The sequence below is a fragment of the Ostrinia furnacalis genome, unplaced genomic scaffold (genome assembly GCF_004193835.3).
Source record: "Ostrinia furnacalis isolate ACB-3 unplaced genomic scaffold, ASM419383v2 OfSCF0073, whole genome shotgun sequence".
Classification (NCBI taxonomy): Eukaryota; Metazoa; Arthropoda; class Insecta; order Lepidoptera; family Crambidae; genus Ostrinia; species Ostrinia furnacalis.
In genome coordinates, this window is record NW_021130312.1 from 10,372 (window position 1) to 282,895 (window position 272,524).

General features: G+C 36.7%; 10 protein-coding genes and 1 non-coding gene across 14 annotated transcripts; 3 read left to right on the forward strand and 8 right to left on the reverse strand.

Moving 5' to 3' along the window:
- Positions 1 to 60,196: 60,196 nt before the first annotated feature.
- On the forward strand, positions 60,197 to 68,077 carry LOC114350058 (uncharacterized). Its single transcript, XM_028300700.1, has 5 exons — positions 60,197 to 60,260; positions 64,876 to 65,029; positions 66,251 to 66,432; positions 67,125 to 67,279; positions 67,822 to 68,077. The coding sequence occupies exons 1-5, from the start codon at positions 60,197 to 60,199 to the stop codon at positions 67,966 to 67,968; spliced, it is 702 nt and encodes a 233-aa protein (XP_028156501.1). The 3' UTR covers positions 67,969 to 68,077.
- A 57,898-nt stretch (positions 68,078 to 125,975) lies between these two features.
- Positions 125,976 to 186,299, forward strand: Arl4 (ADP ribosylation factor-like 4). Of its 3 annotated transcripts, none has more exons than XM_028300607.1 (4): positions 125,976 to 126,443; positions 156,579 to 156,607; positions 176,575 to 176,644; positions 184,083 to 186,299. In XM_028300607.1, the coding sequence occupies exon 4, from the start codon at positions 184,149 to 184,151 to the stop codon at positions 184,776 to 184,778; it is 630 nt and encodes a 209-aa protein (XP_028156408.1). In that variant the 5' UTR covers positions 125,976 to 126,443; positions 156,579 to 156,607; positions 176,575 to 176,644; positions 184,083 to 184,148; the 3' UTR covers positions 184,779 to 186,299. The 3 variants fall into 3 exon arrangements, with proteins under 3 accessions (XP_028156408.1, XP_028156421.1, XP_028156414.1); XM_028300620.1 differs by having other exon boundaries at positions 126,363 to 126,443; positions 156,579 to 156,610; positions 176,581 to 176,644; XM_028300613.1 differs by lacking the exon at positions 125,976 to 126,443 and adding an exon at positions 154,278 to 154,373.
- Positions 186,300 to 186,507: 208 nt separating this feature from the next.
- Positions 186,508 to 188,269, reverse strand: LOC114349972 (uncharacterized). Its single transcript, XM_028300589.1, has one exon. It carries the CDS (start codon positions 188,233 to 188,235, stop codon positions 186,508 to 186,510), a length of 1,728 nt encoding a protein of 575 aa, XP_028156390.1. The 5' UTR covers positions 188,236 to 188,269.
- Positions 188,270 to 188,688: 419 nt separating this feature from the next.
- Positions 188,689 to 190,690, reverse strand: LOC114350027 (uncharacterized). The gene has a single exon (XM_028300651.1). It carries the CDS (start codon positions 190,509 to 190,511, stop codon positions 188,742 to 188,744), a length of 1,770 nt encoding a protein of 589 aa, XP_028156452.1. The 5' UTR covers positions 190,512 to 190,690; the 3' UTR covers positions 188,689 to 188,741.
- A 33-nt stretch (positions 190,691 to 190,723) lies between these two features.
- Positions 190,724 to 192,155, reverse strand: LOC114350034 (uncharacterized). Its single transcript, XM_028300664.1, has 2 exons — positions 191,310 to 192,155; positions 190,724 to 191,173 (listed from the first exon to the last, which is right to left on the reverse strand). The coding sequence occupies exons 1-2, from the start codon at positions 192,153 to 192,155 to the stop codon at positions 190,760 to 190,762; spliced, it is 1,260 nt and encodes a 419-aa protein (XP_028156465.1). The 3' UTR covers positions 190,724 to 190,759.
- Positions 192,156 to 192,316: 161 nt separating this feature from the next.
- On the reverse strand, positions 192,317 to 196,752 carry LOC114350049 (uncharacterized). The gene is made up of 6 exons (XM_028300688.1): positions 196,627 to 196,752; positions 196,105 to 196,272; positions 195,422 to 195,652; positions 194,290 to 194,445; positions 193,300 to 193,453; positions 192,317 to 192,693 (listed from the first exon to the last, which is right to left on the reverse strand). Exons 1-6 carry the CDS (start codon positions 196,696 to 196,698, stop codon positions 192,518 to 192,520), a joined length of 957 nt encoding a protein of 318 aa, XP_028156489.1. The 5' UTR covers positions 196,699 to 196,752; the 3' UTR covers positions 192,317 to 192,517.
- Positions 196,753 to 198,765: 2,013 nt separating this feature from the next.
- LOC114350041 (ATP-dependent RNA helicase dbp2) lies at positions 198,766 to 201,267 on the reverse strand. Its single transcript, XM_028300675.1, has 5 exons — positions 200,941 to 201,267; positions 199,932 to 200,858; positions 199,585 to 199,817; positions 199,270 to 199,448; positions 198,766 to 199,177 (listed from the first exon to the last, which is right to left on the reverse strand). The coding sequence occupies exons 1-5, from the start codon at positions 200,991 to 200,993 to the stop codon at positions 199,022 to 199,024; spliced, it is 1,548 nt and encodes a 515-aa protein (XP_028156476.1). The 5' UTR covers positions 200,994 to 201,267; the 3' UTR covers positions 198,766 to 199,021.
- A 4,439-nt stretch (positions 201,268 to 205,706) lies between these two features.
- On the reverse strand, positions 205,707 to 210,217 carry LOC114350063 (ATP-dependent RNA helicase Rm62). 2 transcript variants are annotated; one of them, XM_028300712.1, is made up of 6 exons: positions 210,171 to 210,216; positions 209,900 to 209,971; positions 207,866 to 208,927; positions 207,438 to 207,676; positions 206,419 to 206,597; positions 205,707 to 206,174 (listed from the first exon to the last, which is right to left on the reverse strand). In XM_028300712.1, coding segments are annotated over exons 2-6 (1,668 nt in total). In that variant the 5' UTR covers positions 209,902 to 209,971; positions 210,171 to 210,216; the 3' UTR covers positions 205,707 to 205,988. The 2 variants fall into 2 exon arrangements, 1 of the variants encoding a protein (XP_028156513.1); XR_003655671.1 differs by lacking the exon at positions 205,707 to 206,174 and adding an exon at positions 206,805 to 207,319 and having other exon boundaries at positions 206,509 to 206,597; positions 210,171 to 210,217.
- LOC114350076 (small nucleolar RNA SNORA57) lies at positions 206,252 to 206,386 on the reverse strand. The gene has a single exon (XR_003655673.1). It is a non-coding gene; the product is annotated as a small nucleolar RNA SNORA57 (small nucleolar RNA).
- A 2,390-nt stretch (positions 210,218 to 212,607) lies between the features above and the next one.
- On the forward strand, positions 212,608 to 222,545 carry HDAC1 (histone deacetylase 1). The gene is made up of 11 exons (XM_028300631.1): positions 212,608 to 212,794; positions 213,172 to 213,284; positions 213,707 to 213,824; positions 214,002 to 214,102; positions 214,495 to 214,738; positions 215,077 to 215,253; positions 215,434 to 215,536; positions 215,797 to 216,031; positions 216,667 to 216,756; positions 217,378 to 217,522; positions 219,479 to 222,545. The coding sequence occupies exons 1-11, from the start codon at positions 212,746 to 212,748 to the stop codon at positions 219,553 to 219,555; spliced, it is 1,452 nt and encodes a 483-aa protein (XP_028156432.1). The 5' UTR covers positions 212,608 to 212,745; the 3' UTR covers positions 219,556 to 222,545.
- Positions 222,546 to 223,250: 705 nt separating this feature from the next.
- On the reverse strand, positions 223,251 to 243,303 carry LOC114350017 (uncharacterized). The gene is made up of 17 exons (XM_028300642.1): positions 243,239 to 243,303; positions 242,376 to 242,491; positions 242,234 to 242,305; positions 241,035 to 241,206; positions 240,017 to 240,152; positions 239,327 to 239,519; positions 238,631 to 238,749; positions 237,668 to 237,788; positions 233,797 to 233,971; positions 233,398 to 233,469; positions 232,992 to 233,154; positions 232,333 to 232,379; positions 232,033 to 232,125; positions 230,494 to 230,580; positions 226,327 to 226,389; positions 224,376 to 224,408; positions 223,251 to 224,111 (listed from the first exon to the last, which is right to left on the reverse strand). Exons 2-17 carry the CDS (start codon positions 242,487 to 242,489, stop codon positions 224,095 to 224,097), a joined length of 1,677 nt encoding a protein of 558 aa, XP_028156443.1. The 5' UTR covers positions 242,490 to 242,491; positions 243,239 to 243,303; the 3' UTR covers positions 223,251 to 224,094.
- Positions 243,304 to 272,524: the final 29,221 nt, after the last annotated feature.

Consider the following 272,524-nt stretch of genomic DNA (forward strand, 5'->3'; position numbering starts at 1 on the left):
TTGTTTTGCGCTACGTGGTTAGGCATGCCGCGGCGTAGCGTGGCTACGAGCGCTACGCGTCCGCCTGCTACGGGGCGCGGATGCAGACTGTCGTAGTCCGTAGTCCGTAGCCGCGGAGCGAGCTGTGTTTATCTCAACTGTAATTTCAGCCAAGCTGCAGATGCTTTCAAATCTCTTTGTGTGAGCTTCCTTTGCACTTTTGTGCAGTCATTGTACTGGAATTTTTAAATTCGTAACTACGACGGATTCGTAATTGTGTGCACTGTTTTTTATTCTTTATACGTTTCCGTGTTTTTCTTTGTTCAGAAACGAAAGAAATTTCAATGTTATGAGTATTCAAAGCAATTCTTAAGGAGCGCGTTTTAATTTGGGGCAACTAGGGCATGTAATATCGGAAGGTTTTCAATTCCGATATTGGATTTCGATATTAGATCTCAATATCGGAATTCCGATATTAATATCGGAATTGAGTTCATGTGCTATAAAATTAATATTTGGTTATATTCGTAAGAATTCTGGATTGTTTACAATAAAATAATGATTTTAATCAAAATCTTTCATTTGGTACAAAACAGCACTTCATAAAATTGAAGTATTTTAAAACCATTTTTACGTTATGGGTATCCATTGCATTTGGTTTTTTATGTGACAAGAGGCAAACGAGCAGACGGATCACCTGATAATGAATGGTTACTGATAATAATGAGCCTTTATGGACTAGCAAATAAAGTGTTTTTGTAAAATCACAGGTATCAAACAAACTTTTACTCCTTCATTATATTACCCTGTTTTATGTTGGCGGAACGAACTTTAGAGTCATTCAAATCACGTGTTACAAAAATTGTAGAGAGTGGTAAAAAAGTTGAATATGCTTGTAATTTGTTCCTTTTTGACTATCGATGTACAACTCACAAAACCACGAGGCATCATCATCATCATGCCAGCCATCATAGGACGTCCACTGCTGAACACAGGCGCCGATGCTGATTTTCACAATGGCCGGTTGGTGGCGGCCTGCATCCAGCGCCTTCCTGCTACCTTTATGAGGTCGTCGGTCCATCTTGTGGTTATGAGTCCTACGCTGCGCTTTCCGGTACGTGGCCTCCACTTCAGAACCTTGCTGCCTCATCGTCCGTCTGTTTTGCGTACTAAGGCAGAACCGTTGGAAGACCTTATCACAATGCTCGAGGGCCTTAATCAAGTTTCCCAACAGGTAGGCCTTCGGATGAATATGGAAAAAACGAAGCTTATGTTGAATGTCCATGTTGCTCCTTACCCAGTTTCGGTTAGGAGCTTGATTCTCGAGATTGTTGACAAGTAAGTATGTCTATCTCGGACAAACGATCAGCTAGGTAGTCAGATGCAATTTCGAGAAAGAGGTAAATCGTCGAATACGAAGACGAAAGTCTTCAATTAGTGTGTGTTACCAGTGATGATATACGGCTCTAAAACGTGGCCTTTGAATATAGGGCACAACGTGTTTCTTTACGAGATCTAATCAGAAATGAGGAGCTCCGTAAACTAAGGTCGCTGACATAGCCCGACGGATTAGCAAGCTGAAGTGGCAATGGGCAGGGCACATAGTACGCAGAACTGACGGTCCATAGTCCAATAAAATTAATGTTTGAAAGGGAGTTGAGATGTCGTTCTTTATTGACCAAGTACCTATGGCAAATCCTAAAATTGATTTAGAACAAGTTAAATTAACCATAAATAGTAAGAATATTAAAATATTTGCAGTGGAACATAAAGTGATGGTGAGAGACATGAGAAAATCATTGGTCTTTGCCAATTATGTACTTTGGGCTTTGTGGCAGGTTGTGGCGAGTTTAAACGCTTGTTTAAAATCTAAATTAAAACTTTTATCTGATTCCGATATTACGATATTGGGTCGCTCAATATCGGAATTGAAATATCGGATCTCGCAGTCCGAGATTCCGATATTACGAGATTCCGAGATTCCGATATTCATGCCCTAGGGGCAACGTATACCATTTTGTTGAATATAATACAATTTGTTGGAAATGGTTTACCATATATCTTGTTAAACTAGATGACGATATCGTATAATTTTAGCATTATTTATTTAAATGCTGTATCATTTCATAAGCTTATTTACATTTAAGCACATTATCATTGGAACAACGAACAAAGGCCACTTAGATCTAACAATAGGCCCACAAATATTTCCTATTCATTGTTGAATTTCGGCCATAACATATTGCATACATCAGCTAAATCAGTTCGGCCGTAGATTTGCACAAATTACAACAACACACATATATTAGTGATGTACTATATCACGCCAAATCAGTATTTAATGACACATCGATAACGTTGTCGATTGGGACTGGGAATTGGTCAAACGTGTTCCGTTCAAGTGCAGTAATTAGTGCGGGATGCCATTAATATCTGATAGTAATTATTCTAAGGCGACATATGCAAGCGACGTCTAAGTCAACGTTAAATTATAGATAGTAGATGTGTAGAGATTAATTAACGTATGATCGTTTGTAATTAATAGCATTTTTCATCAACTCTAAATGTTTGTTGCAAAAGCAAGTTTAAAATGCTATAGTTTTAACCTTGACGTAGCACCTATCACTATAAAATGCCACAGTGTTAGAGCCAAAGCACACGACGTGTTGCGGCGGCGGTGCGACGCCGGAGCGATGTCACTGCGTCGTCTTACATAGAAATAATTGTGGCGGGCACACGACTGGTGCGGCGGCGCCGCGCTGCGCGATACACGAAATCTTGGCGGTGCGACGCGACGTGCTGCGCGATACGGCGAAATCTTTGCGGTGGAGTGACGTATGGTGTGCTTTGGCTCGTAACCTTTATGTGCCTTTTACAATCAATGGCTGACATTGCTCTTCACTCAGCTGGATTGAGATAACTCGGAAAATAAACAGCCGCAGGTCCTTAGAGTCCAAAGCACACGATGCGTTGCGGCGGTGCGACGCCGGAGCGGTGTCGCTGCGTCGTCTTACACAGAAATATCGGTGGGCACAAGAGCGGTGCGGTGCCGCGTCGCGCGATAGGTACAGCGAAATCTTTGCGGTGCGACGCGACGTGCGTTAGGTCGTAGCCTTGATGTGCCTTTTAAAATCAATGGCTGACATTGAGTTTCACTCAACTGGATCGAAATAGCACTAGAAGTAAAAAGCCGCAGATCCTTAGAGCCAAATCACACGATGCCTTGCAGTGGCGGTGCGACGCCGGGGCGGTGTCGCTGCGTCGTCTTCATCATCATCATCTCACGTACGTCCACTGCTGAACATAGGCCTCCCCCAATGCTTTCCATGTTGCCCGGTTGGTAGCGGCCTGCGTCCAGCGCCTTCCTGCTACCTTTATGATGTCGTCGGTGCACCTTGTGGGTGGACGTCTCACACTGCGTTTTCCGGTACGCGGCCTCCACTTCAGAACCTTGCTGCCGTCGGCCGTCAGTTCTGCGTACTATTTGCCCTGCCCATTGCCACTTCAGCTTGCTAATCCGTCGCTGCGTCGTCTTACATAGATATAACCTTGATGTGCCTTTTACAATCTATGGCTGACATTGAGTCTCCACTCAGCTCGATGAGATAACACGAAAGTAAACAACCGCAGATCTTAATGTAGGTGCGGTGATAAGAGAATTGGGTCGAAGCTAGGGGTTAATTTTGTAATTTGGCTGGAAAGGTGTTGCCGATAACGATCGCTGCAATTATCGGGGGTCGTGTCAAACGAAAAAGCCACACTTATAAGAAATTACTTTGTAAACACGCACGATAGTGATGAAGTACTTAGTTGTTTTTTTACTACGAAAGGGTTGTAATGGGTTTGAATTCTATACAAATATTTGACTGTATATTTATTGAAGTAAACACTCACATTTTATTGCAAGTCGTGGCATCTGTAATAAAATGTGTTTTACTCGTAGTTTAAGCACGGCGGAATATTGTAATACTGGTGTAAAATTCATTGATTGTCTTTATAAAAATAAATACATTTTACCTACGACTGTCATACGACGTTCGTGTTGTTTTACAAATAACTCTGTATAGTGCGAGTATGTATGGTGGATCATCTTCATCATCATCATTATTTCAGCCAGAGGACGTCCACTGCTGAACATAGGCCTCTTCCAATGACTATTGATATTGATATGATATATTGGTAAATATTTAAATATAAATCCAGTCATATGACAGTAATGAACCCTGAAATAAACAAATGAGCATGTGATAACTTCAGAGTAGAATTTCCGTTCATTAACAGATAGCAGATAGTGCTGAAAAATTAAAACGGCCTTCCAATTTTGTAATTTAAGCACACGTCAAGTGAAAGAAAATATCATAGAAACATTATTTTACTACGCTCATCGTCATGATTTCTACCACAGGACGTCCTTCCCTCAATGATTTCCATATTAACTGGTTGGTAGCGGCCTGCATGCAGCGCCTTTCTGCAACCTTTATGAGGTCGTCTGACCACCTTGTGACGATTGACCTATTTCTCGAAATTGGACCTACCTATTTCTGCGCTCATAATATTAAGTGAAATATTTTTATTGTATATTCAATGGGGCATACTCGGTTAACAGTTTTCTCGATTAACTTAGTAAGGAAAGAAGAATTATTGGAATTTGGTTAAGATAAATAATGGTAGAGTTGTGACTCTACACTTACAGTCTTAATGCAATACCTATCTTAAAATAGTAATTTGTTGTGTATAAGTATAAAACCAATCAACAAAGAGTACAGTCTGTGTAACTAGAATATAAATTATGCTTCTGTGCTTCCACCGTTCGCTGCACACGTCATGAGAATGCACGTATTTTCGCCTTCGTCGGTAAAAACCACGTAATTCCATTTCCTCGTTCGTTTAACATGCGACCACTCTCCTTGTGTTGGCTGTGTTTATTAAAATGATATTTTTGCATTTCCTACCGGTAATAAATGTAGGATACAATCTTTTCGACCGGTAGCTCCGGTTTTTCGTTAATGTTTTATCGCATATGAAAATGTATGGTCAATTCAATGCTCTCTTATTTAGTAGAGATTCTACATTATTGAAAGAGAAAGACAACATTACTCCGTCACTTCCCCACACTTATAATGTCGTAGCCATTTAAAAAATTAGACATACCTAATTTGTATAGTTAAACTAACATCAATCCAAAATAAAAACAAATGCTCAAAAGATAACATAGACATCTTACCAATAGAAAATGACAATCTTGCAAACAAACAACTATTATTTATATTAATTTTATTTTATTCAACAAGTACACATACAGGTTACATTGAGTCAGTTCAGTCTGTATTTCAATTACTTATCTAATTTCTTATTGTCAATATTTGCTGTGAATACGAAGGCCAATTAATCATCCAAAATTATAAACCCCTAAATTAACTCCCAAGAAAGTAAATAAGCTTTACGCTAAACGTTCTATTGTAATCTTTGGAAAATTACAGGAAATTTCCGATTAGTGGAAATAGGCCAACCAATATTGGCTTGGTAACGGCAATGAGGCTTCAAGCCAGTCCACAATAGACATTCCTTGTCTGTTACTTTCAATGTACAATCGATAGCTAAATAGTTTAAATTCTTTTGCTTATTAAACACAGTATTAGTAATTTTCCATGTTAAAGAGAGGAAAGAAAAATTGCCGAAATATTAGACATCTCTGAAAAACCATGTTAGGTATTTATGTTATTCTTTTCACGTCTTCATCCTTACCTAATCAAAAAACGTATAATAATTGCTTTCATTTTCCAATATAGAATCGAATAGCTAGTTAAATCATCATCATCATCTTGTTCACTGCTTTATTAGACATCTCATAATATACACTTCTGTTGCAAATTAACCCTTATTACAACAGAATAAAGTGCTAAGCACATAAATAAACTTGATGTGCCATCGTGAGTATAATGTGTTAAATTCATACGGACGTAAAGGACGACATGAAGGTATTATTCTAACTTATTATAATTTCAACACTTTTTGTTTTGTTGTTGATTGTACCTTGTTTACGGAGGCCAGTATTATCCCTGTGGTCTGTTAGGTAATTCCCTAATAAACCATTAATGTTTACGTTATAGCTAAGCTCTGTGTGCTTACCATGAGTTTACGTTAGGTGTGCTCGCTAGCGACTGCGTAAAAAAATGACATTAATTGTATGACATATTGTGCAGCGCCCCTAGCGGCTACTTTCAAGAAACAAAATCCTCATAGAGATTTTTGACGTACTCGCTAGCGAGCACACCTAACGTAAACTCATGGTAGGTACACTGGTCTAGTCTTGACGTGGGCTTAGGAATTAGTAAACAAAATATTTATGAGAAACGCCTGCAACTTCATACCTGTAAAAATAACAACATTAACTCTTCATATTCCTTCACTAGAGTAGGAATGAACGGGTTATTCTGACAGTGAATGTGAGAATAGAATAGCTAGAAAAATGTTTGTAAACTTTTTTTCAATTAACGTTAATTAGCTTTCAAGTAACACATGGAATTTCATAATAGATCACATTCCCTTTGTCTAAGTTAATGACAATTTGCACCGAGGACATGGATTTGCTTGCCTTTGATCTAAACGCATAATAGGCTTAAACATACTTATTCTAGAAGCACATAACCGGGAAATGATCTTAATTATTCAACCCGTGTGATTGTAGCAGAAGCAATTAGGCACATTAGCGGTAATTGCGCGATACACGCCGTAACTTGGTACAAGACAAAGTTTTATTACTTTGATGATCTAAGAACAACAGTTGCCGGTAGTGTTGTAAGAAACCCGAGTCTTGGAGTCTTATTAAATAAAATTTTTAAGACTCGAGTCTTATAAATAAAACTTAGAGCTCAAGTCCTTCAAAGTCCTTTTTGAGTCTTTAAAAAAAAACACTTGAGACCTGCATAAAAGAACTCAAAGACTGAGGCTTTTTAATAGAACTCATGACTGAGTCCTCTAAACCCATAGCTGTAGTTTTATGTAAATCAAAGATAACTTGAAGAACTTAAAAGACTCGAAAGGAATGGGCTCGGCCTCATGTGACTAATGAGTCCTAGTCTTAAAAATACATAGACTCAAGTCTCGAAATAAAGACTAAAAGACTCGAGTTTCTTACAACACTAGTTGTCTGCTTGCTGAGAACGTTAGTATAATTTGATCAGCCCCTGTACCAAGCAAGCTCCAAAACATGATTGCTTTTACCTTAAACTCATAGCAAAGAATAACAAAAGAAGATTAAAATAACATTTGCAATGGCAGTTGGTAAATGGTGAATTGAATTTGGTAAAATGTAGTCAAAATTCATATGAAATAAGGGTACCAACGGGTCGGTTACTTACAAAAAACATAAAGTATAAAAGCGATGTTGAAATAAAATTTAAAACCTGCCTCCTTTACTATAATGGACTTTTTAATAAATTTCTAACATTTAAAATATGCTTGTGAACTGAATCGAAGTTGAAAATAGCTCTTTCACTTTTAAGTTAGGGCGCAAATTAATAACGATTCCAGCTCATATCTGGCTGTTTCAGTTATCTGAGGTGTTCCATTTACGGAAAATCCAACCTAATACCGTATTCCTTCAACCGATTGTGTGAAATGATAGACATCAAAAGCCCATGTTCCACAGAGCGCTCCAAATAATCCAAATTGTAATTCCGAATATAACTCGTAACATTTCTATGTTTCCGATTTGCCGATCTAAAATCTGGATCTGTTTAATCCAGAACTCGGAATCCGAGCTGAGGGTCTACTCCAAAACACTGTTCACATAGTTTCAGGTCTGTCTATCACCGTCGCTCATGCTGACATCTCGCTTTGCGTGAGTGGGATGGCAACATTCGAAAGTTTGCACAACGTTTATCGGAATAACCCCTATGTTTCGATTTGCGCTGAACTAGTATTAAGCAGATAAAGGCCTGTCAATATCTCGAGGATTTGATTGTCGATACATTTAATATGCAAATTAGTGGAGGCGGTTAGATTAAAGCCTAAAATACGGTCTGATAAGTGTTTGAAGTAAATGTAATGTAATGAATGTCTGTGATTGAGGGCTAGCCTAAAATAACCTACCCTTTACACTCGGGTGACGTCTTTGGGGGCTTGATAATTACTGAAGCAATAAAACAAATTGTTGTTTTCAAATATTTACTTCATCAAATTAAATTAATTTAAAATTAAAACTAACTTTTACAAAGTAAAATGTCGACACGAAATTCAAATTCAATAAAACCTTTCCAAAAACTATTCCCAAAGGTTCGCTGTTCAGTATTAGGCCGCGTTCACAAATGAAACGTGGTTTTAGTTTTGCTTCACTGAATAATCTGTGAAGCAAAACTAAAACCACGTTTCGCCGACGGCGACAGTCGATGTACACGTGCCTCAGAACGACTCGTTATTTACTGGACGACCTGCATTTTATTAGTGCCTTTGATTTGGTATGTTCTAAAAACTTTGAGTTGAATAGTTTGGTATGTTCTTGTTCTAAAAGTTTTGAGTTGTAAAGGGACTGAATATCTGTTATTTCAATCGTGTGCGATGTGAGAAGCTTATAGGCATTAGTTGTGACTTAGTTTCTGCTGTCTGTAACGCGGAATGATTTTTGTTCTTTTGTTAAATTTTAATTAAGCTTTCAGTGATATAGTAAGACACTCTGTGTAATCTGCGTTACAACACAAAACTAAATAGGTACACATACCTACAACACGTTCAAATGGCATAATGTGTCCTATCGCTAAAAATACCTACTAACCTATTTTCTAGATCACAACAGTTTTTAATAAGAAATCACAATAAATTATTGTGCTCCTACCATTGTTTTAGTTATGGTCTCAATTTCACACTGACCTTTGACAAATTTGACTAAAATAAAAACTAAAAACTCCTAGGCACAATCACGACAAAATGTATTGCGCAAAAAAGACTTAAAACAATAACACATTTTATTGCACGTTATAAATATCCAAGGATATTAAATGGCTTCACGTCTAGACAAAGCTTACGCTACAATCTGAGCTGACTCTTCTGAATTTAATATTGAAATTCATAAGGTTTTATTGCTATGTAGGTCGCGTACCGAAGTGGTCCAGTTTTGCAGGACAAAGCACAAATAAGAAAGGACCCGCATCATTCTAACTTATGCCATCCATTTGTCATCTAACAAAGGTAGAATGAGTTTGTATGTGAGTCCAATTTCAGTACGCATTAAGTAAGGTTCGTTTCAGGTTTTGTAGGCAATTTAAAAGTGATTTAGGTTTGGGTGACACTGTCGTTTTTATTTTGCTTGCAATATGCTTTGTTGTGAACCTTGCTTATGCTTATCTATAGGTACCTACTTAAAATAAATCTGTAGAGAGGTCAATTCTGTACATGAAATATATTTTCAAAATAACTATCAGGGGGTGATAAGTGATCGATACTGATGCCAAAAATGCAATCAGTAAAATTTGTGTCTGTCTGTCTGACTGTATGTTCCTTATAGAAACAAAAACTACTAAATGGATTTTAACGAAACTTGGTACAATTATTCTTCGTACTCCTGGGCAGGTTATAGTATACTTAGGAATTCCCACGGGATCGGGAATTAGCGGGAAAATCATTTTGTATGAAAAATCTAAACCGCTTAAGTTAGACGCTTGAAATTTGGCATGCAGGTATCTTAGTAAACTTAAAGCTTAGTTACAACAGGATATTGCAAAATTCCCACGGGAACGGGAATTAGCGGGAAAAAACATTTGTATGAAAAATCTAAACCGCTTTAGATAGATGAAGGGGGTAAAACGGGATCCACGCGTACGAAGTCGCGGGCGGCCGCTAGTTTGTAATAAAAAGAGAACAACCTCTTGCTCTCTTTTACTGTTTAGGAAATATCTAAAGAGTAGAATAGAATCTTAAAAGATTATAAGATGTGGAACTTGATAGTAAAGCTAACGTACAAGACGCAGTGTTACGGAATGCTCAATTCTTAGATAAAATCAGAAAAGAGATAGAAAAAAAAAAGTAATAGACATAGTTAAAAATGACAGAGACAGTGGACCGGGAAACATTTTATAGGAATGAAAAATTATAGCGTTGATTTCCTTACCAAATTATTAAAATTGATATTAATTCTATGAAATTTTCCAAGCTCCTCTACTGCTAAGTAGTCCAAGATTAAAGAAATTATTAGTTAATTATCGACTTGTCCCGTCCATACGATACTTTGAAAATAATTAAACACACTTTCTCGAATCAACTATTAACACTAATGACATTTTAATTACTGGAATTTCACTGTAGCTTTTTCATAAATAAAAGCTGTTTTAGTACCTAAATACATAACTTAAACGAATGCCAAAAACGTAAAACTAACTTAGAAGCTGATAAAAGTATTTTATTAATGGAGCAAATGGATTTATCAAAACTACTTACTTAGTCTAAACAGAAATTTGATATCCTTGAGTGTACTCAAAATACTATGTAATTCAACTCAAAATAATATGAGTATGTATACTCAAAATAGCCAAGAATAAGCCCCAAAGGATTTAAAGAATCTATGAAATCCTTATAATACGACTAAAAGTGAAACACTTGAAAATACGTAGTTATTCCAACTTTAGAGTGAATTTAATAATTGAAATAGTAAGACACGGGTCTATTGAATTAAATAACACGTGTAAAGATATTTTTGGACATGCCCATCCTGAGTGGGAAAATTATTCCAATTCCAAGTAGACTTATCGACGAATATATTTCACTAGCTGACCCGGCGAACTTCGTACCGCCTTAGCGTAGAGATTTTCTTTATATTTTTTTCCGTAAAAACCTTGTACAGAGTATTAGAAAACTACAAAAAAAAATCAGCCAAATCGGTCAAGCCGTTTTCATGTTATGTCGTGACAACGGAAAACGGGTTTCATTTTTATATATGTTACGGCTAAAGATAGTTGTGAACATAAACTTAAGATTAGCCGGCTAAACTTAAGTTTATCTTCGTGAAGCAGCTAGAGTTCGATAACATGTTAGTTTGCATTGTGGTATTCCATCTTTAGCCGGCTAATGTGCACATTAGCCAAAACGAAACGGCTAAAACTGTATTCGATGGGCGCGCCAGGCCGGCGGAGGGCTTGAGGGGACGGTGGGGAGACAACGCGTGCGCAGTTTTATTTTGTTTTATTTTGTAATTTTAAATACCTACAGAAGATTATGTAATGACCAAATGGTTTACCTTATTATTTTATTTAAATGCTTAGGTAGATATTGTTTTAAGTAATTAATATTTTGTTATTGTAATAATTGTAATTTTGAATACCTACATAGGTACTTATAAGTATGTGTAATGAAAGTGATTATTTTTTAATAAAGTTTTCGTGTCAAAATAGTAAACATTATTATAAGCCTGACCAGTGGGTCTAGACAAAGTGCAAATTATGATCGCAAACCAGTCGAAAAGTGGTCGTATAGTACAGTCCACTATGAAAATTAGCTGTGGTTTGTTTCAACTACCTATTTTAAAAGAATTGTCACTTTCTAAGTGTTGAATTTTATGGGATTGGGAAAGAAGTACCGAGTTTGAAGCGTTCATGAGCAGACATTGCAGTTGAATATTCAAGTTCTGAATTTGATTATTGATGAATAATAAAATAAATCTACTAGCTCGATTGATGGTTTCATTTAATTTATTTAAATCAGGTTACCTATAATAATATTTTTTCGTTAATTTATGAAAATATCAAATTAGCCCCTAATCCTGAATCCTGATACATAAAGTTAGCCTATTAATTTAACACAGGTACGACTGTACTCAGTGTTGCACTATCAAATGCAATTGACGCGCCTCTATGCCAGGGTTTTTATGTTCCTGGTCAGGCTATACATTGTTTCCTTTTCCATTTCCTTCTACATTTTTAGCCAGGGGCCTGCGGTTACACTTAAGTTTAGCCGGCTAAAGATAGAAGAAACTAACATTAACACCTCGTCGAAGATAAACTGAAGTTTAGCCGGCTAATCTTAAGTTTATGTCCACACCTGTCTTTAGCCGTAACATATATATAGATTACGAGTATGATAGGTATGAGTGATAGGTAGTTGATATAAGGAAAATGGTGCAAGCTGTTTTTTTTTATCCACAATGAGGAAGCTCTTGGCTTGTATCTCACCTGGTGGTAAGTGATGATCAAGCCAAAGGTGGAAGCGAGCTTCACCTGGAATCCTCAACCACAGAGGAACTGGCTATCTTACCTCTAACTGCCGGAACACAACAATGCAGTTAACATTGTTGTTATGGCGACAGACTTAGGTAAGACGGTGGTGGTAGCTAGCCAGGCGGACTTAGAACAAGCCCTACCACCAACCAGACTGAACAGAAAAATCTGCCCCCACTGGGAATCGAACCCGGTACCTCTGCGTCTGAAGCAGGTGATTTTACCACTAGACCACAGAGGCGGTTGACATACTGACATCTTATGTTGTACATGTAGTTACAAGTTCCAATTTGTAACAAAATGTACTTACCTATAATCTGATGTGCTGCTGACTGTACATACCTACCTAATGGTAGGATGCCAGATGCCAATCGTGTAAAAAGTAAGTTCTGTATAGGATATTTTATATTTTATCCAATAGCCTGACTCGACGCCTGTGTTTGCTTTTCAAAATGATTCTGAAAGTTACTTCGGCTTACTTTTTTATACAAGCCAATTACTGGGTAAAGGAATGAAATAGATTCTTATAGCTTAATTTTGACAAATTAATTTGTCTAAAGTGTGCCTCCGATTCATATTAAAATTTTCATCTACGTCAAGCTCATTGATTTTGCTCTAAAGTCCAATAAAAACGCGCAAAAGTAATTATAAAATTGTTAAAATAATTTACCTTCGAGATACCAAGCATTTTGTTCAATTTAATTTTCATTTGATACAAATTCCAGTTCTTAACTTTATTAACTCTCTATTTAATTAAAGAAATTACAAAATGTTTTCTAAACATTAATAATATTATCTCGATTAATTATAACTTATAAAACTATTATTATCTTTATTTACCTACTTACAGATTTTGGACACCTAAATTATACAATATTATCCCTGTAATTTATTTATTAATTACATTTATAAATACTTTGAAATGGAAATCTAAACAACGTTTACACAACATTTTTATTAACATTTTCGCTTCGTTATTTCGAATTCCACTCGCCGCGAATCACAATCGCAACAACATTTTTTCAGCGAAAAGGTGGCTTTGATAGCCGCTATCGCTGTATAAATAAAGATCCAAGAGTTATTCACGTGAAAAGTGTCAAATGAACCAAAATCAACCCACTGAGTGAAAACCGCCAATGGAAATTGAATTAATAGTCAATGAATATGCAAAACTGGACGTTATTCGGGGATCCACCGTTCGATTGCGGCACATTGTTTCCGACGCCTGATTATTGTCAGATATTACAAATTGTCGCTTGATCATCCTATTGTGTGCGCCTCTGGAGATATTTCTTTATCTGTGTGCCGTCAGCAAGGGACGATTAAGGGCACATTGTTTGGCGTTAGTTACATAAACTCACACTGATGATTAAGAGCCAATATTTTTAAAGATATAAAGGGTTTCTGTTCATTTATGTTCCATTATCGGTCAAAATCTATCGGACCCGGTAATCTAATGGTCGCCGCGGCTTCTACGAGTAGATAATATGTATGAAAAATCGGCCGATACCAAATAGGTGTACCTAATAATATGCGCATTTCCATACAATATGTTCATCCCTACTGATTAAAGCCCGACCCAACTATCGGCCGATTAAAAATCTTATAGTCTACGTGTTGTCTAAGAATAGTTATTATTAGAGCTATTTATTGGCACCTACGTCGATATAATAAATATGCTAATTAAGATTAATTTCATAGTTATTAGTCGTATGAAAAGTCCCATATAAAAGCCTTTATTGCGTACAACTTTAGGGAAATTTATTTTTAGATAACAACTAACTTTTTCAGCGGAACCTTTCAGATATAACTATATCGGTATATCAAAACCTTGCTCTGCAAAAAGATTTTCTAACTTGATTGTCCATTATCTCTAAATCTGGAATTCTTTTATATTTTGTTAGCCACAGGTAAAAATAAATCTGAAATCGCGAATTTTTTTTTCACAATCTAGGTACATACGCATAGTCTCTAGTCATTTAGTCTTTCAAAACCAAAACTTTGATTTCAACAATACTTGCAAACAGTTAAAAAATACAGAGTGAAATGTCAAGATTCGATTACATCTTTTAAAAATACATCTCTTAATTTATAGGCTAGTAGAATAAAACATGAAAATTAAGCCGCCGTATGCCTGATTTCAAATCTAATTCTACTGGCCTATCTAGCACTTTTTCAGAACTGTTTTATTTCCGTAGCCTACAAAGGCGCTGCCGTTTGTTATCAAAAATTCAATCTGTCAAATAACGAATCCACAGACGCGAAGCTCAACTCAAACGCGAGGAACGCAATTGATGCCCTTCAGTTGATTATAGAAGCCGAATTTTGTAATTCATTCCCGATTTACTCAGTTGAAAAACACAATTTGCGGATCGGCGGGTGAAATTGAAAAAGTTTTCAGTTATTTATTTGGTACGGTCTGCGTTGAGAGCCCAAGCATTAAATTATTTTTGAGTCAAAACGCCCGAAGAATCTCATCGGGATCAACACCACAATCCCCGTCGGTTTTGCTGAAGCGTTAAGGGTCATTTTCGATTGCGTTTCCTCTGTTTTACCTACAGAAGGTAATATCGTGTTGGTATTTAACAAATAGTTGAAGTTTTACCAAATAAAACGGGATTGCCCGATAAATATTTCGGCGAATGTTTACACGCATATTTTAAAAGCGACGGCTAGTTAGTCGTGAAAACTATTCATGTTTCCAATCATAAAATCCGTACTATTAAAATATTTGCCATCGATACCCCACTTCTGAAATTATTCGCTAGGTAATCCTTTGATTGATGTTGTGGATAGTTGGCTTCAAAGGCAAAATTTGGCAACCTTTGAACCAACTAGTGCGGCTTATTTTTAACTTAAGTCCCTTTAGAGCTAAAAGGAAAAAACTTCAAACAACAAATTATTACAAAGAAAATCTTGATCTCTTAAAACAAAAACAGAAAAAGCTGTTCTGATTCTTTCTCCTAAATATGGTAAAACTCCTGATAAAACTTGCCAAAAACACACGGAAACAATTGCTAGTCGCAATTAATCCTCATTCCAAACAGAAATTAGTAATTTGCCTCGATATCAGCTCTCTGCCCGACAAAGGGGTTTCAATTAGATCCAGCTCAGCCTAGATCTAAAACGGAGGGCGCATATTCTGAAAGGTGTCACTCGCATTGTCTAGCCACTTTGACTGTTATAATCGACCCGTCGAATATACGAGTACCTACCTAATTAAATACAAAAAAAACCGGCCAAGTGCGAGTCGGGCTCGCGCACAAAGGGTTCCGTAGCAGCAAATATAATAAACTTATTATGTCAATTTATACACCTGGTGAATGGAGCCTAAACTCTCCCGATATTTTGCCTTGTACTTTTATGTATGAATATTAATTTTATATATGTATTTATAAATATTCCGAGCTAAAGAGGTGGCAAAAGCAATGGCAAACAAACCACAATCAATAGTATTCGGTTGTCGCTGAACACTTGGAAACTGAATACATGACTCCGATAGATACGGAAACAAGGCTTTTACATATATTTTTTGCGATTTTCCTAGAACACCAACAAGACTATCGTACACACGCAGTATTCCATTAATGTAATAAATACAACTCCAGTGCCCCACTAATCCCACGTCACCGTCATAAATTACTTGAAGGTGCGTCTCATTTTTAGGTACAGGTTCAATCAGTTCAGGGTGTTGAAATAATTCTAGCTCACGCGGTCTAAATGATGTGCACCGAAGTAACTTTTCATGAAATGCGCGAACCACATCATCTTCGATATAGTTATTATAATTCAGAATGTAGGAAAACGTATTATCTAAAGTATCCATTGTTAGATGATATACAATAAGCTTTAGAAATTTTAAAAACCTGCTACGAAACACTAAAATTTGCACCAAAAACAAAGGAATTTATATTATTGGGGGATTTATTAGTACGTGACCGGTTTAATAGCACCTATTAAACCAGTATACCTACTTACTTATTTTTTATAATAGGTACAATTCAATATTAAAAAGTCTCAACGCCAAATTCGACTTGCGAAAGAAGTAAATGGGAACGATGAAATTCTCTTAGCGCGCACAAGTGACAACGACGTCTGCCCTCACGTGTCTGCCCGTTCGGGTCGACGCGGTTAGCTATCTTATCCCCGCTCCCGCGCGAGACCACGCCCCGCAACTCACGCGCTGCAGCGCAGCGAGCGACCGATCTTCTTGAATCGATGTAATAATAATCTATAGGATTAACGCGTTTTAAAAATATTGGTTCGATGGATATGTTTAACCTATTATTACTCAACAATCACATTTGTAATATTAAACTTTATCAAATGCACAATGTATTTAAGGTACATTACTGGATAAGGATTAATGGCGTATTGCTTGAATAAGCTAATATTTCTCGTAAAAAGTACCTACATTATAAAGATTTTATATCATCGCGGATTTTAAAAGGTGTACAATACTGTAGTATATTTTTTGATCTATCTTATAAGGTTCAGCCATCGTTTTCAGTGTAAGCACAATAACTTAACCAAAATTACAGTTAAATCAACCTATCTCAAAAACTATAAGAGATACTTTGATCAAACCAAAAATCGTTGAAAGAGTTAATTAGCATGCATCACCTCTATTTTTTTTAGAATTTTATACCCCGTAGTTATAAAAATAGAGGGGGGGGGACATACTTTTTACGACTTTGAGAGCTGATATCTCAAAAACCGTTCACTTTAAGAAAAATGTTTTTTAGAAAACTTTATATCATTTTAAAAGACCTTTCCATTGATACCCCACACGGGTATGTACATCGAAAAAAAAATTTTCATCCCTCAGTTACATGTATGGGGGGCCCCACCCCCAATTCTTTTTTTTACTATTTAGTGTCATAATTTTGTAGCGGTTCATACAACACATATTCCCATCAAATTTCATCACTGTAGTACTTATAGTTTCCGAGTAAATCGGCTGTGACAGACGGACAGACGGACAGACGGACAGACGGACAGACGGACAGACGGACAGACGGACATGACGAAACTATAAGGGTTCCGTTTTTGCCATTTTGGCTACGGAACCCTAAAAATGACGCGACTTAAATATTTATGCTACAAATGACAATCATACCAAATTTTGTTACTGATTTCACATAAATTCGTCTTTTGTTTTGTGGCAACACATCATTAAAAAAAAATACTTGCATCTGTGGCGACTTAACACACGATCATGTCAGTAACTCTAGATATTACTTCATTCGTTTGTTATAGTTACAGGACGTCTATTGCTAGGCAAAAATTCTCTCTTAAATTCAAAATTAAGTAGGTACCTTCTTACTTAACGCAATGTACATTGTACATGTCATCAAAACTATGTAACTAATTTTTTTTAACGAGGGTTACACTTTTAAAATATGCCCAACTTTTCACGTCTCCCATCTGTTAACGAAGTATTTTCTATCGTAGTTGAAAAGTCAAACTTTGAGAATATTCCCCTGACAGACTAATGAGCTTGTTACCAAATCGGCGTTGTTTGCTCCTTTGTGACGATCCTATCAACGCACTAGCCGAAATCAGCGCCGATTCTTAGGTTGGTAGAAACTATACATGCTGTTGCAAAATCTATACTTATAATAAATCTGTAGAGAGGTCAATTCTGTACATGAAATATAATTCCAAAATAACTATCAGGGGGTGATTAGTGATTGATACTGATGCCAAAAATGCAATCAGTAAATTTTTTGTCTGTCTGTCTGTCTGTCTGTCTGTATGTTCCTTATAGAAACAAAAACTACTCGACAAATTTTAACGAAACTTGGTACAATTATTCTTAATACTCCTGGGCAGGTTATAGGATACTTAGGAATTCCCACGAGAACGGGAATTAGCGGGAAAATCCTTTTGTATGAAAAAATCTAAACCGCTTAAGTTAGACGCTTGAAATTTGGCATGCAGGTACCTTAGTAAACTTAAAGCTTAGTTACCATAGGATATTGCAAAATTCCCACGGGAACGGGAGTTAGCGGGAAAAAACATTTGTATGAAAAAATCTGAACCGCGTAAGATAGATGAAGGGATCTACGCGTACGAAGTCGCGGGCGGCCGCTAGTTCTTAATACAACTACTTTTGATACCGGTGGTTAACGCACTAGCCGAAATCAGTGCCAATTCTTAGCTCGACAGTATATCAGTTTAGACATTTAAATAATAATCAGGACATCAGACTCTAAAATAAATGCTGTTGCAAAATACACTCGATATCAAATAAATCGCACCTCCCGCAACAAGCACATTCAAACGTATGCATCCCCACTTCCCACCAACATTAGTACCATTTGAAAGCCTAGTTTAAAAACTTCATTTCATTAAAGAAAAGGTTTTTACCACAAAAATGTGTCTTTAGAAGGATCCAGAGTCACTTCTTCAAAAAATAGGTAGTTACGCTTAAGCCAACTTTTATGGCTATAAAACTGTTAAATTGGGATTAATTGCTATCCATCTGTTAAAAAGGACACGTAAGATCAATAATTGGTTTTATAACCATAAAAATTGGTCTACTTGGTCCCATAGGTGAGCCCCAAGTGAGGCCTTTTTTCAAGTTACGTTTATGGTACCTGTTAATTATTTATAAAAAAAATGTGTTTTTCTTTAAGTTTATTTATAGGGCTTTCAAATAATACCAATATTGTTGGGGCACCATTATTGGGTCAGAAGAAAATCTTTAAAGTTCGCGTCGCGGAAGGTGCGATTTATTTGACGTTGAGTGTATCTACGTTATAATTTGAGGAACAATACCATTCTACGAAATTGAGACCTTTCATGTACCTTCTAGTAACTGAAGATTTATTTGGTATTCACGAGTAAAGAAAATACTGTCTAACTATGTAGTACTCGTAGATAAATTGATTGTTTCCACAGACGATGTTGTAAAGGCCAGCTGTCAGTAAGATCTTTAAAAAGGATAGATGGATCAAAATTCGTTCTGTAGTGCGTGAAAGAGTAACAAAGATCCATCCATCAATCGTCACAAACGTTTTAAAATATTAAAAATAGGTGGTCTGATTTTCGTTGTAAAGTAGAAAATAGGATCCATTATAACAATCCAAACTACGCTCATTAAACGAAGCACATTTTCAAACAATCAAGATGATGTCGCAAGCTGTGATCATGTAAGTTTCAAACTTGGAATTACTTGAGGTAACGGCTGAGTTTCTCTCAGTAAACACATCAAGGTAATGAGGTTTGCGTAATAGCTACCCGCTGGAGTGATCGCCACTGCTTTGTTATAGGACTTTGCATTTATGCATTCCAACCGGCCAGTTCCAAAGCCTCGTTTCAGGAAGGATTTTACTGGTTCAAACCAGATCGGAATCTGGAATTGGTAGATTTTGCAATTCGATAGGGGTTGTAATGTACAGCATACAATTTTGGCTGAGGTCAATGTAGTGCATGTCGTTGACCATTATAGAAAAAAATTATAGGGGTAGAATTAATCTTATGTAGGTTCAAAAGGATATGTTTTGTTACATAAATCTCATGTGCTGTCGACTGTACTTATATGTAAAAGCGCTTTCTTAAAAGCGGATATATTTGCAGAATATAAATGACCTTTATTGTGAAAAGTATTTAACCAATAGTCAATAGAAAATATTTAACCGAACAAATATTTTTTCGGTAAGCGATGTTTGTAAAACATTTCTAGTTTACACGGCAATGAACATTAAATAAATAAATCGATAAAGAGTGAATTAATCCAATTTATGTTTGTCAGTATCGCTCGTCGATCATTTTGGTAGCCATTGTGTTGTGTTCATTAATCATTTCAGCTGTAGCGAAAATTGTGTTTAAGTAAAAGCATATCAAATTAATCCATTTGAAGTTCGATAAAAGGCAGAACAATGCTGATAAAGTGCCGACCGATATAAATTTTATCTAAATACGGTGCCTCAGAGACAAATATTATTATTCGTTCGATTTCAGGATAGCAATATTTATTTATTTTATTTGGTGCACAAAACAGGGACACAACCACAACATACAAAGCGTCTAAAGCAGGTTACACAGCATAACTTGTTGCAGCTCCAATAACAAGTGCACACAACATACAAATCGATATAGGCTAGTAGAATTAAACACAAAAATGAATTAAATCGGAAATAATTCCTACTAAAGATTTTAGTGCTTTAATGGCTTCATTAGTTGCCCATAAAGACTCTCCTAGGTTTTCGACTTCGACGGAGTTGTGCTTAAGTGGTGGGGGCCCCCGAAAGGGGCGCTTTTTCGGTTTTCCGGTTATACCGCGTAAAGGACTTACCCTATCGAAAAGTGGTCTTCCTGATGGTTGAAGGGCATTCAATCTTGCGTTAAATAAGACTAAATTCATATGTTTTGAACAAACCGTTCTCGTGCAAATGTTCGGCAAAGTAGAAAATATGTGTATAATTAATGACCCTTTCCACGTCCAATGGCTCGTTACCCGCAGGCTTCCAAGTCTTGAAAAGGAGCGCCTCAAACAGTGTAACCCTATCAAGGCTTACGAACTGGATGCGCCTATCTTTGTTCGTCCCAGCCGTTCCTTAACTGCGGTTGCTGCACCTCTTCCTGGCACTCACCTGAACGACTCTGTGTTACCTACTGTGGCTCCTCTTCCTTGTAGCCTCCTGCACGACTAAGTTGCCTAGCCGTACGCCTGGTCTAAGGTTCGACGCCAAAAATCAACAACAACAAGTTCATATTAAAACGCTGAAGAGATTTTTGTTTGTTTATTTGAACGCGCTAATCTCAAGAATTACTAGTTTGATTGAAATAATTATTTTTGTGTTGAATAGTTATAAATTGAGGAAGGCCATAGGATATTTACAATCACTTTACGACTAATAGAGGCGAAGCAGTAAAGAAAAATGTTGCAAGCACGGAAAATAGTATTTAAATTATTTTCACGCGTACGAAGTTGATTTTATGGCGTCGAATCTTGGACCAGGCATATGGCTAAGCAATGCAATCGTACAGGAGGGTACAAGGAAGAGGGGCAGCCACATTAGGTAACACAGAGTCGTTCAGGAGAGTGCCAGGAAGAGTTGCAGCAACCGCAGTTAAGGAACGGCTGGTACAAACAAGGATAAGCGAATCCAACTTGTCAGCCTTGACAGGGATACGCTGGTTAAGGCGACCCTTTACAAGGCTTGCGAGCCTACGGGTGACGAGTTATTGGACGTGGAGAGGGTCATTAATTATACACATATTTTCTACTTTGCCGAACATTTGCACGAGAACGGTTTGTCCAAAACATATGAATTTGGTCTTATTTAATGCAGGATTAAATGCCCTTCAACCGTCAGGAAGACCACTTTTCGATAGGGTAAGTCCTTTACGTGGTATAACCGGAAAACCTAAAAAGCGCCCCTTTCGGGTGGCCCCACCACTTAAGCACAACTCCGTCAAAGTCGAAAACCTAGGAGAGTCTTAATGGGCAACCAATGAAGCCATTAAAGCAATAAAATCTTTTGTAGGAATTATTTCCGATTTAAAATCTAATTCTACTGGCCTATTAACAATATACATAATACATAAATTATAAATAGAAAAATAATTATTTAATGTTAATTAATAATGAAAATAAGTTATTAATGAATATAATGAAATTTAAATCAATAATTGCGGTAATAATTAATCAATAAAAAAATATCAAAGCGGTCCTAAATCAAGTCCTTACAAAATATTTCTTTCTTTCAAAATGCACATCGGTAATGAATGTCACAATGTAAAATACATTCAAGTACCTATTAACTAATACCAATAGCGAAGGCTACTAGGCAACGCGTACTTCTACGCGTATAGGTTTCGAAACGTTCCAATTCTAGAACACCTCTAGAAAACTCTAGAAAAATTGCATTCGATATTTTTTAGAAAAAGTTTTAACATAATTTCCAAGTAGCTAGCTCAAGTCTGCTATGAAAATATGTCCTAGCTAGATAAAGATTTACGTGCAACGTAATACCGAAGCTAGGGTAATAAACTTAACCTAATTTCCCTCCGCCTGCATTAACTTGCGACCACCAACAATTTCAATATCCCTTGTTATTAATATTATACGATATACATCGTGGGTTCGCATTTTTGTAGTGCTCTCTGGGATAAGTTTTGTGTTTAATTAAATTCCAGAACTTTCTCGGAATCTTCGCTATAATATTTGTAAATGGATTATTCACTTTTGGCGGCCAACTTTGGTTTTTGGAGTACGTTGTTGATAATTACGTTTCAGAAAGTTGATTTTGTGTGATGGAATCTTGAGGTTAATTTTACTTAGCTTACAAAAATAATGTTAAAGTTTATAATAATCTTTTCATACTTACAGATAGCAGATTGGATGATGAGGACAACCCTGTACAGAATAAGAAGAGATGGAGAGGTAAGGTAAATGGTTAATTTTATGATTTACTAGCTGTGCCCCGCAGTATAACCCGTGTGTTAAATCCAGAGTGTCAGCTAACTCCATGCCAAATTTTATTAAAATCACATGTTTTTACATTATCTACTCGCTAATTCGCATTATGCTTTATTTGGGAAACTAATAAATGTGAGTGTTGGACAATTTATATTGGGTTACGCCGTAGGCAATTTTAGACGAAACAAAATCTAACCGATCCAAAATTGTTGCCTAAAAAAACAATTAAAGACACTGGAAATGTCTTCCATTCCATTTGAAATTAACCATTATCATTCCAGTTCTTGTCAGTTCTGACCAGAAAGCTCTTGCGACCCGTCCCCGAGGTGGTTGTTTTTGTGCCTTTCCACGACAGGTGAGATAGAAATCATAAAAGTTTAAATAGTACGAAACAAGAAAGAATAAATTGGAATACGGCAAACGTTTTGAAATTGCCACTGGCACGGGGCAGGGAGAACTCGAAATTTTTAACGTTTTCTTTAAATCAAGTACAAAATGCAAGGCAATGACTGTCACAATGTAAGTATTTTTTATTATTTTAAGGTACTAAGCAACGCGTGCTTCTACGCGTATACGTCTAGAGTTAAGTGAAAGTAATAATTGAAACAGAATAATTGGCAAAACATAATAGAACGACTAGTACCCAAAAAATTCTCGTAGATGTCGTTAAAACTTGCTTTAGGAGAAAAATTCAAACATCAGGATCCCCGTCCCCAACCGGTCCAGCGTAGGGAGAGTTAGGCCAAATTCAAAATCTCTCTAATTTACTTTTATTCATTCAAATAAGAGTAAATTAGAGAGGATCGTGTCCCCGCAGTGAAGACTAAAATAATGATTTGATGTCGATGATGTCAAAAAAAGTATTTTAGTGTAAACAGTAATATAGATAAGCCAACTCTTATAATAATTAACATTCACATAGAGCTCAAAACACTAGTAAAAAGAAAACATATTTACTTATGTTTCGTAGTATAAGTAGGTACAGGTCTTACAATATTCCAAGTTTTAAGATATGATATTCCAAGTATTTCGCATAAAATTTATGAAGACCATCCACATTTCTACGCGAACAAATAAAGTTAATTAAAGTATATTTATCATAGGCAGCTCTGAAAATCATTTTAATTTATTCACGTGTACAATTTGCGAAGCATTTTATTACCATCTTTGGGAGCGAATAATTCAAGCGCTAATTTTAAAAGAAAAATAAAAGATAAGAGTCTGTGTACTGAAATATAATTGTTTCGTATCAGTCACTGGCAACACTAATCTTGTTCTATTAATTAGAAGCTCTCATTAACTAAAAGAAACCACCCCTTTACATTAAAATTAATAGTTCCAAAACCCTTTGTAAAACAACTTTATTTACTAGAAGAAAAAGCTGCAGACAGATTAGTTTTATTTTACCCTACTTAGCCTCTGCCTGGACTGACTAATGAAGGCTTTAGTGCAACTTACAGATTACCGTAGCAGTTTTATTCCTTTTCGGAATATAACAGTATTATGTTAAGCAGTTTGCGCGAGAGGTAACTTGCAAGTGGGGAAAACGCTTTTCTTCTTTTATCTTTTGTGTAAATAGAATTTCACTTGCATAGGCTACTTTTAAAGAATGAGCTTTACCGGCCACTTTCGTTTGAGGCCAAACGAAAATAAGGATGAATAAGAGGAAGAGAGAAAGAATTCAGAGGACGATTTCAATTAGAAACTGTAGGTAGGTAGCTTTAGGTTTGAGTAAATAACATCGTCGCATACAACGTTAGTAAAAAGCCTTAGTAATTTGTTATGATGCCGAAGAACCTATATCATCATCATCATCATCTCAGCCATAGGACGTCCACTGCTGAACATAGACCTCCCCCAATGCTTTCCATGTTGCCCGGTTGGTAGCGGCCTTGAAGAAACTAAAGACAAACTATATTCCTACATAAGATACCTACGTTATTCCAAAGATTGTTTTAATTCAAAACCAAAAATAAATAATAAAAAATATTGCCCTAGTGTAACTGGTACGTGCCCTTTTTCAATCGTGCAAAAATGGTTTCTTTTAAAAATATGGACGAAAGTAATGGATTAAAAGAAATACTTACAAAATGAATGGAAGTCACGTCTATCTTAAATTCGAGTTGAAATACTGTGCTCATTGATAGGAACTGTGTGGGACTGAAACAGCAGACATCAATGTAGTGCAGGTGCAAGTGAAAAACTTTTGCACGGAAATCCAAAAATGCATCCTACTATTTCACGCAAAAACTGCTCAACGGATTTGGATGAAACTTTACGGAATTATTGCTACTCAGGTCCATAAAAATTAATGCTATAAAAGATCTGTAAAAAAACGTGATTCACGCGGATGGAGTCACGAGCAAAAGCTAGTTATATTTAACTAGCTTTTGCTAATTGTGAACACATTTAATATGTGTAATAAAATTTATTGCTTCTTAAAAAGCTCTTCATACGTCAATACAATATTATTTAAATTGATAATAATGTCATCGAACAGCGTGTACGAAAAGTCACAAACCATTATAATAATATAATAATAAATAATAATAAATAAATAAATTTATTCAGTTAAACATTTTTATTATTATTATTATTGTAACTAATCTGGTTAACTCAGAAGCCATCCGAATACTTATGTACGTACGTAGCACATAAAATATTATATTTCTTATATTACAGTTTCTTTATTACACCACACGCTGATAAACTTACTCCTGACGAAAACCGACCTAATCGATTTCAACAGCACCTGTGTACCTACCATGAGTTTACGTTAGGTGAGCTCGCTGCGTCTTTCCGTTCTATACATGGCCAGAACGCACCCATAGGAAACTGCTCGTGTATATTTTGTAGTGCCCGTTTGTAAATCTGTGACTCCAAACTATACACGAATTTTGCGTACTGATCGTGTATAGTTTGGAAGAGCTTAGTAAAAAAAGTCATATCCAAACTATACTCGATTAGTTTCTACTACACCACTTACACTTGACTAGAGTGTGTTTAGTTGATATTGATTTAGTAAAATATGGAATTATATTTAAAATTACATTTATTCGATATTATTACATAAAATATTATTATTTTACTGAATCTATAATAAATCTAGATTTTTAACACTATGGTAAGTGGTTTTTGAAATTAAATTGATTAGGTAGATTTCAAATTAAATAACAATTTAATTAAAATGAGAGAGAGTGAGGTAAGAAAGTTCAACGTGCATTATTAATACATTATGCGAGACTTTAAATGCTAGGTTTGTATTATCGGCCGTTTGGTGTAGTGGTTCGAAACGGACTACTATTCCGGAGGGAGCGGGTTCGATTCTCGCACAGTACAAACATTTGTGTGCATGAACATATTTGTTTGTATTGGACTGGGTGTTTTCTATGTATAGTAAGTATGTATTTACAAAAAAAAAGTATTTAAGTACCTATGTTTAATACTTAGTATTATGTACAAGCTTTGCTTAGTTTGGGACTAGAAGCGCAGTGTAAAATGTCTAAGGATATTTATTTATTATTTATTTTATTTATTAACTATTATCTCAAGAACAAAATCATTTTGACATAATAATATTTCCATACCTACATAATTCTTAATTTAAGAGTTATTCGAGAATTGGTGAAAATTAAATATCAGCCCCAAAACAAATATCTTTTCTATGGCAGAATACGTGTCGAAAGATGATTCAATGTTTAAAGTAGACACGCAGATATGAATTAATATGTAATAGAAAGAGAGGTCAATAAGACAAAATGACTAGCATGCAACTACTCGCGTATAAATTGTAATCACGCACTTATTACAATACATACATGATTAGTCCGTATGCGTACTGGCGATGTATATTTTGGAGTAAGATAATTGACCTAAGTCACTACAAAGTATACGCGAGCAGTACGCAGCATATGCGTACTGGTCGTGTATAGTTTGGAGGAGCTTAGTAAAAAAAGTCATCTCCAAACTATACTCGATTAGTTTCACACCCTTGCGTTCTGGCTATGTATAGAACGGAAAGACGCGAGCTCGCTAGCGAGTACGTCAAAAATCTCTATGAAGATTTTGTTTCTTGAAAGTAGTCGCTAGGGGCGCTGCACAATATGTCATACAATTAAATGTCATTTTTTTACGCAGTCGCTAGCGAGCACACCTAACGTAAACTCATGGTAAGCACACTGATTCAAAGGAAAATATATTTTAAGTACAATGAAACAAAATACGCTCGCTTTTCTATTAGTGCGCGCTCATGCACAAGCGGAGCGGAAAGCAGGGCAGAGGCGGACAAATACAACCATAGGTCAAAATCTTAAACAAACAACAGCTAAATTAATTAAAATTCATGAAAAACAAGTATAATAACGTATCTTTTCATGAAAACCTTCAAACTCAAAGATTACATTTTGATAATGTCGAGCAAATAAATATGTTTGGAATTATCATAATATGTAAGTACGCACCGGAAGAAGCTTCGACTGAAATCCGAAATGCACATTTCACACGCGCTAGCATTGGTAAAAAAAAATCGTTCCTTCGTTCGTTTCAGCAGAAGACGTCCACTGATGCTGGACAAAGGCCTCCTTCAAGGATTTCCACAAAGACCGCTCTTCGCCAGATCGTCGGTCTACCTAGTGGGAGGCCTGCCCACTCTACGTCTTCCGGCTCATGGTCGCCACTCAAGAACTTTCCTACACTTTCACGCAGTAAGCATGTAGGCACTTCGTTTGCAAGACCGCATTCGGTCGAACAATTTGTGCAATTTAGAACTCTATTTATTTAAAAATGTCCTGGTTCAAGTTTCACCTGTCCATGATCGTAGCCTTAGAGCAAGCGAGTCGAATGCTGTTACGATTCGATTTACAACGGCGAGTTTCACAGGCGAATAGCGTTAACTTTAAGTTTAAAACCTATGGCCGTTGACGCTCGAAATATTTTTTAAAAGTTCACTGAACTGAATTGGCTGTCAATTGCAACAGTGTAACAGGTCTAAAAAGTCACAAGTTATATTTGCTAGTTTGTCTGGATGGCACCAAAAATATCTTTAGAAGATTGCATTAGATGCTTTGACAATTCATATAATAGGAAGTAGGTACTGCAAACAAAAGGTACTTACATTAGTTATACCGCTATCAATTCAGCCTTGAGTCTTATTCGTCGTACTCTATGAGCAGAGCGCACTGCCAGCTTAGTAAGAATAAGTTTGCTCACACTTTTCGGCCAGACCATCACTTTCCTTCAAATGAGATGCAGGCCAAGACCTTCACCCTTTACACTTAAAAAATAATATTTGGGACTGAATTTGATAGTCCGCTCCTTTACTCGGCAAATGTATCACAAGTCTTGAGCTATATCTAAAGATATTACGCGATATTAAAATAAAAGATTACAGTAATACACTATGCTCCCTTTGGACTAGAATAAAAACACATTTGGAACAGAATTTGGTTGTCCGCCCACGTCACGTTCCTTTCGTCACACCCACTCAGAAAATACATAATACGTCTTAAGCAATATCGCATGATATTACGCGATATTGAAATCTCAGATGTACTAATACGAGTACACACTGGCATCAGCATTGCAGATGTTGCCAGCATCGGAACGTGCGTTGGCAGGGTGTGTGGTGAAAAATCACACACTCCCACTTCAAATAACTTATTAACCAGCCGGAGTCACGTGTGAGCGTTACATTACGCCCAATGCACCGCGCCATAGACCTGTGTGGACTTAGACATCTTACTATACTATGGAAATACGGGGAAACTCAGAACATGTAAGATGTTTTTGCAACTTTTTTTATTTGGGCCATAAGAAGGAAAAAGTAAACCGAAAACGGACCGAGACCGAGTAGCATAGAAAGTAATTAGTCAAGTCTACACTAACCGTACTTCTTTACCTGTACGTTAGCTTTTCGTTTAATTTTCTTATCCCAGAGATGATAATGACCTATCATAATGATGCCGAAAATCCATAACTAAGTGACTAAACGTGTTACCGAAAAAAAGGTTAACCATAGCCGACCATTTTACGTCGAAAATCCGACGGTGTCCACCGGAGCCCATTGTAGCGGAGCCGCGAGTTATTATCTTGACTTCGAAATTCGTCCACCGCTCCGTCTCAGGCTATGGCTCTCGAGCGAGTCTTAAGCAATATCGCATGATATTACGCGATATTGAAATCTCAGATGTACTAATACGAGTACACACTGGCATCAGCATTGCAGATGTTGCCAGCATCGGAACGTGCGTTGGCAGGGTGTGTGGTGAAAAATCACACACTCCCACTTCAAATAACTTATTAACCAGCCGGAGTCACGTGTGAGCGTTACATTACGCCCAATGCACCGCGCCATAGACCTGTGTGGACTTAGACATCTTACTATACTATGGAAATACGGGGAAACTCAGAACATGTAAGATGTTTTTGAAACTTTTTTTATTTGGGTCATAAGAAGGAAAAAGTAAACCGAAAACGGACCGAGACCGAGTAGCATAGAAAGTAATATGTCAAGTCTACACTAACCGTACTTCTTTACCTGTACGTTAGCTTTTCGTTTAATTTTCTTATCCGAGAGATGATAATGACCTATCATAATGATGCCGAAAATCCAGAACTAAGTGACTAAACGTGTTACCGAAAAAAAGGTTAACCATAGCCGACCATTTTACGTCGAAAATCCGACGGTGTCCACCGGAGCCCATTGTAGCGGAGCCGCGAGTTATTATCCTGACTTCGAAATTCGTCCACCGCTCCGTCTCAGGCTATGGCTCTCGAGCGAGTATCTCCGGCTTCGAGGGGACCATACCATTACTCTTCGTTGTGTTAATTTAAGGTTTAATTTAGCATTAACGGCCACTGAAGATTATTTCCAACAGTTCCAAAAAGATCTTACTAATATAAGAATTGGAAGATGTGTGCCTCTAAGCCATCACAGTCTGTGGTTTCTAATGAACGCCTCGCGGGGCACGGATCGCGGGTAAATCACATTTTTTCCCGCTGCACTCTAGGAATTTGCTCCTAAATTATTTCGGTACGTTCGATCTGCCGACGCCAATTTAAAAACTGAGACACACTGCCATTTAGACCTATTAAAAATTGAATTCGGTAGAACCACCATTTTTAAAGAGGAATTTTGGTTTGAAGATTCGATGAGCAGATAATAATTTAGAGACGACAATAAGATCCAATGATTTCAGCATCGACCTGCCAATTCAAGAGTTTAGTATTCGTCTAACACAATCTTATCCATATTTGACAAGCTAGATGGATGTTAGAGAGAAGATAATTTGTTATTGTATAACAAGCTTATGTTCTTTAAAAAGGTTCATATCCATCCACACAATAAACTCTAACAAACGATCCATCATTCTAAATACGCTGTGCTCTATCTAAAACGTTTTTGCCGTCTTTGTTTTTGAAGACAAGTCGCATGTCAACATTATTTTGTGTAAATTGCTTCTTGACGAGCAAATACCACTATAATTTCAGAATTTAGTTTTTTAACAGAGGCCTAATTTAAAAGTAAAACATAAAAGCCGAAAGTCATGAATAAAATAGTAATCGACAGGCCATTTTAGTGTAAAGCAATTTTGACGAAGCGAAATGAATAAACAAGTAAGTGACTGTAATTTGATTTCATTATCATGATGTTATCGCGGCCGTGCGTGTCTGTTTTCCATAAAATTGTTTTCGATAAACTTTTATGGAGATAGATATAATTAATGTTGATAGAACTAATAGCTTTTGCTGCACGTAAGTGTCTTTGTTGGAGAAAAATTACCATATACATGACATGTTCATAATGTTTATTTAAATTTCCTTTGTCTTGTAAATCCTTATGTATTTTCTCAAAGATCTTATCAATAAAACAAGTAAGTAGCTAGGTACTAATACGACATTACTAACGTATACAAATAACTTTATTCTCTATTTTTTTATGTAAACAATTTCAATATTTTGTCTATCTTTAGTTTATTCTTTCGTGTCGTATGCGTCTTGTATGGGTTACACAACTGACTGGAAAGATTTCTACAAATAAAAATGACTTATCGTCACTTAAAAAATTCGACAGGCTTTCCAATGTTTTTTCAGTGGCTCGGCGGCTGAATCCCAAATTGTGGCTCACACCTGGCTTTTTTTTTTTGTTAAAATCATACCTAGATATGTAATGTATCTATCTTTGTTTGCTATCGCCAACAGCTGTGTGTGTCGACTGTAAATTGAATACCTGAGGCGGTTCTTGTTTCCTCTGCACAACTTTTCCACCTAAACAGGACTCAGGAGCACCTCAGAGCGAATTTACGATTTAATAATACAACAACTTTTCCGACGCTACCACTAATTGCTAGTATTATGAACATACTTTCATAAAATGAAAAGAAAATATTATAAAGCACTAGCACTCTCCTTTTATGTTTATTTTGCGTTGAAGTTCTGCTTTCGCGTGTTTCACTGGCACTTATAATTTGTGGATCAAATATCTGGCGCTAGTTTTAATAGCTGAAATGCTGTTTTATGTTAAGCGCGTTTAAAATAAGCTAGCTCAAGTTTAATCCTTTATTTCTTCAACTAATTTTATTGTGAGATCCAATTTCTATAGACTTACATATTATCTAAAGTACCTAGATAGATATATGTCTATAATCGAATTTTCTTTACATTCAATACGACAAACTGACACGACAACCGGTTAATATCAACACAATCAGATTACACCCTATTAATCAAACTCATGCTTAATTCAAAATGGATATAGGTCATAGGTACCTAAACTAAAACATTATGAAGGTTAGTAGTTTTAAATACCTACTCGGGTTTTCATCACCACTAACCAGGACTAGCTAGATAATTCTGCACTATTCAAACCTAAGTCCAGTAGTGTACCCTCAGCCTAAAACGTTAGTGTGGTACCGGCGGCTTATCTGCCGTTTGGAACTCGCCTCCCGCCGGATTTCCGAGCGATACCGCCGTTCGGCGTTCCAATCGGCTCATTCACGATCGCGACACATTCGTTTACGTTTGAAAAAATATGAGAGAAAAATCTTTCGCTGCGGAATACGGCGTCGAAAGCTCGAAGAAAATGACGTTCGATAACATATTTCTTGCACAAACCGTCAATATCCGCTGGAGAAGGGCGGGAAAGTCGTGCAGTTTCAGATTTTGACAGCTTAGCTTGTACCTGAATGTAAAGGCTCTTTTTGTGCTCGTGATTTTAAACACGGTCTTAAGTTTGTAAATAAAAATAACAAAAGTACAGTCGACAGTCATCCGATTGCAACATTGTATAGTGTTGACCTCCTAAATTATGTATTCCAAACTAACTGAATAAATAAAATATTCCCATTTACTACTGCAGCTAAATATAGGAAGTTGGTTTACTACAATTAGAGCTATAAGCGTCATCTCATAATGGCAGTCCGATGCCGAAATCAATTGTCTATTTACGACTTAAATGTCTTAGCGATTAAACATACAACAACATTAAAAGATAAGTAAGACTTTTAACAAAGGAAACTTATTAGGTGAACCTTACATTTGTACATATAGGTACAATAGAAAGCCAAGCATTTTTGCTACAAAATGACTGCGCACTCTTTTTGTATTCTACATTTACCCTATCATCATTATCATGCATTTTTGTCACTATTTCGCCTTACATGAATAAAAAAATAATTACAGTCAGGAACGAAGCGTAAAAATACCGGAATTCCAAAGTTGCTAGTGACGCTGATGACCCAAATATTTACTAAGTACGGCGTTTCAGTTGAAACGTTTTCGCTGTCAAAAGATAACATTCATAAATTCCCACAAAAACGGCGTAAAGAATCGGCAAGCAAAGGGAGACAGTTCATTCATGGGTTAAGCCTTTTTAAGGCGTTCCGTATTTAAAGAAAGAAAAAATGTTTATTTGGCACCAAATTACATGCACTTAAAACCTACACAATATTTAACTTATTCTAATACAAAACAAAAAATATATACAATTAAAAAAAAAATAATTATAATTTTAGTACCAAATTGGGCTCCGCTCAGTAAAGGCAGTGACGGCGCAGAGCTCGTCACGGCGACTGGTATTCTGCGGAGTCCATTTGCAGAGGAAAAGAAGGCGCATAGCCTCAGCACACAGACAGCCGACGCATACTTCTGTCTTATAGATTATGTGTGACTCAATTACACTGGCCTTCCCGCAACTTCGCCCGCGTATAACATACAGTAGGGGGCATAATGTTAAGTACCGGTATTCCTACTTCAGCTTTTGCAAGTTTAATAAATATTTCTTGTATTTTACACGGAAAGTAAAAACTGTTGCAGAATTTCTAATAGGTGGGGGAATATTTACAGCGATGAACACTGATTTCTCGTGGAAAGTTATTTATTTCAGCCTCCCCCGCCATCTGGGAAGTTCAGTCAGACATGAAATACAATTTGAGAAACTCGGACAATTTATGTAACTTCTCGTCTTGTTTCTGGGGGTGTATTTTTGAAGTGTTAGAGATAATTTTGGATTCGTACGCGAAAAATATTGTGCGTTTTTGTGATAAAATATAAAGTTTATTATAAACTGAAAATCTATACAATAGATGCTAGTGTTTCGTTAGCGGTATGTTTCCCGATAATAGGTAGGTATTTTCCCGTCAAATGCAGTAGGTATGTAGGTAGAGATTATATTATGTAAATAATATAATAACTGAAAAATACACTTATGAATTATTAGTTTTTGCCAATTGACTAAAAACTACTGAGCCGATTTCATTATAGGTACATTCATATTTTATTGGCTACATAACGAAGATAAAAATATTTATCTTGACTCTTCCACGAAACGCAGTCTCTTATAAATAAGAGGTCGTAGTTGACTGGAAAATGGGCTGAAAAATGGTGGGTGGGCCACGTCGTCCCACGTGTTTAAATTCGTTTTATTTTTCAATGTAACTTTTCCGCTTTGATTTCGCACACGAATCAGAATTCTATTGCTTCAAACATAAACCTCTTGGTCGTTCATTCCGTAGTGATTAAGTCGCCTGCATTTTTGTTATTTCGAAATATTCATCCGTTTTGTTTGAAATATCGGCGTCGTTTTTTTGCCCAAATGGATTGAGTTCATTACTTATTTTGCTCGGTACGACGGTTATTGAAGACGATTAGGGAAATACGCTTGGAATGAGTCTGCTTGGGAATCTGTAAAAATGTTTAAGAAAAAGATAAGTTAATGCCTAATGTTTAGCCACTGAGCTTTAGACAATAAATGAAGCAATTTAGCTTATTTAACAAAAATATTATCACCGTGGCGGTTTATCGACAAAATACAGTCACTTTAATAAAAATGTAAAGGCACTTGCCTTCCTCTGAATAAAACCAATGCACAACTGTATTTCTTATATTGTAAGTAAGTAAAATTTATGTCCTTAATGGCTTTGATAATAAATGTTTGCTTTAAACCGCTTTATCGTGCTGCGCCATCAGTAAGAAATATTCAACAAATCTTTTAATGGAGTGAAACAATTTGAATCTGTAAAGTTTTGTTTGAGTTAAGACTCTTAAATACCGGCTAAGTGCGAGTCTGACTCGCACTGAATGTTCCGTACTCAGAAACTCGTACCTATTTCTTCACACATACATCTATTGAATCCACCAATTAATCCTTATTTAGCAAATCCTAGATTTTACTTTATGTTTGCATTGTCAAGTCAAGAAAAATCTTAACAAATTCCTTGTGAATCGTATTGCGAAAGTCATAACATACTCGTACTTAGGGCATAATCTCTAACATCTTTAGTGGATCACAAAGCAATAGTATCACGATGTTGTTAACCAAATAAGGGTCATATCAGACACATAGATACCTACAGACGGATAAAGGAGTGATTCTACAAGGGCTCATTTTAAAAAGGCACGAAACCCTGGAAAATACGGGTTATTAAAGCAGTAAAATATTTTTATGAGCAAGTTGACACGAATGTTCGTGTTTTTGATGTCAATACGAAATGAGGTGAATTTAATACCTATAACTCCTGGTGTTCTATGGCGCTATAAACAAAATTATACTGTTTATTTTCATCGTTACGCCAAGTTTTTGATGGGGAAAGGCTTAAAATCCAAAATAATAATAAGCATTGGGTAATTTAATTGTGAGCAGCCGCTCAAGTGCTAACGTTTAGGAGGTTACCTGAGATTTTAGTATACTTTTAAGGTAGAGTAATAAACGGAAAAATAAACAATTTTAACCCAAGCTCGCAGAATCGCTAAAATCAAGTGGCAGTGGGCGGCAGGGCACATAGCTCGTAGAGACGATGGTCGTTGGGGCAGAAAAGTTCTCGAGTGGCGACCACGGGCTGGAAGACGTAGCGTGGGCAGGCCTCCTACTAGGTGGACCGACGATCTCGTAAAGGTCGCGGGAAGAGCCTGGATGCGGGCAGCGCAGGACCGTGCATTGTGGAAAACCTTGGAGGAAGCCTTTGTCCAGCAGTGGACGTCATTTGGCTGAAACGAACGAACGAACCCAATGAGATAGGTATTTAGAGAATAATAATTAGAAAACACTTTATTGTAGGTACACCACACAAGACAAGAAAAGAAAGAATTATACAAAAGATACGGAACCATTTAGGCGGTCTTATGGCTATAAAGCTCTCTTCCAGACAACCCAGAGGACAGTTGTTTAAAATAGGTTTTACAAAGCAAGAAAAGTATTTGAGGTTATATTTTCGATGGATCAGACTACCTTTAATTTTCCTACAAAAGTAATCGTAATACTTGAAATAATACTCCTCAATATGCCGTCGTCTCTAGGTAAACCATATTTATTTTCATTCTTATAAGGTTTTACATCCGATGCGAAGTGGCCCAATCGTTCCATTCCGTAGATCTCAGATTTAATAACCATTAAAGAGGCCAATTCCGCCCAACAATAGAACTATAGAGTTCGTTTTTTCCCTAATTTCCAGCTTTTTATTAAACTTGGAGCTATTATTGTGCGATCGCGATTCTGATCACGTCTGGACCTCTTTATTAACTCAGTTGGGTAACTCAATTTGGCGTTGAAGGGATGACGAGAAGGCCCTTCGTACGTGTAAGGTGTGGCGCAGACGGTCGCTTTTACAGGTTCCAAATAGGTAAGGAAAGAAGCAGCGCACTTTTTTGTCTTAGTAGGTAATTAATGAAACTAGAGTAGATTTTTCTTTACTTACAATACAATGACTATTAAACAATAAATACATAAAGAACTACATCCAATTTTAGTCGGTTGTAGTTATCGGTTCTATTTATCATCTCTGTACGGTATTGACAAAGGCCTCCCCCAAGGATTTCCACAAAGACCGGTCCTGCGCCGCTCGCATCCAGGCACCTCCCGCGACCTTCACCAGTGCCTCTACCATGAGTTTACCTACCGAGCATCTCGCTATCGAGGGCGTAAAAAAATGTATGGCAAATTGTACAGCGCCTCTAGCGGTTAGTAGCTGAACCACAGCAAAACTAAAAACACTACCATGAGTTCATCTCAAATCGTTAGGTAAAAAACCTATCTAATTGAATACGATAGCGACTAAAGTTTTTATTAAGTTTCATACAAATAACCTACCATGAGTTGCAATTTTCAAAGATGTCATCGAAAAATACCTTAGCTGTCACAGTAACGTAACTCACTGGCTTATTGACGTGTGAAAAGCAAAATAAAATTGTGGTTTTAGGTCATTTTAGGTGGTTTTTTTCTCAAATTTTCTACTTCTTTGGCGAGGCTGTTGGTATTATTTCTGTTGAGGTTTTATTGCTGTAAGGTATCGCACCGCACTTTTTTGTTATAATATTACATACTTTTAGCATAAATTTAACAAAAATTTAGCAAACATATGGTAGTAATATACTTTTTGATTTTTTTCAGGTAAAAACTACCTAGCCAAAAATCTTTAAAATATTATATTTAAACAGAATACTAATTGACATGTTAAATAGTTTTAGCATACTATTAAATATAAATAACATTTATGTACGTTACATACACTTTCTAGCTGAAGTTTTTGTTCTGTACGCAGTTTTTTATCAATGGTGAACTTCAACGGACGTAAAAAAATATTTTTAGTTATGAAACGCATACATATTATATATCAAATTAAAGACAATTTAATACACTCCTTTGGCTCGTGTAAAACTTTTAGTAGAGTATAAGACATTTTGTAAAACAATGATTTAAAAAGTAGTATCACAACAATGTAAAAAAAATCAATTTTCCTTTAATTACTAACTGAAGGTTGATTTTATCGATACAATTTATACTACAAAATATCAAGCGCACACGTAGAGCTTTGATTTAAATAAAAAAGTAATGAAATCGGACAAATAGTTTTCAAGTTATGGTTGATTTTCTAAAATTGACTGTCATTTTTGTTAGCTTCCACTTAGAGATGCCAATCATTGTTTTATAATAGCGTAGTAAAATTATTAACCTGCTGTGAGAAGGGAATTGAGTATCCTCAAATTAAATCGATATCTTGGCTGACCCATGGATTAATTAGGAATACATTAAAATCGTGCGCGTAAATGCCTAATTCTGGTCAAAAAGCCAATTCCGTTTCTAAAGTATTTATGGATTTATTGGTTTTTAAACTATTTTAAACCTTGCTGTGACTCATTGTGTATCCTCAAATTTCATAAAAACGCTATTTTTGTATTATTTATAGTTTATGTTAGGAACCCCTAAAATAGCAATTTTAAAAATGTTTAAGGACCGGTAGAGGCCTCAAGATGACAGATATCTAATTAAATTCAATGCTAATCGTAATCTATATGTCAAAACGCAACTTTTGACACCTCTTGCGTAACCGTAGCTCAAAAAAATTTTTTTCCCATACAACGACGGGACACCCTACTGTCCAGCAGTCCAGCAGTGGACGACTTTCGACTGAAACGAACGAACGGTATAGAAAGAAATATAGTACTGACTACCATGACCTGGTTAAAATTAGATTGCTACTCACGTTTCCGGTGCGAATAGAGGCACCGAGGACGACAGTGCGCGGTTGGGATGAGAACTAAACAGATCAACGTAGTTCGCTAGTGACCTATGAACTGAACTGAGCAATAATAGTCTAAGGTGTAATTCCACATTTAGATGTTTATTTAGGCAATCGATCGCTGTAACCTCTCTTTGTTGTCGCAACATTTTTTGGGTCGACTAATCGGCCGTCTGCGGCTGCCCTTACGAGTGCTGTTGTGTTAGTCCACCAAGAAATGGATCGGGCAGTCGTTACTTCGGAAATACATTCTGTCGTGGAGAAACTAATAAAATGCCGCGCCAAGTTATACTTGCCTTTGTTGTGGTGGCTAATTATCGCTAGCCCGTGGCCATATTGTATAGTTTGGAATCGTGACTTATATTTGAGACAATAATGGTTGTGGTAAAGGTTATGTTTTGAGGGGTTTTCTGTAATTAGTGCCCAAAGATATCTGTCTAGATATCTAGCAAGTGGTTTTGGTTTGGTCACTAAAGAATTGTTGTGCTCCTAAATAAAAATATTTCAATATTTAATTCGAGTTTAGAAATGTTGGGAGAGGGCTAAAAATTATGTTTTACCTTATCTGTTTATACCGAATAGCTTTCCGCCCGCGGCTTCGCCCGCGTGGAATTTTGTCTGTCACAAAAAAACTTTATCGNGTTTATACCGAATAGCTTTCCGCCCGCGGCTTCGCCCGCGTGGAATTTTGTCTGTCACAAAAAAACTTGATCGCGCGCGTCCCTGTTTCAAAAACCGGGATAAAAACTATCCTATGTTCTTTCCCGGGACTCAAACTATCTCTATGCCAAACTTCATCAAAATCGGTTGCGAGGTTTAAGCGGGAAAGCGTAACAGACAGACAGACAGACAGAGTTACTTTCGCATTTATAATATTAGTTGGGATATGGTTTTCAAAATCAGTTCAGCAGGCTATAAAAGGCCCTAAACAGCAACTGTTGACTCTAGATCACCCACGCGGAGTTAACGCACCGGATGACGTTTAAGTAATGTTTGCCCCGCTAAAAGCCGAGCCATGCTCGCCGGGAAACACACGGCTGATCATTTATCTGCGGGTATAAACAAAGGAAATTAGCTCTTGGCTGCATGAATTAACCGATTTTTTTTGTCATTACTTTTTTAAGAATTTTTTATTGTTTCATAAGAGCTTAATTTTTCTGAAGCTCTTAGGAAACCTACAGTAAATTCATGGCTATAATTATAATTGCATCCTTTTGACAACATCAAGCAAAGGTTTTGCCCTGACACTAAATATCTGCAGTCAAGAAAAAGTTAGAGCTGGCAATGAGAGCAATCATAGACTTAACTTTTTTGAGAATTTGAAACCTGCGACTTACCTGCAGTTCCGCGATCATAGTACGAGTAATCTATCGACCCTATAGCACAGGCTTTTTGGTCTTGGTACCTAGATATTAAACTTGGGCTGACTTTTCAATCGTTGGATAACTTTTAACTGAAGAATAACTTTGGCTTATGACAGTTTCAGTATGGGAAATATGTCAAAATGACAAGTTTATTCTTCAGTTAAAAGTTAACTGTTTATTGAAAAATCATCTCTTAATTCAATAAGTAACTTAACTGATTCTAACCTTTATGTCAGTCTACAGTCAGTACCGAAAATTGTAAAGAATCTTTTACAGCTGCTTCCATATATTTTGCTCAACTGAACACTGTAGGCATACTATTATAGCTAAACGTAATTAAGTTCATATTTCCCTAATGATCAGCTATTTTGCAAATTGGTAAATTATGCCTCGCTACTTTAAATATCGAGTTTACGTTAGTATAATTTTATATGAAGGAAAATTTTGCAAAAGCGGGTACCTAATGAAAATTCAATTTGAAAAAAAGATGTTCTCCAATATTTAAATGGTTACTTTTTAAAAACGGTTTGCCGTATACACCAAATGTGACGTAAATGATGTAAGAAATGGTAGAGAGGTTCTTTCATTGGTTTCTTACGAAAACTGCCTTAATGGCAAGGTATTTTAATACTTTCTATAGAAAATTTATAGGGAATAAAAGTCAGAGATGACATCTAAATGCAAAGGTTAATTAACGAATTAAAATAGGTTAAGTTGTATGAAAAACAAAATTAAGTTTTCGAGACTATTCTAAAGAAGGTAAAATTAATTACAGTTTGTGTAGAGTTTGTTTATGCACCAAATTATTTGGGTAATTTTTTACATTTCACATCCGTGTTTTTTTTTGCACGTGAAGCTAAACAATGCAGCGTCTTAATGTAGTTGCAATAAGAGCTATTTTTGAATAAAAATGTATAGTCTGATGTGCTGTTGACTGTACTTTTTGTGACAAACCAAAATATCAAGGACAGGAAAAGACACGATCAGAAGGTAGTGTGTTAAGTTCCCTGGGAATGTAACAATAGAATTAATACTTATTCTAAGCACGTACAGGTCATAACAATTTTCGCGAGATTTATAAGGTGATTCTGGCAATGAATAAATTGGCGTTTAGCACAAGCTGCGAACGAACGTCAAGTTAAGTTAATGTAACCTGCGGTATCGATATGAAATATCGAACACACATTATAACATGAGAAGCGATTATTATTCAAGTCATAGAGCCTCTATGTGAGAACTGATGACTTGACTTTACAGCCTATTACTCGCTTATTTGACTGTCGTCACAACTGTCTTCGCCTTCGTTTCAGCCGAATGACGTCCACTGCTGGACAAAGGGCTTCCCTAAGAATTTCCACAACGGCCGTTTTGTGCTGCCCGCATCCAGGCACTTCCCACGACCTTCACCAGATCGTCGGTTCACCAGTGGGGGGCCTGCCATTTTTCATTTCATTTGACTGTCACAAAATCTGATTCCAACTTTCACATTACTTTTGGAATATTCATTGAATCCTAAGCACAGATGATGCAATAAACATTTATGACTATGACTATGACAGTAGTATAGCTGTGCTGGGCTTTAGTCCTTTTTAGCCAATATTTATGGCCCTAGTGTTGCCATTAGAAGTAGCCCAACAGTAGAACATTAATGTGTTATTTTACAGTAACTGTAATAGGCTTATAAACTAGATTTGGAAAGCTCTAAAAGTGTCTAAAGCGTTTTAAAACTTAATAATATTCAGAGCTCTTTACAATCTCGCAGTCGCTTCTACACACTTACTTTCAATTTGTATCATCTTTTGCTACATTTGACATGTAATTTATTTAGCACTTAAATCCAGAGCAAATGTTTATGTAAATAAATATCTTTATCTTTATCTTTTATCTTTATCAAATATAATTGTGTCATAAAAACGAGATATGAGAGATACAAGATATTAAATGTCACTTTCCTAAACTTTAAACTCTAAATTCCAAAAATTTTAGTCTGTTAGTTATACTGTTGAATATGTACCTACTCAAAACGAGAAAGTGACTTACAAAGTAAGTCTTAATCTTTACAAAAACAGTGATTTAACTTTCAAAGTACAGGAGCTCAGTAGACGCTAGTCTTCCTATTACATAACAGCACAAGTTTTGTTAAAATATAATAAATCAAAGCACCATAGAAAGTTAAATATTATTACCACCGTTAAATTTATTTTAAAATACCTAACAAAAATAGTTCAGTGAGTATTTTTTTTTCCAGAATACAGCACAGATAATGCAATCCGTGTCCTTTTCTTCTGTAAAAATCAACATATCTACACAATATCTTAAAACCCCGAGTTTATCGACCTTCACCATCTTCACCCCTGAGGATTTAAACGCAAAAAATTAAAACATCACAAAGTACCTCATAAATAATGACGCCATCAAGTCTTGTAGAGTTACTTAAAATTTTGCCATTTCTTGGATGGCGTTATGAACCGGGAGTAATTATGTAAATACACAAAGAGATGTTTACCCTAAATAAGAAGCCCGCTAATACAGCGCAAATAAAACAGCCAGGTCGGATAGATTATGTGGTTTCGTAAAAAAAACTGGGAAACCAAGGCCAAACCAAATCTATATGAAAAGGAAGGCAAAACAACAAAGCTAGTTGCTTCATGTGGCAAGTCATTTCTACAGATCTCATAATATTGAGATATTAAACTTAATAATTAAGTGTAAAGAACATGACTAAACATTTTAACTTACGACATAAAAATCTGTCAAATGATACTAAGAAAAAATATTTTTGAAATCACTATTTGTATACGGGCTCTACATTTTTATTTAGGCGTTTAATTAGTGTTGTCAGGAAATTAATGGACCAATTTGAACATTACAAAAATAAAGATTTTTTTTAATGAATGAGCTGGCTGTTCTATAGGAATGTATCGCTAGATCAACAGCAAGCAAGATGTAATTGAAACGAGGGGCGACTGGCGCTTTAATTTTCATATTGCTAATAATTAATTCCGTTTGATAAGACTTATGGCATTGTTAGGATGTTAATGCTTTACGCGTTCTTTGTGTCGGTCGTCAGTTAGCGGCCAATTACAAAGAACCTTTGTAAATATAATTTTGATGTCGCTAACTCGTTGGTTTGGGAGTTATGAACAATGTTAAACGAGGGCCATAACCGACCAAATATTAATACGGTTACGACTTTGATCTCAGTCTCAAGTAATTATTTTTATAATAAGAAATGTAGCTTAGATATGAGATTCAGTACACAATTATACACTTATTAGAAATACTTACACTTAACGGAGACATCTCGTAAAACCATTGTAATGATTCTTGAAAAAAATATATTTTATAGTTATTTGAAAAAATCCAGCGTTAAGACTCGCATCTCAAACTAAAGAAATAAACTTGAAAAAGTCGACCATTGGCAATTCCATTTTTTCAAGTTTAGGTATTTCAAATGTACTTATTTTTCAATACACATTTGCTCATATAAGTACCTACCTAAAGTACTTTTAAATAAATGTACAATTTTATTGTTAACACTAAATATCTAAGGAATGCCTCTTAAATTCTATCTAGAAATAGAAAAAAAAGCGGCCTGTACCTCTAGTAGGAAAAACTTTCGAGTTCGTTTCGTTGCGTATTCAAAGTGTCATCGAAAAATTTTGTATGAAAAATTAAACAGCGCCCCCTATATTATAGCCGCCCTAGGGGGCGCTGTTTAATTTTTCATACAAAATTTTTCGATGACACTTTGAATACGCAACGAAACGAACTCGAAAGTTTTTCCTACTAGAGGTACTGGAATTCAATTTTACAAGTACAGAATCGAATGTTCGAGCTTAAATTGAATTTCTTTCGTCGAAACTAATCGAATCAACTTAATTAGAAAGAGGATTACGAGCGATTCGATTATTCATCGAATTAAGTAGTTTACTAATAACGGGATCCCGATACACTAAAATAGACGAGGGTTTTAATCCTTAAAACAATTTATCTTATAGACCTTTTCTAATTCAAAAAGGGGTTGCAGTTCATTGTTTCGTTACGCAACTAAAAGGGTTGGGACACGATATTGTATTGTGCTATTTATAAGCAAAATCTAAATAGTAAGTATTTATATTAGGTAAATAAAGCATTCTTTCTTCTTCTTTCTTTTCAGCCAAATGACGTCCACTGCTGGACAAAGGCCTCCCCCAAGGTTTTCCACAATGAACGGTCCTGCGCTGCCCGCATCCAGGCTCTTCCCGCGACCATAGCTCGTAAATAAAGCATTATTTAAAACTAAATTTACTCGAGTTTTCCACATCGAGTTTTTACGGAAAACTTTTGCCGTACGTCCTCACAGAGCTTAATATTTGTATATTACCTATTAAAGTTAGCTGGAAGAGAATACCACACGGCATTAAGCTCGCCTGAAGTACCGCTATTTATTATGTGTGCGCAATAAAGATTTTAAATACATAAATAAATAAAAAAGTAAAATTTTAAGTACACCTATGACTCATTTGATTTCAGTAGACGCCCTGTGGCTAAAATGATCATGTTTATTTCATCTGGGTAGGTCTATAGCACATATTACATTCAGCTACTTTTTCCATATTTCATTTTCCAAAAATTTGAAAGTAAAATCCTCTCAAAAGCACATGCTAAATAACCCTTTATTATTCATACAAACAGAGACTACAGATAAAAGGGTCCACACTGAAGAGCACATCTACACATCGTTCTAGACCGCCAAATCCATGGGTATAACCATAACAGGGAAAGGGTACGACAAAAATGCTTCAACATTTTAACGTACGGTGATGCGTCAATGATGTTTATCCGCCCTAAAAGCTTGGCTATACGTCGTACTGGTTTATATCTACGCGATTTTTGCCGTGACGAAAACGAATTTCGATGTACAAGGCAGGGCGCATTCACACGGGATCCGTCATTAAGGGTCCTTTATATTACGAATTTTTGCAGCTATACAAACGCGATTCAGTCGCAATGCAGCATCGATACAGTCGCAAAACATCTAGCTTTACACACATTCAACACTAAAATTACCGATACAATCGCAATGTAGCCGCATGACTTATAATGCGTCTTTGTATCGCTGCAAAAGTCGCAATGTGATAGCTCCCTAACGAATCGTCAATCACGGATGGACGTTTGCATACAGAATCGTGATTTTTTTAAAAGTGTTGTCCCCGTCAAAAAGGATATTCGTCAAAAAATACGAAATCATCCTCGTGTGAACGCGCCCTAACATGAAATCAATGGATGGACGTAACTGAAATTTGGGTGGCAAAAAATTTTGGTTACCACTCAATGGTTTTACGTCGCGCCCCAATACGAATATCTCGAAAACTCAGGGTTTTAAAAACTTTTCACTAATTCGACGTTTATTTTGTTGAGCTTATACAAATAACACACATAGGCTAACTTTTAAAAACAAGCCTAAAACAAAATAGAATGAAAGTTTTAGCTTGTTGTGTACATAATAGTGTTTTAGAGCAAAAAGGTTAATCCATCGCTCTGTTTACTAAAAGTCAGTGTCTAGCTTTCTATGTGTTAAATTTTTAAAAATTTTCACCAATAAGTTCAAGGTTCAAGAGACCCAACATGAAGTTTTTTATCTAGGTAGGACCTCGCTGCTCATATCATCATCATTATCATCATCTTAGCCATAGGACGTCCACTGCTGAACATAGGCCTCCCCCAATTCTTTCCGTGTTGCCCGGTTGGTAGCGGCCTGCGTCCAACGCCTTCCTGCTACCTTTATGCTCATAATCGCTCGTTAAATAAATAAAATATTTACGTTTAAAAATGTGGGCTTGCTGAAAAGACGAATATTCACTCTTGCTTTGCTGACCTTTAAGGCTTATAAACGTTTACACTACACAAGCTGAAGTCCTAGAATATCAGTTAACTCAAAGGAGCTCTAATATCGTCAGTACACAAGTTTGTTATTCATTCTATTTAGTTACTAGAGTTTCGAATTTGGCGCCTACTTACGGAACATCGTTAACTTTTTTCGCAGTTTATTGTAAGGGTTCGTACACATAAGTATTTTAACACATTTTCACTTACTAGCTGACACACACTCTACACAAAGCTATTCAGTGTATTTATGTACCATGAGTTTACGCTGTACAATTTGTCATACATTTAATGTAATTTTTTTACGCAGTCGCTAACGAGCACACCTCATCCGTAAACTCATAAGCACACTGTTCTTGATTATAGACATAGCGAGAGTATTCTCACGCCAAAGTAAGAAGAAGAAAATGCTCAAAAAGCTTATGAAAAAAGCGATCACATAAAACGAACTCCTGGCTCAAACTGTCAAAAACTTGCGTAGAGATACTAACGACTGAATATCACCAGTGTGAAAGATCCTTTATTACTAAAGCAACTCGAGAGGCTAGGTAAATGAAAAGTTTTGTAACATCTTTGTGATGGACTAGTTTCCGAGTAATATTCCCTAATGAAAACAACTTCGAGGTAAGTAAAATTTAAAAGCAGTGTTCCACTTATCGACAATTTACTCCCGGGTTTTATAATTAACTTTTCTTCTCTTTCATCAGGACTGATGTCAAAGTTTGAAAAAAATCTTTAACTTTACAATATGAAAATCTACATGAATTATTATGCAGTCGTCGACGACGTCTGTTCAATTGATTTTTCGCAAACGATGCCTAATTGAAAATTATAGTGTTTCACAAAAAGTTACGAGGGTTATTCACGAGAACTCCTTGAAACTCCTTTTAAATCTAGTATGTTACAAAGGAATGTTTTAAGTTTATGACCAGTTGTAACTAAATGTCTCCAGCAAATGCAGTTAAACTGGCAATGGTGTTGAAAGGAGCAGTTTGTAACTATTGAGCGGGGACCGATGTGCTGGTCAGACGCACGGAGCAGTCGCTTTTGTTACCCTCAATTTGTTACTAACAGTAGATTGAGTTACTATTTTCTCTCAGATTATTTCGTACTTTGTTTGTAGGGTCCTAAACATAAAAGAAGAAGCTTGAATATTCAATAATTAAATTGATAAACAACAACAAAAAAAGGCTAACAAGATTTTATGGATATGTTGGCCCATTTGAGCCTGCAGGTAGTAGTCCTGCACTAACACCATTCCCTAATGGGAATCCCTCTCATCCATTAAGAAAATCTGGGCATAAGCGAAATGTTTAAATTAAAACGGTGTCTTTGTTATAAAACAAAGTACGCAGTTAAATTACAAGTATTTTTCTACCCTACACAGGATGACTGGAATTAGAACCGACATAACAAATTCCCATATAGAACAGGTGGTTTTCGAAAATTTGCTATGGCGGGTCTAGTTCCAGTCACCTTGTATAAAATACCCGAACTATACGCTTAATAGTCAATTTAAAGTGCTAGATGTGTATTTACCGAGCCGTATTCATTTCATTCATTGTTTAGTTTGCCAACCAATCTCTAACCCTATATGAAAACGTATCTCTCCAAAACTGCTGACAGAGAAATAAATCGAAACAATACAACAGATACAACTGTGCCCCAAACTTTGAAAGCAATCCGTTTATTTAGTATCTCCGCCAAAATTAAATGGACTGGTTCTTCCTTTCGAAATCAAAGCTAGCAACGGCAGAGGGCAGCTTTTATCATAGAGCTGTCACGGCTCGACCGGCGCTTGGCCCGGGACCAAACCCGCTTCCTGCCCGGTCTAATTTTTCAAAACAGCATGGCACTGGTCCAAGATGAGTAACGTCATGATAGTGTATTTGACACAGGCTTGGAACTTGGAATAATGTCAAATACTGACTCATTTAGTAAACGCGCCGATTTGAAACCTTTTGCCAAGAAGGATGGGTGAGGTTATAAGTTCGTGCACTCGCTATGAGTATATTGATGTGCAACAAACTGCGACAAAATTTAAAATGCCAAATTTTGTGAGAGTTAAGTATGCCAAATATTTGCAGATCCTCGATGAAGAGTCAAATACTTGTACTCTTTTTATTTAGTAAATATTTCGGCAAACTTGAATATTAACTTGCATACATTAAACAAAACCGAAGTATATTATCTTGTCAGTTTAGAAGCAAGTATTGTATCTAACAAAATACATTTAAATACGTTGATTCCCACGCGAATTCAGTTGAAGGAAAGTCCTCGAGAAAAACAAACAATACGCGCCAAAAATAGAATGTCTGTTTACGCTGAAATACATTAAAAGTCGTCAGTTTTTATCAACCTACGACCTTTACGCCACACTGAGCTCCGGGTACACCTGAATGGACAACGACCGACCAGTAAATGTATGTTTAATTACTACATTTGACTGCTGTCTGACTAATGAGGCCTGAGTAATCACAGCGGTTTGAATTCCTTTGACAAACAAACTTAGTTCAAAACGGGTTAGTGCGTAAACTTTTAATGAATCTCTCCAAGTGAAATTCAAAACCACTGCTGCTATACATGTATATTTGAAGAAATTCATAGCGCTTTAAAAACGTAGACTCGAAAAGTTTTCTAACTTTGCCCAGCATTTCACTTCGCAACTTTTAACTCGAGTGTCACACGCAAAAACCCAGCTAAAATGCGTATTTTTCCATTTCCCTGTAGAAACGGGCTTTTCACAAATATCCAGGAGACTGAAAGCAATAAAAGTCAAATTACTGTTCGAGTCATGCATCACCAAAGTTTTGGGTTGGAAAGTTGCAAATTGAATAAAATTAAGGGCAGTATTTCGCCGGCGGAGCGTGTGTGTCCGAGTTGAGAACTATTGCTAAACATGGGATTAGATTAGTAACTTCTTAACCCTGTGTACTAAAACTGAAAACAGACCTTTATTACTCTTGTTTTATTAGAAACTAGCTGACCCGGCGAACTCTGTTTCGCCTTAATGGCAATAAATAAGCAGATTTTTTTTTAATTTCGAACGGGNGTCGCTAACTCGTTGGTTTGGGAGTTATTAACAATGTTAAACGAGGGCCATAACCGACCAAATATTAATACGGTTACGACTTTGATCTCAGTCTCAAGTAATTATTTTTATAATAAGAAATGTAGCTTAGATATGAGATTCAGTACACAATAATACACTTATTAGAAATACTTATACTTAACGGAGACATCTCGTAAAACCATTGTAACGATTCTTGAAAAAAATATATTTTATAGTTATTTGAAAAAATCCAGCGTTAAGACTCGCATCTCAAACTAAAGAAATAAACTTGAAAAAGTCGACCATTGGCAATTCCATTTTTTCAAGTTTAGGTATTTCAAATGTACTTGTTTTTCAATACACATTTGCTCATATAAGTACCTACCTAAAGTACTTTTAAATAAACGTACAATTTTATTGTTAACACTAAATATCTAAGGAATGCCTCTTAAATTCTATCTAGAAATAGAAAAAAAGGCGGCCTGGAATTCAATTTTACAAGTACAGAATCGAATGTTCGAGCTTAAATTGAATTTCTTTCGTCGAAACTAATCGAATCAACTTAATTAGAAAGAGGATTACGAGCGATTCGATTATTCATCGAATTAAGTAGTTTACTAATAACGGGTTCCCGCTATACACTAAAATAGACGAGGGTTTTAATCCTTAAAACAATTTATCTTATAGACCTTTTCTAATTCAAAATTTGGGGTTGTAGTTCATTGTTTCGTTACGCAACTAAAAGGGTTGGGACTCGATATTGTATTGTGCTATTTATAAGCAAAATCTAAATAGTATTTAAATATAGCATTATTTAAAACTAACTTTTCTCGAGTGTAAGGTTAACATCGAGTTATTACGAAAAACTATCTCTATCACCTACTTACTTACTATAAATCACAGAGCTTAAAATCTGTATACGAGTATTACCTATTAAAATTAAAATTATACACCTGTGATTCATTTGATTTTCAGCAATAGATTTATGGTTAAAATGATCGTGATTATTTTATTTGGGCAGGCGTAAAGCACTTATTACATTAAGCTACTTTTTCTATATTTCATTTTCCAAAAATTTAAAAGTAAAATTCTCTTAAAACCACATGCTAAATAACCCTTTATTATTCATACAAACAGAGACTACAGATAAAAGGGTCCACACTGAAGAGCACATCTACACATCGTTCTAGACCGTCAAATCCATGGGTATAACCATAACAGGGAAAGGGTACGACAAAAATGCTTTAACATTTTAACGTACGGTGATGCGTCAATGATGTTTATCCGCCCTAAAAGCTTGGTTATACGTCGTACTGGTTTATATCTACGCGATTTTTGCCGTGACGAAAACGAATTTCGATGTACAAGACAGGGCGCATTCACACGGGATCCGTCTTTAAGGGTCCTTTATATTACGAATTTTTGCAGCTATACAAACGCGATTCAGTCGCAATGCAGCATCGATACAGTCGCAAAACATCTAGCTTTACACACATTCAACACTAAAATTACCGATACAATCGCAATGTAGCCGTATGACTTATAATGCGTCTTTGTATCGCTGCAAAAGTCGCAATGTGATAGCTCCCTAACGAATCGTCAATGACGGATGGACGTTCGCATACAGAATCGTGTTTTTTTTAAAAGTGTTGTCACCGTCAAAAAGGATATTCGTCAAAAAATACGAATCATTCTCGTGTGAACGCGCCCTAACACGAAATCAATGGATGGACGTAACTGAAATTTAGGTGGCAAAAAATTTTGGTTACCAATCAATGGTTTTACGTCGCGCCCCAATACGAATATCTCGAAAACTCAGGGTTTTAAAAACTTTTCACTAATTCAACTTTTATTTTGTTGAGCTTATACAAATAACACACATAGGCTAACTTTTAAAAACAAGCCTAACAAAACAAAATAGAATGAAAGTTTTAGCTTGTTGTGTACATAATAGTGTTTTAGAGCAAAAAGGTTAATCCATCGCTCTGTTTACTAAAAGTCAGTGTCTAGCTTTCTATGTGTTTAATTTTTACCATTTTTCACCAATAAGTTCAAGGAAGACCCAACAATAAATTTTTATGTAGGCAGGACCTCGCTGCTCATATCATCATCATTATCATCATCTCAGCCATAGGACGTCCACTGCTGAACATAGGCCTCCCCCAATGCTTTCCGTGTTGCCCGGTTGGTAGCAGCCTGCGTCCAGCGCCTTCCTGCTACCTTTAAGCTCATAATCACTCGTTAAATAAATAAAATATTTACGTTTAAAAATGTGGGCGTGCTGAAAAGACGAATATTCACTCTTGCTTTGCTGACCTTTAAGGCTTATAAACGTTTACACTACACAAGCTGAAGTCCTAGAATATCAGTTAACTCAAAGGAGCTCTAATATCATCAGTACACAAGTTTGTTATTCATTCTATTTAGTTACTAGAGTTTCGAATTTGGCGCCTACTTACGGAACATCGTTAACTTTGTTCGCAGTTTATTGTAAGGGCTCGTACACATTTGTATTTTTGAACACATTTTCACATACTAGCTGACACACACTACACAAAGCTATTCAGTGTATTTATGTACCATGAGCTTACGCTGTACAATTTGTCATACATTTAATGTAATTTTTTTACGCAGTCGCTAGCGAGCACACCTCATCCGTAAACTCATAAGCACACTGTTCTTGATTATAGACATAGCGAGAGTATTCTCACGCCAAAGCAAGAAGAAGAAAATGCTCAAAAAGCTAATGAAAAAAGCGATCACATAAAACGAACTCCTGGCTCAAACTGTCAAAAACTTGCGTAGAGATACTAACGACTGAATATCACCAGTGTGAAAGATCCTTTATTACTAAAGCAACTCGAGAGGCTAGGTAAATGAAAAGTTTTGTAGCATCTTTGTGATGGACTAGTTTCCGAGTAATATTCCCTAATGAAAACAACTTCGAGGTAAGTAAAATTTAAAAGCAGTGTTCCACTTATCGACAATTTACTACCGGTTTTTATAATGAGCTTTTCTTCTCTTTCATCAGGACATAAAGTTTGAAAAAAATCTTTAACTTTACAATATGAAAATCTACATGAATTATTATGCAGTCGTCGACGACGTCTGTTCAATTGATTTTTCGCAAACGATGCCTAATTGAAAATTATAGTGTTTCACAAAAAGTTACGAGGGTTATTCACGAGAACTCCTTGAAACTCCTTTTAAATCTAGTATGTTACAAGGAATGTTTTAAGTTTATGACCAGTTGTAACTAAACGTCTCCAGCAAATGCAGTTAAGTGGCAATGGTGTTGAAAGGAGCAGTTTGTAACTATTGAACTGGGACCGATGTGCTGGTCAAACGTACGGAGCAGTCGCTTTTGTTACCCTCAATTTGTTACTAACAGTAGACTGAGTTACTATTTTCTTTCAGAATATCTTACTTTGTAGGTACCTAAATACAAAAGAAGCTTGAATGCTACACGAGTTAAATTAATTAAGTAATTAATCTTTTGCAAAAAAATAATCTTTCTGCGGTTCATCATTTAAGTCTGCAAGACTACTACCTAACACCATACTCGTTATATCGAAACTATTCATCCCTCTCATTCTTAATAAAATCTGGACATACATATATAGATACGAAAAGTGTAAACTACTACTATCATCATGTTCCTGCTTTGTTCTATCTTCTTACTTTTTCATAATTAAACAAATCCAGTGATGATAATAACAATGTATGTATGTATACCTACATAGCTTCATACATACATTGTTAGTTTTCCCCTAGTCATTTCCTCGAGTGTAAAGACCGAAACCACACACGGATCTAAATGTGTTTTGCGGTTGACGCCAATCTCGAACTCTGCAGATTGTTGCTATCTTTTAGACCATAGTTTGGTGTCTTTGTTATAAAATAAAGTACGCAGTTAAATTATAAGTATTTTTCTACCCTATACAGAATTTGATCCGCCCATAGCAAATTCCCATGTAGTCGTTTGCGGCTATGGCGGGTCTAGTTCCATTCACCCTGTATAAACCACCGAAACCATAAAATAGACAATTTAAAGTGCTAAAATAGGTGTCTATTTACCGTGCCGGATTCATTTCATTCATTGTTTAGTTTGCCAACCAATCTCTAACCCTGTATGAAAATGTATCTCTCCAAAACTGCTGACAGAGAAATAAATTGAAACAATACAACAGATACAACTGTGCCCCAAACTTTGAAAGCAATCCGTTTATTTAGTATCTCTGCCAAAATTAAATGGACTGGTTCTTCCTTTCGAAATCAAAGCTAGCAACGGCAGAGGGCAGCTTTTATCATAGAGCTGTCACGGCTCGACCGGCGCTTGGCCCGGGACCAAACCCGCTTCCTGCCCGGTCTAATTTTTCAAAACAGCATGGCACTGGTCCAAGATGAGTAACGTCATGATAGTGTATTTGACACAGGCTTGGAACTTGGAATAATGTCAAATACTGACTCATTTAGTAAACGCGTCGATTTGAAACCTTTTGCCAAGAAGGATGGGTGAGGTTATAAGTTCGTGCACTCGCTATGAGTATATTGATGTGCAACAAACTGTGTCAAAATTTAAAGTGCCAAATTTTGTGAGAGTATGCCAAATATTTGCAGATCCTCGGTGAAGAGTCAATAATACTCGTACTCTGTTTAGTTAGTGAATATTTCGACAAACTTGAATATTAACTTGAATAAATTAAACAAAACCTAATACATATTATCTCGTCAGTTCAGAAGCTTAGATACAATACATTTAAATAGGTACGTTGATTCCCACGCGAATTCAGCTGAGGGAAAGTCCTCAAGAAAAACAAACAATAAGTACGCGCCAAAAATAGAATATCTGTTAACGCTGAAATACATTGAAAGTCCTCAGTTTTCATCAACCTACGTCCTTTACGCCACACTGAGCGCCGGGTACGTCTGAATGGACAACAACCGACCAGTGAATGTATGTTTAATTACTACATTTGACTGCTGTCTGACTAATGAGGCCTGAGTAATCACAGCGGTTTGAATTCCTTTGACAAACAAACTTAGTTCAAAACGGGTTAGTGCGTAAACTTTTAATGAATCTCTCCAAGTGAAATTCAAAACCACTACTGCTATACTTGTATAATTTGAAGAAATTCATAGCGCTTTAAAAACGTAGACTCGACGAAAAGTTTTCTAACTTTCCCCAGCATTTCACTTCGCAACTTTTAACTCGAGTGTCACACGCAAAAACCCGGCTAAAATGCGTATTTTTCCATTTCCCTGTAGAAACGGGCTTTTCACAAATATCCAGGAGACTGAAAGCAATAAAAGTCAAATTACTGTTCGAGTCATGCATCACCAAAGTTTTGGGTTGGAAAGTTGCAAATTGAATAAAATTAAGGGCAGTATTTCGCCGGCGGAGCGTGTGTGTCCGAGTTGCGAACTATTGCTAAACATGGGATTGGATTCGTAACTTCTTAACCCTGTGTACTGAAACTGAAAACAGACCTTTATTACTCTTATTTAATTAGAAATTTAGATGACAACCAAGGAGAGATGACGTTTAGGTTGTGAAGAACTTTGTGTTGCGACAAAAAATGGAATTGCGTTTGATGAAGTAAGAAATATTAACGCTTAAAAGAATGTACCAATGTGATAAAAAAAGACTTGTTAATGGAGTAGATAATTAATTTTATCGATTGCTGGCAGTCAGCCAGCATTATTATTAAATATTTTTTAGATTTTTTACTCAGTTCAGTCGAACTGAGTAAAAAAACTAAAAAATATTTATTTAAAAAAGCATTTTTTATCTTAAGGATTTCATAATACAAAGAGCATTGCAAAAAAAACGTTTACTTAAATTAACTCAAGTACGATTGCCAGCCAAGCGATGAGCCAATTAAACTTTCTCAGTCTCATACATAGAAGTCGCATTACGCTGAATTACAGTCCGTCTTTCACCTGCGACCAGAACTTCGAGCTTTTACTAGATTATGCTTACACTCACCACTGAGAAGCAGCTGGGGAAAACAAGAAATTTAAACAAGTTCAACGTGTTTTCATTAGAAACTCTTCGGTGCATTGCATTATTTTTACTCCATGTTTGTATAATGGAAAAGTGCAGAAAATAAGTAGGTATACCCAGCATACCTCAGCATAAGTATTTAAGAACTCTCCAGGTCATTGTTTTGTCTGCAAATATTTCACAGGCTAACCACACCTAAGTACGTACCCATGATAATGAATGAGCGAGAAACTTAAAATAATTGTGTTATTTCAACTTTCTAGAAAAATAATACGACGTCATAACCTCTGGTCTGTTTGAATTTACTTTATTATTCAGGTCTGTGAAGCAAGTTTCATCAAGTGGGCTACGCGACCTAACATATTATGAACAATCAACATTGATTCAATTCAAGCTTACAAATTATTAAAGCAAGCTTTACCCAGAATGAAAGTTCGCAGAAACAAGCAAAATTACTTTCGCCTTTACAAACTAAATAACTACTCATTACCTCGTCCGACCTTTATTGTCCTATTCTGGACGGACAGTTGACTTTGGTAATGAAGAAAAATGTATGGTACCCGACATGTTGAGGCAATTTCGCCGGCGAATTTCGTGCGGCAACCAAACTGCCCGTTTATTAAAATCAGTCCAAAGTTAGAATTTGTCTCGCAAGTTACGACACCCCAGAGACTGAGATAAACTTGCATTAACATTAATATAGGTAAAATTTAATTTCTCTCGAGGAGTCTGCGGGTTTGTTCATCTGAGAGAATTAGGTACCCCGACGAGTGAGCATCGTTACGAATATTCGTGGTCCTCAACAAATTCGGACTTATGTCAGATTGCTTTTCTACGCAATTCTGCAAGCAGGTTGAAGAACAATTCAGTGTGGCAAGAAATATTTTAACCTGAAATATTTTTAACCTTGTCTAAATCTATATTTAACCGACTTCAACAAAGGGAGGAGGTTCTCAATTCGGTTGTTATAAAAGCGAAAGGTCACTGATTGACTGACTCACTCATTCATCAGAAAATCTTAGAAACTACAAGTGCTAGGAGTCTCAAATATTGCATGGGGGGTTCCTTTTAGAACGTAGGTGCTCACTAAGAACGGATTTTACGAAACTCCTCTCCTAAGAGGGTAAAACGAGATCCACGCGTACGAAGTCGCGGGCGGCCGCTAGTTTTGGATAAAATTGTTCAGCAATGTTGACCTAGCTAGAGATTCAAAGAAATATTTCTTATGGTTCAATTTACACTTACTCGTAGTTACGATTAGAGTAAGCGCCGATAAATTACATATTTCCCAATAGCTAGGATCACATTAATTCAAAATGTAACGCAACGTACTGCTTCTTTCGTTCGTATGACATTTTTATATCAAAATAGCTTTTGCCCGCGGCTTCACCCTTGAAATTTATTTTGTCACAGATCGTGATAAATTACCTATAGCCTATATGTTATTCTGAGTTATAAACAATAATACTGTAAAGTTTTAACAAAATCCGTTCAGTAGTTTTTGTGTGAAAGAAACAAACATCCAGACATCCAAACTTTCGCATTTATAATATAGCAGGATAATGAATTTTCCGTTTGTCCCACGGAACCCTGAAAGTATGTGAAAATAAAGTAGTTTACGATATTTTCGCTGTCGAAATCATGCAGTAAAAGTAGATCTATTGCATTTGCTGCAGTGCTTTCAGTGCCAACTTTTTTTCGATATTCGCTGATGTGATTTAGAGCTGATGTGAGAGCGATTTTATTTTTCGTTATAATGCATTGCACGCTGTTAAATTTTTCAGCAATTTATTTTTGGTTCGATACCTAATGTATATTTAAAGTAGTGATTAACACTTTCACAGACAGTAAGCCAGCTACAATAGAAGTTTAATTGTTTTGAATGCATAACTTTAGAAAGATTTAAATCATTTGATATGCGAGTACCTACCCATGTTTACGTGATGACATTATACCAATAAATGTTCCTTCTTTTGATTAAAAATTTTGCAAGTTACAATATAATTTTTGGTTGGTAAAATATAGTTATCCAGTTACATTGTATTTCATGGAATAATTTTAGTTATTTATTTAATTTCTGCATAACTATTTTATTTTAAAACCACAGTGAAATGATCATTTTCATACAAAATAAATGCTTTCCATTCATGACTTTTCAATGGAATTGTTATAATAACCAAAACCCCACAACGCTCGGGTGCAAAACTAATAAATTAACAGCACAGAAATTTAATTTTGGCCGAAACCGTTTTAACCGCGGTTGGACTGGCAACAACAGTTGTGTGCGCTACAAAAATGTTTTAATATTGAAATATCAATAAAGCCGAAGTCACACGATACGGTTTGTTCTAGTGGGGATATAGATCTGGTACCCTTATCATCATTATTTAAATTGAGAAATTTCTAGATAACGCTTGCGGCTCGCTGCGCTCGGTTTTACCTCATCGGACTAACGGAATTAGTACCAACAAACCACAACTAGAGTTACAATGTTCAGATTATTCCTAGGTAGAAGGAGGTTTGTTGTTATTGGAGAGACTCGGGAAATATTTACTTGATAATATAAGTTTTGAGTTTCTTGTGTTGAAATTAAAATATGGGTAGGCATAACCAAATTCACATCGTATAACGTACTCTACATGGTCTCATTTAAAGCAAAATGTTGACTTATTTATTATACCACAATATTTACCACATCATAATAACGGTAGTGGTAGTGGTTAATAAAATATTACATTGATGATGGCAACAGCTCACCAGTCATCAATTTTGTCAATTATTATTACTAGTTAATGATAAAATAAATAATGCTTTTAACGTTTGAATTATGAGAGTTTATTAAAAGATGCATTTTTATCTACGATATGAACATTTCGATGTTAAAAGTTGCGATTTTGTTACACAATTAATGTGTCGATATTTATAAATAATTAAAATGTGCTTTAATTGCTACACCTAAATAACGAGTTCCAGTTTCCAGGTCAACTATAGCAAAACTGAAAACAAAATTTTAGTAAAATTTTCTGTAGCTAATAAAAGTTGCGGAACAGGTTAACGATGTTAAATTTGTGTGAAAACCGCTTGAAAGCTGTCGTAAAGCAACTATAATACGCAAGTTAAGTCAGTTATAAACATTTTGAAATAAGTTAACATTCAGTACACAAAATTCTCACCATTGTTTGAAAATTCAAAATACACATTATTATGATTGCTTGTCACTACATAAATGGTATTCAAAGCGGTATAATTAAAAAATTTCCATATAAAATCTGACATTGTGTATCAGTGGGTTATTTTAATATTTGAATATAGGAAATGTTTCAAATCTAGGCAGTTTTGGATGTCATATTACTTATTATATGGGGCTTCGGAAATAGGTAAGAACAAACTTACTGAATCTTAATTTATATTTTGCATTAGGTACAGAATATTAAAAAAACTTGAAGAACTTAAATAACTTAATCCGAGCTCTACAGAAACTCTACAGAATACCGCATGGACTGAAATTCAGTAACAATAGGGCATAATTTTAACTAGATAAGCACGACTTAGAAATTATCTTTACATTAAAGTGAGCGTTACATAAATCGAGTGCTTTATTGCGTACGGTACCGTATCCTTACCATCTGTTACATTTTATAATTTCTGTAATCGCCGCATCATATATTCAGAATGTGATTCAAGGGGGAGTTTTTGAGGGAAAAATTAAATTATAATTTCATGAGATCCTTATACTTTTAATCTAACCAGCGCTTGCAAAGTTTGTCGATCTGCAACGGCGTATATTCGACAGCACATCAAGCTAGACTGTCGTACCTTGTGTAGTTGAAATAAGGGCGATTTTTCAACGAAAATGTATGGTCTGACGTGCTGTCGTCGGTACATTCAAATTAACTTTGTCTTCGGGGGAAATCCGCCCGTTTTTGTATTCACGTTTGAAATGAGATTTATGTCATTTATTCATTGAAATACGTGTCGTGTAATAGGGGCTTTATACGTAATACTTTGCTCGCAATGGAACAAACGATAAAACTGTATACGAGCTAAATGTTGAGAACTTTCGCAACAATCTGAGCCTAATACCACTTGTTGGTTCCTTATCGAATTAAAACTTTACAATCCAATTAGATTCTTGAAGCGGTCCAATTTTTGTTTTAAAGGATTTTGATTAAATCTGTGGCCTGCCTACCTATTTTATAGTGAGTTTTCTCTGAATACTTTAACAAACTCTTTAAAAAAGTAAAATCTTTAAAAAATTCAATCAAAAGTAACTAGGTATACTCTAATTTTATTAACATTCATTGACTGTAGATTAGTACAAAAATAATAGAAAACCTTAGTAGAAAAATACACTTAAGAAAATTATAGGTACATTTTCTTTTTATACACACGCACCTCGTACCAACTTTATAGGGCATTTTCTGGAATGGCACCCATCAACACCCCCATGCTTTTAAGATTATATCGATTCATTAGTCGCTCCATTGGTTGTAAATCGTAGACGATTACAATGCACTTACTTTTTATTGAATGACGTTGCACACATTCGTACATACCTATTTGATTCGTTACAAAAATGTTCGATAGGATATTCTGTTAATATTTACAAAACCTAAATACGAGTATCTTTACAGGATTTCAATCATTGAAGCGATAGTCAATAAAATGAAATTCCTATCGGCACTGGAACGTTTCAGAACTGTCTATAAGCGAGTAGATATTTCACAATTTTTATTGTTTGTTAAAAAATTTTATTTTTTTATTTTATTTTATTTTTAGGAAAACAAACAGCATTCTATACCACACATAAAATATAAACGTAGAGCCAAGCTGTTTGATAAACGAGCAAGATCCGAACACAATTCAGAAGAATAAGATTGCATATCTTGAATTTATCAACGTTTGCTAGAGATGGATGAAGCGAAGGGTTTAATGGACATTTTGGCTGACGGTTCACTGGGTTTCGTTGGAAGAAAAATAATCTCAGCTTTTTCTTATTCATTATACCTACCTTCAGGGTAGATCCTGTGTGAATTTGTACTTATAAAATCTACACGACAATGATATGGTAACATCTAATTTTACAGTATAACGTATACTTATACTATAATTATATTGTTGAGAAGTTTGTCGTTAAGAGCAAGGCAAATAAATTTATTTGCAAACTGTGAAGAATTCAACATAGCTTTCAGAGAATCCAAGTATTGGTAATCAAGGTAATTGAGAATTACTCGTATATCCTGATATAATAGGTAGGTTGTTTATAATACTTATTAGTAGAAGTTTTTCGGCATCTGATCTGCTTTGAAATACTTGTAGTCTAAAAGCTACCCGTAGTCAGAGGCAAAGACATAGGTACTCGTACATGTATCTAGTAAACACAGTCACAAAGAAATACATAATCTCAAATTAAAAACGTAACTTACACAACCCCTGCTTAACAACGATTTATTCCACCAACATAAATTCACGTCCAAAGAATTAAGCATCAAATTGCTATCGAATATGTAAATAGATGTTCCACAGTAGGGTTGAACAGGCAAACTTATGCATGTACTTGTAAGCGGACGGTCTCCAGACTTCACGCCCGGGCGCAATAAACGCTTCCGTCTGCATCCCTCCATTGTCTCTTCGTCTCGGGGCCCGATTCGTGTATTTCTGTAGTATCTGCTGCTACAAGTCTCGGACAGGGCTGTTCCAAATCGTTTCAAACAAATAACGCCTCGCCTTTGTTCAAGAGACATCTCCCAAGGATATCCATAATGAGCTGATCCGGCGCTGATTCAACGTTTACCAGATTATCAATCCATCGAGAGGGAGACCGCTGCTTACATGCACTGGCATCTTTTGCCTTCGAGAACTTTTTTTTATCCACAACGAGCACATTCTTGGCCTACATCTCACCTGGCGAAAAGCCTCACCTTTTCTTTCCCGATGGCCATCTATTCAGTATCTGATCGTTTCTGTCTCAAACAATGCATCATGGAAAACATGCATCCTACGTCTATTGGAAGATAATAACTTGTAACTCTACCAACGATTATTAGTCGTTAGCTTATTTTAATTACTGTATTACTTCCAGTTCTTTAAAATCAACTTGATCACCGTCATAAAAATGCATGAAGCTAAAGACAGCAAAGTAGACCATAACATAGGTACCTACCTTAAGTGATTGGCGATATGGAGAGCCCCGTAATGGTTATTTGACGTCGAAATATTACGCTGTATGATGCACGCGCTAAATAAGATATTCAATGACATCCCTGCCACAGGTAAGAGAGGCATGTATGATAAGTTCCCGTCCCTGTCGCTCAAGTTCACAACGCAATACCTCAGGAACAATAGTGGTAATTATTGCACCGCTCATTTTCCAGCACACTGCGCCCAAATCACTACGGAAAACGGACAGAGTCGCATAATTTTCATTTCAATGGTAGATACTGATGTGTAGCTATGTTAAAAACACCTAACTTGTAGGTAAAAATAAGTTGGGTGATAGTTAAAACGAAAAACACATTTTTTGACTTTTCATAATTATATCCGATTCACGATAAACCTCGTGCAACTCAATTGTCAGTATTTCCTTTCAAATAAAACATGGTTTCCATAGGAAAAACGCGTGTTCCTTAATCGTCATCATCTGATCTTTTAGTCTCCCTGCATGCCCTCTCTAATTTTGCCCTCATTTGCAAACAAAAGAAACTTTTTCGGTGTTTCAGATATTCCATGAAAGATGGTGATCACTTATCTACTACTACTACTACTTCTATCAGGTGACCCATGAGCCCGGTCCACAAACCTATAGAAATAATATCTTACACATTTGAATTGTTAATATTTTCGACTTTAATAAGAAAACTTTCCCTTATCCTGGAAAAGTCGTTTTTCCGACCTCGCACTTTTTTGCTGGAATCGCAAACATTTTTAAACGAACATTGTTATACATCCACCCATAAGCTTGGATTAATTAAGGCAAGTTCCAAACAAGTTCGTCTAAATAGTTGAGAGCGGACTGGGTGCCGTGGGGCGTCAATTTTTAATTACCTACTACGACGGGTGAGAACCGAGTCATTGTACTGGGGAGTTACTCTGCAAAACGATATCGACCAGCCGTTTCTTTCACTCGTACACGAATACTAGAGAGAGTAAGAGAGATAGATAGAGTCGAAAGTGTCTAAAAAATCGATATAGAGTCGGAGCTAGTAGGTGTTAATAAATTAACAATATAAAATGTGAAAGTGGAAAAGTGCTCCGTGTTGGTTCTGTTTATTTACTGAACGCTGATTTCGAAGTTATATTACTTATGTAGTCGGTAGTTTTGATCTATTACTAGTTTTTAAAGGTTAACTTATTCAAAACGTATATTTTCATTTCAACGTTTTTTTTTGCAAAATCTCTACTTTATGGGTTGCCTTAAAGTAGAAATTGTTGTTGTGTGTTGTAGAAGATGTTGTTCTTCTTCACTATGATGTACTCGTAACCCATAGTTTAACTTTTCCTAATGGCATTCAAACGACTGTTCCATGACAAAAAGTATGTACTAGTACTACTCACCACTTCTCCAGAGACGTTGTTCAAACAAAGCTCGATATCAAACACCGAAGTTGACACAAACTATCCACAATCTACGTACATACAGGGTGTTTAACTTTCCGTCGGTTCGTCTTGCGGTATTCCGTTGAAAGTTGTCGTTGATTTTCCCCACGGTTGATTATTGTCAAAGTTAGTTCAGACTTCCAAGTTGTTCAGTTTACATTTCGCATGACGAATACTAAAATGCGGGCGCTTTAAACTTTCCAAATTAAGGAAAAAAGTAGTGCAACTCCAATTTTGAAATTTAAAAGTCCCATTCGAGGAATTTGCGTGGAATCAATAGTTTTTGTTTTGCTTGTGGTTCGGACTGGACTGGGTTTTGCGCGTAAAAATACTGAAAAAGTAGGTATACAGTGTGAGTCACGTTAAAGTGTACATATGAAAATAGATGAAACTAGACCTATTTTTATCGACAAAAAAGAGGTCAAAAATTTTTTGAGATTTTTTTTTAATTTTTTATAGAATTTTNTATTCATATATGAGATCAAAACGTTCAAAAGTTTGGCTGTACACGAGCACGTACACAAGATGTTGTTCTCTTTTAAGAAATTTGTTAGTACTAAGGTTGAATTATTAAATAATCACTGTTAAATGTGATTAATTTATCACTTTTACCGCGACTGTCGGTAATTATTCATAATAACCGGTTATTATTAATAATTTTCAATTTATCACATTAACCGTAACATATACAATGTCGAATTTTATGACGTCACGATAAAAAAAAGGAATGATGAAAATAAGCATTAGGTCTAGGATGGATGCTTGTGCTAAAAATGACTCCAAAAACTGGCTGCAGCCAAACTTAGACCTAGTTCAAAAGCCATGGAAATAAAAAATCAACTATAAAGCGATTTTGATTCAAACACTGTCAAAGAATGGACATGCAACACAAAATGTACACAATACGCATTCTTTATCGCTGTATAACATTCAAATTGGAATGAAACTTAAACAAACAGTACGTGTGAACCCGCGAGACTAACATAATCCAGATCAAACAAAAAACAATCGCTGCAATCCCAGCGCGCCGCTCGTAAACAAGACACCGCGGTATAAACATTGTGTAGGTCAATAATTAATAAATTCCGCTTACAATATTACGTTTACATTATTTTTGAATGAATTTGAACAGTATTCAAACAGACTGACGACCGTATTCACAAACGATGCTTGCTTAGGTGAAGGAGAAAATCGAACGCACAGCATTGAATAGAGCTCTGTGATTGGTCTGTGTCACTCTGTGCATCCACGCGCACTGTGAGACCTCAGTATTGTTTGTGAATACGGGCGTCAGTTCTAGATATAGATTTAGATCTTTTGAACTACTAAATGGATTTTAATGCGGTTTTTAACAATAGAGAGAGTGATTTAAAAGAAAGGTTTTAAAGTACATAAGAATTTTAAAGCACTGGTGTGAACTTGAGGCGGGTCGCAAGTTTGAGATAAGTACTTATTAGAGTTACATTTTCAGATTTAATAAAAAAATAAAACCATCAACAAAATCTTGAATTAATGATTTAAATAATCCTGTCATCATTTTAAAATAATCTCACTAAAGACTAGATCAAATCATTTCATGTATCAGCTCCATGTTTCCCGTTTGAACTATGCCCGAAGTGTGTATAGCAGCACTGGGAGCGTTCCCACTCAATGTCATAACTTCACGCTCGATTCCCCTTGTAAATTCAAATTTGCAGGAAAAGTTGCATCCGTCTCCCCGTAGACCTGCTGATTTAACCTTTTGACGTCGGAAACGGGTCGGAGTTCAGGGATGAAGCGTAACAATACCTGAATTGTAACGTGTTTGTCGTTTGGTTTGGAAAGTGTAATCAGAATGTTTTGGTGAGCTTAGAGATTTGTTTAAAATAATAAGTTTACAACTTCATTAAGGTATATTTAGTACGTTTCTTGAGCTTGGCATTTGGCAGACTGGCATCGACTCCGAGAATATCAATCTTTACTTGTAGTGTAGGTACTCTTTGGAGTCGGTTTAGTTTTTGAGGTCGGTTTTTTAAACGCAGTTTTTTTGTATTATTTATGTGAAAGTTCAATATTTTCTAAAAGGTATAAAAGGTGTATAATCCATAATTTATTCGACGAAAGAATTTTCTCTTTCCAACTTAATAATTTTTTTTACTAAAACAATAACCTAATGAGTAACAAAGCTTCTAATAGACCAACTACCAAAGTTCGAATAGGAAGCGGAACTTCAAAGGAAATTTAAAACCCCGTTGCAATACGTTAGAATACAATAAAAATACAAAAATACAACAATATCCCGGTGTACCCGACGATCCAGACATGAATTACAACTTGTATCTACCGGAGGTTTAATCGCGTGATATAATTTACAATTTCGTTCTGAACACGAACGTTCCCGGTTATATGAGTGTTTGTATCCAAGAATTAACTGTGTTTATGTAACTTTGTAATCAGGGCAACATTGCCGTGGCTCTGGCAAATTATACCAGAGCTAAGTTGGTTTGGTAAAATGCACACTTTGCATTGAGAGCTTGTTAGTAGCTCGGTATTTGTCGTGGGATTGAGTAATAGTTACCTACAGTTTTTCAAATGGTGGTTGATGGAATAATTAATGAGCTGTATGGGCTCATCTTTCTTTAGTTTTCTCTCAAAAAGAGAAGAAAGACACGAGCTTAAAGGAAGTTTAAGACTGGTTTGCGCCATTGACCGTAACTATAACAATAACCGGTGTTTTTTTAACTATAAGACACGGGTCTTAACGCGACGTTTATTAATGAGTTACATTATGTACTCAAAGCTTGACGTTTCGGCTGCGATGTTTTTTGTTTAGAGTTTGACAGATTTTTGACGTTTGTTAAAGTTAAAGTAGGATTGTGCAACTCAGCTTAAATATTACTTAAATAACAAACGAATTAATACTATGGAAAAGTGGTAAAAGTTATTTGTTCATACCTAGAAAATACAATTAAATAGTAGAGTTATTTCATAACAACACTTGCAAACTTGTCTGTTATTATTCCCAGTTCGCAAGTCACTTTCTAAAACTTCTGTAACCATTAACTAAAAGTTGAGATGATAAGCGATAAATATTTCAGTTGAGTATGAAAATGTAACTTCTAAAATCTACCAATAGCTACAAAAATTATGAATCCAATTTATATTTCCAGAGCTTATTAGAGGTACCTTTATCTTAAAAACATCAATCGGTCATGGTCATTGGTCATGGTATTTTATTAAAAAGAGAATCTTTGTGAGTTCGTTTATAAAAATCTTTGGAAATTACTATTCCTACTAATTCTTCCACTATCAAAAGACTGTGTAAGATATTATCCTAGAACTGGATGAAAAAAACCCAATGTTTACTATGACTCTCATTTGGTCCAGGAGAAAGCAACGCGCTCGGCGTTTCACCAGTGCTGGCATCAATAGCAGCCATGTCGGCGCTGCTGGCTACAGCAGTGTGCGGGGTCCTAGCCGTCCTGTATAGAAGACACGCCGCGAGACACAGACATTTGCCCGCCAAACACGCACCTTTGAGGTAAGTGATAGTAACCCTCAAAATTTTGAAGTTCAAAATATGCCTTATAGTTTTTAAGGTCATAGCAGACTTATCAACTCGTAAGGGGATCAACACCGTATCGCCCTTCTGCTGTCGAGCTGTCGTCGCCTTTCGTGCGTTGTCAACCGCAATGGCGTTTACATTACGGTGCGGATAAGTGTGCGTTGCAGTATGGAGTTTCACACGAAGAATACTGACCGCCTCGAGTTGATACGGTTACGATCCCTTTCCGGGTTTATAAGTGTGCTACTTCCTTTATTCGTAAATGCGACCCACGTAAGTAACACTTATGCCATTAGATATGTATGTCGATCCAATATTCTAGAATGTATTCCACTGCGATGCAAGTTAGTGCGAAGGACCCCACATCCTTCCACACGTAATTGAATTAGTGGAAATTGTATACTAATTACTATTTTGCGACTATAAAAATGCGTCTATATCTCATCATATTTCCATAGTATCTACTCAATTAAATGGCTTCAATTCCCTTCGATCATTACCAATCAACAAATAATTTACTCGATACTAAATGCCAAAAATAAATCATCTCGTATAATTTAATTTGTTAACTGAATATTCAAAGCCAATAAACAAAGTGGGAGCGGTGTAAATAGGGGAACTTTCCCGGCGAAGTCCAAGTTCGCATTTTAATTTAAGTCCTTATAAGTTCTGATAGAGCAGACGATTTTGCGAAGTCTTCGGAGCGCCGGCTAACAAGAATATCTTGGAAGAATTTATGAGAGTAACGTGTTTTAACGTTTTCAAACTAATTTAAGCCAATAATGTTTGGCTTTGGCTCTTGATAGCGATTTGTGAATAGAAATCGCAATGGCACGTGTGAACTACTAGAGGGAAGGAGAATAAATAAACTTTTGCTTTACTCCGAAATTTGCCTCTTCATAGGTAGGTCAAACAAAGTAGGAATAAAAACGATCGCGCGTAGTCACTATAGATCGTTTCATCCACGAAGACGCGCCCCATCATTCTTCCGCTTATGTTTGAGTGTTATCGGCACACGCTAAATCATTCATGAGTGCACACGCACACTACAATAATGACGCTCGGATTGCTCGGATCAAAATCCCCGCACCCCGCGCTTCCCTTGACCAAAAATTGGTGGGGCACGTCTTCGTTGATGAAACGATATATACCTTTGATTCATAAGACCGTGCTTCTAATCCCATTTCTCCTTAGCAGTGAAGCAATGTACGTGGAGCGGGCTGGCCACTGCCCCACGCCGGTGAAGCACGAAGTGGAATCCCGGGCCAGCAGCACGGAACCCCGGGGAGACGGCTTCGGGGCGCGCGGGGCGCTTCTACACGCTGCCGACCCCCGGGACAATGATGACGCTGACCCGGATATCATACCTTGTTTATACGGTTAGTTGGAGGTAGTTAGATAAGTCCTATGCCATAGCACGAGTTTAAGTCCCGGGCTTATAGCACGGAGCCCGGGGGATACAGCTTCAGAGCACGAGTGGTTTGCACGCCACTTACCTCTGGGACAAAGACGACGCTGACCTATCCGGTTCAGCATATAGTATCCACCATACTTGTTTATACGGTGAGTTGGAGCCAAACGAAACTGATAATCATCGTTTCGGTGGTATCATACCAGGAAAGATAATATGTAAGCTCCGAAGCAATATGTTGCTCTGGGTAGCCCAGGACTAGTTGTAGTGAAAATTTTTGGAACAGGCCTTTGTACAGCAATAGCAATGGACGTGTTTTGTTGAAAAGAAGAAGAATGTGTTACACATTAGTTTTATAATTAAGGGGAGTCTTCATCATTATTTCAGCCACAGGACGATCACTGCTGAACATAGACCCCCTCAATATTTTCTGATTGGCCGGTTGGTAGTAGCCTGTATCTGTATTGCGTATCGGTCAGGTCAATCCCTGATTTCACAAAAAAGGCTGTAATACAGGAGGAAAGGCGACAAATTGTACACCTAGCCACCAAGGTGTGATGACTACGACAACTCTGTCTAGAGTGGAGTGATGAAAGATGGATTAATTGGTTCAGATGTAGAAAGATTGCCAATCATTAACCCGTTCAATCTCCCCACCAGAGCGGCGGCCAGTCTCCAACGGCTACATGAGCCTGCAGCGACCGCCGTCCACCAGCAAGCTGCCCAAGCTGGGCGAGGACGTGCGCTCCGAGCCCGACGGCGGCGCCTACTTCACAGACTTCAGGAAGAAGGACTATAGGATACCTTTAACTAGTGTGAGTAGACTTATCTTTAATTAAGCTTAATCACAGGCCAATGACAGGTCGCGCGACCCATGACAGTCCGCGCCTATCCGTGACTGTCATTGCTAAGATCACGCCGGCGATGGCCATCTTCACGTCTTGTTGTGGTTGAAGAATAAAAAGATACGAGTGTTCATCCACTAGCAGATTTCCTAAAAAGGGCGACTAGACAACAGAATTTAAAGCGTCTACTTCACTGGCTTATAATGGAAGTCGGACTTTATTAACCATTAAGTACACAATTATCTCCTAATTGTCATATATCAAACAAAAACTGGCGATGATAACAGAGTACTTTCTTGTAGTAGTTTATCCTCCACTTTTTTTTAACACCAGCCGATATATTCTCCCAATGAGCTAGCAAGGTATATTTGGAATGCATTAATGCCTTGAAAAGCTGAAAGAGGCAATCGAAGAATTGGGATTTAGTAAATTATCGTACCAGTATTAGCAATAATAATTTTATCTTTATCATAAAGACACAACAAATAGTGACTTTACTATCCTTGTTCCAGTCATATCATAGCTTAGGGCGCGTGAACAAGGGAGTGAACGCGTGTAGTCCCAGTTCGGCGGGTGGAGTGACGTCATCGCTCACGGCCCACCGTCTGCGGCCAGAGGTCGTGACGACCTCACATCGAGTCCAAGAGAGCTGTATATAAGATATCCCTCCGATGTATATAGTAAATTAAGCATTGGCGGTGCAGCGATTACTGATAGTGCAGGTTAGTAAATGGCTATGATTTGTGTAAGGCTAGAGAAATACATTGACACAGCGTTACAGAATTTTATGATTAAGCATCTGCATGAATGATCCTAAGAAATGAAAACTGTCTAATAGAATTCATTTTTTCGTTAACATTTTTTTACAGAATGGTTGAAATGTTCAACCTTTTAAAGAATTAAAAATCTTTTTACATTGCAAATGGTAATATTTTGAATTTTAAATATAAAAATAATGAAAAAAATAGTTGTCACTTTCAAACAGACGTTTATCTAATGATAGATAAGTTTAGTTTTAAGCTTTTTTTATACTTAGTTTTAATAAGAAACTATAAGTAATCGCTGCACCAATCATTGACTGTGTTCCTTTGATAGTCTAACCTTTTGTAAATTACCATTTTACGAATTTGTGTGCGAATATGACTGTAAGTGAGTGAATGTGGAAATTGAAACGGCTTTGCGAAAAAACATGACGTCTTGTGTAAAAAAGACGTTGTTTGCTTTACAACAGATTTCTTGGTTAGGTCTTTATTGGCAATAAAATTAAGACCTGAGGCTAATTTTTAAAAGACTACAAATAATTCCTACTTCTAGTCAGAGTTTCCCCTTTAAACATATCTTTTACATGTATGTAGGTAGTTAAAGATACATATCGATACTAAACCTTCCATTATAGTCCCTTACCCTAAACCTTTCAAATGTGTACTATTTAATTTCATCCGATAAAACACAGCCATTCTGTTTTGTTGTTACATTAAACAATTTTTAAAAAACAGGTCAAACAAGTTCGATAAATTCACATTCTACAGTCGGCGTCAAATAGTTCGTAACACCCAAAATGGCCAAAAACTTGACAACACAAACCTATTCCAATTGTTACAAAGACGTGTTGCGAACTTTTTGGCTACTTTGGGTGTCACTATTTGATGCTGACTGAACCCATAAAAACTACATGAACGTTTTTCGCAAAGCCGTGATAAACTTATTAAGCCCTAACTTTTGTATTTTGATTGGATGATAATTAATACCTACCTCAAATTTTCTACGTCTTCTTATATCGAAACCTTATCTAAAACGCTGTATCGAAAATGTCTAACGTTAATTTTAGTTTAATACCTGTAGCACAAATTAATGACTGACTCTTCTTATTAATTTTATTACTTAGTTTTAGATGAGAATGAACGAACTAAATTAATATTGTGTGTATGAGTAAGTACCTAACTTTATATTGGTTTATTTATTTTTGCTTCTATTCATATTTTGCTGTCACAAATACCTACAAATAATTACAAAATATTATTACCTATTTGTCATAATGTTTACTCAGGCTAGGTTGCAACATTTTACTTTGACTTTGACAAACGTCAAAAATCTGTCAAACTCCATACAAAAACACCGGTTATCGTTAAAGTTACGGTAAAAGTTAGGTGGTGCAACTCATCCTTAGACATTTGCCGCTAGAGGTTCGAAAGCGTTCATCATTAAGATCTAACCAATTTTAAAATCAATGTTTTTCCACGAGCTCTCGTAAAAACCCTAAACCAATTATTTTTTTACAGTCAAACAAGAAAATCTGAAGTCGAATATCCTTTAACCTGCTAAATAATAATATAGTCGTATAAGAACCCACGAGAATTGTCAGTTACCCACAAAATGTGGCGGGGCATTGAGAATTTGGGTTTGCTCCGGGATGCCGGGGTAATGTCACGGGTAACATTTTTGTCGAAGTGAGAAATTATGCGGCCACGAAAGTAGCGATTGGTGAAGCCATTGGATTTTCAATTACGACGCATTCAAGACAATCACTTACTTTTCCGTGAAGCTACGTTACATAAAAAGGTAATTATAAAGCTTTTGAACAATACCATTCAGTTTCAAATCAAATTAAAGTAATAATGATGAACAAGTTTAGTTAACTTTAGTAATAATAAATAAATAAGTACGTTCAACGTTAGGTACGTCGATCCAACTATAATTGTTGGATAAAATCGCTCTCGCTCCCGCTTAGCTAAACGCTTGTTCCCTGGCCCCATTCGCACGTTCGCGGCCACACGCAACTCGTCGTTAAACGTAACGACAACATTTATCTATAGTTAACGTGTCAGTTTGTCTGCTCGTAACATTATGTCTCGGCCGGCCGATTGTTTAACGTCTAAATCGATGGCTCCTACGTATACTGGCGTAAGTGAAAAAAGTAAATTTTACAGGAGAGCCATTTTAGTGGCCAGAACCATATTTTTGGGTCATATCTTCTGACCTACTAAAACGAATTTAATGAAATTTCACATTTAGCCTTAACATGTAATGCTTTTGCTACTGCTGTTATCAATTTTTATATTTTTCTTATATATTTTGAGATTTTACGCATTGCCCTTTTACGTCGTCATATTTCTATGATTTCATGTATATTATTCAACGTAAAGAGACTTAAATGACAACGTAAATATAATATTTTAAGCTATTACTCTCTTTATTTATGCATGTAATTATTTTAATTGTTATCATGTGCTATATCAATAATAAATCAGTTACAAAAAGTCGTTTAATGTATCGTTATTACGTTTTAACGCAAATACGCCCATATACTGTGCTCGAGATTTAGTTAGGTCTTTTAACATAATGTGTCATATTTTNCGTGACTCACACTGTATTTGTTTTCAAAGTTCCACCACTTCCACCAATGCGCTTCTTTTGAATTGAAAACTTTTGTTTTCACGTTGGACTTTACTAGTCCTCCATACAGCAAATTACGCAGGTGTTGAGTCTACAATAATATTATAAAGTGGAAAGATTTGATTGTTCGTTTGCATTGAATAGGCTCCGAAAGTATTAAATTGATTGGATTAAAAATTTCACCATTAGAACCCTACATTATTTCTGATGCACATAGACGATTGAATATTAATTAATAACAGTGCCAAAATATCGGAAACTCATAGCAATCCTATGAATATTAAAAAAAAATAGTAAAAAAATTCGATAAATGTAATATTTTTAAATAAATTATGCATTTTCCGCAATTAATTGACCGCTCATGTCAGACGTTAATTGATTGGGCGATACGGAGTTCTCCGGGTCAGCTATATATTGTATTATTACGTTTGCAACACTGCTACACCACAATTTTCTCAAAATACCCGGTCCCAATAATGTCGAACACCCGATATTTGAGAGGAAACTCTATGATCGCTTTGAACAGCTTGCTATACATGTAAATCCATTTCCATGTTACTGTGTAGCGGTACCACGATTTAAATTGAATATTAGGTGCTAGCGGAGATTGTAGCGGAGTTCGGCGCACGTAGTAGTTAGCTATCAACGTAGTTTGCCTAATGGAGGTAGATACAGCATGTCCTCTTTGCAAGAACAATGAAATTTGAAATATTAGCGTTGGATTATTGTGTGAAATCGATATAAATCGTCTGTTTTCGTGTTTCCTGTAAATTACGAAGGGTTAATTCAAGTTGTTGATAAAACTCATCATGTCAGTCAATGACCGTACTTATGGACATAAACCTCCCAAAACTACGATCTTTTTTATGCATTACTAGGCAGGTATACTATTTGACCACAATCGCACCTGGTGTTAAGTGGGATGCAGTTATCTCCTGTCTTCTTTAAGTATCCACAATTGCTAATGTTACCCAGCTACCTTCACGAGGTCATCGGTCCATCGAGCAAGGATCCTACACTTTATTTTTTTTGGAAATTATGCAATAATACTTCTCCGTTCACATTAAATTAATATCAAGACACATAATTTAATGATCTGTGTAATGTTTTAACGCGACAGCTTAATGCGTCTACTGAATCCTTTCCTCTTATATCCCGAACCATCGTAGTTCGGTGTCGTACCTGAATTTGAATGAGCCCTTTTTGCTAACAACGTGCAAGTTGCTCGACAATCGACACTTCTAAGACAAGGTGTGGGATACACGTGGTTGCATTTTTTAAATGGCCATCCACGCTAGAAGTAAGCCTCTAAAGATCAAGATTTCTTACTTTAATCATCCACCATTGACAATGGTGCCAAGCTATCTTCACCAGGTCATCGTTCCATCGAGCAGGGAGAGCAACTTTATTTTTTGGAAATTATGCAATAACTAATACTTCTCCGTTCACATTAAATATCAACACACATAATCTAATTATCTATGTAATGTTTTAACGCGACAGCCTAATGCGTCTACTGAATCCCTTCCTCTTATATCCCGAACCATCGTAGTTCGGTGTCGTACCTGAATTTGAATGAGCCCTTTTTGCTAACAACGTGCAAGTTGCTCGACAATCGACACGTCTAAGACAAGGTGTGGGATACACGTGGTAGCTTGTTACACTAGTTAGCTAATTCAAAGTTGGCTTTGCCGAAGTTGTAACTAACTTGTAACTGTTGTGGAAGTAAGGCAATAAATTAAACAGGATAGTACTATGTGTATTTCTAGCTCTGTAGCTTGTTGAATAAATTAAGCGCAATATTATGACTATCACTTAGGTAACAAATGAGAACAACTGTTTACGAAGAGTATTATAAGGTAAACATAAAAAAATTAAGTCAAACATAAAAAAAAAAGATTTATTTGCCTAGTGCATATTTGAGCAAGACAATATCGTTCGCAGAAGTTGTCATTTCTTTTTGTATTCAAATCGTCTTACTCTATTTACCTAGTGAAATTTAACTATTCTTATTAATAATAACCTCATTCTCGTTTATAAATATATCCACTCTGCTGAACCCCAGGAAACATGAGGTGTAAGAGCCTCCTCCTTTTTTGAAGTCGGTCAAAAATGAAAATTGATTCTTCAGGATTTATCTCTAAATAATTATAATACTTGCAATCAAGTCGTTCCTCGTAATAGAAGAGAGCACTAAACTAAATCCACAGTTTCCACTGCCGCGGTCAGAACTTTCATTTCAACTTAGATAAACTATTTCGTTGCAAATGTTATTACTGAGAAAACAATTCCCTCCCAATTTAGGGCGTCTGCACACGGCGCTTTCTGCATCCAGTTTCCAGTCGCACAATGGGATTAGATCTAATTGTATAAAGATAGGGTGCAACGTCTCTTCGGCGTCATGAATATGCGACCGCTTCGATGGAAGCGTCGTGTGAGGGGGGCCTTAGACCACGTGCATAAGCGGAGCTGAGTACGGAGCTAACAGGACGTGAGCTAGTTTCAGATGCACGTTATGTTCGAAGCACTTAGAGAAAAAAGTACCTACTACTCGGCAACATGTTAAAAAAATAACGAAACATTTCTCAAACCTAGGTAGCGCTAGTCCCAGCACGTTTTCACGCACTCTGTACCCGCACTAGGTAATAAGTACCAGCGCAAAATATTAACCGCTTACTAGCTTTTGTAGTACAGAAAGATATGTAGGTAATTCTTGAAATAACTTCCTTACAAATAAACTCACAAATGAAAGCCTAATTTGTGTGTTAAAACCTATCTTAACAAAATTGCAGACATAGAAAACAATATGTTTACGATCAACACATGTATAAGTCAGACTTAGTCCGCCCACGCCCTGCTTCACGCCCCGCGCTAAGCTCCGCGTATGCATGGACGCGCACTTACTTAATTGACTTTGGAACGGCGCTTCCAGCGTCCGGCATGCCGGACATCCGCGTTAACTGCTGGCCAAATTGTTTCAACCAGCAGCAAGCGACACCATCCCTTATCCCCTAGTTATTAAGAACGAAACGCCAATCCAAAACGTAATGGACATGCATCCTTTTGTTTCATTTTACGAAGGATGAGTTTTTCGTTTTGCGCCCGCTTCAGTTATTACGTAGTTTTGAATTTCTGCATGCATCTGTGGGACTGGACATTCAGAGAAGTATGTGAAGAGAAATGAAATTGTTACATTTTCATGCATGAATCTTCCAAAAACTGTTCATTTTACATAACTGCTCGCTCTATTTGTTACAGATTTCACATCAAAAGAATTATTGCTACACACTTCTAAATTATTGACTAAGTAATCTTTAGTATCTTCACTCTTTTATAAAACAGCTTATCCAGCTCCAATAAATATGCCAACAAACAAACGTGTGCAAAAAACACGCAGTCATCATCATTTCCCGGGACCACAATAAAAAACCAGGGTAAACAATTCAAAACGTACGCACCAAAACATTCGCCCATTTTTCAGATCGCAAATAACGCTATGTTAAATACAAGCAACGTAAGGGTTGTGTCCTAGCAAAATTTATAGCCCAGGACATTTTATTTTGTTATCCTAGAGCTATAAACAAATATTCGAGGAAGGCAGCGAAATAAATCTTGAAACTAAAGTGAGGAAGAGCAGAAAATGCTGGCATCAAGTTTCAGACATGATAAATCACATCCATCCTCCATGGGTAGCCTCTTGGTTGCCAGTGACATACATAATAGAATAAAAGAGAGACAGAAAAAGATGCATTCATTTTATTATAACGCAGTGACTCATAGACGCGTGACTGAACGTGTTCTATAAATTCTGTATATAAAAAAAATTGGTTACCAGTGATATATGAGTAGGCATAATAAGAAAAAGAAAGACAAGAAAGATTTCATTGACGCAGTAGTCTCACAGACAAATCACAGGAATGTTTCTATACCTAACTATGTATTCTGTTTTATAGACCTGTGTACCTATCTAAATATTGTGTATAACTCAAAGGTGACTGACTGACATAGTGATCTATCAACGCACAGCTCAAACCACTGGACTGGGCTGAAATCCGCTAAGAAAGTATTTTACGAAACTCCACCTCTAAGATGGTAAAACGGGATCCACGTGTACGAAGTCGCGGGCGGCTGCTAGTTTTGTATAGCTCAAGTGGTTTTCATGAAAAAAGAAGAAGGCATTATACCTAAATGCTTTGGTAAATAAAAACGACAATGTCCATCATCAAAAAATAAATTACGACTTGATCAAAAATGGATTTTACTCTGGAGAGATGCAAAGATTCAATCGAACCTGACTGACAATGTTCCCAAATACATTAATTTATCACAAAGCTTCAATTCTTAGAATTGATTGAAGCACAAAAAATGATGAGGCGATTATTCGTGGAATACTTGAGAGTCGAATTTATGAGAAAAATTGTATTTGTTGAGTTTGCGTTTACCTACCTAGAAACCTACGTACCTACGTACCTATGAACCTGTTTCCACTACTTAATGTTTGTTCTTATGGGCAAAATCATTAATAATAAGTTATGCAGAAAATCTATTTAAATATATGAACATAATTAATAAAAAGATAAGAAAATAATGTTTAAAACGCAATGTAATTGCTACAAGTAAATTGTAAGAATACCTAACAAAGGCACTGAAAAAGATTGTATCGTTTTCATTGCTTCAAATTCTATAAATATTCATAAATAATAAATAATAATAACTTAGTGTTTTGAAAACTAAAGGAAAATATTGCATAATAATGCATTACTTCTATTTTCTATTTTAATGAAAACATAAACAATGTTCTACAATGAAAAAGTTTTCTTTAGATCTCAGAAGAAAACACACATTTTTCTCTACCTAAAGAAATGTTTTTCTATTTTTCAAAACATTTAGTCCATTTTAAAGCTGTTATCGACATTCATCGGATGTTTTTCATTCGATTTGTCGACTGCACAATTTCATGCTCAGTCAGTCGGTATCGGTTTTTACGATTTGTATAAAAAATACAAGATACGTTTTTGTGGACGTGTCATTTCTGATTTTTCGAAACAGTGTTCTATCCTTTAAAACGAGGTACGAGAAGCAAGGTGTACTTATATGTATATGTTACGGTCAAAGTGATTAATGTAATAACCGGCGATTATTCATAATTTTGAATTTATCACATTAACCGTAACATTATCACTTTTAAATGTTATTAATTTATCACTTTTACCGCGACTGTCGGTAATTATTCATAATAACCGGCGATTATTCATAATTCACATTTATCACATTGACCGTAACATATACATATTACCTATAAAAATGTTAGTGCTTAGTAACTCAAGTTTTATGTTACCTCCTCAGATCATAGAAAGGAGTTAGCACTTCGCTCATTAAATTTTGACAAGAATATGAAGTAACACATATACTATGATGAATAGTGTAGAAGCAGATAACGACATATGAAGCTGTATTATCTTAAAGATTTGTAAGAGATATGATTGTGCCAAAAAAAGCTGTCGAATGCTTATAAGTTACTCGTACAATGACACAAAATATTAGACAAACAATGTTTAAAACCTAATTTTCCTCAGTTATTTATTTCCTCATCTTCGCATTTTATAAACAACAAAAACAGTCACAACATCATCATAATCACAGCAACCTTCATGATCCCGAAATTACATTATTATTTTTACTTTTAAAGCGGTATCAAAACATAAGGGACCTTTTATTATCGAGTTAGGACTACCGTCCGACCCCTGATGCCGGGCACCAGTTTATTGGATTAGGATAATTTACTGTTTGTCAGACCGTACAGCGTAGAATAATAAAGGATTTTCGTTGGAGCAGGTAACTTAAATAAAGAAACAAGTGAAGCACTTTTTATTTTTAGGACGACCCTTGCGATGGTGACGTCAACTGATCGCAGGATTTTCTCGGAATCTGCGTGCTTCATAGCTTTAAAAAAATTGTTCTTACATCTGAAACAAAATAAGGAGTTATGAATCACATAAAGTGTTGTTAAATTATGTTATCATTCATAATGTCCGAATATCTTTGCAAACTGATATCATTGAGTACCTACTTACTTCTACTTATCACGGAACTTTATCCAGTGCAACAATTTTCTTGAACTGTTTATTGTTCAGTGCCTACTACGTCATTTTACACCGAAACCAATCTACATTGGTTCAGGTGAGCATAACAGACACTCGCAGATTTTCATTGATTCCAAATTCAATATTGATGTGCCCTTTCTTTACATACCTCATATTGCGGCGATACCAAGCTAGGTATATACTCGTATGTACCCATTCCGTACCGCATTTGACACACATTCGTCGTCACGGGTCAGGCGGCGATCGTATCGGGTAATTGATTAGGCCTTTTAGTGCTATCTCGTATGAGATCTTAATGCTGGCTTGGAAAGTAATTCGTTGGTCGGTGACGTTCCTGTCGTGACACAAATGTAAAAGACACGCGACACACCTTTGCAGTTTTATGCTGTTGATGTTAAGGGGTTGAAAATTATAAGTAGGTACAGGGTGGAATTTTGTAATGCCACGGAGGGAAAGTACCCATAATACTGTAGATAGAAAATTTTACTCAAAGAAAACATTCCTTTATTTTTGGTTTTCCTTTCATTTGATTGAGAGATTTCATCCTTATACTTAACCCTAACGATCGTTGCAATAAAAATACAGGATTAAAGAAATTTTTAAAATTCTTTAGTTGGTTCAATTCCCGGGTGTAGCAAGCAAATTTTTGGAAATCTTCTATAATCTTCTATTTCTTTTCAAAAATAAAGGAATGTTTTCTTTGAGTAACATTTTCTATCTACAACATTAAGAGTGCTTTCCCTTCAAGTGGCATTTCAAAATTCTACCCTGTAAATATTAAACGTACAGAAAATATAAAATACCTGTCTAACAAAAGGGAATGATTCTGGTGAAATCTGGTGTACCTAAAGTTACTCTGTACTTAATAGTAAAACCTATAAGAATGAATTTGGAAAATTGATTCGTAGAAGCACTATTTTTTTTAATGGAAAACCAATTCTTACCTTCTTAGGTGGTAACCCTTGTCTAGTAATGGTTTTATAGTAAGGCAAAGGTATTAATATTTATTTTATCCTACTTTGTGTAGTGAACAACAAAGAGTAGAACCTAGATCTAAATTGTTTCTATAATGGGCGAAGACACAAAATGTATCGGTAAAAGATCCTATCGCTTCTGTAAAACGGCTATTACAAGCAAGCCGGAGTAAAATTCTATGTTACCCGGTTTTTCTTCCGGATCGGGACCTTGAAGGCGATGCTATCGCGACGGATATTGCAGCCGCTGCCTTCGGAGATAAAACTTTACAATATAACATTCCGTGTGATACATGGAAAGAACAAAATGCAAACAGGGCATAGCATACCTAGGGTACGTATTAGGTGTACGTACGCCTTTATTTTCTGACTCTCATTATGTTACAAATTGGACAAAATTGAATAAAGTAATTTGGTGCAGTTTCAATTATTCGATTATTGACACAAGTTGCTGATACAGCCTCTCAACCAAAAAGTAATTACAAAGAAAGTAAATAGGAATGTAGTAAGTTACCTAATTATTTTTAATGTACTTCAGCGCAGGGCGACTGCACATCTATACTAATATTATAAATGCGAAAGTAACTCTGTCTGTCTCGCTTTCACGCCTAAACCACTGAACCGATTTTGATGAAATTTGGCATAGAGATAGGTAGAGTCCCGGGAAAGGACATAGGATAGTTTTTATCCCGGTTTTTGAAACAGGGACACGCGCGATAAAGTTTTTCTGTGACAGACAAAATTCCACGCGGACGAAGCCGCGGACGGATCAATAGTTTCGACCAAATCTATCTATAGATTTTCCTCATCAATACCTACTAAAAATATTTTCCTAAAAACTGCATCAAAATTGGTTTTGTCAAACATGAAATAATCNCATACAGAGAAAACTAAGAACCTCCATTTTTTGTCGAATTGAACTATTAAGGCTGAGTTGCACCATCTTACTTTAACTTTGATAAACGTCAAAAGTCTGTCAATCTCCATACAAAAACCACCGGTTATTGTTATTGTTACAGTTCAAATAAGGTGGTGCAACTACAACCTAATCTTTGCGTAAGCTGTCACTCCAGCACAGACCACAAAACATGCAAATGGCGGCTGTAAGGCTGTAACCGACGATGTCGTGGCATTTCACGCCGCCGCATATTGAGCAAATGTACCCCTTATGCGGATTTGCAGAAGAGGGTAGCTCAACGAATCTGAGGATAATGATCACAATCCAACCCGAAGCTGCGATCATTCGGGCTCTACTAAGAAAACCAATGAACCACATTCACTTTCATCTTTCTCTTTCATATGCCTTCAAAAAGTGATACGAGTGAGAGAGACAGATTTACAATATACGTGAAAATGGTTTGGTGAAATAAACTGTTCGCGTAAAAGTCGCTTGTTCGACGTGAAAAAGTCGACTTACGAATTGAAAATAAGGTATAGAATGTTTGATAGCTGCACTAGATTTAGGTGTTTTGTTAGTTTGATTAAATTTTCTCGGAGCTCAACACATTAAAGAATTTTTTATTTCTTAACAACTTTGTTATCTGTATAGAAATTGATATTAAAACAAAAAATAACATTATTGCCATACAAAGAAGTTAGGTAGGTAACCTGCTCCAAAATAAAAGTTACATAAAAACCGTGCCATACTTAGGCTGAGTTGCACCACATAACTTTGACTGTAACTATAACGATAACCGGTGTTTTTTCTATGGTGTTTGACAGATTTTTGACGTTTGTCAAAGTTAAAGTTAGGTGGTGCAACCCAGCCTTAGAAGGTGGGTACTAACCCGCTCCAATAGGTATAAAAGCTGCATAAAAACCACGGGGTTAAGTGAGTTCATTGAGAACCTGATAGTTAACTTTAGCTAAAATAGCAAGGGTCAGTGCATTATTCAAAAGGCTTAAACTTTTATTAGGTTAAAACTAACTTCTAAAATGTCGCTGTACTATAAACGCTCCTCGTCGAACTTAACCCACAGCTCAGCAACACGTTAAATTTTAAACGTGTTTCGCGTTCATTTATACAGGGTGGAAACGATAAGTGATCGATTATTCCTAAACTATACAAGATATCGAGAAACTGGTTACTGATTCTGAAAGTGCTTCACGAGCTCTTTCAAGCTAGAAATGGATAGATCTCATGAAGCACTTTCAGGATCAGTAACTAGTTTTTATCGAGTGAGATCACTTATCGTTTCCACCCTGTATATAAAGGCGAAAGGTCACTGACTGATTCACTCATCACGAAATCATAGAAACGACAAGTGCTAGAAGTCTCAAATTGTGCATGGGGGTTCATTTTAGAACGTAGGTGCTCACTAAAACGGGATTTTGCAAAATTCAACCCCTAAGGGGGTAAAAAGGGATCCACGCGTACGAAGTCTAAAATAAATTAAAGTTACTATTTAACTGCTCGCTAAAGGGTTAACGGTTTAGCAGTCGCAAATATAAATGCACTCACTGAAAACGTAATAACCTTGGCGAAACTTTTAGAACATAACTAACCTGTTCCCGATAGTTTAGTTTAAAACTGTACCGTATTCTCCAATAACGCGAACGGTTCTAATGAAATTAAGGCTTATTTATATAGCAATTACTTTACGCTAGAAATCCTTTTCAGCTGCTTTTAGAACGTTATTTAATTGTGAAAGCGGATATGGCTGTGCGTTTTCTATTGTGAAAATAGTACTCTGGGAGATATACATATTTTGCGACTAAAAATGTTCACGTTAAAATGATACAATTTGATTTTCGCCTGAAATAAATAGTCGTGAGGATTAATGGTACTTTTTCAAGTAAATTGACTTTTCATCGGTCACCGGTATAGCATCTCGTAAACCTGATTGGTGTTCTTGGTATTTGATCAAATAAGCTATCGATAATTGAACACCTACACTAAAATTCAACGTCAAGAAAAGTTATTAGGTATAAATCAGACACTTGATAACTTTAAACTTTGGCGTCTTTAAAACGACTTAATTGAAATAATCAATGGTCGCTTACATCTTATTTCAGAACGTAATCAGTCTAGAATTTTGGGTTTTGACTCCTGAAACTTTCCAATTTTCATTCAAACCCATTGCAATAAATGCTCTCCAAATGACTATTTAATGACTTTAATTAAGTACTACCAAAACACAGGACAGGGTAATTAAAAGCAAACCCAACACAATCAGGTATCGGGGTAACACGAACGCGTATTTTTGCGGTGCAACTAATTTATTCTGCTCATGGGCCAATTATTACAATGGGCACGAAATAAACTTCGCCGGCGTTAATTAATATGAACAAATTTTCGTTCGGCACCGATTTAAATTGGCACAATTGTCTCAAAACAGCGAAAAAACGACCGGCATCGACAATGAGTGGAAAACAATGTCCACTCGAAAGAAGTTAAATTGAATTTGGAATATTAAAATAACAATAGAACGTTTTTTCTGGGTAACGCTACAAAAATACACGTGCTTGTTGTAAAACAGCTTCGTTATTTTGTTCGCTATTACCTTTATTGAAGTCGACGATAACTCAAAATTAACACTGAGTTATTAATCACTTTTCATCGTGTTCCAGCTCTTTGACTTAAGGCACTGAAGTGTTTTAACGATATTGATATTGCTTAAGTATTTTCCTTAACTAAAACATACTTAGGTAATACAGGGCTTTAACTTTCAGTATCGGCAGAACAGGTATTTCTGGTTCGAAGTTTTGGAGGAAGGGTTAAAGAGATATCGACTTAAAGACCTTATTACGTACCTACTACAGATGGTTTAATTCCAATTGTTAAATTAACATGAATAAAGAGCGACATTAGAAGCAGCAGTTGCTGTTGGTTTACGGTGAAACAAAAATATTTGTTCAGTGAACACAAACATGTTGGGAACATGTTTATTCCGCTCCAGTATTAAGTAAGATAAAGGCGATTGCGTGAAGGAGATTGCAAAGGTCAGTTTATAATCGCCATCATTTAAAAATCCTATGTAAATTGCATAACTTTAATACAAGAAACAAAAATAAACTTGCCGTTCCTTTCAGATTGCATAAGATTGGTAATTCATTTATGGGAAAATGTATTAAATTCTTTAATAAATTACCACATAATGTTGTAGAACTACCCATTCATAAATTTAAAGCACATATTAAAAGTTTAATGAAAAAGGGCTACTATAAAGTCGTTGATTAAGATAAAAATGTTTGGGATGCGTTACTGCCTAGCTCGCTTAAATATTTATAACTTTGTACATTTGAAAGCCTGTAAAACCTTTGAAAAGAGGCTGACAATAGTGACTGAGTTTCTTGCGCTGCTTCTTCTCAGCACTGGCCCATTTATTTATTGTCCTGAAGCAGTGGTAGGGTTAATACTGGGACATGTAAAAGTGCTTTTTTTAAGCCTATTTACAGAAATAAATGAGTTTTACTGAGTTTTACTGAGTTTTACTGAGTTTTACTGAGTTTTACTGAGTTTTACTGATAACAACTTTGGGCATTTTACGTTTCGCTAGGGTTAATAACACATCAAGGAACAAAAAATGTTGTTATTTTATGTTATAGATAGTGTCGTGGTAGCATGTGTATGCGAGATAGCTGCCTAAACCAAGAACCACTATTTAGTGCTCCTCACATTTAACTAAATGATATATTCATATTTTGTTAGGTCTAATGTCAATTTTATAAAAACTGTTGGCAAGCACAAAAACTGCCTCTATAAAAAGCATTATATCGCACACCTGATGTAAACTAAGACAACTCAAAAATTTTAAATTTTGACTTATCTGTGTATTTAAATTAAACGCTCGGTAATAATACGCACATATCTGGAACTACAAAACTAGCTAGATACAAAATGTAACGAAAGGAAAAATCATAGAAAAGCGAGATATCGATAACGTAATAGCCCCGCTTTTTGTTGGCTCCCCTGACATTGGCTCGAAACTTCTTGCTTGCCCAAATTTCCTATTAAACGCTATCTTCGGGGACCTTAGATATTTTATTGTCGACAAGGAAAGTATTTCTGGAATATCGGAATACTTTTCTACCTTCGAAAATAACCAACTGAGATACCATTTAAACAAAGCTCTTTTATATTCCGGTGCATAATTTTAAATTCCCATAGCACCACTTTATAAACATGATGAAAACAGAATATATTTTGTGCACCCCAAGTTTCATTTAAATATTGCCAGCTACTGTATTCGCTGACTTAGGCGGAAATATTTCAAGCTTCTTTCTTCTTTTTAATGCAAGAAATCAATTCCAGCAAAGCGATTCTCCCAGTAGAATCCTTTACCTGCAGAAAAGTTGGGTAAATAGACGCCGCGTGATTAAGTTTTTTTACAATCATACCAATTACTATTTAGAAGTAATGAAAACTGTTTATAATAAATAAATCAAATCAAATATAATTAAGTATTGAAAAGAAACAATAACCCATTGATGTCAGTGTCGGACCGGCGATTCGAGGGTAGGTAGTCGCCCCTGGAATATTGTGGTGAACGCACTCCTAACACAAGCTTAGATTTAGCTTAGAGGGGTTAACGGAACTATTACGAATTAGTACCTACCTATTATTTGTCTAATATGAAAATAAACGATGTCGGAACTATACTACTTATTTGTCACGTTACGATGATTAGACGGCACAGTCTGGTGTAGTCTGTCATGTTTTCGAATTGATGATAATACCTGTCTTTAGCCCGTGTCTGTCTGTTTATACTCTACCTAGTTGTGGTTTTTCTGTCTTGGGCGTTCTTAAAAAAGGTTGTCTATCCCTTTGCCGAATCATTCATAGGGAACTGAATATTAATGGTCCGGTCTGCGGTATATTTTAACGTCGGTCAAAGCTTAGCGCGCACATCTCGCTATCAATCAAATCGACTTATCGAGTCGCCGCCATACATCTAGAGGTACAGTTCGTTGGGGTTCAAATTACCAACAGTTTTACGGGTGAAATGCTCGGCGTTTGAATATTGAGGGAAAAGTCGATGTCAGGGTACACTTTGAAGTCACGTGCACTCGATTGCTGGCAATTTTCATCTTCGTTAGACCTAGCCATGTTAACTGATACTGCTCTAAGTATTTGGTAATCTTTTTTCTTATTACCTAGCTCATTATCATTATTGTCATTAATATATTATAGACATCAAGCGAAGTTTCATCTCCTAAAGTTAATTGAGATTACTCTAAAGTCTAAAAAGGTTTCATCTAACATGTAAAATCATCCACCAGTATCATGTACATTATGTACTCAAACATAAAGCAGGACATTCCCAGCTCGATGTTAGAGCGACGACATCAAAATAAATAACTTACAACCGATTTGGAATCTAGAATCCTCTTTTTTCATTTGAATGGTTGACCATACATGAACATATTCACCTTGTTTTCAGTTTATAGCGAAATTCCACATTAGTTCTTTCTTCTACCGTTAAAAGCCATAACTTTTATATTTCTCCACAATTGACACGTAATCTACGAGATGCCTGTCTTATACCAGATAGTCATCTTTCTTTCTTTCTTCTTTCATCTATGCGGGCTGCGGCAAACCCAAGGAATACTTACCGAGGAAATAATATCTCCTCACACTACCGGGTATCGGGATGAATTGTTCGCGAGATTAAAGGCTGTCATGCTTTGTGTTACAATACATATCGGCTAGCATTCTTTCCCAGGTATAAGGACAGTTATTGTGAACAAACGCCATCAAATTGTAGAAAAATTACTGAATCTTTTCAGGAAGTAACATGCAAGAACTTTTAAGTTTAATAAGTGTCTCAACAGTCGTTTCGTGTCAGAAAAATAAACCATTTTTTTATCCGAAACAGTAGGTATTTTTAAATATTGCTCTACATGTTTACTCCAAGAATAAATTTCAAGAAACAGTATAAAACAGTTCAAAGCCGAGCTGAATCTGTTTTGGTCCAATTAGACCTTTCTAATTTTTTTTAAACACGGATCTATTTTTCTCAAAAAAAGTAAACCTTATTTTTTTAACCAAAAAAATTCTTTATTTCTCAAAGAAAAAATCAACGCTCTTTTTTAAACCGATCTTACACATTCACTACAGTACAGCAAACAGTGAAACTTTTCCAATTTCTATCGCGTTACCGCGCATGGTCGTGCATAAAACTTCACATGGAAGCCTTTGTTTGTTGCACTCGCATCCCAATGTCAGAAATGTGATAGATTACATTGTTTGTTGTAGTATTTTTACGATGAGCAAAATTTATTTATTTTGAATGAAATATCTTTTTCAATAGGCGCAGTCAAACTTTTTGTCAACGGTCCAATATTTTTACTGCCATGAATTAAAACGTTTATCACTTCTTATTCGTTCGTTTGACAAAGGCCTCCCCCAAAGATTTCCACAAAGACCGGTCCTACGCCGCCCGCATCCAGGCACCTCCTGCGACCATCACCAGATCTTCGGTCCACCTAGTGGGAGGCCTGCTCACACTACGTCTTCCGGCTCGTGATCGCCACTCGAGAACTTTCTGCCCCAGCGGCCATCAGCTCTGCGAGCTATGAGCCCCGCTCTTTCTACCCGACTGCGCCAGAAAGAGGGTTATTATGAACAAGGCTATTGGTTTGTTAGTAAAATTAATAATTATTTTCGTATGAAAAAACCTAACCTAACCTAACTTGAAAACCTAACGAACTAACTCTCGAAAACTTAATTTTCAAAAACCCAACACGAAAACCGAAAGTTATTTTATTTTAACGACATTAACCACAGAAATGATTACATCCACATTTTCATTATTCTCCACCCACTGAAAAGCTGAAACTGAATTGAAAGTAAACGCGAATGGAATATCAGGCAACCGATATTGCAGAAATAGGTCACAATATAATAAAGTGTTGGTACTTCGATCCGAACCCAATAGCCTACTTAAAATATGCTCCTTATAACAATATTCTAATACGGCCTTTGTTTGCCCGAGGTCACGTTATTGGATATCGTAGTAGGGTCAAGTCGCTTGTTTTCATCCACCGACATTATGCGTTCGAACGCGGATCACTCTTTCAAAACATTAAAAATGGTTTGGGAATATCATCTATCTATCGTATCTATCTTAATTCTAGGCATTCATGGATTCATGGAAGGCTTTCGGGTTTGTTCTTTTGTTCTCTTTTTTATAATAAAATATTTCCCGTACCGCGGGTGAAAGACCTGGAGTCCTGAAATGAATTACCTACCCTAATTTAGGGTCCAGTTTGGCCAAAGCTCCTACAATTTTTGCTAATTTTACTGTAAATAGTATTGGTGAAAAATAAATTAATTTTACATTTCATTATTCTTATTTTTCTGTTCTACTGTTTTTAAAGAGTGAACTGTCATTTAGACACGTATAGGCCGGGCCGTGGACATGAACAGGCGACATTACCCTACGCTCTTTTGAGACAAGACCCGACCCAAAGGGATTAATATTTACGAAGAAGTACTTACTTACTTACCTCTAAGTAAATACTTCGCATCGGTAAATACGAACTCAGCTCGAACTTCCAAAATATTTAATTTAACAATTAGGTTTGTTTGGTACACAACAATTAGCGAGTTGCCAGAATCATAATAAACTTCGGCCGTTGTTTATTTTCGTTTGAACAATAGGTACTTTGAATTTAGAATAAATATCGTAATAAAATTATAAACGCCACTTCATCATTTATCACAATATACATACATACATTCGTAAACTGACAACTTTACTGAAAGATAAAAGCAAGTTTTCCGAATATCATTCAGACCGCGCTGTCTTTGTATCTAGTAATCTTTAATTGCAATAAAAAAGCTGTCATAAAGTAGCTATAAAATTATACTCACAGAATTTAGAAAACGTAAAGCGTAGTAGACTACTACACTGGTCAACAGTGGTTTTGGTGCCAAGGAACTGTATATATTTTTTGATTAAGGACCTTATACTGGTTGCTTTAGTAGCAAATTTGTTGATTTCCTACGTGTGGTTTTCTAGATTTTGACGTGTATAGAAAAATACAAAATTTCACCAAAATCAGCGTTTATAATATTTTGAAGTGCTTAAAAACTTTCTTTTCCACGACTTTTGTGAATGAGGTGTAATGGAACTATCACGTTACATCCTCCAGCAGTAATCAGCCATCATATAGCTATCCCATCTGCCTTGGCACCTCTCTTCCAATGGTTTTTAGGTCTTGATAGCATCGCTCTCCCTGTTCTTAGCTATAGCATGCTATAGTGACCCAAGATTCTCTGGGAATTGGTCAAGATGACTGTGGAGGTAGTGCCCTTTGATGAAAATTATTACATCCTGAGTTTTTAGGGCATGTCTCACAATTTCATAGTAGTTATTAGTCCTGTGATATCCGAAAAAAATTTTAGTAACTTCAACGAAATAAGTCCACGTAAATCGTTCCAAACGTCCATCAAACTTAAGAAATCAGTATCTTTTATTAATATTCTTATTTGTGGGCCATCAAAAATTTTCTGCTTTAACCTTTTTTTATGCTCAAACCAGGTTTTTTTTTGTTTTTTCCTCACTTTTTCCACTCTGAACTTCATGTTATGGCTTCTTTGACCATTGAAACATTGCCTCAGTGTTCACAGCAGATTATACAAACAATTTCGGGTATCCACGGCTTGAATACAACCACAATTTCCGACTTAAAGTAAGAAAAATAAGCACTTTTTATTAAAATTTTGCCTAAATTTTTGAAATTCTTAACTGTGTACACATCACAAATGTAACAAATTACATTTGGATCGTTGAGGCAACTTCTTGGCAATGCAGACATGATATTAAAATAAATTTCGTTATAAAAATATACCGATAACATTACAAACTGTGCAACCAAAGTACCGATTAAAGCTAAAATTTAAAACTGAGGGTAGATCAAAAACTACACGTAGGAAAAAAAAAATAAAATTATTTTTATTATTACTAATACACACCTAATAATAAACTATCAACAGAATCTCGGCACCATTTTAATTTTGATTTTTTGTTGACCAGTGCTATAGGTACCTATGTCACTTATGTTTGAAAAGCGATCTATAAAAATATGATAGTTTCCCATTCTCAGTGTGGAGAAACTTCCGCGAGCCGTTCTGAACTAAGTATCTCAGAAATATGGGACTAAAATAAAACTTATAAAAGACTCACCCGAGCGGACAACCCCGAAAACAATGGCACTGGGACAAAAGCGGACGTGATTGCAGCTCATTTGCATGTTTCATTGACCGACAATTTAATTTTCTCGCCTCTCGGGGCGTTAATTTTCGCGCATCCGTGCCATGCATATTTTCGCAAAACACCGCGAATTTCCATTCGTTATTGTTAACTAATTAGCGGTTGTATTAAAAATGTTAATTTTAATGAGCCCCCGTCCTGCCGTATGGACGTTTTCAACGCAGTTGATATTAATTCAGTAACTTTACCCCGCAGGGAATAGTCCCCGATTCGAGCGCGGCGTTGGAAATTAACAGTTAACTAACGTTATAATTGCTTCGTTTGATTTGTATCAAGCAATTGCAGTTTAAATGCTATAAGCTGTCGAATAATATTACCCTAAACACTTATAAAATACGGTGTACGATTTGTGTTGTTTTTATTCACAAACTTCGGTTTTTTTTCTCAGTTATCTCCTCGCACTTAAAAACTAAAATAAATAGGTACTACAGGCCATGTTTAATCCGAAACTTTACATGGTACAATGAGCTAAAAACTGTAATATTTGCCATAAATAAAGTATCATTAAAAATTACAACTCCATCTAGAACATTGCGGTTGCTACACATACCTACCTAATAATTATACGTACGCTTCGGTTGCTCATGAAAGGAATCCTACTATAACTTACCGTCTTATGTTCATCATAACAGTACGTTTGCCCTTTTGCCAAAAGCGTATTGTTTTAAATTAAAGCGTAAGGTTTATTACAACCCTTACCTTTTATGTGAATGAAGGCACCGTAATGTGGTAAATGAGACTCGTATAAACGGGGTACTAAAGGTTCCAAAAAATTGCTTTCCGCGTGAAGCAGGGGTTATTGTTTAAATGAGTTTTCTGGAATTGTTTCTCGTTTTTAGACCAAAAACCATGCTCTTTGCATCATATTAATCAATTCTACAGGGTGTTAGGTAAATGGGTATATGAGCCGACAAAAATGTTCATACAAAATAAAATTTATAAAATCAGATTTGTATGAAAATTAAAATAATTAAAATGATGATATCAATTTTCTGACTTCACCATACCATTTATATGCCTATGTTAACATGGGCTGTGTCGGCTCATATACCCATTTACCTAACATCCTGTATAAACTGAATTACAAAACTAATACTAATACAAATCTTTGTCAGTCGACAGACTAATTTGCAAGCATTTCGGATAATCTAAGTTTATTTTTGAATGACCAAAGATATTTTAGTACTTTTGGTAAGAATGATAAAATAATGTACTTACACTGAAAAGTTTTAAATTAATTTCTATTAAACTAGTACCTACTGAAAAAAAAACAGCACAAGAAACTCTGTTACCGTTCTTACTCAATGTCTTTATTACAGGTTTAAAATTAAACACAATTTTGTATATCATAATTTTGTATTTTCTAATAGCAAGTTTTAGTTTAGAAGCTTACTCGTATGTTCTTACGTGAAAATAAAACCTGCTTAAGTGCTGCAACACAGCTCGTGATCTTTCTTTTATGCTAAGGTAATATCAAAATATTCTTCCAAAAATATTTATATATAAGGTAAGACTTATAAGTGATAACGTATAACGACGTATACATATACTCGTATGAACAGTACCTCTAGCACGAAAAACTTTCGTCTTCGTATCGTTTGCGTACGCAAAACGACAGTGAATCAAAATTCGATACCCAGCCATTGAATTCAACGATAACGTGACGATCTCGATTGTCAAAATTAGTTTCATGTTGCCATTTCTCATACTAAGTTCACTTTATGACACGTTCTCTATTAGATCTCGATACGAAAACTAATGTCACAATTATTCGTGCTATTGTTTTTTAGTTCTCGTTACGGCTGTAGGGGCGCTGTTTAATTTCATACTAAATCTTTCGATGGCTATTCGAATACGCAAACGATTCGAAGACGAAAGTTTTTCGTGCTAGAGGTATAGAGAGGGTGAACGATCCCATCTCGCGTCGCGGAGCAACGTAGTATTGTGTCAACAAACCTATTATACGGTGTTTCTGTAAAGCGATACAAAACTATATTAGTGCCGTTACTATAGCAGGTTCAGTTACTGGTGGGTGGACGACCTTAGGGACGGTACACAAGTCGTATAGTAGATATTATGGACACATTTTTATTTTTATTGGTTTATCTTCATTGGTGATCTTTCAGCAAGCTTTAAAAGACTTTTATCACTTGCTGTATAACATAATCTTTAACGAGAGTGTGATAGTGTGATGTAGATAATTTTGGCCTTAAACCGTAGAGTGAATGATGAATATTTATTACTATTATAATTATTATGACTCTGCATAATCTATGTTATGGCTCATCATACTAACATTTGCTCCCAATGGGATTAGGAGCCGTAATTGCATTTGAGTAATCACCATGCTAAATGTCATGTCAATTATTATGAAACAGAATAATAAATCTTAAATGACAGAATACAAGAGGTTTTCACCATCATCATTTTAGCCACAGGACGTCCCCCAATGATTTCCACAATAACCGGTTGGTAGCGGCCTGCATCCAGCGCTTATTCCGTTCTGTCGTCTGTCCACCTTGTGGGTAGACGTCTCACGCTGCGCTTTCCGTTTCATTAAGTTTCATAACATAACTCAAATTCAACAAGTAGGCAACATTTTTACATTTCACGTGAAAGCTCTAGCGTTAATCCCGTGAAAACTCGCGTGTAAAATAATGCAGAACGTAATAAAGCAACTCGTAAATTCACAAGTGGGAAAACTTCTAAAAGCTTTGCCCTTTAAATGTATGCAAACATATTCGCTATCAAAATCTATGCATGCGCATAAAAACCAACAGCTTGTGAAAACTGTTTTTGAAACGTTTAGTTTGTTACAGGTACGGACAACGGCACATCAAGCCAACCACTACGTAACAACGTTGTAATAAGAGTGATTTTTCAACAAAAATGTGTAGGCTGATGTGCCGTTGACTGTACAAAACTCAACGTTCATATAGAAACATTCGAAACCGATCAGCAGACGTGATGTCGGCGGGCTTGAACAAAACGCTCGGTAATAAAATTTTAAGGCATACGTGACCAATATTTTCACTGTTATAGGGCGGTGAAAGAAAAAATCATAGAACGAACGCACGCGATCGCGATTACAGAAATTTAACTTGTTATGTGACACAATAACAACGGTATCATGTTTATGTACCACTCTCAGATTATTTTACTGCAAGTGGTAGATAAATTAAGCAATCAACATCCACAACAGATTAGAAACCAATATTATAATTATTGCGTGCTTTTAAAGAAAAGGGTAGGCTCATTTATTACTTAAATTAAATTCAGATTTAAATTCAAATACAATAATTTATTTGCTAGAATACATAATTACATTAAGGATCAAGCGTGATTGCTAAACACTGTTTGACACAAACATTTGAGATACAAACTTCATTGTGACCTAGCTAAAGCCACGTAAAGGAAATCCCGTAAGCCGCTTACTCCAGCGTACAGCAGCACGCCACACTGTTTGTTGCAAATGAACACAATAACAACATGACCTGATGTAGTGTTCAGTTTGATGTACCGTTGTCCGTAACTATCCTAGACTTAAAACGTTTTTTTTTTTAACCGTCTCCAATACTTTTTTGGAGTCCATTTAGTTTTTGAAGTCGATTTTTACCCAATTTCGCCAGAAGGAAGTTTATGTTTTTATACCATTTTGGATATCTCTGTACGATTTGAGTGAATTCAATGGTAATATCAAGGCGTACACCTTTAAAAGCCGCTTCTATGTTTGTTTTTATTCTGTTAAACCATTTCGTAACTTTTACAGTTATTTCTGTTTCTATCTGGAGTAGGTATTATGAAAAGCGAAAAATTTGATTGGTCAAAACCTTACACTGGTAATGATGCTTAAAATTAGGTACTTTCAAAAAAAATAAAAATACAAACTAGTGGAGTAGAAAACAAATACTAATACAAACGAGTGTCGGAATTATACAATATAAAATAACATTTTATGCACAGTGGCATTTCATTTAATAAAATTTTAAAAAAGATTTTTTAGTATTAACTCATACCTAACACAGCTTAAAGTTACATCTTGAAATTCAGTCGCTCTACTAAATTGTTGTGTGCACAATGTAAAATTCACTACAAAAATGCGGACAAAACAATAAGATAGGCTAATTGTATGCCGACGAACATAACCACACTAGCGAAAGTTCCTAATGGGGGTACGAAGGACCGATAAGGACAAAAACCACTAACAGCAGTTTCTGTGTCGCATTATGCGGGTTATTCACTGCTAGTGAAAGGTCCAAATGACCTTATAAATTTTCTTTGTTTATGTATATCGCAGGCAGTAGAGTGTTAATTAATTCAGTTTTGATGACTGAAAGCAACACGACTTTTAGGATTTTAGGATACGAATGTGTTATGAAAGTGCTGATTTTCATTAGCCATGGAATTTACACAAATATACATGAAACACGGACTGACGCTATTTATAACTAACTGTAAAGACAGTCCGTTGGGTACAAAGTATACTGGTTTTAAACCCTTTTAGTAATTAAAACTTGAGTATGATGGTTGCGAACTTAGTTCTTGCAAAGGTAAAAAATACATATATTATTATTATCCTGTCTATATCCTAAAGAAATTAGGAAAGCGACTTCCCTATACAAACTGATCCCCATTAAATCATTCAATCAATCACTTCGTGTCAGTTATAGGTACAGTAACAGATCTTAGATCCATTGTGCCTTTACCAAACCAAAGTTAATCATAATGTTGATCGGTGATTTATTAGCTTAACAAACAGATAAATATCAGTATCAATGCTTCATTTTCTTATCACGTTGGGTATTTCTCTGTTCTCTTTCTTCTTTTCTCCTTGTATGTCTAGTGTGACACTATTGTCACCACAACAATAGTTAATTAGCTTAGTGACCCATTGTTCCCGTGACGTCAGAATGTCCGTGTCTCGGACCACTGGACGGAATAAGGATCGGTTTTCAGCCCTCTGCTCTGATAGGGCGTACTAGCACTGTTACTGTGGCTTAACTAATAACTGTTGCTATGGACTATCTGAGACAGTCAAATACAAGTAAATCTATCTATTAGATGCATACTGATATTTGACGTTAAAAAAACTCCTGATTAAATCTTTTTAAAACTCTTGCCCGCAGATACATTTCAGTTTGTCACAGATGGTTTATCTTATAGCCTGTACGCTATTTTGATGTTTAAGCAAGCAATTATACTGGAACGTTTCATCAAAATCAGTTCAGTAGTTTTTACGTGAACATCCATCCTTAAATTTTCACATTCATAATACTAAGTAGGATTTTTATTTCAGGAGCGTCATGTAAAGAGAGCTTCACCAGCGACTATTTGTGTATTTCTGTTTTTTTTTTTTAACTACAAACGAGCACTCTAAAACCTCGAACAATACTAAAGAAATACGGGTCCATCATGGTGGATGTGCTGCGTACAAAGGCTTCACAATATCAAAAGAATACCTTATTGCTAGGGTGCATAAGGCAGGGGTAAAAATAGACCCCACCTTAAGATGCATTGGATCCCGCATTTAATTTGAAAGTGAAATTCCCCTTAGTTACGTTGCGGTAGTATTCTGGAGTCAGTAGAAATGATGCTCTACGTAAAATTTTGGGACGGATAAAAGATAAAATGAAAGGTATTTGAAGAGCAATACAACAAGTAATTTATTTAGGCAGGCTAAAGTAAATAAACGCTTTTTATCTGACGAACTAAAGTTTAAGTAGCCCAGTTCGTTCGTTAAAGTTGCCCACGTTGAAACGAGATAAGTTATTAGACCAAAAGTAGAATTTTAGCTAGGTCTATTTTCTGAGGTCGCTTTTTACAAAAGCTAGAATTTACTATGACTATCAGTTAAAAGATGTCTAGAATTTAATGTTCGATTATGAAATAACGAAAGCCATTTTTAGTAGCAACCTTTAGAAGCGATCTAACATCTATGTCAGTATGTAGTGTGCGAGTAAAACGCCGCTCAAAAATCGATCGAAACAAAATAACGGTATCCAACAAAGCAAACTGTTTACGCGCGACTCAGTGTTTGCCCCCCGAGAGATGTATGAATCCAATCTTTTGTTGAGCAAGAATTGAAGTAAACTCCTGTAGAACACTTTTCACCGTATTTCACGAGTAAATAGCGCCTCAAACGATACAACGGTGCTAGTTTAGTAGTTTACTCTGCATCAGTTGTTTGCGCTCGAGGCATCAGTTGAAGGCATAATAGCTCGATGTATTTGCACAACCCGCTTGTTTAAAGATCGTTTTCTTTTAACGTCTACATTATCAGACTAGATTGCTGTTTATTGCTGTTTGCACGAACTATTATAATATTCGAGCTCTATAAACTGTTTTATTGGAGCGATACTTTATCAAAGTAGTCTTCTATATTAGCGTGGAATTTGAGCGGAGAAGGTGTCAAGTTCAGTTACTATATTCCTATTTATTATCTTGTCACGCAGTATTTTATTTGCTTTTCTTTATTGGCCCACTATCAAACTATCAATGTGCTTACACATCACAATAATGTTTTCTATCATCATTCATCATACACCTTCCGTCATTTGGAATCGGCGAGGCATTATTTCCTGCTCTTTTGTGAATTTTAGGTTTAGCATGTTACCTTCCTAAAAGATATTGAAATAATTTTAATACTCGTATCACTTGAGTACTATTATGGGTAGGATAGTCTGGTCCGATAAAATAATATCTAATTATTAAACGCGCTTCGCTCATATTTGGAGCTCTTTTAACTCGGGAATTTGTTAAATATTCGTTACATTTACGTACTTACTTTATTATTAGGTATTCAAACATTAATAACGTTTAATATTGAAGTTGGCCCTTCATAATGCTAAAAGATTGCGTTTGCGAATATAATCAATTAACCTATGATGAAATGGAAAACTGGTGTTCCAGTTTTTATTACGCTTTTGTTCTCTCGTGGTTTATATTTACAAAAGCTGCCCGATAACAATGTCCAAGCCATTATTAATAAAAATATGGAGCACTGCGAACTTTGCGCCGCAAAGTATTGCGTATTTTAAAGTTAAGTAGGTACCTACTTCGTAAGTACCTATGCTGAATTTTAAAACCAAAATGGTTAGTCCTTGAAATTTTGGTTGGTCAAAAGTATACTTTGTAATAATTAGGTTTCATAAGTACCGTGTAATAAGGATTTAATTACATCCTTAATTCAGATTCAATAAGGCCGTAACAAAACGATTTCCTCCTAATATAATCATAACTGAATTACAGAGATGAAAGAGCCAATATTCATTCTGGTAAAAAGGTCAATAATTTCTGGAAATAGAAAAGGCCGATGGGACAAAGAAAATCATAATCTGGCTTTGACGGCTGGATAATTAACGAACCGTTAATTAATATTGAGATTAAAAATCTCTTCATATTTTTATATTCTTACCAAACAAGGAATATCGAAGCTACTTTTAGACTTTTCATCCTAAAAAGTGACGAAACAACCCTATTTTTTACTGTAGATAAATATTACGCCAAATAATGTACCCTTTTTGTACTTATACATTGTGCTAGCAAAAAAAATGTGTTTCAGAGCTGTAAGCTACACAATTTAACAAAGGCTCAAGAAGTTTCTCGTCCTATGCAAAGAGCTCATTGTTCATTTTTGACACTTTTTGTGACGTTTTTGTTTTTGTTCGAAATTCATGATGACTGAGAATTAGAGAACTAAGTACTCATACCCAGATGTTTTTAGGTGTTTGTCTAATATATTCCATTTATTTTCTTAGAAAGATCAATGTGAGGACCATAAACCTTTGACCAAATCCCATACTTCCAGAGGTCCCGGTTAACGACACCAAGAGCTTGGTGTAATTTGTTATTGTTATGTTACCACATTAGGTTATAAAAATCGCAACTTTTAGCTTGGGTGATGATTCTTTTCTGTAATTTTTTAAATGCTGCTAAACCATTCCATGTTGGCGTGAAGCTTTATGCGATGAAAGCTTATGTCAATAAGTTTAAGTTTACTTTTTCAGCCTGAAGGTTCTTATGTATACTAAACATAAATAGTAGATAGAAAGTTTATTTGTCTCAAGAGTTCTATACCTTTTAATAAGTGCCGCACAGATTTTGCCTGCCCTTTACCCAATTCGTGCTGCGGGCTAAATTCTAACTCGCCATCAGTTCAGGAATAGTTGGCAAGTAGGCCGTAATACAGGGTGGCCGGCTAACGAGATTGCTGTCCGGCACAACTACATTACTATACCTTTTAGCAAACTGGTCGATCGACAGTCGCTTTAGATACGAGAAATAGCAGCCATTTATTTTGTAGAGTCGCCGCTGCTGTAGGCTTGTGTGTTTGTGATACAGTTTCTGAAGTAAATTAAGACAATATTAAAATACATTTTAGAAACGCATAGGAAACTAAAAAGAAAAATACGAAAGCCATGAAAAATGGAATATTTCAAATTATCTAGCTATAATTCAAATTCAAAACGTTTATTGCATGTCTGTCACATTACAAGTATAGAATTTATCCTCAAAGAACCCTGAAGATTCCGTTTAAATTGTTCTCAACCAGTTACACCAAAGCATGTAACACTGACTCGTTGGTAAAAGAATCCCATGGAGTCACACTGTTACTCGTCAGGATATCTGTTAACCCATCTTCCCAACCGGTCACACTGTAACCGGTACTTTCTGAAAGCCTTAGATACCCTGTAAACCACCCATTACCAGCATTTCCTATGGTATTCAGTAGTTGTTCTAGTGTATCATGAAATTGAAACTTTAAAGTGAAAAACAAATTGAAATTCGGAAGCAAGTCGTGCATTTATTCAAGCGTGTTCACAGTCCTCTCCACTAAGAAACGGATCTTGCATACTACTGCAGCGACTACAAGGTTGTTAGCGGCAGAATGCAGCGGCTCAATTATTCAGAGCCCGAGTGATGTCCCCGCTTTATGAGTTTGTATTCCCACAAACAATAAAATCAAATGAAATCAAAAATATTTTATTCAATTTTGACCAGTATTTTGGCGACTTATGAATGTAAAAAAAAAAAAGAAACCTTAAGGATAATAAAATACATTACTTGGACGATGACATTCTGATTCGAATTACACATAATTCGGTTAAATAATTTAAGTGATTGATCTCATAGGTTAAGATACTTCAGGTTGGAATCAACGTGATTGCCAGAAAATTAATTTTTCCCGCGGCTTCTCTCGCGTGAATTTCTGTCTTTAACCCACGGGTTTTCTCCTTCTACACCTGAAATAAAAAATGACCGGTTTTCCCTAGATCTCAAACTACTTATGTTTTTCTTTAGCAAATGTGGTTGTTAGCAGAATGCAGCGGCTCAATTATTCAGACGCTCAGTGATGTCCCGCTTTATGAGTTTGTGTTCCCGCGCCCGCAAACGGTATGGAAATGTATCGAGTAAAATGTAAATGATCCGCGAGGGACTCGGAACGTACTCGAGTTCAGATGTAACAGGACGGTGACACACTTAGGCTGAGTTGCACCACCTAACTTTAAGGGTAACTATGACGATAACCGGTGCTTTTTGTATGTAGTTTGACAGATTTCTGACGTTTGTCAAAGTTAAAGTAAGATGGTGCAACCCAGCCTTAGGGTTCACATGATATGTGACATGATTACACATGTTAACTCTTTGTGTGATTGTTCCCAGTTTGATTAGAATATTGCAGGTTGAAATCAACGTATCTCTTTTGACGCTACCTATTCCGTGCTTCGGAGAGCAAGTTAAGCCAAAGCCGTTGTGTTCGTCAAATTGAGCCATTGTAGACAGCTATGGCCTAAATAAAGGCAGTTAGGAATTTTTGAACTGTTGGACTTTGGAATACACGAAAATATCACAACCGTACTTATGAATAAGTAGTATGCATAATGCCGTTTTACTTACGCAGTACGCTACGATATTTATAACTACTGTGTGTGATGCAAGATAGTTCAAACAAGGAAGAAACTTATTTGCATTTCTTTTTTTTTATTTTCACTCAAACGCTCCATTCTTATTATGCCGCCTCCGTAGACTTTAGAGTACGCAGGGTTGCCAAGTTGTGGCTTTTACCCACACCAAATGGGGCGAAAGTAACACTTTTGCACCCCATTTCATTTCAGATTTATGTTATGTGAATAATAAAAACGATACAACGTAACTATTGTTTTTTGTTTGTTTAACGAGCATTTTTTGGTTTATTGCGTTCATAAATAATTTTGATCTAGCGTTTAGACCGTTACACAAAAAAGTGTTCTAAATGTATTTTTGCACATTTTGTGCATGTTTTTATTACTTTAATATATTAAATGTTTATTTGTAGCGCGGACGTAAACAGAACATCAGTTTGTCTACATTGGTTAATGAATCGAAAACACGGTTTAACAAACACGCAATAAAATAATTTCAGAGTGCAAGAGATGAATAAATATTAGTGTTTCTAATGATAGTTTTGCGTGGCAAATTTTATCAACTGGTGACCAAGTTGCGATAAACAACTTTATTGAGGGACTATAATGACTAAATAAATAACTTTGAGGGCCATTTTCAAGGCAATCATTTGTCTTTTGTACAAATTATTGTACCTAAGTACTGGATGCTATACTAGATGTAGATAACTTTGCTGGAGATATCTTTGGAAAAAGTCTTCTCAGTATATCTACAAGACTTACTTAGATCTAGTTTTAAGTCTAACGGTCTTAGGTCAATTAATCAAGTTAAACACAGATAGGTTTAAAAATATTCTTATTTCAATATAGACTTAAAACTTGATTTCTGAACTTCCCTAAGGCTGCGTAAACCGACAGATGCTTAGAGGTTAATTAAGAATGTCCAAGGTAACCACAGGCGCTTTGAAATATGTTCCAAAGTTCTTCTTTACATCCCATTGTGTTGTGACTAACTACTTGCTAAAAATATTAATGTTTTCTATAAAAAAAACTAATCTACCTATTTTGTTGTACAAAATAATTAAAAAAAACCTCATAATATTAAAAATCTATTAGTAATGTTATCGGGACCAAATGATGTCCCCAGTTTGAGCATTAATTTGCTCTCATAGAGTTTATCGAAAGACTCGTTTCTTCAATGTCCGTCGCTTTACTTAATAGAAGCTGAAGGATACGTGGTCGAACTTGGAGCAAATTGGACAAAAGGTCAAACCCTGGTTCGTGTGGTATTTCAATCTGTCAACACTTTGAGACCTCATATAGTTTTGACATGGAGATTGTTGATGTTGCCAACAATTTTAATCAAAGAACCCTGTTTACTGGCCAAAGTGCAAACTTCCACTGCGAGTAGGTATTTGCGAATCACTTTGAGCGCAAAGGGAAACACGAACTTTTCTAAATTGACACGATCTAGGAGTGCTTAGAGATTCTAGTAAATAAAACACTTAAGCATTTCAAAACATATGCAGTTCCTATTTCGAATACAATTAATAACTCCAAGAAACAAGCACTGTACCTATTTATAAAACATTTATGTTTATTATAGCTCTGAAATTTAATTAATTTCAGGTTTTAACGGTACTATTCGTAGAGACTTGCGTTAAATACTTACTGAAAGCTCTGAAACCCAATTTGCTTTAAATCAAAGAGTTTCCTTTAAAACATAGTTAAGTTTTTTTTTTCAATAGGAATATCAAATAGTCAACATCTAAAATGAGTATGTTATTATCCAATAGTACAAGTTATAGCAGACAGTTCCGAATTACTCGTAACAAAAATAAATTTCAAAAACATTGAAGTAAAATTAAATTACTGGCCCGTTCGTTACACTGCTCACGTTATGTAAAAAGACTTTGATTTTATGCTTAAAACTTGAGAAGAAAACGCAAACTTAATACGGAGTATCGTTTGATAAAACAATCTTGCTCACCTGAAAAGAGTTTCTCGCAAAATCTTAATTTCGATCAAAGGGAAAATTTTGTAAAAAGAAATTGGGTTCATTTTCCTAACCGTTGAGGCCCGTTCTCGACGAATTTCATTTTTTACCGCAGTGCGAGTGACTTGTCCAAATTGAGTTAACTGAGTCGGGCGGAGTGCCTGACCTCCCTTCACGCTCCGGCTGGGTTTCAGTGCCCTTCAGGGCTGCTGCGTATCTTTTTGGGACATGACTTGAATCAATTAATTGTACTTAAATATGTACAACTTAATGTTGTTTTGTAAAATTTCGCGTCTTTTTTTTGTGAAGATCTGTAGGTAAACATGAAATAGAATAGTTTGGTATTAAAGTTTGGTAAATTATTATACATAATATTATGTACCTACTCTTAGTAAAGTTGTATTCCATAGTATCTACCTACATTTGATTTTTAGGCCGAGTTCTACTTTAGCGGTAACTATGATGTTCACCAGTACTTTTTATATGGAATGTGACAGATATTTGACGTTTGTCAAAGTGAAAGTAAGATGGTGCAGTCCAGCCTTAATTGCATTACAAATCACAGATTAACCCGCCAGTTAAACTAACTTGTTTTCGTTTCTCCTGCGATTCCAGTTATATTCCGCTAACGTTCCGATCTAATGACAATTTAATCTTCCTCCACCCTTCCATTCTCTTATCTAATGATTGATATCACCCTTATTTATTCTATCTGTTCACCCTTCGCTTATCTGCTCACGATTCATTAGAATCAAAGCAAATTCGATTAAGACATTGTTAGGTTTAATAAACACCCTCTTAACAGGTGTTGTTGGCACTTCTGCGCCTCCTGGTTTGTGATTTCTGAACTTGTTTCGTTGGATGTTAATTGGTAAATATTTATTTCAATTGTGGTAAATATTTGTACTAGTAAATTATTAGCAATTCATGAGAGTTACGGTCTCACCGGTATATTTCGTTACAGCTACAAAACCAGAGTAAATTGTAATAGTAAGGCATTTTTTGTTATTATTTATTGAAAATATTTAAATTTTCCTATAATAATATTTTATTTAGTGTCGCTCCTTAGAGAAGATGTACTTCTAGCAATTGACTGTCATAAACTGATACCTAATTGTGAACTGAGTAACTATCAAATTCTTTCAGTTGACCTTCTAAACACATGAAATCAATTTATAACTCATCTTCTGGGTGTAGCAGAGATTAACATCGGCATAGAGAAAATTGAAACGACGAATCAATAGTATTAAAAACTAAGCCGAAATAATTAAATTAAGGCTAACTTATTACGATATTTTTTTATCTAGATAGTACCTACGAATCGCTGTACCTAATCAGCTAGGGAAATTATGTGTAGTTGCAAGAATATTACATGCAATCGATATTTTACCTAAACCTTTCACAAATATTTCTAAACATGAAACGCATTCGTCGATGTGAACCATTTTTCGAACTTAGCTTGACGTCTCATAGTTCGTAGCAGAGTTATGAGGGACACCGAAAAGCTTTTATCTTATGCAAAATGGAAGTCGTCGTGCGCCGCCAAAATTGTAGCAATTGACATGACATCGTCTGAGGACACGAATTTTTTAATATTTACCTAACTAAAAGCATAGAAAAATGGAAAACGCAGCGTGGGACGTCCACCTACAAGGTGGAACGACGACATCGTAAAGGTAGCAGGGAAGCGCTGGACGCAGGCCGCTACCAATCGATCAATGTGGAAAGCATTGGGGGAGCCCTATGTTCAGCAGTGGACATCCTATGGCTGAAATGATGATGAAATGCATAGAGGCGCCTCTGTCGCGGTAATCCTCTGTATCATTTACAAGCTTTTATTTTTTCTCTTTTTTTAGGTTAGCATGGTTTACTACGAGTACATACATACACTTTATTATCATGGCCAAAAAATCAAAAGGTTATGAAAATTGTATAATGCTGAAAGATATAATTATGTAGGTATTAGGTAACACTTTATAAAGTGTATACCTACATAATTATATCTAAATATTTAGTGATGTATATTAGTAAAAAATACTTATAAGTATTTTTTACTAATATACATCACTAAATATTTACATGGTTTTAAATTATTATAGTAAATAGATACTTGTAAATATTATTAAAAACTTTTTTTTGGTTTGGAGCTTTTTTATTCTGAACGCCTTATAATAACAATGGGGCTGCATAATAGCGCCATCTATTGCTGTTTAGTACATAACTCGAAAGCCAGCAGCGACATCTACAATGCTTAGCACTAAATTCCAGCGTTTGCAGGCGAGAGTTACTAAAGCATCGCCTACAAAATAAATCATAATGCTATTGCTAGATGGCGCTCAACAACAAGTTATTTCAAAATGATTTGCACTAGAGGGCAGCACTGATGCTTTTTGATGCTGTTAGTAGAAATTAAAGAAAAGTATTTTCCCTGATAACCACAAGATGACCGTAGTAGTTTATAATTATCATGAACAAAGTTAACTAAATCTGAAACCTTATAATAAAACAAATCAAGTGATAATAATAAAGATTATAAAATGTAGATTGATTTGTTACATTGCCTAGTTAACTATTTCATTACTTACACCCTACTTATTTGCACAGAAAAATTATCATTCCACTCTATTCACCTTTTCTACGTACGTTTCACACAGCCTTTTATTCTGATTATAAATTCAACATTATCAAATTACATAGGTAATTAGTTAGGTATACAACTATAAAATTGGCACATTCACGCATGTAGAATGAGGATCAGTACTGTTGTAGAAAATTCAATAAAACTAGTATCTACGTTAATCTTTAAGACATAAGAAAGATATATCTTTTTGAATTATCCAAATCGGACCATTACTTACGAAGATATTAAGTAATAAACATAGGCCGTTTTTGCCGCTAAAAGTTAACGTACGCAAGGCCGCGTGACGTCACTATATCCGAATCGAGCGCAGCCGGCGTACTATTGGGATGGAAAATATTTTTTTCCGGCTAAACTATCAGTTTTAGAAAAAACTTTTAATAACATTTATTCTTCAAAATAAAGTAACCTATCGACCAGTAATTTTTAAAAATGGATGTTTGTCTCATGTACACAAACACGTCGAGATTAGAAAAAAGTCCTTCCATTTTCAATAATTAAAAATTTGCGTAAGGATAACGTTAAGGTATTAAGTACCAGTAATGATAAGTGAAGTGACATTTTATTATTATCAGTGTATTACGAGGGTAAATATTAAGAGTACAGCGTTATTAAATACCCTCACTAACAGTATGGTAATAAATTACTACCCGCATTTGATGAGATAATGTTGTAAACATTACCTACCTTCATTTAAGTTTACGGGGATAGTTAAAGAATAAAATTGTTTTTAAGTTTTAAGCAATAAACATTTGACAACAGTAAAATGTACAGTGAAACGATTCTGAAATGTCAAATGGTAAATTTTTTAACTAATAACCCAGTATTGATAGTGCCTTCCTTTAATAGCGCCATAGCTCGGTGTTGGACAACTTTAAATGCTTTGGTAAATTTGATTTTGAAATAATCACTTAAATTTTTATTTTTTTATTTTATCATATACCAACGATAGGTATGTTTTCATTTGTTTTATGTGATTTGGTATTTGTTGTGTAATGGAGCTAGCTCATACTTATTATTTTTCTGACTGTCGTACCGAAGTAATACATTATTTAAACGGGAATATCAGAAAAAAATCGCATGTTATTTTCATTCGTAACTCCTAATCGGGACCGTTCGGGATCAAAGTAAAAGATCGTGCAGCTTCCTTACAGACTCGGTAACAATACCTGAAAGTTTCAGCCTGACCGAGCAAGACCGGAAAAAGTTATGAGGTAATTAGTTTTCATTTTCATACATTTGAAACACAAAATGACACATTACGTGGTGTACAAGACGAGACGAGGCCCGAGAATACTATTTAATTTAATGTTATAATGTGTTCAAAACACCTGCATACTTTAAAGTACCAAAAAGTAAATTTTTTTTTTTAAAAATCCTATGAAAGGGGAGGTCGATTTCTGGCCCACCGTGCGCCGGGCGGTCAGTGAACTTTTTTAGTAATTTGGCCATAACTTCGTCAATTTTTGTCGTAGAACAAAAATTTTTGCACTGTGTATTAAGGATTTCTTAGCCCTATAAATCTGCATTCACAGCTAAAAATCGAAATGATCCTCATTGTAGAGTCACCTATAGAGTATGTTATAGCAAATTCATTGTTCGTAACAACCGCTCCCTGGCTTGAATTACCATATCAATTTTCGCTTTGATAGCTGAGAAAGAACAAAGATCAATAGGTAGACCACCCTGTTGAGTTAGGAAACATGAGCATGCAGATCACTTACCTACCTAACCTATAAGTAACACTTTTAGAAACCGTTCTAAATATCAGCTTTTATTTTTTTAAATTTGGCTCTATGTAGGTACCTACCTATTACCCACTTGTAGCCAGCCAACAATGTTTATTTTAATGTGTCAATCGTTTCCATTTTGTTTTATTAGTAAAATTTTGCTGAAAGTTGCTTAATATTAGAGCCTGGAGCTTACGACAAAACTAAAAGTGTGAGGCGGGTCGCTACATTCCCTACAATATGGTCGAGTGAAGCGATGGCTGGTTCACACGTCATGTCTGTGAACAGGTGCTGCCTTCGGGGACTGGTCAAGACAAGATATACCTACCTTAATTTTTTTAACATAACAATTAACAATCAAGCTAGACAGTGGCACGGCACTAAATATAAATAATAATATATACAATTTATTTAAAACTACCACACGGTTTTGTTATGGTGCCTTGCTTTTCTCTCTAGTTTTCTTGCCTTGTCTCCTAAATAGTTTTATATCTGGCACTTAGCCAGAAGGATATCTTAGACTTGTCATGCTCACTAAAATGTCTCTGGGGTAGTGGCGTGTGAGGCGGGTCGTTACATTCCCTATAATATGGTCGAGTGAAGCGATGGCTGGTTCACACGTCATGTCTGTGAACAGGCGCTGCCTTCGGTCTCGTGCTAGATGGGAGTCTTAAAGGCCACCTTCTATCAACGGGAGTGCGTAGTAAGTAACTTGCTTCTGAATGTATTGTAACTTCCTACTTTTTTATATTTTTAAACCGGCAGACAGTGGTGACTGAGTTTGTTGCGGCGCTTCTTCTCAGCACTTACCAAATGTTTGTCTCGAAGCGCTGGTAGGGCAAAAAAATAATGAGACATGTACTTAGGTATTGGCTCCTTAAGAGCATTTGACGATTTGCAAGTACTAATTTAATTAGTCTAAACAAATAAAGATAATTTTGATTTTGAACAAACTTTAATTGGTTAAAAAAATCGAATCTAAAATTAGGTAGGCAGGTATGGGGGGAAAATCAATTTAATCATAGAGCCTTCATAAGTTAGTTTTGCTATTATTTTTCTTAATTAATTTACTTACATTATTAAAATAACTCCATAGACAATTTTAATTATTTAAACCCATCTTCCATTTTTAATTTCCCCGAACAAAAATGAATGATTGCGAAATTGTATGCGAAATCAAAGAATACTTTCATGGAGCTTCATTATAGCATTTAATACGAAAACAATCATTACTTTGCCCTTGACTACAACTCTACAACCCAGTCACCAAGTAAACCAAGCTTAACAGGCTATACATTTTTATTGCAAATTCGCCCCTAAGACAACGATATAAGATCCCAAGTGTATATTTTGACGTGCTAAGTTTGTACAAACACTTGCATATAAAATGTAATTGTTCCCATTCCCACAAACACGTTGAGGTCGAATCGAAATGGAAAAATTACAATAGGGCCCATGACAATTGGCTAACATGACACAACACCAGGTAAGTTGATAGCAACAACATTCCTGAAACCTTTCAATTTTATTCAAAATTCAAAATTCAAAAAATTCAAAAACGAATAAAAGATAGAGCAGCTAATATATAAATAATACCTAAAGCTTTTATTATTTTTTTACCTCATTAAGAAGTTGATGCCACTGGGGAACGTTATGAGAACTTGAGAAGTTTCGTATGTTTCTATCTATCACAAAGTGAAATGCTAGAGCAACTAGTACGTTAACGACGATATAGCCACGTAGATATTGCAATGTAAAAATATATGGGTACTTCTCATTTACACTCAAATTTGATGGTCACACAATAATAATTCATAAACGGTATAAGTTAGAACAATACCTTTGAAATCAGATGATAAAATATCTATTTAGCTACGTACAAAATAAATTTTATCGTAATAGAAGCAAAAATAATAGGAAAAAATCAGATGAAACGATAAAAAACGGGGTCATTTTTCGCGTTCTCATCGTGTCACACCTTCGGTTTCAATGAAACATTTGGTTACTGCATTCACAATTTTCATTCAATTTGTGTGTAGCATATACTAAAATTATCGTAATTAAATATACTTTCCACACAATAGTCAAAAAAATATCTTCCTATAATTATTTTGAATTGAGAAAGCGAAATACGTTGGTCACACGATTTTAGGTACCTAAAATTTTGAGTAATAATACAAGATTGCCGTTAAACCGAACACCAGCAACCAATCAAAGCATTCTATTCGGTTAACGTCAGTCACCCTTCGACCATTGGGGAGGTGAGATAGGTCGATCGTCGCTCCGCGAAAAAAATACGTAGCTTTTTGTGATTGTCCATAGACATACCGTCGCTTGCTTGAACAATATTTTCTACCTCTAAAATTTGAACAATTTAATTGAAACTTTGCCATTGAAAACTTAACATGTTAGACTTATTTGTGTAGTATTCGACTTGAACCGTTAAATTCAAATTCAAGGATAATTCATAAAAAACTAAAATTTTCGTCACCTTCGTGGCATCACCTTCGTGGTGTTTTATACACGAAGGCGATTTTAGGCCACGAAAGTGATTTCTTGCTTTGGTTTATTTTAAAATATAGTGACTGGTGTTTATGTTTTTACAATATTTTAATAACTAATAAATTACACGTGGTAAAGTAGAGATCAGTACATCAATAAATAAATAAATAAGGGCCTCGTATTTTTGTTGTCTGTCTGTATGACTGTATGTATGTCTGTATAATATATGACTGTGTATCTGTTTGTAAGATAAATTTAATCTGAAGTTTGAGTTTAAAGTTGTACAACAAAAATACGAGACCCTCTGGCCTAAATAAAAAATATATTTTTGTTGAGGGACTGATAATCAGTTAGAGTTCTTTTTTATTGAGGTACTGATAATCCGTTTTTTGATTCTTTAGCATTTCAGAATGCCACCAGTGTCACCCTTAAAACCAATTGCGTAGAATCTTGTAACTTAGTAGGTGACCTAATCGGTAAAATTGTATCTTGTATTTAAGTAGGTACCTATTTATATTATGTTATTGCTATTTATCTATGAAAATAAGACAAAATATATGTTTTATAAACACTCAAGAGTCATTTACAGTAGTAAAGTTTGAAAAAATTATTGCTGTGAAGTACAGAATCACTTTCGTGGCATCAAAAAATTCAAAACGTTAAAGCTTCCAAACGAGACTCAATATTTGACTGATTTACTGAGAATACAATCTTCACATCAAGCGCTACGATTTTTGTTTACAAAAAGTTGAAATAAGTTAGAAATAAAATTCGCCACGAAGGTGACGATGAGAACCGTGGCGATGAGAAATACCCATATTTTTAAATACAGAACAAAATTGGTTTTAAATTAATATTTAGCTTGTTTAGAGGTCGTGGTAAAAGTAACAATGGGCGAGAAAACATCGAGAAATCTCGGAGAAAAATAAAATTTCCATTACTGTCCACTGAATACCCGAAAGGCCTGAAACAACTAAGTATCTCAGCATGAATGGTCCTCACACAAAACCTCAGGAAGCTTAATTTCCGACCATTGGCCACAAATCGGACATGTCCCGTCTATTTACGCCTCTCTGACTAATCTCACCTCAGGGGGGCGATTCTTGTGCAGATCCTTTCCGATTACATGAGAATTGACGAACTTTTCGCAAAAATTAAGGCAGGGTTGCACCATCTTACTTTAATTTTGACAAACGTCAAAAACCTGTCAAATTCCATACGAAAAACACCGGTTATCGTTATAGTTATGGTCAAAGTTAGGTGGCGCAACTCACCTGAGTTACGTAGGTAGGTAGTGTGTTCAAAGAATACATTTCAAGAACTCAAGTAGTTTACTGTGTTGTAAATTCACCCTAAATGACGTCATGCTTTACGAATACTCTAAAACAAAATAGCCATTCACTATTAATACATAGATAGATCGGTTTCAATTTTATTTAGATTTATAGATTTACTTACCTACCTCTTTCTATGATCTGAGACTTACCTACTTATTTGTTTGTACTTTCCTACTTAGGTATATTTATTGAATATTTAGCTTAGCGCAGACCTAAGTATACTCGTACCATAGGTATTAGGCTGACATTGTTTTTGGACCTCGTTTAATAACATTAACAACCCATTAAGTAAACAAGAAGATTTAAGTAGTATAGGAAACAATAGACAATCAAAACCTCGATGTTAATTATAATTAGTTACCATGCCAGCTACCGTATTCTAGGGAGTACTTAGAGACCTCTGCAAATAACTCTCAAGACCAACATTACAACATCGTTTAAGTGTTTATTTTTTGCCGCCACGATGATCACGTTACGGCGCGTGCCGCGGCATGGCAGAAAATTGCTAAATTACAGTTTAATACACGTCGCAGGTGTACAGATGATGGTATATGAATGAAGCTAAACTATAGTCTCTTATTTGGTTGTAATAGAGACGTATTTGCAACAAAAAAGTATAGTGCGCTATGCTGTCTGCTGTACTTAATTGCACAGTATGCTTGCAGATGCGTGTGATTTTTTTTGTACTGTGTTCGCAATTAAAAGTGCTACTTGACAGCTGGCTCCTAGAGCTAGATATTTATGTATTTACTAGATATCTTTATCTCGAATGCAGCTGATAACAATGAAACTAAAACAATACGAAGCTTCCACACATCTAATCCAAATTTTCATTTTTTTTTTTTTTTTTTTTTTATCCACAACGAGGAAGCTCTTGGCCTGTATCTCACCTGATGGTAAGTGATGATCAGGCCGAAGGTGGAAGCGAGCTTCACCCGGAATCCTCAACCACGGAGGAACTGGCTATCTTACCTCTAACTGCCGGAACACAACAATGCGGTTAACATTGTTGTTATGGCGACAGACTTAGGTAAGATGGTGGTAGCTAGCCAGGCGGACTTAGAACAAGCCCTACCACCAACCAAACCGAACAGAAAAATCTGCCCCCACTGGGAATCGAACCCGGGACCTCTGCGTCTGAAGCAGGTGGTCTTACCACTAGACCACAGAGGCGGTTGTCATTGTTCACTAGCAGCAGTCAAATAATTTAAATTTACTATTGGAGAATTCTGTAAAACATTACTTGGCCAACACTTTCCTTGATCAATAAAGTATTAGGTAGGTAATTAGAGAGGTAAGAAGCGAGATTTAATAAAGCTTTTCTATTTCGTAGTAGGTAATAATTACAATCTGCTGTGAAAAATTAATATTTTGACCTTCTTATTTATCGAAAAGTCAAGTTATAGAAGCAAAAGCTTTAGAGACTGCAAAAAAGATGGAATTAAAAACAGAATCGGCCCCTTTCCATCAGCTCAACTCCTTTCATTGCTGGCCTAAGCATCTTCCCTCGGGGCGCACTCAGCTGTGCTTTGTGCCGATCGCATCCAATTTCGCTCCTCACTCTATACCCACTGCTATGGAACACCACAAAATACAATCATAGCACGTAAAGAGTAGTAAAAACAAGTTACAAGACAATAAAAACTTTTTCCATTACGCCTCCCAATATCGCCACTAACACGAGTGTTCGAAGAACATTCGAATGACACAATTATTCCAGTCGATAAGCTAGATGGAATCGATTCTCGGCGAAAATAGACGCCGAATATTCGTTAATAGGGTTACCACTCGAGTGTTTACTATTCAAAGGCACCAACATCAAACGCTTACTAAACCTAAGGGCCCTTTCTCACGGCGATCCAGTTTGCCAAAATTAAACTGGTGTTTCAACTAAAACTTCACACGGCAGTATCCCGTTTTTTGAAGGTACGGTTCTCTCCGGAACGCATGTTTGCAAGAAATGTCTATAGGAAGCTGTTCAATAGTAGGAACACTTCTATTCACAGTTCTTCTATTCATAATTTTCATAAACAATAGTTGTAATTAAAGTGGATCCTGATACTCGACTGCACCGGTTATGTTTTTTACTGGTCCAGTTTTATTATGACAAAACCGAATTCCAAATTAGAATGGATCGGTTTTTTGCCGGACACTAAAGAAGGGACGTACGTAGTATTATGCCCGTTTTCACCATCAATCTCTAATTTTTAAGTGACCTCTAAGAAAACAAAATTTCTGTGATGTGCCATAGGGGTCACTTAAAAATTAGGGATTGTTGGTGAAAACGGACATTAGTAGGTATACTACTTAACGGGATTCTACAAACGGTCTCCATGGGAAAGAGCCCTAAGTCGAATACTTTGCTGGATATTGCTTTAGCGCGCCCTTGAGATGGCACTGTAAGTAAAATTCTGAGAATTCATTAGGAGTAAACAAATAAGCTGTCTGTAGGGCTTACATTCTATAAATAAGTTAATATTTGAAGTAGAAATTCATTTTCATCTTATAAGAAGAAAGTAGACTTTATAGACACTTTTTTGTCATCTTTGATCCTGGTATTCTATAAAAGTTTTATGCGAGAAAGCTCACAACTGAGTCTTCACATAAAAGAAGAAAAAGAACCAACCGAATTGAGAACCTCCTCCTGTTGTTGAAGTTAGTTAAAAATAACGTATTTTATATTACATAATAAGTTTAGTTTCGTCATTATGAACAAATCTGCCAGAGGATCTGCCCAATTTACCAAAATCAAAATTGATAGGGAAATAAAAGTTGCCAATAAACCACACACTTACATATTACTTTTGTTGCAAAAAAGCACATGAGATGCCACAATGTTTAGCTTTATGTACTGTCATACATAACACAGATAGACTAAAATAGTCGCCAGACATTGTAACAGGCAGCCCTATTCCAAATGACGTCTGTCTGCGCCCTACACGTCACCTTACGCCCTTCTGCCAAGTTCAGTGCTCAACTACCACAGTCTAGGGTTTGATGACAGTCGCAATCAGAGTCAGTCACTTTATTTAGCTTTACATGTGTGGTGGCTCGCTACTGTTCGTTTTACAAAAGTTTTGACAGACATTATAAACTTGACTATCGGATGTGCATGCACACACAACACAAGTAAAGCTCACTCGCCTTCGTGAGTTGCTAGAACTATACTAGTAACTAGTAAAACCAGCGTCGTGGCCTTCCTCACCGGGGGCCACGGCATAATGCTGAGTGGGGTCCCATTGCGATGGGCATCGCTGTGCGACAGGGTGGCACTGCTCAGTTTACTTTCTCTTCCATTGTATGTTTCTTTCTTTCTTTAGTAGGTAGGAAGGTAACTACATTACACATATTTTATGTAGACAGACAATAACTATTAAGCCAAAAGTTTTCGGCTACAAAGTAACAACCTTATTTGAAATGGATGCCCTTCAGTCAGATTACGTGGGTGTAGTCAAGGGTTTGATTTAGATCTAGACGTAGTCTATTTTTAGTTTCCTATTTTTTTGAAAAAGGTATTTCTCAGAAGTTACCTACCTATTGGACCATTTATAGTATAAAAAAACCGGCCAAGTGCGAGTCGGACTCGCGCACCGAGGGTTCCGTACCATTGATTTATGAAATTAAAATTATTATTTTTTATTTAAGTTATTAGTATGAAATATTACGCGGTAATAAGCGGTTTACGATTTACGAGGTATTAAAAAAATCCACTTACTAGATCTCGTTCAAAACAATTTTCGTTGGTAGTTTTTATAGTAATGTACATCATATGTTTTTTTTAGATTTTTCATTTTCTTAATTTAGAAGTTAGAGGGGGGGAGGGCAACTTTTTTCCACTTTGGAAGCGTCTGTCACGCAAACTATTCGATTTAGAAAAAAAGTAAAAGTAAGTTTAGAAACCGATATCATTTTTGAAGACCTATCCATAGATACCCCACACGTATATGTTTGATGAAAAAAAATGTTTTAAGTTTCAGTTCTAAGTATGGGGAGCCCCCAATATTTATTATTTTTTTATTTTTGCATCTAAATCTTAATGCGGTTCACAGAATACATCTACTTACCAAGTTTCAACAGTATAGCTCTTATAGTTTCGGAAAAAAATGGCTGTGACATACGGACGGACAGACGGACGGACGGACAGACAGACAGACAGACATGACGAATCTATAAGGGTTCCGTTTTTTTCCATTTGGCTACGGAACCCTAAAAACGACTATTTCTTAGACCTCGCAATTTAAATTTATATCGCACTAAGGCTTGTTAAAAAAGCTTGTAATACTATTTATAGTATTACAAGCTTTTTTATAACTGATTATAAAATACTTCGTGTATTATAAGATTAGAAATCGTGTTATGTTTATGAAGTGAAACGCCCATGCATACGTTTACCACGAGGAAATGGTTAGGTTGTTGAAATTTTCTAATGCGTACTGTATCTAGCGGTAGCAGGAATACGCTGGATGCAGGCCGCCACCAACCGGCCATTGTGGAAATCATTGGGGGAGGCCTATGTTCAGCAGTGGACGTCCTATGGCTGAAATGATGATGATGGTACTGTATCTCAAATCAGTAAGCTTTGTCCGTTACTTCGGTTCTTCAGATCTCCTCATTTCTTATTCGATCACGCAGGGAAATTCCGAGCACCACTCACTCGGTGGACCGACGATCTGATGCTGATCATGGTAAACACCTGGATTCGGGCAGCGCAGGACCATTCGTTGGAAATCCATGGGGTAGGTAGACCTTTGTTTAGCAGTTGACGGCATTTGTCTGAAACGAATGAACGGACTTTATCTCAAAATATGTTACGTACGACCAACCTTTTCCATTTTATTTCGTTCCCTTTGACTCTAAATCGCCATTCGCTCGCTAACGAACTCGTTATTGTTCTAAACAGGAGCTTTATGGCGCCCGTAAACAAACGTACGTAGCTCCTGGCGTTTCCCCGAAGCCTTAAATCCTCTCCCGTTTCAATTAAGGGACACGCGAGCGTTTAATTATGTTCAGCCGTGGGTATATGTCTTCGTGAGTTCTTTAATCTTTTAGTCCATTACAGTGGTATTTACTTCGTTTAATTGTTTATTTTGATAGTTATCTCTCAGTTGATAATCGCAAGTATTGGTGGTTGACACACATAGAAGCGATATTCCAAAATTTATTTCTGTAAATAGGCTTAAAAAAAGCACTTTTACACGTCCCAGTATTAAACCTACCACTGCTTCAGGACAATAAATGGGCCAGTGCTGAGAAGAAGCAGCGCAAGAAACTCAGTCACTATTGTCAGCCAATGAAACTTCTGATCTTAAATTTTAATTCAAATATTATGATAATAATGTTAAATGAAGCGCTAAACTCAATAACACTCAGGCATGAATCAACCTTTTAATTGGTTGAAAGGATAGTGCCAGGGTCTGGACCAAGTGCTGCCCAGAATCAACCCATAGTGCATTTTGTTCCTCAGGCCAATACTAATGTGTAAACCGAAGCGCACTGCAATCTATCCCTGGAGTTAAGAGAAAAAAAGAGTTTTGTTTCGAAATATTTACATACAAAATATCATCGATATATACGTACTACGCATAAGATTTCGTGATTTTGGCATTAAATAACACTCGCTATGTTGAACTTAACCATACTGCATCCGTACACCTTACTTTAGTGCGACTTAGACATTCTTTATAAGCGATCTAGCGCTGTTGCAATAGTTTGGTTAGTTGACAGAAATCATTATGTCCAAAATAAAGCAAGAAGTTTTAGTTCTCTATCCTTACGAAAAATCAATTTATTGGTGTATTACAATCGATTATTGAAGTTATTTGTAGGCTAAAACTTCTTGCTCCATTTTGGAAATAATTAATTTCGGTCAACTAACCAAACTAGGTACTGCAACAGCGCTTGATCGCTTATAAATAATATCGAAGTCGTACCTACTACAGTAAGGTGTACGGATGCAGTATGGTTAAGTTCAACATAGCGAGTGTTATTTAATGCCAAAATCGCGAAATCTTATGTGTAGTAGGTATACATCGATGATATTTTGTATGTAAATAATTCCAAACAAAACTCTTTTTTTCTCTTAACTCCAGGGATAGATTTCAGTGCGCTCCGGTTTACAAATTAGTATTGGCCTGAGGAACAAAATGCACTATAGTTTCATTCTGGGCAGCACTTGGTCCAACTTCCATACGTGGATTGGCACTGTCCTTTTTTTAATTTATTCTTGACTAGGCTGCTCCCTGCTCGATGAACCGATGAACCCAAGAAGTTAGTCAGCTGGACGAAAAAAACCGAAGATCGTACTTTGTTGCGTTCCATTGGACTGCCAGTAGCCAAAATGTCATTCCTTACATACAACCGATGTGGAATTAACATTGCTACGTTTAAAAAACAGCGAAAGTGACAACCGTTTATGTTCAGGTGAACTAGTACAAAAGGTAATAAAGCTTAAAAAAATACACACTCAAACACGGTTCTTAAAACATTTTATCACTTTCAAATAGCCTAATTCTTAAATTAATCACAATAACGCAAGGCCAACCAACTTAACGCTCTCCTAACACGCTTAAACTTCAAGCTAACCCAGTTGCCTGTTCCCGGGCGATTAAAGCGTTCGTTAACGTTTTATTGGGCACTAGACGTGACCTATTTACCTGAATTAAGTCCAGAAAACCAGGTTACCGCAATGTCGACCCCGATAATGAACGGGAAAAGTTTCCTTACCGAGAGGAAACCTGTAGCACAGCACAACCATAACGGACAATACATATTTTCGTATGAATAGTAACGCAGCTGTGTTGAATACACTACATACGCAAATCTAATATTTCGTAAACCCTACTCTTCGAAAACATTCCTATTCGAAAACCTAATTCTTTCAAAACTTCTCTTCGAAAAGCTAAATCCTCGGAAACTATACATTTCGAAAACCTATCTTTTCGGAAACCTCTTCGGAAAGCTACATTTTCTAAAAACTCTTTGAAAACCTATCTCTTTAAAAACTTAACTCTATGAAAACCTCTTTGCAATTCGAAAACCTCTCTTCGATAACTTTCCAAAAACCTCTCTTCGATAAATTCGAAAACCAGTCTTTGAAGGTTTATCTTTCCAAAAACGTAACTCATTGAAAACCTTAAACCTACCTTGCTCTAACAAATTTTATTATTCTTTAAATCCATTCATACGTAGCAACAGCGACTTAGTTAACAATACAAAATAAATGTAATGGTTGTTATCTTTTAACACATGTACAGCCCATCAACCAAAGTCGGTTGTTTCATGTAATTGTCGCGCACCTTTTTGTATAACTTTCTCAATAAATGTCAACTCGGTCCAGTCACAAGGGAAACAAAAGTGGCTTCTCTTGTTGTGACATTTGTCTGATGAAGCTATTTATACTCCGAAATAATAGTCCTCAAATCAAATCAAATCAAATCTAAAAGTCAGTCAGTCAATCAGTCCCGTATTTATTAACTCAATCTTAAATTGCATTGAACATCGCTATGTAGAACCTACCCACGTCTACCAGAGGACTAAGAGATTGTTGTGATAAAATTATCTATTATCAATTATTAATAATAATGTTTATCGGACAAAACTAACGCCCCCTTCTGCTAGCATTATGACTGCGTCATTACATGCACGAGTCGCCTCACATGGTATCATAATAGATTATTATGGCATTAAGTATAACATTCATAGTGCCCCGCCTCTTTGGGCCGCCACCCACGGTGATCTTGAACCTTAGCCGGATGAACAGAGTCAATGTTTGTGTGGATCGAGCAGGATTCATCCCGATCCGATCCGACTGATTGATAATAATCAATTATGTGTGTCGAGTCACAGTTCTAAATTAAAGTAGTAATTTGTACAACTAGGTTTTAATGATCACATAGGACTCATAGGAGGTTATTTTGTAGGGACTTATGGAGCTGATATGAAATTGCATTGTGCGTTAAAATCCGTAGGCGTTTTTTAAAACGAGATTTATTTTCTTGTAAATCTACAACCAAATGTTCATACAAACATTTTCAGTTCAATAATTTTTGAAACTCAACAACTAACTTTATGCTTCAATTTAAAAAGTAATATCAATTTCCCTCTGCCTCTATAACTTATTAGAGGGGAAAATAATATCGATGTATTAAGTAGGTACCTTATTTCGAAAGGGCTTTAAATATTTATAAATCAGGAACATTATTGTCACCCTACAATCTTTGGTCACGTCACGCAATGACAGGATGTGTATTGTGGTATTACTCTGTCCTCACAATTTTATTATACAACTACCTTTAGGCCTATTATAGCATGACATGACATTTAATCTTTTAAACACACTTATGTAGCTTTATTATTCAGTCGCTTATTACTAAACACAGCATCCGTTTTTCATTTATCATTACCGCAATCGTATAAATTAATTTTCTATTTAACGTGAAACTATGTGAATTAAATGATAGAAAAGCATTTCATATTTATTTTCTCTAATAAAAACAAAAATATCCAGATTGTTCTGTAATCTGAGTTGAAAAATAGCCTACTTTTCGTATATCTATCAAGATCTATTGATTGTGTCTGACAACAGCTGTTTTTCATTTATTTTCCGGACAATTTTGTTGCCTGTGCCTCGCCATAATAATAACTAACTTCACCATTTTATATCGTAGGACATACTGTTAAACTCGTAGTTCTAGCTGAAATATGATTTTTAAAGCTTTTAAGTGTACAAAAAACGTGGGGAATGTAAAATTAAATGGGGGGGAGTCCATTGTTCCCCGTCGCCATGGCCACGGGGTAACAACAAAGGGTTTCTGAAGTGAGGCAACAACGTTACACGGGTCGATTCCCGGTTAACGGGAAAATGGAAGGCAATATCGGATGTTTTCAGGATAAGAGAACTAGTATGTTGCCATCGAAAGTGATCAATAGTATCTTTAGTCTTATGAGTTGATGTGACAACTGTACCAACTCCTTTGCGTCGCGCAGTCGGGTAAAATCTTTGGTGTCAAACTTCATATGGTAGGTACAGACAACGGCGCCTCGAACTAACTCAATACTATGGCATCTTACAGTCAATATAAGCTATTTTGCCACAAATATGTATAATCTAATGTAATGTCGACTGCACTAAGGCGTTATAGCTCAAACTGTAGTTTACGTCTACGAAGCATAAAATCAATCATATTTTATACAGAATAATTGCACTCTCTCACCTCTAGGCCACGGTGGTGTTAATTTAACAGTAATTAACTGAAAACATTAAAATTTCAAAGTCTCTAGATGACTTATGTTTGGAAATTTTTATGTGAAATCTACTCGTGTAAAGTGTATTTTCAGAAGAGACTTACTATTGTGACCCGTTTCATAAACCTTAAACATTTTCAACTGCATTAACCATATAATAATATGTATAATAATTGTAGAGTTAGGCTGAGTTGCATCACCTAATTTTGATCGTAACTTTAACCGGTGTTTTTGTATGGAGTTTGACAGATTTTTGACGCTTGTCAAAGTTCAAGTAAGATGGTGCAACCCAGCCTTAGTTTATTTAATCTTCTTTGATTGGAAGAGATCGTACCAGTGATAAGACAGCCTGCTTGCTGCACAATAAGTACCTATTTGTGACAATTATATGTATATTTCTACATCTTTTCAATGCGTATTGTTTATGGTTTCTATCTATCCTTCTCCATATCATTAAATGATTTAAATTTGATAGAATTTAACTTCATCGTTCTGAACTCGTCACCTTAACGTTCCATCACCATACAATACAACCGCCGTACTTTTCCCCTCAAATTGGCTTACCGGAATTTTGCATTGCAAATAGACTAAATCAGTTTTTAATTGCCGCACAAAAAATTAAATGCTCTGCAATTCAGATTTATTTTAAACGGCTTACTTTTAACTGATTTTTCTAGGTAATGTGTTTTGTGTTCGTTCGTTCGTTCCAGCCAAATTTTAATGACGTTCACTGCTGGACAAAGGCCTACCATATTTATTTCCATAATGACCGGTCCTGCGTTGCCCGTATCCTGAGACATCCCATGGCCTTCACCAGATTGTCAATCCACCTAGTTTATGTATCTTATAATTTGCAATTTTTATTTTGAACATTCTTCTGCCGATATCGGACATGACCCCACAATAGAAGGAATTGTACAAGTAACCCGATTTATCATCTCGTATTTCACCCCCACAAGATTTATGCTAAAAAAATGTTAGTCCTTAAACACCCGTCATTGCCGTGATTGAGATTACTCGTTGCTTTTTCTATACGAAAAAATCATCAAAATCAATTCAATGGTTTATATGTTATAATCATAACAAACAAACAGAAGCACTGATGAGTGTATAATCTACTATCACAACAAACAAAACTCAATAGCAGCCATGTGTTTTTACTATGCCCAGTACACCAAGGTCGGTTGTGGGAACTATCCAAATTGATAGCCCATTTATTTTTACCACATCTCACCTTGTAATACTAACTCGCTATTTCTGAAAGAGGGCAAGCATTAATCAGTCAAGTGTGCTACTGCTGTTGCAACGTAATTGTAGACTTCGCTGGTTTAGTCTATTATCCTATAAAGCTTTAGACATACTGAGGGGAAACCCATCGGAAAGCAGGACTCGATTAACTTGTGTCAAAAACTCTAAAATTTTAGATGGTTCACGTCTTTCCCAGGATTCCGTCATGAGCGAATATCTTATAATATTATGTATTTTAAAAAGACATCCAAATAATATTATGATTACTAGGCAATAGGGACAGGATATGGAATGCTATTAACTTATTTAGGTATAGTTTTTTTACAAACGTGGTTCAGGAAAAAAATCGCTTAGAAATTAACAATGTGGTCATTTTACCATTTAGCATTGTTTTATTTACTGTTTTTGGTCCAGACTGGTTTCATTTTTAGCCACTTACAGCAGCTGATAAGTTTAACTTTTCCCTTTTCGAAGTTCCTGCTCGGGATTCAACTCTGTGTGCCCAAAACTTTATCAACCTTCCCCAGTAGCCGGTGCTTCCGGCATGAAATTACCAACCTGGTGAATACGGATTCTTTTACGCTTGAACACCTAGCAGACAGTCGGGTTCAAAACGACAATTTACTTTTCTAAGAACTTATATTTCTTATTCTTTTAATGTAGATACGGATAACGGGAAACCATTACACTTTCTTTTTTAGTTTTTACCCACAACTGCGAAATAATGTAGTCTGGATCTCACTTTAGGTACTCCTTTTTACGAATATGATTGTATATGTGCTAATTTTACATTAAAAGTCTGTGTGCTCTTTGGAAAATAATCTGTTAATGTAATCTGAAAAGGGTTAAGGACTAAAATTACCCTTTCCTGGAATAAATGTTTAACGTTATGTTCTCTAATCACACTTATGTTTGAGAAACATAACCAGCTAAGCGTAAATTGAATATAATTTGCTAAAACAATATCAAATTACGAGAAATTGTAACTGGACTTTACCACAGTACTTTTGTTGTTGATTGTACATCACTTGCCTACCCCAAAATTATCGCTTAAAGTATTTATTATAGCCCCTTCCCCTCGCTTATAGTTGGTAATTATACACACGTGTTCCAAATTAATTAAAGGTACATTAAACTCTGCTACTGTTTACTTCAATAAAAAGGTTAGTGAAATATACGGTTGATCAGTCAGTCTGAAAGTTTCCACGGCTCCTACTTGGCGCCTACAAGACGTCACGCTAGTAATAAAAGTATTTATACAGGGTGTTTGGAATGGTGATGTTAGTTCAAATGCTTGTAGCTTGAACTATTTGGGACTTTCACAGCCATAGTTATTTCTGAAGTCAAGAGCAAAAGTTCATTACATTTAATCAACATTAAGAGCTTACAATGAGGTCCTGTGAAAATTGTTTATTAAGATCGAGTATATTAAATTTAAGTATATTTTATTCATTTCCTAGTTTAGTATTGTCGCCTATTTCAAAAAGAAAATTTTTATTTGTCAAATTTTTAAACATCCTCTATTCGAAGATTACCATAATTAAAAGTAATTTAAATGTATTCTAGTATAAAACATGGTAAAAATAATGGGCGCCGCACAAATATTAATATTCATGTTATACGCACCCATATAGAAGGAGTTTTATTATAAGTACATAGTTTTGTATCAATCCCTCGGTTTTTGTTCGTCTACCCAGTCAAAAGCTTTTAAATCTATCTAAATATTCAAAATAAACTATTAATTAATTTTGACACATGTTATTTTATTGGTTTTTAATGAAAAACATAAAACCTTAAATAGTCAGACACACTATTTGTTGTAGAATAGTTCCCTCATTTGCTTTAATGACTCTACATAGCATAGTCAGCATAAAACGGCTCTGTAAGTAATACATTAAATATCATACACTAGCTGTGCCCGTGAATTCGTACGCGTGAAAACAGTTTGAATGATATTTCCCGTTTTGCGACATTATTTTTCGTTACTGCTCCGCCCCTATTGGCTGTAAGCCTAAAGCATTCTTCGATAATTGGCTATCCAACACCAATTTTTTTCAAACCATTAGATCCTGAGATTAGCGCGTTCAAACAAACAAAAATACGTGTAGGTATATGTACCAAGTAACCAAGTACGTACCCTATATACTCTTCAGCTTTATAATATTAAAGTATAGATTTGATGCCAATAGTACCCCTAGGCTCTAGTCTAGACTAACGAGTCTAGAGAGATGGAAATGTTTTCTAAATCAAGTACCTAAATTATAAAAATAACTTTCTACAAATCGAACAGAAATCCTAGAGGGTTTCGCTCAAGGCTACCACGACCCTCTAATTTTATGCATGATCTCTTTCAATAATTGCTTGGGATATTCAGGAATCATTAATTGAGATAAAAATAAGCTCAGTTCAAACAACTTTTCAATCCTGGTGATTATTATTATAATACTTGATGAATACATAGACTATTTTTGATGTCATAGGTTGATACTCTATCTATAGGATGTCTTTTTAAGTATGAATCAAACAAAAAGGATTGATTCTACTGCTCAAATGGTACTTTTCTACAAAATATTATCATCACAAATCAGCTAATTAGTATGGGGACGTAATTTTTTCTCTGAATTTCTATAATATAGATACAATATTATTGTTTATGTAGTATCAATCCTTTTTGTTTCATTCATACTTAAAAAGACACCCTGTATAAGTCTTTTAGACAAAAAGCTACAGTCAAATATCTAAGCGGTACAATTTATTACGGTCAAAATCTGATATTAGGTAGATAGAAATATAAATATAAAATCTGTTTTTTTTTGCTGACTCTACCTCCGAGATGTTAGAATCACCTGAACCCAAAGGATTTGTGGGTCTTAATCACGGACACCGGACCACCCAGGAGGCGGTCATTAGTCCCGCCGTCCAATTACAAGACATTACAAGTATTACAGCGATTACAAGGATTACAGACATTAGAAAAGTACACGAATTTGTAATCGCGGTTGTGAGTGTTTGTTTAATGGATTTTTCAACTTAGTTATTTGAATGTAATAGGAGTTCATTTGCTATGTATTTATTTAACTTCAGAGGAGAGGTTAAGGTAATATGAGTATGAGTGTGTAGGATTTTTCGTGACTGAATACAAGTAGACAACGAGAAACTTATCTAAACCGTTGAAATAGAGATATAAAAACAGTAAATAACTTCAATTTCAGGGGTGTTTATCCCATTCGAAGTGCCGAAAATATTTCTTTTGAAGCTGACATTTGCACTTGTGAAGAATATGAAATAAACGATAAATCTTACTTGCTATAGAAATTTAGTTACAAAGTTTTTCCCCTCATTCAAAAGTTACGCCCTCAAGAATGACGTACTGGTTTAGTTATTTCCTTGGCGCATTTTCATTTACTTACTTGAAAACCGCATTTTACTGTCAACTTAATTGTATGAAAATCCCATAATGTAATTCATAACCAACTCGTGTTATGTAATCACTATAATAATATGTATAAACATAACGATCTTTAACGAAAGGAAAATACATTTTATTTATAAGGCATACTTAATGGCAATATATAAAATGCAAAAGATATGAAATGGGTCTCAAGAGACGTAGACTTATATGTATAAGTGGATATGATGAGTGCTGGAGTTAACTTGCCATACAGAAATCTATTTTGTGAAAAATATACGTTGCTTAGAAAAAACATAATCCATAATTTAAGTTACAAGTCATGAAAACTCTATGTTTCAAAATATTTTGCTCTTTCCTAAAAATACGTTAATATTAATCTGTACACTTCAGTAAAATAACTCTTAAAAGAATTTCATATGTTCAAACTAATTGGGAGTTCATTGGTGAATTTTTTATCCCATATGTCTCCATTTCCATTTACGTAACGTAGAGCTTGACATTCGAAAAAATGTGGGGTAATTACTCAAAATGTCCCGTTTAAGTTACGAATAGGCCCCGTAGCGGGGAGTGCATAATATATCAACGTCTCCGCGCTCCTTCCATAGATAAACGGATGAATGGCGCTTTAAACTTTCCTATTTGGTATCCTGTAACAAGATTGAACTCTTCTTTTGGATATTATGATACTAATAAATTCAACAGTCAGCAATAAGTCATAGAAAGGATATTTATTCACAATAATCTATATATATAAAAGAAAGTCGTGTTAGTTACTCCACTTATAACTCAAGAACGGCTGAACCGATTTAGCTGAAAATTGTCAGGGAGGTAGTTTAGAGCCAGGAGAAGGACATAGGATACTTTTTATCCCGTTCGAAATAAAAAAAAGTCTGCTTATTTATTGCCATTAAGGCGGAACAAAGTTCGCCGGGTCAGCTAGTTTATTATAGAGCTTTTTTGTACATGGCAAGTTGTAAACGCTTTCACTGTCTCTATTTAGAAATGAAAGTTATACGAAACAGGTGCGCTTTTTACACGTCTGCTAATATAGAGATGAATATTTGGGTTTATATGCCATTGGATTGTATAATATTTACATTTCTCTGTCGCTCTATCAAGTATGGAATATCTCAAGAGTTGATTGATATAAAAATAACTTTTGACCGCTGAAGTGCGAGTATTTTCGTCTGGGCTATCCATGCTACCGATCGATCGACGATCGTGCTGACCAATTCGTTTGAAAGCTTAAGATGAACCATAATAATATTTTCGAAGATAACTAACTTATGGACTTCGAAATAAGTATGCCTTAATACTCTATGATCACGTCATATTGGCACGTATTGTATTTTATTACATGAACGTGGTTGGTTTGGAAGATGCATGTGTGTGTGTGTGTGTGATTGGTAATTTTGTAATTTCTTATGTCATCTTGTGCCCAATCTTAATCACATGTAGTCGATTTATGAAGCCCACCATGCAGCCGTATTGTAAGCAAGGGACAAACTTCATGCTCGTTCGTTTCAGCCAAATGACGTCCACTGCTGGACAAAGGCCTCCCCCAAGGATTTTCACATCGACCAGTACTGCGTTTTCCGCAACCTTCACCAAGTCGTCGGTCCACCCAATGGGAGGAAACTTCATTTAAGTGACTTAAGTCACGTTTGCATAATAACCATAATTAAGTAATCCCCAAAAACAATTCAGTACAATGAAAGTAAAACCACGCACATACCTCCATTAGCGTGCTAATCGCCTTATGAATAGCATCGACTCATCGCATTTGAACGATCTACGCACCGCAAAACACAAATACTTGAGATTATCTCCAGCCATTCTTTCCCACTCGCTATTGTTGCAGTAACGGCAAAGAGAAATCTTTCAGCCGTCACACCAGCCATATGAGTGGAATAATGATGCACATAAATGCATAAGTTTGTTACAACGCATGACTTCACAGGCATATTTTTGAACGACAGTGATTGACGTTATTCTTGTGTATAGTTTTGGTAATTAACTTTTCGACGCTCTACTAAAGAAACAGTGTTAGGATTCATGAATTTTAATAGTACTGTTTTTGTTCTTTCATGCAAATAGGATCCCATTAATCAAAATCAGATAGCATTACTTATCTAGCACATTGTATCAAACATGTACCGTTTTAAAATTATGCATTTTATTTATGTTCTGCTTTATCATTGTAAACATAGAAATAATTAAACTTTTTGTGACTCTACAATCTGCTTAAGCATAGCGCTATCAAATAAACGTGTACCTACATAATTACGTATCAATCAAACTCAAAAGGGTCTTAAAAGCCCGATACTAAAATTGTACAAGCGTAGAGTGTTGTTAAAACGTAATTGTTGTAAATGTCCCGATTGTAGTGTCGCCATGGCGATAGGACGGCGACGCGACGGCGGGCACAGATAACCGTCCCACACCTAGTTTTTGAGTGTTTCTGTCTCATAAACACAATGTAATGCTACTGTGTAGGGAGGTAAGGTACCTACCTACTTTTATTTTTGTGCCTTTTTTACGTAACCGTTTTGCTAATGCATACTTTTCCCCATATAAATGGTCATGTAACTACTACTATGGTCACTAATTGGTATAAAATTAACATTACATTTTGCTACTTGTAGATAAAGATGGAATTTCCATCTGTCTTTATTTAGATAAAAAACATGAAGGCTAGGTGTATACCTAAGTAAAATAACGAAAGGTGTAAGTTTGATTCCGGATTCTGTTCCCTTTCTGATAAATAAGTGTTATTTCTTCCCACAAATATAATATGTAACAACTAATGAGTTACAAGTATAGTTGATAACGTGATAAACATGTTGTAATTACCTACTAAACAGTTCTTAGAACAAAAAAAAAGGTGTGTAGGAATAACATTATTTTTCTCAAGCAATACTAAGGTTTTTCTGTGATTACATCTTTTGTTTCCATTAGCCCTGAAAATGTAAACACAAACTCGTGACGACGAATAAAAAATGGTCCCTAGAATAGGTAATCAAAACATAAAAGCCGAAGAAAGCGTTTCAGTCCAACTGGAATTGCCGACCTTGTACTGGAACAGCCCTACTTCTGTACTAAAAGCCTTAATAGACGTCTCTGGGAAATTAGGTACTGAATTATTTACATTTGAATTGTTATTTTTTTCTGTGGGGCCATTATCAAAATGGAATCACGAAAATGAAGTAATAGGATGTGACATTCGTAAAGCTCGAGCCAAATTCGGGGACTAAATATGGAAATGGTTAACAAATATTATACCCATAAAGCTTTTTGGCTCTACTAAGTGCAAAAATATGTAGCATGATGAACTCAATAAAATGATGCCAATCAATGTCTCGCTTCACTACGCAGACGATACAATTTCCCTTTGAAACACCAGAGACTTGATATTTTCAAACGTGGACTTGTTAAGTCTTTTATAGCAACTCTTACTCTTATTCTCTCCTAAAGCCAAAAAAATAGAATTAAATTTTTACTATATTCCAAGTCATAGATTGATCAATCATGTTTCATCAATCAGTTCAATTCACATTAATCCATTATAGTAATGATAGAGATTAAAATAATGGATTAACATTGACATAATAGGCAAATTATACCTACATAATAGTAGAGTCATCATTAAATGTCATCTATTAGGTAAGTTAGCACAAACCCCCAGGGAGATTACAGCAACCAGTAACCAGATCGTCGAACCATCAAGTACCTTTATTTATTCCTCAAAATTCAATTCAGAATTTCATCCTTTACCTGTTATTTGTGTTAGGTACCCAACTCATGCATCAGCGAATCTGGAGCACCGCGTGGATGCAAAATATACGGCCACAACAGCGTGCGCCTGACGTGCAGTGGTTTCAAAATAAAAACATCCTCTATTCACACGCACCGCTCTCTCGGCCGACTGCCGAGCGCAGCGAACATCGTACGAATGCCGAATGCACCCGATCTTTACACGCCGCTCGTCGGCCTCCGCGCCTCAGTCCGACCACGACCGCGGGCGGGGCGGCACGCGCGGTGCGCGCCTCGCGACTATCATTGTTTTCATCTAAAACCATTGTTTAATTCCATCCGACTGCAATCGATACCACGACTGACGAAATTCACGGCCTACACGTCCAATTTGTGACAGTTGCACAGTGCTAAAACAAATCTTGTGACAATAAAGTGTTATCTACACCTACATTGGTACTCGCGAGAAGGTGGCTTATTGACAAGTGAAACTCTTTATAGTTCCATTCATCCGCAGGACTGTTCTGTTTGAATTTGTTTTATGGAACTGTAAACGTGTTAGTGATCTTTGTTGGAAAGGAAAGCATGCAAATCGATAATCGAGTGGATGCCCACCGAGAAGTCGAGAGCTCTTGCTGTTCGGTATACTGGGTTGCATATTGATTGGGTGTACACCGGGATCACTGGATTGTCACCAATTGCGGTGAGTTATGGCCCTAATAAGAACTTTGACAGGTGTACGGATGATTCAGGTGCGGCAATTTGGCAGAATTTATTGCAGTAAAGGGGACGAAAATATACAATAATAATAAACAAGTTTGTTTTTATTAGAATTAACCCTATTTATTTAATAGTATAAGCATTATTTATATGTACTTTGAATGATATTTTGAGCCTATCACACAGTCAACAGACAATTATAAGGTACAAAACACTACTAACATTTACTTTATTATGACATTTTCCACTTCAAAGTTTGATATTATTGATATGCATTACACATTATCAGTATTATCTGCAGATAAAGCAACCGAATATCCCGAATCTGATAGTAAACATAACTCATTGGTACTTCTGTTATACAACAAGCACGTCACAAATTCTTAATTGTAATTTGTAAAGATAAACAAACAATAATAATAAATAACATTCTATCCCAATAATTCTCGTATAAGAAAATCACACCTAAAATTCTACGAATGAGACAACAATAGATGAGGATTTGTTTACTTAAAACCATTGCCTAAATAACAACAATGAAGACCATAATCCCTCTTAACAATGTTTTTTCACACAGACTCTGGCACAGTTTTTGTTCACCCCAATTCTCAGGGTCGTGTCACAGTTGAAGAAATCCTGAGAAGTCTGGGCCAACTGGCAGCGTTGACCGCTGCGAATCGTTTTGTTTCTAAGTCAAGAGCAAGTCTACACGAAGTATTGTTGGCGATGACACAGAACATATGCCACATTGTTTTGAAAATAAAGCATCGTAACTCCGAATAATTAATGCATAAAACGCCTGTGCAAAAAGAATTAAGGGTGCCCTTGTAACCTCGCTTGTCCTTCAGTTGAGATTCAATAAACTAGTCAATTGGAACAAACTGGTTTGGTTTATGATGGGGCTTAACAATGCATTGAATGTAGATGCCAATTTACTAACAGCCTATTCCTTTAAAATTTATACCATCACATAACTAAGAGTATGTACAATGTTTGCGAGTGCGGCCGCTCACCGGTCGAAGGCAAGGTCACACAGTATGGTTCACACCATACCATTTAGGCATAGGCTATCATTAGAGAATCATGAGAATCAATAAAAGAACTTTGAAGCACCGGGTAATCTTAAACATTTAATTGTCTACGTCCGAAAACTACAGGTTTGTAACATAATAAAAGAGGTCAAAGAAGGTTAAGAATAATCATACGGCTACCTGAGCGGCCTTGCGCCCGAGCTACGGTTACAAATGCAACAATGGGTCTGGAACGAGAACGAAACGCAGGTAGAGCAATACTGCACCAATTAAAAGATTTATCCATTCGCTGTTCTTCAAGCGAAACGTTATAATTATTTTTGAAACCTTTGAATATGTAAGTCTGTTTCTCAATAGGAAGTCTTCGTGGATTTGATTGCTGGAATTGGAAATGACGCTGCAATACGATGAATATGTAAATAATATATTGATTATCCGCACGCATCTTGTTTATTCCGATTTAACCTCGTCAAAAATGGTTTCTCTTCTACCTTTATAAAGCTGGTTAGAACCAGCTGTGTGAATGTATGCAAAATATTTATAGAAATATCACCCGTTTCCTGCCGCTTGCCGTACTGGGGTTCGAAGCAATAATAAAGCAGATTTGTTCAATAAATCTCGCTTGAGAAATTCAAAGGGACATTGTAAAACACACCTTGCCACAAGAAGAGAAGGCAACCAGTTCTTCCACCTGGCCGGCGCACGCACACAAGGGCTAACCTGCTCGTCTGCTACTGGTATCGCCTCTTTATTCTTCAAGAAGCCACTAATTGCATGCTGTAAAACCATAATAAACCACTCAAAGAAAGCAGTTTGGAAACTTTACAAGTATCACACAAAAGGCTAACTCGTACCCACAGCCTGCAGTAAAATCAGCCGCCTACTTAGCGAAAAGAAAGCGATCCATTCAGCAATCGATAGTGCTTGCAATTATGATTGTTCGTACGGCGAACAATTAATTCTTCGAGAGTTCGACACTATTGTCGACGGCTTTGTTTTTCTTTTTGCTCGCATACACTTTCTATGATTGAACAAAATCAAATTCTTTATTTGTAATGACGAAGATCCTCACTTCTATACGACTGTATGTAGGTATATTCTCGTACGGAAAGTTGTCTAATGAGACACAGTGTTCACGAGGAGAGGAACTCATCAAACTGGCCCTCCCGAATGTCCGAGTGCGTCCAAGTTTGGCAACTAGTTACGGATTGTGAGTTAATTATGTCGATACTGAGAATTTTGTGAGTTGGTGCTCCATTTGCTAATGCAAAGGAAAACGTGTTGCAATACGTACAGGTTGTTGAGATATATTTACTCAAGTGTCGGTCTTTTTGGAACTTTTCCATATCTAAACACAAAGTAATGAAAAATTCGATACGTACCAAAACATCATTCGTTATAATTATGCAGGATTTAAAAGGCTTAACCCCGCATATCTCATTCCTGATTCACCCCATTGATATTCCGGAGAAATATCTTGTGGTCAGGAATTCCTAAGCACCTTTATGATTCATCGACTCCTGACATGTTTGTTTCTGTTTCTTTCTTTTTTGTTGTCACAATCTTTTTCCTCTACCCTTATCATTATAACCACAGCCGTAATTATCCAGGCACTTATTATTCCTAGAAATCTTCTGACAGTTTTAAGGTTTAAATTGATTTCTTGGTTTTCAGTTACTTAATTGCTTTATAAGATTACCTAGTTTATTAATACACCCAATCGTAAAAGTGTACCGCGGCAAAAGATTTATCATGACCTTAATCTATTACTTACACGCTCTACATTTAAAACACCGGCCTGAATTCGACCTGAAACAATGTGGGTGTACATTATACTATACAATTAACAAAAACAGAATCGTTATGCTTAACAATCCTATTGTTGAAATACTACACAGCTGTTTTAGAAATAAAGCACATGGAAGTGGTAACAAGATTTAGGGGTTTATGATGCAAATAAAGACAAATTGAATTAGTCAAATTTTGGCTGTGAACATCCTCGCGAAAATCACGCTCGCACGCGGAGTTCGTGAGTTTATTCGCTAATCATTTCGGAGATCCGAGTACAACTCCGTCTTTTGTTATTTGAATTAAAAATTTGACTTTTCCATGCTAAAGATAACAAGGATCTGGCTAATGTGCATTATATAAACAACCCCACCTGTTCCCCTCGACTAAATGTAAACGTTTCAATCCTCTTCTGTTATTTCAGGTCAACGACTCTTGCAGATGTGGTGACTTGTCGAAGTATAATTTCTTTTTTGATTTTAGGGATTTTAATTAAATGAACCTCAGGTAGGTTCAAAATTTGAACTTCAAATCATTAAAATCTCATCAAAAGAATTTCTGTTTTATGATTCACAAAATTGTTCCAAGAAAACACCACGAAAGTTTATGTCATAGATATGGGTGTAACAGACAGAGCCTGAGATATGCGAGACACGTTTTATTGATAAACCTAACCAAAAGAGGACCTAATAAAAGCATGAACAGGTCTAGGAGAAATTTGGGACATGATGCATAGTTTCATAACTAGATACCATGCATCCAAAAGAGGATAAACCAACTTAAGTAAATAAAAACATTTAAGATATGACTTACATTCATTATTCAAGTATCGCTGAGCCTCCCGCCATATTGTGTAAGCATACAAGAGTCTGGAAGTGATTATTGAATATTATGATTAGTCACTGGCAATGCGCAAACCGTAAATCATCTTAGAAAGTTCTCATCTTATCTGGTTATAAGCGCCATAATTTATGTTGACTTTGATGTTTTGCGAGAAACAACTACACAAACAGCTGTGGGCAGTTAATGAATTTCTGATTACGGCTCTTGTTATTCTTAATGAAAATTCTTACTAATCAACGCATAAAGAATTAGAGTAAGTATAATTGAGTTCTTAGCATTTTTCGTCATATATATGTTGATAAGTCAGAACAATGTAGGTAGTTTCTACAAAGGAAATTTGATCTATTGTTTCATTGTTGTTGTTGATAGTGGTAACTATATACGATAAGCACATAACATATTATAGGACTTAACCTTCATTTACAGTGCGAACCATATTTATTAAGCTGACCGGTCACTCCAGAATCAACTAAGTACAGCTCATCAAGGCCAAAACACAAGTGAATGAATCACTGCCATCTCTATTAACCTATTGCAAAACCAAAACAGCCCGCTTAATCCTCTAGCTGCCTGCTACCATATTAAGTGTTACGCGTTCAAAACAGCAAGCGACACGTGTTGTTGCCTAATATAGAGCAAGATGCATGATGTTTAATTGTCCCGTCCACTGTATGCAAAGCAACCGGTCGCAATTGGCCCGGTTTCCCACGCATTAGCGCCGGCCCACGGCCGAACCGATGCAAGTGGCATACTTCACAGTGATGAGTGACAACAAATCAACAAGAGTCATGGCACTTCGCAGGTTAAGTGGGCATTTTTTAAAGCTGATCTGACTCTAACAACCCTCGAGGATGAGAAGTCAACGTGTTAACCCTATGACGCTAAAATATAGAGTCACATTAACAAGAATAAATAACACAATTTTTTATCTATGGCAAATATACTTAATATTCTAATTGTCTTGTGTGGGAGGCACTTCGTATGCGCAGGCAAATTATGATCCTGGTAAATGATTATTTTTTTCCCTCTACTTCAAATGTAATTTTTTATTTTATTGACTTGAAACAATGATCAAACAATATCTCTTGGTACAAAACAAAAGAGATAAAAGTCAATCAAATCACTCGCCAAAGAAAATGTTTTTCCAATTTATGAATGAAATTAGTTACCTTATAAGCAACACATTTGGCCACAATTCGCCAAAATAGCCAATATTCTTATTAAAACCGATAGAAATATACAACTCCCAAGAGACTCTTGCTTACGTATCTCACCAATCGAATTCGTAATACTAAAGTACTAAAGAAACAATAGAGTGTATGGAAATGTAAACAGATTCTTGCGAGTTAATCGAATTTTAGTACCCGACACGGCTATTGGCACAATTTGCTATCCGTATGAAACAACACTACCAAATATTGGTTCAATTGGTCATGTAAAATTGGTTGGGCAAGTGTTTAATTCGATTGGCCTATGTAGTGTAAATATACTGGGTGGCGCAAAAGTACTGGCACTAAAGAAAATACTTTTTATTTTTTTATATGACATTTTCTGTCATTTTGTTGTTGAAAATTGTGTAGTGAACAAATGTAAAATACACTGAAAATAAACATGGACCGTTTTACTCCCCAAGAACGTGGAATAATTGTGTCAATGTTCTTACGGACGCTTTTCCAGGCCGAGTTATCTCTCGTTTTGGCGATTTGCCTTGGCCTGCAAGATCACCCGATCTGACCAGTCCAGACTTCTTTCTTTGGGGTTTTTTGAAATCTCGGGTGTATGTGAACAAGCCACAGACTCTCGCAGCTCTAAAAGAAAACATTCGTCAAGAAATAACGAACATATCGCAGGAAGTGTTACGGCAAGTTATGCAAAATGTCATAAATAGGGCTCAAATGTGTATCAACTCTGGAGGTCACCATTTAAAAGACATCGTCTTTAAATCCTAATGGTACGAAATTTAATGGCACAAATATACATTTAAAAAAACCTAAATCTAGTTTTCTAATTTAGAAAAAATGTTATAGCTGAACCAAATAGGGTCTTTACTTTTGCGCCACCCAGTACTACTTTCATCAAAAAAATGTGTAGGTCAAGATTGTTGTGGTTTAAACAAGATCTTGGTTATTCTTACTCGAATCATCGCGGTGTTGAGGCCTTAACCTTGATCTGATTTTGGTTGATAAGTTTATAACTGAGAAGTAATGACCAATGAGAGAGTATCCACGCATAGTTGGCTCTTATCCAAAAGAGCCTTAAGCGTGTGCGTGATCCATTTTTCCCAGTGGATTGTAACGTGTATGTTGTCCTCTTATCATGTAAAAATTGGTAGAAAAAGTATATTACGAATATTAAATATACAAGCTCTGCTGTTGTTTTTTATTGGCGGTAAAGCTCTACCAACAGCTTTACTCCTGTAAATGTAGCTCCAGGAGTTGCAGCGATGGAAACGAGAGGTGGGGATAGTCCCGTAAGCTCTGCTTAGTTGATCGATGGCAATTGGTGCTTATTTAAGAACTAAAATCTGTCTGATATACGAGTAAATCTACCTTCTGAAACGTTCACTCTAAAAACATTCTCCAGAAAATTCCATCATATTCCACCCCCGTAATATATTATAATGCATAATGATATCATTTCTTAGAATAATGTTTATGTTACGGAGCAATCAAGAATATTATTGTATATGTGACATAAAAATGTAGTTGTATTCCGTTACCTAAAGAACTTGGGAATGGTACGAATATTTCGGTATACATTTATCGCGACCATTTAGGTTCCACTTGTGGGCTTAAGTTTGCCCTCCAAATATTTGGACGCCTACGGCTGTTTGTGTGTGTCCATAGAAATTGTTGTATCATTAAACGGGGTTTACTTACGACACTTGTTTAGTTTCGGTATACATGTTTATTGTAACGCCATTGTTTATAGTTCCACTAATTACAGGCAGAAACTGTTAACGATATAATTTTGTTGACTCTACATTTACATACGTTGTCTGACAATTAAAAGTAAAGCAAGTTTTTGTATGAGCTATACTCAATTATAGAGAAAATAACAATTTAACCAGTGTATTTAAAATAATATTTATGTACCTACATTTCATTACTGCAACAATCTTCAAACTGTTTACGCGTTATTTTTAGTTTCATATACCTATTTCTAATAAAAATATGGTTCTTAACAAATAACAAAATTTTCCCATATCTTCGTAAAGTTATAATGTGCCACTAAATTCGTGACGCGTAGATTTATGTTGCGCTTGTTTTTCAACACGTCATAAATTGCTACCAAGATTTATGTACACCATGTCTTACACACCATTAAACAATCTTAGTTCTACTTTCTATACAGATAGATGGGAACATTTCGTTACCACTTTATACCCACCATCGATTCCTATTGCATCTCAATACCGTATGTGGTACTGTTAACATCTTAAGCTATTATGGTACTTATGTAACCCATTGTCTGTCGTGCTAAAGCCCGTGGCTACAAAAACCAGTACTGTTTTGCAACAGCTGTATATTCTAACTTTCTCCAGTTTGGCGTAATAGTTCCATTTATTTTAATAAAGTGGGATCAGAGCGAGGATCCACATTTTAAGGCGAAAACAATGAGAGAACAACGGTTGTTGTGTGCGAAGACAACTTTCTGAGATATTTTCTTATTATTAAACGCAGAATTTTCCTACTCATGTTTTTATGTGCGCAAAGTTTTCCGAGAATTGTTTTTCTTCTCTTAATAAGCTTTTAACTCATCTGTTATAGACATCTTATCTTTGGTAAGAAGAAATGTTCTTCACACGATTTGTGAATTATGAGAAAATGTCTCGGTTTGTCTCTCAAATATGAGAGCTAAAAATAGAAATTTCTTCGTCTCATAACAACAGTATTCATAATTATGACTTATAGGTCTATAGCGCATCTATATCAGGTAACTCAGTTTGTATAATAACACTGGTTCAGTGGACACCAGCCAACTTTTCGGCCATTAGTAGGCAGATACGATATTAACTTTGAACTCACATTGACCGGATCGAGGTCATTTTCTGAATATTGACTTTTTGTGGGTTTACTTGATGTTTTCAAACTTAACTGTGTGAAATCATTATCGCAAACAATGTAACAAAAACAAATATGAAATTACTATATTTATTTTTTCACGGTCGGTAATTTAGATTATACATAATTCCTCCAGCCAGACAAGATGGCTAGCAGATATGCCTAAAAACAAACAAAGAATAAATTTCATTTTTGTACACAATGCCAATCAGTTAATATTAATTAATAATACCAACATGTTTAATATATCCATATCTAGTTTCTATTATACAAGCTCTATTTAATTAGGGTCTAATTAATTTATTGTCAGGAATTTGTTTATTTTACTGAGCAGTTAATAAAGACATTATCGTAACTACAATATTATGTAGGCTAAGTAAAGAATTATGTTATTATTATAATTAATAAGCGTAACAAGTAAATCTGATTAGCAAAATACTTAATATATTAAAGCAGCTTTCTCACCCGTTTAATACGTTTTCGTAATATCTTATTTGAAAAATTAGAACTAATTAAAGTTACAATAATTAACATAATTAATTAAGTACCTATTACATATAATATTACAACAAAAACACTCGATATAACAATACGAAGTCGTATTATATTTTTATGAAGTTAAACATTATATTATTCGCAGCTGTACTCTCTCTCTAGATAAAAACTCTATAAACGCGGCTATAAACTCCCTGTTGTCCCGGAAGTATGAAACTGCTTTTTTGACAAATCCAAATCAAATTGAACGAAGCAATGGCTAGTTCAATAATGAAATTATAATTTTTAAATCATTTTTATGTAACATTCAACTGTTCCATTCATGCTTACTTTCATTGCTCGGTAGAAATCGATTGTAATGCTCACGATCGATATGAATCAAATAGGAAAAAGTGCAGCTGACTAAAAAAGAAATGTTTAAAATATTAGAGAACACTCGTTCTGTGTTTGTTGCCGCATTCAGTTGAGTCATTGTGATAATGCACTTCCGATTTAAGATTTCTTGAATGGAAGCTCAAGACCATAAATTGTTCTTAGTTATTAAGAAAGCACATAAGTATTTATTTGGCTGAAATTTTTGTATATATAATTTTGATTTCTGTCATTCGAGCTCCTATAAAAAGACCAATAAAATAGATCATAGCTGTGACGCGCGTTGCGTTGTTTCCTTCGCGTTTCTTCCACCACACCTTCCAGCTACGAGTTTAGAAATATTCTGGAAAGGGTTGCTCTACCAGCTCTTACTTAGCATGACATTGGTATCATGAGCAAGCCTATTCAAGACGTCAGAAGCTGTATTTGGGTCAATTATCCGCAAATAAAAGTTTGTAGCTAAGCTGTGAACATCGCAATCAACTCCAGATGACACCCGTGGCTTCCAATCTCCATGGCTATTGTTTCGAACCGTTTCAGAGCTATCATACAACCAGTAGAGTGGAAAGAAATTCAGCACCAATAATCGGATTAAATTGAGAAATTGCTCGGTTATAATAAAGTTGGACGTCCCGCCCAAAGTGCCGTCCCTTCAAATAAATTGGACGGAGAAAGCCTCTTAAAAATTACTCGTCATAATGGACTATTTTTAGCTTGTCTAGACTTTCAGTGTTACAAGTTCAATGTTCTTGTATTTTTTTGTGACACAAGTTACGTGGTGGTCGAACTAAAGTCGTTCTAATGATGACTCAGTTGTTTTGTTTTGTAACTTGTAACAAGCAAGCACCAATTAATAATCGGTATTCTGTTTTAGTAATGTGTATGAATTTGTTAAATTTAGAGGAAAAAGGACTATAAGTAATTACGAGTATTATATTATCCCAACTAATATTATAAATGCGAAAGTAACTCTGTCTGTCTGTCTGTCTGTTACGCTTTCCCGCTTAAACCTCGCAACCGATTTTGATGAAATTTGGCATAGAGATAGTTTGAGTCCCGGGAAAGAACATAGGATAGTTTTTATCCCGGTTTTTGAAACAGGGACGCGCGCGATAAAGTTTTTCTGTGACAGACAAAATTCCACGCGGGCGAAGCCGCGGGCGGAAAGCTAGTATTAAATAAGTTCTTCTCAAACAATTTTTTTCTAAATCTTAATTTAATCTTATTTACTTTACATAACTTAACAACGAATATAAATCAAGACATTAATAGCCTATATCAGGTCAATTATAATGCAAAGTTAATTTGCGGGAAATTGTAAAATGATGCTAATGATCATTTTAATAGAAACAGTAGGCCATTGACACTCCGACTAATTAACATTTTCCATTATCAGTCGGCGGATAAAATTGATGAACGGTACTAATTGACAGGTGGTGTCCTTATTGGTACAGCTACCTATCCCAATTTGGTCTGGTTGTCACTTAAATAAATTATAAAATGAGATTAATACTGAACTGAAAAAGTGGCGAAGAGTGTGTAGGCTGGCGCTAAAAAAGTCTTAGTTTGATACCTCACGATTTTAAATTGTTTTGTAGATTTCAATCTAATAGGTGAGGTGTAGATGTGATCTATCTATGAAAAAAACTGCTTAGAGAATTGAGGTTAAAGACCTCAGTGACAACATAGAGTTTGAATCATGTACCGACAAGAACTTTAATTTAAAACTAAAAAGCTTTTAAACGAATCTCGTATTTGACATAGGACCCCTAATTTAATGCCGCGTGGGATTTAAACGCAGTCATTTGCTTTAATGCGCCTACGCATTTTCGGTCTAAATGTAGAGTTGTGAGAATTATGCTTTTAAAAGAATGACGCTTAATAGCAACTATTATTACATGCATTGCTTGCTCCTACGTGCGCCTAAATATAAATTTTATTTCATCATAATACATATATAAGTAATATGTAATAAAAATTTATTTTTATTCGAGAATTTTGTAATAACTGAAACGGAATGTATGAAGCTGAGAGCAAAAAACTCATAAATAAAATTGCTCTCAGGCCTGACTAAGAAAGCGAATAGCTGCAGTTATTGAGCAAAAGCTAAAGGAATTAAAATAGTGGATATTATTACATTGATTATCTTTTCTATCTTGAAGGTTTAACGGAGGTTACAATCCCTGTGTCCTGTCCATGAAGTCAAACATAACTAAATAACCGTCAGGCTTATCCCGTAATGGGCGTCAAAATGACTCAATCGGACTGACAACTTTACAAGCTCTCCGAATCATAATTCTCTTCGGCTGATTCAAATCTGCAATATCCTCGCCATTGCATCATTGTCCGAACAATACATACACAAAATGATTTACAAACAAGTCCCTACTGGAACTAGTACCACTAGTACATAAGAACTCTGATTATAATATGAAGATTGTTGAAACAAAATCAGTTTTAATTTTAAAGGCCCACCTTTAACCTGATTTTCAAATGCACCGACCGTTACACATCAACGCAAAAAGGTAATAAAACCAAGTGCTTTGATTGCGCCGAATATAGTATACCTACTTAATATTATTTCATGATGGCGCTGATCAGCATTCAGCGTGGTCCACCGGCGGTCACGTACCCTCGGACGCCGCCGGACTTCATTACGGCTCTCCATTCACAAGTCAGGAGCTATCACTCACTCTTATAGCGACTGTAACTGTAGAAGCTTGGCCCAGCTTTGCACGGTTTCTATACTGCCTATATAAACTTCTTAGTAATACATATTTTGTTGTTTCTTTTTTATTTGGACTTTCGCTTTTTTTTAATGCTAAGAAGAAACGACATCAAAAATAAATCTAAGATCGGAAATATCAGATACAGATAGCTACTTGAAGTATTCTAAAGCTCTAGGCTCTACTAACCTACGTCATACCCTGTTCGAATTCAAATGGTGTCAGCGCCGTAATGTTCTTTCGTTCATTCATCTATTCAGTCTGATATCATCGATTTATCCACCTCCTTTTGTTCCTCATCTACTCGTTATTCCTTCTGCGTTAAGAAGCCAAATATTGATGAAGTGTTACAATGAATGATTATAACAAAAGTGTAGTCGTTATGACAGTTGCTGATTGGACCTCTCTCGGTAATATTAACCAATGAGCAGAGCAGATGCTCACACGCGAAGGGTTCGTTAGTTGCGTGACCAAAACCCGAGTCCACAAAAAGTCCTTTAAAAACAAAATCGCGCATCTTACTTCCAGGTAGCGCAAAAACCGAGAATACAAAAATCTCGGCTGCGATAATAAATCAAACGTTGTATATTGATATATCATTCCAATTTCCCAAGCTTCCCCAAATTTAATCCAAAAGTTGGGAATTCGTTCCATCGGTCGCAACAATTTATTTCACCCCTGTTACAATTTATTCCGATAAACAATATTACGAGCACATTTTCTTTTTGATTAGAACCACACGCGCTACACCGCGTTTTTTATTGCAAAAATTGATTATCGTAGAGTTTTTTATTAATTTCAGCCCGAAAAATGGTAATAGATTGCTGAAATTGAACGCTTAAATCTGGTTTTAACTACATATTTTTGTTGTAACAATATTAAGGTTCTGAGTATTTTTAACAAAATCAGCGGCAGCTCTGCATATATGTACAGACGACGGCACATCAGAACATTTTTGTTACAAAAGTACATAGTGCTTAGCCGTAGTATTGTGTCTATTACGTAACCGACACGTACATCATTAAAACTCCAATAAGGATCTTTCGTCTCAAGCACGTCAAAGGACTCGAGCGCGGCTTTAGTCACATGCGGTCGGTAACTGAATTCGTTCGTCAGCTCATTTGGAGTACGGCCTACAAAATAATTGCTCCAACCATTAACATTCCCGAGTGTACCGCTAACACAACTTTCTCGTGTGGGTGGCACCCACCCGCCAATATAAAATTACATTTGGAGTCACGAGTTTCATATGTCTCGGCTGGGTACGCCGTCCTCATAAGCCACTATTGCTTTAAAACGTTCCAGACCACGCTCAAGTCACGTGCCGACCTCTGCATAATTAGACGTTTAAATTAAGCTTAGTGCTTATGCCAACTTAACCTCATGTACGGTATCCTCGCTTTTCATTAACCTGTATATCTGTGCCAGATTAATCCCAAATGTTTGAGTAGGTACATTCATGCGTACAGAAGTGTCGAACACGCTAATCCGTGACCTCGTTTACACTTGCTAATCACCTCTGCCTACGCTCAAACCAAACATCGCAATGACCTCCCTGAACCTTTCCCATCCTATCTGCATTAAACAATAGCGTCCATGGGGGAAAATGGCTCTTCACTCTCTATTCATGTGTCAACGGCTCGCATCTGAACAAGGGGTTATTGATCTGGAAATATAAAAGGTTCTGGCTTGGTATTGTCTTAAACGGTTTCTAAAATGAAACAGGCTAAACGTGCCCAAGTGGCCGGGACGCGCGGCTAATATCGGCACTTGTAGAGGTACCATTCATGTGGCTAAAACCGGATAGATCTCAAAACTACCGGGGTTTGATCAGATATTTCAGTGTGCTTTTCATTCATGGCTTCACCTGGCTTGGATCTTACCCAATTTTCGTACTGATAACACGTCTGACGTAACATTTTCAATTAGTTACATCCGAAAAACTGTTTTGGACGTCCTTGTCTTGTGGCATTGCGAATATTCGTGCCAACTTTTGATTGTTTACTTCCATTTGTTCCTGTCAAAGATAAATGAGTGAAACTTAAGAGAGAATATACTGTCGCTTGCGTGTAGAAACGCTGACGATACAAAGGGTTCACAGGAAATATTATTATCCACACAATAGCAGGGACAAACAGCTTATAAGGCTAATAATCTTTAGTATATCGGACTCGAGGCTATACCGACCCCCGTCCTAATCGCCTTAGCACGTGTGGCGCCCCTCGCCGGCCAATCCGCTCCGATGTATTTTTGAATGAATTGCTTTGTGTACTATTGGATCATATTTGCTGGTCTCTATACGGACTAATAGACTCTATATTACTTGCACCGTAATGATTACTTTTGCAAAATTTTGGATTTATGTCGTTTAATCAGACTTTTTTCCGCATATAGGTACCTAATATTTGCATAGATTTATTGAGGAACTAGAGATAGAAATAATATTCCTATTATAGGTATTAGATACGTATTACTAGCAAATCGGAACTAACTATATGTCAGCTCACACCGAACTTCTATTCAACCATTAAATGGCATTTTGTTCTATTTGTGTCCGCAGACAGCTTTCATTAACTTCATCTAATAGTGAACGACAAAGAAGAGGACACCACAAATATGCCAAGTATTTTGTTTAGACAAAGATTGAGGTAAAAATACCTCTTATAACGGCAGTAGTGACATTGAGGCGGTCTAATTCGGGCCAGAGGGAGGTATTTATGTTTCCGCCTACGGCAACGCGTCGACAGTTCGTCACGAAACAGGAATTTTCTATTTGGGAACTTTACGACAACGTGTATTATTCCTGGGACCAACTCAGGACTTGGACGTGATGTAACTGCATGAGACTGACTTAATGCTAATGCAGTACCTATTTTTACCTGCATCTACGAATACTACTTACTTCTTCCATTGCGGATTGTAACAAGTAGGTACCTAAGGCTTAGTAGGTAAGGTCACCACCCTGGTGACAAACATTCTAAGACACCCTCAGTCCTGGCCTTAATTGATTTGGACCGGCGACTTAACGAACCGTTCTAAGCACGGTATATTTCTTTGTAGACAATCAAATTGATTCAAGCCAAGGATATTTAGGTGTTCAATTTATATAATTTGGGAGGTCAACCCACACCCTCCAAATCTAGAGAGCTTATGACCCAGTAACAAGTAATTATCGCGGTCCAACTTCCTTAAAAACTTTAGTCATATTCAAATTATCTTAATGCATTACTAATGGCTTACTGTACTACGTACAATTTTATTATTTCCTTACAAAGCTTTTAACAGATATAAAAACAACATAAAGAGCCCACTAACAAGTGAATGTCTTTGGAATCCATACGAAATTCTGTCTCCCACGGCCATCAGAGTAATTGGAGGGTTCCATCATGAGCGTAATCATGCGCAGTGTCATCACACCAGCGATGCCCCATCAATCACCTGGATACTAATATAGCGCGGCGCGACTCGCCGCATTTGGACCTGAATAAAAAATGTTTCAATCAAACTGCTTTCGTGCGAGCCAGCCTGATTTTTATTCCATTATGATACCATTCCATTATGAAAAGGGTATCTTATAAGCAATGAATCAGACATTTACTGAAAACCAATGAAACACGCCTAATAAAATTATCTTATTAGAAATGGAATAAGATATTTAGATCGTTTATTTTCTTTCCCAAATTCATCAACTGGAATATACTCTTCTAAAGACTCCCATAATTTTGGCAGTGCCTATTTCTAATTTATCCTTTTTCAATGGACACGTTCATTAATCCTATAGAAACGTGCCCTTTACGTAAGTACAGTTGCGAATATTCGTTCGGCAGAAAAACCTCATTACGTTACGCAAATACCTGACATACTCTTTCGAGAGTATTCAAGTAATGGGTCCGTAATAATACCAAGAAGAAATTAATACCCACAAAAACGTACTAGTCGTGCCACAAAGAATCTACGATTTCCGAAAAGTTTCCTCGAGTCTCACGGGTTTTTGCCAAATCTTATTGAAGCAAATACCCATTAAAATTAATGTTCGGTCGTTGACAGTTTTATTTTCGGAACGTTCACAAGAACAATGTCGCAGTAAACAGGCTTTTATGCTGATAAAGCGGCGATCTACGAAAATGCCAAAAGATTGTGGCCTGGCGCCATTGTTATGGCATCAATTTTGACATGGGCTTATCATCATTTCATCGAAAGATATAATAGAATTAGATTTTATTCCGTAACGTGTTTTACCGTCCGTAAACGTAACTTGATACTTAAATTTCCTTCGTGCCAGTAATTACTAAAATGTAAGCAATCAAGACACTAATTATTATCACCCACCACAAAAGTGCCCAGGGAGCAGTAAGGAAGACTCTTCGACAGATAATACAAGCTTTTGCTCCAGTGGCGTAGCGTGGTTTTTCGCCGCCCGGGGCCGTCCGGAAATCCGCCGCCCTTTATTTTAATTATAAATATTTTAAAGTTTAAATATTATATTGAATGGACTTCAGGTACACTATTCACCTTATTTGTTGAAAGTCAAAATAAACTACCACGCACTGCTTCAGAAGGAAAATACATTAAAGAGAAGCAATTGCTTGAAACCCACAGGAAGTTTGATTTTCTTAAATAGCTCAGCTTTATTATGTAACACTAGGTGTATAACAATAAACAATAATAACAAGTATTAAAGTATTTATTTGTCAATTGAGAGTAAATATTATCTTAAATTATACAGGGTGTTTCTTGTAAGGTGTCAAGCAGAAGGCAGGTGATAGGTGAGGATTAGACCTATCGATTTCACCCCCATGTATGTTCTACGATTTTTCGTAGTTTAGAAGTTATCGTTAATTTTGTGATTTTTTCAAATTTTATGACCTAGTAGGCTTTAATTTTTTTTATCTTTTTTTTGGGTTGACTTTTCTCAGATTTATTTTTTTTGACAGATTCCCTATTAATTGCAGATGTCTGAAAAAAATAATCACCTTCCTATCTTTGATGCAAGATACAAAATTTTTGCTAGAAACATAAAAAATATGCTTTTAGCAGAACATTCTAAAATTTTCAACTTAAAACTTCGAAAAAACAAAAGAACTTCCATAGGTCCAAAATACTTTCATAATAATACAAAAAATCATGTACTTAATAGGCCATTATTTTCTGTAATCGCTCCACTAAAGTGGTAAGTCGGAGATTCCGTTACATGTTTTTGACTTTCTTAGGACTAACTAATGTTTGCAATCCCCTAAGTTTACGTTACGTAGAACACATTTAGAGACAATAATAACTGAACAGAACATTTTTTTATCCACAACGAGGAAGCTCTTGCCTTTGATTTTTTTTTTATTGAATCTCCGACTTACCACTTTAGTGGAGCGATTACAGAAAAAAATGGCGTATTAAGTACATGTTTTTTTGTATTATTATGAAAGTTTAGAACACTGCGCAGTTTTTAAAACTATTTTGGACCTATGAAAGTTCTTTTTTTTTCAAACTTTTAAGTTGAAAATTTTAGAATGTTCTGCTAAAAGCATATTTTTTATGTTTCTAGCGAAAATTTTGTATCTTTTATCAAAGATAGGAAGGTGATTATTTTTTTCAAATATCTGCAATTAATAGGGAATCTGTCAAAAAAAAAAGAAATCTGAGAAAAGTTAACCCAAAAAAAGATAAAAAAATTTAAAGCCTACTAGGTCATAAAATTTAAAAAAATCACAAAATTAACGATAACTTCTAAACTACGAAAAATCGTACAACATACATAGGGGTGAAATCGATAGGTCTAGTCCTCACCTATCACCTGCCTTCGGCTTGACACCTTACACCCTGTATACAGCGTGAGTCACGTTAAAGTGTACATATGAAAATAGATGAAACTAGACCTATTTTTATCAACAAAAAAGAGGTCAAAAAATTTTTGAGATTTTTTTTTAATTTTTTAGAGAATTTTTTTTCTACCAATTACTTATTGTAAAGAAAACGTAATAACTTTTAAACTAAGCGGTATATCCTGATAAAATAAAAACAGTAATAATGCTAAATAACAGGCGATACTAAAAAAATACATAAAATACACAAAAAAGGCCAACAAATAATAAAAAATGATACTTTTTGAAAAAAAATCTGCTTTTAAATTCGTGTTTTTTTGGTTATTTGATAAATTTCTCCAAAAAATGCCCCTATAACAAGTGGTTTTTATTACTTCGTATTATTTTCTATCGTATTATCTTTGTAAAACCAAAAATCGCATGTCTCTATCCCTATCACAACACGATTTATCTGTGGCGCAAGTTTTAGAGGGGTAAGTAAGCTCCTTAAATATTTTTGTTACTATTACTTAAAAAAATAGATTAAAAATGTACTCTTCGTGCTTTTTTCAAAGCAAAATCTTTTACACAATCGTCGATATCAAATTGTATCTCATTTTCAATTGCCAGTATAGCTAGATTTGTTAGTCTCAACGTAGACATAGTCGACCTTTTTTTTCTTGTTCATGTAATGTTTTTTTTCTTATCCGCCGCCCCCTTTCATATGCCGCCCGGGGCCATGGCCCCCCCCGCCCCCCCCCCCCCAAGCTACGCCACTGTTTTGCTCTCTTCTCGGCCTGCCCTTTTCAATTATGAAGATTTAATACGAGTACAATGTTCGTCTGGAAAGTTCAAAAGTAAGATTGCTTCACTCGCAGCCAATTGTTTAAATAAAGTCTAACCATGATAGTATAAAGAGAATTTGTGAGAAGCTTGTTCATGGTAAACTAAATGAAAATCTGTAAATTGAAAGCGCGTACGCTTTTACAATTTATTATAATTAAAAACCTGTGCACCCCGTTCGAGCTTACATTCATCATCATTGCAGCTATTTTTGTTCCCAGTGCAGGGTATATTTAAAGCTTCCTGCTATTATATCTAGCAGAAGTACACTCTGATAAATCATCTTTATCTATCCGGTAGTTTTGTGTGAAGGAGTAACAAGCACCTACACAAACTTTCACATACTTACTTACATTAAAATAGCTTTTCAGAAACGATGGGGAGGTAGGTCTATTCTACTTTGATCACCTAGGCCTAGGTGATCATACATTCCAGGCAATTTTGGTGTCCTTTGATCACCCAGGTGATCAAAGTGGATTAGACCGATGGGGAAGCTCTACTAGGCCACCACTCCATCTCTCCATCGTAATGATGACAGACCCAAGGTCGAAGAGAGTTTTACCGAGAATATTGATACATATAATCTCTATCAAATCTTACATAATACCCGCGACAGACAAGCCAAAAGATTATTTCGAGACTTGCGTTGCTTGTCCCATAAGTACGACATTCGTATGACGGCGCCCGGTGTATTGTGGCGATGGTGATATCAAACAAACATTCACGTACGGGGACGTCCCGCGTCACGTGGCAAAGTGCCTTCTGCAAATCCAACGTCCGGACTCCGTGTCTTGACAGTAATCAAATTGCAATTTCACAGCAGATAATAAGGAAGCATTACAGCGTTGCGGCTGGCGGTAATGCCGTGAGATGGCGGCGTTCTTGGGACATTCCACCTGTAATGACGGCGTTACGACATCGGCACGCGCGCCACGCACAGAAGCCGTATAGCGCACTACTAATTGCTAGGGAGATGACCTTTTATCCTTTGCTATGTACAGACGGTGCGTTAAGCTAAAACTGTGGTATCTTGTAGAGTTGAAATAGAGGTGAATTCTCAACAAAATTTAAGTCTGATATGTTGGAACTGAAAATAAAAACAACACAGTCATTGAATTAGCAGTCATAAATAGACGGAAGACAAAAGGCGGTCGAATGTAAATATTATAACCTTGTGTTTCACCTTTGACCTAGCTGCGTTCTAATAAGGTCATACATACACTTGGAGTAGTTAGATAGAAAATACCATATTAGCATTCATAAAAGGGTTTCTATAATAATATTCAATAATAGTGTGTTATCAAAATAAATAACAACATAAATTGAGATAAATTCTAAAAAGATATAGGATCCGTCAAATAGAAGGAAATATATCTTGCAATAAGTACCTACATAATCTTCTATATATATAAAAGAAAGTCGTGTTAGTTACTCCACTTATAACTCAAGAACGGCTGAACCGATTTAGCTGAAAATTGTCAGGGAGGTAGTTTAGAGCCAGGAGAAGGACATAGGATACTTTTTATCCCGTTATTGATTGCCATTAAGGCGGAACAAAGTTCGCCGGGTCAGCTAGTATCATATAATAATGTCACAATTCATGAGGATAAGGTAAGGTAACGGTTGGCCGTAGGAGTCATTGTACGCATGCGTTTAAAAGCATCGCTTTCCCTCTAAGCTATAACTCGTAAAAAGGCTATTTCCACTCGAAAGCGATAAAGCGTCTTTGATACATCCTATCCACCAACCTATCTCGGGTTAAGGTGACTGCTCAGGGTTGCCAGATCATAACACTAAAGTACATCGGATTTTGTCAAATCGACATCGTCCCATGTTACTTTAGGTCTAAGTAACCCCATTAATGCCGCCTCAGGATTCTATTAAATCGTATCGTAAATGTATATGATAATAGTAAACATCATCTCAGCTATCGGCAAGTTAAACATGTGTGAATTATCTCAGCTCTATCAACAAGCTAACCAAGTGTGAGTTAGTTATTCGTGTGTTTTCTAACATAGAGTTCTCAGAAAGCTTAAGATTAGGCTGCTCACTTTGTATCTCTTATCATTCCCAAACACGTCTCTCCCCACAAAAGTGTTGCAAGTGACGTTTATCTGGTACAGAATCATTCCCGCCTACTCGGGCGCACGTAACACGGAAACTTATTCAATTCCGCAGCCCTACAGCCCGAGTCACTGCTTCAACTCCAATAAACACTCACAAGAGGTCCTCACGGAATGCTCGAGCAGATATTTCCAACCTCCGTGGAATACTTTTTATGGAATATTTTAGCCTCTTTTTAGGAATGAAAATCTTACTTGGGATAAGAAAAGTAAAAAGCCAAAGGAAACAAAAGAGCAGCGATTTCTATAGATAGACATCAGGCATTGGAAGCGCTCTGGTCCGTAATTGAAATTGATTGGCCCGCATGTCTGATGGGCAGGCCGGAATAAATATATTGCTCATACGTTTTATTGCAACGACGACGGTTCTGTTTACGTCTACATTGGGAGGTTATTTTTATCGGATTAGATTGTAGTATCCTCTGTTTACGAGGATGACTACATCACGAATCATGCTCCTTAGTTGGACAGCAAATTAAAGTAAGGCTCGCTGTGTCAGGCTGCTAAATAAAGAACTAATATTAAATCCTATTCAGGTAATATTAGCTATTGGGTCCAAAAACCTTCCTTCAAATTCTTAAAAAAAGACTTCAACAAGTAACCTCCGCTCTTATGGCAGATAGTTTCAATACCCCTTTCCAATATCCACGAACCATAAAAGAGTAGCAAAAAGACTACGTCAGCCGCCACAATAGCAGTTCCTGCTTCCTGCGGGCGGGATACCCTCTTTATCCCGCTGTGGCCTATTTTCGGGATAATACGGAGTCCCGGCACTCCCGGCGCACTCGGCTATCGATCCCGTACATTAATTAAATGAGTTAAATGTGTGTAAAAGTTGGACAATGTTAAATATGAGAGAGAGGGAAATTGTTTATTTTTTGGATGAATAATGATAGTTAAGAAAAGTTTTTAAACCGATAGAAATGTAGTTAGTGCTTTAATTTTATTTATGGTTCGATTAAAATCTTAAGAATGTAGAGCTTAATATAAAATGCTTTTGATTTGTAACCTTGAGGGTTAGGGATGTTAGTTAAGACTCAGCTTTATTTTGTGTTATGCACTATTTGAAATAAAGAAAGAAAACTCTTGTAAAACTCAACTCCTAAGTATTTTTTCCAATGTGAGCCCTATTGCGAAAAGCTATATTTATGTCGTGGACAAAACCAATGGTTGAAACTCCAATTTATTTGCTTTCTTTTACCCTTTATTGGAAACGCGGTGGAAGCTCCATTCGTTAGTACGTTAACCCTTGAAACGCTGACATTTGTCGATTTCCGAACGAACCAAAAAAAGCGGGAGATCGAATTGCGTTTTAATAAACATTAACTATCAACCCCGTCGTATAAAAGTCCCAGTCGAAATTGACCTTTACACCAAAAGTAATAGAGAACAGAGTTGTTTTTCGTGATGCTCACAGCGTGTTTCGTTTTAGAAAGGAAATAAAGGAATTTCCATAATAAACAAAGCGGCATTACAATGGACGCCGGAACGACGCTCCAATTATTTGACACAAGCGGTAGGTAAAATTACAAAATAAACCTACTGAATTGCTTTTACATGATTTGATTATAGATTGCAAAAATAAAACTCTAGTTCTTTATCCGTAGCTGTTAACCTTTTGAGGTTTGATCAATTTAAAGATTGATAGTTGAAGCTTACTGTCACAACATATTATAGAATTGCTGATTTTGCAATAAATGTCGCAATACGTTCAGCAAAAAAGGTTAAATGGTGTGAATCTTTGTTAAAAGACTTAAACTGGAGTAGGTATACCAAGAAGGAAGAGCTTAAAACTCATTAAGAGTATTATACTACCTACGCTTCTAAGTTTTAAGAAAATTACTGTCGTGAGTTTGTTTGAAGGTAGTTGGAAATCTTCGCATTTTGCTAACAATCTTAACTGTTTAATTAAATTAATATCTAATTGTAATCGTATTTAAACACTAGATACTACTTATTCATTCATTTATTTAATTTAAATAAATCCCATACGCCCATTATGTCCGAGTACTTTAAAAAGCTTAACCCTTATTTTTAATAACGAATATAGATGTTATTTTGTAACCAAAACACTGTTCATATTAGCATGAAGTATACACACGTACGAGTATGCATATTGACTAGAGATGAAACGGATATCCGGTAACTATCCGGTAGGCCGGATATCCGGCCTGAATTTACTATCCGGCCGGATACCGGATAGTAACTCACTATCCGGCCGGATACCGGATATTAAAAAACTACAACAATTTCCTATTAATAAAAAGAAATACATTAATCTTTTAGGTAAACATCAATAAAATGGCTTATAATAATGACGGCTTTTATTTAAAGTCCAAAAAGTTACAAAAAGCCTTTAAAAAACTAATTTCTTTTTCTGGGCTATTCACTCTAATGACGAATACATAAATAGTAAATATCTGTTAAGTCGAAATATTGCCAAATAAAATAGGCGATCTTTTTTTCACTGATGATGGTCTAATGTCATGATACAGTTCAGTCAGATTACGCAGCAAGTAAACTAATTTTTAGGACATCATCCATTTTGGTCCAAAATCAAAAGTGCCGGCCAAAAAATAAAAGTGCTGTATTCTGATAGAACATGTCCGCCTTATTATTTGTTACTATGGCACCAAAGCTGTAGCACCACTGTGCATCGTAGTATTCTCTCAAATACAGCTAAATGCTAAGGCGGACGTGTTCTGTCAGAATACATCACTTTTTTTTGTTGGCCGGCAATTTTTATTTTGGACCAAAAATGTATGGATGATGTCCTTTTCGGATTACTAATGTTTGGCCAAAAAACGTTTCTCAAATTATCACATCGCAAACAACGTTTCGCAAATTTTCATTTGGCAAATTCTCATTTAGCAAAACAACTTATAGCAAACTTTTAATTCGCAAATGCCGTTTTTGGCATATTATTGTTTAGCAAATTATTGTTTGGCAAAGTATGTTTTGGCAAATGTTTCATTTGGCAAAAATATTTCACGATACACTATTTACAAAACAATTTGATGGGTGCTTAGAATGGAGTACAAATTAACAAGTGGTTATTATTTTGTTTAGTGGGTAGTTAATATAAAATTTGTTCTATATAAATTTTTCATATTTCATTCTTTTTATCGAAATTCCCAAATGATTCATTAACAATAGAGGTGATTCTAGCGCTCGGCGGCCGCTGCCGCGGCACGCTTCGCTCGCCTTCGCGCGTTAAGGGTCACTGTTCTAACCGGGTCCATATTGGCTCACCTAAAGTTATTTACCCGAAATTGTTCTTCCTAACGATTTTAAATCCGAATGATCACTCTTCCTAAAATTTTTCATCCTAAAGTTTTCATTCATACTATTTGTAGTGCTACCGGCGATGTTCATAACACTCATGTTTCCGAAAATTGTAATTAATAATATCATTTATGTAAATATATTTAAACTCCTACTGTTTTTTATCATAACACTTTTATCCCTAAACATTACCATAATATTTTCACTCATACCATAGAATATTAATAAATACTACGTACAGAAGTACGTTCTTCGCGAATGAGACGTAAGGCCACAGTTCTAACCTAACCTAAACCAATAAAATGAATAGGACCGATTCGTTTCTGGAACGTGACTGAATGACTGGAGCGGGACTCTGGCTTCGCTCGCTCGGCTCGTGCGTTGTGGTCACAGTTCTAACCTAACCTAAACCAATAATTATGAATAGGACCGATTCGTTTCTGGAACTTTAATATACCGTCAAAGAAAGAAATCTAAACAAAAAAGATATGACTTTGAATAATAGTGTAAAATATGGTTATGTTGAAAAAATCTAGGAGAACAAATAAAAGTATAATAGATGTTTATTGCTAATGACATTATGAAGTTGAATGCTTCGGAATTATGAACATTAGAGACAGAGTAGTTAGGAATTGTGATTGTTAGGATGAAAAATTTTAGGAAGAACATTTTCGGACTTCCAATTTTCGGAGTTGAAAATTTAGGTGAACTTTGGCGCACCCGTTCTAACCTAACCTAACCTACTATTTTCTGCAATACCTACTTTCTGCAACCATACTATTTTCTGCAATCTCTTTGTTTTACATAACATTCTTGTGAAAACCATGATCATCTGCCTCTGCCTTATGGTTTGATTTGTGGGTAAGTATGTGAAGTGTCGATTTGACCAAACAAATTCGAACTGAGACAACACTGATCGCGTTCGAAGCACCTAAACTCGTCACGACATGCAACGAGACAATGGGCCAACTATCCGGCCGCCGGATATCCGGCTATCCGGCCTAGCAGCTGGCCGGATATCCGGTATCCGGTATCCGGCCAAACAACTATCCGTTTCATCTCTAATATTGACGGTATCACGGTACTTCCTGTGCGCCCGGAACTAGCAGCGCGTGCGCATACGGAGGCGGTCGTCCACTGCCGGCCAATTTTATAGCGCAGACGTCTTATTAAGACGGAGGTAATATGTTTTTGTTATTAAGGAAGTCGTTACAAATCGATTTAGCTTTGTTAGATATACCTATTATAAGTACCTAGTAAAATGAGTTTTACGATTTTAATTATAAAAATCTAATGGCATCTGTAGATCAAAAATATTGCACTGTTGTTTAGTATAGCTACTTTAGTTTTATTTCTATCATAAATTCGTTATAGGTAAGTAGCTGCCATATCCAAACTCCGACACCAATCCTTTTGTATTTTGTTAGTGGAATAACAAATAGTGCAGCAGTCTCCAAAATATAGAATTGTTTTCCATACCTTTGTGAAAACTAGTGGCGTGAAGCTTTCACTATTTTACCGAGTGTTGGAATGAATCCTGCACAGTGGGTCAAGTCAAATTTTAAAGATAAAAACACAACCAGAATATTCATCAAGTTTCCGTTGCGAACCCGTTGCAGTGGGAATGAAAATGTACAAAAAGTCGGTTAAAACTTATGCAAAACTAAGCTGAAACAGTGAGGCTCGCCTTTATCCTTCAGTACATCCGAAAAAGCTACAAAAGTAGAGTTAAAAATATTAAAATGCTCTTACAGCTTATGAGTGCTCGCTTTTACTGCATTCAAGTTTAAAACTATCCTGTCGACACGTCCCTAATGCATTTGAATTATTTTGAATACGTCTACATGCAAATTTTGTCTTTATTCCTTGGAAATAAGATTCAAATACAAACACTGAAATGTTGCTACGTCAACGTTCCAGTGCGTGATCCCCATGAATGCCCCATTGTAGAACATCCATTGACTGACATAATTACAGGGACGTGTGCTATATTGAGTCACTAAGTGTAACCAACAATAATAATATTTTTTTATTACTAACAAGGTTTTTTAACCAAAACAAAACGGGTTTACTTACTGTGATGTTAAGAATGTCACTAATACCTAAAACTAAGATTATTTTCAACATAGCTCATCTAACTTTACTAATAGTATTGGTACAATAGAGAATTTAAGCTAAATTGTTTCGACCATGCCCAATCTCCTTCAAAACCACGTCATACCTAAAAGTCATAGTCATTAATATTTTCTGAAAATGGGCTTTCGAACAGCGCTTTAACAAGCCCAACTATGATAAATCATAAAATCTGGCACGTCTCTCCCACAGCCCACTCAATACCAACTATGACTACGCCACTTTTATTATCCATCACAGATTAGATGAGCAATGAATTCAAATTAGATTTGCTGTCATAAAACTCTGTCACTTAACACTGAAATTACCGACATCCTCGACGGCCAATGCCTACATCCCATTGTTTGGAGCTATACTTACGCAAGCAATTGCTCTTACAAACGTTCCATCGCCGAATATATTAAGGGCAATAATGGAGTCCCGTTCCCTCGTAAACAATGGTTGAAGCTAGGAACCGTGATAAAACGTGCCCGTATAGAACAATGCTGTGACAAGTTTGACTAAATTACGTTCCGCTTTGGGGCAAAGTTTGATTATTGATTATTGACGTATCGTTATTTGAAACATTCACTATCAAAGTCAGTGTATTGTCTACCTGTCTACCCCCTACCTAAACCTAACCTTTATAATATACGTGGTTATTTCCAGCTGTACAATAGCTGATTGTTGTTTGCTCCTGTCCCATACACAAGGCCGTTATTACATACATGAAAACATGAGGGTCGAGAGGCAGTAACAAATTTTCAGGACAGATGGCCTTTATTTGATAACTCGTCGTATTGTTGTCGGTCTCGGTGGCTTTATATCACGCACGACACGAGTCCCTGTACAAGGGCACGTGATAAAATCTAATTAACTACCTTATTCTGTAAATGTTAACCAATAATTTGATTCGGACTTTTATCCCCTTATTACAAAAAGATAGATTCTGGTTAAACTCTGGTTTAAATTGATATTTAGTGTGGAAATTTCATTTTAAACCAGTGTTCATACCGGGTTTAACTTGTCTGTAAAACGGCACGTAAGTAAGGTTGGTACCACCAAAATATGTATGACGAATTGACGATGCCTATTGGTTAACCTCTTTGGTTCGTGTCACGTAAATTCCTGAGCTTTCGGTCTTGTCAAACTTTGTGTTATATTACTGTATTTTCTTTTACGAAGGTAATACTCCGAGGAACAAAAGCTGTCTTTGGCATTCCTTTACATATTAAGCGTTCCGTATGACGTAGGGACTTGTATACTGACAGCTACAAGCGTATACACAAATACATATGTAACTGAGCGGAGGATCGTTATCGTAAAATATGCAAATGCCTAAATGCAAATGGCTTTGTTAGTTTCGCAACTACACCGGATTCTAGTGGTTTTTGGAGTAGCAAAGCATAGAACCGAATGATTATGGTAGTTTGAAAATGCAGTTAGAATAATGTCCTTATTTTATTTGTTGTTTACTACGTACGAGTATAGGATGATTTAATGTCGTAATGAAAAAGCAATATCAAATTTTACCCTACCTACACAATTCTATTACCTCATCCTTCTTTATTAGATATTTTAATACATCCCCCGTAGTTGGGTGTGGGGTTTTCTGTACGTCAAAGAATATAGAGCTATACGCAAGTATTTTTCACTAATATACCCACACGATCAAACTATCTGGGCATTCGTGAGATGAATTCACGCTAGTACTAAACATACAATTTTAGAATGAAACGTAATAATTTAATGAAATCAGACACCATCAGGTGCCATTATTGTGTAAGGTAGCTGTATAAAATACTATACGTAACATACAATGCGATTACTGGCATATCCGACCATCCAACTCAGCGTCTGTCGCGCTGATTGATCTCGTTACCAGCAGGGTGAAGCCTTCAAAGGGTTAAATTTATCGCAACGACGTCTATTATTTTAATATTATATTGTTTTAAGCAATAAATGGACGTAATGTAACGTTTAACACACAACAAATTGAACCCCATAAGTAGTATATTAAAATAAAAATTTATCAGTCTTCTTTATTTTCTAAATTGATCAGCTGGAGCCCGTATGTCAAACGCCACTAACAACCCCGAAACCACAGACCAAAATATTTCTATAAAGCTATACAATAACACAAAACATACAGACGATAACACATTTCGAATTCGCCTCTATTACAACTAAACACAAGCTTGATAACCTTATACATCGCAGCATTGTAATAGTTACATTCACACTACGTAATAAGCGCCTGCGCATGGCTTTATCTAATCTAGTACGCGAGACAGACGCAACCATATCAAGTAGCTCAGATAGTGCAGTAGTGTGTAAACTATCATTGCATCCACATATAGCCCAGACTGCAGCTGCGACAAAAAAGCGACGAGACTTGACTACGCAACTCTGTATTCTGAGGCGGAGCTATTTCCCGTATGTTTTTGATTACTATCTAATTAACGTTACTAACAAAGCAACATCATTAAATTTTTGTTAATATCAGATCATTACTCATTGCTTGCTATTGTAAAATGGTTGTTCCTGAATTGACTAACGTAAGAGTGGGACGTAATAAGAAGTTGGTATTCATAAAGATTTCATATGAATATGAATATTTTTAGTATTTTACATCTCACAATGTTAAAGGAGTCCAACATATTCTGTATACCATTACTATGTTGTTAGTATCATTTGTTGTGCTCATTCGACCTACAAAGTTATTGATACAATTACTATGACTAATACCTACACGACTGACTTAAGTATGACTAGCTTTTGCCCGCGGCTTCACCCGCGTGTAATTTAGTTGGTCACATGTCGTCATAAATTATAGCCTATATGTTATTCCGGGTTATAAATAGATAATAATACTGTAAAGTTTCATCAAAATCCGTACAGTAGTTTTTGCGTGAACGAGTAACAAACACCCAGACATCCATACAAACTTTCGCTTTTATAATATTAGTAGGATTTTGATTCACTTTTTTGTAATAAAACTTTCGTTATGATATACAAAGATATTGCTGAAAACGTTTCAATATTATCCTAATATCCACAGATTTAAATCTCGTCAGAGACAAACAATACAAGTCACGCGCCATTACACTCCTACGAATACAACCATTTGCTTAAAGTAATCCTTTCTGATCCTCTCATAGTGTCGTCGTCCTATAATTTACTTCAATTACTGCTTACTAGGCGTCTGGCATTTAAACGAAACAAAGGAAACGCGTTGTTGGATATTATTATTATGACCGCCGTTACGCTAGTTCCTGATAAAGTTTCAGATAGCTACTTATACCTACTTAAATATTTCCAATATCTCCTCTCATAACGATCTGATAAAAATGTGTAATTCCTTATTATGTACCCGTAAAATCAAGATGTATTTCTCTGACACGTAAATAAAAATTTTATAGAAAACTAAAGCCATCTTCAAAGGACTCTATCAGCAAAAGGTGAAAACAGGCCTCATAATCATTATAAACTTTAGTTTGTTTGTACTGAGCTGACTAATGAAAAAATCCAACCTTCTACTAGATTTAAATTCACGTTCACAGCAGACGAAATGATTTAGCATAATCTCAAGCTCAACCTAATTAAACTAATTGAACTAATCCAAGATATCCCAAAAAGTTTTGCTCTCTGAAAGTTTCTGTAAGTGGTTTATATCAAAAAAAGTTTGCCTTTCGCTCGCTAAAAACTTTTAACCAACTTAGTTTCTTAGCAAATTCTATTTCGACGATATACGTAGGTACTTGCTTAATGAAGGCATTGATAAAGTCCATTAACCTACTAACTAATTAACTTTTGTTTGAAGTTATCTTGACGTGTTTATTTTTTTAATTTAATCGTATTTCTCTCTTAATTGAATAGATTATCTTAAGCATCAATTGTAGGAAAAGATATAAAACAATTGAGACCACTTTCATACGAAGCCGTTGGAACTGTCTTTGATCCATACCCACTCATAGCGTTATATTAAACTTTACTAATATTAAATTACTTCACTGTCAAATTGCGACATGCCTTTGACATAAGCTACGCGAAACGCTTTGCTGGCAAGGCAACAAAAATCAACCCCCTACGAAAAACTTTATTAATAAGTAAAGTTATCAAAGAACAATATTGAAATCTGGCAACTTTTCCACTCCAATTTATATTCCCTCTCCTCACGCTTAAGGGTTTCTGAAGATGTGGGCGTAATAAAGACAAGTCTTCAAGACTTAAGAGGCAGTTTACATATTTTGAAATTATTTCTTAATCGGACGTTGAAGTGCCAGAGACTTGAATATTGAAAAGGTTGGAAACTTTCATCGCCAGGAAGATCAGCTTAATTATGTTTATTTCAGTGCTCTAAATTGAATGTAAATCCGTACAATCGTTTCAGGTAAACATCAGGCAATCTCCTAAAAATAACATCAATAGATCGATATGTCTCTATAAAATATATGTAACTGAAAGGCCATAAATAGATATTTTCGCTATCAAAGTACGGAATCCCAGAAGTTTTCAATCAACCTTCGTAACTTGTCTGGTGCCCGCGGCGTCCGTCAGTCCGTCGTAAAATGTTTACATCTATGATCCTGTTTAAGGTCGTTGTAATAAGAATAATAATGTTTTGTTTCCTCTTTGCAGATTACACGCGGTACGACGGTGAAGAGGCGGTATGTATCTACACCTGTTTCTTTGTCAACTTCTAAAATATGCGTTGGGTAAAAATTCACTCAAAGATAATAATTGGTATAATGTTAGTCCCTGGCGAATGAATTTCAATTTCCCGTACCTCAAAAGAGAAGAAATACATGTCCAGTATCTTTCCTTTGGCCGCCTGTAGTTTTATCTGCCACGATCCTTCTGGTCAAAAACACGTGGAGAATTTTTATGTAGAGTTACAAATACATTACAGACGTAAGTAAACAGACAAAAATATTTCACAATTTGCAAACTATGAAGAGGCAAACAATCTCAGGCTTTCAGTATTTATATTCATTTACAAAGGGCTTATACGAGTATAAGTACATTCTATTTTAGCGGCCTACTGCTCCCATGGGAAGCGCTAGGAGATTTAACGCGTGACTTGACTTTTAGCACTGGAAAAAACCTATACTAGGGTTCAGCATGTAAAGAAAACTTATTAAATAATAGTATAGCAACACCCTAACAAAAAAAATACAAGACGAAGATGTAAACACAAGGAATACTTTCGATTAAGCCATAAAACGTTTTACCAATGCACAATATAGCCTTTTCAACAATTACTGCCATTTCCAAGTACATAACACGTAACAAAAAGTACACAATTCGTTAAGGCTTTCCATTGATTGGCGCTATTCAATGGGTCCCACAAACAAAATGTCGAAACCACTAACAATGGGCAATCGCGAATCAATTGCATAAGTACGGAACTCTACCGCCGCTTGATGCGTGCTCTTGGCTAGTCAGGTCAATGGCAAACATAAAAACAAGTGTGAAAATTGACCCATATCCCGCTCCAGTGGGCCCCGAAGCCCCATATACAATGTTCTATGAGGGGCGCGGGATTATAATTGCTAATAATTGATACACACGGCCTGGAAGGGCAACGCACATACGAGTAGTAATTCAACTCAAAATTAGAAACCATTGACAGCGACCAATTTAACTAATTCATCTCATTTATTTTGATTTACAGCGCCCATATGCACATAATAAAAACTCTTAAATTACGTCGGACTGAATTTAATCTGGGACTCTATCTCGCTAATCGGACGTTTATGTAAAATAAACATAGCTCTTACTTTTCGTATAACGGCCTTATTTTTCCATAATTACGTAAGAAACGGTAAAGTTTTGGGCAGTTAAACAGATGAAATCAACAGCCGTGGATTAATGAATGTTTACAAAACTTAATCCGCTTTGTGGAAATTTTATCTGACATAAGTAATAGATAGTTATATTCCATTCATAAACTTGCGTCCGTTAGCTTTTGATATTTTTCCATGAATACAGTAGCTGCAATCACATCGAGAAATTATTTTTGAGAGAGATGACTATTGATAGAACGTATGCAAATAGTCGTTAACAAGCTCTGTGATTCGCCGCCAGCCACGGAATTCGAAATCAAGCGTATATTTATTCAAATAGGGCCTAGTAGGGTTTACTCAATCAAAGGCCTTATATGGCTCAGGAATTTCGAAACTTATGACATGTTTGAAACATTAGGGAATGTAGGAAAATTTGTTTATGTGTATATTTATGTGAGTTGACTGAACGCCGGTCACTGGCTCCTTTAATGTTTCCGCAGTTGCTCGCTTGAACACTGGCTCATATGTACAGGGTGCGTGTGAACATGTAGGCGGAAAGTTCACATGATCGTCGACCAGAATGATAGAGCTCCGAGTGATCAAAGAAAAGTTTTTGTCCCGTAGTTTTGGCAAAGCTCTCGCTAGGGAGGGGAGGTCTAAATACAGTGGCTGCTCTCCGGAGAATAGAGACACATGCGGGGTGTGGGAACTGCAGCTTGCACCCTCTGCAAGGTGCAGCTGCATTTTATTATATGAGTTCATTTTATGGTCCAGCTCTACCACTAATTACAAATCAAAAAGTTTTCCTACTTGGACCATGCTAAAACATGGTTATGTTATTGAGGAAAATAAGATAAGAAAGACTTATTCATTCGTACTACGGCGTCTCATCCTCGGTTGTTATCCTCTCTAAACCTGTACAATAATAATAATAATAAGTGTATGCTAAAGTCATTTTCCTTTAAAATATTACTTCGCAGAAATATCGAACAGTCATAACATATTACGGTTGCAAATATAATAATATGCAGAGCACACAGTCATCACGCGGTAAAGTTACATAATGACTGCGTTTGTACGCAGTGATAATTCGTCCTGACTTACAACGGACTACATCATATGAATTCACAAAACAAACATCAGCTGTGCTAATTCAAATGTCTCATCTGCTACACTTTTTCTTCACCTGCGGCTGCGCAACGCAGCGGAAAGCGGAAAAAATATGACAGATGCAAGTGTCATGTGTTATTGACATTTAGGGAGAGCAAAAAAGGTCTTCCTAGACATCTTGCAACTATTTCTTTTGTCATAGCAAAGGTTATGAACGCCCTAATTAGTAGCTAGTGCTAGTATAGGAAATTTCAAAAACATGCCTACTCCTAGTAAACTTAGATATTAGAAATTATTGCTAGCCCTACATACTAAAATTAAAGGACAATATACATACGAATAGGTATTACAAAGGTCATACCTGTGTGCCAAAATGATCAACATCAGCACGAATCAATTTGGCACATACCTACTTAAGTTATGTACTCGTAAGACTGTTATTTGAACTAACATTGTAGGTGCCAGTAAATACTTTTTGTTATTTGCTTTTTCTAAGATCGTAGAGAGTACCTACTAAATCTAGAATGTTATTAGGTTCTCACCTTTAGACTATTAGACTAGGAAAGTACCTAATATACTTTATACTCAAACACTTAAGTAAGGAATTTTAAATAAATTAGCTTAATAAAGGTAGGTCATAAAATTCTCAGCCTCGCTAAACTTGGTACTTACTGTGCTAAATCAGTTGTTGGGGACTTACCAGCCGTAATGAAGCCGAGAGAGTATTTCCCCGCAACATTTCACACTCGGCGTTAGCAAACACAACGTAGCCAGGGCCGGATTAACCATCTCGGGGCCCCTAGGCACAACTCGTTTCGGGCCCCCCTTTTTCATACCACAACAACGCAATTTGGAAATTTTTACTGTCTACATTACGAAATTGAATGAAGGTACCATCATTATCAACAATAGACTTTAGTCATAACATTGCAAAGGTATACTTCTAATTTTTTTAGATAAAAAATCGTTTAAAACTTCTTGAAAATTGACCTTTTCTGATACATCATCTTTAACATAATGTTTTTTATTTTTCATTTTTTAATCGGGAGTGCTGGGCCCCTGGTCATAGTGGGCCCCTAGGCACTGGCCTAAAGTGCCTTATGGATAATACGGCACTGAACGTAGCTCCTTTTAGTCGTACTTTATCGTGAAAATATGCATGAACTGAGGGCAAACTCTGTTTAATGTTCCACGAAAACGAATGAAAATAAAACATGTTAATATATATCTATACTTATAATAAATCTGTAGAGAGGTCAATTCTGTACATGAAATATATTTTCAAAATAACTATCAGGGGGTGATTAGTGATCGATACTTATGCCAAAAATGCAATCAGTAAATTTTTTGTCTGTCTGTCTGTCTGTCCGTCTGTCTGTCTGTCTGTCTGTCTGTATGTTCCTTATAGAAACAAAAACTACTTGACGGATTTTAACGAAACTTGGTACAATAATTCTTCATACTCCTGGGCAGGTTATAGTATACTTAGGAATTCCCACGGGAACGGGAATTAGCGGGAAAATCCTTTTGTATGAAAAATCTAAACCGCTTAAGTTAGACGCTTGAAATTTGGCATGCAGGTACCTTAGTAAACGTAAAGCTTAGTTACAACAGGATATTGCAAAATTCCCACGGGAACGGGAGTTAGCGGGAAAAAACATTTGTATGAAAAAATCTAAACCGCGTAAGATAGATGAAGGGGGTAAAACGGGATCCACGCGTACGAAGTCGCAGGCGGCCGCTAGTTTACATAATATTTTTGGTATGGTGAGGTCATGTCTTTCATACGAATTTCCTAAAGTCACATCGTTCCCAGTCAAAAACAATTATATTTTCATAACAAAGACTCGATGACTGATGATGTTCGTAATTAAAGCGACTTAAAATACTGCTTTAAGTATAAAGAAATAACAAACAAATGACTTCATACAATGAGCAGATCATTATTTTTATTACGATGTAGGGTCAGTGTGTTCGTGACATCATCATTATGAGTAAAAAAAACTTTGATCAACTCGAAACAACTACTTAGTTGCCCGAAATTTGATAGTTCTTTATAACATTTACCCAAATAGATGACTTTGAAGATGTTAGACAAATAAGCTTTTATTATTGTTTACCTCTGATCATGTTTTGTAAGAAAACACGTTTTACAACCTCGGGACAATGTTGTGACGCGATCGAGATAGGTACCGTCAAAGCTCGTTCGTTCACAATTTTATGCTTCAGGCGGTCGAGACTGCTTTTAATATTATTTTTGTATCTTTCAGAACACTGTATTATCATATCGTTTGTTTTTATAACCCGATGTTTTAACAATTTGTCAAACAACGATTTCAGAAGCTCAAATACCAAACACAAATCTACTACACTAACTCTTGTATTTCATTAACAAAGTAGACTGCTTGAATAAACCACTCAACATGCCAATCTCGCGAAACTCGTAGCAAGCAGAACAGGAGATAATACGGATTCCAATCGATACGTTCCCACATCCAAATTCCGTAAGTAAATTCAACACCCGTATTATTTTCTCTTTCATTCGGGAGGATTGCGGGCAGACGATAAATGGTCCCGTTATCCAGTTGATTCCGTGGAATTATTCCAGTCGTATTATTGGGTAACGCATATCTAACTGGAGAGCGATGGCTCGTGTAAGTAGGTCGGATATTAGGGGACAGAACGAGAGCGGCCAACTGGGTCGTGGCTCCGGCAGGGCTGCGTTCTCCACCGGTACTTACGGAGACCTGTAACTCAGCAAAGCTTGTTGCATTTTCGGTAGGTAATTCGGCTCGTTAAACTAACTCACATTTGCGGCATAGCGCAATACCTTATTTGTTACCTGAATCTTCATTTCATATTAATTTATGACGGCTGTCATATTTCATCAATATCGATTGTTATTGATAGTATTTCAGAGATTACATTAACGCCTACCTACTGTTATTTTCTAATCTACAAAGTGGCCTAAGTAGTCAATTGTTTGCGTTTCTGACGAGGTGCTCCATCATACTGGCACATAAGGTCGTCGGTCATTTGTTGATGTCCAGTCGACAGTAGATTAGACTATATTTTTTGCTACATAGCACCTATTACCTGCTATACGTATGTATAAGATAGTATATGCACAGCAGGTAAATGTATAAGACATCATAGTGTTACCTTGATGTTCGTACTTTGGGTATCGATCGATGGCTATCCAACTTTATGAAATGCGATAAGTTGCTTATGCTTATGTTTTCTAAATTTCGACTTAGAATTTTGTTTGTAGAGCAGTGTACTTACGATTAACAGCGCTTCATTTAATGTTTTTTTACTTAATCTTCCTGCTGTATATCAAATAAACGTTACAGATATGTTGAGGAGCACCTCAATCCGTTTCGCGACGGGATGTCTGAAAAGAAATCAAATCTTTACGATCTTGAACAACATACCGAATTAGCCAAAACAAAATGTTAACCGAAAAAATCAAATTGTCACTGCTCACACATCAACCGCATTCCTCCAGCGAAACCAAATGTACTTTCTTCTGTACCGGTTTCTGCACGAATAATGTGTTATTTTATTTTATGTTGAAATAAAAAGAACACAAAGATATGCGATAACTCAAGTGATAAGTTGCAGAAAGCAATCGGTTCCGCTTTATCAGATAACTGATTGAGTAATTTATTTTAAACTGAGTTGTGTTATCGAAGTTAATCAACCGTATCGCAACAATTTCAAACTAAATGTATGAAGCCGCCAATGCAAATCGTGAGGAGCTAAATTTTTCAGTAGCTCTACCTGAAGTGAACGAGTAAAAGTATTATTTTCGAAAACTCTACATTTATTTTACTCTATGTCAACCCTGAGCCATCCAACATGCCAAAAGTGCAGACTCCGCCATCCGTCACGGGTGAAATATTTATACTACACGCGTATTCCATTCAGAGCGATGCGTACACGTCCATCTAATCCACCTTTGTATTCTGTAAGCCCATACTACAAAGGCCTAAAGTTCATATTTGAACCAAAATCACTAACGTGAACTACGAGTAACTTTTTTTTCCAATTTGTGCTTCAACACATCACCTATCGTCACATCTACACTCTTTTTTCAGAGTAGTTACCTTTTGGTACAACTCTCCAACCAATAACTTTATTTACTTTCCAATGAAAACTAAGTTACACAATTTATTATTATCACATCAAATTAATACTTTAATGAAATCTTTAACAGTAACAGTACCGTAAATTAAGAGTCGTAGAAATAAAATTTGTTCGTAATGAAACTTTCTCCGCATTACCCGCAGTTTGCTAATAAGTTTGCTTTCTTTTTATTTTATCATCATCGCAATCAACGAGATGATCACAGCGTTTTTTTCTTAAATTGCACTCGTATTGATAAAATTTTAATGGAAGTTATTAACCTCGAGTGACAGTTACATAAAGTTACACATTGTACAGTCATTTCCAAAAACCTATATGAATATTTTCAAAACTGAGAATGAGGATTCAAAGATATTTTAAAAATTAAATAAAAGCATACAGGGAAAGTAGATCCCGAGTTGTAATATCAAAGGGAATTAGCTATTCTTTATTACAAAAAATTGTACACAATCGTGAAGCTGACTGCTTTAAATTAAATATCAAATAGCTAGCTCAGCTGCACAGCCAGGGGCAAGTTTGCAGTGCACCACCCCCTTTCTTTGAAAGTTCAGCAAATAAGCCGTTCTCTGAAGATTTATCTTAATACTTAGCTAAAATACTTCTAACATAGCCAATACTGATAAATTGCAACTTTGACTAATAGCAAACTAGTTGTTTTCGTTATTTTTATAAACTGAAACATTTTTACTTAAGTATTCTTGAGCTATACCTTGGAAAATGAAAAGGCTACAATCTGAATTGAAGTTTAACTTACTTAGAAGCACAGTAAATAAGTTATTTATACATCAATTAGTTTTCCGTTCAGCATTAATTTAACCTTTTTATTTACTATGGACCTACTGAATTCAATTATTTCTCTACTAATTCATAATAAATTCAATCAGAAATTTTAATATCATAAATATGAATAAAGATGTATTCAGAACCTCGTTCTAGATAAAATCCGTTTGATTTTCAACACCTACTCGTATTCATTGAATATTCAAAACAATGTTACACTATCTGGTATTTAAACATGAAAATGTAACACTCCACTTTATCAGAGCATCTGATACTATATCTATTCGTGTTACTAAATAGATTTTGTCACGAACAGTGTGACGACGGTATTTACATAATTTCATCAAATACGGCTGATAACTAATTCATAGTGCGTATTCACAGCGTGATATGGTCATATTTTATTTATTATTGAAATCTGAAACATGTAAGAAAATTATAGAAAAATCTATATTCATAAGAAAACCAACTCTACAAAAATAAAGTAGGATGTTAGTGGGCGTGTGATAGACCGATAACATTATTTAATTAGTCAACCAACTATTAAATAATCACGACAAGTAATCTATAAGTTTATAAAGAAGAAACCAAATTGTTGGTATATGTTTATTTCATAAACTTCAGAGTAGTTTCCCATACTTAATTTTTGGTGACAATTGGCTTGACACGCTACCCCTTATGCCCTAATATCCCACTTGTTACGGAATTCACTTTTTCTATCACTTAAAATCAGTCATAATAAATTTATCTCAAAACAATCGCTCCAAAACTTTATAGTTTTTTACGTTAGTGTACTTACAAGACTTGGACAGTACTCCGACACACCTCATCTTTCAAATGTTGCACATGAAAATTGTTTACACTGCCCACATTAGTAATAATATTTATGTAAAAGTGGTGGCCTTTTAAAAGAACGCTAGTAACAAGTGGGGTACAGGGCGTGTGAAAACTAATGCATGCACTGAGTGCAACATTGTAACTGCTTGCACGGTTTAAGTACTTAAACTCTGATTTTTAATTCGACGGAATTTTGACATTTCAGAAGTGTTACCAACATTGAAACATTCCCACTGAGGATGGAGAGTATTTTCACAAATTAAAAAATAATCCTTTCTTGAATTTAAGGTTTCACTTAAAAAACTAAGGCTTAAAAATGTACTGATCATTTCAAAATGATTATTTGAATTTTTATTATCATATTTTAGAAGTTACAAAAAAAATTGGGAAATTATTTTTCTATTACTGGACTCCCTGGCCAATAATCCATGGGTTACAAACCTTTTTTATGAAAATCCTTTTGTTAATAAAATCTTAGCTTCATAAAATAATCAATTTAACAAGATGCCAATTTTATAATCCAAGTTGATTATGATGACGATAATGATGATTGATGATCAATACATATTTTCGTTTATGTTAATATGTTGTTTTACTGTGTTAAAAACACGTTTTTTTCTATTTAATCTCTAAAATGTACATAATAATCAGTGTACATTGTATTCACGAAACAAACAATAGTTCATTCTTGTAAGTTGTAGTTGATGAAATTTCATTTCATATTATTTATTAATAATTCAAAGCAAAAAAGGCTTATTACATCTGAATTGTCAAAAAATGACAGCTGTCAGAATTCCGTCGAATTAAAAATCGGACTATAGATTACTTTCCTTAAAAGCTAGTGTCTAGTGTGTCAAGTGTAATTTTCTGTTCGGGCAGATTTAACCGACGAGATTATCTCGTGACTGGTGGGAGGATGGCTAAGGGAATAAACGTCAAACGGCATTCTCGCACACGCTAGTAAATCCAATTGTGTGGAATGCTGAATCCCAATACAATTTAACAACTGCTCAGCAGTTATTTTAGATAATTTCTCCTGCAACTACAGGTTACTTTTTACTTCATCCGATTAATCAAAATTACCTACAGTGTTTTTTTAAACCGTAACAATAAATAAGTCAACCTAAACATGGTATGTGACATCTTTTGTAGGTACCTAATTGTAACCGGTGCGATTTTACAATGAAATGTGGAGAATGTGTGCTGTTGACTGTAAATCTTGTAGATATAAAAATAATTTCAGCATCACAACGGGACGAGTAATTTTACTAGACTAACTTTATAAATACCTACAGGGTCTACAATTATACTTGAAACTAAATTAGAAGAATATCTAGCTACAAACAGGAAGAGATAGCGCCACAAGGCAAGGTTCAGAATGCAGTCGATGCGTGACCTTACCGATAACACTATCAGAGTAATGCACCGCTTCACACTGCCGACGATATAATCGTCTGTATTCACAAACATTACTATGAGGTCTCACAGTGCGCGTGGACGCACAGGGTAACACACACCAATCACAGAGCTCTATTCAACCCTGTGCGTACGATTTGCTGCTTCACTTAAGCAAGCCTCGTTTGTGAATACGGGCGAATGGCTTGTGATCAATGCATTTCTAGTAACTTATTTATTGTGAAACTAATCAGCTTATATATTTTACATGTTAGCTTTTTTAACATTGTAACCTAAGCCAATTACAGAGCTTTTAGTTGCTTAATTAGGTACTATTCGTAATAACTACTTTCTCATAATAAAAATTAATTGAGACGTTATAACCGCTATGCAACATTGGGATCGGTAAGAAAAAGCGTAGTTCTTAACTATGGCAGCCTACGTTTTGTCTGAATGTTTACCGTAAGGTGATCCACGAGTTTATCTGCCCGTATTACCAGATTAATGTACTTATAATGTATCAAACACTCTTTTGCATCGTGAAGTCGGCTAAAAAGGATTTAGTAGGATATCTTTTTTTAACCGACTTCAAAAAAGGAGGAGGTTATATGTTCGACTGTATGTATGTTTTTTTTTTTNTTTTCAAAATTCTTTTTTTGTTTGATAGGGTACACTTCTGAGGTGGTCCCATTGTCACCAAGTCAGGATCTGATGATGGGATCCTAGGGAAATCGAGGGCAACTCCCAAATTTTATAGGGACGTATATCGTTTTTCAAACGTTTTCTTAAGTTATTCAAGTATTTGCTCCTGGAAATCATCATATCATATTGATGAGCTGATGATAGAAGGTAAAACTCTTTAATGTTTAGGAGTTGGAGGATAATTCTTTTAATTTTATAGATAAGTATAGTTTCTAAAGTTATTCAAATATTAGCATTAGATAGTCATCATCTCATCATGATGAACTGGTCATGGTACGTACAACTCCTTAACGCTTAGGAGTTGGAGGATAATTCTTTAAATATTATAGGTACAAATAGACCAACAGTTGTATTTTTTCATGTTTTTAAGGTGGGCTGACGGTTTAAGGTCTTTTTAGGTTACCGATATGGTAACCTGTATTTTGTAGGGAATATTATTTTACACTTGACATGAAGAATATAGTCTCAATGTACTGCTTACCTTCAGTGGTAATACGTGGTATAATAATAAGTTAACTAAAAAGCAAGAAATAAGTTAATTTTTATAAAAAAAAATAAAACCGACTCCAAAAAACATACACTAAAAAATAGAAAAATAATTACTAATTACATATTTATTAGGACGAATTAATATTTATGTATACCATGATTGATACTTTTGGAGTCGGTGCAGGCAAACTTCACACGTTTCATAATCTTGGCACCGACTCCAAAAGTATCAATCATGGTATACATAAATATTAATTCGTCCTAATAATTGGCTATCGCATAAAAGCAAACACGTCCTACCCCTTTTGGGGTGATTGGAGCTAATTCCACCACTATTGGAGAGGCAATAAACTGAGTGGATGACTCTTATTTTCACTATTCATTATAAATTATAATCTAAACAGGTGGAATTCATTTTGTTCCGAAATGTAGCCTTGACATAAATATGGTCACTTAATATTCAATTTTATTTTCACTTCATTATTCAGGTTAATGACCGATAGATATGTAACTGGTGCTCAGACAGTCAAGGTAGACTGAATACATCTGCAAATTTTTCAATAATTAAGTTTCAACCACAGCTCTGAATATATTTGTTTTATTTTATTTTTTTCCCATCTCATCAACCAAATCCAAAGGTTAGTCTCTAAACCGGTCTGTTAATTACCGAATTTAATTTAGAAACTTTTGTAATCATCTTTTTTGGCAGGGATAAAATTCTAACAAGTTTTAAGCCGTTGTCGTTGGGAATGGGTTGGCTACATACAAGCGCTAGAGGTCAAGTTGAAAACAGGCTTTATTAAATCCAAAACAAACAAATCCAGACATCACAAAAAGTAATAAAAAGAGAATTGAGATTGGAATTAGGTATAGTCAGTGTCAAATAATTCGTGACCCCCAGTGGCCAAAAAGTTGACAACACGAACCTACGTACTTATTATGAACTTTTTGGCTATTTTGGGTGTCACGAACTATTTGACGCTGACTGTACCTACATTCAAATTAATAATATCAAAATGTTTACCAATGCTTTTTATTAAAATTCTTAGGTATTTCAGCATAATCGCGTGCGCCTTGGTAATCAAAATAAAACGTGAAATCGAAATCCCGACTTGATGAATGCTAATGTTCCTGACCATGAAAGTGCGCCATTAAAATTGACTTGTAGGAGCAGATTAATAATGTCTGGTTTCTCCACTAAAGAGGAAAATACAGGGTTATTTGAAAAACACCTGCAACCTAGCAGGACTAGTTAGCTGACATCAAAAAATTTTCTACGAGTTTTAACATAACTCAACAAAATGCTTTTTAAGTTTTTATGGTGATCTTCTTCAAGACTTTTATAAACATAAGAGCGGAAAATTAAATTAATATTTATATCCAATATGAAAAAAAAAACTAATGAATTTTCAAAAGTACGACTTAACTTTGTTCTTGCTGTCATGATGTCAACTATCTAATCCTGCGAGGTTTCTAGTGTTATAACCCTGTATGTACAGAGTGCAAAGCGTACCCTAAGGCAGGATATTACTGCGGCACTTCTAGAGGCAGTGACCGCAATCGCAACCTGCTCGATAGCCCGGGGTCGAGCGAGATTACCAATGGAGGACGATGCTCTCGATAATCGCCGCAAAATGCATCCAATCCCGACCAACTTGTTTATGGAAACGCTTACAGCTTTCTAGGAAAAACTAGTCGCCGCTGGCCGACATTTTAGTCGCCATCTCATCTACATAATTAAACACTCTGTTTTGAATAAACGACAGTGATGTCTCTTGGGCCGAATTGATGAAAGTAAAAATATGACGTTTCCCCAGAGCCTATTCAGAAGATTAACTTGGGATAAACAACATGAAACTTCGGCCAATAGAAATGTTAATGTCAATCAAAACTCGGGAAATTCTTTTGCGTTAACTTTTGGCTGCGGTGAATCCTTTCTGGACATAAATTATAAAACCATGAAAGTATAATGACAATCTGAAATGACATAAATTGGACCGTAATGGATTTGGAGGCTTCGTCGAGTACCTAAGGTTTCTGTCATTGTTGTATAAAATACAGGAAATTAGTCGTAGTGTTTGTTATTTATTCTGTTAAATCCGTATTCAATGGTTTTAATTGTTGCATTAAATCAAATTACTTCGCATTATTTTTTTCATGACTATCAAAGTAACAATTTTTGCAGTTTATCATGATGATCGGATAAATTTTTTAGAACTAATGCATTGCAGATAACAAAAAATATAATTATAATCCTTATACTACACGACTCTAGGTCATCAGATACCATGCAAGAACGTAACATTAGACGTATCCTATAAAATTTCATCGTAATTCGACTCGCGCTACTGTAGATACGTTGGAATCCAATCAGTCGAATCGAAATCATAGATAGGTATAGGTATCGCGATCCAATGACTAGAATTAGCCTTGATCCGTTAATGCCGGGAACAGGTTCCGAGTTTTACGACCTTGTCACTTGTCGTTCTGATAGAAAGAGACAGCCGATGAAAGTGGCGATTAGATGGACATAAATCGGTCATGTGTGTCCAGTCAACGTGTCTGGTGACCGGCAGTAAGCCCCACTAGGGGCAAACGTCCGCTGCATTTCAGCGAGTGCATGATATAGGCCGATGTATTGTGTTGGTGAAATCATACACCGCTTTCATCGTTCTGATATCTAATATCGGTGCATACATTCTCTCGTGTTCAGATAGGAATGAACATGAAATCAATAACATTATTTTTATTGCAAAGTTACCGATTACACCTCCAGTCGAGTCTTGTTAAATTCCTGTATCAAAAATGCCAAACAAAGAAACGATAAAATGAACATAAATATGATAAAATGTACGATAAATATCTGAAACTCAGCATTCAAAGATAACTTTTTGGCAGACGCCCACCTCTTTTTGTGATACATCGTATCGTCTGCACGCATAAGTTTTTTTCACTGTGTAAACATTTATTGCTTTCAGTAATGAAACTGTATGTCGGAACTACTTAATTAAACAGTAATGCAATTCATTTATTTTCGCTTTCATTTATTTGGTTGTTTATTTAGGCAATTGTTATTTTGACTTTCGTAAAGAATTAGTGAAAGATAATAATGCAGTTACGTAAGATCCGATGAATCAGATTTATCGAAAACACATCCAGACGCACGACTGTGTGTCAGCCAAGTTTGCAAAGCAAAAAGGTATTTCAAGCCAAATGATTGTTTCAGTTTTTAACTGCAATTAATTTAAATGTAACATGGTGTAATTGAATACAAGTAATAAGCAAATTAAGTGTCCTTAATCCTTGCTTACCTAAATCCATAAAATAAAACAACAGTGCCATTTAGAATAGCTAATCTGAATACCAATAAATAATACCCAGTTTATCAACAGTCGGATACCATCTCTATTGTCATCTGTCATTGTTAATTGTACGAAAGCTATTCCAAACAAAAATAAATTAGATTTATCAAATTTTTATCATCGGAGACAGTAATAACTTTTTTGGCAAAAAATGGCATCGTTTTAATTGTGCCTGAAACAATATACGGATACAAAGCATATGGCGCAACGCAATCTGTCTTTGCCACAAACGATTTATTATTCGACACCATGCTGCGAGTTACCTTTATCATCTTTCTTGTGTCATTTTCACTTTGTATTAACCACGATTTCCTTTATCAAGTTTATTTACTACCAAATATGAACAAGATGGTCAAGCCTGTTTATTTATCTAAACGAGCAGGTTACTAACGTGACTAGAACTTCCTGTTATCATACCAGTTTGTACAAACCTCATTAACTACTTTTTATCTTTACAAAGTCATTACAGATTATACTTAAAGATTTCTTCTACTTTTAGACTACATAAAACAAGTAAGAAATACCTTCACGTCCATTAAACTTGTTGTTGAAAAACCGTGCAGAAAATTGATATGGTATTAAGCTTTTCGAGTCAATAACTTCGAGATTGGTGTATTATTATCCGGCATAATGGCGTGCGCATGTTTATTTGCTCATTAAGTTTTCTGATGTTCGCGTTACAACTCCGAAATTAAATTGGAGAAGCAAATCTAAAATTGCTGATGCTCACAAAAAACCGCGTGCGTCAGTCACGGAGTAACGACTGCCAGACGTAATCACCTCTGTTCGAACTTCAACGGACGAACAAGAACTATTTACCAAGTCCGTAGGTGGTAATAGATACCTTCAATAGTTTGTCGTTAATATAAGTTGATAGATCGACGTTAAGGAAAACCGAAAAATCACGATCAATATCTATTTCATTGTCATTATTGTACCTACTAGGTATTTATGTGTCCTGAATTACAGATTATTTTATAGCTTGGGAGTCAGGGCAACAATGAAATGCCGTAATAGTTTCAAGCTCTATTTATTAATTTTGAATTAAAGTTATAATTTGATTTGTTATTTAACTCATAAAAAATAAACACTTAAGTAACTGTTATTTTGTGAATCGCAAGCCTAGAAGACACAAATACTTATCATTTTTATTTAGAATGACAAAAATATATATGCATTATGTAAAGAAATCAATGTAAACATTACTCTCACTCACTCGTCTCATATAAAATCTATATTCGCTAAACAAACATTGAATATTTTTGGAGACAAAGAACTGTGTTTACCTTTTTCTCTTTACCCTTTACGATCAGGGTTTCAAGAAGGTTTTCTGTGAGCAGCAATAATAGGGTAGGATTAGGTAAGTACCTTTTTTTTGTGAATAAAATAAAGTAAACTGGACCACAGTGGGGTCTCTCAAGCCTGAATTTGTAAACATGAATAAAATAATAGTCTAGTGTTCACTGAAAATAAGGAAAATCGATCGATGTATTCATCATAATGTTAGAAAGATTATCTTCACTTCTCGCTCATTTTTTATTTTATTTTGTTCATGCTATACCCCTTATGTCACATTTAATGAGTGATGTGATGTAAGTGTGACATTACGGCAGGAAATCGTAGCCTAGAAATGTTCGGAAAAGCGATTTTATCTGAGATTTGCTCCTCTATCTCCTACCTAACTGTGATCAAATGTAAAAATCTTAAATTAGAGAGATTCTATCCCATCAGCAACAGTGGTGGTGCAAGACGTATCTACAGTCAACAGCACATCAGACTCTACATTTTCGTTGCAAAATAGCGCCTGTTACAACTACATAAATAAGCTACAGTGTAAAGCTTGATGTGCCGTCGTCTGTAGTACATGGCATAATACATTATGACTTCCCTAGACGTGACGCAAGCAATAGGTCAGCTTCGATAGGATTTCTTAAGGAATGATTGCAGTTAGTACGAACTGCTCGAGCTCTACACAAGTTATTGCATAAGAAATCTCACGACGTCTTCAGTGGACGATGAATTATCATCTCACTAATGTACGAAGCAACAGTCACCAACAATTCAGGACATAGATCGTTACGAAATTATGAAAATATAGCCTATAGGTAAACGCATATAACGCGAGGTAGGTACTTACACGGGTTTTACGAGCGAACAAAGCACTCAGAAAAGTAAAAATTACAAAGGCATGGCAACGCAACATCACTATTTCTGTGTCCATTTAATTACACAGCCAGTAACCGTTTCCAGGGAATTCTGCTCATGAACAAGGGCTCCTTCATTTCGGATCAAACAGATTGTGGCATTGGTACGGATTGACCCAAATACCCTTTGATCTCAGGTCGTTACGATATTTCCATCACGCTGGTTGCTCCGCGACAATATTTATGTTGTGTTAGCTACTGATTTTATCAGAAAATAGCCACTTAAATTCAGTAGTAAAAAGTTTACCTAACCTAGAAGATTTTATGATTTTAAGGCGCCCGCTTTTTGAAGATTGGTCTTGTGTATCTACATTGGAAGAGGCCTACATGTTTAGCAATGAATCGACGATGATTTTATCAGCTATCCAGATTTAATCAGATGATCTTTAAAATGTCAGCATACTTTCAATTTGGTTTCCTAAATTCCTTCTCTGACGTACATTTGACTCGAATGAATCGAAGTATCGAACTAGTGAGTGTTATGCCTTTGGATTGTTTGGAATGAATGAGCGCTTTCCAATAGCTGTCAATGGCGAACATCAAGTCAGTTCCAACCAGATTCTCTCCGAATTCGGGTTAAAAGTACATAAATAAAGAGAGCCTGATTGAAGCTAAATATTTATGCATGCCAGTTGGATACTGTAGCGTCTGTCTGTCTGTCCCACGTTCATCGTCAATAGAGATGGCGTATTAGCATACAATCCAGACTGGCTCAGCAAATGATTGCTTCCCGTCGACAGTTCTGGAATTGTACGCTACGATGATGTATCAACTTAATAAATTCACAACAATAAGTAAGATTGACAATGCCTATCATAATGGTTAGAGTTCCTGACGAAGATACTAAAAGGATTTAGCAGTTAAAATAAATTATGTGTGTAGAGTAGAAGATAAAAATCTCTGTCTTATTTATTGAAGCATATTTTTCTATTGTTTAATGTGAACGCCAGTATCATATTACTTTTCAGAAAGGCACTCATAATACCGTTACAAACTTACGCTTCTGCCTACATGTAGGTAGATAATAGGTACTTAGATCGATGGATACTTCAACAAAGTAAGTAATATCGGCACATGGATCAAGCAATAAGAGCGTGACGTAAGCGAACATATTAAGGCTCGGCTCAGTGAGAGCATAGGGGATAAAGTCGTAACTGTTGCAGTTGGAAAATACGCGCCAGCTGCATCCAATCGCTGTAGATCTTTAGTATCTTTACATTATAGGACAGTTACATCAATTTGAACAATATTACTGAAGGTAGCAACGAGTATCCTACTACTAGCTGTCCCAGCGAACTTCGTACCGCCAATAAAAATTACCATAATTATTATTATGACCTATGAACTATAATATTAAGCGTACCATGCTTAGCTGTAATTTAATTATTTCATAAAGTGAGCCTGCAAAAAATGTTATCTTCCGTAAAAAAATTGTAACGGCCTTTATTTTTAATAAATTCCATTAAGCAGCCTCAGTCTCTATAACATTCCGAAATTAAATAAAACTTCAGCTGCAAAAAGTGAACGTTGGGAAATTAATTTACGGGCAGCCTCCAAAGAATAAAAGCAAAACAGAGAGTGCGCTGAAAATAGCGCGGCGAAGCCACGTGCGGTTAATTGCCGCGGATGGTCCGCGTCCACGGTTTTTACGCGGATTCTCCACGCACTCCGCTAGAGCTGTACGATACTGGTAAAAAAAGAAACGAACCACTTTTTCCTAGGTTATAACATTGTAAGATGTTGCATGAGGTACATAATATGCGGGATACTATTTTCTAAAATTGAATTTTTATAAAAATAATTGAAATAGACACTACTTAACTTATCATAATCAAATTATTGGATTATCTCTTCACAAGGCCCCAACATTAGTACGCTCTCTTTTACCGTTTATCTTTATAACCATATAATCTAGTTTAATTCAACATTGATTTACGCGATAAACAGTGACTTCGCTGGAAATCACTATGATTTATTTATCGATACGATCGGCGCGGTACATCATTACCCTGCGTCAAGTGCTAGTGGAAAACGAAATGGAATCCGTTAACTATGCCATTGAACGTCGGACGCGGCCTCGTTGGCTCTCTCGATATATTTGCATTGGATATGTAACGCAAAATTACTGCTACTTTTTACCAAGTGTTTCGTAGTTCGTCAATAAATAGGTACATCTTGTAACGGGTAACGGACCATTAGTAAATATAACGTACTCGTTGAAAGAACGCGTGAGTAACGGAGCTTCTGAGAGTAATTGTTTTTTAATTTCTATTCAGAGAACCTGCCTACGAATGTATAATGGTAATGCTACTGGCGTATAATCTTTGAATTATTGTTAACCCATTAATTTTAATTATTAATTTGAATTATTGTTATGGGTTAAGCCGTTCAGCGCGGTAAAAAGCCACAATATTTCCGTCTTAAGCCAGGAAGAAACTTTGAACAAATCTCACGAGCAAATGGGCTTATCTTTATTCATGTAGCATTTGTTACGTGCTCAACATCACCCTAGACGTAAGCGATGGCACCTTTGCATTATTTCTGAGCTCTGCATATACGTAATTGTTTATTTAACCACGTTTCTGCTACATAAAATCTCATCGTTTGTTGCGTTTCTCGTAAAATTTTACTGGCGACTTTCGTTTTTGACAGATTGTCGTGATCTTCGCAAAGCCATGATTCGATAACAACGTTTACTGCAAAACAAAATTTTGTACGGTCGTAATTTGTATCATTGGTTGATATTTATTTTTAAATTGATTTACCGGAATTCTCAGATCCATTGCAAGAAGTGGTGGCGGCAAAAAATCGACTGCATTTCTTACGTTTTGCGAATGGGCATGCGTCTATTTATTTTTGGTACTGACACTGTGTTGGTAGAAATTGTCAGCCTTCACCGATTCAGAAGAAGGGTTCCCTCTACATCTTCCATTAGGACGTGGGTACGGAAGGAGGAAATTGACGTCCGTGGCCCGCGCCCGCCCGCGCCCCGTGAAGCGATCCGGGGTAATGTTAATTATAAGATGCATAATATAATGTCCTCTTCATGAGTAATAGGCATTTGTAGAGACAAGTTTCTTAAATGTGCCTTTCAAGGCATATTTGAAGATGTACGAACATAATACTAGGTTATATCAGTTAACTTAAAGATTAAAACCTGTCTCTACATCAACAACATTTCTTCCTTCTTTATTGATTAACTTAGTGGATAACGCAATAAGCAAAACCATGGGGTAATAAAAGTGATGGTTTTAATTCAAAACATTCGTTACAAAAACTTATTATCATAATAATATGTCCAAGGCTGAGAACATTAGTAGAAAACTCTATGCCTTGGCTCTATGCTCATTACCAGTAAGATGAGACGGAAATTAGCATCCGTATGTCTGCATTTAATTTACCAAAGCATTAAAATATCAGGAAGATAATATCTAGGAAGTCATAGAGCGCACAATTAACTGCAGCACGTTTCTTTGTTTCTATGAAATGTTGCTATTATTAAAATTAAACTATAAAAACCGAATAGCCCATTATAGCAGCTTAGTTACAAATACTAATATTTTCTAAACAATGTGAACATTCAATCACACATATCACAATAATAATTATTTACTTCATTATCACAAAAATAATTTTGAATGTCGCATAAAACATGACATGAAACATTCTGCCAATTTCGATCATTAAAATATTATTTATGTTTAACTGTTAAAATAGTATCCTGTTTGAAATGTCAAATGAAATAGATAGTATTATCACTTTTTAGATTATAGAGAGAACAAAGTAACAGAGTATTAATGTTTTAATTTATTATTTTCAGGTATACTATACTGATACTGAGGAGCGAGGAGCCCACTCGGTGCAAAGAAGACTACATCGAGTTTATTCGAGTAAGTTATAATTATTATTCCTTATGACATTTAAATAGTCAAAACAAAATCTGATAATCAGTTATTCATAAACGAAATACTCAATGAAAATAAACTGCAGTTACTTACTACAAAAAACCGGTTTCATATTTCGTCACTTTCGTGCTAATATGGTCGCTTTAATGACTACTATTTCTTTTGACCATTTTATACATACGCGTGTACTCGCTTGCTAAATTAGAAACCACTTTACGACCTAACTGTTATCCGGTATGTACACTCAAATGCATATAAAGTATAAACTACGGTCAGTCAATGCACTTATAAGAATACAGCTGTGTATTAATAATCCCATATCATTTAAAGTGTAGAGAGATCATTCGAACATTGAATTGATGAGACGAAGACTCTTAAACGAGTATGATTAAAGAAGAGTATGCAAAAAGGTATACAAACATTCCTTAAACAAGCAACTGCTCATTTGCATTCTACGTTGTTTCCATTATCTCTCAAAATATTCACACATCTCTTATACTTGTAATGTGCCTTGAAATTTCAGGCACATTGTGAATAAGAAATGAGTTTAATTTCTGTCTCAAAAGCTCTAATATTTAAGTTAAAATGCATGTTAAAAAGTAAAACTGCTCATATTTCTTTGCATTTATTAACGATTTAAATTTAAACATTGATAATCTGTAAAGTGTTACTAAGTACTAGCTTTTGAATAAATAAGTAATAAGTAAGTTTATCATATTTAGCCAGATGGAAATAATTATTGCCCTAGCAGTTAAATTAGTAGTGCACACCGCATATTTTTATCAATAGACCTATCCTCGACTATTTGAAACCAGGTCTAGTTACCCCAATACATGCTTAAAACTACTAGACTTAACAGCTATTCAAATGATCCTACTTACCGCGAAAACGACCGTTGTAAAGGAACATTACTAGGCTGTCTTTGGACATGTTTTAACCGTTTTATACACAGTGTATAACTGTGCACGATAGTGGATCTCTCCACCACACAGCTGACCATTACTCTGAGCACAGCTGTTTTGCATGGCTTACGACTCTGCCTACTTGTGAAATCAATTTTCATAAAGCGTTTCTATTTAGGTATCGTTTCATTTCACGACGTGATTAAAGTTTTGATAAATCAATCAATACTCTACATTCTCTACTTCTTCTAGACATAACTAATATCGGCCTACGAACTTCAGACTATAGGCCGGTATATCTGACATGGTTACTAAACGTGTTCTTTTGTTATTTCCTAATGAAATTGAGAACAAATAGGTACACTTTTTTGAGTCGCAATTAGGAATTGAACGGACTATAGTCCTAAACTCTAACCAATAGGCCACGAAAGTGTTTCTTTGCAAATTGTCGATGGCTTTACGGAAGACGCGCCGACCTAGCCCCAGGATATTGCACTTAGCACGGATCGCCGTCAACATATTAATCAGCGGAAGGTGCAGTGGGTTATGGCCGACCATTGCCGCCAAACTAGGCTCGTCTGCCGGTGGTCGCTGTATACGGCGCACGCGCATACCAGGTTGGATAGCGGAACTGCGTAACTGGACTGCGTTCGGAACAGCGTAAATCGATCACTTATCAATTTACACTAATCGGGAACAAAACATGTAGGAGATAATAGCTTTTTGATGCGTGTTTTAACTCACCACAAAGTGAAGCAACAGTTCGAAAAACGAACTGACGTATCATAGGATGTTTTGCCAATTCTCGCTAGAGCAGTTGCGGACATTGATTTTATTTCTAGGTAGAAATTAAATTACCTCTAAGTTTTAAGTTTTAGACGCCATAGCAGACTCTACTTAATAACGTATGCACGTCCCAGAATTAGAGCTTAAACATTTGACAAATTTCGATCGACTGTGCTATCAACACTCAAGACTCTGAGACAGCGAAATTGATTAACTCCAAACTAAAACTTTTACAATTTGGAGAAACGCCCAACTTTAGACGTTTTAAGTAAGATCGTTTAAACAATCGAGAAGCGTTCTAAATCGATGTCGACTCGTCGTGAAACTTAAGAGGGATTGAACAAAACTAAGTTTGTCAACAAGCATTTTGTTTTGTAAAAGCGTGTTTAGGCGTGGCTAGGGAGAAAGTAAGTAAAGGGCCGCCATCAGAGTGCTTTCTCTCGACTCTGTGACCCGGGAGGCACCTGATACACAATCTGATAGCATGCTAGCTTGTTGCATGCTATTACGGAGTAACGACGCGAGATCGTGAATTCGTGATCCGAACAGGTGATGCGTTTCGCTTGCATTCCGTCTAGACTCTAGCAGCAAAATCGAAATGCAAAACGGTATTGTTACTAAGTATTTATGCTAATGACTTCATTAAAGAACATCTGGGAATTGGACTTGAAACGTATTCATGCTGCAGGATTTTAATGCAGCTGCGAGAAAGGAACTGCAATAACACTACTTTGCATATGCGAAATCATTAGCACCATTATGAAGTCTTGTCTTCAAAAATAACATTTTTAAAAAGCAATACACACTCTTGTGTATTCGCTGGGTGCGAAGTACTAGGTGGGGGGGACATAATCTATCGCAGCGCTCATGGTGGTCAAAAGTAGAAATAATGTTAGCTCTGTCATCAGCCCCCCTAGACAAAACGCACTTTTTGATCGAATCGAAAATCGAATCCGTCAAAACTCCATACAAAAATGGGGCTTTTCGACTGGTTTGCGATTATAATTTGCACTTTGTCTAGACCCCCAGATGTATCTGTCAATGGCAAAGCGATTCTACATAATACATTTTAATATCATTAATTAATCGCATGAAAAGGGTCCTACTGGGAACTTAAATAAAAGAGTGGACTGTATTTCGATAGGGCTGTTTTAATAGCCGTTTACAATTTGGAAATAACTAAACTATACAACGTGGTAGTACAAAAATGAGTCACAGTAGTTGTTGTGCACAGATGTTTGCCTTATGATGAGAGCGTGAATTATTGAACTCTGCCCTTGTTTTGTTCTTAATTCTTCTACATCTCGGACTTGTCCAGCCAATACCAACAACTTTCCTTTAAATACGGTTTGTGGTTGGAATTTGATATTGTAACTCTCACAAACCCGGTCTTCAAAACGATACTCATTTCGATCTGAAAACGATATTTAATTTATTACTAGCGATACAGAAACATTTAAATATATTTACTGTTATATAATGAAACCGTTAAAGTAGCTTTTTCTTTTTGTTTTACTGTAAAACTACAACTATAAATGAAGTAAACAAACCCTGACACAATCAAAATTAAATACACTTTTTGGACTTACCTCATTTGATTTGAATGACCAAAATGATTTCAAAACCTTTTTTCCACCCAAATCGTGGTATCACAACAATTTATTAGTTGAAAATATTTGTAATTTTTTCATTTCGATATTTTTTCACAAATATACGACCTAAATGTCAATGTCACAGAGCCCACAAAGTTGTGGACGCTAGTTGGCGCTGTAATCGTGCACGGAGCCAATAGTTACACACCCTTGCGTTCTGGCCATGTATAGAATGGAAAGACGCTACGTTAACAGCCTATTTGAATTGAACGTCTAGGAAAAATACTCTTTTACGAAACTTTTTTAACGCCTTTGTTCATCAGAAGAATCAATATTAGTTAAGATTTTTATTGTGTAAGAATTTTCGCAGCAATACCAACAAAAAATCAAATCCTTCCTTTTTCCTAATTAAAGTATTATAACTCACGTTTTGTTAAGCAAAATTAGTGAAATACGTGTTTTTACTCTGTATTGAGTCTCTTTTGTCTCTACTCTGTAAAGTAGTTCGTGTGCGATCGTGTTAGTTCGTTGCGCCACCGCTATCTCGGCTAGCAAATCGTAATTTTTCGTCGGCGCTGCACCCCCTTAATGAATGTTGAGAGGTAATTTTTCGATGTAAATTGACACATTCTTAAACAACTTTGCATTGAAAGTATTTAATAGCCATCATACAAATCTGAGATAAAATGAAATCTGCATACGCCATTGACCAGTCATTCGCATTTATTATCCTTATCAGTGACTTAGTTATCAATAACAAGTATGTCATTGGTCTGTCGACATACTAACCCTGCCCTGTCGACTGATATTTTGCAAAAGCGATAAATATTCATGTGAAATATTAGAATACAGACGAAAGATATCTTCAGAAATCTTTAAATATGTTCTGTTACCATTTGGAAAATTACCATAAATAAATTCAGAGAAATCTATCTACCTACTTAATTTAATTTAATAGAGGTGTTAATATCCATGCAAATCTCAAATGTCATCTTTTTATTAAATTCTCATCTTACAATTTTTGACCTTGTTATTCTAAAGACGAAAAAAGTCGTTAGATAATAATAACGGACAGCAAATCTCACATTAGCATTTCTCATTGTTAGCTACGAAAAGTTTAAGTCGGCCGAACAAAACCAAAAGTTGCAATACTAGTTTTTCGAGACGGGTCGAAGGCCCAGTCCCACCGACATTCGAGCCCCACTTGCGATTTATACGACCTCGAATTTGGTAGAAAACTTTCGATGCGTAGTGCAGCTTAAGCAACACGTGCTTAAAGAAATCGGAGCTACCACAAGTTAATAGTTAGTGAAAAACTATAAACACTGCCTACAACAAAACTAATTTTATAAACTTCTTTGATCAAAACGAAAAGTACCCTAATAACTAACTAGAGTACTTTTTTTTTAACAATAAAGCAAACCTTTTACATGCCTCCCAAAAATCTTAGCAGAGGAAAATTCGTCATAGAGCAACGACATCTAGCTAAAGAGTGTAAAAGTAGAGCACAGGTCGAATACATTATCTCGCCATGACATTGTTGTGCGCCTGCGCAAGAGAACGCCGAAACTACCATACAAACAAGGGACAACAAAAACACAATGAGCATTGAAGTTATAGACTTGTGCCACTGTAACATAGAGAAAAGCACGCGTATTTCAAAAAATATTTTCTTACTATGTATTTTGGTAGTAAGGTACTTTGCAAGATACAAAACGCTTGAAAAATTTTTTCTCAAAGACAAATGACTTAAATCCCTTAAAACTGAAGCATCTACACACTTCATTTCACATACCTTGTAAGTATAGCCATTAATGATAGATCGCCCGGTGCTTTGTCCTGCTGGAAGCTCTTCTGGAAGGACTGGTCTTTTGTTCTAAACGTCCTGCCAGAAGATTATCGCAAGTCCTGCCCGCAGTACGCAATTTGTACGTGTTTGCTTGCTGGTCCTTCCAGCAGTACGGTGACCTTCAAATTTGAACTAATCCTCACCAGAGTAGTAAAAACTTGGTTAGTGTTTATTAAATAAAAAGTCATGTCGTAGAATCATTTTGTTTAACCAGTATTTTACTTTTCTTAATATATTATAAACTTGTTTATCTTCTTTCAACTTAACTAATAGGAACTATAATAAGGAACTTTAAATTAATTACTTTGGTACGTCACTTTGTATTAGAAATTACACCTATCACTTACAAATACACTACAAATTAAAAACAAAAACAAGAAATAAATTATAAATGTTTGATTAGGCTGGAATACTTCACATTCATTATAATATTATCGCCAAAATGTTGCCGACTCCACGCCCGGCGCGTCAAATGTGTCGCGCGAGCGCGAACGCGCTGCCCCCGTGTATACTCGTGCGCCATCGGGCTCCGACTAACGGTTAGTCGCGTTTTTCGATCTTGGGCACTATAGGGTGAAAGAGAGAGAAACACTCTATTTTTTCGTGTAAATTTGAAATTTGTACAATGTATACTTACGAAACTGTGATCTTTTAATTTTGCGTCCTACCGGAAGTACTTTAAGTCCTGCTGGCAGGACTCCGGGCGATCTATCGTTAAAATACTCGTGCGAGTCTTTGCCAACCTGTCCACAAAGTGCAACCAATTTATCTTGACCATGCAGCTTATAGCTTACAAATGAGTCGAAAAACACGTCTTTGTTACTCCCAGGTATTGTTATTCGCTGAAAAATGTCGACTGTCACATCAAAGTCCAGACTGGTCGCTTGACACTGTCGACGAGTCGTGCAATTTGCGCGCGATCGCCTCAGGGTCATCGCCCGCGTTCAGAAGATCAAAATTATCCAGGCAAGGTGTACCGCGCAGTTTGCCAGCAGGGATGTCAAAACTTCAATGTCCAAAGTTAAATCGAATCCAACAGGCAACCTCTGAAAAGTTCGCAATTGTTCACAGTTTTTCCAGGTTGCTCGTAGAATTTAATTTTTGAAACGTACGCGAGGTTTCATTTCCATTTCAACGCTTTGTTGAATACAAGGGATCTGTTTTACTCCGTTGCTCTATTTTCTTTCATTTAGTTGTATGAATTAATTTAATATGATGTGTTGTATGAATACAGTGATCAGATTCGTCTAAATCACAATACGTCTGAATCATGATATAGTTATTAGTCTTCTAAAGTTATCACAATCATGCTTAAATTCTTGTATCACCTCCAACAAGCTTTTGATAACCCTTCTGTGCAACAACCCGGCCGGTGCCTCCGTGCAAAAAGTAGTCGACTCGTCTGCCGCGAATAATTATTAAAGGGCGCGAGCGATGGCGACATCTTGTCTCGTCTGAGACCGCCCCTCCCCCCACATTCCCCACCGGGAACCGTTAACTTTTATAAACTTCGCGCTTGTCTAGTGTTTCCTGACTCTACACTTTCAGAGTAGAGCGCGTCTTGATGAAGCGATAAAGTTAGCTTTCATAACTGCAGGTCAGCTTCGGTAACGAGTTAGGTAGACGTTTGGTGAAAATGCACCTCTTATACATAATCGTATAAATAATAAATGGATTTGAGACAAACAAAATAAAACACTTTGTAATTCTTTCTCAGTTAACTTCATTTTATAAGTACCTATCAATAAAACTTCTAAAATTACAAGCATCGATAGATGTTTGGAAGTTGTAATGGGCACATCTGCAACACAGTTTGTGATGACCACTTATAAACAGCATTATCTCTACAAGTGACTATTAATACGAGTCTTGGCCACGACTTGTGGCGCAATGCAGTCGCAACCAGAATAGAATGGGATGCAATAGCTACCTATGCTGGCATTTATACTTTTCATCATATAAAGAAGCTATATTAATTGGATTGTGAAAGATATTTCCATCTTATATTAATTGCAATGCAATATTTTTATGTGCATATTCATACGTAAAAAATAATTCATAATGACACATCAAACAAACCACCGGAACTACAGTTATACAAGTTACACAACACCCACAGTAAATTTATTTCAGTGTTATTAATCAAAAGTATTATCATAAGAGCGTTTTCCATTAAAAATATGATTTCATATTCGTCATATTCCATTGAATGCCTGCGGGAGTCATTCGTTTACAACTTTTTACAACTTGTATGTAATCGTAAATTATTAACATTAGTTTCTTGTTCGTTCCAGGTAAGGGCCAAATGCTCGTGATGGTGCGGTCCGACGACAGTGTCAGATAGCCGCCTCGCACGCAGCATGGGAGCGAATATGGGCAAGAACTCCAGCCTGCTGGACGCGCTGCCCACGGCCCAGGGCACGCTGCACGTCGTCATGCTGGGGCTCGACTCCGCAGGCAAGACCACCGCGCTCTACCGCCTCAAGTTCGACCAGTACCTCAACACCGTCCCCACGATAGGCTTCAACTGCGAGAAAGTTAAAGGCACCATCGGGAAATCTAAGGGCGTCAACTTCCTAGTTTGGGACGTCGGCGGCCAGGAGAAACTCAGGCCGCTCTGGAAGTCCTACACGAGATGCACGGACGGCATCATTTTCGTCCTGGACTCGGTCGACGTCGAAAGGATGGAAGAGGCCAAAATGGAACTGATTCGCACGGCCAAGTCGCCGGACAACACCGGCGTGCCGATACTTGTGCTGGCGAATAAGCAAGACTTACCGGGGGCGAAGGAGCCTCGGGAGCTGGAGAAGCTGCTGGGCTTACACGAGCTGGTGTCGTCCCCGCACGGCTCGCGCGACGCGCACGCGTGGCACGTGCAGCCCGCCTGCGCCATCACCGGCGACGGCCTCCACGAAGGCCTGGAAGCGCTTTACGAGATGATACTCAAGAGGAGAAAATTAGCTAAGTTGCAGAAGAAACGGGTCAGATAAACTGACTTACGCTTTCGTATAACGGTCGAAAACTTTGACCAATTCATTACGGTTTGCGAGTTAAGTATTCAAAATGCTCACGTTGCGGACGTTTTTACGTTCGAGTTTAAAACACCAAAAATTGTTTTTACTATAGATGTATAACGTCTTATGAAAATATTCCATCATAATGTTGCTCAAGTTATACTGAACATTTTGACGGAGATGAATATTTTGATAAAACTAATTTAACTACTAGTCATTTTCTTTTGAAAATAGCTAGGGGAAGGGTGAAGATAATAAGATAACATTTGTTCCATAACCATGTGTTGTTGCTGAAGTAATTTTACTGTGTAATAGCCGGGCTACACGAGGCTAGCTTTCAAACATTAGCTGACTAGGTAGTAACATCTGGCTTGGTGCGAACAGAACTATGAACTTTATTTTTATGTTCATAAGCTTTCAAAATACCAAACAGGAATGCTAAACACAATCCAGAGACCTAAGTAGCTATTTCATGTAATGTCTTTGAAAATTAGCCTCAAGTTACCTAGCCATTAGTGACGTAATTTAAGGAATGGATGGATAAACCTCAGTCTTCAGGAAAGTAGGTTTATTAAATGACAAAACCTTGGCTTAAAATGTTACGTTCAAGAACACAGCTAAGTTTGTCGACCACAATATCCTGTGGGACCATTTAATGATTTTGGGAATCTTCGCGCTAAACATAAGCACGTTGAATGCACTTTATGAACGATCCCTTTGGCTGGCTAAACGTGCGGACTGCGAGTTATAATGACTATGTGTACGTACCTAATAAGTAGATTAGATATAGGTAACACTGGTCCCTACTTCCTGCTCTTGATACCCTTATCTTCATCCTGCTATACTAAACCCTTCTAAACGTCCATACCAAATGTTTCTTGAGTAACAACTTACGACAATTTAGTCTGTAGATTATTTAAATTATTGTGATGTTCTATGTATAACTTTTTAAAGAGGCTTTTAATGTTTGTGTTTGGACGGCTTCTTCGTATGTAAATAATAAGTGTAAATATTCCCTAGAAACAGTTACTTAGTCCACGATGTGTTTTAATGTACTTATAGGTACCTAAAACTTTTCACTGCGCATTTGATTTAATGAAACTAAATGGGCATTTAATTTACTAATTTCTGATTTATATTTCAATTACACTGAGCTATCTGGAATCTTGATCCCTGATTTGTCGTAAAATGCATTCGATGTAACTATTCGTATCAATATTGGAGTCTACTTTTTAAACAGGATTTCCACAAGAAACAAAAGTGATTTGATTTTTATGCTTTATAACTACCAGTACATCGTCAATGCGTTTTATACTGACAGGACATTAATTTATCAGGATGACTTAATACCAGTATCATTTTAACTATTTATTTATTTACTCCTACAGGTATAACATAGTTAATTGTAAGCCGTTGTAATTGTAACGATAAAATTATAAAGCTTTTACCAGAGTTTGTATTACTCACTTTGTAAATATGTAAATTCCAAGTAGTTACTCGTCAATACCATGAAACCAAACATTTTTATGAGTAGTATTGTACATTTTGTTATCATAAAATTAATATGTTCATTTATTATATCAATATGCATAATTATGTTTTATGGAAATAGATAGATGTTTTTCATATGAATTCCCCGTAAATAAAAATCTGTTTTCAATAATAACATGTGTTTTTATATTTACATTTTTTCAGGTATAAACAATTAGTTTTCATCTTCTAGCCTATGTAGATATTTAGCAGGATTGTCCCCTTCAGTCCAATCTGTGAAGAGTGTGAGATACTCGATTTCTGACTCGTCTAAAGGCTTCTGATCTTCATTATGTATTTTAAGTGCTGTAGAATATTGTCTTTTGACCTTTCTTTGAAATTTAGCCCCTTTAATTGGCGGCAGAAACGATTGGACGTGGGTTACAGGTTCATGGGCGCGCATCAAGTCTCGTTCCAATCTATTAAAAGAAAGTAGCTCTCTTGCAGCGTGCCTCGCTTTATTCATTTTCCGACGTTCTGTCTGTATGCATTGAGCAACAGCCCGCTTCACTGCATTGCTATGAATGGCCTCCAAGCGCTTTGAATAATCCATATAAAAGTTTTCTATTGCCCTAGCCATCGTAACTATATCCAAATTCATGGGTTTCTCGGCATATATTCTTTCGTAACAGAACTCAAGATGCACGTTCAGTTTCAAAACATCAGGCGCTCCGACACTTTCGTAAAACAACCCATTGAGTATGGTAAAAAACTTCGTTTCTAATTGCACACACCTTTCAGCACTGAATTCAAGAAGTGTCTCAATTCGCTTTATAAAACTTGCAACTAAAGCACTTTCTTGTTTCATCATATCTTTTAAACACACAATGCCTTCTTTAAGCATCTTTTTATGCGGGGCCAAATGGGTCACGTAAGTAAAATGATGCAACTCCTGTTTCTCGATTCCATCGAATATATTTAGTAGATCGTGTGGATGTTTGAAATACAAAACAGGTTTCACTAAATTACTAAAGCATTCTCTCTGCATTTTGTCGAATATAACTTTGAAAGTTTCTTCTTCGCTTGAACAGCCTAAATCAAAACCCTTGGCTTCGATTTCAACGGACTGCGCGAATTCTCTGTTCTTTGAACGCCAACTAGGTGGAGATAAATAATACAAAAATCTTCCATACTTTTGCTGTACACCATACAAATAGTCTAATCCCATTAGTCTAGATATTATTGTGAATTCTTCAGCAGCTACATTTTGTAGTTCTGAAATCTTTATATTGAGTTTTACTTTCAATTTATCCCATTCGTCAAGAAAATCTTTTGATTTTCTATAATCTTCGGATATAAAGTTATCGAAACATTTAGCTTGCTCCGTGAATCTCTTGAGGCTTAAATCGTACATTTTTAATTCATTTCTGCAGTTTGTCTCAATGTTTAAGATTGCATCATTTCTTGTACCAATCTCTTGCTTTATTCTTACTAGATCTGCGAGGGCAAATTTAAGTGATTTAAAAAGTGGAACACGATCTTTAAGGGATCGCCCATTCACGTAGTTGAAAAATCCTTCATCGACATCAGTAACAGCGTTAACGTCGTCAGGAGGGTATTCAACGTGAAGTCTCTTTTGTAAATCAGTTCTAATAACCTTATATTTTTCGTTATATTTTATTGCTAGTTTTTGCTTATGCTTATCGTGTTCTTGCGTCTTCGTGTAAACTTTGAAAGGCACCAACAATTCATCTCTTTTAAAATGTTTCAACGTCAATGGTTTATCGCCAGTGATCGAGTATTTACGAGATGAATCTTCGTTTGTGTATCTTCTACAGCGCTTTTCCATACTCCGCTTCAAGATTGTGTTAATTTTCACTTGTTTATAGAGACGATCAGCTGATTTTTCACACTCCCGAGGCTTCGGGATAGCAATAGTAACTGATTGGGCATCGTTGTCCATTGTGTAACAAATAAAAATTCCAATTACAAAATAAATGTACAATCAAGGGACCGCAAAAAGTAATAAAAATGCATTGGTAAAGCCATCGAGATTTCGTGAATTATCTAGGTATAGGTATCATTGACTCCGTATTATTGAACAGACCATAAACTAAGTATAATGAATATTTATAATGCGATCGTTACTATTTTGATCCTTTAATAACATAGTTTTCTATAATATAATATTATCCTCAATAACGAATCCAGCGAAATGCCAAAATACCATCTATACAATCGTTATCTATCATTGATAATAAAACAATTTGATGATCACTACAAATCATTACTTCGAATTCGATCCAAAAAGTCGAGTGCTAAACTAATCGATTTAAATAATACTATAAGTTCGTATAGGTACTTACGTAATGATGATTAACAGAAGCTAGTTAGTAAGAAAAATAAAATACAACAATTGATCAGCACAACATTTAATTTAATTTAGTTAAAAATAAACCAAGAACAATGTTAAGGCATAACAGACTTGCGGGGTACCCATTCGAAAGCTGGTTTTACAAATGTATAATACTCTCGTAAATAAGGTCCCGGGTGCATTCCTTCGCACCACTCGGTAAACAACATGAGCCCCTCCCTCTCCTCGGGTGTTAATCTATATTTTCTGGCCCTAGGGCGCTCTCCACTTTCCATTTGCGATTTCCTCCTTTCTGCAACTACCAGTGCGATGCGGCTTTTCTTGTCCAAAAACTTTTTAAACACCGGCCGTTTATACTTCGCCGGGGGCAAGAATGCCTTATTCATGGCATTAGTCATCTCTCTGAACGCTCTTAATTCTCTCTGAGCTTTATACGCATTCCTCATCATCTTCAAATCCTGAGCGAAGAAATCGTTGCGAGCCTGGTTCACAATCTTGAAATCTAATGAATCAAGACGCAAATTATAATCTTCGTACATAACCTCCAAGATTTTCATAGGATCTTGTATACTTTGATGACCCTCCTCACATTTTCCAAATACTTGCTCGTAAACGTATTCTATACAAATTTTCAGTTTCAGTGTACTAGGGCTAGCTACACTGTCATAGAAGCTTTCATTCAATATACGAAAAAACTTATCCTGTAAATGGTTTTCATTGTATGTTTCCCGAGCGATCTCATTATGTATGCTGTCTATGTAATACTGAAAGTAATCCAGTTCTTGTTTTGTGGCTTGCTTCAATTGTTTGATACGTTCCTGCAATATCCTGAACGGAGCGTCTGTTTTAGCAAGTTGTTTTAAATATTCCCGGCTCTGCAGTTCCATTGTGCGGAAAATGTAAATCATTTGATCTGGTTTTTTAAAGTACATGCAGTTAGGTAGTGGTTTTTTGAACTCGACTTTCGCAGCTTCAATTATTTTATCGATTCCCAAAGTTTCAACCAAATCATTGTCAGTTGCAAATTCACCGGCTTCAAATTGAATCGACTGCACTTTTCCTCTGAGAGTCTCGTCGTTTTGTTGTCTCCATAGCAATGGAGCGACAAATATTAAGTATCTACGATATATTTTCAAAATTCCTCTGATGGCATCCAACTTGAATATAATATTATTCATAATCGATAATGTCGATACATAACCGAGAAATTCCGAATTTTTTGCAACTAATTCTGAGTAAACATGTTCAGCTCTTGACACTTTCACACATGCTTTTTTATAGTCCTCCGTTAAGAATTTTTGAAAGTTTTTTATGTGTTGTTTTAGATTTTCAACTATTTGATCAATTTGCTTCGACTCTTCTACCATGCTTTGCTCTATTTTTAATACCAAATCGCGCCTGTATCCAATTTGTTGGCGATTCATGGCGTAGTTTCGAATGTTGTTTGTATAAACTTTTATGTCGTCAAAGCATCTCAAGGGGCGCCCTTCAATGACCGTATAAAATTCTGGATGAATTTCGACCACTGCTCGAACATCGTCGGCTGGTTCTTCCAGAAAAAGTCGCTTGGAAATGTCCCTCGTTGCTGCTATTCTCAAATTATCTTTCAGGTGTAGAGGTTGTGCTAATCTTTCCCTCGCACATAGCTTTTCTTTGCGATCGCTATATTTTATGTACGATAATAATTTCTCCGACCGTGGAACCTGAAAGGGTCTAGTTCGTTTTGCTTTCGTTATTTCTTGGGTAACGGCGTGTTTTCTATTGGCAAAATAAAATTGTGTGTTTGGTACATAACGCCGTCGAAATATTACATCTAAAGTTTTCAAAGGCACCATAGGTTTACGTTTCTTCTCTAAACAAGACATTATAAAGAAATAACTAATAACAAGTAATTATTAATTAAAAATATCTAAAAGATCGTTTTACAAAACTCGTGTATGCTTTTAGTGTCAATGTCAGAAGATTTTTTGATAGTTGAAAACTTTCATCCACAGCTTTTACACATTTCCGGCTAACAACTTTTTAGTGTAAAATTTTTCACTGCACTTAAAAATACTTTTTATGTTAAACAAAACACGGCGTTATGTTTTGGCAATCTGGAGTTAATTTTTAATTAATAATGAAGCTGCTTTCTTGAAGGTTCAAAGGAAGACTTCATTCTTCTACTCAACTTATCCACATCTCTGAGCAATTTGGCAGCTTCTTTGGCTTGTTTTACTTCCTTATCACTATTTTCATAAGTTTCTTTTTCTATTGCTTTTATAAGGTTTAAATCGAACGCAGATATATCCAACTGTAAGTTGTCGTATTCTGTTTCCAGAGCTAGAGCCATTTCCAATGTACTGAGACCAGTTTCATTTGGTGCAAGCAAGTGTTCATAAGCAAACTCAACGTAATTAAAAATTTGCAACGCCATCTCAGATGAGACTAAATATTGAATTCGTTCTTCTAAAATCCTGTAGAAAATCTCTTTGACTTCAATTTCTCTTATTTCATTCAATTTAATTATCTCTAGTGTCTCCTTAACCTGTAAATAAGTTCCATTATTAATAAAATGTTTGTATTTTCGTAATTTGTTATACTTCATTATTAGGTAGCTACTTAGGTAGGTACTTATGTAGGTAAACTTAACTACTAAAACTAAACTAAATTATAATACTTACTTTTTCCTCTATGAAGCTTAATTCCTGTTTTAACAATAGCTTCAAACTGTCCAACGCCTTCAGAAATTTATTTTTTTCCACAGTGAGTTCTTCGGTTACAAGCAAATAATTCAGATTTTGTTTCTCTAGTGCCCCGAACACTTTGAGCAGTTGATCAGGCTGCTCGAAATACAACTGGGGAGGCGGCAGTTGGCTTAATCTTTCTTTTACTAAATCAATATCAACTTTCGTAAAAATATTTGAATTCATCAAACAGATTTCAGTACGATTTTCATCCAGTTTTATTTTATTTTTTTCTTGCCACAAATAAGGAGATGCTTTGTACAGGAAAGTCTGGAACGACAGCAAAATTGATAATGTCTCGTCGATGTATTGCAGTTTTGATCTGATTGTGGCCAATTCGAAGTTAGCTTTTTTTTGTTCCTCAGTTTGATTTGCCAAATCCTTTGCCATTGTATCGGACTTCTTCATAACAGCAATAGTTTTATTATTGTCATGTGCTAAAAACTTATCAAAACTATTTTGATACTCGTCGAAATGTTTCGAGGCCGTTTCATAAATTGTTCTTTCCATTTCAATTTCTTTGTCTATTCTGAGAATTTCGTCTACAAGAAAACCGTGAACGGTCCTTTTCATTGCCACTTCTTTTATGTTTTGCTTGTATTTGTGTATAGAGTTGTTGGGTCTAATGGGTCGACCCTCCACCAGGGAATAGAAGCTTGGATCAACATCGACGATAGTTTTTATATCACTGTCACCGATTCGCTCAATTGGTGGTAATTTAATACCAGCTATTGTTTTTCTTGTTGTTCTTTTAATCCGCTTTTTCTTTTTAGCGATATCCATCGCTCACTTCGCGAAAGAACTTTGCGGTGCAGGGAAATGAAACAAATCAATATCACTATAGCAACAACTGTATCGCTTGTGTAGAAATGACTCGTCTAGGAAATTAGATAAGAGCAATAAAAGCAAGGTTAAATAAAGTACAAACCTTATTTATTCACGGAACCAAATTACCTAATCTTAAAACAGAATATAAAATGCGCGGTAAAAATGACTAGATATCCCGTTGTGGATTACATTAAGGAAATTTAAACAAACTGTGCATTTCTGATTAAAAGAAATGGTTTTGCGATGTATAACTACTTAGCCTACTTTAAGAACATTTTATAACACGATTTAAGTAAGATAGGCGTCGATCGTCTCTATCAATCGCTGGAATCGCTAGCACTTTGCTGGTCATCCCTTTCTTCCTCTTCGCCTTCCTTCTCCACCTTGACCAGCTCCCACGGCATGACCGGCAGGGGCTCGACGAAGGAGTCGTCCACTTTCAGCTTGTATAGCAGCCGGGGTGTAAAGTGGGTCGGTAGTGGCCAGACCATTTCTGCAGATTCAAGGAAAATGTTCAATAAGTATAGGCTGCTAAAATTTTTGAAGACTCTTTTACACGCCTCGCCACTTGATAAATCTGTCTGAACATTAATGTACTTATTGGAATATAAATATATGAAAAAGCAACGTAAAAGTTAGGGTTAGTTCGCAGGTGAGTTTTTAGCTCTTTAATAAAAATTGTCGTGTAGCTACTAATCTCAAACTTCTACTATCTACATACATACATATAAACATTACTTAGTTAAATATAGGTTGTTAGGTATTTTATTTTAGCGAAGAAGAAACTGCACGATCCCCTAAATCTACGACAAATTGTAATGTAACCACGTTCAATAAGGTGAGTCTACCTAACATGCCACTTATATGGTCTTAATGTTCGCCCAGCAAGAAGAAAATAGGTACTAAAGTAGGTACCTACTTATGTATACTTACTGAAATCTTAAAATCTAAAAAATATAAATTCCAAAGCACAAAGACCTACCAATTACGGTACCGCTGGCAGACATTACGGTAACATAAAGCCTAGACGTGCTAATGTAATGAGGTGTAATGTACTTTACGTGCTCTCATTTCAATAGTCGTGACACTCGTGACTCACCGAAATAGAAGACGTAGTCGTCGACCCGCCGGTGTAAGTGTACGACGTGGCGGAGGTCAAGGATGTGAGGGGACTGCATCAGGAAGTCCAGTAGGGCCACTTCTGGGAGCCCTTCCATCTTAGGGTCTACTGCGCTTAGCCCTTCGAATGAGAGCTGTAAAATACAAATACTATTTATGCTCAATAGAAGATATAGTCGTTGACCTGCCGGTGTAAGTGTACGACGTGGCGGGGGTCAAGGATGTGAGGGGACTGCATCAGGAAGTCTAGTAGGGCCACCTCTGGGAGCCCTTCTATCTTTGGGTCTACTGTGCTTAGCCCTTCGAATGACAGCTGTCATAGACAAATGTTTTTCTAATAACTATGAAAGTTGGCTGGGAGAGAATTCCATATGGCATTAAGTTCGCTTTAAGGATTCTGTTCTACAATGTGTAAAATTAATTACGCGATTATCGCTGTAAGATACAAAATGATAAGGGTTAATGACGATTGTCATTTAAGAGCTTTCATTTAGTAGTTATTAGTTACTATACAAATATACCAATGAAATGTAACAACCCCCTGTAACCAAACTCTGTACAATGATAAGTTTGAATGAAAATATCCTACGTTTACCAAAAATGTGTAACTCCTCACAACATTCCTTCTAACTGGGGCAAACTAAGCGATTCCCTATGGAAAACTTTAACGCCAGAAAACTTTTTATTCAGGAAAAAACCTTATGTTTATATTTTGGTGACAGAAAAACGAATTGGAAGCCTTGAAGAAAGCGGAATCTTACCGAAGAGACCTAGGTAGTTAAATAAAAAAATTAAAGTGTAACAAGCTGCACATTCTTTAAAATGAAATTTTCACACTGGCACCTCTCTGCAGTCTGCATGACCCAAAAGTGAACTGACGGAGAATGCCTTTTAGCATTAATTCCATCTTTGTATCAGTTTTTGTTCAATCAAGTTTTTAAATAAATAAAATATTTTTAATAGAACTTACGTGCTCTTCAGACCTCGCCAGCTCACAAAGCTTGTTGAGTTTGTTGATGCAGATCCGCAACTGCTCCATGTGTTCTGCCAAGGGTCCGTAGACGTCCAGCCTGCCAACGAGCGACGGGGGCCTTGCCGTGACCGCTCGCCAATCGTCAAACCACAGCTGTTCAAAAACACGGCTAATTACTCATAATTAAGGTTCATATTCCGTTTGGAAGATATTCACGGCATAATCATGACGAGCATGCAAACATAACAAGGAAAAATAACTCCTGAATTAGTGCAACTCTATTATTTCATTTTCTGAATGTAAATCTTTTAGCGCGAACTCTACCTACGTGAAAACTTTATCCTTAAAAACACGATTATTTGCCTGAAAATTCATTGTCATTTTTTTTTTTTTTTTGCTTTTGCTTTACCCGCGTTGAGGCAGATACCTAGTTATTCTACCTCTAAGCAGGTAAAGCAAAATTAAGAAATGTCTCTGCCATAACATAGTGTCGATGGCCTCGTGACGCAGCGCTAATTTCACTTAAGTTTAAGGACACTGTGGGTATGGAATGGTAAACCATCAGCATTTTGAGGCGTTTCAACATCTTCCTGTCCGGCTAAGGCTGCGGCTCCTCCATCTCACAGGGCTCGCCCTCGGCCAAAGCCTCCTCCACTGCCTTCGCGTACGCGATGTAGTATCGTGGTCGATGGTCTCGTGACGCAACGCTAATTTCACAAAACTTCAAAAACTTACAGTGGTTATGGAATGGTAAACCATCAGCATTTTGAGGCGTTTGAACATCTTCCTGTCCGGCTGGGGCTGTGGTTCCTCCATCTCACAGGGCTCGCCCTCGCCCAAAGCCTCCTCCACTGCCTTCGCGTACGCGATATAGTGTCGTGGTCGATGGTCTCGTGACGCAGCGCTAATTTCACTTAAGTTCAAAGACTTACCGTGGTTATGGAATGGTAAACCATCAGCATTTTGAGGCGTTTGAACATCTTCCTGTCCGGCTGGGGCTGTGGTTCCTCCATCTCACAGGGCTCGCCCTCGCCCAAAGCCTCCTCCACTGCCTTCGCGTACGCGATGTAGTATCGTGGTCGATGGTCTCGTGACGCAACGCTAATTTCACAAAACTTCAAAAACTTACAGTGGTTATGGAATGGTAAACCATCAGCATCTTGAGGCGTTTGAACATCTTCCTGTCCGGCTGAGGCTGCGGCTCCTCCATCTCACAGGGCTCGCCCTCGGCCAAAGCCTCCTCCACCGCCTTGGCATACGCGATGGCCGCCTCCTTGTCAAGACGATTCATGTGCTCTATCCACTCCGGCTCCTTTTGGAATAGGAACCGCAACTGCCTGTGGACTGTGTCCTCGGAACCCTAGATTTGAAGATAGGATATGGCTATATTATGAATGTAACCGTATGTGATGGCAGTAAAGTAAGACTGATTTATTTAAAACCTAGGTAACTAATTTGCGATCCGGAACTACCAGAAGTTAGTATATGTATCAGTTATTTATTTACAAAACCTATAATGTAATAAAATATCGGAAACGTAGTGAGGGCAGGCCTCATACTAGATGGACCGACGATCTGGTGAAGGTCGCGGGACGTGCCTGGATGCGGTATGGCGGCTGGATCTTTGTGGAAATCCTTGGGGTAAGCCTTTGTCCAGCAGTCACGTCATTCGGCTGAAACGAACAAATAAAATATCGATAGGTAATTATGTCTACCTACTTACCTATTAGTCTACTTAATACATGCTATGGAAAGCTAGATAACTTGCCTACATAACCGCTTTTTAAATGATATAAAACAGATTCAACAAACCTCAATAATGTGTACGAAGTAGCTATCATACACGAGCAGTAGACCGGTCACATTTATCTCGCAATAGCTAGAGTTCACATCCGAAATAGTCCGTCGAACCTGATTGATAAAATCGTCTTTGGCCAACATGTGCTCCCCAGCATAGATCATACGAATGGCATACGCTTTCTGTAACGAACCAATTTGAATATGAAACTGTTTTGTGTGCAACTCAACGCATGGCCGTTTGGTTCCGCCAGAGCAGAATGGGACCACGCCCTCTTCCCGTGGATTTAGTAAGAGGCGAAAGGGAGAAATAAGTAGGTAGGTATGCGAACATAAGATCTCCCCAACCCAACGCGTCTGCCCCTATCGTCTGTGCTATCGTGGTGAGTATTGACCAAATATTGTATGTAGGCCTGCAGTGGAGACCAAATAGTGACGATGATATTTCATGGGGTCTAAGAACCAAAGCAAACGTTTTTACTTGTGTAGGTAAGTAAACCTAGAAGTTAAGCATAAAAATAATAATTGGATACTAACCAAGCCAACCTTTTGAAAATTTTCCTCAACAACATCCAGTACGGACCGAACATCGAGGTCCGGTAGAGCCATTACAGCAATATTTTTCTTCAATTATTAATGCAAATAAATTCATTTGGTTTGTTATGAAAATCACAGACAGTGACGCTCGGTTACGTCAATCCATCGCCATGGCAACCAATCCCTAGATGGGTCATTCCACAAAAATATGTCAACTCTTAGTCCGCGCCACATTTCACATGGAATATTTGTTAATATTTTATTCCTAAATCGTTAAAATAACAGCTCGCAATGTGTTTTATTCATCACCCATTTTTATATTTTTAAAACTATTTTTAAAACATCTTAAATTCCTTTTAAATGACCCAAAACGTCATTCCCTAGGCGTGTCCGTACTCCAAAAGTTTGTGTTTTGGAACCCGTATTTACAGAAACATCAACTTGATCCTTTGTTTTAATTAACGAATAATCTATTTAAACGTATGTTACACCAATTTCCATTAATATTTTGCGGTTTCAATAAACAATAATTTGATTTTCTCAAGTTGAAAAAGAGTCCACAGCTTTTAGCGTCATTCCCTCGCCACCCACTGATTTTATAATTTTGCGCTTTATTATGTATTTAGAGTGAATGCCATTTAGTTGAGTTTAAACTACGATACGAAGTTATCCTCATACCATACTGGCTTTGCGGTAGCCGTTTTTTGAATTAGTGCAAACGTGCCAGTTGTTGCGGAAACATGTCTTGATTCAGTCACTTCGTCAGTTCCTAGTTGAGTAGCTTTATTGATTACAATAGGAAATTGTATATAATTTAATAGTATTTATGTGTGGTTTTTCGGCTATTTTCGGCTCATCGTATTAAGCATCTTATAATATAAAGTTAATCTGCATTTTTGTTAAGTTTTTCTCCAAATCGTCAGTCCCTAGACCGTCAGGCCCTAGCTTTAAACGGCGCTAAGGACTAAGTTACTAGTTAGAGAGTGACGTTTTTTATATAGTGATTATAACAAAACATCTACATTAAGTATATTAACTTATCTATAAATGTTAAGGTTATAAGTTTTATACTTTATTAAAAGTCATATAGTACTAATGTAGTATGAAAAAATTTAAAATTTTAATTTCTCCTAAAATAAGGCATAAAGTGACTGGCCCTTTTAGACATAACATAATTAATAAATAAACTATAATTTACACTAATAAAGTATTCAAAAGCATCTTAAAGAAGTTTAGGACAAAATGACGTCGAAAATATACAGATTTCTATGGAATGACCCAGATAGGCAAAGGCATTGATTTTTAAAAAGTTAACTTCTCCATACTTCTAGGCCACGCTTCTTTTCGTTACGCTCTTGGCAGAGCGGTCGTGGTCACGTTGAGGCGTTGCGTTGTTCACATCGGTTGTAGAGGCGGATACAACTCTCCGCACGATCTCCCGCCATCTCTCTATTGGCAGACTGTCTGGTGGTGTAGTCACATTCACATACCTAGGGTAGCCCAGGGGATAGAACAGCCCCCCTAGACAAAACGCACTTTTTGATCGAATCGAAAATCGAATCCGTCAAAACTCCATACAAAAAATGGGCTTTTCGACCACTTTGCGACTAATTTGCGATTATAATTTGCACTTTGTCTAGACCCACTGATCTGAGCCCCGATTACGGTAACTTTTAACGTCAACAATCCAGACACGCTTCTCGATTGTGCGATACGATTGGTCAAAACAGCTGGTACGCTGTTGAACGACCAATCGTATCGCAGAATCGAGAAGCGTGTCTGGATTGTTGACGTTAAAAGTTACCGTAATCGGGGCTCAGAAGGCCTAAGATGTGCGCCGTGATAAGCGGTTATCACGCCATTTTATCGATTTTACCCATACATTTTGACGTCGATAAAAGTTATCACGGCGCGCATCTTAAGCCTACAGGGAAGATAATATTAAATAATACAGCCAGTCTACAAGTCAAAATGTTTATTGAATAACATATGGCTAGATAGATCTCTAGATCTGTGGTATTTTGGTCAAATAGGCAAATCATAGTTTAATATCATCACCATTGAAATATTATAATAATTTTATAATTATATAAAAACGTTAACACATAAACATAATGATTTTAGACCGCTATTGTTATGGTTCTCTAATGTGCATTGATTTATCTGGAGTACCAGTTCCAATTATTGGCTAAAGTTGGTACTTACAGATCCTTAGTAGGTATTTAATGAACTTGATTGACCATTTTATTAGGTACAACAGATTATGATGGGAACAGGTGGTGAATCTAAAATTACTACCTAATTTCATATTACTTAAACAGCCCAGTATTTACAAAGAATAACAGCATTAATTTAAATTACGAGTTTACTAAGTAGTACACAATTTTAACATAAATTAGTAACGGTCATCATATCTATCATTCCTTTTAAACCGATTGAACCTTCTGTTTGTATTCCAACCATACTGCTTAGGCTTGTATTTCATTTCTCTATTATTTGTCTTTGACATATCAAAACTGCGAGCCATGTTTTCTAATTCCCGTGGAACTTCCTGAAAAGTAAATAAAAGTAAATATTTTACTCAATTTTCCTAACAGTATAGGAGAATTTAAGAACAAAGTAAACATGTTTTTATCTATTTACCTGATTTGCTTCTCTTAAAACTGCAATCAGATTTTTGGCTTGACGATCATCTTCATATGTCAGTATAGTGTGGGACACTCCTTTGTTTTGCTGTCTACCAGTCCTACCAATTCTGTGGATGTAGTCTTCAGAAGTATTTGGGAAGTCAAAATTGATAACATGTGTGACTCCATCAACATCTGGAAATAAAATAATAGACACGACTTTAATTCGAAGCTTTTCAATTCAGATAATGAATTGTAACAATTACAATTAAAAATAAATACCATATTACGAAGAAGAAGAAGAGAAGTGTAGTATTTAATGTTTGCTTACCTAGTCCACGAGCAGCTACGTCGGTGGCCACAAGAATGTTTGTTTTGCCATGTTTGAATTTATTTATGATTGTATCTCTTTGAAGCTGTGTCTTGTCGCCATGGATACCCACTGCTGGCCACCCATTTCTTCGGAGCATCATACTCAACATGTCCACAAACTTTTTTGTGTTTGTAAAAACCAGTATTTTACCAAAACCATCACCTGACAAGTTATGCATTATTGATTTGAACCTGGAAATGTACACTTTATGTAAATGAAGGAAATATAATAAATTGTATACTCTCACCAATAATTCACATAAATTAGTGTTTGTTTTTAATTAATGATTTATCTGAAAAACTTACTTGTCCATTTTTTCTTCTTGGTCACAAATATGTACATGCTGCGTTATATTGTGGTTTGCTGACAACTCTGTAGAACCAACATTGACCTGAACAAACTTGCCTAAATAATCTCTGGCCAAATGTTGGACTTCTTTGGGCCACGTTGCTGAGAACATCAGGATCTGTCTCTCAGATGGTACTCCCTCCAGGGCCTGCCTGATTTGAGGCTCAAATCCCATGTCCAACATCCTGTCTGCTTCATCCAACACAACGTATGTGCATCTATTCAGAGTTGTTGTCCTGCTCATAAGAAAATCATTCAATCTTCCTGGAGTGGCAATCACTAAATCTACACCAGATTCAAGTATCTGGGCCTGTGTACTCCTATTCGCTCCACCATATATGCAAGCGCATCTGATTCCTAATAACTTTTGGAAGTCTTTAGCCACTACTTCAATCTGGCGAGCCAATTCCCTAGTAGGAGCCAGAACTAAAACTCTCGGCCCTCTACCCTTTTTTGCCACATTTTCTTTTATATGAACAACTGCGGGTAGCAAATATGCCAGGGTCTTCCCAGTGCCTGTCTGTGCAATGCCAACAAAGTTTTGGCCACTTAGTGCTATTGGCCACGCTTGTGATTGAATAACTGTGGGCTTTTCAAAACCTTGTGATTTTAAAAAGTTTTTAATATAATCAGGAAAATCACTCTTCTCAATATCCAAGTAAGGATTGGGTATATCTTTTCCAATAATAGTTATATTGTGTTCATTACGATAAACATCAATGTCTTTCTGCTCAACAGCTTCTATAGAATAAAATCTGTGACTAAAACTTTGCAATTTTGTTTGTGTGAATTTCTGAGTCAGACAACATGTGCTAACAGAAGGTTTGCTGACTGTGTTGATCAAACTTAGTTCTGTTGTAAACTGTTTAACATCATAGTAGAATCTGCAAATGGAATAGGTAATTAATTAGCAAGTGCAGTGGTAGCATTTTACTGTGTATGTAACTGTATGTACATAATACTTACAGCTTTGAAAGATCCTTCCGCCTTAAAAGTTTTCCAACCACATTTAACGCCATTGCTCGTCTTTATGAATTTGAATATATTTTCAATGATTTATGTAAGCATAAAATCAAAATTATTTGAGGTTATCTTCTGAAGCGATAATACCTACTAAAATTATTTAAAGTAACTTATAACCACTACGAATCTTTTATGAATTAGGTTGGATAAAGCAATGCTAATTATTTTCGTGTGATAATTTGTCACAAATAAATTACAAACCCACATGTAACAATCCTCAAAAGCCTGTGCTCAAATTAAATTGGCTCAAATCTGTCAAACTGTCAATCTTTCTCATCTGTCAGTGTCATTCAATAGCTTTTTTTTTAAATGGGTCACCATCAAGAAGCTACAGATAAAAATGGAGGCCACACTCCGTATACCTACTTGAAGCACAAACTAAGTATCACTATCTCGCTCTCTGTGGGCAGACTCGCTCTTTCTAAATAAACAAAAAATATAAAATTGCTCAAATTCAATAAAACCAATGTAAAATCTTTATTTCTTGACATAGGTATCATTAAAAATGATAAGTGTAATTACGTAAAACGTTTTAGGAAGAAATTACTGTAAAAAATGTTTACAATGATCCAATGTCGGAAATCACGAAATAAACACTTACGCGTGGAATCTTATGTCACTTCCAGGACACCACGTACTACCGCAACCACGCACTACAAAATTTTGCACCAATTCTTGTGATAAAACAATGATTATTTCCTGTAAACAATCTCAAACGAAATTAACTGCTTAATAAACAAAATAGTAAACAACCGCCATGATGGGCCGGATTGGGCCGATGTTGCCACATGGTACCGATTACCCAGGAATTGGGATTGTAATTCCCTGATTCGCCAACACATTAAGCCTAAATGGCCGACAATTTTGTGATTTTTTATTTAACTAGGNCCACATGGTACCGATTACCCAGGAATTGGGATTGTAATTCCCTGATTCGCCAACACATTAAGCCTAAATGGCCGACAATTTTGTGATTTTTTTATTTAACTAGGTAATCTTAGTTTCAAATATTAATTATTTATTTGTTTAACTTCTAATTTGGTTAGTGAATTGGCTATTTCGAAGAATTTACAAGGAGATTTAAATCAGAAGATAGCAATACTACAGTTCACACTAAAAAGAGAGGTAGGGCCGCAGAGAGCGAGATAGATATAAGTAGGTATTTGACTCAAGTTTTTGTTCCAACTCTGCCCTCCATTTTTACCTTTAGCTTCATGGTCACCATGGCTGCTGCATCAAGCAAAAGTCACTATCATTTCTTCTTCTTCATCTTCTTCTTTGTTCTTGGCAATACTCGTCGAGGCCGACTTGATTTGTGCCAGTCACTATCATTTTTCAAAATACACAAAAGCGCGTTCATGTTAGCGTTCATGTCGCTACAAAAATTACAATCCATTGCAACAATGAGGGCTATTGTTTTAGCGCTCACCAGTTGGCGCCACCAGAGTAAGGTCCTGTCACTTGCTAGTAGCGAAGACAGTGGCGCCAGCTGGTGAGCCCGAAAGTGGTAGGAGGACTATCGCATTTGCACTCATCAAGATGGCGCCACTGTAGAGTAAGGTCCTGTCAATCGCCAGGGGTGCCAACTGTTAGGTAAAAAAACGATAGCCCTCATTGCAATCTCTTGTTTATTTTGTCCTATGTATTACTTTTCTCTATGATTTTGTCGTTGGTGGAAAACAGAGAGAGTGGAAAACGCATCATGTCATCATGTCCAATCGTAGTGTCCAACATTTTTTATGCCTTTTTCACGCCTTAAAAATATATTTAGAGTAGGTAACTTATTATTATTCTGTGGTAGGACTTAAATTATAAGAAATCTGAGCCCCGATTATTTTATTATTATTTATTATTTTAACGTCTACAATCCAGACACTCTTCTCGATTCTGCGATACCTGTGGGTCTCAGCTCTCTGGTGGGTCTAGACAAAGTGCAAATTTTAATCGCAAACCAGTCGAAAAGTGGTCGCAAAGCCAAAGCCCCTTTTTTGTATGGAGTTTTGACGGATTCGATTTTCGATTCGATCAAAAAGTGCGTTTTGTCTAGGGGGGCTTGATTGTTGACGTTAAAAATTACCGTAATCGGGGCCATTGAAGTAATATTACTACGTATAGAACAGACATCGCGAACAAAATATGTACAGTGCGGGATGCGGGGCGGGAATTTGATGGACAGCTGTCAGTCAAATCCATGACTATCAAGTTTCATAATTTATGGCGATAAAATCTGCACCAGAAAATGTCGTACTTCATTGATAGGATTGCGCGAATAGTGACGTTCCTGCGGTCGCCTCATCATAGAAATTGTGAAACGATTGTGAAAATAAACATATCGGCTAAATTGTGTTAAATTTTCATGGTGCTCAATAGCAAAAAGGTTCAGCTACAAACGTAGCAGTTGAAACATTCGAAATCACTTCGCTCTGCCGTTTTTTGGTGTTAGTTACTTCACTCTGTGATGCGATTTTAAAATTACAACTGGCGATTCCGAATTCACAACTGAGGGGACTGAGGCTAATCGTGTTACTTGTGCTACAAGTGCGTATGGGCTTCATACTGATNAAATTTCATGGTTCATGTTCAAAAAAACGATTCCTAAAAAGTAATGGTTCTGTTTCTTTAAATTAAAAACCATTAATTTATTTATTAATGCGTTAATTAAAGTCAATAATCGAAAAATATAGTTGATTTTTGTGATGTTTTTAATAACTAAGTATTCACTGCAATCGATTAATGAACTGCGGAAATAATCGATTTTATTATACAAGAAATACCCCAGCACTAAATCTATTCCGTTTCACACATTGCGTACATTAAATAAAAAATATTTTTACATCGTATTTAATTAAAATACAATGAATAGACTCAGATTTTACTATATATTTCAAGACAAGGTAGTTATTTTTTTTTATTATATTGCTAATAAAATACAAATATTTTTTCAAAAATATTCTGCATATGTAGTATGCGTAATATGGATAACCTTGAAGTGTCATACGGATCATCTTACGTGAAAAAGACTATAATTGAATTTCGGTCCGTGGACCTATTTACGTGCCAGAAACAGTCTAGTTGACATGTCTTCTCTAGTACGTAGTACATTATAACTCAATGATCGGGGCTCAGGTATTTTCATTATTGATTTTCATCTAAGAAACATTTTGATATGTCGCAAGCGGAAGGTCGTAGGTTTGAGTCCCGCCTTAGGAAGTTCGATTATTTCAAGTTGTTTATTTTAGAAAACGATAGCTGTATTATTACGCCAATGATAGGGATCATAAAAATAGGTATTGCCTAGTCTAGTGTAAATTAAATTATTAGTATTTATTAATCTGTTCATTCCCTGTCCCTCGATTGGCAGGTAGAGATGGGTTTCCACCCGGGTAAAAACCCACATGAGGGTAAAAACCCAATAAAAACCCGTTTCATTCCACCCGTGGGTGTTTACACCGGGTGAAAACAAATAATTTTATAATTATTTCAATTGGTATCTTTTCTTTATTTTTATTGAATTTTTCTCATTTAAGTTTATTGATTAATAAGTAATAAGTCAAATTTATCGTAAAATTGATCACGTTATGATGATGTGACCAATTATTTTATAAAATGGTGTTATTTCAAGAATCGTTGAACCGATTTAAAAGAAATTTAGTAGGAACACAATAATTTGTGATCATGGCAAGGACATGGAGGGGGGGATGCCAAAGATGCCAAACTCTCTCTTTGATGACATTACGGTATAAAGTTACAAATAACAACACCAACTACAAAGTACTTCTGCTTAAAAACTTGAAATCGACCGCCCTTCCGCCACTGTAACGCATTGTAACGTTTTTCAAGACCTCCTCTCCCCCCAGATTGCATTACGTAACACTAGAACGCCCCCTTAGCAACAAATACCACTTCTCACTTTAAAAAAACGCTATTTTTGTTTTCACCCGCCAGAATGGGTGATAATGGGTAAAAACCGGGTTTTTACCCAAATCACCCAGTTTAAACCCAATCGGGTGAAATGGGTTTTTACCCACTACCCATCTCTATTGGCAGGTGGAGCGGGAATGTTTTTTTTTCCATTCCTCGGTCTGAATGGGATTAAAAAAATCTCGCTCCTCCTACCCAATCCTTTTTCGTCCACTAGGAATAGGTAGGTACTAGGATCAGCCCGAACTCGGCTTATTCCACTATCCCCGTTGACGGTGATTGTCGACGGAAGTTCACTAATCCCCGTTAATGGGGATTAATGAACTTTTTAGTTCATAAATCCCGATTACGTTTCGATCCCCCAGGGGATCCCCGCGAACTCATCTGTTTATCAAGAATCCAAAAAGCAAAAGCTGGAGAAGTCGCCGTATAAACATGATGGACGTTAATGTTTTTTTTTCAATTCTTATGATTATGATGAACAGACGAGTTCACGGGATCCCCTGGGGGATCCCAGTGGACGAAAGGGAAAACCCGTCAACGGGGATTGTGAATGGGGAATAGTGGAAGCCTTTATAAAATCCAACTGCGACTATGGGTAAAGTAGGATCGATCTTAGGGTTTAAAATAGGTAAATGAAAAAAGCGAAGTTTCATTAAAGTAATTTTTATTAGAGAATATCTTATAGAGAACAGTGGAATGACGGTAATAAACAATAGAAATAATTTGAACGGACAATGCTACACAAACTGAAAAATCTACTAAGATAAAACACCCCTTTTTGTCAAGTGTGTAAAGATGAAAGTATGCTATCCACATACACGGACATTTACATTTGTTATGATATTTAGCTAATCCTCACTAGAAACACAGCTTAACAAATTATCACAGTGCAATAAAAAAATACTTAAATATCTTGTATTGGATAAGGCGCAAGAAACCTTCAAATAAATTAACTAACGACAAATCAATACATCCATACAATCAGAAACTACACTTTCACACAAAACAGTACTCCTATGAGGATTCGCTTCTAAATTAATTTAAACCTAGTTATCTGCTAAAATAATTTAATATTCATTGAACCGTTTATGACCGCCGCCACCACCGCCTCCTTGAGGCTTTCCCCTTCCGAAATTGCTTCCGCGCTTAAAGGTGCCGCCACCCCCGCGGCCGCCTCCGAAGCGGCTTCGGTTCCATCCGCCACCGCCGCCGCCGCAACGATCGGCCATTGTTTGCAGTTGAGGGCTCACCACCTTTGAAAAGAAAATAATATTGTAATATTTGGAAAAACGGTAAAAGAAATTAAGACAACAAATTGAACTCTTTAAAACACTGTCACAACATCTGAGGATGGGATCCAGACAAAAGAGTGTGGACACCGAAGGCATGTAGCTGTCATTAATGTACCTCATACTTGCATTCATGTCACGCTATGGAAAAACGTACCCATGCCAAAGGTATGAGGAAAATAAAAATATTAACTATAAAAAAACCAACCTGATTGGCCTCCACGAGTACTGATACGAGGTCTTTGGCTTGGCGAGAGTTTGAGGGCGTGAAAAAGGCATAAGATGTTCCTTTCGTTTTTGAGCGCCCAGTTCTGCCAATACGGTGAATGTAATCCTCGGATGAGTTGGGATAGTCAAAATTTATAACGTATTTGATACCATCCACATCTGAAAGAAACATGTTATTGTAATTCAAATCTACAAGTAAAGTGGAAACAGATTCAAAGCTTAGAACAGATTAAGATGAATAGGAAATCATACTTCGGATCTATTAGTAAAATCTGTTACAAACTTGGAAAATGTAGAAAGCATGATTATCTGAAACCTTAGAACCAATAGATACTTTATGCTGTAACTCATAGCCGTATTACTTACATGAATGAGTTACACAGAGATATCAAACAAATGTCAATATTTGCCTCTCACTCTCACGAACCCTGGAGTCTCATTACGGGCAGGGATAAAATTCTATATTACAATCTTTGCTTTTTCTCATTGCCCATTTGAAAACTCCATTATGGCCGAAACAGAAAACCCTTGACCTCTTGCCAAACATCAAACCGTGGTCAAGTTTTTCAACGATGCACTCCAGGACGATTTCTTATGATAATTTGATTGAATACAAAATTCAGTGCATCACCAGGTTTTCAACTTTCAAGTGTATCCGCGCTATCACGGACATACCATCAAGCTTCCGGCCTCGGGTCCAGTCCAGTGAAAGGCACATTTGAGGCACCGTAAAATGACGAGTTATTGCATTCTCAGTTAAAATACCACTGCATCAGACTAGTGTCTTTTTTATCTACAAATCCAGTGCAGTAATCCAATTAACTTGTCCGTCAATTTAGGACAGTAATCCCATAGAACACAATAACTTTCCGCCAGTGCCTCTGAAAGTATAAACAATTGCATAATAAGTATCACAAATAAAAAATAACTGAAGTTCATAAACACAGATCATAAGTTCTTTACAAACAGAAAAATGTTTTTTTATTAGCCAAGACTCACCAAGTCCTCTGGCTGCAACATCAGTTGCTACAAGAATGCTAGCTCTGCCTTGTTTGAACTGGTACAATGTTTCATCCCTCTCTTGCTGTGTTTTGTCTCCATGCATGCACACTGCAGGCCATCCATACCGTCTGATATTTCTGGTAATATTTTCTACTTTCCTCTTGGTCTCAACAAATATGATAGTTTTGGCACCTGGTTCTTGACTCTGGCCAATTTCTTGAAGCAAAACATTTAACCTGAAAATTGCAATGTGTTAGTAAAATAAATTAAGTAATATCAATTTCAAATAAAAAGATACTGTTCAGATCTTCTTAGAGGATAATTATTATTGGTATAATCAAAAATTACTTCATACTAAAAAATAAATCATCATTGTCTATTCTATAATAATTCTTAAATCTATAAATTAAAAAAGAGATACATACTTGTTTTCCTTCTCATGTTCCTGGCAAATATCTACAATCTGTAGAATATTGTGGTTAGCAGATAATTGAAGTGATCCAATGTTGATCTGAACATAATCTCCTAGGTAATCTTCAGCTAGTTTTCTCACTTCTTTGGGCCAGGTGGCAGACCACATGAGAGTTTGCCTGTCTGGGCGAATTTGGTCTATGATCTTTCTAATTTGAGGTTCGAAACCCATGTCCAACATGCGGTCAGCTTCGTCAAGAACTAAGTATGTGCAACGCTGGAGGTTGGTGGTTCCCTTTTCCAAGAAATCAATTAGTCTTCCAGGTGTTGCAATGACGATTTCTACACCTCTTTCTAAGTCACGCGCCTGCTCCCTCTTCGGTGCCCCACCAAATACGCAAGTATTGCGTACATATGATGCATTACCAAAATCGGTACACACTTGCTGTATTTGTTGCGCCAATTCTCTGGTTGGTGCAAGAACCAGCACAATAGGCCCATCTCCGCGCCGGATTGGTTGCTGGTTGTTGATGTGAACAATGGCAGGTAGAATGTAAGCCAAAGTCTTACCAGAACCAGTCTGGGCAATTCCGACTAAGTTCTTCCCTGACATGGCAATAGGCCAGCCTTGTGCCTGAATAGGAGTGGGTTCTTTATAACCCATGCTTTTGATGCCATTCATGACGTAATCAGGGAAATTGCCTTCTTCAAATTGCTGAATAGGATTGGGGACTTCTACACCACTAACGGTGATTTCATGTTGATTTCTGTACCCTTCCACATCATAGGGTGATCTGTTGAGTACTGAAGGATGTGGATTATAAAAATTCTTGTTGAATGGTTGTAAGGTGAGGTCTTCCCAGTTGGGGCGGCGCATGTTCTGGCCTCCGGTGAACTCCTTCCTGCCCCCGCCGCCGTATCCGCCGCCACCGCCGCCGAAGCGGCCACCACCACCGCCACCCCCAAACTTCGAGCCTCCATTGCTAAATCTCGAAGAGCCATTGCTGCTCCCGAATTTACTACCACCGCCAAACTTGGAACCGCCGCTACCACGGCTATTATTCCAACTTCCAGACCTATGAACAAAAATTTCAACATCAAGTAAAATTCTAGAAACCTAAATCATCTATTACTTTCATGTTAATTTAAAATTAAATATTTTTATCATAAATTAATCAATATACTAAAGGTCATTCACAATCAATAACACGTGAGCGCGCGTTAACTCGCGGCATGGCAGCCGACAAATTATTATTAAATACATTGATAAGTAGGTAGGTATTTGTGAGCACGTGTACAACTGTAAATCAGACATGATACAAAACCGGCAAACGTAGACGACAGCTGCTAACGATTATATTGATGATTACAGAAAATACCCTTGACATTGAACAAAGAAAGTAATCTAATGTAACCTACACAGAAAAGCCCTAAATGGACACGTGCAAATCGGACAACACATCACCTGCAAACGTAGGCGACCGACTAAAGCGAAAAAAATCTTTCAAAAACTGTAGAAGTTAGGTAGTACCAAGGTAGTAGTTTCTTGTGCTATGTTGTTTGATGACCTAATTATTTGAGATCGCCTTTGTAGGCATAAAATAAGCTTCCCCTTTCTACCTACTGGCAGTTATTGGAATAGGTTGGGAAATAGACATTGATAAAACGTTTGCCGTAGTCGGGTAAAAATGCCACGGAGTTACGGCAGGCTAAGCAGACATTGACAACGCTAACTGCTCGACCTATAATTAACTACAGTTTGACGCCATTGCGCACGACTAAGTTGGTACGGTTAAAATCAATAACTACACTGCCCCACCTACTCTGATCATGAAGAAATTGATTTTCTTGATATATTAAAATCGCAGATGAATAAATCTTCTAGATATGTAGTTGTTGAACATGTTGGAAAATGAAATGGCTAGTTTTCCGACCTTTTAGACACGTAGGAAATTACCATGAATCACAATTTTACAACACAAGTACTAAAATGCAGACTAAAAATACAGATAGGAATGCAACTAGTAAATATTATAGTGTTTACTTACATAATTTTAGATGTAATTTAACTGGTCCAGGATAAGATGTAACAGGATTTTTATTTTCTAAGCAGGGCCGATCTGAAAGCAAAATGGACGTCACTATGTTTCCTCCCAACACTTTCTACTACACGGATAATACATTTGTGGAGAATTTTAACTAAAACATTGCACACTGTAGCGAAATGTATAATATTACACTTACAGGAAGTTTAAAATTTAACAAATATTACAAAAATTATAAATTTTAACCAATTAATTTTATGAGCACACGTCTCACCTTGACCACTGCTTGTGACAGAAAGAATGAGTTGAACGGGTACCGAATACTGAGCGAAATCAATGAGCGAAATCACAAATGATAAAATGAATGAGAACGAGGGAATGAAACAACTCTTCGTTGTCTATGTGTGTCTAATGTCGTTATAGGTGTACCAGAATCTAATGGCAAACAAAAATATTGGAAAAGTGTGTTTTTCACACAGTTATGGATTAGAGGTTTTTCATATGGCAATTGTCTATGGTTTAACTGTCACCTGTCAAAGAAAATTATGAAATCTGTCAGCCGCTGCAAAATTTTTGTAATCTCTTCTTGACTATTTGTTATTTTTCTGAAAAAGTCGAAAAAGTTCAAGCAAAGCATATTGTTTTCAATGTGAATTGTAAAATAAGGCATAATTCAAAGTCAATCTTTGATTCTAAAGCGCGTCGTCGAGTTGACAGTAAGTTGGACTGAAATGTTTTGATACATTTAGTTTATTACCCAACTGCGTCAGAAGGAGGGTTGGGTTTTTTTATATTATTCTTACTTAATAGCTGCTTTATCGGGGTTTTCAGGTATATCTCACAAATTGGTGCAGATATTATGACCATGTAAAGAAAATTGAAAAAGATTTCATCAAAGCAAGATTGAATAATGAAGAAGTTTCCAATTTTTTTCTTTTAAATAAACCTTGAAATAAATATAAGTAAAACTAATAATAATTGTAAAATAATCATGAAAATATCTCTACAAATAAATAAGTTACAGGGCCCTAAAGTTGCGCATAACTATTCACGCCATTTTGATCGGTGTATTCACGACAGTCATTCGGAGTACAAACAGTAAATCACCCCTGATCCAGCCAGTGCTGTTGACAGGTTATTTTTTTTAAATCTAGCAGTTTTTAATTTTTCAGCTAGGGTCACTCAAGATTCTTTCTTAGTAAAATTTTGTAACCTTTTTTTAAAATATCCCAGACCTGGCCATATACAAAAAGAACGGCACCGCCTATGTTTCAGTTCCACGCGAAAATATGTAGGTAATATAAATAATTTATTTCTCAGACATTTCTTGATCGATTTAAATAAAAACTTCACCGTCTTTTTAGTTTTGGTATATATTTTAATCCCATTCAGCGAAATATAGTGTTTTAACATCAGGAACTTCTCCATTGAAATGCTGGAAGAGCAATTTATTTACAGTACCTCTTTATCTTGATCATCTGTTTATTGAAAAACAAGAAATGCAAGTGGAGTTTTAAGAATCGTTTTCTAGTTCTGAATGAAGTGATAAGTTAGAAGTATGATGCATAATAAAATTAGTTACTTAAAGTAATATACGATTTATTCAATTTCCAAAACATTTACCTATGTTTAAAATCTGATGTCTAACAACATTCTTCATACACATACCTACCTAAAATGTATATTCGTACTTCATGTTCATTAATATTAAAGTAATAAAAGTAAAAAATTAAATAGTATCAAGATCGTTTATTCCAATTTCCCCAGTATTGCTCTCAACAAAGTTTATTTTCCCTATTTGCCATGAGATTCTGGTACATTATAGGTTCAGACACACATACATATACGTAGACAGAGAAACACACTTATCGACATGGAGGTATAGATGACCCACGCTGAACTGTCCCACCAAACTCAATGACAGGGGGGCGCTACCATCGGTCAACTATATGGTTTCCAACATGGCAAAAATCGGAACCAGCGATCCGGTATTGACGGTGGCGCCCCACTGTCAATGTCATGCATAGGACAGTTCAGTATTTTGGAACTATAGTTCCAATTTTTTTCATGTTGGAAACCATATAGTTGAACGATGGTAGCGCCCCCCTGTCATTGAGTTTGGCGGGACAGTTCACCGTGGGTCATCTATATTATTAGAAGTTCTAATATAGTTCCAAAATACTGAACTGTCCTATGCATGATATTGACAGTGGGGCGCCACCATCAATACCGGATCGCTGGTTCCGATTTTTGCCATGTTGGAAACCATAAAGTTGAACAATGGTAGCGCCCCCTCTGTCATTGAGTTTGGTGGGACAGTTCAGCGTGGGTCATCTATACCTCCATGCTTATCGAACATTAAAAAACCTTATGATTAGGCAATGTAAGCATTTTGCAAACTTTATTATTATGCATTAAATTTTATCATTTTTGCATACGGATTTGGGAAGAATAGAACAAAAATAGTAACAACACGATACAACCAATATATTTTTACAAAAGTGTTTCTATCTTTTGCCCGAGGCTTTACCTGCGTGAGTAAATCTTGAGTCTCCAGCGCGTTTTTCCCTATACATACAATCAATCAACAAAAACTTAACAACAATGTTGCAAAGCGAATGAGTGTGGCAAAAAGGCTTGAACCCAGAGCTGTATAACATCATGTAAAAAGAAACAAGTGAGTGAGTAGAGGTTGATGATGAGTGAGTGAAACACAAAGTGAATGAACGATAAACGCGTGTGAAATCCAACTTTTCGTGGTGGGCTGTTTCTGAAATTTTTTAAATATAATCTCATAAACATTTTGTTTCTATTTCGTTATCAGTGTATGTAAAGTAGTGACAATCACGATGGCAATGCAACCACATAGCAAGAAAAGAGTGTGCTATTATTACGACAGTAAGTCATACAAACTTTGTTACCCGCCACTGCTATTCCTGTTATTTCGCATTTCTTTGGAAAATATTGGCAAAAGAACCAACTTGTTTCACTAATTTAAAAGAACTTTATGTTAATTTCGCAAAATTTCACTTTACCGTAATTGCTTTATAATGGTTTTTCCATCTTGGAATTTTTATTTAATTGTGTATCAGGTCACCTTTTAGCGTCTGTACCGTATTCTATGCTCTGATTGGTCGAAAAGCTTTAGTTCGCATCTTGATAACTACACTACAGACTGTTATGTGTCAAGCCTTGAGTCGACCTGAGTAACAACTGGATAAGAAGTCTAAATTGGTTGTTCTATGTAAACAATGTCATTTGGAAATTATTTTCAGGCGATATCGGAAATTACTATTATGGGCAGGGCCACCCCATGAAACCACACCGCATACGTATGACCCATAATTTATTGCTTAATTATGGCCTCTACAGAAAAATGGAGATTTATGTAAGTGTTATTACTAAAAACCTAATTTTATTGTATTGTTTGAATTTTTATATTGAAACTAGCTTTCCGCCCGTGGCTTTGCCCGGGGTTTTCCCGGAAATTATTCGAATTTTTGTCGCCATAAAAACCATCCTTGGACTTCAACGAACATTGAAAAAAAGAATTGGTAAAATTGGTCCTGGCGTTGTGTTACCAACACATTTTGTGTTTGATTTTTATACTTAATATAGATAATTATGAATAAAAATATCAAAATATATTGAAGTAAATAAAGTTGAAACTTGGAACCATAAAATACCATGTAACCAGGCTTCCTTGAATTTGATTAAGTTTAAAATAGTTAGCCAAACAGCAATATATTAACTTCGTAAGTATACCTGTATGGAACGATAAATACTGAACATCACATCAATTTATTACAGAGACCCCATAAGGCAACAGCTGATGAGATGACGAAGTTCCACTCTGATGATTACATTAGGTTTCTTCGCTCCATCAGACCTGACAACATGTCCGAGTATAACAAACAGATGCAGAGGTGTAAGTATTTTTCTCATACATATTATATCAACTATTTAAATATTTTTTACTTCTTTTGTTACTATAATACTTATAATTTTTGTAACTTGGATATCCAAGTGACAACGAAAGAGTGCAGATTTTCAGCAAAAACCAAAAAATATATTTTATCATACAATTTTGTTATTTTATTTACAGTCAATGTTGGTGAGGATTGTCCAGTATTTGACGGGCTATACGAGTTTTGTCAATTATCTGCTGGGGGTTCAGTCGCTGCAGCCGTAAAATTAAATAAGCAGGTGAATATACTGTTGATTACTGTTGTTATTTGTTGATAAACCTCAGATAATCTAACTTCTGTTATGCTAGTATTTTTGGGAAAACATGGATTGATAAAAAATTCTTAATTTTGTTTGATCTCTGTAGAATACGAGTACACAAGCTTATACAGAGAAAATACCATTTTAGTACACAGGTACCAAAATGGTATTTTCTCCGTATAAGCTTAAAATGCTATATTAGATACAGATTTATTATGGCATTTTAAACAGTGTAGTAAAATGGAGTTTTCTCCATATACGCTTAAAATACCATGTTAGAAAATAAAATACCACACAGATGTATAATGGTATTTTAAGGGTTTAGTACAAATAAACATTTTTGTGTTGTAACAAAAAAAATTTGTGTGTAGGCATCAGAAATCTGCATCAACTGGGGCGGTGGTCTCCACCACGCCAAGAAGTCAGAAGCGTCAGGCTTTTGTTACGTGAACGACATCGTTCTGGGAATCCTGGAGTTGCTAAAATACCACCAGAGGGTCCTGTACATTGATATCGACGTGCATCACGGCGATGGAGTTGAGGAAGCGTTTTATACTACAGACAGAGTGATGACTGTATCATTCCACAAATATGGAGAATACTTCCCTGGAACTGGTGAGTTATTGAATAATTTCTCAATTTGTATTTTTCTTTCATCTAACCTTGTGATGGTGACAGTGTTTTGCTGTAGATGAAACGTATTTTAGAGGTTATTAATAGTCACAAGTTTCATGGATAGCCTCAAGCGTTAATAAACTCCCACCAGGATTTTAATCGGTCCATAGTCTGGTCAGCTTCTAATTTGTATAAGGAATTTGCTGATACCAAATCTTCATGTATATGTTCATACTGATTAACAGCCCAACCAAACTGTCAGCCGAAAAAGTATGTAGTCTGCGGGGTGTTTAAGCGAACAAAGATTTATGTTTCTAAGTTTAAATTGTTCTCTACAGGTGACCTGCGAGACATCGGCGCCGGCAAAGGCAAATACTACGCTGTGAACATTCCTCTTCGCGATGGAATGGACGATGAGTCCTATGAGTCTATTTTCGTTCCCATCATATCCAAAGTCATGGAAACCTTCCAGCCTAGTGCCGTGGTCCTGCAGTGCGGTGCTGATTCTCTTACAGGTATCAAAATAATAATTTCTTATTATTATCAAAAATATTATCATTTTTGTAAAGGTGGGTCTTTGAAAACCTTCACATTCTACTATTATTTGACCCATTTAGTGTTGTGAAAATCTATATGATTAAGCATTGTAATAATAGCCACTGGATCGTTAACAAAACATGTTTTCTTGTGTACAGGTGACCGATTGGGATGCTTCAACTTGACAGTACGCGGCCACGGCCGATGCGTGGAATTGGTGAAACGATTTGGCCTGCCATTCCTGCTTGTAGGAGGCGGAGGGTTAGAAAGTTTTAAATTTATATAACCTACATATCATATTGGGCGCTAGAATATTTAGACAAGTTTTAAACATGTTGCTTTAATCTGTTGCATTCGTTTCTCAGCACACACAAATAGTTCTGAAGAAGTGGTCGAAAAACTATTAAAATAGTGTTGATGTAGTTAAAGGAAAGCTGGTTTTAATTCTCGCCTTTTGAAAATGTTTTTGCAATCATTGGATTAGTCTTTAAGACATGGCAATAAAGTTTAAAATAAAACAGGTACACCATCCGCAACGTGTCCCGCTGCTGGACGTACGAGACGTCAGTGGCTTTAGGCGTAGAGATCGCTAACGAGCTGCCCTACAACGACTACTTTGAGTACTTCGGGCCCGACTTCAAGCTGCACATCTCGCCCAGCAACATGTCCAACCAGAACACGCCCGAGTACCTCGACAAGATCAAGACCAGACTGTTCGAGAACCTCAGGATGCTGCCGCACGCGCCCGGCGTACAGGTACACAGCAATATAACCTCTATTACATCAGCCATAAGCTATAAGTCAGCACACGCCCGAGTGCCTCGACAAGATCAAGACCAGACTGTTCGAGAACCTCAGGATGCTGCCACATGCGCCCGGTGTACAGGTACACAGCAATATAACCTCTATTACATCAGCCATAAGCTATAAGTCAGCACACGCCCGAGTGCCTCGACAAGATCAAGACCAGACTGTTCGAGAACCTCAGGATGCTGCCACACGCGCCCGGCGTACAGGTACACAGCAATATAACCTCTATTACATCAGCCATAGCTATAAGTCAGCACACGCCCGAGTGCCTCGACAAGATCAAGACCAGACTGTTCGAGAACCTCAGGATGCTGCCACATGCGCCCGGTGTTCAGGTATGAAGCAATATAGTACTTATTACTACTACATTAGATGCTACAAGTCAGAACACGCCCGAGTACTTCGACAAGATCAAGAATAGATTGTTCGAGAACCTTAGGATGCTTTATGTTATGTTCCCAGTGTTATATTTAATTTGTTTTTAGACAAGTTGTGCTTTGATATCAATTACCTATTTAGATTTTTGGTTTAACTTACGTTTTAATGATATCTATCTGACAATAAAATATTGTTTGTTTCAGGTACAAGCTATCCCTGAAGATGCAGCCAATGATGAATCTGAAGATGAGGACAAAGTTGACAAAGATGAAAGACTACCACAAAGCGAAAAGGTAATGTAAACGTATTGGCTACCTAATTAATCTGAATAGACCATGTAGTTCCGATTAAGACCACGCCTACTTTTCCCGTTGATGTCGTAAGTGGCGACCAAGGCAGAAATATGCGAACATCAAGCCTCCCCAACCCGTCAGGCCAGCGTGGGAAGTGTAGGCCAAATCCTCCATTTGGCTCTAGCAAATTGAGAGTCGCGTTCTTGCAGTTGAAACTTGAAAATTACCCGATGATAATGAAATAACTACTCATATTCGTGGGTTCAATTCCCGCTTTAGGCAGTTCGATTTTTTCAAGTTATTTATAATTTTCAAATTTGTTTGAGATGCGACTCTTAACGCTAAAAATTAAATAACTATAGTCTGGTCCGTGAGCACATAGAATTTTGTCCAATGACCCCAAGCTACCCATCCTTATCGCTCGCGCGTAATTATGTTGCTATCGCGCTCGCACACTCACTGCGGGTGCCAGTCGCACAGTCGCGAAAGCAATATAATTACGCTCGAGCGATAAGGATGGGATAGGACCAAATTCTACGTGCTCACGGACCGGGCTTTACTCATGTTTTTTTATTTGTTAACTTTGGAATTCATTGCAACTCTGTTCATTTGTTCGCACAGGACAAGCGTATCACGGGCGACGGCGAGCTGTCAGACTCGGAGGACGAGGGCGAGGGCCGGCGCGACAGCCGCTCGTACCGCGCGCCGCAGCGCAAGCGCCCGCGCCTCGACAAGGAGCCCGCGCAGCTCAAAGATGAACTTAAAAGTAAGTATACTTAAAAGATAATTTAGCACAGCATATACAGGGTGGAATTTTGAAATGCCACCTGGAGGGAAAGTTCTCTTAATACTGTAGATAGAAAATTTGACTGAAAGAAAACATTCCTTTATTTTTGAAAAGAAAGAGAACTGCTTTTTTCGAAAAGATTTTCGAAATTTTTTCGAAAATTCCCTACCATACCATACCATACAATTTTCTGAAACATAATTAAAATAATTTAAGATTTCATAGTTTTCCTTTCATTTGATTTATCAAGTATGTTAGAGAGATTTCATCCTTATACATAACCCTAACGATCGATGTAATAAAAATACAGGGTGTAATTTTTAACAGATTTTAGTTGGTTAGATTCCCGGTAGTACGAGAGCCCACGACCAAAATTTTTGTCTCATAGCAATACGGCCAAAACCGCATCAAATCGATAGATACGATTATCCTGAACTCGAAAATACCAATATCAGACATTTTCCGCGTAGCGTTTGATCTGACCGAATTTTCAAAATTGTCAAAGAATTTTACCGAACTGCATCATAGCAATATGTCTGATTTGCAGACTGTAGTTGAATGATAGTTCTGAGATACCGGAAACATTATTTTCAGACGTTAGTGGTGTAGCGCAAACCCGTAAAATCACTTAAAAAAATTAAAAATGAGACAAAAAAAATGTCTCATAGCAATACGTCTGAAAATCTTTTTTATTAGTAAATTTTGGTTATTTGATGCGAACAAAACAATTTTCAGACGGAAATGTGAACGCATTAAATTTTGAGACCGTTTTGAAAATGTTAACAAATTTTACCGATCGGTATCATAGCAATATGTCTGAAAATTGTTGGACATGATAAAATAAGTTGTCCACATGTGCAAAAAATTTATATCAGACAAATTAAGTGTAGCACCTTCTCTATCATACAACTTTTTGATACACTTAAAGTGTCTGAAAACAGGTTTTTGGTAATCATGGCAGCAATACGAAAAGTAAAAAAAAATAATTATCCGTATTGCTATGATACAGGTCGGCTAAATTTGTTGACATTTTCAAAAATGCGCACAGGCTATATGCTACGCGCAAAATGTCTGAAAACAAACTGATAGTGAAAATGTACATAGATTTTATAATACAATTATAAAATCTATGTACATTTTCACTATCAGACGTATTGCTATAATACCGACTGTCTTTTTTTTTGACACAGCAGAAATGGCCTCCCACTCAGTTGCTACACTTTCGACCGTTACTACACACCTAGTCGGGTTCAGAATCATACAATCTAACGATTTTATAGGGTTTTTGCCGTATTGCTATGACACATGGTTTTGGTCGTGGGCTCTCGTACTACGGGTGTGGCAAGCAAATTTTTGGAAATCTTTGAATGCAGTTCTATTTCTTTTAAAAAATAAAGGAATGTTTTCTTTGAGAACATTTTTCTATCTACAATATTAAGAGTACTTTCCCTCCAGGTGGCATTACAAAATTCCACCCTGTATTTAGATACTTCATTTAAAGTAATACTACTAGTTGTATTTGTAGTTTCTTCAAGCCTCTCTAACTCACAGCTGGCGTGTCTGCGCAACGTTGCTATTGAAATTGCCCCCCTAGACCAGTTACAAATCGTAAATTTTATTATAACTGTCACGTATTGTAAACTTGTCTAGGGGGACTGTAAAAGTATGTGTTCAGTGGTAGTGTAGCTCAACGCGTGGCAACGACTAAAATTTTATGTAAATGTAATTACTTTTACGTTTGCTGTGCGCTAGATGCATAATCAAAAGTGTGACTAAAGTTTTAGCAGGTATAAAAATATGATCTACGCATAGCAAACACTCAACGCTGAGTTAATTTTAACCAGTGTTTTGTATGGAGTTTGACGGACTTGACGTTTGTTAAAGTAAGATGCAACCCAGGGTTAAAAAGTTATTAACTTTACTGTTCAATTCCAGCTGAAGACTCAAAGGACGACGTGAAGAACGTGAGCAGCGTGGAGGAACCAAAGAAGGAGACCGCGCCCAATCCCTGATGCGGGCGCTGAACGCTGCGCGCGCGCCCCCGACGTAAGCACGCGCCGACAAACAATTAGGCCTGGTTCAGCAAGGCTACTCCGAAACGCTGTTTACGTAGTTTAGGGTCTATCTGTCACCGTCGCTCATGCTGGCATCTCGCTTTGCGTGAGAGGGATGGCAACATTTGAAACTTTGGATAACGTTTTGAGGAGTAACGCGATAACCGCGCGGTTTTTGGGTGATTCTCACTGGCGAGGCACCGCCTCTGCGGTTACAGTTGGATACAGATGTACGAGAATTACCCAGCGACCGCGCGATTATCATAACTAGGGCCATTAACTTCGACTAGTGACGCTAAAGATATTTCATTGAAATAAACAAATATAGTCACGCATGTATCAATCGAGTTGCATGGCGTCACTAGTCGGACTAACACTTTGACGGTAGCGTAATCTTAGTCGGGGACCCAACGATGCGTTTCGAGAATGACATCTCGGTGGTAATTTTGCCATTTTCCAATAATAGTGTGGAGGTGACCATTTTAATTTAAACATCTATTCTATTGCTATTAGAAATAGCAAAATTAGGTGCATTGGAAATTCTGTTGTACCAACTTGTAAACTAAAATTACTTAAAAAAAAGCCTCTCTTTCTCCTGAAATACAGACTTTTTTACTTCAACATTCGAATTCGAAGCAAACTGACTGTGGCCATATTTAATAAAATAAAGTAAATCACTTAGTACCAATACTACCAATTAAGAAGAAGAATCTCCTTTCATAAAAAGAGAAAAAGATAGGTTTTCAGTTTAGTTTCTGGAATAGCAGAATTACAGAATATACACCGTGTTATGGTCTTCTCGGTGATCAGAACTGTGCGTTTTTAGTACCTATTTATATACGTTAAATTTAAAGAATGTGGAGCACAACAGTTTAAAAGTTCTTATTAATAAGGTCAATGATATTGTGCAGGTCAGATATTGATGTTGTTTAAGTATTTAAACTTTGAAACAGCTTAGTTTGCCTCTACCTTATTGATAATTAGTTTGTTTAGTGATCTCCATATTTGCTATACACCAAGACTATGTTTGGATTTGTTAGAATTAATTATTTTACCGTAAATGACGTTAACAGCTAGGTTAAGTTAAAATTAAGTCAGTTAAATCAATGTGAATGTAACGGAAACGATATTTTTAATTTTCTTTTATATGTATACGTGTAACTTCAAATACGCAAAACGTGAAATTAGTTTGTTCAGAATTAATTACAAATCTTTAGTCACAATTTTGATTATTTGGGGTTATGTGTTGTACGAGGTAAATTATTCTGTTAACTAATCTGTTACATTTACATATTTTTCTAATGAATTGAATACTTAGTATTAAGTATACCTAAAGCATAAAAGCCCATTCGAATTTGTAATTATTCTAATAGTTCGAACGGATTTTTAAGATGATTTTTTATGAATAACCAATTTATGGGATGAAATAAATTTAAATGTTCCTTCATTCTTCAAAAAGACAATTCAGTTTTATTTTTATTTCATCTCATATTGAAAGACGTCAGAATCAATATAAATGATGATTGATGATGCAATAAATATTGAAAACTATTTTTATATATTTCTTAGAATCGCTATAAGTAAACAAAACTGTAAATGTTTCGCATTTAATTTAGTTTAAACGAACCTCAAATCAAGAGTGGTTGACTTTTTCGTAGACACAACCATTGATACAATCTCTCTTGACTTTCTATTCTGCTAGATTGTTAACATTAGATAGGTAGGTTTCATTATTTATAGTAAAATTAAGGCTATCATTTGACTGATTTTCCTAAAAGAAACCCTTTAATTTTATTTCATGATAATGAAGTAGAACTATAAAAACAGGTGGTTTATTTGGATCGAAGTTAGTCCAAATTCATTTATTTTTAATTAATTGCACTCGCAAATATTTCCCAAGGAATTCATGAGTCGCCGGAGATCTTCCGCGCATTCTCCACTTGCATTTCAAAACCTTTTATTTAATGTTGTGAAAAAAGTATTAAGTTTATTTTTATAAAGGGATTTCTAATCGCACCACCTGCCATTGCCGTTTCGTGTCATTAGGAATGTTTTATAGTTCCGCCTTTCAGGAACTGCGAGTTAAGGTGAGTATAGACTAGAGCATTTCTATGTAATGTAACGTTCTCACGAATGGTACAATAGAGGTAAAATGTATGACGTTTGGTTCGTGACAGGGTGATACACTAGACATTTCATACATCGGCTCGTTATGTTGCAAGCAAATGTTCAGTCTATACTCACCTTTATAGAGTTCCAGTTTGAATTGAGTCATCATCTACTATGAATATAAAACGCCGTTTGTGCGCTTTATAGCTAAAAACTTTTTATGTAAGGGAATGTCACAGCTAGGTGGGCGATATATTCGCCGCTTACACAAAAAAGGGATCTCAATTTTATTGTTCTCCTCTTTCTATGTAATATTTCCTACTAAGAATTAGTACCCTGATTCTTATTTTAAATGTACGGACAACAAATCGGAACACTTGTTTTTTTTTTTGTTAATAAAATCATAATTTAAATATTATGTTTCTCTTTTCATTTATCTACTTATGATCCCAATTTCTCGTGTTCTCAATCCCCCGGCATACGCTATGACGACATTGTCATAAAATGACCGTTGTAAATGATGACTTCAATCGAAACTGGAGATATTGTTTATAATAAATATGTATAATAACTTGGCATTATTTTATTAATTCTAAAACAAAGTACATAACAAACATTTCAGTATAGATTCAACTCGGCTTCAGAATTCGATTAGTTTGTTGTATTTGTAAAACAAGAGTAATCTCATACATCAAATTAATGTTTTAAACTTCTTGCGAAACTATTTGTTTAATTGAAACTTGCATTCAACCAAACAATGTCATTTCTGAAAGAACTTGTCCTCGTAGCCCAAGTTGTGTAAATATTTATTTGTTAAAATATATCAGGATATGCCACAATAATGAAGTTTTATTGCACACTAACCAATTTAATTTTTTTAAACAAACATCTGACCCTACACTATATCCTATCTGTAGTGATAATTAAAAAATAACTAGGATTATCAATTAAATTTGAATGTGAGCTTACTCAATTCGCTTTAAAGTCTGCTGCCCTCGCTTTATAGTCTGCTGCCCCACCATCATAATATGAGAATACTACTCTTGTCAGTCTGGCTATTGATCGAAGCTGGCTTAGGTTTCTAATAAATTGTATCACCGACAATTTATTTTATATAGGTTTCTTGCTGACCAAAAATCTGAGAATTAGGAAAAAGTTAAAATAAAAACAGTACTGTTGTATATTGCATGTATTTTAAACGATTATCACAACGCTCTATACATAAATTGCACCATAAATAAAAGTACCGTAAAATCAGTCTGGTACCAAAGAGCTAGATAAAACCAACTAAATGGAATGAATATAAAAATACTATGAAATAATTTAGCAATATACTATACATCTACTTATAATAATTAGTTAATTTACATAAGAAACGCCAATAAAAGATAGCTTAATGTATTCAATAGACAGATGAATGTAATCGTTTTACAAACATTATTTTACTCTAGTGAACACTTAAAATGTATGGGGCGTTCTCTACATATTTTATCGAACTACCGTAAAATTGAACCTCACATCACTGCAAGTTGGTACTATTCTAATTTTCACCTTACGTTTGAACTTTATTTAAAAATCACACTTCATTATTTTCCACATATTGGTAAATATTTTACAATTTAGGAATGTATAGGATGGAAGATATCGGTCATTAAAATTGATTAAAAACGAATTACATACATTCATTCTCACAAAAGACTTAACTGAGATAGATTGTGCGTGTAATAGGCCTTTTAAAGCATGACTAGGTAAGACCAATCCGTTGACGCCTCAAATTATTCTGTCAAATTGATTTTGTAAGAGCGAGGAAATATAGCAAAAGTTTTTAGCACCCATTTCATCATTGCTCGATAAGGCTAATAAAAATATAACTCAATAATAACAAATAGTACAAGATGTTTACGTTTTTAAATAAATAGTGACTAAATCCATAAAGAACATTGATGAAGCGGGCATTGCGAAATAAACCAGTTAGTAATTAAAAGTTCATATCACATAATAGTTTTCAGCAAACATAGGTTCTGCAAATAAAATAATATTCCACGAACATTTACATAATACTAACTCAATCACAGTAAATAAAAATGTCATTAGTATGTATAGACCTTAATATCCTAAGTTACTTGGAATTTTATTATTATGACCGTTTATTTTATAATAAGTAATGAAAACCATTATTCAAATGGATAATAACTAAATGGCGAATCAATTACGATATCAGAATACTAATCAGTAGGTAGCTATTTTACCATCTAAAAAGTTAAAATTCTAACTGGCACAATTGTGAGCATCCGATAATAAAATCCGTTCTAATGTAATATCTGGATGAACCCTGCTCAACGTATCACGTACTGCATTCGCCGTCCTACGCTCCCGACTATAGCTCGTTTAGGCTTCGGCTCCCTCTGAAAATAAAATAGATTTTATTGACGTGACGTGACGTGACGTGATACTATAATGTATAAGACGGTTTCTTCTGATTAATATCTATACAAATTCAACAAACTCCGCGATCTTAGCATGTTAACTTACTTAGAAAGAAGATGCTCAAAAAACTTGCTTTAAAAATTATTGGTATAGGGTAATGTAGACACTTGAATATTGTTTCAAAATCTTAACTACGATTTGTATTGTCTACACAATTAAAATAAAATAAAACACAAACTAACCTGGAGTTAAAGGATGATCTCGTAGCATAGAGCCTGAAAAATTATAAAGTTTCATAAATATTTAGTTTCAAAAATTGATAATAAATGTTCGAGAAGAGATGAGGAAAAAGCGTGGCTTATCATTGGTATCAGAATAATATTGATTTTGGCCACGGAATTTGCCACTCTGTTCTCCTTAGTACAAATAAACTACGTTGACTACGCACGCACTAAGTAAATTACCATTCTCCTGGGTTGCATTTTTATTTAATTTTATATACCTAAGTATGTAAGGGTCATTCCACAAAAATATGTCAACTCTTAGTCCGCGCCACATTTCACATGAAATATTTGTTAATATTTTATTCCAAAATTGTTAAATAATAGCTCGCAATGTGCTTTATTCATCACCCATTTATATTTTTTGAAAGAATTTTTAAAACATCTTAAATTCCTTTTGAATGACCCAAAACGTCATTCCCTAGGCATGTCCGTACTCCAAAAGTTTGTGTTTTGGGACCCGCATTTATAAAAACATCAACTTTATCCTTTGTTTTAATTAACGAATAATCTATTTAAATGTATATTACACCAAATTCTATTAATATTTTGCGGTTTCAATAAACAATAATTTGATTTTCTTTAGTTGAAAAAGAGTCTACAGCTTTTAGCGTCATTCCCTCGCCACGCACTGATTTTATAATTTTGCGCTTTAATATGTATTTAGAGTGAATGACATTTAGTTGAGTTTAAAGTACGATACGAAGTTATCCTCAGACCATACTGGCTTTGCGGTAGCCGTTTTTTGAATTAGTGCAAACGTGCCAGTTGTTGCGGAAACATGTGTTTATCCAGTCACTTCGTCAGTCCCTAGTCGAGTAGCTTTATTGATTACAATAAGAAATTGTATATAATTTAATTAGTATTTACGTGTGGTTTTTTGGCTATTTTCGGCACATCGTATTAAGCATCTTATAATATAAAGTTAATCTGCATGTGTGTTAAGTTTTACTCCAAATCGTCAGTCCCTAGAGCGTCAGGCCCTAGCTTTAAACGGCACTTGGGACTAAATTACTAGTTAGGGAATGATGTTTTTTATATGGTGATAATAACAAAACAACTACATTATGTATATTAACTTGTCTATAAATGTTAAGGTTATAAGTTTTATACTTTATTAGAAGTCATATAGGAGTAATGTAGTATGAAAAAATTTAAAATTATAATTTCTCCTAAAATAAAGCATAAAATGACTGGCCCTTTTAGACATAACATAATTAATTAATAAACTATAATTTACACTAATAAAGTATTCAAAAGCATCTTAAAAAAGTTACGGACAAAATGACGTCGAAAATATACAGATTTTTATGGAATGACCCGTAATACTTATAATATTGTGGGCATGCTTTACATGATAATACTTTTTGGTGTTGCTACGTATGAAAATAAATAATTGATACTATGGTTTAAATGTGGAAAATGGAACAAATAAAGAAACATGCAGAAAATGAAAGAATAATGTGCATGTGAATACGGTACACAAAGCTCTGATATGGGCTTGCTTTGATGGATTCGAATACCACTATGTATATTCGCTTCTTATGCATTTAAGCTGTTTGCACAAATTAAATTATATCCTAATGCTATTGACAATGCGCACAACAACTATCTAACTAAACTACAGAAACATACGAAGAACCAGTTTCTCTCTCACTTTGGTTGCTGCTGAAACAGTTGTTTCACTGGACATAAATCGATCACAGTTTAGAAAGAGATCCGCTAAAAGTGACTCAAGTTGATAAAACAGGGTAAACATTCCATTTACAAATATAAAAAAAACAAAGGTGCCAGGGACAACATTGAAAAAAAAAACAAGAATAGCACACAAAAAGCAGCGCACGCGCGTTTACCTATACAGCCTTGACATTGACTAGCGCTCAGTACAGAATAGCGTCTGAAAGTTGGTTACTGGTTAGTGCCGCGCCCGGCGTGATGCCCACGATGCTGCCGCCCACGCAGGCCTCCACGCCTTCTGTAGACCACCACCACACGGATCTTACACCACTCACACTGGCGCGGTTACAACACTAGGCTCAAGTTCACCAACAGAATAACAAGTAGTGCTGATAGTATCGCCGTATGCGTAATAGTATCGATAGGGCATTTTGAGCGATATGCGATACTATTGTTCTTATTGTGATTTCTGTCAGTTTTTGCAATACTATCGAGTATCGACTAAAGTTACTATTACATAATGGCGATAGTATCGATAGCACTATCGATTTCTCAAATATTTTTAGATGTTCCGCAACAGTAATAACGAGTGGTTAGTGACCAGTAAAATAATTTAGTAAAACCTCTATTAGTATCTGTTGGTAATCTCAAGCCTTATACTCGTTATACAATACTACTTTTAGCTTCACACACAGCCGTTGATAGCGTAATATTTGTATACTGATGTTGAGTATCAGTTACAAAGCCTTTGCTTACGTCAAGTGTTACTGATTCATTTGCGAACAAATTGCGTTATCGATAGTAGCAAGATATTACATATAAAAAAAAAATTAAAGATTTACTGTACATTATATTTTGAAGTGTTTTAAAACACACCTGAGCCAGTAAAATGAGTGTGTAAGAATCCAAAAAACATGCCAGTTAAAAATCATAACCGGTACCGGTATACCAAGTTTTTTAGGTGTCTCTTAACATGCCTGTTTATTCTGAAATAATTAGTAATTGTATAAGAAAATTAATAACATGTATTACTTGTTTCATAAATCCAATACCTGCCTAACGTTAATTAATAAGTCATCACAGTTGAACAAACACCGACTCTATGAAATTAAAAACATCGTGCATGTTAAGATTTTAATTAAGAAAACTAAAAAAACAGACGGAATACTTCGAAAAAACAATTAAATTATTATTAAATATTTAAAGTAAAAATGAAACGTTTTCTTTCATCTGTAAAATTAAAGACAATTGTTAGAACAAAAGAACTGATTGTGGTTTGATTAAAGAAATATAAAATAAAGAAACTAACTTTGATTTGTTTTGACTAGAAATATGAGCATATTTTGATTTAAAAATATAAATTGTATAGCCTGACCAGGAACATAAAAACCCTCGCCATGTTGCGGAAAACTAATGGTACTAATTTCTTTTAATGGCAACAGTAACTGAAAACTTCATTGACATGTCACCTTGCATGTCAGTCTATTGCTGTCAAAGTGTATACAAACTTTATTTTAAATGTGCGCAATTGGTTTTATGAATTAAATTGCTAAAATATTTTTATAGTCGTGAAAGAAAAGTGGTTCACAATGTGTTAAAGTATTTGTCGAAGAGAAATACTAAGGGTTCGGACAATATTTTCATTGAATAATGTTCCGACAAAGGTTGTCAAATTGACTGACATGTTCATCGTNGGGGAGACCGAGGGCATTTGAAACAAAGGTGATTTGAAACAGTACAGATTTCTCTGTACTCAAAACCGTTAGCAAGCTGGCAACGTCCCTTTACACCTACTTTCCGCCTCCCGCGGCCATGTCAGTTCGTGTCCATCGCGTAAGTCCCGCGGTTGTGGAGTTTAGTGTGCCATGTGACAAAAATCGTGAAAAGTAAGTTTTCAACGAATTTTTGCGATGCCTTTATTTTGTTATATGTTTTGTATTTTGGTTTAAGTTATATATGTTTGGAAAGCTCATTAACTAAAGATTTGTTATATATATTTAGTACAATTGGTTTCTGTGTATTTGCTTCTTGATCATAGATTTAATAAAAAATGGGAGGTTTTTTCTTACTGAGGAGATTTGAAACAGGGTGTTTCAACTCTCCTAGTATTTTTTTTGTTGGTTTAATTTGGGCATATTTGGTTATAAAGAAACAAAGAAAAAATGAAGACAGTGAAGAAGAAGAGGAAACTTTATGCCTTTGTTGTTTTGAGCCATATTCTAATAGCAGAGCCAAAGAAAAGTGGGTGCAATGTCTGGAGTGCAAAAACTGGGCTCATGAATCTTGCACTGGTGAGGAATTTTCTTATGTTTGCCACAACTGCTTGTCAGACTGATATTTTTATTTCCATAATTATTTTGATTTTTGTAATTTGTGAGATAGTTGTATTTTAACTTAAATCCCATCAAAAACAATACTTGTCAAAAAAACCAAGTCTCGCAACTCAGTTGTTCTACGGTAAAAAGTTGTGAGATCCATGTAATACCAAGTCCAGGCCAGGATATCTTTAACGTTTTACATAAATATATTGACTTGGCCATCGCACTAAATAATTTAATTTACACGTGTTTTCATGCGATGGCCAAGTCAATATAATCAGTAAAAAAAATTTATCAGTAAAAAATGTTGATAAAAAAGTTGTTTTCTTACTTGAAAAGTTTTATTTCAATAAAAACCTTTATATGATATCTACACTTTCATTAAAATATCCCTCAATACTTCTTAAAAATATATGTTTCAACTCTCCTCGACCCCTGTTTCATCTTACCTCGGTGTGAGGGGAGTTGAAACAAATTGACTTGTTACGGAGAAGTCGATTTTTCACCGCAATATTTATCGTTTACAATTTCTCTATGTTAATTATTCGCAAGTGTATAGAATTACCTATCGATTGGTACTAATATCATATAAATTCTGCCTACAGCGTTTTGTGTATGAAACAAATTGTCAAAATTGTTTCAAATGCCCTCGGTCTCCCCTANGGTTCGGACAATATTTTCATTGAATAATGTTCCGACAAAGGTTGTCAAATTGACTGACATGTTCATCGTATAGTACAGTCCACTATGAAAATTAGCTGTGGTTTGTTTCAACTACCTATTTTAAAATTTTTTGTCACTTTCTAAGTGTTGAATTTTATGGGATTGGGAAAGAAGTAAGTAAGTAAGCGTTCATGAGCAGACATTGCAGTTGAATATTCAAGTTCTGAATTTGATTATTGATGAATAATAAAATAAATTCTACTAGCTCGATTGATGGTTTCATTTAATTTATTTAAATCAGGCTACCTATAAATTTCGTTAATTTATGAAAATATCAAATTAGCCCGTAATACTGAATCCTGATACATAAAGTTAGCCTATTAATTTAACACAGGTACGACTGTACTCAGTGTTGCACTATCAAATGCAATTGACGCGCCTCTGTGCCAGGGTTTTTATGTTCCTGGTCAGGCTATAAGTAAGAACGCTTACACATTAAGCTCAATAGCTGCCCGCCAATCGTGTGAAACTAGCGTTACTGCGTTAATTGACAATATTCATAAAATATATCATTTCATCGTGAATACTAAAACTGGTTTAAAAATATTTTGAAATATACCAAAATGTATTAGATGTGGAAATTAAAACTGTGCTACCGCTATTTCACATAATGTAAAAGCGTTCTCCACTCTCTTTAGACTTGGAGTACTCCCAACGCCGTTTTCGATCGGATATGTTGTCACTACAGCTAAGTTCAGACAGCAGTTTGTTCTCGTTTACCTTTTCAATCAGGGACTTGTACAAGCGTAAACGATTTTTCATGAAAATAGTAACAATAGAAATAAATTAATTTGTTCTTAAGTAAAATATCCTAAAGAATTTGTTTTTTCTTGTATCCTGTAGGAAGTTGCCAGTCTTACCACCGGTTGCCGTAAGATTGTATCAAATACGACACGCGGTGGCGCTTAAATGTTCATGTCGCATCATACACAAATGTAACATCCAATCGAATGAAAATGGTTGTCGTTTGAAAGATTATTCCATGTAAAAAAACTCATCCGTAATTTGTAATCTGTGTACTTGAAAAGTTTAATCGTATATTCGCCGTTTGAACATAGCCATAGTGACTATGGCGGCGTCTATTTGAGTGATTTTCACACTGATCCGAAACGGCGTTAGAGTAGGCGCACACCGTTGATTTTACGTCGGCCGATAGTTTAGTCGGGCAGTTGATCAGTATTGGGCATGTATGGGAGTGCGCACACTACGCCGATTCGATTTGGCCGATTCTTCATACAATGTAAAATCGGGCACAACTATCGGCCAACTAAAAATCAACGGTGTGCGCCTACTCTTAGAGTTAAGCCCCGTTTATACAACACAGCTCACATACATCAGCTACAAGCACAGCGTTAGTTTACCTGTGGTGCAGGCGGCGGCGCTGGCGTCGGGGTTGCCAGCCACGGACCACGGCCGCGCCTTGCCCGGCGTGCGCGCGCAGCCGTTCCCTGAACACACGCACGCTCACGACTCACGCCACGCCCACGCAACGCGTATGCCACGCCCACGCAACTCACATTTTCCGAAGCTATGCTTATAGTTCCAAAATACTGAGCCCCGATTACGGTAACTTTTAACGTCTACAATCCAGACGCGCTTCAGACGCTTGGAGACGTTAAAAATTACCGTAATCGGGGCTCAGAACTGTCCTATCCATGACATTGACAGTGGAGCGCCACCGTCAATACCGGATCGCTGCTTCCGATTTTTGCCATGTTGGAAACCATATAGTTGAACGATGGTAGCGGCCCCCTGTCATTGAGTTTGGTGGGACAGTTCAGCGTGGGTCATCTATAAGCATTGACTTGATTGACGTAGAACAGTTACGAGACTCGATGTTGCATTTTATCTTGAGTTCTACGATATTTTTAATTGTAAACAAAAAACAGACTGAACTCCAGTCTTTTTTTTGTTTACAATTAAAAATTTAACAGTTCCAGTGCAATGAGTTTAAAATATTCTGAAGTTATTTCGTAATTTGTAATTTATGACTGAATCATAATATTCATGGTTTTGATTAATGTGTGAAAATTATGATATGTATTGTCATTATTAATGTAGTATGAGTAACGGTCGATTTGATAATTAGATTGATGAGTGATCCAAACATTCTGAATTCCATAATATCCATATCCGTTTTAATAAGCGTCGAAAAATGTGATGGTTGTGTGCATACATATAACGATATTAGCGGCGACAGGCGTTATGCTGTAGGCCAGCAGTAGCTTCACTCCAAGCCGACTGGACAGTACAGAAGCCGTGTAGCTCATACCCACACAGTGAATGGACGATCACAGTGTACAAAGACAATTTAAGCTTCGAAGCTGATATTTGTCGATGCTAGTAGAATATTGGTATAATAACTGTGCATTTTAGGTGCTACGTATGATATTGCCGTTTGGTATGAGATTTTGAAGATTATAAACTAATTTTGTTAAACAATTTAATAAATAAACAAATTAAGTTAACAGCAACTGTAATCCAGTCATTGTAGGAATCATTACAAATTTGATTTTGAAAAATGATATTTTAGTTTTAACTAAACCTTGAAAACGGTAAAAGAAAGAAACAAAATGGGGATAGTTATCGAGCTACAGGATAATGGGCATATGAATATGATATTAAACGGCAATTTCATAACAATCACTTATAACATTACATAAAGAGTAGAAAATTTTATTATAAAAATACAAAGGTGCGCCGTGTCAGCTTTTTAAAAGAAATGTGATCTAAAAGGTAATTTGTGTAGTTTGTGCCTTTTGTGATCAACAAGAAAAGATAAAGATATTGTTTGCTTAAAAATTAACAACTTTCTTTGCATTATAATCAAGATACTGTTTTGTTCTAAGATTCTATTAGCATCGAGTTCCACGAATATAAAGCATTATTGGTGACCTTACCCATGGTGTTGACGTTGTCTGAGGAGCGCGATGGTGGCGGCGTGGTGGGCGCTTTGGCTCCTACGTTGTCGGAAGACTTGCAACGGGACACCTCTGCAATGGGTGAGACGATATTTTGTGTGTGATTTGAAAATTAATCATCTTGTTCTTTTATCGCATTCATCTCCAATATGATTATACAGAGAGAAAGTAGTATTATGTAAGTTACAACTTTTTATGGCAGACAGATAAGCGAAATAATCTTAAAGAGTTGGTCTAAAAGCAGTAATGTAACCATTTAAAACGTGCTTTGCTACTCACCACATTCTAATAAGACGGGCGTGCTCTCTCCAGATGTAACGCTGTACCTGCAAAAATGAAATTTGATGTTAAGAATAGAAATTAAATATTGTCGGGTATCTGGTTGAGATAAGCAGATTATTGCAAGATTTAAGTGGTGCACATGGATCGTATATCTGATGACCATTGGGGTAGAAAAGTATGTTATTGAGTGGTGACCACGAACCGGAAAACATAATGTAGGCAGTCCTCTCACTCAGTGGATGGAAGATCTAGGTGAAGGTCACGGGAAGCACCTGGATGCGGTTAGCGCAGGACCGAGCGTTAGAAATCTGTGGAGAAGATGTTTGTCCAGCAGTGGACGACTGGACGTCATTTGGCTGAAATGGACGAGCATCAAACTTGCGTCCTTCCAAAAATCTCAAATCGGCAGCTCCATGCCTAAATCGTTGGGTCTAATTGTTGGCTCTAATATTGTCCCTTATGACGTCACACATGTCGTTTAAAACTCTTTTACACCAGCTCGTCTTCGCTTACATGGTGTCGTCGCGCTGCAGCGTGGGCGAGTGGCGCAGCGGCGAGGGCGAGGCCAGCGACGACAGCGAGTGCAGCGAGCGTGACGTCAGCGGCGTGCGCGCCGACAGCGACGCCTCCTCGCTGCGGCGGCGGGCGGCACTTACATGGTGTCGTCGCGCTGCAGCGTGGGCGAGTGGCGCAGCGGCGAGGGCGAGGCCAGCGACGACAGCGAGTGCAGCGAGCGTGACGTCAGCGGCGTGCGCGTCGACAGCGACGCCTCCTCGCTGCCAGGCGGCGTGCGGCAAGTGCGCCAAAACTCGTCCAGACCTGCCAACGCACAACACTAGTTATTTACGATACCAGAGTGTTACACGGCAAGCGAACAGAGAACATTTTTTTTATGCAAAACAAGGCAGGTATTTGACCACAATCGCACCTGATGTTAAGTGTATACATATTGTATTATCGCACTTTATTGTATACATATTGGCTTTACGCGACAATTTTGTTATTGTGATTGTATTGTCTTATATCTAGGATACAACAACACATTTTAGACAAAATGCATACCTTCATCGATGTCTTGTGACTGATCGGTGATAGGGCGTGATGGCGCTCGTGTTTTTGCCCGTCTGGGTCGACCTGTGAACAAAACTAATTGTTCAAATAAACACGATTACAAAACGAAATTCAACCATCAAATTACTAAACGTTTTAACTTGCAGTAGAGTTATCAGGATTATAACAGAGGATTTTATAGCGACGAAGTGTGTAATCCTGTATAGCATGAACGCGTGGATACTGCGCGGCCAGGGACAAGAGGCGCGTGTGTACGTTCATTGTAACCCGGTCGTGTTAACTGCGCACCTCGCTGGAATGCGAATCTCCCTCGAGCGTCGATGTGACGTCACGGCCGCCAGGTGTGCTAACTCATACGCACGTATACAGTTCGCTGCACAGAGTGGATACCTTTGACGAGGTGCCGCAGCGTGTGCGCGGGCAGGTCGGCGAGCGCGTCGGCGGCCTCGGCGTGCAGCGGCGGCAGCGACAGCATCTCGTTGCTGCTGCACTGCTGCTCCGCCACCGACTTGGGCCGCACGCGCCGCCCGCCGCGCTCGCGCCGCCGGCAGCCGAGCGGCGTCGCCTGCAAGAATGAATGAATGAACTACACTCGCGAGCAAAAGTATGGAATCACTTACATGAAGTTGTTTCCACGCGATCTTGTGTACTAACGAATTCGTTAGGAACAAAAAAAGTGGCACCATTTTAAAGATTAAACTTTTATCTTTAAATTGATACCAAATTTATTTGAATCACACCAGTATTTAAAAAGATATCCCGGCTGATGTGAAGAAGTAACGAAAAAGACATGTATGAACTGTTTGATACGTCGCGAGTTGCGGCCTATTTACCCCCTATAAAAGCACGCGTTTTCGGATTTTTGCTTTCACACGTTGATTCATACACATCTCCGCTTCTTTTGACACTTTACCTGGGATTCTACACCTTCAGAAGCAGCACGAATCGTTGCACTATTGCAAGAAGGGCTCAGCCAGCGGGCTGTCGCACGTCAGCGCCACATAAGCCAGTCCTGGGTTTCGAAAGTTTTAAGACGCTTTCGGGAGACTGGTGGCTTTATCCCGAGACCAAGTTCTGAACAGCGCCGGCGCACATCGCAGAGGGAAGACCGTTTTTTCATGTCAACCTCTCTATGAAATCGTCATTTGACTGGAATCGACGTCCAGTAAGAGCTCAGAAATGTTCGTAGGATAGCTGTTAGCGAGTAGACAGTTTGTCTAAGACATAAGCAATAGAATTTAACTCCAAAAAGGCCTGCCACAGGCTCGAAACTGACGGCAGGTCACCGATAAGCACGCTTTCAATTTGCTCGTACACATCTCGATGTTAAGTCGAGCAAGCCACCCCCATAAGCCACTGTTTCAGCGAACCAGCACTGCACAAATCGCTCCTCAGGCCGCTTATAAACCCGACCTCTTCGACTGCTGCCCTGCAAACACAGTTTGCATTCATCGGAGAACAGAACTCACCTCGCCTTCACATCGAGATGTGTACGAGCAAATTGAAAGGGTGCTTATCGGTGACCTGCCGTCAGTTTCGAGCCTGTGGCAGGCCTTTTTGGAGTCAAATTCTATTGCTTATATCTTAGACGAACTGTCCACTCGCTAACAGCTATCTTACGAACATTTCTGAGCTCTTGATGGACATCGATTCCAGTTAAATGACGATTTCATAGAGAGGTTGACATGAAAAAATGGTCTTCCCTCTGCGATGTGCACCGGCGCTGTTCAGAACCTGGTCTCAGGATAAAGCCACTAGTCTCCCGAAAGCGTCTTGAAACTTTCGAAACCCAGGACGGGCTTATGTGGCGCTGACGTGCGACAGCCCGCTGGCTGAGCCTTTCTTGCAATAGTGCAACGATTTGTGCTGCTTCTGAAGGTGTAGAATCCCAGGTAAAGTGTCAAAAGAAGCGGAGATGTGTATGAATCAACGTGTGAAAGCAAAAACCTAAAAACGCATGCTTTTATAGGGGGTAAATAGGCCGCAACTCGCGACGTATCAAACAGTTCATACATGTCTTTTTCGTTACTTCTTCACATCAGCCGGGATATCTTTTTTAATACTGGTGTGATTTAAATGAATTTGGTATCAATTTAAAGATAAAAGTTTAATCTTTAAAATGGTGCCACTTTTTTTGTTACTAACAAATTCGTTAGTACACAAGTTCGCGTGGAAACGACTTCATGTAAGTGATTCCATAGTTTTGCTCGCGAGTGTAGTTACAAAAATGAATGAAATGACAAGTCAAAAGGTGAAGGTGTCGGACTAGCTGACTCGAGATCCGTTGCCTAGATCCTGCTGGTTCAAACCCACTCGTAACAAAAGCATATTATTTTAGCTTGGCACGAGGGGACCATTAGTAATAAATACATTATGTGCAATATTGTAGAAATATAAAACATGTATGTACGTACACTAATAACGAATAACGAGTAGGTATACTATAGTGAGTGGAACATCACAAACAATTTTTAGAGAACGAAACGATGCGCAAATATAAACGAATCTCGTACAATGAGCGCTATATTCGGTTACGCGAGGATTTATTTGGAAAATAACAGATTGACTGACTTTTGTACATAATACTTATTTATTTATTTATTTATTTAGGAAAACCAGGGTTTTACAGTGTGTAATAATACATTTCTACTTACCAAATTCAAATAGTCCAACTTCTGTGATAGCGTGAAATTATAGACGCATGAATACATTGTATATTTTGTAGTAAAACAAGTACGACAAAAATACTTATGGGTACCGCAAAAAAAGTTTATTATGAAAAAAATTACAAAATGTTTCCGACGGAAAAGCAAGATATAGTCCAGTCATTTAAGCTTAAATTAGGTAAGAATCTCGGAATTAGAGATACCCAGCTGTAAGTCTGTAAATACTTGTATATTGACACCCTAAAAGTTGTCTCAAAACCTACATATGGTAGGGTGTAAGCAACTATTAAATTTTAAGGTCAAAGGTCACAAAAATCTGTTTTTTGCGCTTTTTTTTGAAATATCTCATTTCCTATGGGTTTTTTGCTATTTGTATTTATTATCAATATTGTAGAATACTAAATTCTCTACAAATTTTGTTTAAAAACTTTTTTTATACGGTGAACCGTTTTCGAGATAGAGGGCGGAGAGCGCGCGGTCACTGCATCACTTCAGGTCTACTTAAGCGGTTTAGATTTTTCATACAAAAGGATTTTCCCGCTAATTCCTGTGGGAATTTCGGGAATTCCTTGTTGTAACTAAGCTTTGAGTTTACTAAGGTACCTACATGCCAAATTTCAAGCGTCTAACTTCCGTTAAGCGTTTAGATTTTTCATACAAAAGGATTTTCCCGCTAATTCCTGTTCCCGTGGGAATTCCTAAGTATACTATAACCTGCCCAGGTGTATGAAGAATAATTGTACCAAGTTTCGTTAAAATCCGTCGAGTAGTTTTTGTTTCTATAAGGAACATACAGACGGACAGACAGACAGACAAAAATTTTACTGATTGCATTTTTGGCATCAGTATCGATCACTAATCACCCCCTGATAGTTATTTTGAAAATATATTTCATGTATAGAATTCTGTCCGTCTGTATGTTCCTTATAGAAACAAAAACTACTCGACGGATTTTAACGAAACTTGGTACAATTATTCTTCATACACCTGGGCAGGTTATAGTATACTTAGGAATTCCCACGGGAACAGGAATTAGCGGGAAAATCCTTTTGTATGAAAAATCTAAACGCTTAACGGAAGTTAGACGCTTGAAATTTGGCATGTAGGTACCTTAGTAAACTCAAAGCTTAGTTACAACAAGGAATTCCCGAAATTCCCACAGGAATTAGCGGGAAAATCCTTTTGTATGAAAAATCTAAACCGCTTAAGTAGACCTGAAGTGATGCAGTGACCGCGCGCTCTCCGCCCTCTATCTCGAAAACGGTTCACCGTATAAAAAAAGTTTTTAAACAAAATTTGTAGAGAATTTAGTATTCTACAATATTGATAATAAATACAAATAGCAAAAAACCCACAGGAAATGAGATATTTCTAAAAAAAGCGCAAAAAACCGATTTTTGTGACCGTTGACCTTGAAATTTAATAGTTGCTTACACCCTACCATATGTAGGTTTTGAGACAACTTTTAGGGTGTCAATATACACGTATTTACAGACTTACAGCTGGGTATCTCGAATTCCGAGGTGAACTTACTATAATGACTGGACTAATATTCGTGCTTATTCTAAAACTGTAAATAAGAAAACATTTTTTACCCCAGAATGCGAAATGGGTGTAAGTAGATCAGGAATATCTGGGTCCACGCTTTGAATGGGTTCGCTGTCCCCACCGTCCACGCTCTCACACGCGGAGAGAGCTAGACTCTCTACAGCTTCACTGTAAAAAAAAACGTATATTCTATATATTTATATTCATTGATTAAAAAACATTACTTAATACATCATTCTTCTAAGGAAATCGATAAAATAGGTTTTGTGTCACCACCTTAGCCGTAAAATAGCTATTACTAGCTTTCCGCCCGCGGCTTCGCCCGCGTGGAATTTTGTCTGTCACAGAAAAACTTTATCGCGCGCGTCCCTGTTTCAAAAACCGGGATAAAAACTATCCTATGTTCTTTCCCGGGACTCAAACTATCTCTATGCCAAATTTCATCAAAATCGGTTGCGAGGTTTAAGCGGGAAAGCGTAACAGACAGACAGACAGACAGACAGACAGACAGACAGAGTTACTTTCGCATTTATAATATTAGTTGGGATTGGTAACTGCTTTGATAACATGGCTGGAAAATGTAGCTGACAAAATAAAATCATATCAAATTTTCGATATCCACACCAGTATGCCACCCTCCGATTAGCGTGAAGAATAACACAATCAAGGTTGCCGCCGCCGTCTCTAAACCGTAAGCCGTAGCTCGGTTGTGAGAGTGATTTGATTCACACGTTGAATAATAATAATGACATTTCCGATCTATACTAATATTATAAATGCGAAAGTAACTCTCTGTCTGTCTGTCTTGCTTTCACGCCTAAACCACTGAAGCAATTTTGATAAAATTTGGCATAGAGATAGTTTGAGTCCCGGGAAAGGACATAGGATAGTTTTTATCCCGGTTTTTGAAACAGGGACGCGCGCGATATTTTTTTTTTGTGACAGACAAAATTCCACGCGGGCGATGCCGCGGGCGGAAAGCTAGTACCAAATAAATAATGTCCCCTTACTTGAGTAGATCCTGCAGCGTGGTGGAGCAGGGCGCCATAGCGTCGCGGACGGCCTGCAGCGTCACCAGCTCGCCGCTGCTGCCGCCGCCTCCCATCGCGGCGAACACTTCGCCGCATCTCTAGCGATGGGGAATATTATTTTGAGGGTATACTCGATGACAGACACTATGACGTCATGAGATTTTGACAAGTAGCAGTTGACATCTGACTCACTGCTTTCAAGTAAAGGCTGCTTGTCTACTGGAGGGGAGAGGATGAACTAATAGACGCAGGGGAGCGAAAATTTCAAGCAATCCTATTCTCTCATCTCCCCGCTCCAGTTGCAGTGGATAGGCAGCCATAAGGCTGTCTACATACATAAGTATGTAATCTTATAAAAAGTTGAAGAGCCGCGATTCTCCCCCGATCCACACAGATTGGCTAAAGCATGAAGTGGGAATGATTGAGCAGCAGTGGCTTTATCTCTTAGCATACTTGTTTCGTAGCTGCTTTACTAGCGTACTGTACCAACTAACCTGCAAGTACTGATGCAGCAAGAGATGGGCAGCGGCGGCGGCTCTCTCCAAAGCCACCGGCAGCTGTGATGGGGGCAAGGCGGCCCTAGTGACTTAAGCTGCGGCGCTTAAAGTCGGGATTGAGAAACTGTGGCTTTAACATGCTCCCTCGTAGCTACTTTGCTAGCATGTACCCACTAACCTGCAAGTACTGATGCAGTAAGTGATGGGCAGCGGCGGCGGCTCTCTCCAAAGCCGCCGGCAGCGGTGGAGGGGGCAAGGCGGCTGCAGCTTGGGCTGCTAAAGCGGCCGCGGCTTCGCCCCCTGCCCACGCGCGTTCTAAGGCCAACGCTCGGAGTCGGTGGGATTGAGCGCCGGTGGCGTTGCCTGCTAATCTGTTTTGGCAGAAAAAAGAAATAATATAAGACTTGATAAAATTGCATCTTTAATATAAAGCAAAAAGGTTGGACCGAGAGCGCTACTCTGGGGCATAGTTAACCCTTTAAGTGGTATAGAGAAAAATATTTTGAATTCGTTTTGTACCTTATGTTTTCTCAATAAGGTTCAAAATATTATGGTGGCAACAATTCTGCCACTACCAGTTAAAGGTTTAAGACACCCCTCCCCTTGTGATACGTTTCTTACGAACTATGAATGGTCAGTAAGACCGGTAGTTTCAATAAATGTTTAGTACCCTAAATCAAATCAAAATTTTGAATCTGAATGGTAATTAAAACAGTGTCAAACGCTTTGAAAAAGTTGTAGCTAGTGTCTTCGGTTTATTGTTTAGAGTTTCAGATACACTACGTTAAGTCCAGCAGTCTGATAATACGCCATAATATTTTGGGATTGAATATAGACAATAAATTAGATACACAGTATCAAGTCATACCTCTCATGGAGCTCCCGCCACAGCGTAGCGACGCGTTCGCTGGCAGCGCGGCCGCCGGCCGCCGCGTCGCAGCCGGGGAATTCTACGCGCCGCACGCTCACCGAGCGACGCAGGGCCATCGCGATGTCCGTCAAACCTAAACAATAAACATACTCGTTGATTGTCATTTGTTCATTCATGATTAATGAATTTCATTCATTCATTCGAGCGAAGTCCGTGAGCGCAGCTCTGCAAAGCGACCGAGCGAGTAAGAAGGAATGATTTGATCATGTGCGTGTTAGAAAAGGACGAGAGATGTGATGACGGACGAAACTGGGCATTTTAAATATGAACTTTAAACTCAAAGGTTTAAGGTTTAGATTTTCTTGTCATGATTCGTATGATTTCATTAGATAGCAGGCAGATGAAATGAATTATTTTTCACTAGTCACGCGGTTAATATTGATTGGATTGTTGTATACATACTGTGCTGTGAAACTGTTAGTTTTTTGTTGTGCGACATAAAATGAAACAGATATTGTTACATTTCATATTTTAGCTAATTAGCAATCGTTCATCATAATTCATACTTCATTAAAAGTAGCACATTATATGAAAGAGCTACATTATGACACTGCGAATAAAAATCATTGCCTGTGAAATCATATGAACAAAAATCATCATTTCATAGAATGAAAATGAATGAAAAAAAGCAATTATTTCCATGCCTAATCAAAACCAAATAAATGTTATATTATCTCTAATTTTTTTTCTATTTTCATCATGTCTTATAATTACCACATCTAATAAGATCTTTGAAGGAGAAACCTGTTATTAAGTTACATAAGATTATATCTTTACTAATAGTGTTCTTATCAATATGCATTATTTATTGGTTTATAAAATAAATAAACAATGAATAATTAAGGGCGTTCAAATACTACCCTAACTCAATACATTTATGTCTCAACAGGATACCTACTCATCTATAAATAATTTTGAACCATTAAATGTAAATCGTACAGTACGGTAGCCTTACCTTGCAAGCTGAACGCATTGCGGTCGATATACAGGGTGTGCAGAGTGCAGTTGCACTGGAGAGCCTTCGCTAGCAGCCGCGCCCCGGCGTCGCCCGCCAGGTTGCCTCCCACGTCGAGCGAGCGGAGGCGGCGAGCCCCGCCCAGGGCGTTCAACAACCCGTATAGGTCTCCCTACAAGTTAAAATAACATGGATCAGCAGTGTACTAAGTGCGAGTTTACATAACGTCATCGTTAACGACAACGACTACGTAAAAAATGATATGAAACGTATGTATGTACAGCGTCCCTTGCGGATACTTTGAAGAACTAAAATCTTCATAGATTTTTTGACGTACTCGCTAACGATGACGTTTAGTATAAAATCGCACTAAGCACAGAGGGCTATTCTGAAATGTTGTTAACGTATGTAGATTCGGGTCTATCTGTCACCGTCGCCCATGCTGGCATCTCACTTTGCGTGAGAGGGATGGCAACATTCGAAAGTATGGATAACGTTTTTCAGAGTAACCCCACAATTTGTCTGTTACATAACAATTATCTGGTCAAGAATAAAGGTTTAAATAAGTTTAATTTTGGTTATTTTACCACTGAGGCCAAATGTTATTGCAATGACTCATGGAAGTTTAAATTGATATTGAATAATGTTTTACTTTTCTGTTTATCCGTTTTATCTACTTGCGATAATAAAATTTGTTTAGCTTGGCGTTAGGTGATTAGTAGTGGTAGATGGTTGTTTATTTATTTATATTCCAATGTTTTAGGTAAATAGTTATTTTATTCGATGTTTAAACAATACATTAATATAGTATAGTATAATAATATAATAGGAATGTTTCTACAATAATTATAATTTGGACTATAAATTGGCAGGCTCAAACCTATATCACTTCCTTAATACGAAATAGCATCTGTTTTAGAATTTAATAATTCACATATAATATCCTATATTTGGCACAGATAAAGAGGTGTGTTTAATTCTAATAATACACGATTTTACCTTCTTGTATTATCGATGTTTCGTCTGACCGTGTGCATTACTCATCTTTTTTTAACAATACGATATCTGTGATAAAGTGAGACACTATCATCTATCATTGATGAATTATGTGCTATTATTTTATTTTATTTTATTTTTAAGGTCGAGTTCAACGCATAGTCTCGTTGTTACATTCAATTTTATTGAGGAAAATATCTTACCTTAAGTTTACAATCACTGAGATCTAATGAAGTCAAGGCGGTATCTGGTTCTTGAAGAACGTGGACTAGAGCCTGAAATAAATAGAAACATTATTGTCATGTCCAAACTAATATTTGATATTGAAAATTGAACTTTACTTACTTGTATTAGAGGCGGCGCATACGATCTTTTCCCCGTCAATTTGCTTAGTGATAAATGTGTGATGGAATGATTCTTTCCTATAGCTCTCACGATGCCAGACAATTCAAACTCCATACCTAGAAACAGAAAAATTCAATGTTTTGTAGGTATAATGTATAGGGGATAGGACCATCAGTTCATTAGAATACATTTTATGCACTTTCAATCTACTACTATTTTCCCGTAGTTTGTATTCTATTTGTATTATGTTTGTATTCACTATTGTCATTCAAAGAACCGAAATTGATTCAACTTTTCATACACAATTTTAAGGTGCGCAGCGCTGTAGTGCTTTAATGCAACACAAAGCCGAATCAATGATACGGGGCCCCCAAGGCCCACATGTAAAGCGGCTTTTAGAATCACGCAGATGGCTCGTTGATCGTCGGCGCTGACAGATCAATATGTATGTAATTAAGTAAATGTTCCTGAGTGACGCTGATCGCTCGTTGTCGAAGCTTCGCTATCGCTACCACACACACAGAAACTAAAGGGCGATGTAACAAAGGGGCGGGGCCGGTGTCACAGCAATATGCCCAAAAACAGAACACATTGCTCGTGACAGCAATGATGTCAGCATGCTGACGTCTTACGTAAACAGTTTACATTGCTTGCGTAGCACTAAAGATTCGAACGTTAAGCACTGATACCGCAGTGGATAATGAGCACATAAAATTTGATTACTTTACGTGTGTGAATTTCTAATGCGACACTGAGTTTCGAACTCAGCGCATTAGTTGGCGTCTCTCTATATCTCTATGTTTGCTACATTTCCGCTGTCAGCGCGATTCTAAAACCAGCCTAAGACTAGAGGTGAGGCTCACTGTTGTCGGAGAGGTCGAGCGAGGTGAGGCAGCGCACGCCGTGGATCCGCCCGCGGCAACGCGTGGATCGTTTTCCCCCTAAGGGGTTGAATTTTGCAAAATCCCGTTTTAGTGAGCACCTACGTTCTAAAAGGAATGCAATATTTGAAAATACCAATAGCATTACAACAATAAACAGATATCAACCGTCCGTCGTTGTGTCTCATTTCCCCCCGCTGCGGCCAAGACACCCTTAGCCGTCGCTATGATCAGTCCGGTGAGTCTGCCGGGCTGGCAGCGGGTCCCCGCCGCCTACCTGCCGTCCTAACGCTGCTGCCCTGGGCGACCTGGGAGCAGCTTCCTTCCTATCAAACCCTTATTATGTCTAAGTATCTATTTTTAGGCAGGGCTAGGGCTCTAGGGACTTATGCCCGTTTACATCATCAATCCCAAATTTTTAAGTGACTCCTATGAAAACAAAATTCATACAATTTGTTACTATAGGGGTATCTTAAAAATTAGGGATTGATGGTGAAAAAAGGCATTAGTGTCTTAGGAAATAGGGACTTTAGGCTCACTAGGGAGTTAGTTCCCTTCCTGACCGCATATCCCGGGCACGGGAGCGGTGCCTTACAACCACTGCCTCCCGCCCGTACACTAGCACTTGTAGTTTTTGAGATATCGTGAGGCTCACTGTTGTCGGAGAGGTCGAGCGAGGTGAGGCAGCGCACGCCGTGGATGCAGGACTCCAGCACGTGGGCCGCCTGCGCCGACGCCAGCACGCCCGCCAGGTTCAGCGCCACGCCCGTCGCGCTCTCGTTGCACGCCAGCCCCAGCAGCAGGCTCCTGCGGCAACACATACAGTGTGAGTCACGTTAGTGTACATATGAAAATAGATGAAACTAGACCTATTTTTATCGACAAAAAAGAGGTCAAAAAATTTTTGTGATTTTTTTGTTATTTATTTATTTATTTAATTTTTTATAGAATTTTTTTCTTCCAATTACTTATTGTAAAGAAAACGTAATAACTTTTAAAGTAAGCAGTATATCCTGATAAAATAAAAACAGTAATAATGCTAAATAACAGGCAATACTAAAAAAATACATGAAATACCCAGAAAATGCCAACAAATAATAAAAAAATATACTTTTTGAAAAAAATCTGCTTAAAAATTTGAATTTTTTTGGTTATTTGATAAATTTGCCCCTATAACAGGTTGTTTTTATTACTTTTTATTATTCTCTATCGTATTATTTTAGTAAAACCAAAAATAGTATGTCTCTATCCCTATCAAAACGTTTGTAATGATCGTTTGAACTAAGCCTCTTCAGCCTTATCAGGATATACCGCTTAGTTTAAAAGTTATTACGTTTTCTTTACAATAAGTAATTTGAAGAAAAAAAATTCTTATAGCAAACCGGTTACTACGTGCCTATCGCGCCGGCATCACGCTACGCTACCCGATATGGGCATAGCTCGAATCCCGCGCGAGCTACACCCCGCGCGCCGCGCCCCGCTAACGGTTACAGCGCTCTAGAATTTTCGATCGGCGTCCCGCCCATAGCCGCGACGCATCGATCGCCAGTACGCGTTCGCGCTCCGCACGTTACACGCGCGCGCGCTGCTCATATCTGGCGCCCAACGTGGGGCGCCCAACGTAAAATATGTATAAGTGACCTACAGTGACAGTGTAAAAGTTATTCGTTCTCCGCAATGCATACAAGAAGCCGAAACGCGTGTGACAGAGAGAATGCGGCGCCGAATCCCGCATTTCCCAGCCCTCTGACGCCCACGCCGCCGACGCAGGATCGCGATGAACACGAAGTTCCAACAAGCCGCGATACGACCTACGTTCCCGCTTCTCACTTTTCTACTGAAAACGTAGCCAGCATAATAGAATCATTGCAAAGATCGCAGACGGAAGCATTCAAAGACCTCCTGTTATCTGTGACACGAATTAACACGTCGACACCGGCCCCAGGGGAAGGCACCCTGGCCCGCTGTAAGTCACAATTTTCCGGCCACCCGAACGAATCGGTAGAAGCGTTTATAGACGCCGTCGAGGCGTACAGCGACTGTGCTCAAGTGTCCAGCACTAACATCGTTCGCGGCCTCGCATTTCTCTTCAGTGGTGATGCTGCTACGTGGTGGCTTGGCATCAAGAACACCATCACATCGTGGGACGAGGCCAAAGAGAACCTGATAAGTGCCTTCGGTGACCGCCGCCCGCCACACCGCATTTACCTACAGCTATTCGCGAGCCCGCAGATGCACAATGAAAACACGGACACATTCATAGCGCGCAGCCGTGCCCTTCTATCGAAAATATCGGATAGAGACGTCTCGGAGAAGGCCAGGCTAGACATGGTGTACGGCCTCCTACACACTAAAATCCGGCAAAGATTACGCCGTGAAGAATTTGCCACTTTTCAAGACCTACTACGTCATGCGCGCAATATAGAAGACAGCCAGGGCGAGGCAGACACGTCGAGAGGTACTCCGACGCCGCGCACGGCACCCCGCGCGAGCACAACATACGCCGGTCCCCGAGCGCCCACTTATACGGCGCCGGAATCCGCCATACGTGCCCCGCAACCGCCGCCTGCCGCCGCCGCCAGCCGCTATCCGGCCCCCGCAGCCGCCGCCACCCGGGCGCCGCCGGCCGTCACGTACGCCGCCGCCCGCCAGCCGCCGCCGCCCCCGCCGCCGTCGTCCCCGCCGCCGCAACCATCACCTGACGCCGCCGCCGCCCCCGCCGCGAGAAAGTCGCGTCCCACATGCACGTACTGCAAAAGGTTTGGACACACCCGCGATCAATGCCGTAAGTTGCAGAGCCAAGGTCAGTCCCAATTCCCTACTAACTATTCAGTGCGTGATAACGGTGATAACTCGTTGCGTGACAAAAGTGAGCCATTCTTTAGTGTCGAATCCCGGTCGTTTTCGCGTAAAGTGCGTAATCAGTGTTCGAAACCAATTCGTAACTTAAACTCTAAAGACTCTAACCATAAAACTACAAAGAAAACGACTCGTCCATCAAATAATAGCAACTCTAAAATACCTACTAATTGTAGTGATCAAAGTTCCTACTCGTGTCCCGCTTCCGATGTGCAAAATCATTCTATTTCACAGAGTCCCAAAACGCGATTAAATACATTATTTGATGAACGAAGTCGCAATAACATTCAGTGTAATAGCGATAGTTACAATGCTCAATCTTTTAAAAGTTCGATTACTCCAGAAAAATGTAATTTTTCTCACTCTTGTAAAGATAAACAAGATGCTAAGAGTAACAATAGTATGCCACAATGTAATACGAATCAACATGTTCAATCCTTACCAATGTCTCGTAAGTGTAATTCCGAAAAACTTAATTTTTCGCTGCCATGTGATTGTCGTAATAATTTGTCACAATGTAATAGTAATCAGCATACTCAGTCCTTACAAACTTGTAAGTGCAATTTTGATAAAACCAAATTTAATTCTTGTCAATCCTGTGACAATCGAGATAACGTGTCACAGTGCAATAATATGACGATTTTGCGGATAGCCCCGTAGGCCGCGATTTACGCCCTATTTTTCATATTGACATCTTAGGTCACAAGGGTACCGCTCTCATCGATACGGCCGCTAGACACTGTATTGCGGGTCACACGCTGTATGCTCTCCTTCTACGCCTGGGTCATCAACTTCATTCTTCCTGGCGGGAAATAAAACTCGCTGACGGTATAGTCCGACGTATGGAGGTACTTACTACCACATTACCTGTGCGCTTAGAGCAGACCGTCATTAGAATCCCATTTTTAATTTTTCCAGACGCTACAAATAACGAGACGTTACTGGGAATAGATTTTATTACAGCTGCTAAGGTAGTAATAGATTTTCACAACGACTTGTGGTTTTTCAGCAATAATGATCAAATAAAATATAACCTTTCGTTTGAACCTACCTCTCGTACCGTGTCCTGTGCTTCCACAGAGGTTCTTAGGGATGATGAAGGCCGTCATCTCAATCCAGCTGAGCGACAAGCGCTCGCTGATGTCCTCACCAGGCACGCGCATATTTTCAAAAAGGGGGAGGCCCAACACCGTATGCAGAGCATCGCATCGAGACTGGTGAACACCCGCCAATAGCTGTGCCTCCTTACCGCCTGAATCCCTCAAAGAAGGAGCAAATGAAGGTAGAGATTGATAAAATGTTACAGGATGACATCATCGAAGATTGCGAATCGGCTTGGTGTTCCCCGGCGCTGATGGTGCCGAAGTCCAATGGTGGTATCCGTTTTTGCGTAGACTACAGACGCCTAAACGCAGTCACCAAGTCCGATACTTACCCGATGCCGCGCATCGATGAGCTGTTGCAGAGTACTAAACGCGACTGCTTCATGAGTACCCTGGACCTGAAGTCCTCGTACTGGCAGGTGAAGGTACGCGAAGCCGACAGGGACAAAACTGCTTTCACTTGCCCTCTAGGTACTTACCGCTTTAAGAGAATGCCGTTCGGCCTGAAAAACGCACCAGCGACATTCCAGCGCCTCATAGATCGTCTCCGTTCCTGCTCAGCTTTACAAAACGTAACTATACTTGCGTACTTAGATGACCTACTGGTGATTTCTGATGGAGGAATCCAGAAACATCTGCAAGACCTCGAGGCAGTTTTCAAACGCCTGGCCGAGTTCCACCTCCACGTCAACAGGGAGAAGTGTGCGTTCGCTAGAGAAAGCGTCAAATACCTCGGCCACGTTGTTACCCAGCAGGGTATTTCCACCGACCCAGAGAAGGTGAGTGCTGTCCTCGAGATGAAGGAACCAGGTAACCTTAAACACCTGAGAACCTTTCTGCAGACCTGTTCATGGTTCAGGAAATTCATACCGAACTTCTCTAAAGTTGCCGAACCATTAACACGCCTAACCAGGAAAAACCAAGTATGGACTTGGGGTGCTGACCAATCCCGATCTTTCAACGAGCTGAAGCGCCTACTTACCTCGGCTCCTGTGCTGGTGCAAGCTGATTTCACCCAGCCCTTCATCCTGCGCACCGATGCAAGCAATTATGCCCTCGGCGCAGTGCTACTACAAGGTGAAGGTCACCAGGAGAGGCCGATAGAATACGCCAGCCGACTTCTCAACGCAGCTGAGCGCAACTACTCCACCACGGAGCGAGAGGCGCTCGCTGTAGTGTGGGCTGTGGAGCGTTTTCGACCTTACCTGGACGGCCAACCAGTCATCATTGGCAGCGACCATCAACCCCTGCGATGGCTGCTATCTCTGAAATCGCCAGCAGGAAGGTTAGTCCGTTGGGCTCTTAAACTCCAGTCTTTCGACATCCAGTTCCAATATACCCCAGGGAAGGCAAACGTCGTGGCAGATACGCTTAGCAGACCTATTTGTTCATCCGAGACAAGCCAAGATTGCGGTATTTGCTCGATCATCTGCGATCTGCCCACGAAGTCACCAAGCCAACTGCGCCAAGAACAACTCGCAGACCCTGAAGTGGGAAAAATTGTCAAAGACCTGGAGGACACCAACGATCTCAATGCCAAAAGATGGTCAGAGAGGGGTTACCTTATGGACCAAGGAGTTCTGTTCCGATACAATCCGGACTCTGATAGCGAAACCCCTCAGTTAGTTATTCCAGCCGGCCAAGTTGCAGAAATACTAAAGGAGCTACACGACTCCCCAACAGCCGGTCATCCAGGCATCGACAGAACGTACCAGAAGGTTGCCCAACTTTATTATTTCACAGGGATGCGGAGGAAAATCACGGACTACGTGAAAGCCTGCATCCACTGCCAACGATACAAGGCATCCAACACCAAACCCCAAGGTTTACTTCAGACACCGGTTATGAACCAACGTAACGAGGTATTAGCCATTGACCTATTCGGCCCGTTACCGGAAGGAGACCAGGGGGAGCGGTGGATTTTACTTGTGGAAGATACAGCAACCAGATGGACGGAACTGTACGCTCTCAAGGAAGCGACAGCAGAAGCCTGTGCACACACTCTTATCGAGGAGTATTTTATGCGGTACGGTTTACCTCGCAGGATTATTTCGGACAACGGTGTCCAGTTCGTGTCCGCAGTAATGCGTGAGTGCATGTTAGTCCTGGATATCAAACAAAACTTCGTGCCTTTGTACCATCCAGAAGCGAATCCTGCCGAGCGCAAAAACCGTGACCTGAAAGCAATGTTAGCACATCTCGTGGAAGAGGACCACACATCATGGCCAGTAAAGCTACCGGTGATCCGCTTTGCCTTGAATAGTGCAAAGTGCCGCACTACAGGTACGTCACCAGCTTTTCTAACTTTCGGCAGAGAAATGCGGTCCCCCACAGAGGTCGTACACGACCTTCGTGCTATCTCAAACAAAGACAATTTCGTCCCACAAATTACCCCTTATCTCAGGACATTCCTGAAGTCACTGTCAGCTGTGCGAGAACGGGTGGAGATCCAACAGGATAAGGCTAAGCAGTACGCTGATTCTACGCGTCGTCCCTCAGATGCATTCCAGGTTGGTGACTTAGTTCTTTTAAAATCTCACCTCCTGAGTAAAGGCTCCAAAGACCTGACGGCCAAGTTCTTCCCGCGCCGTGATGGACCTTATCGCATAGCAGAGAAGGTTAGCCCTACTACTTACAACATCTCCAGTACCGACCAGCCTGACATTGTTATAGGGAGATATCATACACAAGATCTTACCCGTTACCAAGGTAGCGAAGCCGTCCCTCCGAAGCCCGTTATTCCTAAAAGGAAACGCGGAAGACCACGTAAGGTTTAGGGGGGGATGATGGTTAATGCTAGACCACGGACGAGGGCGTTTCCCTGGTCTAGAGGGGGAGCATATAGCAAACCGGTTACTACGTGCCTATCGCGCCGGCATCACGCTACGCTACCCGATATGGGCATAGCTCGAATCCCGCGCGAGCTACACCCCGCGCGCCGCGCCCCGCTAACGGTTACAGCGCTCTAGAATTTTCGATCGGCGTCCCGCCCATAGCCGCGACGCCAGTACGCGTTCGCGCTCCGCACGTTACACGCGCGCGCGCTGCTCATAACGTTAAAATTATATACTTACAACATGTTTGTGGGTACAATCGTCGTTCGTTACTCGTAGAAGGCACACGCGTTATTCGTTTTTTCGTAATTTGCTCCGCAACGTGCACGCATTACTATCTGTTCGGCTGATACACATAAGCGCCTTTATCCCGTGACCGCAAATATTAACCGCGAGTGACTACCGGGCTACGAGCACTACGAGTCTGGCGGGGTACCTCTCCGCTCCCCCCGAGCGATCTGAGACAGAGGTAGTATCTCTCGCTCACGCAACGACGCGCGTAGCTCGCATGAACAGAATAAACACGACGATGAAGGACTGCGCCGCTTGCCATGAGTCATTGCGCGGCAGCGATGATTATTTGGAATGCACTCGATGCTCGGAGGTATACCATTATCAATGCCTAAACATAACAACAGAAGATGCGAAACGTATGGAACTTGAAGCTAACGTGGAATGGAAATGCCCTATGTGTAAAAGTAAGCAGCCGAAAGGCGATAACTCTCAAGACCGAGTCCGCCCGTCGACACCATCGGGACTTGCAGAAATCACCTTTAATGTTACACGCCGTAAAGCTCAAAGCAGACCTGAGGTGCCGCTTACAACGGCCGCTACTGGATCAGCTGACTGTGACTCGCTCAGATATACAATTGTTGATACGCGAGGAGATGCGTTCAGTAATGAGCGAGTTTTCGGTACAGTTAAATAGCACTATTAATTCAAGACTGCACGAATTGAATGACCAATTTAATGAGTTCAAAACATCCGTAAGCTTTTTGAGTGACCAATATGACAACTTAAAAGCCAATGTCGACAAAAATACCTCGGAAATATCTGTTTTAAAAACTGAAAATGCTTCTCTTCGGTCGGAACTAAATTTATTAACAAGCCGTGTACGACAGATTGACCAGCTGTCTAGATCTACAAACCTAGAACTGCAGTGTGTCCCTGAAAAAAGGTCAGAAAACGTAATAACCATAGTCAAACAGCTGGGCAACGTTGTGAAATGTCCAATTAATGACCATGACATTGCTTTCTGCTCCCGTATAGCGAAATCAAACCCAGATACCTCTCGCCCTCGATCTATACTTGTCAAGTTCAATACACCACGTATAAGAGACTCCCTGTTGGCTGCCGCGATCCAATACAACAAGGTGCACGCTGACAAGAAGCTAAATACCAGTCTGTTAGGAGTGGACGACAAAAAATCGGCAGTCTATGTAGCTGAAAACTTGACATTCGAAAACAAGGGGCTGCATGCTGCGGCCCGGCTACGCGCTAAACAACTCGGCTATAAATATGTGTGGGTGCGCGGAGGTCGTGTGTATGTTCGTAAGTCAGACTCCTCCGAGGCTGTTTTTATTCGTAATATGGACACTATTAATAGTCTTAAGTGAAATATAATTATTTTTAGTCTAATCAAGTGTTAAGCTTTTTGTTGTTAAAATTCTTAGATAAATTAAAAATATACTTTCAAAACGTAAGAGGATTAAGAACTAAAACAGTAGATTTTTATTTGAACATTTTAACGAGTGACTATGACGTTATAGTGCTCTGTGAGACGTGGCTGGCCGGTGACATATTAAACTCAGAGTTGTTTTCGGATAGGTATTTAGTATACAGGGTGGAAACGATAAGTGATCTCACTCGATTATTTCTAAACTATACAAGATATCCAAAAACTGGTTTCTGATCCAGAAAGTGCTTTACGAGCTCTATCCAACGGTACCAATAATAGGTTACTAAATAAACTGGATCCATCCGAAAATTCAATGTTTCCGGCTTCCATACATTTAGTAAAACCACATAATATTAAAAACTATACAAAATATCCAAAAACTGGTTACTGATCCTGAAAGTGCTTCACGAGCTCTATCCAACGGTACCAATAAAAGGTTACAAAATAAACTGGATCTATCCGAAAATTCAATGTTTCCAGTTTCCATACATTTAGTACTGTCACAGTCATGGCACTCATGTCTTGATAATATTATATCAAGTAAAGCTTAAAACTAATGTTTTTCATGAATAATTTTAAATAAGAATGCAATTTGAAGTTCAATTTAAGTGTTTATTATTGAATAAAAAAAAATAACACTTCTGATATTGTGTGGCTGGCATACATTTAGTATGGAGCCTGAAAACATTGNGTCCCACAAATTACCCCTTATCTCAGGACATTCCTGAAGTCACTGTCAGCTGTGCGAGAACGGGTGGAGATCCAACAGGATAAGGCTAAGCAGTACGCTGATTCTACGCGTCGTCCCTCAGATGCATTCCAGGTTGGTGACTTAGTTCTTTTAAAATCTCACCTCCTGAGTAAAGGCTCCAAAGACCTGACGGCCAAGTTCTTCCCGCGCCGTGATGGACCTTATCGCATAGCAGAGAAGGTTAGCCCTACTACTTACAACATCTCCAGTACCGACCAGCCTGACATTGTTATAGGGAGATATCATACACAAGATCTTACCCGTTACCAAGGTAGCGAAGCCGTCCCTCCGAAGCCCGTTATTCCTAAAAGNGAAGGGACCGTGAGTCCAGCGGGTTTCATCATGGTAAATCTGGTGGCGGGGTGTTGATAGCAGTTTCTAAGCGATTATCTTCTATTAGGCTTTCTAGTTACGAAAGTAAATGCGAAGATATATGGGTAGGTATCGATATAAATATAAATAAAAAAATAGAAAAGCTTGTTATTTGTGGTGTATACATTCCTCCGCCTGTCAAAAGACACTTGCTAGAGCATTTTATTGATAACGCTAATCGGGTTTTAGATAATTGCAACTACACTCTTATTGCTGGCGATTTTAACCTGAGCGGGCTGGAATGGACAGGGTCTCTTGGTTCACCACTAGTGTGCTCTAAAATTAATAAAAGCTTATATGAACTCATGTTTACGGATTTTATGGCTCTCAACAACTTAGAGCAATATAACGGAGTCTTGAACAGTAAGGACCGAACTTTGGACCTAGTATTGTCTAATGCGCCAGTTACAGATATGAGATTGTGTGTATCACCACTGAGCAACATCGATGTGTACCATCCACCACTTCAATTTGAAGTTGTATGCAGCGCAAAGTTGGATTCTTTGTGTAATAACCAAGCACCTAAGTATAACTTTTTCAAGGCAGACTATGGTAAAATAATCGAAGAGTTAGGCACTATATCATGGGAAAAGACGTTTGCCCAGTGTTGCAGTGTGGACTTAATGTTAGAATCTTTTTATAATATATTACATAACAGCTAGGGACTGGAATTCACTGCCTGCTGCTGTATTTCCTGAAGACTATAATCCGGGCGTTTTCAAGGCGAGAGTGAATAGGCACTTACAGGGCAGATATGTACCATCCTAGACTGCATCTCACTTAACACCAGGTGCGATTGCGGTCAAATACCTGCCTTGGATAAAAAAAAAAAAAAAAAAAAAAAAACACCATTCGTAAATTTGTACCTCAGACCATTCCAAAGACCAATAGATATCNCATTCGTAAATTTGTACCTCAGACCATTCCAAAGACCAATAGATATCCACATTGGTATGGCAAGGATCTTATTAAATTACTGCGCGAAAAAAATAAATATCGTAAACTTTACGCTAAATTTAAAAACCCATTAGACAATATTTCTTATGGATTACTAAAAGATAGGGCATTCAAACTTTCACGCACTAATTACAGAGATTACATTAATACCATTGAATCAGCGATAACCTCAAACCCAAAATTATTTTGGTCTTTTATAAAGCAGAAGCGTGGGGGAACAGGATCATACCCATCTAGTTTTCATTATAAAGATAAAACAGCTGGCGGTGGGACGGAAATTTGTAATCTGTTTGCATCGTATTTTTCTGCAACATTTGACGACAGCAACGATAATTACTGTTCGAGCGGACCGGGTAGCTCAACAGACTCTGAGGAGCAAACCAATCTGGGTAACCTGACCCTGTCAAATTTATCAGACAACCCTGGCGCACAGCTGTTGAGTAGGGCATCAGTCACTGTAGATATGGTCGAGAATGCTTTAAAGAGACTTGATCCCTGTAAAGGCGCTGGTGCTGACGGTTTGCCTTCAATATTTGCCATGAGATGCTCCGAAGCCCTAGCAGTTCCACTATCGATGATTTATAATAGGTCTCTTACGTCAGGTTATTTCCCGGATAAATGGAAGGAGGCGCTCATAGTCCCTATCCATAAAGCAGGAGAAAAATCTGATATTATCAATTATCGACCTATCTCAATTCTTTCATTATTTGGCAAAGTATTCGAATCTCTAATTCACCCCATCATATCCTGGCATACCAAACATTACCTTATACCGCAACAGCATGGGTTTGTCAGCGCTCGATCAACTGCAACGAACCTGGCTTGTTTTGTTGCGGAAGTTGTCGAAGCTGTTGATCGTAGTACGCCTGTTGACGTCATTTATACTGACTTTAGTAAGGCGTTTGACAGGGTGGATCATCAAATTCTAATATCCAAGCTTCACCACTGCGGAATTGGTGGCAGCTTGCTTAAATGGTGTGCATCTTACCTGGTTAAGCGGTCCTCGAGGGTGGTTGTGATTGGTTTTANAGGGTGTCCCGAAATATCTTTTTTTATATTTTCGCCACACAAGACCCCTCAAAAGTTGCGTCATAAGATGTAGATTACCGTAAAAATAATTAAAAAAATATAAAATAATGTCTCAAGGGCTCTACCGGCATTTTTATGTCTCAAAAAATCACTTAATCAGCCCTTCACTATTTGTCATCTATTATATATTTTTTTACAATTATTTCATTTTATTTTGTAATAACAGTGGCAGTGGAACCCTAAGATATGATTTGCAGGCAATGACAGACTGTTTCCAGTGAGGAATAGGTTTGGTTCGAACTAGCAGGATTCATATTTTGACTTGTTTTTCTCAAATTTTCTACTTCTTCGGCGAGGCTGTTGGTATTATTTCTGTTGAGGTTTTATTGCTGTAAGGTATCGCACCGCACTTTTTTGTTATAATATTACATACTTTTAGCATAAATTTATCAAAAATTTAGCAAACATATGGTAGTAATATACTTTTTGATTTTTTTCAGGTAAAAACTACCTTGGCAAAAATCTTTAAAATATTATATTTAAACAGAATACTACTTGACATGTTAAATAGTTTTAGCATACTATTAAATATAAATAACATTTATGTACGTTACATAAACTTTCTAGCTGAATTTTTTGTTCTGTACGCAGTTTTTTATCAATGGTGAACTTCAACGGAAGTAAAAAAATATTCTTAGTTATGAAACGCATACATGTTATATATCAAATGAAAGGCAATTTAATACACTTCTTTGGCTCGTGTAAAACTTTTAGTAGAGTATTAGACATTTTGTAAAAAAATGATTTAAAAAGTAGTATCACAACAATGTAAAAAAAAAACAATTTTCCTTTAATTACTAACTAAAGGTTGATTTTATCGATATAATTTATACTACAAAATATCAAGCGCATACGTAGAGCTTTGATTTAAATAATAAAGTAATGAAATCGGACAAACGGTTTTCAAGTAATAGTTGATTTTCTAAAATTGACTGCCATTTTTGTTAGCTTCCACTTAGAGATGCCAATCATTGTTTTATAATAGCGTAGTAAAATTATTAACCTGCTGTGAGAAGGTAATTGAGTATCCTTAAATTAAATCGATATCTTGGCTGACCCATGGATTAATTCGGAATACATTAAAATCGCGCGCGTAAATGCCTAATTCTGGTCAAAAAGCCAATTCTGTTTTTAAAGTATTTATGGATTTATTGGTTTTTAAACTATTTTAAACCTTGCTGTGACTCATTGTGTACCCTCAAATTTCATAAAAACGCTATTTTTGTATTATTTATAGTTTATGTTAGGAACCCCTAAAATAGCAATTTTAAAAATTTTCAAGGACAGGTAGAGGCCTCAAGATGACAGATATCTAATTAAATTTAATGCTAATCGTAATTTATGTGTCAAAACGCAACTTTTGACACCTCTTGTGTAACCGTAGCTCAAAAAAAAATTTTTCCCATACAACGACGGGACACCCTATTGAACAATCTTTATTAAGATAATCATACATAAGTATTATTGAAATACGCAGCTTTATTAAACCTACAATTGACTGGTTATTGCATCAACGTTTTCCAAGTGCAATTTATTTTCCATCGTCAATGGGTAGCGGATTTGGCGACAGATTGGTGCAATGGTGTCATGGAGCATCTGGTTTGGTACCCTTCAACGGCCAAGTCACACAACATTAAATATAATAATAAAGAAATCGCAGTAAGGAACCATAGACTTGGCACGACTTTGTCTAGATTTCATTACTTTTTAGAGATAAACAGGCAGCTCCATCGAGACTTGGCAAATTTTTTACAGAATGTTTTTGGTGGGATAAATATGACGTTTACTGACGAATAAGCTTTTGCTTGTTTATTTTTCTATCCCATCAGTGCAATGCAATGATGAAATTGACCAATTGACAATAGTTTTTTTTATTTAAAAGAAATATAATGGCAGGTTGAACCAACAAGAAGGTTTTAGTATATCAATCATAATAATCTTCTTGACAAGATAAATCGTCAAACAACTTTGATCTGAATAATTTTGAACGTTACTGATGAACAGTTAAAGATTATTTTCTCTAACTCGAGATTATTCTGTAACATAATTTCAAAAGGTAATATGTGCTCGCGATTCGTTGAAGGAATCAATTTGAAAACTGACGAACCTTTTCATTCCTTGACTGTACAAATAGGCTTAGTAAAATAGAATATTATATTATTCTTATAGCTTCTTGTGTGCAAAACAGTCATTAACTCATTAGTTCTAATTTTATTGTTATTGTTTCATTTATTTTGAATTTTCTAATATTTGCTAAATTTAATTGACCAACATTTAATTATTTACTAAGAAGTTATGCTTGTTTATTTTATTTATTAGACTAATAATATTAGTCTAGTTTTGGTCTAGTCCAGTAAAACAAAGACCTGATCAAATTGTAATTTGTGAAATTATTCATCACTAGCTGACCCGGCGAACTTCGTACCGCCTTAGCGTAGATATTTTCTTAATATTTATTTCCGTAAGAACCATCCTTGGACTTCCACAAACATTAAAAAAAAAGAATTATCGAAATCGGTTCAGCCGTTCACACGTGATGCCGTGACAACGCGAAACGGGTTTCATTTTTATATATATAGATAGATAAAGAAATGATTACTTTTACCAGTAGGTAAATCACAAACTTTTATTAATCTCTAAACCAACCATCTCTTTGATATAATCATAAACTTCTTTATAAGAAGTCAATGTAAACCTTCAATATTGAGGTTTTGAAATAATTTTAAAATTAATTGTAGCTTGTAGACAATATTGAACAAAATAATTGACTGAGTGCTGAGAGAATATAAACCTTCGGCTTCGGCCGAAGGTCGTGGCGATAGCCGATTAATCGGCTTCGGCTTCGGCCAAAAATACACCTTCGGTCGGACACTAGTCTAGGGGTAGAATTTTCGTACCTTTTTCTAGAAACTTGTTCTTTAATTTTTGTTCAACGATTTCGTAAAAGAATTTTGTTTTCGTTTAATTATTTTCTTAAATATCTTGAATATGTTAATTATTCATTTAAAACATGTTATTTATGTGAAATTTTTATTATTTATATTATTTATAAGTACTGTTTGGCCAATTTACTCAACTCAACAGGGTGGTTCAATGTGGAAAATACCCTGGTTCAAAGTGTACATCCTGGTGTACACATTGAACCAAAACTCCTTTTTTTTAAAACCCTTTTTTCATAAAAATGAAACAGAATATTAAATATTTGTATTCACAAATGGCGATTTAAAGTTAATTAAATTCCACAGTGAATTGCGAAAAATTATACGTTTCGAAGCATAAACGTTGCAGCTATGCTCTTTAGAAATTTACCTGGTTCAATGTGAGACAACTTACCCTATATAACTTTTAAGCTCATTTTTTGTAAACCTTTTAGTAAATAAAACTATGTTTTGTAAATACAGTTTTTTATTCAATTTTAATTAAAGGTGATTGTAAATTGACAAGCGCACAGCAAATGATTATGCTATAGTCTAAATTGGGAATTAGAAAGTGATCAACACAGGCATGTGGCTTCAGAAAAGCAAATTCGCGTAGTCTTCTGATCACTCTTTCAATATGAATTCGAAGGCTTGCAATTTTCTTTGAACTTAGTACATTATCCCTTGAACATTTTTTTGGTGTTGCTAACGCTAGGTGGTCTAATCAACTGAAACTGTTTTATTGCCAACACTCCTTCGATGTGCTTGAAGCCTCAAATCTGCCATGATACAAGCTCAACGTCAACACGGCTTTTTATCGGAGTATCGATGGTAAAGTTATTATCACCTGACGTTGATGAATAGATTCCAGCAAATTCAAGAAATATCGGACAAGTTCGGATTTTTGATGTCAGCGAAACTTTTGGACAGCAAGTTCGAGTGTGATCTTTCCCATGTATTAGAAGACATCGACAAGGACGAGTTTCAGATGGAGCGGAAGCGTCTCCAGCAGTTTGTTGCCTGTTCTGAATCAGAGGAAGATAGGTGGTAAACTTCTACTTCTACTATAAGTGGTAAAGGACCACTGGAGCTCCTCCAGTTCATTCAAAAACTAAATCTCGGAATTTCGGTTCCAAATACAGTCATCTTGATTCGTATATTATTTGACTTTGTCGATTAGTGTTGCAAGTTGTGAGAGAAGTTTGTCGAAGTTGAAGCTAATAAAAAAATACCTCAGATCTACTATGAGCTCCGCTAAAGTCTAGCGGCTAGACTATCAAACTTGACTATATTGTCGATTCAGTGGCGGATTTACCAATAGGCCAAGTAGGCCAGTGCCTAGGGCGGCAGATTTAGAGGGGCGGCTTTAGCAAAGGATGATGGGCACAAATGTATGGAAAGTGGTACCCGCTCCAATAGCCATAACCAATATATATTTTAAAGGGCCTTTAGATGTATTAAAATGTCTGCTATGGGGCCAGTTCTAATTCACGTTTTGAAAGCAGTAATTCCACTAAGTATTATAATGAAAGTATAACATAATCATCCATGTATACGAGTATGTATTATGACTACAATCTATTAATATAACTAAAAGAAGAATTGAAAAGGAAAGGATTATACCTACGATGAACTACCCAAGCTATTAGCCCTTTATTCGCTTTCATCATCATCATCATGATCATTTTAGCCATAGGACGTCCAGTTGAACATATGCCTCCCCCAATGATTTCCACAATGGCCGGTTGGTGGCGGCCTGCATCCAGCGTCTTCCCGCTACCTTTATGAGGTCGTCGGTCCATCTTGTGGGTGGACTTATTGGGTCTTGTGGGTTTGTTCGCTTTAGCAACCCATAATAAAACCCCTAAGAAGTAATAAAACTTTAACCCCTTTATTAATAAAAGTTACACCCTAGTTGAATTCTGGCTTAAATTGTCATTTGGTATGGAAATGTCATTTTAATCCAAGGTTCTTAGGTGTAACTTTTTATTAATAAGGGGGTAGTAGTTCTTCAAATAAAAATATTTATCCCCATCAATAATTGTAGAGTTAAGGAAGGATGCTGGAGCAGTAAACCCTTCCTGCCTCGCATAACCTAAGTACCTTACGATAGACACGTATGATACTTCTTCTTCTTCTTCATCGGTCCCTTACTCATGAGGATCGTGACCACAGATAGTGTTCCTCCACAGACTGCGGTCATAAGCTGTGTGGACCGCACGATGCAAACTCCCGCCCACCGTCTTCCTCACCGCGTCCGACCATCTCGTCGGTGCCCTGCCCCGAGCGCGTCTGCCTTCCATACTGTATGATACTTAGGTTACACAAAAAGTATGTTTATCTTCGAACGCAACCAGATCTGAGGCTGGTGGCCATAGTAAATGTTGTTCGTCTTAGTAAGACCTTTCAAATGACACTACAAACATAACTATTGGAGCCGGGTACCATTCTGCAAAAAAGTATGTTTATCTTCGTACACAACCAGATCTGAGGCTGGTGGCCATAGTAAAAGTTGTTCATCTTGGTAAGACCTTTCAAACGATACTAGACACATATCTATTGGAGCCGGGTACCATTTTGCCCATTGTCCTTTTTTTTTTACAGAAAAAAAATTATAGTTATACGTATACACAATCCATATATAAATAAACGATTAATAAACGCACTGTGAGCCATTTCGTTGGAAAAAATGTATCCCAATGATTTAGAATCTGATTTAGTTCAGGAATGCTTACACTTTCAATGCCACCATTCTTCTGAAAGAATTTCGATAAAACCAGATTCTGGATCATTAAAAAGTCTATCTTTGTTTCTGCGAAAACACAATTTGGAGCATATTTATTCGAACTTGAATATAGCACAGACAAATTGTTCAGGTGAGAGAAGCTTTTCTTGCTTAAAACGGGTTAAAAACTATCTACGATCTACTTTAAGTCAAGAAAAGCTTAATGCTTTATCTCTTTTGTGCATAGAGTCAGAACTTATGAAAATGATTTCATACGACGATATAATTAATGATTTTGCAAATTTAAAATCTCGTAAGAAAATAATGTAGTGGAGAGTTCGGTATATTGTACAGCCGGGTAAATTGTACCACCCTCATGTTTCGTAAAGTATTTATTGAATGTCTGTAATTGCAACACTCAGCGATACGCAACTAAATTAATTGAATATTAGCCATATGGTTTTTGCCGTGACAATTTACACGTGTGTTTTATTTTGAAAATATTTTTTTTATTGTTTTCAAGTAACTTTTGAGATGTTTAGTTTGTAATTTTGTTAAATTTAATCACACAGTGTTTCTAATTTATAAATTAGAAGCGTAAATTAGTGTGGATTATAATTATTTGAAACATCTTTTGGTATTTATAAGCTATATGTTTTACCGATTTTTTAAAAGCACTATCACCTAGTCGGTTTAATTGTACCACATCAAGTTGTATGGAATTTTACCATAGTCTGGTCGTGGGGGGTCCATAGCTTGGCCCCCAAGATCTCCAGACATAAACCCAATAGACTTTTGTATCTGGGGTTATTACAAAGAGTTACCCCCTTACTAATAAAAAGTTACACAGTTGTTGAACACCGTTTTAAAATAACATTTCCATACTAAACGTCACTTTAAAACACTGTTCAACGAGCGTGTAAGTTTTATTAGTAAGGGGGTTAATGTACAAAAATGTATACGACTCTCTCGAACAATTGACTCAAAAATTGTCAGGCCCAAACTGCGATGAGACAAAATGTACAAGCAATCCGCAACCTCCGAAAAAGCTTTTTGAGGTGTAGGCTATGCATAGCTAATTAGTGCCTGTTTTGAACACTTACTGTAAAAAAAGAATAAAAAAAAAATGTTCTTTGTTTCATTTTCACCCCTTTAATTTGCAATTCTGTAAAATTACTACTACTAATGTTACTAACGTAGCGTAAATTTGCTGAAACATATCGATTTATTTTTTAAATTAAAGTTAGACATGAATAATAAAAATACTGATTTATGGCACCTGTGCCATTTGCGTTCATTTTTCGTTTTGATACTCTGGCAGTAGCGAAAACTTTTATGTTTTTTTTTATTTCAATATTATAGGGTTATGACTCGAATCGGTGTCGTGATTATTAAGACTGTACCAGAATAGCCTTGGCACTGCAGTATTGAACTACTTGTAGAAAAAAAATCATGCAAGCAGGTCCAGTAGTGAAGCTACAGTGAAGACTTTTATACTGAATTCCGGCTTTTTACTTAAATTCCACAAAAATCTTAATAACTTTGGAACCATTGAAAATCGCGGAACATATATGGGAATTATATCGATAGCCTATCATCGTTTGACTTACGATGCGACTAAGATGCGAGCGCGACAGACGTTCGCTTGAGTCACGCCGCTCAACCGCCTGTGAAATTATTTTGTTTTTGCGAAATTGAGGAAAATGTGTGAACATAAAAAGTCATATTATAATTGATCAGTATATGGTTGCCCCCACTTGTTGCTATCGTACTTTTTAAAGGACACCGCATAAATAAAATTATTATAAACAATGAGGGTACGTAGAAATAAAATGTTTATGTTCATTCGATACGTGTTGAGTGTACAAAGCGCACACTTAGTTCATTGTTCGTGTAACTCGTTCTATAATATAATATTTTTTTATATGGAAACAACTGTTTACTATGGAGAAATTCAGGTATGTTTATTTAATTATACAAGCATGTTTTATTCGTTTAAAACTGAGTAGAAAAACAACATGATTTTCAAATGAAATTATTATTTTACTTAAATTATTGTAAAATACTAGCATTTTGTGCAGCTTTAATTACCGTTCTTTTAAACGACCAATAGCAAATTGTACTACTATCGTACGTATTCTATTTAGATCGCGAGATAAGGCAAGAAATCGGCATTTATCATTGAATTAAATAGTTTTAGAGCTGGAAGAGGACGACGAAGAGGAAGTGCCTGATTCTATCATTGTTTTGCCACCTGAAAATTGCAACGCTGATGTTACTGACGAGGATTCAGGTGATGAAAACCAAGTAACTTTGCACAATTTACCTGGGTCGCAGCAGCTGCGGGCACAGGCGGAAATCTGTTTTCATATAAAAGAGAGTAGTGAAGATGAAGAAGATGATGCCGCTCTCTTAGTTATCAAAACGCAGGCGTGTTTTATCAACAGAATCGGAACACAGTCGGTTCTGTTGCAAGTTTATCGAATTTGACTTCAGAATCGGATGTATCTGTTTCAAAAAACAAACGATAGACAGGCTGGCGCGAGATATAAATCCATCCATCGAGCCATGGCTTGATATGCAGACTGCTGCTTAGCAGTGGACTCCGCTACAGTACTTTGAATCAGTGTTTGGTGAAGATATCCTCAACATGTTTATGAACTATTCAAATCTGTATGCAGCTCAAAAAAACGCAAACATACACGTGAATAACATTAGCACTGATGAAATGGGTATGTTGTGCTGCCTAGAAGATGTATGTACTGGCAAAGTACATCGGATTGTGGTATGCCTATTGTGTATAATGCTATGTCCAGAGATAGATTCACATTTATTATGACAAACCTTCACTGTTGCGATAACACAAATCTCGAGGCTGATGACAAGTTTGCTAAAATACGCGAATTTTCTTGATAATGCACCATTTGAAGAGCATCACAGCATTGATGAGGCTATGGTCCTCTATTATGGAGGTCATCCTTGCAAACAATTAATAAGAGGTAAGCCAATAAGATGGGGATATAAGTTGTGGGTCGGTGCAACACGCTTGGGCTACATAAATTGGTTTGATCCTTACCAAGGACAATCTTCAGTCACTTCAAACAAATACAAGTACTCATTAGGTTTGGGTGCCAGCATAGTCTTGCGATATGCAGATGTATTGCAACAAGTTGATAAGCGAGCTCCATTTCACTTATTATTCGATATTTTTTTACAAGTGTCCATCTTATCGATGAACTACGAGTAAGAGGAATCAAGGCCACAGGAACTATACGCGAAAATCGCGTTGCAATATGTCTTTTGCTGCAAACAAAGATTTCAAGAAGACATCATTGTTGTGCCGTTCATTCGATCGGACGTGTCAGCGCTATGAAAATAAATATTTAATTAAACTATTCACTAGCAAAATCGCGACCTACATTATCGAAACTCGGAAGTATTTTATCTGTGTCATTAATTTCTAATTGAACACTGAACTTATAATGATTTGTGTATAGACTTGATAATATGGAAGGAAGTCCCTTCAACCGGAGTGCGCTCACGCAGCGCAGCCCTCCGCCCACGCCCACGCAGCACGCGCCGCCGAAACTGANCCTAAAAGGAAACGCGGAAGACCACGTAAGGTTTAGGGGGGGATGATGGTTAATGCTAGACCACGGACGAGGGCGTTTCCCTGGTCTAGAGGGGGAGCATATAGCAAACCGGTTACTACGTGCCTATCGCGCCGGCATCACGCTACGCTACCCGATATGGGCATAGCTCGAATCCCGCGCGAGCTACACCCCGCGCGCCGCGCCCCGCTAACGGTTACAGCGCTCTAGAATTTTCGATCGGCGTCCCGCCCATANAATATGTTGGATGTTTTTAATAAAGTATGTAGAACAAGCAATATTATGTAGCACATTGTATTGATTTTAAATCTTAAATGTAACTTGTGTAGATTTTAATTTTTAATTATATATTATTATGTATAAATATTAGATTATATATTTTGCTAGAAATAGTTCTATTAATAAAGTAATGTAAGCCTTTTTTTGCCTGAGATACAGGAATTATAATTCTTAGTTCAGGCACGTATGTACTTTTACCTATTATAGTTTAATATTAGCCTATTGTTAAAAACTGTCAATAAGTTATTCAATAAAGAATTTATTTATTTATTTATCAAGAGGGACATTCAAGCACCAATCAACTCAGACAGAACAAATATTACTGTGTAAGTGGAACGATAACAGCGCCGTTACTGTTGCCCAACCATCTATCATAAACAAATATAACGAGAATATGGGAGGTGTCGACAGATCCGATCAAAATATCGGACTATACAGAACTTCGATAAGGGGGAAAAAATGGTACTTTTCATTGATTTCCCACGGATTAGACATGGCTTTACACAACTCTTGGCAGATTTATAAAAATAATAAGGGCACATATGATTTTCTTCAATTTCGCAGAAGTGTTGCAACAGCTCTACTGGAAAGTTATATAAAAAAACTGACCGAAAAGGAACACGAGTACCTATCTCAAAATTTCCGTGAAAATTCACGCTTTGACGGAAAGGACCATATAATAAGGTATAGAGATAATCAACTGCGCTGTTTTTTATGCCATAAAAATGCTAACTTTTACTGTCCTAAATGTAATGTTACATTGCATCCCAAATCTTGCTTTGAAAACTTCCATACTTCTCAATAAATCTATGTTAAGCTGAAAGTATTGTTTCATTTTTCTAGTCATTGTAATAGCAGTACATTTTGCTGGCGTCCTTTTAAAAGAACGCCATTTTCCGAAATTTCCAAGCGATGGATTTTTTATAAATATTTTTTTCGCCCAAGTAGTCGCATTTTGAAAACAATATGTGAAATTCATTCAGAACTGAGGTAAAAAGATGTTTCAGGAACAACTGGGTTAAACTCAACATTAAATACGGAATTTTCATTTTTTAAATTACCAGTTTTTTCGGGGAGGTTTTTTACGATAAGCCATCGACAACCCTAGCGCGACGGCCGAGCCACGCCGAGCGTAGGTATGGCGAAGCGAAGTACATACATGAGTTTACCTTCTGTTATATTTTGTGGCACAAGGCAGAAGATGCGGTACAGGCGAGTTTGTTTATTAACTTAATCGGACCAGAAGGGTACGACGTATATGAGAGACTTTTACGTTTGAGAAAAATTTGGACAAGGACGACGTCGCCATCTTGATAAAAAAGTTTGACGAATGTTTTGGTGTGAAGCCAAACATAACGTAGCGAGATACAATTTATTTACAAGGAGTCAAGAAACCGGCGAGTCCATAAATCTATTGATTGATTCACTGTATTGAAGTTATTGGCAAAAACTTCTCGATTTCAATCTTAGGAAACTGAACTGATACGCGACCGTATAGTGTGTGGTATAAAGAATACGGTTGTTCTTGATCGCTTGTTGCGAACAAAGGATTTGACATTAGACAAGGCAATAAAAATTATGCCAAGTCGACGAGATATCGGGATAGCGTAGCGGCCGTTTGTTGGAGACGCAGGGCGCTGGCGCCGGGCCCTCGCGCGTTATTTATTATTTAAGATAAGACTATGTACAGTCGCGGAATGAAAAGGTTCGTCACCTTAGTGTCGGTTTTCGCTTGCACTAGGTACTGTAAGAGTCAAACCTGCCAACATAACCGTGCAAGAAACAGTGCTGCTAACATTTAAATTAATATGACGTTTGCTAACGAATAAGGTTTTGCTTGTTTATTTTTCTATGCCATCAGTGCAATGTTACAAAATGTAGTTTTTTTTATTTAATAGATAATGGCAGGTTGAACCAACAAGAAGGTTTTAGTTTATCAATCATAATAATCTTCTTGACAAGTTAAATCGTCAAACAACTTTGATCTGAATAATTTTGAACTTTACTAACGAACAGTTAAAGATTATTTCCTCTAACTCGAGATTATTCTGTAACATAGTTTCAAAAGGTAATATTATTATGTGCTCGCGATTTGTTGAAGGAATCAATTTGAAAACTGACGAACCTTTTCATTCCGTGACTGTACAAAGTAATAAAGACGTAAAGAAGACACGGCGCGCTGAAATGCTGCATGATCAACTGGTAACTATGCGCGAGAGTATCATCCATTCAAACTTGTGGAAGACTTCCGAAAGTTTGTAAGCATGTTGTGTCGGATATTCTACTCGGATACTTGCAACACTAACCGAAAGTTTGCTGCCTTAACTCCTACACACGACACACTAAAATTATAAATGCTATAATTGCCACATTAGCATTAATTCGCAGCGACTTGGCGCTGAATGACACAGACTGGCAAATAATTGAATGTGCAGTGCCTATTCTGTAAATATTTTCGGGCATAACCACTGAAATAAGCGCGATAAAAAAAATCACTATCTAAAGTAATACCATTGTGCAGGTTAACAGCGTCGGACTGGCCATACAGTCGGGGTGGCATTTGCCAGCCGGGCCCCAGCCTGCGCGGGCCCCCCACGGCCTGGGTTGCGGGGCATGCGGCAACCGTAGCACAGGGGGCCCGCGCAGCGTGGCCCCTGTGCTACGGTTGCGTGCATGTCTCGGAAAATATGCGTCGTACAAAAAAATGTACAGTCATAATTTGTATAAAATTGCTTTGCCTACAAATATGTAAATATAACTACACTTCTGGACACATCTACTGGCCCACCTTAGAGTTTAGGTTTGGATGGCCCCTACCGAAATATGATTGCTAGATTGAACAAAAACTGTTGATGCAGTTTTAAACCTGATACATTTTACCATCTTTTTCGATCGTATTGTTTTAAATTTAATTTCAGAATACCATACGACATGGAGCTACGCCTAACAAGTCGGATATGCGCCTTGTTAAAGGCAATTGATTTTTGAATAAAAAACATGTTTTATCAAATAAAGGTTTAATTTAATAACGCGTGTTGCCTCCATGGGCATCTACCACAGCTCTCATACGATTAGGCATAGAGTTTATCAACCGCTCTATGAAATTTTGAGGAATCATCTCCCATTCCTCTTATATGGCAGTTTTCATCTCCTGCATCGTCTGGGCAACTGGCTGACGAGCCCTAACACGTCTTTTTAGCTCGTCCCACATGTGTTCAATGGGGTTCATGTCTGGGCTTCTGGCTGGCCAGTCCATAACTGTGATGTTCACATCCCGAAGATATTCCCTGACGATGCCGGCCGCATGGGCTCTTGCATTATCATGCATAAAAAGGAAATTTGGGCCCACATAGTCCGCGTATGGTATCACGTGAGGTTCTAAGCACTCACGGATGTACCTTTCAGCATTTAATGTTGGCAGACGTGGTCCTGTAACAACCTCAAGTTGAGTTTTGCCGCTCGCGGATATACCGCCCCAGACAGTCCATGAGCCACCGCCATAAGCAACCCTCTCTTCAAAGCTAATTGTGCGAAACGCTCTTCCTTACGTCGGTAGACCTTCTTCCTTCCATCATTGCCATGTAACACAATTTTAGACTCATCAGAAAAGAGTACACGGCTCCAATCTTGCTGTGTCCAATTTAAATGACTGCGTGCGAAATGAAGGCGCGATGTTCGGTGGGCTCGCGTTAGTTTGGGCCCATTAGCTGGCTTCTGTGGTACCATATCGCGTTCTTTTAACCTTCTCCGAACAGTTCGAGCGCTCACAGATACTCCGTGGAAGTCGCGAAGTTATTTTTTTATCTCAATGGAGGTAAGGTGACGATTTCTCAAGCTGGTCGTCACGATGAATCGATGCTGCCTTTCAGTTGTGACCCGAGATCGTGGCCTTTCTTGGCGACGAACAAAGCCACCAGTCTCTAGGTACCTCCGATAAACATTTCGGACCGCAGATCGACTTAAATTAAGTTGAGCACTCGCGTTTATTTGGCTGTGTCCGGCCTGAATAAGTGCCACAGCTTGGGCGGCGACTTCAGGTGAAGTATCCATAGATTATTGATAGAACCTCACCTTAATGTTAAGAATAAGTAATGTTTGTTGCAAAACCAAAGATATCAATCACTTTTTCAAGAATTAAATCTAAGTAAATCAATAAAACTAAGTTTTCTTAGTATTCGATTGTTTGATATCAACAAACAGGCTCCAAATTGTCTTTTGTTCCTTTAAATTCTGTGTTCGAAATTTAAAAAAAACTATTGAATGAAATTGTGAATGTGCCAGGTTCAAAACTGCATCAAAACTTTTTGCTGGACCTAATATAAAATTTGAGCTAGGACCAAATGAAACTGAAAATACAAGGTGGGCCAGTAGTTGTGTCCAGAAGTGTATTTGCTTTAAAATAAAGATGAAAGAAGTTAATATAAGCAAAAAATAAAAAATCCTTTTTTCTTATGTATTACTTCTCTAATTTTTAATTTAGGACAAAAAGTTATGTAAACATAATATTATTTGTAGGCAAAACAATTTGCTACAAATTATGACATAACGAATTTTTGTAAGACGCTTAAAAAGTGTTCTGCGCTTTTTTCAAGATGGCGGTTGGGGGACGGACAAGGGTGGCGACCCCAAAACTTGAGGTTAAGCTTCTATTGACCACATTGACCCACACATGTCCCAAAAATAAAATTGCGTCCTCTAATAAATGCAATACTCGGAAAATTGCCGGGAAATGACGGGAGTTTTATTTTGCTTTTTTTATGTATTACAGTGTTAATTTAATTCTCACAGTTTCATTCACGCAAGTGACTTGTGAGAGACGATTTTCAGCATTAAAGCGCATTAAAACGAGACTTCGTTCTCTACTGGGGCAAAAACTGTTAGATTCGTTAATTATAAAGTGTGAGTCACGATAAAGTGTACATATTATGAAATTAGGTGAAACTAGACCTATTTTTATCGACAAAAAAGAGGTCAAAATTTATTTGAGATTTTTTTAAATTTTTTTTCTTCCAATTACTTATTGTAAAGAAAACGTAATAACTTTTAAACTAAGAGGTATATCCTGATAAAATAAAAACATGAGTAATGCTAAATAACAGACGATACAAAAAAAAATACTCAGAAAATGCCAACAAATAATAAAAAATGGTACTTTTTGAAAAAAATCTGCTTATAAATTCGTGTTTTTGGTTAATTGATAAATTTTTCCAAAAATTGCCCCTATAACAGGTGGTTTTTATTGCTTTGTATTATTCTCTATCGTATTACCTTTGTCAAAACAAAAATCGCATGTCTCTATCCCTATCACAACATTTTCTATGATAGTTTGAACAAAGGCCTACCACAACATTATTCTCCGCTACAGGTAGGGACAATTTTAATTTTAACTAAAATGCTTATTTTACTTCGAAATCTTTTGTTTTTATTTGAAATCTAAATTGTCTTTATCAAAATTACAAATCTAGAGCCATTTTCAGTTTAGTTGTTAACGAAGCGTTGAATGGCGGGCCCGGAGAGGCTTAGTTCAAACGATCATAGCAAATATTGTGATAGGGATTATTGGTTTTACAAAGGTAATACGATAGAGAATAATACAAAGTAATAAAAACCACCTGTTATAGAGGCATTTTTTGAAGAAATTTATCAAATATCAAATAACCAAAAAAAAAAAAAGGATTTAAATTAGAGATGAAACGGATAGTTGTTTGGCCGGATACCGGATACCGGATATCCGGCCAGCTGCTAGGCCGGATAGCCGGATATCCGGCGGCCGGATAGTTGGCCCATTGTCTCGTTGCATGTCGTGACGAGTATAGTGCCGCACAGGTGCTTCGAACGTGATCAGTGGGTCTATTAGTAGAATAGACTAGTCACACTTTTGGAAAATCGAATCCGTCCGAATAGAATGTCAGATTTTGCCACTTGTCTAGGGGGCAGATCAATTCAATTTCGGCTGCAATCGTGAGTGTGTGATTGAATAGCGAAAATTTAACTATACTGGTCATCACAAAAATCGGCCCACCTNAAAAGCAGATTTTTTTCTAAAAATATCATTTTTTATTATTTGTTGGCATTTTCTGAGTTTTTTTAGTATCGTCTGTTATTTAGCATTATTACTGTTTTTACAGGATATACCTCTTAGTTATAAAGTTATTACGTTTTCCTTACAAAAAGTAATTGGAAGAAAAAAAACTAAAAAATTTAAAAAAAAATCTCAATAAAATTTTTACCTCTTTTTTGTCGATAAAAATAGATCTAGTTTCACCTAATTTCATATGTGCACTTTATCGTGACTCACACTGTATTAAATACAGAATCGGATCTAATCAAGGATGACGAAAACAGCAGCTTTTACGATCGAGTCATTAACAGCTTAGCTGAAAGTTCTCCTCTTTTAAAAAAAATGTTGATTGGCTAGCTTTTTATTATTATTTGTTATTAGTAAATACCTACTTATTATTTTACTTTATTTTAGTATTGTCTCGGGCCTCGGGATTGCGATCAGCCACCCGGGCCCTTCCGGCCCAGTCCGACCCTGCAGGTTAATGCCTGCAAATGAAGGTGTTACTAATAATCAACCGGAACCCACTATCATCATATATTACCAGACTACATGAGAGCTACTGAATTGTACTCCTATGTTATATTTAAGATGTTTTCTGTAATTATTTGTTGTATATGGTGTGCAATAAAGAATATTTATTATTATTATTTTTTTTTCAGGTAGAATTGATGCAATTATTAAAAGATAATTTTGAAGCAACATGCTTAGTTCAGTATGTGGGAAAATCTTTACCTAATGAAAACGCAAGAAACCTCTTGGCCTTGGTCATAGCCAAAGATATATTGAAAGTGAATAAAAATACTGCTATAACAGGAGTTGTATACAATAAAGTCCTCTTTCCAGGTGAACGGACAACTACCTATTAGGGTAACCCTTACTATTGTTGGCCCCCCCTCAATGATTGGCCTTTTGAACTTTAAAGCAAAATATTAAGGATTACCAGCAGAAAAAACGCTAACCAAATAAAAAAAAATAACTACCATTTTATACTTAGCAACACCATAAAGTAGCTTTTTGATTTCGTTAGCAGCAACACTGAGAAAAAAAATCTTTTCGTTCATGTGTCGTGGTCGCGTCGAAATGCTGTGAATTCTTAGCAAAATCTGTTAAGACTGGGTAAGTTTATTGCTTTGTTTCTTGTTAATTATGAATCAGTATGGTAAATGATCTGTTTATTTTCATTATTTGGGTTGATGACGTGCTAAATGACAATTTGTGTTTGAAAATACAAAAAAAAAACAACTAATAAATAAAGAGGAGATACTGGAGTGAGAATTATTAACTAACTATTTTATTAAAAATTAACTAAAATAAAAAATACAGTTACTCGCACAAAAGCCCAAAACAAATCATTAATAAATATAACAAATTAAAGCAATGTAAATAACAAAATGAACTACTTTGTGTCAGAAAAAAAAAATACTATCTGGGTTATAACATAATTTACTACCTATGTAGTAAATCTAAAATTAAATTATAATATAAGCACTTATTATCTTATTTTTTGTTTACTGTACCTAGGTATTTTATTTAGATAAGTTCAAGTTAATTTATTTGCTATTTATGGTACCTATATAGGAAATTATCTAAATGAAATACCTTAAAATTAATTAAGTACAGTAAAATACTGTATTTGCATATTGTGTATGACGACTAAATATGTGAAACATTATTTTATTTTTTATTTACTAAGTTCAAATTCATTTATTTGCTATAATGGTAAACTACAAAGGAACTTAGTTAATAAAGTAATGTTTTACATATTTAGTCGTCATAAGCAATATGCAAATATCGTGTTTATACATTTGTGTTTTGTGTTTGACAATTTGTGTTTGAAAATACAAAAAAAAATAAAAAAAAATAAAGAGGAGTAATTTTTAAAAATTATTAAATAACTATTTTATTAAAATATTATTAACTAAAATAAAAAACACAGTTACTCACACAAAAGCCCAAAACAAATCATTAATAAATATGACGGCGGCGTCATCGCACGCCGAACTTGTTACAAACTCGTCAAATCAAATC

Coding starts and splice junctions, on each gene's coding strand:
- LOC114350058 (XM_028300700.1), top strand. CDS start 60,197: ATGTATGATAAGTTCCCGTCCCTGTCGCTCAAGTTCACAACGCAATAC. Junction 60,261..64,875: donor ATACCTCAGGAACAATAGTG/GTAATTATTGCA, acceptor CATTTGGTCCAG/GAGAAAGCAACGCGCTCGGC. Junction 67,280..67,821: donor ATAGGATACCTTTAACTAGT/GTGAGTAGACTT, acceptor TCCTTGTTCCAG/TCATATCATAGCTTAGGGCG.
- Arl4 (XM_028300607.1), top strand. CDS start 184,149: ATGGGAGCGAATATGGGCAAGAACTCCAGCCTGCTGGACGCGCTGCCC.
- LOC114349972 (XM_028300589.1), bottom strand. CDS start 188,235: ATGGACAACGATGCCCAATCAGTTACTATTGCTATCCCGAAGCCTCGG.
- LOC114350027 (XM_028300651.1), bottom strand. CDS start 190,511: ATGTCTTGTTTAGAGAAGAAACGTAAACCTATGGTGCCTTTGAAAACT.
- LOC114350034 (XM_028300664.1), bottom strand. CDS start 192,155: ATGGATATCGCTAAAAAGAAAAAGCGGATTAAAAGAACAACAAGAAAA. Junction 191,174..191,309: donor TAAGCTTCATAGAGGAAAAA/GTAAGTATTATA, acceptor ACTTATTTACAG/GTTAAGGAGACACTAGAGAT.
- LOC114350049 (XM_028300688.1), bottom strand. CDS start 196,698: ATGGCTCTACCGGACCTCGATGTTCGGTCCGTACTGGATGTTGTTGAG. Junction 195,653..196,104: donor ACTTCGTACACATTATTGAG/GTTTGTTGAATC, acceptor CTTCAAATCTAG/GGTTCCGAGGACACAGTCCA. Junction 194,446..195,421: donor TTTACCATTCCATAACCACT/GTAAGTTTTTGA, acceptor GTTTTTGAACAG/CTGTGGTTTGACGATTGGCG.
- LOC114350041 (XM_028300675.1), bottom strand. CDS start 200,993: ATGGCGTTAAATGTGGTTGGAAAACTTTTAAGGCGGAAGGATCTTTCA. Junction 199,818..199,931: donor CAAGAAGAAAAAATGGACAA/GTAAGTTTTTCA, acceptor GTACATTTCCAG/GTTCAAATCAATAATGCATA. Junction 199,178..199,269: donor TTTTAAGAGAAGCAAATCAG/GTAAATAGATAA, acceptor TTTACTTTTCAG/GAAGTTCCACGGGAATTAGA.
- LOC114350063 (XM_028300712.1), bottom strand. Junction 207,677..207,865: donor GAACATGAGAAGGAAAACAA/GTATGTATCTCT, acceptor TGCAATTTTCAG/GTTAAATGTTTTGCTTCAAG. Junction 206,175..206,418: donor TACTCGTGGAGGCCAATCAG/GTTGGTTTTTTT, acceptor TTCTTTTCAAAG/GTGGTGAGCCCTCAACTGCA.
- HDAC1 (XM_028300631.1), top strand. CDS start 212,746: ATGGCAATGCAACCACATAGCAAGAAAAGAGTGTGCTATTATTACGAC. Junction 214,103..214,494: donor CCGTAAAATTAAATAAGCAG/GTGAATATACTG, acceptor ATTTGTGTGTAG/GCATCAGAAATCTGCATCAA. Junction 217,523..219,478: donor GCTCAAAGATGAACTTAAAA/GTAAGTATACTT, acceptor GTTCAATTCCAG/CTGAAGACTCAAAGGACGAC.
- LOC114350017 (XM_028300642.1), bottom strand. CDS start 242,489: ATGGAGTTTGAATTGTCTGGCATCGTGAGAGCTATAGGAAAGAATCAT. Junction 237,789..238,630: donor ACGCTGCAGGATCTACTCAA/GTAAGGGGACAT, acceptor TTTTTTTTACAG/TGAAGCTGTAGAGAGTCTAG. Junction 230,581..232,032: donor AGACAACGTCAACACCATGG/GTAAGGTCACCA, acceptor GCGTGTGTTCAG/GGAACGGCTGCGCGCGCACG.